The sequence below is a fragment of the Schistocerca cancellata genome, chromosome 4, assembly GCF_023864275.1.
Source record: "Schistocerca cancellata isolate TAMUIC-IGC-003103 chromosome 4, iqSchCanc2.1, whole genome shotgun sequence".
NCBI lineage: Eukaryota > Metazoa > Arthropoda > Insecta > Orthoptera > Acrididae > Schistocerca > Schistocerca cancellata.
In genome coordinates, this window is record NC_064629.1 from 214,463,378 (window position 1) to 214,751,735 (window position 288,358).

At 42.8% G+C, this 288,358-nt stretch overlaps 2 protein-coding genes, 1 non-coding gene and 1 pseudogene across 3 annotated transcripts; 1 reads left to right on the forward strand and 3 right to left on the reverse strand.

Annotated features, from left to right (window-relative positions):
* Positions 1-27,059: 27,059 nt before the first annotated feature.
* Positions 27,060-27,177, reverse strand: LOC126186119 (5S ribosomal RNA; annotated as a pseudogene).
* A 16,692-nt stretch (positions 27,178-43,869) lies between these two features.
* Positions 43,870-43,943, forward strand: Trnas-cga (transfer RNA serine (anticodon CGA)). The gene has a single exon. It is a non-coding gene; the product is annotated as a tRNA-Ser (tRNA).
* A 63,505-nt stretch (positions 43,944-107,448) lies between these two features.
* On the reverse strand, positions 107,449-168,043 carry LOC126184239 (uncharacterized). The gene is made up of 4 exons (XM_049926608.1): positions 167,818-168,043; positions 155,080-155,274; positions 130,506-130,762; positions 107,449-107,804 (listed from the first exon to the last, which is right to left on the reverse strand). Exons 1-4 carry the CDS (start codon positions 167,872-167,874, stop codon positions 107,546-107,548), a joined length of 768 nt encoding a protein of 255 aa, XP_049782565.1. The 5' UTR covers positions 167,875-168,043; the 3' UTR covers positions 107,449-107,545.
* Positions 168,044-184,636: 16,593 nt separating this feature from the next.
* LOC126184999 (uncharacterized) lies at positions 184,637-219,815 on the reverse strand. Its single transcript, XM_049927715.1, has 4 exons — positions 219,750-219,815; positions 196,263-196,427; positions 193,703-193,929; positions 184,637-185,216 (listed from the first exon to the last, which is right to left on the reverse strand). The coding sequence occupies exons 1-4, from the start codon at positions 219,801-219,803 to the stop codon at positions 184,826-184,828; spliced, it is 837 nt and encodes a 278-aa protein (XP_049783672.1). The 5' UTR covers positions 219,804-219,815; the 3' UTR covers positions 184,637-184,825.
* Positions 219,816-288,358: the final 68,543 nt, after the last annotated feature.

Consider the following 288,358-nt stretch of genomic DNA (forward strand, 5'->3'; position numbering starts at 1 on the left):
CAGACTTCAAGAAGAATATAACAATTCCAATCCCAAAGAAAGCAGGTGTTGACACATGTGAAAATTACCGAACTATCAGTTTAATAAGTCACGACTGCAAAATACTAACGCGAATTCCTTACAGACGAATGGAAAAACTAGCAGAAGCCGACCTCGGGGAAGATCAGTTTGGATTCCGTAGAAATGTTGGAACACACGAGGCAATACTGACCCTACAACGTATCTTAGAAGCTAGATTAAGGAAAGGCAAACCTACGTTTCTAGCATTTGTAGACTTAGAGAAAGCTTTTGACAATGTTGACTGGAATACTCTCTTTCAAATTCTGAAGGTGGCAGGGGTTAAATACAGGGAGCGAAAGGCTATTTACAATTTGTACAGAAACCATATGGCAGTTATAAGAGTCGAGGGACATGAAAGGGAAGCAGTCGTTGGGAAGCGAGTGAGACAGGGTTGTAGCCTCTCCCCGATGTTATTCAATCCGTATATTGAGCAAGCACTGAAGGAAACAAAAGAAAAATTCGGAGTAGGTATTAAAATCCATTGAGAAGAAATAAAAACTTTGAGGTTCGCCGACGACATTGTAATTCTGTCAGAGACAGCAAAGGACTTGGAAGACCAGTTGAACGGAAAGGATAGTGTCTTGAAAGGAAGATATAAGATGAACATCAACTAAAGCATCAAGTCGTGTGATGATGAGGGAATTAAATTAGGAAATGAGACATATAAAGTAGTAAAGGAGTTTTACTATTTGGGGAGGAAATAACCGATGATGGTCGAAGTAGAGAGGATATAAAATGTAAACTGGCAATGGCAAGGAAAGCGTTTTTGAAGAAGAGAAATTTGTTACCATCGAGTATAGATTTAACTGTCAGGAAGTCGTTTCTGAAAGTATTTGTATGGAGGTAGCCATGTATGGAAGTGAAACGTGGACGATAAGTAGTGTGGTCAAGAAGAGAATAGAAGTTTTCGAAATGTGGTGCTACAGAAGAATGCTGAAGATTGGATGGGTAGATCGCGTAACTAATGAGGAGGTATTGAATAGAATTGGAGAGAAGAGGAGTTTGTGGCACAACTTGACAAGAAGAAGGGACCGGTTGGTAGGGCATGTTCTGAGGCATCAAGGGATCACCAGTTTAGTATTGGACGGCAGCGTGGAGGGTATAAAGCGTAGATGGAGACCAAGAGATGAATACACTAAGCAGATTCAGAAGGATGTAGGTTGCAGTAGGTACTGGGAGATGAAGAAGCTTGCACAGGATAGGGTAGCATTGAGAGCTGCATCAAACCAGTCTCAGGACTGAAGACCACAACAACAACAACATTAATTTCATTATTATTATTAGTGTTAACTGTTATCATCATTATTAGTGTCGATTATTATAATCAGTATTAGTGCCAATTTTTATTGTCATTATTAGTGTCAAATATTATTATCAATATTATTATTCTTTCCTGTCTCAGACGTTATGTCTGTTTAAAAATGGAAAGTGACGCGGACCTTGATCAAGCATGACTTCCTTTTAGCTGTACGGTATATGTTACATTGCATTTAGGAACTTTCGGGTAATTGAACATGTATCAATAATTACATATTTCTGTAGTTGTATATATACGTTTGGATGTAGCTGTATTGCGTTGATGTACTGGTTGATATTGTGTGGTATGACTCCTGTAGTTGATAGTATGATTGGTATGATGTCAACTTTATCCTGACGCCACATGTATTTGACTTCCTCAGCCAGTTGGATGTATTTTTCAATTTTTTCTCCTGTTTTCTTCTGTATATTTGTTGTATTGGGTATGGATTATCGATTAGTTGTGTTAATTTCTTCTTTTTATTGGTGAGTATGATGTCAGGTTTGTTATGTGGTGTTGTTTTATCTGTTATAATGGTTCTGTTCCAGTATAATTTGTATTCATCATTCTCCAGTACATTTTGTGGTGCATACTTGTATGTGGGAACGTGTTTTTTATTAGTTTATGTTGAATGGCAAGTTGTTGATGTATTATTTTTGCTACATTGTCATGTCGTCTGGGGTATTCTGTATTTGCTAGTATTGTACATCCGCTTGTGATGTGATCTACTGTTTCTATTTGTTGTTTGCAAATTCTGCATTTTCTGATGTGGTATTGGGATCTTTAATAATATGCTTGCTGTAATATCTGGTGTTTACTGTTTGATCCTGTATTGCAATCATGAATCCTTCCGTCTCACTGTATATATTGCCTTTTCTTAACCATGTGTTGGATGCTTCTTCATCGATGTATGCCTGTGTTAGATGATATGGGGGCTTGCCATTTAGTGTTTTCTTTTTCCAATTATCTGTTGACGTTATGTGACCGAAAGGGTTGTAGAATTGGTTATGAAATTGCAATGGTGTAGCCGATGTATTTATATGAGTGATTGCTTTGTGTATTTTGCTAGTTTCTGCTCGTTCTATAAAGAATTTCTTAAATTGTCTACCTGTGCATAATGTAGGTTTTTTATATCGATAAATCCCCTTCCTCCTTCCTTTCTGCTTAATGTGGATCTTCCTGTTGCTGAATGTATGTGATGTATTCTACATTTGTGGCATTGTGATCGTGGAAGTGTATTGAGTGCTTCTAGGTCTGTGTTACTCTATTTCACTACTCCAAATGAGTAGGTCAATATTGGTATAGCATAGGTATTTATAGCTTTTGTCTTGTTTTTTGCTGTCAATTCTGTTTTCAGTATTTTTGTTTTCTTTGTCTATATTTTTCTTTTAGTTCTTCTCTAATATTTGTATTATCTATTCCTATTTTTTGTCTGTATTCTGCATATTTATAGGCACCTGTTTTTTCCATCGCTTCTATACAGATGCTGTGGTTATCCAAAATGTAATCTTCTTGTTTAGTGTGTTTTCCCTTGACTATGCTATTTTTCTTACATTTGTCGGTCCCAAAAGCCATATTTATACCATTGCTGAATACTTCTGTTATCTTTAGTAATTGGTTGAGTTGTTGATTTGTTGCTGCCGGTAGTTTTAGATCATCCATGTATAGCAATGTGTGATTTTGTGGTGGTATGTTCCAGTAATATTGTATCCATAATTTGTATTATTTAGCATGTTGGATAGTGGGTTCAGAGCAAGACAGAACCAGAAAGGACTTAATGAGTCTCCTTGGTATATTCCACACTTAATTGGTATTGGCTGTGATGTGATATTATTTGAATTTGTTTGGATATTAAGTGTGGTTTTCCAATTTTTCATTACTATGTTTAGGAACTGTATCAATTTAGGATCTACTCTGTATATTTCCAATATTTGTAGTAACCATGAGTGGGGTACACTATCAAAAGCTTTTTGGTAATCAATGTATGCGTAGTGTAGCGACCTTTGTTTAGTTTTAGCTTGATATGTCACCTCTGCATCTAATATCAGTTGCTCTTTACATCCTCTTACTCCTTTGCAACAGCCTTTTTGTTCTTCATTTATAATTTTGTTCTGTGTTGTATGTGTCATTAATTTCTGTGTAACGACTGAAGTTAATATTTTGATTATTGTTGGTAGGCATGTTATGGGGCGATATTTTGCTGGGTTTGATGTGTCTGCTTGATCTTTAGGTTTCAGATAAGTTATTCCATGTGTGAGTGTATCAGGAAATGTATATGGGTCTGCAATGTAACTGTTAAATAATTTAGTTAGATGTGAATGTGTTGAGGTGAACTTCTTTAGCCAGAAATTTGCTATTTTATCTTTTCCAGGGGTTTCCAATTGTGCATAGAATTAATTGCTTGGGTGACTTCATGTTGCAAAATTATCACTTCAGGCATTTGTGGTATCATCTTGTATGTGTCTATTTCTGCTTGTATCCACCGTGCATGCCTGTTATGTTGTACCGGGTTTGACAATATGTTGCTCCAGAAGTGTTCCATGTCTGTTATGTTTGGTGGGTTGTCTGTTTTAATGTGTGTGTGTTATCTATTGTCTGATAAAATTTCTTTTGGTTTGTGTTGAATGTTTGATTTTGTTTCCTTCTATTTTAACTTTTTTTGTATCTTCTAAGTCGTTTGGCCAATGCTTGTAATTTCTGCTTCTTTACATCTAATTGCTCTATCGCTTCTTGTTGTGAGGTTTTACCTAACCTTTTTCGTTTTTTGCCTGATATTTCATTTCTTATAAATTGTGTTAGCTGTCCGATGTCTTTCCTCAGTTTTTCTATTCTGATCTGTAGCCTGTGTTGCCATGCTGGTTTTGTGGCTTTCTTCCGTGTGTTGGTTTGTTCTGATCTCTGCCTAGTGTGTATATTTAGTGTAGTGAGTGCTCCTATATAAACCAGTAGTTGTAATTCTTCCATAGTTGTATTTTCATTTATTTTGTTGTGTATGATTTTGTTGATAGTTGTTATTGTTGTTTCGACTTGTGGGTTATTTGGCGGTCTATGCAAGAATGGTCTAATGTCTGTATTTGTGTCTTTGTATTCTATATATGTTAGCTGAAATTTTTCTTCTATATCTAACATGTGTGTCACTTCATGTTCTATTTGTGCTTGTTCTGGTGGCCGTCTTAAGATTTTGTTTTCCTCTGATTGTTTAATTGATGCATGTTGTTCTTTGATTGTTTGCTCTGGGATGTTTGAGTCCATTACTATATTTTCTTCTTCTTCTGATTGCACATTATTTTCTTCCAGTATTTGTTGTACTTGTTGTTTGATGTTTTCTACTTCTGACTGGGGTATCCTGTTATTTTTTATTATTACACGGATCTGATCAGCTAGTCGTTGTTCTGTTAAAAAATTTAATTCTGGGAATCTGGTAATAAATGTTGTGTATACTTGTGATCTGTATCCAGTTGTGTTGGTTCCTAAGTTTGTTGCTTGGTAATAACAGAACATGAGGTGTCGGTTAACTTCATCTGACCATCTCATCCTTTGTCTTTGTTTTCCTTCTAGAGTGGTTGCAGGAAGCATATCCTGCAAAACACCTCTATTGGGATTTAAATCATTTTCTGTGGCCACCAGTGTCGTTACCATTGTGGACGGGCATAGGGTTGAAACGTCGTCCCCGACCATGACAGCGCTTGTCCGAGGCCTCATTAGTTCTGTCATGAACCAACTAATCACACTAAAAGGGAGGTTAGCCCTATTAGTGGTTTGTTCTTTTCGTCGCCTTTTACGACTGGCAGAACATACCGAAGGCCTATTCTATTCCCGGGCCTTATTATTATTACTATTATTATTATTATGCCTGTAAATGGTTTTGTAATATCTCTGGTATGTGTTGTTCGTGGTCAAGCGTCAGATTAAATCTGCAACAAATAAATAAAAATAAATATTATTCACTAATGACTGTCTAATTAGACTGAAAAGTGATGGCAGAGATGTTCTGCTTTAGCGAAAAGACAGAGTCTATTACCAGCCATCATCATATCTGTGAAAGGGATTTCTTTGTACTTGGCAGTGGGGACAGTACATATTGAGATCTGTATTTCTTCTACCGACAGGTGTGGCCGAGCGGTTCTAGGCGCTACAGTCTGGAGCCGCACGACTGTTACGGTCGTAGGTTCGAATCCTGCCTCGGCCATGGATGTGTGTGATGTCCTTAGGTTAGTTAGGTTTAAATAGTTCTAAGTTCTAGGGGACTGATGACCTCAGATGTTAAGTCCCATAGCGCTCAGAGCCATTTGAACCATTTTGTGAGCAGCTTTTCAAGAAGAATGACTTTCCTTTACTATATTCTCATGAATTTGAATATTTAGAACACTACATATATTTGGAAGGACCGTGGCACGAAGGCAGTTCGGTCATCGGGACTCAGGTGTTAGTCGTTTTTCTAACTCACTTTGTTTAATTCAAATGTTTCTTCTTTTCATTTCCTAGTACAGTTGGAAGTATTCTGGACTGTCATAACTAAGTCATGCTCAAGAATGCTGGAAGTGTCGGTCTAAAAATCCAGAGTTGAGAACTGTCCATTAATGAAACGCTCATGTAACGTTTTGTATATATTGAATTCTCCTCTTAAAGGAAGTTCTGAAGCATAAATCCATATTAGTTAAAAAAATCATCAACTCGTAAGTGGGTTTGAACAGCAGAGTGCTTAACCATTGATAGTCCTATTGAAGGTGATATACTTTTGTATCCTCAGTGTCGCCATAGCTCTCGTATAACCGTTCTTTCTCTGATCACTTCGGTTGGTCCCGGCGGAGGTTCGAGTCCTCCCTCGGGCATGGGTGTGTGTGTTTGTCCTTAGGATAATTTAGGTTAAGTAGTGTGTAAGCTTAGGGACTGATGACCTTAGCAGTTAAGTCCCATAAGATTTCACACACATTTGAACATTTTTTTTTCATCACTTTGTGGACAGGAAGAATTATGTTCTTACTTTTGACTTATCATACCTTTACAGTTCAGCAGAACTCGAATCCAGATAGCGATTTTCAGACTCTGGCATCGGGTATTGTTTCATGGCGCGACACACAGCTTAAGCTAGCCACTGGTTCCCGGGCAGAATCACAGACTCATTGATTTTGGAGGATAGATGGCGTCAAAGTGAAGAAAATTGCATTGATTGGTTGCTACTGCAATGTTTTCACGCTTTGTCAGTCAGCGTCTTTCGAGGCATTAAAGTTTCAGCAGATATAACTACTTACGCAGGGAGGTCATAAACAGTCTGAAAGTTTGTAGGGGTGTTGCAGGATAGACTAAGCTGAGAAATAATTGTTAAGAAAAAAAAATGCGGTAATGCACAGACATTCGTGGATCCTTGAGTTACCTCTTGTTCAAATGCTCATTACTAGTTAAAATATACCCTCTCCGGAAGTGATAAATTTAAACTACGCGAGAAAAAGAGACTTTTGTTCGGCCTGAGGAAGCCAAATGAAGAACACGTTCAGCGGCACCGTCTCTGGCAGGCCTCGGGATGAATGTGTTTGATGTCCTTAGGTTGGTTAGGTTTAAGTAGTTCTAAGTTCTAGGGGACTGATGACCTCAAAAGTTAAGTCCCATATTGCTCAGAGCCATTTGAACCATTTGAATTATTCCTCAGCACGGCCTCCGATGTAACACCTTTACAAGCATTTCAATCTGTTTGTGACCACCATCTATATGTGTTAGAAAGAACAGACTTCATTCTACATCCCGCAGCCGTACACACACATGATGACATGAAGTAAATTCTGACGTCAGCCGCATCTGGACAGTGAAATGAATTCAATGGCGACAAATGAGAATTGTTCTTTATAAGCATTTGTCGTTACTTTTACACCTTTCCTATCACGTTACACAACTTAAAACTATGGATTCTCTACTTAAGAACATAAAACTAACACATAGACTTCTGAGAGGGCCCTCGTTTGTCTAACAAGCGCATTATGTTTATTCAGGTTACCATGACCTTTGTTGATAACACTATACTGCAACTTCAGTTTTTAGCTAGAACGGATTGAAAAACGTGTTAGGAGAACTTCGACAGTTTTCAGTACTGACGCATCCTACTGAGGGATGTATAATTTAATTACTAAATGCGGTACTTGTTACACTGTTTCTCAATATTTTTCCTGTCTGACAGCACAAGAAACACCGAAAACGCCTTGTAATTCTGTTTATTGGAACGGAGTTTTTTCCCCCCACGTTTAGACAAGAAACAAAAACTCTGCTGACACCGAACGTAAATTATTTAGGGCGTCCGTTCACCGGGCGTGGCAGTTTCAAAACATTACAGACAACAGACGTGGACATCGACGTTTGTCGGCTGCCGTACAGAGCTATTTGATGTTTCTGTTGCAGTTTTACGACAGATAATTTCCTTTAAGTCAGCAGGTGCGCCGTTTATCACAGTTCCTCCATTTGTTTGACTGTAATGACAGCCCGAAACGACTTTCAAATCTGCTAAAGAAACGAACAAAAGAGATAAATGATTATTTCATTAATAAGTGACACTCATCCTTTTATTCCGTTGTTTCGTTTCGTCTTATCAAATTGGTACTCTGTAGTCGCACAAGAACAGCTTAAGTAAAATTTATTGTCTAAAAAAGAATAATAATATTATTGTGAATCGGGATAACACTGTGATGAATATATTTTAGTGTGATGTACTTGCAATATGCTATATACATAAAGTCGATGTATCAAGTTCATTCTCCACATAAAAAATATTGCTTTTCTTTGTTTACAAAACCAAACTACCATCTCTAACTCTAATATTTACCGTGAATTCCTCGTTATCATTTACCTCGTGCGTATTTCTGACTATATCAACATATTTTTTTTCTTGTGACCTCAGTGGATGTTTACATATTCCCCATATAAAAGAGAAAATACTCTCTTTAGTCTTCTCAGCACACAGTACATGCTTTTCCGACCTTTTTCTGAAAATAGCGTGCATTGTCTGACGTCCTAAACAATTTGCGACGATCTGCGGTTCGCGTGCCTTTCGATTAGCACACAAGATACTCGTTATAAGCTAGTCTTCACGACGTGCCTTTACCCTTTCCTTATCTACCATCAAAGTAGTGTGACGTCAGAAACGTGAGTTCTAACACGAATGACGCAAGGCAAGCATAGAGTAGGCAAATAACACAAGAGCTATCATGTTATGTATGAAGGGCTACCGTGCTATCACACAAGTGATCTACTGTTTTCCTTTGATTATTTGTTTTGCTCCCGTGCTGCGGCTAACACGTCGGATACCGCGAAAGTCATGTGATGGAAAACGCTCTGACGTCTCCGAACTCCTTATGAAACTAAGGTGGGCCTCACGTTCAGCGAATAAGTCGATTACACTCCTATGTGATTTTCAGATTTTTATACTTCTGCTATCCCTTTTGTATGCATTTTAAAAAGAAAACTGTATAATGCTTGCTACCCAGGTCTACTCGGATTTAAAAATAAACTGTCAAGCTGTAAAGTGCACCTTCATGTTCTTTAACAAGAAAATTAAAAACCTTTGCAACAATAACCCGCGTACCTCTGAACTGAATTATGATTGTCGTTTTCCTTAAAATTCTCACAGGGGAAAAGTAAAATAAATTGTCTTTGAACTCTAAGCTCCAGTAATTGTGAATATCATGCTGCTGACTTTGGTAACCTGCTTCTGATTGTTTAGTGTGTGCAAGATCCAAAGAAGAGTGCGTTATAGGATGTCCCATAAGATAATTAAATCAATAACGATTAAAAAATTCAAATTCGTAAACAAAACACTAGTAAAATCAAAAAGTGAACACTGCATAAGAATATTAGTACTAACCACAAGGTCGATGGCACTTTGTTGTACACAGATTCCTGACTACAGTGTCTAGTTTTCATCGATGAAAAACGAAAGTGATCTTCAAGCCTCCACAAGCAATCTAACATAGAAAATACAGTTCATTTTCAGAATAAATCTTCGTTCGTGCAGCTATGGAGATACCGTGTTGTGACGTGACTGTATGTAATCAACTGAACGAGGCGTCACTGTAGCTACAGCATGGTGCCATATACGGGGTGAGTAGGATTCTAATCCTTCTGCTGCCATTCAAATTCCCATTTCCCGTCTCGTCTGTAACTCATTTATGGCTGACGCTGGGATGGTGCCTCTTAATAAAAAAATAAATAAATAAAAATAAAAAACACTGCCAATCTCCTTGCTCGCTTTGTACATTTATTTTTATTTTTATTTACACGTCTAGTTCCGCATGGCCAAACTGAGAAGCAAATCTCCAAGGTCATGGAATGTGTCAGTACATGAAATTACAATGTAAAAGTAATAATAGATAAAAATGTTCATGAACAAAAACAAACTCAAGCCATAAATTTAAGTAAACGCAATCAACAATGTAACATAAGAATCAGCTTAATTTTTCAAGGAACTCCTCATAAGAATTGAAGGAGTGAGCCGGCCGCGGTGGCCGTGCGGTTCTAGGCGCTCCAGTCCGGAGCCGCGCGACTGCTACGGTCGCAGGTTCGAATCCTGCCTCGGGAATTGGTGTGTGTGATGTCCTGAGGTTAGTTAGGTTTAAGTAGTTCTAAGTTCTGGGGGACTGATGACCACAGCAGTTGAGTCCCATAGTGCTCAGAGCCATTTGAACCATTTTTAGAAGGAGTGACCCATGAGAAAACTCTTCAGTTTCGATTTGAAAGCGCGTGGATTACTGCTAAGATTTTTGAAACCTTGTGGTAGCTAACTGAAAATGGATGCAGCAATATACTTCACATCTTTCTGCACAAGAGTTAAGGAAGTGTGATCTAAATGCAGATTGGAAAATTGGAAGTTTGTGGTAAGGACTATGGGACCAAACTGCTGAGGTCATCGGTCCCTAGACTTACACACTACGGAATCAAACTTAAACTAACTTACGCAATGGACAACGCTCACACCCGTGCCCGAGGGAGGACTCGAACCTCCGACGGGGGGAGCCGCGTGGACCGTGACAAGGCGCCCCAGAGTGGGCGGCTACACCGCACGGCACGCAGATTGGATTTCTGCCGAGTACTGAGTGAAAGCTGCTAATTCTTGGGAATAAGCTAATACTGTTAACAATAAATGACACTAAAGAACAAATGTATTGAGAGGGCAATGCCAAAATACCCAGACTAGTGAACATGTTTCGACAAGAGGTTCGCGAACTTACACCACTTATTGCCCGAACTGCCCGTTTCTGAGCCAAAACCCCTTTTAGAATGGGAAGAGTTACCACAAAATATAATAATGGTTCAAATGGCTCTGAGCACTATGGGACTTAACCACTGAGGTCATCAGTCCCCTAGAACTTAGAACTACTTAAACCTAACTAACCTAAGGACATCACACACATCCATGCCCGAGGCAGGATTCGAACCTGCGACCGTAGCGGTCACGCGGTTCCAAACTGAAGCGCTTAGAACCGCACGGCAAAATATAATACCACATGACATAAGCGAATGAAAATAAGCAAAGTAGACTAATTTTCGTGTCGAACCATCACTTACTTCAGATACCGTTCGAATAGTAAAAGCATTAAATATTTGTACAAGATCCTGAACGTGGGCTTTCCACGACAGTTTACTATCTATCTGAATACCTCGAAATCTGAACTGTTCAGTTTCACTAATCATATGCACATTCTATGAAACTAAAACGACGGGTTTTGTTGAATTATGTGTTAAAAAGCGTAAAAACTGAGTCTTACTGCGATTTATCGTTAGTTATTTTTCTGCAAGTAATGAACTTATGTCATGAACTGCAGTGTTCGTAACACAGCCAATGTTGCGCACAACATCCTTTACTACCAAGCTAGTGTCATTAGCAAACAGATATATTTTAGAATTACCCATAATACTCGAGAGTGTATCATTTATATAAATAAGGAACAGAAGTAGCCCCAACACTGATCCCTGCGGAACCCCCTCCCCCCCCCCCATTTGACTGTACCCCATTCAGAACCCAAATCACATCCATTCTTAACACTGTGAATGATGACCTTTTGCTGTTTGTTGTTGAAGCTACAGGTGAACCAATTGCGAGCTACTCCCCGTATTCCGTAATGGTTCAGCTTCTGGAGCAGTATTTTGTGATCAACACAATCAAACGCCTTAGTTCAATCAAAAAATATGCCTAGTGTTCGAAACTTTTTGTTTAATCCACCCAGTACCCCACAGATAAATGAAAATATAACATTTTCAGTTATTAAACGACTCCTTAAGCCGAATTGTACATTTGATATCAAATTATGTGATATAAAATGATCAATTATCCTGACATACACAGCTGTATCAGTAATTTTAGCAAACACAGGTGGCATAGAATTAGGTCAAAAATTGTCTACATTATATTCTTAACTAATAACTGACTTTATATCGTCGACCTTGTGCTGCTGGCCAGACACTTCCTTCACAACTGACCATATGTTTTCAATCGTATTCTGTGGATGAGCTATTCTATTTGCGTACAACACCCCCTTTGCCTTCCTAATAACATTTTTAAGCACCTTACAATATTGTTTGTAATGGGCTACTGTAGCTTGATTGTGACTACTTCTAACATTTTGAAATAATTCCCGCTTTGTTCTTCATGATATTCTTATCCCAGTAGTCAGTCACCCAGGCTGCCTTTTACTGCTAATACCCCGTTAGAACGTTGTAATGGAAAGCAACTTTCAAAGAGCGCGAGAAATGTGTTAAGGAAAGCATTATATGTGTCATACATGCTATCAGCATTATAAATATCCTGCTACTCTTGTTCCTTAACGAGGTTGAAAAAATGCTCTATTTCCGTTGTATTAGTTTTTTTGCATAATTTGTAATTATATGTGACATTTGTTTGAGTAAAAAAGCCTTTTAGTGTTAAAATAGTGCATCTTGGTCTGAAAGGCCATTCATCCTTTTACTAACAGAATACCCATCTAGTAATGAAGAATTAATAAAAATATTGTCTATGGCTGTGCTACTGTTCCCGTGCAGCAGATCATATGAGTTTAGGAGATCTACCAACATCCTTTTTCTTGCAGAATCATATACAAAATTAATACTGAAGTCACCACGTATAACTAATTTCTGGTACTTCCTATAAAGTGAACCAAGAACCCTCTCTAGCTTGAGCATAAATGCTCTGAAGTTATAGTTAGGGGACCTATAAACAACAATAATTAGAATTTTAGTTCCACTAAATTCAATTGCCCTTGCACAACATTCAAATATCTGTTCAGTGCAGTGCTGTGATACGTCTATGGACTCAAACGGGATACTATTTTTTACGTACATGGCCACTCCCCCACTTCACAATGAACTCCATGAAAAACAGCCACTTAACCTGTTTCCTGGTAAAGGAAGCCTATGAACTGCCAAATTATTTAAGTGGTGCTCCGATATGCCAACAATGTCAGAGTCAACATCTATAAGCAGTTCACTAACTTTATCTCTAATACATTTTATATTTTGATGAAATATTGTAATTCCTTCTCTGCTTGGCTACCGGGCCTCCTCTGAAGGTGATTCCTTAGTCAGAGGGACTTCGTTTAAGCAGGTATACCTATCAGTAGACTTCAAACTAAAAAAGGTGCAGCTCTAACACCAACTACTACAGGAATTTTTCCACGAGTGTTCCTACGATCACCCACTACACTGTCAGCTATACGTTTTGCCAGCCTCCTCTTCCCATACCTATTGAGGTGAAACCCGATCTATTGATAGACTCAATTGGCACCACTGCACTGTGACCCATGCCCTCTGCCATCAGTGCCCCATGTTAACACTCCTAACAGCCGCATTAAGATGAGGCCTATAATGACGCTAGAACAGCTGCATGAAATGCACATTAGTGCCACCAGTTCGAGTAGCTGTCTTTACCAGGTCACCACCTACATCATATTCCCCGTCCCTATCAAGACTATTCCCTGCTCCACCTACAATCACTACCTGATCATCTTTCGTAAGATTCCTACACAACTCCCCTATGCTATCAGTCACCTGAGCCAACCCTGCAGTAGGCTTGACAATGTTGGTTACCTTGTATTCACTCCCCAGCACTTCCTGCAACTGCTGGCCCACACCTCTACCATGCGAACTATCTAGCAGCAGAACCTTCTTCTTTCTGTTACACTTTGTAATTGACTTAGGCCTCCTAATTGCTGAGGACTGCTGCATGTTTCCTACACCTACGGCTAAAAGAGCCTCGTCTACACTCAACTCTGATAGCTGCTCAGATCTATTGCACACACGCAAAGTAAAACTGTCTGAATATGTCCTCCTCCTACCTGCCTTCTTGCCAACTGCCAGTTCCCATTCCCCAGCACCCTTCACCCTCCTCAACCTATCTAGTTCTTCCTTTCCTTATTGTAACTGCATCTGAAGGCCACGGATTTTACGCTCCTGCTCCTCTAACAACTGTTTCTACTACAGATTCTGCATTTCCAGGAGAGGATCTCGTTAGAATGCCCACTGGCTTCTCCACTGCATTCCCCCCAATGAAAATACTTTGAGCAAATCCGACACCGTAACCCACTACTCACAAACCTACGACAAAGCCCACACTTCTCTCATGTTAAAATTTTACAGTTACTGAAAAAACTAAACGTCTGCGTTACCTAAGTTCAATAACATCAGTACAACTATTTATAGAATAACAATAGTCTCGAAATTCTCTCTCTACTAAGAAAGCAACACCTTTTATTAATACTACTAAACAACTAATACCGAAACCAACATAACTTCACACAATTTTTTAGCTAAAACCAAAAATTCAAGAGGTCACTGAAACTCACAGCGAAGTTAAAAGAGTGAATGAAAATTTTACTGAAGTACTTCCTAGCAACAATAAGAAACGTCAGCTGAAAACTACCACACGAAACCTACTAAACGATTTCAGCGCACAGAAAACTTTAAAAAACGCAGTGAGCAAACGTTCCCAAAAGTTTATTAAACCGTTATGTCCCCACAAACAGCTTGAGACGCAGTTAAAAACTACTTAATTTAATAACTGTATAACAGTACACAAACAACTTTGTCAGAACTGAACTTAAGAACCGCTACAGCTGCAACTGCACGCCTCGAAATCCATCGGAGCAGCTTCTTCGCCTCTAATGACTACGCCGCCGACACGCTATTAAATACGACAGGTGTAAAATACGTAAGTTAACACATTCTTTTCCTCTCCCAATTTCGCTTGAAAAAACGCGGAATTTGTTGTGGGACGTCGTGGAATGTTTCCGCTTTAACCTCTATACTTTCCTGAAGTTCCAATAGTTGGCGGCGCTATACGTAGCCTGTAAAATTGCGTCTGTAACCGTAATGTGTTCCAAGAAGAGAGCTGTCATTGAGTTTCTTTTGGCAGAAAACCAAACCATGGCAGGTATTCACAGGAGCTTCCAGAATGTCTAGGGAGACCAGGCAGTGAACAAAACCACGGTGAGTCGCTGGGTGAGGCGACTGTCGTCATAAAAAAAAAAATTACTCTGAGCACTATGGACTTAACATCTGACGTCATCAGTCCCCTAGAACGTAGAACTACTTAAACCTAACTAACCTAAGGACATCACACACATCCATGCCCGAGGCAGGATTCGAACCTACGACCGGAGGGGACGCGCGGTTCCAGACTGTAGCGCCTAGGACCGCTCGGCCACTCCGGCCGGCGTACTTTATTGGCTTCACGTCATACATTTCTGTATTGTTATGTTAAGTGATTGCATTGTATCTTTTGCAACCTCATTTGCTTTCATATGTTATGTTATACTGATTTATTCTTCATAAATACCTACCACATGGATCAAAAGTAATCATATGCTGCTAGTAGCGGGTAATTAATATTATTTCCTGAAGTGGAAGATCTTTCAAATGAACAATAGTTTACAAAACTGTAAATGTCAAATTCAATTTCAAAAACAAATCGACTAAATCTGGTCAAATAGTAACGCCACACGAAGTGTAGACAGGGGAGACCATCAAATCCCGCTGTCTACAGGGTAAAACTGATTTGTTAGTAACATCCGGTGATATTTGTAGGTTTTCATGAAATATACTGTACACAAAGCGTAGGAAAACGTACCTGAGAATTCTGTGCACATTGATGTTTATCAGCATTGCGAACGTATCACTAAGAACAGTTGTCTTAAAATGCTTATCTCTAGCTTTGGCCCGTGAAACTAGTTGAAATATACTGATTTCCACAGTTTATGAAAGTAGCATACAACAGTTGTGCCTCAGGGAAAACAAATCAGTTCACGCGGAAGTTGAGTGTATTATTATTGCACTAATGTTGCACAGTGCTACGACAAACAAACCACTGTTGCTTCAATCGAATTTGATCATCTGTATACATCAAAAAACTGTTTGAGAGTAGGGTGATAGTTGACATTGTAAGGGTGACAGGGTCAGATAGCATAGTGAGACATCTTTCACTATACGAACTGTAATGACGTTGTCAAGTGGCAAAATGTTTCTTCGTCCGTTATTAACAGACTATTGTAACTATTTATAACTACAGTTACAGCAAGTAAAATTTTACTGAAGGATTTGTGATATCCGCCTATGGCGTATTTGTTGTTACGCCTACGAAGGAAAAACGCCTATGGGTCGTTCACTGACACACAAATGATAATACCTCCAAATACTATGTACAGCAGAAAGTTATAAGGAGATAGCGTGTACTAGGGTCCGCCCTGGCTTCGTACTGGTGGTATCAAGCGACTACGCCTGAATACGTTGTGTAGCATAGTGGTAATAAATTATACAGGGCGAGGCAAATAAATGTGGCCTGGACGAGTGGATACGATTGGACGTGAATTTATGCACATAACCAAACCTCGTGACGCGCACATCACGTGTACGCCCGCCACTTGATCCACACCAGCTTAGAGCATAGTGCGAGTTGTGTCGTTGAGTGGAGGGCTGCAAACGGGACGATGATACTCACAGTGGAGCACCGGTTTTCGTTGTGGAAAGTTAAGTGACAACGAAGTCTTGGAAACGGAGAGGTTAGTTGTTTGCTGAGAAGTTTAATGGTGCAAAAGTGCCAGCAAACAGTGTCATGCAACGGTTAGTCCGAAAATGGCATCAGACGATATCTGTTTCGAACAAGTCAAAAGTTATTCCGAACCAGGGCGCAAAAGTGCCAAGAGATGAATGGTGGTCACTTTCAGCATCTGCTATAGTCAGGTTAGTTCTGCATTTCCTCTCCTCTGCTGTTTCTTTGTACCCTGGAACTCTGTTCTCCGCGCCACTTTTATTTGTCCCACCCTGTATATACAAACCTTCCTCGAGAATCAGTCTATCTAACAGTGAAAACCGTACCACAAACCATAGAGTTAGCCTTAGCGGTGGGGGACTTTTATATGTATACCATTTACACGTGTATTCTGGTTAAGCTTCACTGCTCTCTGGAGTCGCGGCGGTTGTTTACTTTACTGCTTTTCCCGCCAGATATCACTTCCTCTCTAAATGACCAGCTTGTAGGTCTCATTATTACCACGAGATGTCAGCCCGAACGTCAGCTACACTCCTGGAAATTGAAATAAGAACACCGTGAATTCATTGTCCCAGGAAGGGGAAACTTTATTGACACATTCCTGGGGTCAGATACATCACATGATCACACTGACAGAACCACAGGCACATAGACACAGGCAACAGAGCATGCACAATGTCGGCACTAGTACAGTGTATATCCACCTTTCGCAGCAATGCAGGCTGCTATTCTCCCATGGAGACGATCGTAGAGATGCTGGATGTAGTCCTGTGGAACGGCTTGCCATGCCATTTCCACCTGGCGCCTCAGTTGGACCAGCGTTCGTGCTGGACGTGCAGACCGCGTGAGACGACGCTTCATCCAGTCCCAAACATGCTCAATGGGGGACAGATCCGGAGATCTTGCTGGCCAGGGTAGTTGACGTACACCTTCTAGAGCACGTTGGGTGGCACGGGATACATGCGGACGTGCATTGTCCTGTTGGAACAGCAAGTTCCCTTGCCGGTCTAGGAATGGTAGAACGATGGGTTCGATGTCGGTTTGGATGTACCGTGCACTATTCAGTGTCCCCTCGACGATCACCAGTGGTGTACGGCCAGTGTAGGAGATCGCTCCCCACACCATGATGCCGGGTGTTGGCCCTGTGTGCCTCGGTCGTATGCAGTCCTGATTGTGGCGCTCACCTGCACGGCGCCAAACACGCATACGACCATCATTGGCACCAAGGCAGAAGCGACTCTCATCGCTGAAGACGACACGTCTCCATTCGTCCCTCCATTCACGCCTGTCGCGACACCACTGGAGGCGGGCTGCACGATGTTGGGGCGTGAGCGGAAGACGGCCTAACGGTGTGCGGGACCGTAGCCCAGCTTCATGGAGACGGTTGCGAATGGTCCTCGCCGATACCCCAGGAGCAACAGTGTCCCTAATTTGCTGGGAAGTGGCGGTGCGGTCCCCTACGGCACTGCGTAGGATCCTACGGTCTTGGCGTGCATCCGTGCGTCGCTGCGGTCCGGTCCCAGGTCGACGGGCACGTGCACCTTCCGCCGACCACTGGCGACAACATCGATGTACTGTGGAGACCTCACGCCCCACGTGTTGAGCAATTCGGCGGTACGTCCACCCGGCCTCCCGCATGCCCACTATACGCCCTCGCTGAAAGTCCGTCAACTGCACATACGGTTCACGTCCACGCTGTCGCAGCATGCTACCAGTGTTAAAGACTGCGATGGAGCTCCGTATGCCACGGCAAACTGGCTGACACTGACGGCGGCGGTGCACAAATGCTGCGCAGCTAGCGCCATTCGACGGCCAACACCGCGGTTCCTGGTGTGTCCGCTGTGCCGTGCGTGTGATCATTGCTTGTACAGCCCTCTCGCAGTGTCCGGAGCAAGTATGGTGGGTCTGACACACCGGTGTCAATGTGTTCTTTTTTCCATTTCCAGGAGTGTATATACGGAACAGGTAACAATACATACATGGGACACTCATCATTACTCTGATTACGAACCATACACACAAACCTTCATCGTGTATCAGTCTATCAATTAGTGACAACCCTATGAAAATCCCTACGATAGTTCCTGAGTTCTTCACATACAGGTAGAGGAACGCGGCAGATGAGAAGCGGCCAGTCACGTGTGTCCCTCTCACTACTTTTCACCAGTGAGAGCATTTACAGTGTCTTCTCTAATAAGCTTACCAGACAAAAAAGTAGGCATTTCTTTAAAAGACCGCACTGGTCGCTTTGGAGCGCTGTAGAACTGGTACCAAGTGGTCACACAGTGTTGAGCCAAAGTCTTGTGATTATTTGGTTAATAGCGTGTTGGTTCACTTTACGGACACGATAGAGTAGCAATTCTGCGTGACTCTCATTAAAGTTCGCAGGATTCCGGAGGTATGTAGCACCAGATGTCCAGACACAAGTCACACAATTCCCTTATATTAAGGGGCTGTGGACTATGGGCGAGGCGATGGCTCCTTGTAGTGTTCCAGATGCGTTCCATCGGCTTCAGATCAAGTGAATTTGGTGGCTAAGACATCGCCGTGCCTTCGCTACCATGCCCCGCAAACCACTATAGCATTGTTAAGCTCTTGTGACACGAACTGTCGTCCTATTGCAGATACCATTGTTGTCAGGGGGGATATCTTTGAAGGGCTGCAGGTGGTACGCAGTAATCTTATTGTAGACCAAAAAAATTTTTAAACATCCGATTGCTACGACAAGTCCCACGGAAGGCCAGGTGAATGACTCCCATAGCATAATACTGCCTCCAATGCCCTGCGTCCGAGGCGCAGTGCACCTTTGGAACATCCTTTCGTCTGTTCGACGGCGTTTCACGCCCCAGCCGTCGACCTGATGTAACAAGAAATGTGAATCTTTCGACCAGAAAACACGTTTGCGTTGATCCATGGTCCAGACTCGATGATCCCACTCCCACTATAATTGCAACGATATCGTTGGGTGAGCATGGGATGCTGTCTGCTGCGAAGCTGCATGTTCAGTAATGTGCGCCAGCAATGTGCTCCGAAACACAAGTGCCTGCACCAGCATTGTACTCTGTCATCATATCTTCCGCAGACGGTAGTCTGTCTTGCTTTACAGAGCGGGCAAACTTCCGACCTTCATGTTCTGTGATGAGGCTGGCACGTCCAACACCTTGTCGACTACTCGTGGCTTCAAGGTCCTTCAGCAACTTTTCTTAGATACTCATAACCGTGTCATGCGAACAGCCAACAAGTTTCACCATTTCTGAAATACTCGTTCGCAGGCGAAAAAGCTATGACAATCTACCTTTTGTGGAAGTAGCACATGTCAGTGGATATCCCCATTGGTGGTCTATATCATCGCCACAATGCATCCACATGCGTCTCCGCCCCCTCTTATACACTTACCTTTAGCGAGTTCAAAAAATGGTTCGAATGGCTCTGAGCACTATGGGACTTAACTTCTGAGGTCATCAGTCCCCTAGAACTTAGAACGACTTAAACCTAACTAACCTAAGGACATCACACACATCCATGCCCGAGGCAGGATTCGAACCTGCGACCGTAGTGGTCTCGCGGTTCCAGACTGAAGCGCCTAGAACCGCTCGGTCACAATGGCCTGCCTTTAGCGTATCATGTGCTCGCACCGCACCAGCCAAACTTCAATCTCGTTGTGTGCAGTGATCCTAATGTTTTGGCTAATCAGAGTGTATCTCCACTGTTATCAAATGTGATATCTTCCGGTGTCTTCTTAGGACATGACAGAGACAACACATAAGTTTTTTTATGAATTTACAATGAAATCCAGACCATTAGCTGCTTACAGGCGTTGTGATCAACGGGGACGGTTGAAAATGTGTGCCCTTACCGGGACTCGAATCCGGGATCTCCTGCTTACGTGACAGACGCTCTATCCGACGAGCCATCGATGCCACAGAGGATAGTGCGACTCCAGGGACTTACCTCTGGCACGCTCCTCGTGAGACCCAAACTTCCAACTTACTGTCCACACACTACATTTGTAGTGCCCCTGCCCACTATACTCATTACCCGCAGTAGCCAATCTACCCATTCCCGTAAGAGTTTGAGCAATGTGAGTGCATCCGCACTGAAGAAGATCATTGGCTGTAAGCCTTATCTGTATGAATATAGTATCTGTTCTTTCGGACGTGTCCGATTAGGAATGAGTAATCGGATGAAATGCCATAAAACAATACGACACTTAAGATCATTTTTGTGAGACGTTAACATAATTCCTTGTGGGATACAGCAGTATGCGTTGTTATCTGACTTTGGTAGGAGATACACGATTCTCCTTAGCGGACAGAAGCATTTAGCTGTTGTTTCCGGTTTCTTCCTGAAAGTAGCCCTACTGTAAGATATACAAAGAAGACATGATGAGGACTGTAGCCACAAAATCACATAGTATTCGTAATTCTTATATATCACGTAATCTGAGATCGCACTTATACACTCCTGGAAATTGAAATAAGAACACCGTGAATTCATTGTCCCAGGAAGGGGAAACTTTATTGACACATTCCTGGGGTCAGATACATCACATGATCACACTGACAGAACCACAGGCACATAGACACAGGCAACAGAGCATGCACAATGTCGGCACTAGTACAGTGTATATCCACCTTTCGCAGCAATGCAGGCTGCTATTCTCCCATGGAGACGATCGTAGAGATGCTGGATGTAGTCCTGTGGAACGGCTTGCCATGCCATTTCCACCTGGCGCCTCAGTTGGACCAGCGTTCGTGCTGGACGTGCAGACCGCGTGAGACGACGCTTCATCCAGTCCCAAACATGCTCAATGGGGGACAGATCCGGAGATCTTGCTGGCCAGGGTAGTTGACTTACACCTTCTAGAGCACGTTGGGTGGCACGGGATACATGCGGACGTGCATTGTCCTGTTGGAACAGCAAGTTCCCTTACCGGTCTAGGAATGGTAGAACGATGGGTTCGATGACGGTTTGGATGTACCGTACACTATTCAGTGTCCCCTCGACGATCACCAGTGGTGTACGGCCAGTGTAGGAGATCGCTCCCCACACCATGATGCCGGGTGTTGGCCCTGTGTGCCTCGGTCGTATGCAGTCCTGATTGTGGCGCTCACCTGCACGGCGCCAAACACGCATACGACCATCATTGGCACCAAGGCAGAAGCGACTCTCATCGCTGAAGACGACACGTCTCCATTCGTCCCTCCATTCACGCCTGTCGCGACACCACTGGAGGCGGGCTGCACGATGTTGGGGCGTGAGCGGAAGACGGCCTAACGGTGTGCGGGACCGTAGCTCAGCTTCATGGAGACGGTTGCTAATGGTCCTCGCCGATACCCCAGGAGCAACAGTGTCCCTAATTTGCTGGGAAGTGGCGGTGCGGTCCCCTACGGCACTGCGTAGGATCCTACGGTGTTGGCGTGCATCCGTGCGTCGCTGCGGTCCGGTCCCAGGTCGACGGGCACGTGCACCTTCCGCCGACCACTGGCGACAACATCGATGTACTGTGGAGACCTCACGCCCCACGTGTTGAGCAATTCGGCGGTACGTCCACCCGGCCTCCCGCATGCCCACTATACGCCCTCGCTCAAAGTCCGTCAACTGCACATACGGTTCACGCCCACGCTGTCGCGGCATGCTACCAGTATTAAAGACTGCGATGGAGCTCCGTATGCCACGGCAAACTGGCTGACACTGACGGCGGCGGTGCACAAATGCTGCGCAGCTAGCGCCATTCGACGGCCAACACCGCGGTTCCTGGTGTGTCCGCTGTGCCGTGCGTGTGATCATTGCTTGTACAGCCCTCTCGCAGTGTCCGGAGCAAGTATGGTGGGTCTGACACACCGGTGTCAATGTGTTCTTTTTTCCATTTCCAGGAGTGTACATTAATTTTACGTAAGTGTGCTGGAGAACAATATCTCATTACCTTTTATGTGAAAATTCTTAATTTTTTAAAATAAAAATGGTTCAAATGGCTCTGAGCACTATGGGACTTAACAGCTGTGGTCATCAGTCCCCTAGAACTTAGAACTACTTAAACCTAATAACCTAAGAACCTCACACACACCCATGCCCGAGGCAGGATTCGAACCTGCGACCGTAGCAGTCGCGCGGTTCCGGACTGCGTTAAAATAAAACAAATGTTATTAACATTGTACTTCTTTATTCTTCATGTTTACAATTTTTCAGCCGTCTGCAGCTAGAGTACTCCGAAATATAGCGTGTAAAATAGCGGTGAGTAACTTAACTATGTCAGTGAGTGAGAAACAGCGTGCTGCAATCGAGTTGCGAATTCGAAAACTACGTCCATACACGGAGCATCCTCTCCCTAAGCATGACAATGCCAGACCACACACGAGCTGTGCGACATCTTTGACAATCCGACGCCTTGGGTTCACTGCCATCGATCAGTCTCTATACATTCCCCCACTTGGTCCTATCCGATTTTCATCTGTTTCCAAAACTTAAAAATCACCTTCGAGGACTTGGCTTTGATAGTGATGAAGCGGTGCAAGCAGAGGTGAGGTCGTGGCTCCGTCAACAAAGTCAGTCACTGTACAGTGACGGTATCAACAAACTGTCTCTCATTGGCAGAAATTTGTTCGTCGTCGGGATGGCTACGTTGAGAAATACGAAGGTTGGAACTTAAATAGTGGAAACACTGCTGTGGAGACACTATGCAATGGAATCTACTATTGTCGCTGATAGCAAGCGTTGTTGATATACCTACCTTATCTCCGAGCAAATGGACTCTCCCGTCCCACGTCACCGGCGTGCTCACAATCGAGGGAAACACAGTCACTTGTGAGCGAGCGGTCTAACGTAAAGGTATCACTATGTAAACAGGAACAACGGAGCTGGATCAAGATTGAATGTGCCAGAGGTCGTACAGCACGACAGTGTCATCACGGTCTTCAAGAGTCTTGCGGGGAATCGGCATTGCCGTACAGAACACTGGTGCGTTGGGTAAAAGCCTTCAACGAAGATCGGCAAACTGTGGTAGACATGCATCGGCCAGGTCGCCGTAGCGTCTCTGAAGAAGACGTGCATGCTGTTGCAGCGTTACTGGCCAGTGGTCGACGCCATACGATTCGTGAGCCCGCCCATGAAACCGGATTAGCGCATACAACTGCGCTTCGTATCCTAAAGGAAAGCCTGGGCATGCGAAAAACTGCATCACGATGAGTTTCGCATGACTTGACGGAAATGCAGAAATGGATGCGTTACGACGCTGCACAGACGCACTTGGAGTGCTATGAGCGCGAAGGAGAGGCTTTCTTACACCGTAACACTGGATGAGACATGGGCCACATCGTACGAGCCAAAACTGAAACGCCAATCCAACGAATGGCTGTTCCAGAGATTCGACAGGCTGTAGACCGCTCCATTCGCACCATCAACAGAACAGGCTCTGCTAACCGTATACTACGCCTTCCACATCGCTGGCAACGGGTTCTACACAACGCTGATGACTACTTTGAAGGACAGTAACAGGTTCAAACATGTAACTCTTTTGTATCGGTTGTGAGTAAGTAGTTGCCACTATTTAAGTTCCAACCCTTGTAAATACACTCCTGGAAATGGAAAAAAGAACACATTGACACCGGTGTGTCAGACCCACCATACTTGCTCCGGACACTGCGAGAGGGCTGTACAAGCAATGATCACACGCACGGCACAGCGGACACACCAGGAACCGCGGTGTTGGCCGTCGAATGGCGCTAGCTGCGCAGCATTTGTGCACCGCCGCCGTCAGTGTCAGCCAGTTTGCCGTGGCATACGGAGCTCCATCGCAGTCTTTAACACTGGTAGCATGCCGCGACAGCGTGGACGTGAACCGTATGTGCAGTTGACGGACTTTGAGCGAGGGCGTATAGTGGGCATGCGGGAGGCCGGGTGGACGTACCGCCGAATTGCTCAACACGTGGGGCGTGAGGTCTCCACAGTACATCGATGTTGTCGCCAGTGGTCGGCGGAAGGTGCACGTGCCCGTCGACCTGGGACCGGACCGCAGCGACGCACGGATGCACGCCAAGACCGTAGGATCCTACGCAGTGCCGTAGGGGACCGCACCGCCACTTCCCAGCAAATTAGGGACACTGTTGCTCCTGGGGTATCGGCGAGGACCATTCGCAACCGTCTCCATGAAGCTGGGCTACGGTCCCGCACACCGTTAGGCCGTCTTCCGCTCACGCCCCAACATCGTGCAGCCCGCCTCCAGTGGTGTCGCGACAGGCGTGAATGGAGGGACGAATGGAGACGTGTCGTCTTCAGCGATGAGAGTCGCTTCTGCCTTGGTGCCAATGATGGTCGTATGCGTGTTTGGCGCCGTGCAGGTGAGCGCCACAATCAGGACTGCATACGACCGAGGCACACAGGGCCAACACCCGGCATCATGGTGTGGGGAGCGATCTCCTACACTGGCCGTACACCACTGGTGATCGTCGAGGGGACACTGAATAGTGTACGGTACATCCAAACCGTCATCGAACCCATCGTTCTACCATTCCTAGACCGGCAAGGGAACTTGCTGTTCCAACAGGACAATGCACGTCCGCATGTATCCCGTGCCACCCAACGTGCTCTAGAAGGTGTAAGTCAACTACCCTGGCCAGCAAGATCTCCGGATCTGTCCCCCATTGAGCATGTTTGGGACTGGATGAAGCGTCGTCTCACGCGGTCTGCACGTCCAGCACGAACGCTGGTCCAACTGAGGCGCCAGGTGGAAATGGCATGGCAAGCCGTTCCACAGGACTACATCCAGCATCTCTACGATCGTCTCCATGGGAGAATAGCAGCCTGCATTGCTGCGAAAGGTGGATATACACTGTACTAGTGCCGACATTGTGCATGCTCTGTTGCCTGTGTCTATGTGCCTGTGGTTCTGTCAGTGTGATCATGTGATGTATCTGACCCCAGGAATGTGTCAATAAAGTTTCCCCTTCCTGGGACAATGAATTCACGGTGTTCTTATTTCAATTTCCAGGAGTGTAGGTAGATATGAAGAATAAAGATGCAGAATGTTAATAACGGTTGCATTATTTATAAAGCCTTAAAAGTTTTCACATAAGAAATTCGGAGGCTTTGCTTTTCAGAACGCCCTCGTTACATAGTTCATATAGAAACCAGGAGACTATGGCTGCTGAGTGCTGCCAGAAAATCCGTATGTCAGTTATTTTTTACCTTCTTGTTCCATTCGTGGACAGCTCACTGTGTTCATAGAGCACTGTGCAATAGATCCCTTACTGATGTGGTTCGCCGAGGAAGGACAGTGGTGATGACATTAGACACGCATTCGGTCGTAGCAAGATTCAAATTCCTTTTCAGCCCTCTACGTGCTTCTTTTTCATGGTTTCCCTCAATCACTTCAGCCGATTGGACGATGGTTACTTTAACCCTTTCACTATCAATTATTGTTCAGAGCGAAAGACATTAACGAATGATTATTTTAATTAATGCCATAGTTAAGAGTAACAATACGGAAAAAATATTTCCCACCGTTTCGCATTCCGACATGTCGAGGGGCAGGACGTATAGGATTATTCAAAGTACATCTGAGGTTTCAGAAGACGACTGCGCAAAAACTACAAGGCGTACAGAAAATAGATACACATCAGGGGATAGAGCATCTGTCCAAGTTTCTAGCTGACATTAAGGTGATCAATATGGGCACCGTTTCTGACAAGGCAATTGTCGGTACCCGCGTGCAGTTTTTTTTTCCGCGGATTGTCCAGGAAAGCGTGACAGCAGGCAGCTTTGCAAATCTGTTTATTGAGTTGCCTATCGGCAGGCGCGGACTAATTCGATGCGTAAATACGGAGCGGAGCAGAGTTTAAACAATGGAACTTGAAGACAGCAAAACGTAGGGGCACAAGATGTAATTATAAGGATTCTGCAAGACATTGGCTTCCTTTTATCAGTGAGATTTACATACAAAGCAACAAAATTCAGCAAGTTTCCACTGGTTCCCTGATAACCTATCGTGAGACACATACGTCTAAATGGTAGTGAAAGGGCTGAATAGCTCACAGTCAGTTTCCTCACCCTTCTTTTTGCTGGTGAAGTATTGTTTTATCCTTAGTGATATAGATATTGATTGAGCAGATAACTCTGAACTTGTTTCACTGTCTTCAGTTTATTGAGGGGCAAGTATTTCATAACGCACTGACCCCGATCACTGTATTGCTCAGGACGCATGACGTTACAAGCCATTTAACTCTTTGAATATACCAACGCAGTAGCTAACTAGATTGTGATGTTTGCATGCAGGTATTCCAGTCATAGTGGCCGTGGTGGTCTAGAGTACTAGACACCGACACTGGAGACCCCGTGTTTAACGGATAGAAGGGCAGTCCGGTCACAGGCTTGAGCCACCCACTTTACTTTTTGCTATTATAATAACAGAACTGTATTACTTCCAACTCAAGAGCAAATGGCGTATTACGAAGCTAGTTGTTGACTCTACATCTCTAACGCGAAAACAGAGCACTCCGTCTTCAGGCCACGAGTGGCCTACCGGGACCATCCGACCGCCGTATCATCCTCAGAGGAGGATGTGGATAGGAGGGGCGTGGGGTCAGCACACCCCTTACCCGGTCGTTACGATGGTATTCTTGACCGAAGCCGCTACTATTCGGTCGAGTAGATCCTCAATTGGCATCACGAGGCTGAGTGCACCCCGAAAAATGGCAAAAGCGCATGGCGGCCTGGATGGTCACCCATCCAAGTGCCGACCACGCCCGACAGCGCTTAACTTCGGTGATCTCACGGGAACCGGTGTAGCCACTGCGGCAAGGCCGTTGCCCTAAGGCGAAAACAGAGAGAACTCAGAATTGTTGTACCGACAGTAAACAGACAGAAAAACAGATTCAGAGTATTCAGCACTATTTTATTCAATATATCAAAAGTGCAAGACAGCCTAGATACTAGCTTGTATTGTGAGATGAACAAAGAAAGTGGATACAATAGAACAATCAGTTCAAACAGATTTTTCAAAGATTACTCGCTTATGAGGAATTTTTTGACATCAGTTGTATTAGACGTAGATATGCTACCTCTTAGCGCCACATGAAAATTTGTGCCACACCGGGACTCGAACACGGATTTTCCGCTTACCGCTGGCGGTCACGTTAACCAGTTCGGTTATCCGTGCACGATCTCCAGGCGAATGCAAACTTCCATATGCCATACTATCTACACCCCTAGTGCTGGCAACATTACTTTGATTCCCGCAATAGTGAGAATGAGGCTACGTGCTCAACGTTATTATCGTCGTTTCGCACGTCTAAGTTTGTAATACTTATTTAAAATGTCTGTTCTTTCAGACATGCATGCATGTCTGCGGTAAATACGCGGGATACAGTTCGAAAAAGAGACAGGCAAGGTGTTGGTGAAAAAAATAAAGTACAATACCAAGGGAGTTGCAACACGTACAGTTTAGTAAATGATAATGGCCCATTACGAACTTGACGGGTTCCACAGTGGCAGCAAGTATAGAGATGGCGGACAGCAGAAGTGTGTTGGAAGAATCACATTTTATTTAATTGATGGTTAATTTCTGGTTACCTGAACATATTTTCAAATCATCCAGATCGACAAAACAATATTTTCCGAAAGAGAATACAAACCAGTCAAGATTATACATATACGTACAACAAAGTCAAGTTTAACCATGGGTCAAAAAATGGTTCAAATGGCTCTGAGCACTATGGGACTTAACATCTATGGTCATCAGTCCCCTAGAACTTAGAACTACTTAAACCTAACTAACCCAAGGACATCACACAACACCCAGTCATCACGAGGCAGAGAAAATCCCTGACCCCGCCAGGAATCGAACGCGCGAACCCGAGCGCGGGAAGCGAGAACGCTACCGCACGACCACGAGCTGCGGACTAAGTTTAACCATGAACAATGACAGAACAAACATACACAGGTGTGGCCGAGCGGTTCTAGGCGCTTTAGTCTGGAACCGCGCGACTGCTACGGTCGCAGGTTCGAATCGTGCCTCTGGCATGGATGTGTGTGATGTCCTTAGGTTAGTTCGGTTTAAGTAGTTCTAAGTTCTAGGGGATTGATGACCACAGAGGTTAAGTCCCATAGTACTCAGGGCCATTTGAACCAAAACATTATGACCACCGCGACGCTGGATGCCGCCTAGTTACGTGATAACAGAAGTATGTAAGCCGAGCAGACACGGAGGGTAATCATCCTAACGAAAATATGGGCTGCAAATGGGGAAATCCATTGCGATAAGCGACTTTGACAAAGGACAGAATGTTATTACACAGAGCCCGTGCACGAGTATCTCGGAAACGGCGAAGCTGGTCGAATGTTAACGTGTTACGTCGTGAGCATCTACGGAAAGAGGTAGAAGGACAATAAAACTACCATCAGGCGCTAAATGGTTGAACGTCCACGACTCTTCACAGAACGTGGGGTTCGGAGGCTTGTCTTATCTGTAATGATGATCTATGCTATAACTGACGAAACGGAACGGCACAATACCTGAGCACGCACAAGTGTTTCAGAGCACACCGTTCATCGTACATTGTGGAACAAGGAGCTCCGCAGCAGACCTCCACAACGTGTTCACACATTGGCCCAACGACATCGTACATTGCAGTAAGTACAGAACCATCGGTGTTCGAGTATAATGACTTTTCTGGAGACTAGAAATCTGCTCTGTAGGAATCAGCGTGGGTTTCGAAAAAGACGGTCATGTGAAACTCAGCTCGCGCTATTCGTCCACGAGACTCAGAGGACCATAGACACGGGTTCACAGGTAGATGCCGTGTTTCTTGACTTCCGCAAGGCGTTCGATACAGTTCCACACAGTCGTTTAATGAACAAAGTAAGAGCATATCGACTATCAGACCAATTGTGTGATTGGATTGAGGAGTTCCTAGATAACAGGACGCAGCATGTCATTCTCAATGGAGAGAAGTCTTCCGAAGTAAGAGTGATTTCAGGTGTGCCGCAGGGGAGTGTCATAGGACCGTTGCTATTCACAATATACATAAATGACCTGGTGGATGACATCGGAAGTTCACTGAGGCTTTTTGCAGATGATTCTGTGGTGTATCGAGAGGTTGTAACAATGGAAAATTGTACTGAAATGCAGGAGGATCTGCAGCGAACTGACGCATGGTGCAGAGAATGGCAATTGACTCTCAATGTAGACAAGTGTAATGTGCTACGAATACACAGAAAGATAGATCCTTTATCATTTAGCTACAAAATAGCAGGTCAGCAACTGGAAGCAGTTAATATCATAAATTATCTGGGAGTACGCATTAGGAGTGATTTAAAATGGAATGATCATATAATGTTGATGGTCGGTAAAGCAGATGCCAGACTGAGATTCATTGGAAGAATCCTAAGGAAATGCAATCCGAAAACAACGGAAGTGGGTTACAGTACGCTTGTTCACCCACTGCTTGAATACTGCTCAGCAGTGTGGGATCCGTACCAGATAGGGTTGATAGAGGATATAGAGAAGATCCAACGGAGAGCAGCGCGCTTCGTTACAGGATCATTTAGTAATCGCGAAAGCGTTACGGTGATGATAGATAAACTCCAGTGGAAGACTCTGCAGGAGATGGTTCAAATGGCTCTGAGCACTATGAGACTCAACATCTTAGGTCATAAGTCCCCTAGAACTTAGAACTACTTAAACCTAACTAACCTAAGGACATCACACACACCCATGCCCGAGGCAGGATTCGAACCTGCGACCGTAGCAGTCCCGCGGTTCCGGACTGCAGCGCTAGAACCGCTAGACCACCGCGGCCGGCCATTCTGCAGGAGAGACGCTCAGTAGCTCGGTACGGGCTTTTGTTAAAGTTTCGAGAACATACCTTCACCGAAGAGTGAAGCAGTATGCTGCTCCCTCCTGCGTATATCTCGCGAAGAGACCATGAGGATAAAATCAGAGAGATTAGAGCCCACACAGAGGCATACTGACAATCCTTCTTTCCACGAACAATACGAGACTGGAATAGAAGGGAGAACCGATAGAGGTACTCAAGGTACCCTCCGCCACACACCGTCAGGTGGCTTGCGGAGTATGGATGTAGATGTAGATGTAGATGTAGACCGTCGATCAATTGAAACGTGTCGGCTCTTCGCGTGCACCACATTTTTCCTGCACTAGGTCGATGGTCGTCTCCACAAAAAGACGCCATCGAGGTGAATGTCGTCTCAAAATGTGCAGCGCACCACGGACGCAGCAGTATTGTGCTACGGGAGACATTCCCCTGCGCTTGCATGGGACCTGTGGTAGTAATCGAAGACACACTGACAGTTGCTAATCCCTTCACGCTTGATGTCTTACCCGACGGCGATGTCATGTTTCAGCAGTACAACTGTCCGTGTTTCGAAGCCAGAACCGTGCTACAATGGTTTGAGGAGTATTATATTCAACTCATGTTGATGTCTGGGTGACCAAATTCACCTGATGTAAATCCTATGGAACCCACCCAGGTCGCTATCGGGCGCCATCACCGCATATGCAGATCAGCGGCCCGTTATTTACGCGAAATACGTGACCTATGCGTAGATATCAAATGCCACATACCTCCACAAACCTACCACCAAACTGTTGAATCCCTGATACGCAGTGCCGTATTTCGTTCCAAAGACGGACAAGCAAGATATTGAACAGGTGGTCATAATGTTTTGGCTCATCGGCGTATAACCTTTCTTTACTCTATCGGAAAATACTGTTTTAGCTATCTGGATGACCTTAAAATTGTTTCAGGTAACCCGAAACTAGTCATCAATCAAATAAAAATGGAATTTTTCAATTTTGGTTGGTTCTGTATCGAAATATGTAAGATAAGTTTCTGTCCTGTAGTTGATCCAGCATTCTGGAAATCCTTGTAATTTAACTGTGTCTTCTGAAAATGTACGAGGGTGAGTCAAATGAAAACCTTAAATATTTTTAAAGTATTATTTATTGTGCAGAAGTGGTGCAAAGCTGTATCATTTTTCAACACAATCTCCCCCACGCTCAATGCAAGTCCTCCAGCACTTCCAAAGTGCATAAATTCCTTTAAAAAAATTCTTTTGGTAGTCTGTGCAACTACTCATGCACCACACGGCGTACCTCTTCATCAGAACTTCTTTCCTCCCATTGTGTCTTTGAGTGGTCCAAACATATGGAAATCACTTGGTGATGAGGAATGGCGCCATTCCTTGCTCGCTCTCTTCGTTTCCGGTTGGTGGAAGTGAACCCAGGTTTCGTCCCCAGTAACGATTCTTGCAAGGAAGCCATCACCTTCTCGTTCAAAGCGCCGAAGAAGTTCTTCACAAGCATCAACATGTCGTTCTCTCATTTCAGGAGTCAGCTGCCGTGGCACCCATCCTGCAGACACTTTGTGAAACTGGAGCCCATCATGCACAATGTGGTGTACTGACCCTTGACTAATCTGTAAACATGCTGCAATGCCATTCAGTGTCACTCGGCGGTTTTCCTTCTTTATGGCTTCAACTGCTGCAATGTTCTGTGGAGTCACAACTCGTTGTGCCTGACCTGGACGAGGAGCATCTTCCACTGATGTCACACCATTTGCGAACTTCCTACTCCATTCGTAGACTTACTGCTGTGACAAACATGCATCACCGTACTGAACCTTCATTCGTCGATGAATTTCAATAGGTTTCACACCTTCACTACGCAAAAATCGAATAACACAACGCTGTTCTTCCCTGGTGCAAGTCGCAAGTGGGACGACCATCTTTATACTGATACTGCGACGATATGTGTGCATCTTCACTATGCTGCCACCTACAGGCCATTCTGCACGGTGTTTGTAGCACGGTTACCAGCTTACAGGGTAACGGCGCGAAATTTCGATTTGTTATTACAGATTTAAGGTTTTCATTAGACTCACCCTCGTATGTAAGGTCCTACAGAGTAGCTTGATGGTAGCTGTAGATCTATTATGAAGAGAACTTGGGGAGTTTTGGATAATGAATTTATGAGATTGTGGTAAGAAGAATTTGTTTTTGTATAAAGTTTTATGGGCTTTTGCTGGTTGATAATAGTGGAGTAATGGTTGTCTTTAGTGTTGAGACGATATCGGGAAGTGTTGGTGATAACTCTAAAGACTTTTAAGGTTTGCAGACGCTTGGGATGAGTGTTGGTAGCCACTGACTGTATTTTCGAACCATGTAGGATCACTGAAAGTATGACCGGATTGTCAGTCTGGATCCAACGCTCTTAAAGAGCGGGTACAACTGGGGAAACAAGCTGCAAGCCTTGTTGACCGCACTGGCTATGTGTATTGTTGGAGCGTGGCTGCTTGAGGTGGCCTACTTCCGCCATTATACCGGCCAATCAAAAAGTACTGCAGGTAGCGGTGAGCACTTGATATGGGCAGTCTTTGCGAACGAAGTTTTCTCGCATTACTTTGTGTGTGTAGCTTTCTGATTTTATATAGCGAGCATTCTGAGTATTTATTTCGTGGATAATTTTATGTTGAAGGTTATTATAAGGCCAAAATCTGGTTTTAACTATCCTTCTTTCTGGCAGATTAAAACAGTGTGCTGGTTCATTCCTCGATCTCACGCTTTTCTCTTCCGGGGCCGACTACTAACTGAGTGACCAGCACGCTACGAAGATCGCCTCGAAGATTACGTGTGTCAGTGGTTTTTTTTTCTAATCTTCCTTGATCCTTTGAGGCTCCTCCGTATACCTCGTTGGAATAAAGCGTCTCTGGGACAAAATATAGGACAGAAAATAGGTTAGCTGTTACTCAGAAGCTTGTTCCTTAATGAATCTTTCAATTAGTAGAGAAGTTCAAACTATAATTAAATTCTCGACACATTACAAATTTTTTGCTGGACTTAGACTCGGTTCCGGTATTTGACTTTCTCGGGCAATTCTCTGCCGACTGAACCGTGCGTTGTTTTTATTTCTTTGTTATCATCAACATCGAGGTCAGAAGCGCTGAACTATACGAGCACGCTTCGATGCTCGTCCCGGAATACAGTTTTGATGTGTCCGGAAGCTTAATTTTCGCGTAAAGTCTGCTACAGGATGACAATTTCAATGCGGAAATAGACCAAGAGTCCATCGTCTAAGATAGAAACCAATCCAATCTCACTTCCCTTTCCCCGTGTATTATTTAATCGATAAAGTCATTTACTTCAAGGAATCCACATTTTTATCGCTTGCTTCTGAAGCTTGACCAAGCGATTTAACTTCCATGCATAGTTTGGTGGCTCGCTGGGTTTTCCAACAGCCAAGTGGCTACACTTGGATGGATGGTCATTTCATGTATCGCACTCTTACTATTACGAACACTAGTGTACAAAACTTTTAAATGTATACTGAGGAGCCAAAACGTTATGAGTACTGCCCATTGCGAGGTTAAGTACCTCTTGGTGGTGTTGCAGGTATGTAACGCAGTAAGGAAAAAATGTAAGCGGAAGAGAGATGAATGGGCAGTCATTAAAGAGAAGATACGGGCCGCAAATGCGGAAATCCAGTGATATAAGCAGTTCTGACAAACGGCACATTGTTGTGGCGCTGCGGCTGAAAACAAGAATCTATGAAACGTCGAAGTTGGTCCCCTGTTGGCCTACTACTGTCGTGAGCACCTATGTAAACTGGTTGAAGATTGCTGAAACAACGAGTAGGCCGTATGTTATTGGACGGGCGCGTCTCATCCCAAAATGTAGAGGTCTGAGGATCCCCCACTGCGTAATCCAGGATAGGAAGTGATCTGTAGCAGATATGACGTCAGAGCACAATGCCATTGCAGGCACAAGTGTTTCAGAGCACACCGTTCAAAGGCCGTTGTTGAACATAGAGCTCCACATCACAAGACCCCTACGTGTTCCTGTGTTGAACCAATGACAACGTCAGTTACGACTGCAGTGAGCACAGCATCACTGAGTTTTCACCGAGGATCAATAGGAACGTGTCGCCTGTCGAATTAATCAAAAAAATGGTTCAGATGCTTCTGAGCACTATGGGAGTTAACTTCTGAGGTCATCAGTCAAAAAGATGTTCAAATGTGTGTGAAATCTTATGGGACTTACCTGCTAAGGTCATCAGTCCCTAAGCTTACACACTACTTAACCTAAATTATCCTAAGGACAAACACACACACCCATGCCCGAGGGAGGACTCGAACCTCCGCCAGGACCAGCCGCACAGTCCATGACTGCAGCGCCTTAGACCGGGTCATCAGTCCCCTAGAACTTAGAACTACGAGGTGCATTCAAGTTCTAAGGCCTCCTATTTTTTTTCTAATTAATTACTCACCCGAAATCGATGAAACTGGCGTTACTTCTCGACGTAATCGCCCTGCAGACGTACACATTTTTCACAACGCTGACGCCATGATTCCATGGCAGCGGCGAAGGCTTCTTTAGGAGTCTGTTTTGACCACTGGAAAATCGCTGAGGCAATAGCAGCACGGCTGGTGAATGTGCGGCCACGGAGAGTGTCTTTCATTGTTGGAAAAAGCCAAAAGTCACTAGGAGCCAGATCAGGTGAGTAGGGAGCATGAGGAATCACTTCAAAGTTGTTATCACGAAGAAACTGTTGCGTAACGTTAGCTCGATGTGCGGGTGCGTTGTCTTGGTGAAACAGCACACGCGCAGCCCTTCCCGGACGTTTTTGTCGCAGTGCAGGAAGGAATTTGTTCTTCAAAACATTTTCGTAGGATGCACCTGTTACCGTAGTGCCCTTTGGAACGCAATGGGTAAGGATTACGCCCTCGCTGTCCCAGAACATGGACACCATCATTTTTTCAGCACTGGCGGCTACCCGAAATTTTTTTGGTGGCGGTGAATCTGTGTGCTTCCATTGAGCTGACTGACGCTTTGTTTCTGGATTGAAAAATGGCATCCACGTCTCATCCATTGTCACAACCGACGAAAAGAAAGTCCCATTCATGCTGTCGTTGCGCGTCAACATTGCTTGGCAACATGCCACACGGGCAGCCATGTGGTCGTCCGTCAGCATTCGTGGCACCCACCTGGATGACACTTTTCGCATTTTCAGGTCGTCATGCAGGATTGTATGCACAGAACCCACAGAAATGCCAACTTTGGAGTCCATCTGTTCAACAGTCATTCGGCGATCCCCCAAAACAATTCTCTCCACTTTCTCGATCATGTCGTTAGACCGGCTTGTGCGAGCCCGAGGTTGTTTCGGTTTGTTGTAACACGATGTTCTGCCTTCATTAAACTGTCGCACCCACTAACACACTTTCGACACATCCATAACTCCATAACCACATGTCTCCTTCAACTGTCGATGAATTTCAATTGGTTTCGCACCACGCAAATTCAGAAAACGAATGATTGCACACTGTTCAAGTAAGGAAAACGTCGCCATTTTAAGTATTTAAAACAGTTCCCATTCTCGCCGCTGGCGGTAAATTTCCATCTGCCGTACGGTGCTACCATCTCTGGGACGTATTGACAATGAACGCGGCCTCATTTGAAAACAATGCGTATGTTTCTATCTCTTTCCAGTCCGGAGAAAAATATCAGAGGCCTTAGAACTTGAATGTACCTCGTACTTAAACCTAACTAACCTAAGGATATCACACACATCGATGCCTGAGGCAGGATTCGAATCTGCGACCGTAGCGGTCGCGCGGTTCCAGACTGAAGTGCCTAGAACCGCTCGGCCACTCCCGCCGGCCTCGAATTAATCGCACTTCTTGTTACACAACGTCTATGATTAGGTCCTTGGACGCTGTCACCCAGGCGAATGGCTGGTTGAAACGTGCACCACGCCACAGATGTAGGTCGATGAGAGCTGAATTATGCTATGGGGCACATTTAGTTGGGCTTCTATGGGACCTATGGTAGTACTCGAAGACACCATCACAGAAATGAACTACGCGAACATTACCACCTGCACTCCTTCATGGTTGCAGTCTTCTCTGATGTCGATGACATATTCCAGCAGGATACCTTTCCGTGACACAAGACAAGAATCGCGCTGCAGTGATTTGAGGAGCAAGATAGTGAACTCACATCGATGTCATAGCCAATAAATGCCCTAATCTGTACCCACTGGAACACATATCAGCAGCCAGCTGCGTGCCCACAAACCACGTCCCGTAATTTGTGGGGGTTTAGTGATCTGTGAGTAGACAACTGGTACCACATACTTCTGGAAACCTATCAAGGACTTGTAGAATCAATGCCAAGCAGAATCATTGCTGTGCTGTGTTTGAAAATTGGAACAACACGCTATTAAACAGGTGGTCGTAATGTTTTGGTTCATTGGTGCACCTGGAAAACCAACATTGGAACGTCTGCACAAAGTACAGTCGACTCTCTATAATTTGAAACTCGAGGGACCATGGAGTAAGTTCATATTACCGAGAGCTCAAAATAATAGTAGTTCAATAATCGTGAGGGATGGAATAAAAGATCCAAATAAAAGATAATTTGGTTGAAATTAAATTGTAGTACATACATAGTACACACACATTAGTACATTCATCTTTATTTTAATACCGTGTAAAATAAAATAAACACATATACGTATCGTACATACACATAGTGCCAACGGCCTTGTCGCAGTGGTAACACCGGTTCCCCTCAGATCACTGAAGTTAAGCGCTGTCGGGCTGGGCTAGCATTTGGATGGGTGCCCATCCGGTTTGCCTAACACTGTTGGCAAGCGGGGTGCACTCAGCCCTTGTGAGGCAAACTGAGGAGCTACTTGATTGAGAAGTAGCGGCTCCGGTCTCGGAAACTGACATACGGCCGGTAGAACTGTATGCTGACCACATGCTCCTCCATATCCGCATCCAGTGACGTCTGTGGGCTGAGGATGACACGGCGGCTGGTCAGTGCCGTTGGGCCTTCATGGCCTGTTCGGGAGGAGTTAAGTACAGTTACATACACATAGTGTATGAAAAACATGCCAAAGAAAATGTTACACATCATTTTTGAGAAAGTGGTTTCCATCTACACTCCTGGAAATTGAAATAAGAACACCGTGAATTTATTGTCCCAGGAAGGGGAAACTTTATTGACACATTCCTGGGGTCAGATACATCACATGATCACACTGACAGAACCACAGGCACATAGACACAGGCAACAGAGCATGCACAATGTCGGCACTAGTACAGTGTATATCCACCTTTCGCAGCAATGCAGGCTGCTATTCTCCCATGGAGACGATCGTAGAGATGCTGGATGTAGTCCTGTGGAACGGCTTGCCATGCCATTTCCACCTGGCGCCTCAGTTGGACCAGCGTTCGTGCTGGACGTGCAGACCGCGTGAGACGACGCTTCATCCAGTCCCAAACATGCTCAATGGGGGACAGATCCGGAGATCTTGCTGGCCAGGGTAGTTGACTTACACCTTCTAGAACACGTTGGGTGGCACGGGATACATGCGGACGTGCATTGTCCTGTTGGAACAGCAAGTTCCCTTGCCGGTCTAGGAATGGTAGAACGATGGGTTCGATGACGGTTTGGATGTACCGTGCACTATTCAGTGTCCCCTCGACGATCACCAGTGGTGTACGGTCAGTGTAGGAGATCGCTCCCCGCACCATGATGCCGGGTGTTGGCCCTGTGTGCCTCGGTCGTATGCAGTCCTGATTGTGGCGCTCACCTGCACGGCGCCAAACACGCATACGACCATCATTGGCACCAAGGCAGAAGCGACTCTCATCGCTGAAGACGACACGTCTCTATTCCTCCCTCCATTCACGCCTGTCGCGACACCACTGGAGGCGGGCTGCACGATGTTGGGGCGTGAGCGGAAGACGGCCTAACGGTGTGCGGGACCGTAGCCCAGCTTCATGGAGACGGTTGCGAATGGTCCTCGCCGATACCCCAGGAGCAACAGTGTCCCTAATTTGCTGGGAAGTGGCGGTGCGGTCCCCTACGGCACTGCGTAGGATCCTACGGTCTTGGCGTGCATCCGTGCGTCGCTGCGGTCCGGTCCCAGGTCGACGGGCACGTGCACCTTCCGCCGACCACTGGCGACAACATCGATGTACTGTGGAGACCTCACGCCCCACGTGTTGAGCAATTCGGCGGTACGTCCACCCGGCCTCCCGCATGCCCACTATACGCCCTCGCTCAAAGTCCGTCAACTGCACATACGGTTCACGTCCACGCTGTCGCGGCATGCTACCAGTGTTAAAGACTGCGATGGAGCTCCGTATGCCACGGCAAACTGGCTGACACTGACGGCGGCGGTGCACAAATGCTGCGCAGCTAGCGCCATTCGACGGCCAACACCGCGGTTCCTGGTGTGTCCGCTGTGCCGTGCGTGTGATCATTGCTTGTACAGCCCTCTCGCAGTGTCCGGAGCAAGTATGGTGGGTCTGACACACCGGTGTCAATGTGTTCTTTTTTCCATTTCCAGGAGTGTAGCATTGTCCAGCGAGGGCGTTGGAAGATTGGGTACGGACAGACGACCTTGTCTCGCCCAACGTCACTGGAGTTGGCGGTTGTTCCTCGTTATCTTCCTCGTCCTCATCCTGACATTTTAACAGGTCACTAATGGTTAGTACACCATGGACACCAGCTTGAATTCGTTAATTATCGCGACTCTAAAGATTGTTCCACGTCTTCTTTTTGCATTACAAATCCACACTTTCTGGAGCTGTTGTAAACAGCGGTAGGACTGATATTTTTCGAGGCCTCATCAGTCATGTTTATAGCGGTCCGAAATGTTTTCTTTGCCTTCTCACCTTTTTCAGTGCAATCCAGCAAAAGTGAAAAAATTTCTCTGCGGTAGAGAGTTTCGAAATGTTCTATTATACCCTGGTCCACTGGCCGCAATATTGATCTCTTTTACGATTGGAAATAAATCAGTTTTACGTACCGTAATCTAAATGTGGAGAGTTGTTATGTACGGTGCAGTAGTCCTGAAACAGCAAAAATTTTGCGTTTCTCATTTTTCATATCACTATAAACCAGGGTCAGCCATTCATTAAATAATTCCGTCGTCATTTATAGTTTTTTGTTTGAGCCATAGGTTGTGGGAAGCGATTTTATTCCACTGAAAGAGCGTGGTTTCACAGATTTCCCTGCTGTGGGTGGTTTCAGCTTCTGAAATCCGTCCATATTAAAGGCTAGGAGGACAATTAATCTATCCTTGCTCAGTTTTCCACCATGATACTTTTCTCCTTCGGATGCTAGGGTGCAATCAGAAAGACATTTAAAAGAAAGTCCCGTTTCGTCTGTGTTGAATATGTTGCGTGGGTCGTAGCCATTCAATATTTGTTTTAGTTCATCAGTCCATTCAATACAAAGGAAACTGTCCATGCTGACACTTTGCCCACAACTTTTTTTTAACGTGATAGAATGACGTTTATTAAAGTTTGAGAGGCACCCCTCACTTACCGTAAAGCTCTTTAATCTCATGAGACTGAGTAAAAGATTTTGCTTTTCCTTCAATATGAAGCCACTCACGGTAACTTTTTGTCCTCTGCACTGATTTATCAATTCGATCAAGCACTCTTCGAGATCGGGAAATTTCCTCTGACATGACCTTCCTTGAAATAGTTTCTGTGATACGATCTTTATTTTTTAAAATCTTCGACAGTGTAGATGGTAACATAGCGAACTGTTTCACAAAATATGTCTTCGATATTCCACGCTCCGCAGCTTTAATAACAAGCATTTTTCCGTTAATTGAAAGATAGTTGTACATTCTAGCAGTATTGGCGTTTCACAGTTTCAAGAAACACGGGTTGACTACACTACAATATGAATGCAGACTGCAGACTCAATAAGTATAGGTCGGAGAAACAAACGATAGGTGGACGGTTGAACCTGTACTGGACCTCAGAGAAGTAGGAGGATTTCAATAGGAATCACAGAAGTAGGGAACTTCAAATTGTACAGAGTGTGAAAGCCCTGACTTCAAATTATAAAGAGTTGGCGAGATGCCCTTACCACTGCAACTTTAAAATACCGAGGGGACCAAAACACATTGATTTTTTTAAATTTATCAAGTATTTGTCAAGAGATCGGGCAAAAATTTCAAATTATGGAGAGTTTCAAATTATCGGTTGTCAAATTATCGAGAGTCGACTGTATAACAGCGATGTGGCAAGGATTCCGAATCTCCTTACTCATAACTTCATCTACATCCTAAAGCGACGCACCAAACATTCGATGAAACTTAAATGTCAATAGGAAGGATAAATACACTCCTGGAAATGGAAAAAAGAACACATTGACACCGGTGAGTCAGACCCACCATACTTGCTCCGGACACTGCGAGAGGGCTGTACAAGCAATGATGACACGCACGGCACAGCGGACACACCAGAAACCGCGGTGTTGGCCGTCGAATGGCGCTAGCTGCGCAGCATTTGTGCACCGCCGCCGTCAGTGTCAGCCAGTTGGCCGTGGCATACGGAGCTCCATCGCAGTCTTTAACACTGGTAGCATGCCGCGACAGCGTGGACGTGAACCGTATGTGCAGTTGACTGACTTTGAGCGAGGGCGTATAATGGGCATGCGGGAGGCCGGGTGGACGTACCGCCGAATTGCTCAACACGTGGGGCGTGAGGTCTCCACAGTACATCGATGTTGTCGCCAGTGGTCGGCGGAAGGTGCACGTGCCCGTCGACCTGGGACCGGACCGCAGCGGCGCACGGATGCACGCCAAGACCGTAGGATCCTACGCAGTGCCGTAGGGGACCGCACCGCCACTTCCCAGCAAATTAGGGACACTGTTGCTCCTGGGGTATCGGCGAGGACCATTCGCAACCGTCTCCATGAAGCTGGGCTACGGTCCCGCACACCGTTAGGCCGTCTTCCGCTCACGCCCCAACATCGTGCAGCCCGCCTCCAGTGGTGTCGCGACAGGCGTGAATGGAGGGACGAATGGAGACGTGTCGTCTTCAGCGATGAGAGTCGCTTCTGCCTTGGTGCCAATGATGGTCGTATGCGTGTTTGACGCCGTGCAGGTGAGCGCCACAATCAGGACTGCATACGACCGAGGCACACAGGGCCAACACCCGGCATCATGGTGTGGGGAGCGATCTCCTACACTGGCCGTATACCACTGGTGATCGTCGAGGGGACACTGAATAGTGCACGGTACATCCAAACCGTCATCGAACCCATCGTTCTACCATTCCTAGACCGGCAAGGGAACTTGCTGTTCCAACAGGACAATGCACGTCCGCATGTATCCCGTGCCACCCAACGTGCTCTAGAAGGTGTAAGTCAACTACCCTGGCCAGCAAGATCTCCGGATCTGTCCCCCATTGAGCATGTTTGGGACTGGATGAAGCGTCGTCTCACGCGGTCTGCACGTCCAGCACGAACGCTGGTCCAACTGAGGCGCCAGGTGGAAATGGCATGGCAAGCCGTTCCACAGGACTACATCCAGCATCTCTACGATCGTCTCCATGGGAGAATAGCAGCCTGCATTGCTGCGAAAGGTGGATATACACTGTACTAGTGCCGACATTGTGCATGCTCTGTTGCCTGTGTCTATGTGCCTGTGGTTCTGTCAGTGTGATCATGTGATGTATCTGACCCCAGGAATGTGTCAATAAAGTTTCCCCTTCCTGGGACAATAAATTCACGGTGTTCTTATTTCAATTTCCAGGAGTGTATATTGCACGAAGACATCCAATATTTGAAGCAACAACGTGCAGCCTTTACAGAGCAGTGTGTAAATTTGCGATGTTAGACAGGGAGTGTTGAAAAGATTTATGTAAACGGATTTGCTAGTTTGAATGCGAGGAGGCCTATGTATTAGGTAACAGTTCACTAGGTTATAGCTGCTATAGCCGTGTTCAAGAGCAAATGGAAGAAGAAATTATTTTGTGCACTGGTTATTGTATTTTTATTCTCTCGTTATTATGTCTCGTTTATTTTTTGATCATAGCCATTATTATACATAACTATTTTAATTGTTATTCTTCACATGTGTGGGAGTTTATTTATTTATTTTCGCTGTATACCGTGATTTAAAATATCACGCAAAATATAAAATATGGTTACGAACGAAAGCGGAACATAGGTGCGGCTTTCATCGATCTCACAGCTGCCTAAGATAGAATCAAGCATAAGAAACTAATAACAGTAGTACACAGTGCCATGAGGAGTTTTCTACCGGCACAATTCAACCTGTGCATTTTGCAAAACAGACGATTCTGTAAATCTACAAACGAAAAGGAGTCGATTGCGGATCCAAAAAAACGCCTTTCCCCAAGGATGTGTTCCCACCCCGTTTAATATACTGCATATACCAATGAGCAGCCGTTCCTTTATTTGTGCAGGTGATACATCTATCAAAACTTTCGAAGGAGTGGAAAATGAACCAATATCATCACTAAAGAACTTTGCTGTTTATTGCAATAATAAATAATTCAAATGCACCCTTACCTATACTGAACACTGCCACCATCATCATCGCCATCTTCCTCCCCCCCCCCCCCCTCCTCGGACGCCTGGAGACACTGAGTTGCTCAATAATGGATAAATTAGTTCTTTTTTCAGGCCATTTTATGCGCAGCATCCTGCGCCAGCACCAAAGGTCAAATGCATCAATACGCTTCATGTCTCTGGCTGTATGCCTGTAACGGTTCATATTTCGCAACCTTAAAAGAAGACTGAAAATACGGGTGTTTTACTTCTGACCTTTCCACTGTTCGTTATCGCTCAGTTCTTCCAAATCTTAGTGAGCTTCTTCACAACTAATCACCCTATCTTCTTACCTCATCTTCAAAACATACCACGTCATAGATGGTTGACCCAGGAAAGATGAAATAACGCACGGCTTCCGGTTCGTTTAACATAGCTGTGGGCTAGACATGTGGTGTTCTATCAGTTATCATAAGTCTGGACTTATTGAGATTGATGTCTGATCCATACGATAGACTACCGTTCTTTGCTTTTGTTAGTAGCTCAACCAATTCATCTTCGCTGCTCGCTAAAAGCACGGTGTCAGCATAAAATCTGAGGTTATTAATAGTTCTTCCATCAGATGAGCCGTCTTTAGGCCAACCATCGAGATCTTGCTAATGAGACGTTGAACATAGACCCTGTATATCTGGGAAGATAGGACACATCCCTCTCTGATACCTTTGTATATATTGAAGAAATCAGACGTATCTGCACTTGTCTTCACTGATGCTAGGTGATTACAGTATGACTTCTGATCACTGCGTTTAAGTGTGGTGGAAGGACCAAACTCTCCAAGCACCTAGCACGGCTTTTCACATCCAACACAGCAAAGCCTTTCCTAGCGTCAGGCGTGCAGATGGACACAGAAACACAAAACTCCCGCGATATGAAACTTCCTGGCAGATTAAAACGTATCAGCGCACACTCCGCTGCAGAGTGAAAATCTCATTCTGGAAACATCCCCCAGGCTGTGGCTAAACCATGTCTCCGCAATATCCTTTCTTGCAGGAGTGCTAGCTCTGCAAGGTTCGCAGGAGAGCTTCTGTGAAGTCTGGAAGGTAGGAGACGCGGTACTGGCAGAAGTAAGGCTGTGATTACGGGGCGTGAGTCGTGCTTGGGTAGCTCAGTTGGTAGAGCACTGCTCGCGAAAAGCAAAGGTCCCGAGTTCGAGTCTCGGTCCGGCAAACAGCTTTAATCAACCAGGAAGTTTCAACTATAATGATGTTAATAACTGTAATTTCCAGTATTTGTTACGCTGTTTTCTGACGCAAAGTACCACACTGTGTCTGCAGATCAGACTCATATATTTCTAGAAGAAAACCATGTATCATATTTGCTGTTAATTGTCATTGTAAGACAGCCGAAAGCTATAAATTTTGCTGGCAGCATATGACACCATCAGTCTTATTGAGCAAAAGATCTTTGACTTTTGTAGTCATTTTGAGATACCAATATATTCACTTGTGTGTTCGGAACTATTGCAAGCTGAGCATTTGAACTAACAGAAACCAAGACGACATATGTATCAAAGCTGCAATATTTGTCTTCCAAGGCTCTTTAGAGTGGCCTAGAATACGAAAAGCCTTCGGATGGATATGAGATGGATATACAAATTCAAACTCAAATGTGTGCTCTGCCCGTTCTCTGTCATATCACGTGAAGATCAGTCACGACCCAGAGAGTGTTATCCCGAACGACCGCGAGGAGCCTGTATTCTGTGATAAGAGATTGCTGTGACGCGTCCTGCTTCACTTTTCCCGGATTTATCCCTCAGTGTCCATAGCAGAGATAGGATCACGCCGGCCACAGCCCAGTGGTTCGGAACAGCGGAAGTGACGCAGGTTCGTCGATGCGCCATTTGGTGTGTGGTTAACGCCATTGTTCCCTGGGGACATCGAATGATGCAAATTACAGTCTCTCTCTTCCGCAACAGACTACATAAAGGGCACGTTAGGTACGTATGTACGTAATCTGAGACTTTTAAACTATGAGCGTTTCAATAGTCTCATCGCACTAATTGACCTAACTCGATTTTAGAATGACTCACAGCGGGATACTCATTAGCCAGATATAATCCCTAAACTTTGTGAATAATTAGTGGATGTAGCTGCTGGAATAATTCCTCTACATACACACTTTCCCTGTAACGTCCATTATTGTTCCCATTAGTTCGATTCAAATACCGAAGCGTACAAAACCTCATAAGAGTTCTATCAGCGATTTAAACAGCATAGACAGCACATAACCAATACATAATACATCCTCTACCATGGACATGACGAGGGTGTGTATTAACAGATGGGGTCAGTGGCTGATATTGTGAGACTTTCTTTTCTTCTAAGTTTTTAAATATTTTACCTCTAACTAGAGTTAATAAGCAGAAAATATTAAAATAATTTCACCAGCTCTTCCTTGCGATTGATACGTTGTGGAATGGGTAGAATAGCCCATTATTGATAAAAGCCCAGACTTCTGAAACAGACAGTATACAACATACGCACGTCCAGTGACAGCGCGACTTACAAACCAAATAACCAATGATTTCTCATGAAGAAATGATTTGTAGTAAGCTATTGGTAAAGTACTCAAAGCACATCTGAGAGTATTGTTGCGCCAAGAAGTGTACATATGGCTAAAATGAAATTTACTCCACAGATTCCGTACGTGAAAACATGCAAATTACTAAGATAATGGGACTGTGCACGATCTCAGTCTTCGAGAATTCAGTATGGTTTGAAGAACCCATGTGCGACTATCAGGGCCTCTATACATCAGGGCGACTTGTATGCGAGTCCACATTTCATTAGTGTTTGTTGCTGGATCACTGTGAAAAACAAGTTTCCGACCGGGAAAAGCGAACTGAGCGACATTTCAGGTGAACTTTCAAATCCGGGAAACTATGACGTTCCCCCCCACCCCTCCCCCCCATGAACCATGGACCTTGCCGTTGGTGGGGACGCTTGCGTGCCTCAACGACACAGATAGCGGTACCGTAGGTGCAACCACAACGGAGGGGTATCTGTTGAGAGGCCAGACAAACGTGTGGTTCCTGAAGAGAGGCAGCAGCCTTTTCAGTAGTTGCAGGGGCACCAGTCTGGATGATTGACTGATCTGGCCTTGTAACACTAACCAAAACAGCCTTGCTGTGCTGGTACTACGAACGGCTGAAAGCAACGGGAAAATACAGCCGTAATTTTTCCCGAGGGCATGCACCTTTACTATATGATTAAATGATGATGGTGTCCTCTTGGGTAAAATATTCCGGAGGTAAAATAGTCCCCCATTCGGATCTCTGGGCGGGGACTACTCATGAGGTCGTCGTTATCAGGAGAAAGAAAACCGGCGTTCTACGGATCGGAGCGTGGAATGTCAGATCCCTTAATCGGACAGGTAGGTTAGAAAATTTAAAAAGGGAAATGGATAGATTAAAGTTAGATATAGTGGGAATTAGTGAAGTTCGGTGGCAGGAGGAACTAGACTTTTGGTCAGGTGAATACAGGGTTATAAATACAAAATCAAATAGGGGTAATGCAGGAGTAGGTTTAATAATGAATAAAAAAATAGGAGTGCGGGTAAGCTATTACAAACAGCATAGTGAACGCATTATTGTGGCCAAGATAGACACGAAGCCCACGCCTACTACAGTAGTACAAGTTTATATGCCAACTAGCTCTGCAGATGATGAAGAAATTGATGAAATGTATGATGAGATAAAAGAAATTATTCAGGTAGTGAAGGGAGACGAAAATTTAATAGTCATACGTGACTGGAATTCGACAGTAGGAAAAGGAAGAGAAGGAAAAGTAGTAGGTGAATATGGATTGGGGCTAAGGAACGAAAGAGGAAGCCGTCTGGTAGAATTTTGCACATAGCATAACTTAATCATAGCTAACACTTGGTTCAAGAATCATGAAGGAAGGTTGTATACATGGAAGAACCCTGGAGATACTAAATGGTTTCAGATGGGACCTGGATAAACTGACTAAACCAGAGGTTGTACAGAGTTTCAGGGAGAGCATAAGGGAACAATTGACAGAATTGGGGAAATAAATACAGTAGAAGAAGAATGGGTAGCTTTGAGGAATGAAATGGTGAAGGCAGCAGAAGATCAAGTAGCTAAAAAGACGAGGGCCAGTAGAAATCCTTGGCTAACAGAAGAGATACTGAATTTAATTGATGAAATGAGAAAATACAAAAATGCAGTAAGTGAATCATTCAAAAAGGAATACAAACGTCTCAAAAATGAGATCGACGGGAAATGCAAAATGGCTAAGCAGGGATGGCTAGAGGACAAATGTAAGGATGTAGAGGCTTATCTCACTAGGGGTAAGATAGATACTGCCTACAGGAAAAGTAAAGAGACCTTTGGAGAAAAGAGAACCACTTTTATGAATATCAAGAGCTCAGATGGAAACCCAGTTCTAAGCAAAGAAGGGAAAGCAGAAAGGTGGAAGGAGTATATAGAGGGTCTACACAGTGGCGATGTCCTTGAGGACAATATTATGGAAATGGACGAGGATGTAGATGAAGATGAAATGGGAGATATGATACTGCGTGACGAGTTTGACAGAGCACTGAAAGACTTAAGTCGAAACAAGGCCCCAGGACCTTCCATTCCGTTAGAACTACTGACAGCCTTGGTAGATCCAGTCCTGACCAAACTCTACCATTTGGTGAGCAAGATGTATGAGACAGGCGAAATTCCCTCAGACTTCAAGAAGAATATAATAACTCCAATCCCAAAGAAAGCAGGTGTTGACAGATGTGGAAATTACCGAACTATCAGTTTAATAAGTCACAGCTGCAAAATACTAACGCGAATTCTTTACAGACGAATGGAAAAACTAGTAGAAGCCGACCTCGGGGAAGATCAGTTTGGATTCCGTAGAAATATAGGAACATGTGAGGCAATACTGACCCTACAACTTATCTTAGAAGCTAGATTAAGGAAAGGCAAACCTACGTTTCTAGCATTTGTAGACTTAGAGAAAGCTTTTGACATTGTTGACTGGCATACTCTCTTTCAAATTCTGAAGGTGGCAGGGGTAAAATACAGGGAGCGAAAAGCTATTTAAAATTTGTACAGAAACCAGATGGCAGTTACAAGAGTCGAGGGACATCAAAGGGAAGCAGTGGTTGGGAAGGGAGTGAGACAGGGTTGTAGCCTCTCCCCGATGTTATTCAATCTCTATATTGAGCAAGCAGTGAAGGAAACAAAAGAAAAATTCGGCGTAGGTATTAAAATCCATGGAGAAGAAATAAAAACTTTGAGGTTCGCCGATGACATTGTAATTCTGTCAGAGACAGCAAAGGACTTGGAAGAGCAGTTGAACGGAATGGACAGTGTCTTGAAAGGAGGATATAAGATGAACATCAACAAAAGCAAAACGAGGATAATGGAATGTAGTCGAATGAAGTCGGGTGACGCTGAGGGAATTAGATTAGGAAATGAGACACTTAAAGTAGTAAAGGAGTTTTGCTGTTTGGGGAGCAAAATAACTGATGACGGTCGAAGTAGAGAGGATATAAAATGTAGACTGGCAATGGCAAGGAAAGCATTTCTGTGGGCGAGAAATTTGTTAACATCGAGTATTGATTTAAGTGTTAGCAAGTCGTGTCTGAAAGTATGTGTATGGAGTGTAGCCATGTATGGAAGTGAAACGTGGACGATAAATAGTTTAGACAAGAAGAGAATAGGAGCTTTCGCAATGTGGTGCATCAGAAGAATGCTGAAGATTAGATGGGTAGATCACATAACTAATGAGGAGGTATTGAATAGAATTGGGGAGAAGATGAGTTTGCGGCACTACTTGACTAGAAGAAGGGATCGGTTGGTAGGACATGTTCTGAGGCATCAAGGGATCACCAATTTAGTACTGGAGGGCAGCGTGGAGAGTAAAAATCGTGGAGGGAGACCAAGAGATGAATACACTAAGCAGATTCAGAAGGATGTAGGCTGCAGTAGGTACTGGAAGAAGCTAGCACAGGATAGAGTAGCATGGAGAGCTGCATCAAACCAGTCTGAGGACTGAAGACCACAGCAACAACAACAACATGATATTTTTCTCTCTTCGAAGAAGACTTGTGCATTACTCGCCATATTTGGCTGAGAATTGTTTTGCTCAAACATGGCATGTCATATCGCCTTTCAGAGTACACTACCTGGAGATGAAAAACCTAAAAGATGAAGCGGTTTCTGCTCTGATGGCCCTCAATGTGTGCCATATAAGCCTGCAAACTGCATGCGTAGACTACGCAGACCAGGATTTCGTGTGCAGTGGCGTTAACCGATGAGGGCAGCTACACTGAGGTCACCACAAATAGCGACTAAGACTTGGCCAACAGGAGAACTTGAAGCACGGCCATGTGAAAACTAAATAATTATGCCAGTCACCACCCAAGTGACATCGCACCAACAATGTAGCCCATAGAAGGTAGCAAGGAACGATTGACAAAGACGGGTCACCAGCTATTGCAATGCTCTAGTTTCGACGTAAAACCATGGACAGTGCTGTATGATTTGTTATTCTCATGCAGATAAGATGGTAGGCATCTGGTTTGTGGTCATGTTGCGTACTGCAGAAACAGTTCATCACATCCTATGGCTCTACTCCGTTCACTCACTGGTGACGTGTAACACTGTCATAGTAACAAGCCGAGTACAATCATGTCCTCACAGTTTGACAAACCCATTCCCGCAAATCAGTCATTACATACTATTTCAGTTTTCTCAGATTCTGATATTGCCCCTGTTGCAGTAGATAAGATACGCTGATAATTGTTTTCGCATTTCAGCTTCTGACAGTTCTTAAGCGGCTCACCTTGAGTAACACTGACTTCTCCAGTCACAGCTTGGACTACATGTGCTCCATATTTCTGCATGCTCAGTCACTTATTTCTGCACTGTTCTACAGACGCTCTGAATTAGGTTCCGCTCTCCTCATTTTATCTGCGTGTTGCAATTTTCACGAGATGTAAGAGAAATCTGATCCAGCATGACGAAACGGCATACAGCGGTAAACAATAAATTGCATATGCCGCCATTACACTGAAGTGACGAAAGTTATGGAATAGCGGTGTGGGTATATACAGATGGCGGTAGCACTGCGTACACAAGACATGAAAAAGAAGTGCATTGGCGGAGCTGTCATTTGTACTCAGGTGGTTCATGTGAAGAGGTTTATAACGTGATTATGGCAGCACGACGTTAGTTAACAGAAAATTAACTCGAAATGGTAGTTGAAGCTAGCCGAATGGGACATTCCATTTCGGAAATCGTTAGAGAATTCAATATTCCGTCATCTACAGTGTCAAGAGTGTGGTGAGAATGCCAAATTTTAACCATTACCTCTCAACACGGACAGCGCAGTGGCTGGGGACCCTGACTTAAGGACCGAGAGCAGAGACGTTTGCGTAGAGTTGTCAGTGCTAGCAAACAAGCAACACTACGTGAAATGACCGTAGAAATCAATGTGGGACGTACGACGAACGCATCCGTTAGGACAGTGAGGCGATATATGGCGTTAATGGCCTATGGAAGCAGACGACTGACGCGAGTGCCTTTGCTAACAGTACGACATCGCCTGCAGCGCCTCTCCTGGGCTCGTGACCATGTCGGTTGGAACCTAGACGACTGCGAAACCGTGGCCTGGTCAGAGAGGTCCCGATTTCAGTTGGTAAGAGCTTATGGTAGGGCTCGACTGCGGCAAAGACCCCATGTAGCCATGGATTTGACAACAAGGACTCCGCAGGTTGGTGGTGGCTATGTAATGGTGTGCGCTGTGTTTACAAAGTACGGGCTGGGTCCTCTGGATATTCGGCTACTGGGAGACCATTTACAGCCATTCCTGGACGTCATGTTCTCAAACAACGATGGAATTTTTATGGATGACAATGCACCACGTTATCTGGCCACAATTGTTTGCGATTGGTTTGAACAACTTTCTAGACAATTCGTGTGAACGGTTTGGCACCCAGATCGCCAACACGAATCCCATCTCACATTTATGGGACATAACCGAGAGATCATTTCGTGCCCGTAATGCTGCATCGAATGGTTCGAATGGCTCTGAGCACTATGGGACTTAATATCTATGGTCATTAGTCCCCTAGAACTTAGAACTGCTTAAACATAACTAGCCTAAGGACAGCACACAACACCCAGTCTTCTCGAGGCAGAGAAAATCCCTGACCCCGTCGGGAATCGAACCCGGGAACCCGGGCGTGGTGAAATGCTGCATGAGCAACACTTTCGCACTCTTGGACGGCATGACACAATATTTCTGCAAGGGACTTCCAACGACTTGTTGAGATTATGTCACGTCGAATTGCTGCACTGCGCCGGGAGAAAGGAGGTCCAACGTGATATTAGGAGGTAGCCCGCGACTTCCGTCACCTCATTGTAAGACGGGAAGGCCAACATTGTGACTGTGTGGTTAGTATGGTTAGTATGTCTGATTGCCTCCCACTTGGAGGACCTGGGTGCTTTCTCCGTTGGGGAAAAGAGAGGAGGAGGGTCTGTGAGTGGATCTATGCAGGTCTTCGCGAGAAATGTTAGGGAACTGCTCAATATAGAAGTAGCAACACCATTTTATGGATGTCTTTGGATACCATATTTCTGACTGAGCAGTGATTCGAAGCAAATTATCTGCGGCTATCAAAATTTATCAGCCATTTCCTAACATATTAATCACATGTCCCATGATTTCTTTTGGCCTCCCTTCTCGCTTCACAGCCCTTCCTTGCTATCTCCAATGGGGTCTTCACCGGCGAGTTTCACTGCTTTAGTTAAACTGAAACGAAAATGTCATATGCCGAGAAATGGTGATCATAATCTTCTCACCTTTACAGCAATAAAGAACTAAATCACGAAACAAATAGTATGAAATGAAATTGGAAACGTTCCTCAGAGTCAATGTGTCGTGACGAGAGTTCCTTTTTGAGAGCTGAACCTTCATGGTATATACAGTATGTGATCAAAAGTATCCAGACACCCCCAGAAACATAAGTTTTTCATATTAGGTGCATTATTCTGCCACCTACTGCAACGCACTCCATATCAGCGACCTCAGTAGTCATTAGACATCGTGAGAGAGCAGAATGGGGCGCTCCGCGGAAATCATGCACTTCGAACGTGGTCAGGTGATTGGGTGTCACTTGTGTCATACGTCTGTACGCGATATTTACACACTCCTAAACATCCCTAGGTCCATTGTTTCCGATGTTATGGTGAAGTGGAAACGTGAAGGGACACGTACAGCACAAAAGCGTACAGGCTGACCTCGTCTGTTGACTGACAGACACCGCCGACAGTTGAAGACGGTCGTAATGTGTAATAGGCAGACATCTACCCAGATCATCATATAGGAATTCCAAACTGCATCAGGATCCACTGCAAGTACCATGACAGTTAGGCGGGAGGTGAGAAAATTTGGATTTCATGGTCGAGCGGTTGCTCATAAGCCACACGTCACGCCGGTAAATGCTAAACGATGCCTCGCTTGGTGTAACAAGCGTAAACATTGGACGATTGAACAGTGAGAAAACGTTGTGTGTAATGACGAATTATAGTATGCAATGTGGAAATCCGATGACAGGGTGTGGGTATGGCGAATGCGCGGTGAACGTCATCTGCCAGCGTGTGTAGTGCCAACAGTAAAATTCGGAGGCGGTGATGTTATGGTGTGGTCGTGTTTTTCATGGGGGGGGGGGGGGCTTCAAACCCTTGTTGTTTTGCGTGGCGCTATCACAGTACAGGCCTATATTGATGTTTTAAGCACCTTCTTGCTTCCCACTGTTGAAGAACAATTCGGGGATGGCGATTGCATCTTTCAATACGATCGAGCACCAGTTCATAATGCACGGCCTATGGCGGAGTGGTTACACGACAAAAACATCCCTGTAATGGACTGACCTGCACAGAGGCCTGACCTGAATCCTATAGAATACTTTTGGGATGTTTTGGAACGCCGACTTCGCGCCATGCCGCACCAGCCGACATCAATCCGGAGTACTCCATGAAGAATAGGCTACTATTCCCCAAGAAACCTTCCAGCACCTGCTTGAACGTATGCCCCTGAGAGTGCAAAGCGGTTAGCAAGGCTAAGGGTGGGCCAAAGCCATATTGAATTCCAGCATTACCGATGGACAGTGCCACGAACTTGTAAGTCATTTTCAGCCAAGTGTCCGGATACTTTTGATCACATATTGTAGCAAAGCAGAAAGTACATTTCTACGTAATACATATTTATAAATGGATTTCTTGACGTACAATTCTTCTTAAAGCGCAATAAAGAACGAAGGGCAAAACACAAATAGCAGCAGATGGACGAACCGATAGTCAGTCACAAGAGTTTAACGCTTGAGGTGTTACTTGGTTGACAGACAGAAAAATAAAATATTCACTGGGCGCTGTACAAAAATAGTAATCGTTATCGAATCACTTCGTCGAAAATGATTTTCTGTGGATAACAAGATAATCGTCTTCCAAATCTTACACTTCACACGGAAACAGTAAATACTAAATAGTATAACCTGGCAACAGACATTCTCGCTGCCACTCGAAGTAAATGTTTTCCTCCAGAGGTGACATCCTGCTTGGAAATAAAATGTACCTTACAGAAAGGAAATTAAAGTTTCTTCCAGCTGTTCTACGTGTCCACTCTTATGCAGTGTCATTTATTAGACAAGCCGCCTATTCCCAGTACACAAGCAGACATGTATTGGAATGTGCATCACACCAAGGAAGTCCAGACCACTCTTGAGACAAGCTGCCTAAGTCTGGTTTTCTGTCAGTGCTCTTCCAATGAGTGTTACATAACGAAAAAATCTCAGCACGTGGAGCACAGAAAAATAAGTATATGATATATGTATCACTTATAAACACGCATGGGAAGTATTTTATTTTATTTTTTTAATATACTCTACACCGGTTGAAAATGTTAAAATTTTTTCGTGCATTACTTCAAGATCTAATTACATCAGTAATTTTTTATATAGAAGACTGTGGACTTCTGTGTTATTAAGGTAAAATTACGTGTTTGTATTGGTAGCACTGTCGAAAACAGTATCGTATCGTTTCATAGTATAAACACGCGTTGTATGTCGAAGTGCTCCCCTTATAAGAGGCAGGCTGACAGACAAAATGATTGGTGAACCACAGCAGTATTATGGGATGGCCATTAGAATTAATTCTGAGGATTTGTTGAAAATGATGCAGGTAGTATGGGCTACCTTCTTTCACAAACTGTCAACTGCTGAAAAACCAGTACACCACCTTTGCTCTCCTGGATCTGATTCATGCTGCAATTACCGCTATGCCCAGTACTCAAAAAGTTCAAAAAAATGTTCAAATGTGTGTGATAACTTATGGGACTTAACTGTTAAGGTCATCAGTCCTTAAGCTTACACACTACTTAACCTAAATTATCCTAAGGACAAACACACACACCAATGCCCGAGGGAGGACTCGAACCTCCGCCGGGACCAGCCGCACAGTCCATGACTGCAGCGCCTTAGACCGCTCGGCTCTCAAACAGTTCATACAGCCAAAAACATTCCATCCCATAAGCAGTCATGGATATCATAAAACCTATTTACAGAGACCTGGCAAATCCTAAATTACTGAAGAAGTGTCTACATGGTCAGGCTCAAAATCCCAATGACTCCTTCAATAATCTTATATGGACTCGCTTACCAAACAATGTTTTTGTTGGAATGAAGATACTAAAGTGGGTGGGGGGGCCAGTGATACTGTTATTGCTTGGAACGATTGCAACATTGGTAGGGTGAATGTGCTACAGCATATGGGAATTAATCCTAGAGTAAACTGCATCAGAGAACTTAACGGATGGACAAGGTTCGCATTGATAAAGCAGAGTATGCTGCACAGTTGGCCACTAAGCAGTCAAGAAAGAAGAAAAAACTTGGAAAAAGATCAAGAGGATGATATACAGTATGGTGCAAGGTCCTTCTGAGTGACTAAAAATAAAAAAATTGAGCATGTATTAAGGGAGTTACAGTCTTTTGAAACTTTAGTAGCCGTTCCTGAGAATTCATATTTTCTGTTGCATTTTTCCCAAATCTCAGAAACCACTTCGAGAAGAGTATTCAAATTTTCTGGGAATAGTAACATACATATCCTGTGTTTACTGAACTAAAATAAGACATAATGTTCTGTATAATTAAAATTATTTAGGATAACGTACAAAAAAGTACACAAAATTTCAACCGTGTAATTAAAAAATTGTATTTTTAAAATCAGTGGCTCAAATGCAATTATTATAGTTCAGTAGACTCAGAACATACAGTTTAATGTCCTGTAAAAGTTTCATGTCAATGGCTACAGTGGTTTCTGACATACAGGGAATCCAAGTCACTAAATTTAACACTGTCGGGATAGAGCGTTCCAACTCCCCTTAAATGAAAAGAAAGGAAAACACAAATGAGAAGGAGTGGCCGAGCGGTTCTAGGCGCTACAGTCTGGAACCGCACGACCGCTACGGTCGCAGGTTCGAATCCTGCCTCGGGCATGGATGTGTGTGATGTTCTTAGCTTAGTTAGGTTTAAGTAGTTCTAAGTTCTAGGGGACTGATGACCTCAGATGTTAAGCCCCATAGTGCTCAGAGCCATTTGAACCATTTGAACCATTTGAACCCAGGAAATCAAATTAAGCATTAGGACTGCAAAGTCCCATAGTGCTCAGAGCCATCTGAACCATTTGAACACAAGAGAAAACAAGGGAATTATACAGGGTGTCCGAAAAGTCTTTCCCTGATTACATAAATTGATAACTCAGGCTAAAAGTAAGATACAAATATGAAACTGGTGTCTAATTGTTTACAAACTATCAAAGTTTTTTTCACACATCAGTAAACTTCCACATGAGCACCCTTGGTAGCACGTAGCACATCTAGGCGATATTCAATTTCCGTCCACACATTAGCCAACATCACTGGAGAGATCGATTCAACGACTGTGGTTATCCGTTGCCGCAGGGTTTCATGATCTGGTACACGTGTTCGGTAGACCTCGTCCTTGACATAACCCCATAAAAAGAAGTCTAGAGGGGTTCAATGGTTCAAATGGCTCTCAGCACTATGGGACTTAACAGCAGGGGTCGTCAGTCCCCCAGAACTCAGAACTACTTAAACCTAACTAACCTAAGGACATCACACACATCCATGCCCGAGGCAGGATTCGAACCTGCGAGGGTAGCGGTCGCGCGGTTCCAGACTGAAGCACCTATAACCGCTCGGCCACTTCCGCCGGCTGCGCACCGATTTCTTCGGACTTCGCAGAGAAGACCGCCTTACCGCTTCCACCCTGTCTGCTGAGGTTCTTGGTTCTTGGACTTCTCATACTAGGCTTTAATGCTCTTGACATCAGGTGGATTCCTTCCAAATGTTGTCTGGAAGTGTCTCTGCACTGTGGTTGGTGATCGTGTCTCATGTTACCACGGGACACACTGTGCCTTCTCCTGATTGGTTAACATGGCTTCTTGGGCACCGTACCTCATCCACTACTTACGTACTGCGAACATAAAACAGAACAAAAACTTTGATAGTTGTAAACAATTCGACACAAGTTTCATATTTGTATCTTACTTCTAGCCTGAGTTATCAATTTATGTAATCAGGGAAAGTCTTTTCGGACACCCTGTAGTTTCATAAAACCATACGCTTTTTGCAGTAGTATTTTCAGGAAATTTGCAAAGGTTTCCCGACATTTCTTCCATGTTTGTTCCTTGCATTTTTCATTCCACAAATATTCCAAGAAATCCAATTTATCAGACGTTTTTAGGGACAATATTGGATGAATTGTGTTTCCCATATTCGAGGTCATAGCATTCTTCTTTGCTTAGGGGTAGGGGTTTCTAGGCGGTATGATGGAGTCTGACACTGTGATGTGATTCATAGCAACTCTGTTTATAAATTGCAGCATGTCTCTTGCAGTGTCCCAAATGATATAAAATTTTCGGTACGCAGAGCGATGTCCAATTGTGACCTTTCCATACACATGTCGCGGTCACTTGATTGGAGTAGATGAATTGAATAGAGTTTTGAGTTTTTCGGAATAGTGCGATTTACGATCTTGTACCACAGTGTGCGCACACTTCCAAATAGAACATTGGAGGCTAGGGTTAGTGTGTTAATGTCATCACGGGGAATTTTCTTTCCGCGCATAGACGATACAGATTGGTTCGTCGGCACTATAAAGCCAAGTTTTTAATCAACACTTTTGGGCTTTTGTTACAGAATTCCAATTGTTATTTCTTTTACTACATGTAATCAATTCGACGAAGAAACTTTTAAAAATATGTTGGAAATGGCCTTCACGAGAAAGACAGTGAGACTTCAGTTAGATGCAATAAGACCTGCGCGCTGTAAATATTCTGGAACAAATCAAGTACGATTAATTGTTAATTACTTTCAATACAGATTTTTCTGATGTTGTAGTAACTTTTGAAATGACCTCTTGTGAGAAGGTTTCAAAGCTGTTCAAATCAAACAATATGTGGACCATACGTGTCATGGAATACAGACCTCGTAAAGTAAAATTACAAACTAAAAGCCAAAGTATTGCAGTGAAGAGCAGGTAATGAGCGAAATGTTTCTCTAATGTAGACACGATGACACACCAGATTAGCATGTGCTTCAAACATGCGAATACAAACCCGTACACATGTTGTTGTGACGGTGAATGAACTTGACTCAACTCCAGTTTTTTTATCAACTTTGATCTAGTTTCAATAACTGTCGATAACCGAAATTTTGGGAGCTACTGCTACGATGTGTCAGTCTTCATGTATCTTGTTCAGTATTCCAAAGATTAGCGATCATTTGATGAAGCACGTTCCTATCTTAAGCAAAAAGTGTAGCTCACTTGCTGGTGGCTAACTGAAATCTAAGTAATGCTGCTAGAAGTTGTTCGAGCTGATGGCAAATTATAATACCTGCCACTGCTATTGCAACGTCAGGAAAGACAGCAAATAACTAAGTTTTACGTATAGTGCATATACAGTATACGCTCTACGGCGGAAAGAACGACGTACCACAAAGGCATGGGGCGGAAATCAGTAGATCCATGAACATGTACAGATAAATTGTTACAATTTTAGAAAAATTATATGATATATACAAGAGAAAGAGCTTCACAAATTGATCAAGTCAGTAAGGCATTGGTCCATCTCTGGATTTTATGCAAGCTGTTATTCAGTGCCGCGCGGGATTAGCCGAGCGGTCTCAGGCGCTGCAGTCATGGACTGTGCGGCTGATCCCGGCAGAGGTTCGAGTCCTCCCTCGGCATGGGTGTGTGTCCTTAGGATAATTTAGGTTAAGTAGTGTGTAAGCTTAGGGATTGACGACCTCAGCAGTTAAGTCCCATAACATCTCACACACATTGAACATTGTTGTTCAGCTTAGCAGAGTTGTTGGATGTCCCCCGGAGCGAGATCGTCAAAATCCCGAGCTGGTTGGATGGTCCTGCTCATAACACTCCAAAGGTTCTCAATTGGGGAGAGAGCTGGCCACCTTGATGGCCAAGGTAGGCTTTGGCAAGCACTAAGACACGCTGTAGAAACTCTCGTTGTGTGCGGACATGCATTATCTTGCTGAAATGGAAGCCTAGGTTGGCTTGCCATGAAGGGCTACAAAACGTGGTGTAAATATGGTCGATACACCGCAGTGCTGTAAGGGAGCCACGGATGGTAACCAAAGGCATCCTATTATGAAATGAAATGGCACCCCAGACCGTCGTCCTCGGTTTTTGGGTCAAATGGTGGGCGACAGTCAAGTTCTTATCCAACTGGTGTCTGGGGCGTCTCTAGACACGTTTTCCACCTGGAATCTTAGTGACTGGAGTAGAATTGTCTCCAGCGATGAGTCCCGCTTCGAAATGAGCCCCGATGAACAGCAAAGACGTTATCTGGGGGAGTATGAGGTTTTGAAAATTGATACACACAGATGCCTCGTCTAGTAGCAGCAAATGCCATATCACGGCTAGGCATCGAATAGAACTAAGGTTTGATTACAGATATTGGTACGTCATTCCACGCGGCATCATCTTTACCCAGAGTTCATTCCTCGTATTGGCTGGAAGTGGCGGCTTGCCAGTATCTCGGCAACCCATGACCAGATTGTTTCAGTAGACGAGAGAACTGGAGAACGTGCTGCCCAGAGCAACAGCAGAAAACTCCCTATCCATGTAGATCAGGACAGCACGGGCATCAGGCGATGTTACGTTATCTTCTTGAAAAATAACGTCACGGACACCACGAAGATATGGCACAGTCAACGACCTTAAGGCGTCTGAAATGCAACGCCTAATGTCCAGATTACTAGCTAAGCGAATTTGAAGAGACGGCGTTCAGTACCCAGCGGCATGACATACCATCTAGGTAGTTACTGGACCGATATGATGACGACGAATGCAATCTGGAACTGTTAGTTGTCTTCTACGCCTGCACACACGGATGTGTTTGTCGTGATGTTGAACCCAGAAACGAGACTGTCTGAAAAACGACATGGCGCCACTCCTGTGTCCATTTATGTCGTTTGGCGGACGACTGTCGCTGCACCCCTTCCTGCTACCCGCGTCAAGGAAGCCGCAATAACGGTAGCCGTGCTGACAGACCGTCGTGCTCCGGACGTTGTCGCACTGTGCGTGTGGATACTTATCTTGCTGAAAACTAGTCATTTCCTGTCTCAACGTACGTGGCGTGGCTGTGCGATCCTCTACGGCAGAGCGAACATATGCCTGTCCGCACTGGCTAAGTCTCCTGGGGCCGTCGAGAAACTGCCTGGCGTTATGTACGGCGCTGCTGAACCCGTCGATTCTACTTTCTACACCGACATCTACGTGTACATATACATTCCGTAAGCCACCGTACGGTGCATGGCTGAGAGTACCCTGTGCCTCTACTAGTCATTTCATTTCCGGTTCCACTTGCAAATAAACGAGGAAGAAGTGACTGTCTATATGCCTCCGAACGAGCCCTAATTTCCCTGCCGGCCGGTGTGGCGGTGCGGTTCTAGGCGCTTCAGTCTGGAACCGCGTGACCGCTACGGTCGCAGGTTCGAATCCTGCCTCGGTCATGGATGCGTGTGATGTCCTTAGGTTAGTTAGGTTTAAGTAGTTCTAAGTTCTAGGGGACTGATGACCACAGATACAGATGTTAAGTCCCATAGTGCTCAGAGCCATTTTGAACCTAATTTCCCTTCTGTTATCTCCGTGGGTCAGTTAAACAAGAATGAAATAGAAGACACTATTATAAATATTTGTTTACATGAAAATACAAGTTATTAATAACTGCACAACTGCATGATGGTTAATTCAATCGCCTCCGTTATCGATTATAGCTTGGCAACTTTTTGGCACGCTTTTCACAAGATTTTCCGCCTATTCTCTCGGTAACGATCTCCGTATCGTCCTGACTTTATATGGCAGCTGCTTCAAAGTATATATTGGCTTTCCTTTAAGCTTGATCTTATTATACGAGCAAACATTTACGATCGGATATGCATCCGGAGACATTACAGGGCAGTCCATCTTGGACACCCCATCGTCTTGTTTCCACCCTGCACAGAGACGGCTGTGAAGTTTCGAATCATTATCCTCTTGAAGCACCCAGTTTGCCTCATTAGAGTCAAATAGCTTCTTAACGGACCTCAGAAGGCAGTTTTGATAAATACTGCACATTTTTAAGCGTTTAAATTGGTTGTAAATAAGTCCAAATAGATAAAACCTCGTTTAGAGAAACATCTCTTTTTTTTCTTTATGTATTTCGATTCCCCCCCCCCCTCCCTCCCACCCTCCCCACCCCCGAGGCGCTGACGCTGGCAGCAATGTAATAGGCTAGGCCGCTCTACCACCTACAGAAAAGTTTAAAAACATAATGAGAATGTAAACAAACAATAAAAACAGGTGATAAAATAGTGACATTGTCAAAAACTGTGAAATGGCGGAAAGTTGGGGAATTTAAAATATAAAAACATGGCGTTGACGATGAAGGCACACGGTAAGTCGTTGTTGTTGTTGTGGTTTTCAGTCCTGAGACTGGTTTGATGCAGCTCACCATGCTACTCTCTCCTGTGCAAGATTCTTCATCTCCCAGTACTTACTGCAACCTACATCCTTCTGAATCTGCTTAGTGTATTCATCTCTTGGTCTCCCTCTACGAATTTTACCCACCACGCTGCCCTCCAATGTTAAATTTGTGATCCCTTGATGCCTCAGTACATGTCCTACCAACCGGTCCCTTCTTCTTGTCAAGTTGTGCCACAAACTCATCTTCTCCCCAATTCTATTCAATACCTCCTCATTAGTTATGTGATCTACCCATCTAATCTTCAGCATTCTTCTGTAGCACCACATTTCGAAAGTTTCTATTCTCTTCTTCTCCAAACTATTTATTGTCCACGTTTCACTTCCATACATGGCTACACTCCATACACATACTCTCAGAAACGACATCCTAATACTTAAATCATTACTCGATGTTAACAAATTTCTCTTCTTCAGAAACGCTTACCTTGCCATTTCCTGTCTACATTTTATAACCACTCTGCTTCGAGCATCATCAGTTATTTTGCTCCCCAAATATCAAAACTCCTTTACTACTTTAAGTGTCTCATTTCCTAATCTAATTCCCTCAGCATCACACGACTTAATTCGACTACATTCCATTATCCTCGTTTTGCTTTTGTTGGTGTTCATCTTATATCCTCCTTTCAAGACACTATCCATTCCGTTCAACTAGTCTTCCAAGTCCTTTTCTGTCTCTGACAGAATAACAGTGTCATCGGCGAACCTCAAAGTTTTTGTTCCTTCTCCATGGATTTTAATACCTACTCCGAACTTTTCTTTTGTTTCCTTTACTGCTTACTCATTATACAGGTTGAGTAGCATCAGGGAGAGGCTACAACCCTGTCTCACTCCCTTCCCAACCACTGCTCCCCTTTCATGACCCTCGACTGTTATAACTGCCATCTGGTTTCTGTACAAATTGTAAATAGCCTTTCGCTCCCTGTATTTTACCCCTGCCACCTTTAGGATTTGAAAGAGAGTATTGCAGTCAACATTGTCAAAAGATTTCTCTATGTCTACAAATGCTAGAAACGTAGGTGTGCCTTTCCTTAATCTTTATTCTAAAATAAGTCGTAAGGTCAGTTTTGCCTCACGTGTTCCAACATTTCTACGGAATCCAAAATGATCTTTCCCGAGGTCGGCTTCTACCAATTGTTCCATTTATCTGTAAAGAATTCGCGTTAGTATTTTGCAGCTGTGACTTATTAAACTGATAGTTCGGTAATTTTCACATCTGTCAACACCCGCTTTCTTTGGGATTGGAATTATTAAATTCTTCTTGAAGTCTGAGGGTATTTCGCCTGTCTTATACATCTTGCTAACCAGGTGGTAGATGGTAGAGTTTTGTCAGGACTGGCTCTCCCAAGGCCGTCAGTAGTTCTAATGGAATGTTGTCTACACTCGGGGTCTTGTTTCGACTCCAGTATTTCAGTGCTCTATAAAACTCTTCACGCAGTATCGTATCTCTCATTTCATCTTCATCTACATCCTCTTCCATTTCCATAATATTGTCCTCAAGTACGTCGCCCTTGTATTGACCCTCTATATACTCCTTCCACCTTTCTGCTTTCCCTTCTTTGCTTAGAACTTAAACAGCACTATAGAGCCGACACGGCAGAAGATGGGGGCGGAGGGAGGACCCAAATCGATGAGGGGAAAAAAAGAGGGAACTGATGAGAAGAGGGGGGAGCCGATGGAGGGAGAGGACATAGAAAAATGGGGGGCAGTGCGGACGCAGCGCAGAAGAATTGGGGAAGGCAGTGGGGCTGAAAGCAAAGAACTCGGGGGGAGAGAAGGGAGTCAGAGAGAGGGTAGGTGGGGAAAAACAGGATGGAAGGGGGAGACGGAGACTTGGAGAAGGACAGGGAGGAAGGGGGAGGTGAGGATCAGAGTTGATAGGAGGGATAAATGAAGGGAGAGAGACCATCATCCGGAAGGGGAGGTGATGGAAGCCACCTTGGGAAAGGAGATGAAGGGTGTAGAGGTGGAGGGTAGGGGAGACACAACGGCGAAGGCGCGGTAGAGGGCGGAGGTTGGACAGGAGAGGAGCAACCACGTGATGAGGGGGATCAAGTTGGCGGGAGGTGCAGAGGACGTGGCTATGTTCGAGGAAAAGGAGCAGATGGGGGAAAGGAATCAGGTCATAGAGGATCAGTGATATCGCAGAAAGACTAGGCAGGAATGTAGTCACTGTACATGACTCTTGGCAGTGGTTGTCGCGAGAACGAACGGTCGCAAGAAGGCAAGGCTGCAGACGGCCATGTGGCACTACCGACAGGGAAGTCCATCATGTATGGAGTATCTCTCTGGCGCATCGTACTGGATCTGCAGCTGCAACTTGAGCAGTAGTTGGCACCACAATGACACAACGAACTCTTACAAAAAGTTTACTTCACGGACAGTTCCAAGCTACATGCCCTGGAGCATGCATTCCACTGACCCCAAACCACCGCCATTTGCGACTTCAGTGGTATCATGCGAGAGCCCATTGTTGGGCTGGGTGGAGGTCTGTTGCGTTTTCTGATGGAAGTTAGCTCTGTATCGGTTCCAGTAATGACCGAGTGTTGCTTAGAAGTAGGCCAGTTGGCTCCTGCAACCAACCAGTTTGCAGCCTAGACACAGTGGAACTACAACTGGAGTTATGGTCTGGGGTGCGATTTCATATGGCAGCAGGACAGTCTCGTGGTTTTTCCATGCACCCTGATTGCAAATTTGTACGTTAATCTGTCGTTTCAGTCTGCTGAGCTGCCATTCATTCCAACAGGTTAACGTTCGCCCACATATTACTGTTGTAACTCATCATGCTTTACACAGTCTCGACGTGTTGCCATGGCCTGCTCGATTACCAAATCTGTCTCCAGTCTCGATCACGTATGGGACATCATCAGGCGACAACTCCAGCGTCATCCACAAACAGCATAAGTGTCCCTTTATTGATCGACCAAGTATAACAGGCATGGCACTCCAACCCAAGAACTGACACCTGGTACCTGTTAAATATGATGTATTCACGTTGGCAGCCTTGCATTCAACATTCTGGCGGTTACACCAGTGATTAATGTACCAGCATTTCACATTTGCAATGGCATATCTCGTGCTTACATTAACCTGTGATCTTGCAATGTTAATCACTTATGTTAACTAAAAAAATGTATTCCTAAAATTACATTACTTTATATTAATTATTTTTTGGTGGTGCAGTTTTTGTCAGTCAGTGTACATGCGCATGTGAACGGACTAGTTTATTATTTAGCAGTAGAGCAAATTGCTACTCTCTCTCACACTGGAGTATGATCTACACGTTTATTCCTGTCCTAAGGCGAGTTTAGAAACAATCCATATGTTGGAAGATCTTATCGAATGACTCCATATGTCAAGCTTACAAAGGTGTTGTTATTCAGAGGTATCTGTTACATTTTCATCTTCAGGTTTTTTTTGGGGGGGGGGAGGGGGGGGATTCCGTACATCAGTCGGTAAAAACGAAACCCTGATAGGATCACTTTGTTGTCCGTCTGCCTTTCCTTCCATTAGGACCCCTTTTCTCAGGAACGGATATAGGTATCAGTTTGAATTTTTTCTCAGATACTTAAGTTTTCTGTCCTTTTGCGATATGAAACATGCTGTCAGTGCAGTCAACAGATGCTGCCATTTATGCCACATGCTTTGGTACCAGCAAAAACACTCATCAGAACCTCATGATGAACAATCTACACTGATGGAAAAAATCGCAACACCAAAACATAATTAATGTAGTGTGTACGTAATATTTTAAGTGATTAACATTGCAAGATCACAGGTTAATATAAGCACGATATAGCCCATTGCAAATGTAAATGCTGGTACGTTAATAACAGGTGTGATCGCCAGAATGTTGAATGTAAGCAAGCATAAGTGCATGGATTGTGCTGTACAGGAGCTGGGTCTCAGTTTGTGGGAGAGAGTTCCAAGCCTGTTGTACTTGGTTGGTCAATACAGGGACGATTAATGCTGCTTGTGGATGACGCTAGAGCTGTCGTCCGATTATGTCCCATATGTGCTCGATTGCGAACAGATCTTGTGATCGAGCAGGCCAGGGAAACATGTCGACAAAGTAGATCAATGCTGGGTTAAAACAGTGGTACGTGAGTACGCGTTAGCCTGTTGGAATACACCCTCTGTAATACTGTTCATGAACGGCAGCACAAGAAGTCCACGTACAAATTTGCAGTCAGGGTGCGTAGGATAACCGCAAGAGTGCCACTACTGTCATACGAAATCTCATCCCAGACCATAACTCCAGGTGCACGTCCAGTGTCTCTAACACTCAGACTGGTTGGGTGCAGGCCCTCAACTGGCTTACTTCTCACCAAGACACGGCCATCACTGGCACCGAAGCAGAACCAGCGTTCATCAGAAAACACAACAGACCTCAATCCTGCCCTCCAATGAGCTCTCACTTGACACCACTGAAGTCGCAAATGGCAGTAGTTTGGGACCAGTGGAAAGCACGCTACAGGGAGCCTGGCCCAGAGCTGTACTTGAAGTAACCTACTTGCAACAGTTCGTTGTGTCACTGTGGTGCCGACTGCTGGTAAAACAGGAGCTGCAGATGCAGTACGTTGCACCAGATCCATACACAGAACTCGATGGTCTTCACTGTCGGTAGTGCCACCTGGCCGCCCGGAGTCCATCCCTCTTTCGACCGCTCGTTCTCGAGACCATCGCTGCCAGTAGTCATGTGAAGTGGCTACATTCCTGCCAAGTCTTTCTGCAGTATCGCAGAAGGAACATCCAACTTCTCGTAGCCCTACTACACGACCGCGTTCAACATCAGTGCGATGTTGATAATGGCGTCTTTGTCACCTTACAGGGGTTCTTGATTGACATCAAATCACCATGTCCAATCTCAAAGGTAACTGAGGCTCACTACAGTTACAGCGTGTATTTAGACCGAACCTCATTTGTATCCTCATAGTGGCGCTACTAGTACCACTCTCACGCGACTGGCTCGAAATCTGAATAGATATCATCTTTCAGATGTAGAAACACGCGTACCAACTTTCGTTTATGTCGCACATGTATTTCGATATCTTTTATGCCAGTGTATAGACATAATTAAGTTCGTACAGAAATCTCAGAGCTCGAGCCCTACTCGTACTGATTCGGTTTTTGAGTACTTTTTTATTTATGTTTACGAGCACTTGAAAAATAAAAAAGCGAAGCACATTATTCTGCAAAGTAGAAAATAGCCGCCTCTTCCAGCAGAGCGGAAATTATCTTTGGTAAGTATGTGCAGACTTAAGCAATGCGTGTTGGTACCTCGCAAGGCACGGGAAGTGGTAGTTAAAAATGCCTTCGTCGACCGGTGCGGCGTCTTGTTATTGACTACATTCATTTATTGGCGAAAAGAAATAGAAGACATTGGCAGTGGTAACGATCAAACGAAATTATTAAAACTGAATTACACTGTCCGACAAAAAAAGAAAAGTGAAACTCCCAGAAGTGGAGCAGGAAACGAAATGAAGCTTCACCGGTTGAGAGGGTATTTAATGCTACTTCATTGGTTACAAAATCGAGTCAAATGTACAAAGAACTTCGTGGTATGAGCCCAGTTATCACTATGAAGTTGAGCCCCATCTATATGCATAAACTGCTTCGGTTGGATGGGATGCCATTCATCCGTTGTAACCTCTACCTGGGAAAGATTACCCACAACTGTTGTAACCGGTCATTGATATCCTGAATACTGGCACTAGGATGGATTTGACGTCAGCAAGGCTGTATCTCATCAACAGACAGACAGTTCACATAGATACGTACCACGGGTGGAGGAGCATTGTCATGTTGGAAACTGGGGCCAGGATACTGTCGCATGGACGCAGCAAGTCCGTGATGTACTGTTGTTCCATCACAGTTTCCTCTGTCACTACCAACCGTGACCTGCTTCCCACACCGTGACGCCATGAGTAACACAACTGTGCTCTTCAAAACTTTGAAACGTTGGGAAGCACGATTCATCGTTGAAAACAGTGCGAAGGCATTCATCAGCAGCCGATGCTTGCCGGTTACAGCACCACTAAAAACGCAGCCATTTGTGTTGTGGTGTTAACGGCAGCCTACGCATGACACGGTAAATCCTTAATCCATCTGGTGGTAGTCTCTGACCAGTTGTGCGGTAAGACACAGAATGTTGCAAGGAATCCACTTCTTTTTCTCGGATGGACGGCGCAGATCTGAAAGGGTTACGATATGCTTGGTACACAATGCGGCGATCCTCCATTGTGGTGATTAGACCTTTATGTAGGGTATGCCTGCCCACATGTTCCATTCAGTCCAACATCGGGACACTGTCACATCTGATTGCCTCAAAAATCTGGATATATTTCACGATTCGACCTGCCGGCCAAATATAGATCCACAGAGAGGCACTTTTCTTGCTTTTTCAAGAGTTGATAACGCTATCTATCACAAGCACGCGGTATCGCCGTAGCCTTCGAGGTGATCACTCAATATCTGACGCTGTTCCCGTCCCTTATACAGGGTGTTTCCGTAAGAGCGTGCAAAAATGTAACAGAGCACAGAGAATGTTCCTCTGATCAATTTGAGGTAGGGAACCCGGGGATATGGAAGTAAACTTGTCTACCGCTTTGTCTAGCATTACTGTTTTCCACATTATTTACAGCCAACATGCGTTCAAGTTTACATGTACCGTGCTGTTTATTTACCTGTACATCCTTTATTTCCTGCAAGGAAACAAGGAAGACGAGCCAGATTACTAGGAAGCCAGGGGGCAGGTTTTGTTTACTTCACTTCTCCATAAGGTGACTGTGTTGTACCATATTTACATTGTGCCGTGACAGAACGTGCTATGAATCAACGGCAGACCCATTCATTACTCAGTGTTATTCAGTGCTATTTAGCGCTATTCGCTGGTCGCTGGATTGGAAGGGGAGGTTCTATTCCATGGCATCCGAGGTCACCTGACTTGAATCCCCTTGATTATTTCTTATGGGGATATCTAAAGTCACTTCTGCATGAGACCCCAGTCGATGTCGAGATGGAATTAGTTGCAGAATTGTAGCTGCCTGTGATGTGATTGGAAACACATCAGGGATATTTGTCAGGGTGCGTCAGAATCTTGTTCGCCGATGTCAAGCATGCGTTGATGGGCGTCAGTTGCAGCACATTGTGTAAGATACAGTACAAATGGCTCTTTCATTGTGTCAGTGATAGTAATTGCAGTTAACTTTACCTAATGAAAATAAAAAAATACATAGTAACGTGATTTTATTCCTATTATCTCCTTAAGCTGGCTTCGCTGATCCCAGATTCCCTAGCTCAAATTGTTCAGTGGCGCATGCTCTGTGCTGTGTTACATACAAGGGTAATCCCAAAAGTAAGGTCTCCTTTTTTATGAGTACATAGACCTGTTTGTTTCTACAATGGTTTATATCATTTTACAGCTTGAGCATTTAGCTATTTTTCGACATAATAACCACTTCTGTCGGTGCATTTTTGTAGACTCTGCGGCAGTTTTTGTCTGCCCATGTCATACTAGATCGCCACCGTGCTGTTCAGAAAGTTATGAACCTCTTCTTTCAGCTCGTCGTCGGAGTTGAATCGCTTTCCGACCAAATGTTCTTTTAATTTAGCGAACAGGTGATAGTCACTGTGCGCCAAGTCAGGACTATAGGGTGGGTGGGTGATTATGTTCCATTGAAATTGTTGCAGGAGAGCAACGGTTTGCCGAGCGGTGTGTGGGCGAGCGTTGTCAGGAAACACCCTGTGTACCCTATTATGCCTGGTAACAACACTACAGACGAACAACACTAATGCACTCTGGTGGCCGCTCTACGTGTCACAGAGAGTTACAACGCTAATCGTTTATATGGTGTGTACGTGTACGACGTTACTTTGAAATCCGACAATGTCTTCTGGGTGGTTCACCGTTTTTGTCAGTCAGTGTACATCGATGATGTACAGATTTTGGAAGATGGTGTATGGTGTTCAAGAGAGTACGCTTCGCATATCTTCACAAAGGGAGAAAAAACAGCTCACTCGCAATGAATATTTCATTGACGATATTCTTACGTGTGGCATTTGACAGCCATTTTCGCGAAACCACGAAAAATTAAGTAGGGCACTAGCTTTGGGAAGTACTCACAATTTTTTTAAAAGAAGGGACTACCTTTAAGATAATTAAAGAAACTATCAGGAAATTATTTTGGGGGCGATTCGATTATAAATTTTAAAGGTGTGATCAGGAATAAGTTACAAAAGATAGTTAATTAGATGTAGCAGATTAGACTTTTACGAAAAAGTGAAGCATTGAAACTCAAGCTGGCTGGAGATAGTTTAATCGAGATGTTGTCACCCACACATAACGCCTCGCATAAAGGCTGGAAAAGTGCATTTTATGGAATAGAAGTCTTCCTGAACGTTTTATTTTCTCGAGATATTTAGCCCATAGCAGGGCTCTACTTTTAAGAATACAGGAGTTTACGCTCTGACTTTCTCTTTCTGTCTATCTTCCTTCCATCTAAACACTCTGATACGGTTGCTGCTCTCTCTGGGACTTCTATTCGATTTGTCAGATGTTACTTAAGTTATAAACGTAAGCTGTACTGAAATTCAGCGTAATAACTTACCTTACCATTGAAATTCCTGGAAAAACGACAGTTAACTACCAGACTTAATAATTTTCCCTGTGGAAATTAAAACAGAGGCAACTTTGATTCGTTTCAGCACTCATCCGTCGGGATTGAAATACATGCTCCGCTCTTATGGAAGTCTAGCATGAGATGCTAATGTGTGCTAAACAGAGAACGGATAATGGCGCTTGATCACGCGACCTTTTGTCTGTGTGTACGTGTGACGTGGATTTTTTTAATAGCTGCGGGAAATAATTAGGGGCAGCAAATGGTGTTGCTGTTATCGCAACATCAGCAGCGCACAGGAAACAGGCCTCGGGGAGGGAGAGATACTTGCCTACCTGCGCATGCGCCTCACCTACCAGATCGCTCTCCATTTTTACAATTTTTTTAAAGCGAGCCTGTGCGCATAACTCAGTACAAAATATGGCCACGATAACGGCCTCGTTAAATTATGTAGATCATTTTAAGATACACAACAATGTGAAACGCTCAACAACGGAGCAGACACAATGGTTGTTCGTCTCTAATTACCACTGTGTGTGCGCGTACTTTCTCATAATGGCTATGCACTTCCTGTAAATGGAAGTTCACTGAGACGCAGCCAGCTATCTAGAGTGTTTGTGAATAACGACGGGCGCAGGTTAGTATAGAAAGAAGCAATGTGCATAATTTGCAACCAGGTCTTTCCATCTGTGTAAATTACTCTCCGGTTAGAAAATTAAGAAGTGAGGTGTGCAGAAGAAGCTCATTTATGTAATTACTGATGTAATGAAAGCAAACTTCCTTCCTGCTATTAAAAACAAAAGTAAATTTCACAGGGCGTCTTTGTCACCAGTGTCACCACTCCTTCTTGCTTGTGGGACTGCTCATCTAACGGAACTATAATTAGATTATTATTTCTCCTGCAGTTTTTTTCCGTACCGCCCATTAGTGCCGATAAAGATGAACAAGGATCCTTCCTTTCTTGAGAAAGCATCGGTGTAGAGAACATTCCAAACTAAAAATAGCCTAGCTGAAAGGGAGTGACATCGTCATTACTGTCCACTGTTTTTTTCATTTTTACGGGAATATATAAAAAATATTAAATTTTTCGTTCATTAAGTTTTTCGATTCATATTTAGTCATTCACAGATGAAGACGTTTTTAACGGAGTATTTTTCGTTTAAATCAGAGATTACTTACGTGAGAGGGCTGTACATCAGCGTGGTGTATTTGATAACGGACAGGCTTCCAAATTCTGGGCCAGAAGTGTGGTACATATGTCAAAAAATGGTGCTTTATGTGATTCAACATACTTCAGATAGATACACTAGCACATACCGCAACTGCGACGGCAAGAAACAATAGCCACAATGCATCGAAATTCAGAGGATGCATAGAGTAATAAGTGATAACTATTGTAGAGCAATGGCGTAGCAGTAGACCGAGCAGCGCCCTATCTTATGTCGCTAGAAATTCCAGTTTTATGTTAAAATCAGTCATTACTGAGCTGTCTAACGATGTAGAAACGAGCAGTCCAGGGCGATTATCTCCCGTCGCCACCAAAGGATGCAATCTTAGAGTGTGAGTGAGTTCGTACGGAACAGAATGATCGACTTTCGGGAAAAGAGGTTTCTATCATACCGTCACATTTTGAGTGGTAAAATATATGTTCTTATGACAGTGAAGTGTAGCTGTAACCAGTGGGAAGATGGTCGTACATAGCCACGAGTGAATACAGGGCCACGCAGTTTGACCAGAGCACAGGAGAACAACCAACTTCTCTGCATGGGCATAACGAACCGTGGAGTTTCGTCACGATGTCCCAAATGAAAGTAGGCTTCGTCGCTAAACCTTGCATGCATGCGCATACTAATTCCCATCATCCTAACACAAACCGTTCAGAAGCTACGACAATTTTATTTCATATACACTGAAGAGTCAGTGAAACTCGTACACTAACCAAATATTGTGTAGGGTCCCCTCGAGCACGCGGAAGTGCCGCATCATTACGTGTGAGGGACTCGACTAGTGTCTGAGGTAGTGCTGGAGGTAGCTGTCACGATGAATCCTGCAGGGCTGTCCGTATATCCATAAGCGTACGAGGTGGTGGAGGTCTCTTCTGAACAGCACGTTGCAAGGCATTCTAAGATCTGCTCGATAATGTTCATGTCTGCGGAGTATGGTGGCCAGTGGAAGTGTTTAAACTCATAAGAGTGTTTCTGAACGTGTGGGGTGTCGCATTGTCTTGATGTATTGCCCAAGTCCGTCGGAATTCACAATGGACATGAATGGACGCTGGTGATCAGACAGGATGTTCACGTACGTGTTACTTGTCACAGTCGTATGTAGACGTATCAGGGCTCCCTTATCACTCCAACTGCACACGCCCCAAACCATTACAGAGCCTCCACCAGCTTGAACAGTCACCTGCTGACATGCAAGGTCCGTGGAATCATGAGATTGTCTCCATTCCCGTAAACGTCCATCCGCTCGATACAATCTGAGACGAGACTCGTCCGACCAGGCAACATGTTTCCAGTCAGTAGCAGTAGTCTAATATCGGTGTTGAGGGGCCCAGGAGAGGCGTACAGTTATTTGTTGCTCAGTCATCAAGGGCACAAGAGTGTACCTTTGGCTCCGAAAGCTCATATCGGTGATGTTTCGTTGAATGGTTCGCGCGCTGACACTTGTTGATGGCAAGTATTGATATCTACGCAGTTTGCGGAAGGACTGTACTTCTGTCACGTTTAAAGATTCTCTTAAGTCGTCGTTGGTCCCGTTTTTGCGGGACCTTTTTCCGGCCGCAGCGATGTCGGCGATTTGATGTTTTACCGGATTCCTGATATTCACGGTACACTCGTGAAATGGTCGTACGGAAAAATCCCTACTTCATCGGTACCTAGGAGGTGCTGTGTCCCATCACTCATGCGCCGACTATAACACTGCGTTCAAACTCACTTAAATCTTGATGACCTGCCATTGTAGCAACAGTAACCAGTCTAACAACTGCGCCAGACACTTGTAGTGTTCTATAGGCGTTGCCGACCGCAGGGCCGTATTCTGCCTGTTTACATATATCTGTATTTGAATACGTATGACTATATCAGGTTATTTGGTGCTTTAATGTAGTTCAATAATGTACTATGGCGAAATATGGGAGAGAGTGTCACAGAAATAATACAGGATTTGGGCTGGAAATCATTAAAAGAAAGGCGTTTTTCGTTGCGACAGAATCTTCGCACGAAATTCCAATCAGCAAATTTCTCCTCCAAATGCGAAAATATTTTGTTGACACCGACCTACATAGGGAGGAACGATCACAACGATAAAATAAGGGAAATCAGAGCTCGTACGGAAAGATATAGGTGTTCATTCTTTCCGCGCGCTATACGATATTGGAATAATAGAGAATTGTGAAGGTGGTTCGATGAACCCCCTGCCAGGCACTTGAATGTGATTTGCTGAGTATCCATGTAGATGTAGAATAATTGTCAGCCTGTAAGTGCCTGGCAGAAGGTTCTTCGAACTGCTTTCGTACTATTTCTCTACCGTTCCATTCTCTAACAGAGCATGGGAAAATTGTGCAACTAAATCATTCTATACGAGCTCTGATATCTGTTATTTTATTATTATGATCATATCTCCCTATGTAGGTTGACGACTATAAAATCTTTTGATATTCAGAAGAGAAAGTTGGGGATCGAAATTTCGTGAAAAGATCTCACCGCACCAAAAAAACTCCTTTGTTTTAATGATTGCTATCCCAACTCGCTTGTTATATTCGTGACACTCTCTCCCATATTTCACGATAATACAAAACGAGCTGTTCTTCTTTAAAGTTTTTCGATGTCCTCCGTTAATCCTATCTGGTTAGAATCCACACGACGAGCAGGCGTAGTGTAGGCAGTCTCTTTAGTAGACCTGCTGCATTTTATACGAGTTCTGCCAATAAAACGAAGTTTTTTGTTTGCCTTCCTTTCTCATTATTTAGATGATCTTTCCAATTTAAAATGTTCTTAATTGTGATTCCTAGGTATTTAGTCGAACTGAGACCCTTCAAATTTGTGCAATTTATCGTGTAACCCTACTTTAACGGATTCCGGTTCATACTTGTGTGGATGACCTCATACTTTTCCTTAATGAGAAAGATTTGCCACTTTTTGTACCATACGGTACTGTGTCTAAGTCGTTTTAGAATTGGCTTTGACCTTCTGATGACTTTAATTGACGGTAAATTAGAGCATCACTGCAAACAATCTTAGAGGGCTGCTCAGTCTGCCTGTAAAATTTCCTTGGAGAACGACAGATATCACTCGTGCCTTACTCGATGATTTCCCATCCATTGCTACGTATTGCGATCTTTTTGACAGTAAATCACAAGTCCAGTCGCACAACGGAAGCGACATTCTACAGGCCTGCAGTTTGATTAAAAGTCTCTTGTGCGGAACGGTGTCAAAAGCCTTCTGGAAATCTAGAGAGATGGAATCAATTTGAGACCCCCTATGGATATCACTCATTACTTTATGCGAATGAAGAGCTAGTTGTGTTGCACAATAACAATGTTTCCTGAATCCGTGATGTCAGTATGTCAATGGATCGCAGCCTTCGAGGTTATTCATGACATTGGAACACAGTGTATGTTCCAAAATCCTACTGCAAATCCAAGTTAGAGATACGGGTCTGTAATTCAGCTGATTACTTATATTTCCTTTCTTATATACTGGTGTGACCCCGTCCCATAGTGCTCAGAGCCCTTTGAACCATTTTTTGAAATAAACCTTACTCGAAAGCCCTCTGGACTTGCCTTTGTTAAGTGTTTTATGCTGCTTCGCTACCCTGAGGATATTTACTTCTAAGTTATTCATGTTGGCAGTTTTTCTCGATTCTAATTCTGGAATATTTACTTCGTCTTCTTTAGTGAAAGAATTTCGGAAAACTGTATTTAATAATTCTGTCATCTTTGAACTGTACAGTAAACTGAATCATCTGAGTCGGGGGTGGGGGTGGGGGGGGGTTGGTAAAAAGCCAGTCAAGCATAATCTCTATACATCCTATATTAGAAGAACTATCTACTTCAATTTTGCCATAACATAAATTACTGCTGACAGCGACAAAGACGTCGCCACCAACTGTATTTAATTTCTCCTTCCCAAACACTGTAAGTCGTTTGTAAAAATTCCGATTGAACTTATCTTCAGGTTTAGCCAACTCTCAGCAGTCATAACGATTTGGGATTCACTGCTTTCGACTAAAGCTTGGAGCTCTGTTCTTGCCCAACACAGCTACGACAATTTACAACTATAATACTGATTGTTGCTATGTCTCTATTCTCCCTGTATCGTTCTGCACCATTTGAAAATATAGCCCTTTCTGCACTTTCCCAAGACCCTATAATCCAAAAAACCGCCCAGTTCATTTCACACAGTCCCCCTACCCGTGTAACTGCCTACTGCGTGTAGTGAACTGCTGACGTATTAAGCGGAACCCCAAACCCTACTGCCCAATGGCGCAAGTCGAGAAATTTGCAGCCTACACAGTTGGGGAACCGTCTGAGCCTCTGGCCCAGACCCTTTACTCAGCTTTGTACCAAAAGCCCACAATCGGTCCGAAACCAGAGAGAATCTTTTCTGATGCAAAGCGAAACACATCATTAGTATCGATACGAGCCACCACCTGCGGTTGGCTGAACCCTTGCGCTCCTCATGGCATCCAGAAGCACTTGGGGGAATGACACCTCCCAGTAGAGTGCGCACTATATTTCTTTCACTGAAGCCCAACTACTAGTAAACCTAGTCTATGTGAATGCCCAGATCTTGCGGGCCGAAAGGTTTCCTTTGGAACAGGGCGAGCGACTGCATGTAGCTGGGCGTCACTAACAGCCACAGATAGCGCCCGAAATCTGTTCGTCAGACAAACTGGGAAGGCCCATCGATCGGCCCCCTCGAAAGTCTTTTGCTGCCTGCCTCAAGTTGACCACAGGTGAGGGGTCATCAGTGCGAGCATTATCCGGGATGATCACTGTAGTGGACCGATCGGGAGGCGTGATGGACGTGATGGACGTACCCTGGACACCCACGTCCAGTCCCCCACAGTGATGTCCTTTGGCAACATCCGCAAATGCATGACGGAAGCCCGCATTACCTTGAGCTGCAAGCGAAGGTTCGCCAACTCAGTTCGCATCTGAACACAGCTATCACAGTCCCTATCCATATTATAATCGGAGGAACTGTAGAACAAACTCCATTTAAAATGCGGTACTCACAAATGAAACGTTGTGCTCTGAAGTGCTGCTGTCTGGATGGGAACTGCTGCTCAATAACAGAAAACCAATAAGAGTAAGGGGGCTCTGATCAACTTATGTGATAAAATGTAATGAAGATTAAACAATTTACATCTGTGAAGCAGAGAAATTGGAATGAAATGCTCTGATCAAATTATATGATAACCTTTATGAAATTAAAAAAAATGTAACTGTGTCTACTGACACACATGAAAATTTTTGTAGAGAAGAATTTGATCTTGAAGTAATTTTACTTTTAGCTGTCCATATATTCGAGAGGCAGCCAGAGTATGGCAGACCGTCTGAAAGTACGTGCCTCTTTGGAGAACACTGGATTGACAACCTGTGTACTTATGAAACAAGTGATTCGTTGCTGGTGACTGACAATTAAAATAATGATAATATATCTAGCATGACTTGTATTTTGCTAAGACAGAAGGTATCGTCACGTGATACCACACTACATTTTTTTTAGTTTAACATCTACTCTGGACCCACATTGGGAGTTGACGATGACAGGAGATAACACCAACTCTGGAAAAACAAAAATGGGTGAATCGTTGAAGCATTTGCTGGTGAAGATAAGTAGGTAGATTGCTGCGATAATACCGAGTCATACGATAAGGCAGTATTGACTGTCGTAGACCATTCATCGGAATCAAACTCTCATCCCAACAACGACAACTGGCAGCTTTACCCTTCGCCACTTCTCAGTAGTGAGCTAGTGAACCACCCAGCGAAGACTAGCGTCATACATCATTGGTCGAAGATGTGTTATAGCTCTCTAAGACTAGGCTCCGTTAACAGGGCTAGACGGTCGTCGAAAAATAGCCACTAATCTGTATGTAGACCCTACAGTAACCTGTTTGTCTCGAGTCAGTTTTATCTTTGCAACGGAGCTTCGCTAACTAATGTCTATCCATCAGCCATTGGTCATGCTCTGTTGGTTGTGCGTGAGTCTTTTTGTTTCTTGCCTTTAACTTCGTTCTCCTCTTATACATGCAATCAGCAAACAGAACAAAAAATTAATAACCCTCCAACGTATGAGCAAGCACTCAGTCATAAATATAGCAGCAGGTAGAGGTTCAAAATGGTTCAAATGGCTCTGAGCACTATGGGACTCAACTGCTGAGGTCATTAGTCCCCTAGAACTTAGAACTAGTTAAAGCTAACTAACCTAAGGACATCACAAACATCCATGCCCGAGGCAGGATTCGAACCTGCGACCATAGCGGTCTTGCGGTTCCAGGCAGCAGGTAGACGTATTGTACAACAGTTTACAATTTACAATAAAATGATTAGAGTTAGATGTGCAACAAGAATGTGTATCACCATAATAATGTTATAAATACTATTACACAGTACATAATGAATTTATGAGAAATATTACTAACATTAACATACGATACTGAATTGTCAATAAACAGTAAATTTAAAAAATGCAAATGAAGGTGGGACAATAGCTGACGCCATTATTAAGTGCATGCATACCACAGGACGGAACATCTGCATTACAGCAATACGTTACACGATTTTTTTTCGCGTCGTATACAAAGTAATAACCTAAAGGATAACAAATTAAGTCCATGCACTGACACTACTTTTCAAACTGTAACAAGCATGCTTGCCCATCAATACATCACAAATGTACCTAGGTGGAACCAATCTATCTACTGGGTAGTATTCTGCCTTCTTTGAGATTGCCCAGTGACCGTAACTAAGTAACTGTGGATCACGAAATGCAAATGCACCCTTGCACAAAAGCATTTCCACGGTTAGGTTACCTCTGTTATAACCCTAAATCAAACCTCATCATGATTATGATATTCAGGACGTCTAAGAGAAATCTGCGTCTAACATGTGCTGAGAGGAAAAACATTGATTAAGTACAAGTTACACAAGGAACCACACCCCTTCAGGACTCACAGTCCGAAACAGCAACCTACAAAAACAGACATAAGGGAAAAAAATCTGTATAAAACGTCACGTGAAGTTAACGCACTTATCCTCTATGGTTTTACAATCATACTAATTAGACAGCTCCAAACAAATTATTTAGACATTGGCATACAAGATTATAGCATTTACAAACAAATACAGTCTACTTCTAGTAGGTCCAGACTTCATCATAAACCACTGCATCATTGGAAAGGAATACAAAAAAATCTATGTCCTCCATTTATCAGAACATAGCACTCATCGTCACATTGTGCGTCTTCACTAACCTGTTCATCTGTGCATGTCTTAATAGTTCAGAATGCTCGTTCACATTGATTGGTCACAGGAAGAAGGGAATCGTTCTACTTTTATAGTTTTTGTCCATGTTCGAATTTTACCTCCTCTTTTGCATTCAAACCAAACTTCTAATCACGATGTACTAGGGTGCCATCATTTCATTTAAACATCTGTTTCAAATCTTCGGAAACATCACAGTCATAGTCTGGCCTCTCATACATGGAAATCGACAAATGTGATTTACACGTACGGTAAAACAAATGATTAAAATTTCAGAAAAAAAGGGATGATTTATTAAAGAGAAAGAGCTTCACAAATTGAGCAAGTCAACGACGGTTTCGTATACCTCTGACCCTTATGCAAGCAGTTACTTGGAATGGCATTGATTGATAGAGCTACTGGGTGTCCTCCTGAGGGACATCGTGTCCCATTCTGTCCAGTTGGTGCGTTAGATTGTGAAAATCCCCTAGATGGTTGGAGAGCCCTGCCCATAAAGCTACAAATGTCCTCAACTGGCGAGATATCCGGCGACGTTGCTGGACGAGACGGGGTTTCGCAAGCACGAAGACAAGTAGTAGAAACTCTCGCAGTGTGCGGGCAGGCATTATCTTGCTGAAATGTAACCCCAGAACGGCTTGGATAAGGGCAACAAAACGGAGAGTGAATATCGGCCACGTTCGTTTACGCTGTAAGAGTGCCGCGGATGACAGCTAAAGGGGTCCTGCTACAAAAAGAAACGGCACCCCCCACCATCACTCCTAGTTGTTGGCCCTTATGGCAGGCGACAGTCAGGTTGGTATCCCGCCGCTGTATGAGGCATCTAAAGACACAAATTCGGTGGTCATCGGGGTTGAGTTCGAAGCGGGACTCATCACGGAAGCCAATTCTACACTCCTGGAAATGGAAAAAAGAACACATTGACACCGGTGTGTCAGACCCACCATACTTGCTCCGGACACTGCGAGAGGGCTGTACAAGCAATGATCACACGCACGGCACAGCGGACACACCAGGAACCGCGGTGTTGGCCGTCGAATGGCGCTAGCTGCGCAGCATTTGTGCACCGCCGCCGTCAGTGTCAGCCAGTTTGCCGTGGCATACGGAGCTCCATCGCAGTCTTTAACACTGGTAGCATGCCGCGACAGCGTGGACGTGAACCGTATGTGCAGTTGACGGACTTTGAGCGAGGGCGTATAGTGGGCATGCGGGAGGCCGGGTGGACGTACCGCCGAATTGCTCAACACGTGGGGCGTGAGGTCTCCACAGTACATCGATGTTATCGCCAGTGGTCGGCGGAAGGTGCACGTGCCCGTCGACCTGGGACCGGACCGCAGCGACGCACGGATGCACGCCAAGACCGTAGGATCCTACGCAGTGCCGTAGGGGACCGCACCGCCACTTCCCAGAAAATTAGGGACACTGTTGCTCCTGGGGTATCGGCGAGGACCATTCGCAACCGTCTCCATGAAGCTGGGCTACGGTCCCACACACCGTTAGGCCGTCTTCCGCTCACGCCCCAACATCGTGCAGCCCGCCTCCAGTGGTGTCGCGACAGGCGTGAATGGAGGGACGAATGGAGACGTGTCGTCTTCAGCGATGAGAGTCGCTTCTGCCTTGGCGCCAATGATGGTCGTACGCGTGTTTGGCGCCGTGCAGGTGAGCGCCACAATCAGGACTGCATACGACCGAGGCACACAGGGCCAACACCCGGCATCATGGTGTGGGGAGCGATCTCCTACACTGGCCGTATACCACTGGTGATCGTCGAGGGGACACTGAATAGTGCACGGTACATCCAAACCGTCATCGAACCCATCGTTCTACCATTCCTAGACCGGCAAGGGAACTTGCTGTTCCAACAGGACAATGCACGTCCGCATGTATCCCGTGCCACCCAACGTGCTCTAGAAGGTGTAAGTCAACTACCCTGGCCAGCAAGATCTCCGGATCTGTCCCCCATTGAGCATGTTTGGGACTGGATGAAGCGTCGTCTCACGCGGTCTGCACGTCCAGCACGAACGCTGGTCCAACTGAGGCGCCAGGTGGAAATGGCATGGCAAGCCGTTCCACAGTACTACATCCAGCATCTCTACGATCGTCTCCATGGGAGAATAGCAGCCTGCATTGCTGCGAAAGGTGGATATACACTGTACTAGTGCCGACATTGTGCATGCTCTGTTGCCTGTGTCTATGTGCCTGTGGTTCTGTCAGTGTGATCATGTGACGTATCTGACCCCAGGAATGTGTCAATAAAGTTTCCCCTTCCTGGGACAATGAATTCACGGTGTTCTTATTTCAATTTCCAGGAGTGTACTTCAGTCAGTGGGATTCCAGGCCGAAGACGTGTCTGGAGACCCCCCAGACAGCGATGGTATACAAACTTGACTGTCGCCCGCCATATGGCCTGAGGACAATGACTGATGGTCTGCGGTGCCATTCTTTTCAGAGAAGGATCCCTTTGTCTATCATCCGCGTCGCCCTAATAACACAGCGGTAGGTCGACGATGTTCTACGCCCCGTTTCGTAGCCTTTCCCTTCATTGCAGTGCAGTCTTCGTTTATATCTGAGCAAGATAATGCCCCGCCCCCCCCCCCGCACATGGCAACAGTTTCTCCTGCTTCTCTTCACGCTTGCCAAACCCTACCTTAGTCAGCAAGGTCACCGGATCTCTCACCAGTTGAGAACATTTGGAGCATTATGGGTAGCGCCCCCCAAGAACCTCTAGAGTTTGACGCGCCAGTTGGACAGAATCTGGCACGATATCCCTAACACCTCTATCAATAAATGCCCATCCGAATAACTGCCTGCGTAAGGGACAGAGGCGGGTAGTTCCGCTTGTCAATTTTTAAAATCGGTGCATGCATCCTCACCAGTCATTCTGATAAGTTGGCACATACAAGTTCCTTTTAGATTTGGATTGACACTATACTACTGGCCATTAAAATTGCTACACCACGAAGATGACGTGCTACAGACGCAAAAATTAACCGACAGGAAGAAGATGCTGTGATATGCAAATGATTAGCTTATCAGAGCATTCACACAAGGTTGGCGCCGGTGGCGACACCTACAACGTGCTGACAGGAGGAAAGTTTCCAACCGCTTTCTCAAACACAACCAGTAGTTGACCGTCATTGCCTTGTGAAACGTTGTTGTGACGCCTCGTGTAAGGAGGAGAAATGCGTACATCACGTTTCCGACTTTGATAAAGGTCGGATTGTAGCCTATCGCGATTGCGGTTTATCGCATCGGGACATTTCTGCTCGCGTTGGTCGAGATCCAATGACTGTTACCAGAATATGGAATCGGTGGGTTAAGGAGGGTAATACGGAACGCAATACTAGATCCCAACGGCCTCGTATCACTAGCAGTCGAGATGACATGCATCTTATCCGCATGGCTGTAACGGATCGTGTAGCCACGTCTCGATCTCTCAGTCAACAGATGGGGACGTTTGCAAGACAACAACCATCTGCACGAACAGTTCGACGACGTTTGCACCAGCATGGACTATCAGCTCGGAGACCCTTGACGCTGCATCACAGACAGGAGCGCCTGCGATGGTGTACTCAAAGAAGAACCTGGGTGCACGAATGGCAAAACGTCATTTTTTCGGATGAATCCAGGTTCTGTTTACAGTATCATGATGGTCGCACCCGTGTTTGGCGACACCGCGGTGAACGCACATTGGAAGCGTGTATTCGTCATCACCATACTGGCGTATCACCCGGCGTGATGGTATGGGGTGCCATTGGTTACACGTCTCGGTCACCTCTTGTTCGCACTGACGGCACTTTGAACAGTGGACGTTACATTTCAGATGTGTTACGTCCCGTGGCTCTACCCTTTATTCGATCCCTGCGAAACCCTACATTTCAACAGGATAATTCACGACCTCATGTTGCAGGTGCTGTATCCAGATACAGAAAATGTTCGACTGCTGCCCTGGCCAGCACATTCTCGAGATCTCTCACCAACTGAAAAGTCTGGTCAGTGGTGGCCGAGCAACTGGCTCGTCACAATACGACAGTCACTACTCTTGAAGAAATGTGGTATCGTGTTGAAGCTGCATGCGTAGCTGTGCCTCCACACGCCATCCATGCTCTGTTTGACTCAGTGCCCAGGCGTATCAAGGCCGTTCTTACGGCCAGAGGTGGTTGTTCTGGGTACTGATTTCTCAGGATCTATGCACCCAAACTGCATGAAAATGTAATCACATGTCAGTTCTAGTATAATATATTTGTCCAATGAATATCCGTTTATCATCTGCATTTCATCTCGGTGTAGCAATTTTAATGGTCAGTAGTGTATAATCAGTAAAATAACATCACATACACACTCTCAAACCGTGAGGTTTCATTTCATTTCTTTCTCCCTTCTGTGTTTTTCATCTTTTTGGCAACCAGTGTAGTGGCAGTGCGATAGTCTATAAATTACCAGCAAATACTCGAAATCCAGTCAACATCCTCATTGTACTTATTAGGCTAATTTCATATCTCTGATTAAGTGGGGCAACAGTTTAAAGTTTAAACACTGTTTCTTGATAACTATCTCAGTTTACTCAATTCAACGGGAAAAGAAAATCACTCCATTACATGCTCCACCTGGAGGGAAACAATAAACCACGCAATTCCCTTCTGAACAATTCACCAGACAATATTACTCATTACAGCAAACGTTTTGGAGAGTAAGCTAATAATGGTAGAACCATAAAAATATTCAGTGGAAAAAACTAATCGCAGGTCCTTGTTCACAGAAAATACTTTACCTGCTACTTATCGACCGCATATGGTATCAGTGAGAATTTATGTAGCCTAAAAAATAATGGCTAACGTACATCTAAAATTTTTCTGAATGTGTGATAACTCATTAGAAAGCTATTACTCAATACAGAGACAGTTTTGGAGAATAAGCTAATAATGGCAGAACCATAAAAATTTTCAGTGGAATAAACTAATCGCAGGGCCTTGTTCACAGAAAATACCTTCCCTGATACTAATCGAACGCATATGGTATCAGTGAGAATTTATGTAGCCTGAAAGAAAATGGCTACCATACATCTAAAAATTTTCTGAATGTGTAATAACTCATCAGGAAGCTATGTAAAGAAAACCACAAATTTTCTGCTCCAGTAACAAATTTATCTACGAATGTTCGTATGAATATGACGAATTATATACAATCATAATCTTCTAATTACTTGAGAGAAACTATTTTGTGTGAAAAATTATAACCACATTCAGTGCTCAGAATCGATTAAAAGCTCACCTCCTTTTGCCATGAGCTACACTGCTGCTGTTTTGCACGAAGTAATGGCCGCTATCGACAGGGGATCTCAAGTTGATTCCGTATTTCTAGATTTCCGGAAAGCTTTTGACACCGTTCCTCACAAGTGACTTCTAATCAAGCTGCGGACCTATGGAGTATCGTCTCAGCTGTGCGACTGGATTCGTGATTTCCTGTCAGGGAGGTCGCAGAACGTAGTAATAGACGGCAAATCATCGAGTAAAACTAAAGTGATATCAGGTGTTCCCCAGAGAAGCGTCCTGGCACCTCTGCTGTTCCTGATCTATATAAATGACCTGGGTGACAATATGAGCAGTTCTCTTAGGTTGTTCGCAGATGATGCTGCAATTTACCGTCTAGTAAGGTCATCCGAAGACCAGTATCAGTTGCAAAGCGATTTAGAAAAGATTTCTGTATGGTTTGGCAGGTGGCAGTTGACGCTAAATAACGAAACGTGTGAGGTGATCCACATGAGTTCCAAAAGAAATCCGTTGGAATTTGATTACTCGATAAATAGTACAATTCACAAGGCTGTCAATTCAACTAAGTACCTGGGTGTTAAAATTACAAACAACTTCAGTGGGAAAGACCACATAGATAATATTGTGGGGAAGGCGAGCCAAAGGTTGCGTTTCATTGGCAGGACACTTAGAAGATGCAACAAGTCCACTAAAGAGACAACTTACACTACACTCGTTCGTCCTCTGTTAGAATATTGCTGCGCGTTGTGGGATCCTTACCAGGTGGGATTGACGGAGGACATCGAAAGGGTGCAAAAAATGGCAGCTCGCTTTGTATTATCACGTAATACGGAAAAGAGTGTGGCAGATATGATACGCGAGTTGGGATAGAAGTCATTAAAGTAAAGACGTTTTTCGTCGCGGCGAGATCTGTTTACGAAATTTCAGTCACCAACTTTCTCTTGCGAATGCGAAAATATTTTGTTGAGCCCAAACTACATAGGTAGGAATGATCATCAAAATGAAATAAGAGAAATCAGAGCTCGAACAGAAACGTTTAGGTGTTCGTTTTTCCCGCGCGCTGTTCGGGAGTGGAATGGTAGAGAGATAGTATGATTGTGGTTCGATGAACCCTCTGCCAAGCACTTAAATGTGAATTGCAGAGTAATCATGTAGATGTAGATGTAGATGTAGAACTGGCTGATTGCGAACAGAAGCGGTAAACTCACTGCCGCCTGAGAACAGAATCTGACACTGGTCCACGGTTCTTTGGTGTTTACTGTATGCGAAATCTCGACGCTTGAGGATGCTTTCGAGAAGTGCCTTGTAACGCGGTGTGTCGGAGAAAGCCTCGGGTTGGCGGGTGTGTAGGTCGGTGGTGGGGGTCCCACAACGGTAGGGACAAAGCGGCGAGTTGTGCAGCACTTCCGCAGGAAGCGCTACCGCTGTCTTAGCTCCACTTCGCTTAAATTCTTAATGGTGTCGTAATGAATACGGAATGGCTTGTCGTCGAGCGGCTTTGTGCGGAATGCCCACCAGCGAGGAAAACGCGGGCGTTTAACTTGCCATTACCCCCTGACACGCAGCTGCCGTTAAAGCCGTGCTCATCTTGCGAGGAGGCCAGCTTGAAATGCAGCTACCTGCCACTAATACGCAGGGACGTACGGGGATTCTCAGAGTGCTGGCCACTCCCCACCGTGACTTGTGGCAACCGAAATGTTGCTGAAATTCTGGAATTTTCTTAACAGAAAATACTGTGGGTTTTATCTTTCCTCGTACAGAACACAGACTGCCTTCTGAAGATCGTACAGAAACGACACCACAAGTATTACGTTCGTATTGGATAGTGTAACGTACAGGGAGATGGGGTTAGAGGGAGACAGGAAAGGTGTGGATGAAGAAATCAATTCTGTTGATCTACTTCATTGCTGACTGGCAGATTAAATGACAGAGTCCTGTGACGATTAAGCAGTGGCCTAGATAACTTTTCTTCTGGGGTTAGTACAAGTTGTCCGTTCAGATCAGTATCGGTATCACAAAAATCAGCAGCACAGTTCAACGTTAAGAACTAGAACCTAGGTAGCATCTATTGAAATTTCGGTGCCACGTTGAGAGGTATGCAACAACGTTCAGGAAACATTTCAGTCAATCACGTAAAATCTTAAGCGAAAAATCAAAATCAAGAGATGCCCCTCCCCCCTCCTTTCTTTGCACCGTTAACCATACAATACAGGACACAGCTCATAGTGACCTCAAAACAAGGCTATTACAAGAAAATACAGAACAGAATTACTTATGCAGCAATCTGTCAAATTGAACTCATTTTAGCCACTTGACAATGCCAAGATTAAAACACCCTAAAAGTCTCATATCTATCTCGCCGTTTACATTTACCTTCTTAAAACAATTACAAAACGCGTATTGCTACTTCAAATCAAGTTAGAGCCTTAAAAAACTTCGTTCTCAAACAGTTATCACCAGAGGTTTTAAGAAACACGATGTAGTCAAAATAGGGCTACCTAAAATACTCAATACTTAAAGCATTTGGAATAAGGATGGCTACTAATTATCGCAGACTAACTTAGAAGAAAACAACTACAGCTCTTCGAATGGCAACGTAAGTTAACATGAAATTGTCATAATGTTAATAAAGAATAGAAAACATTCGTAAAAATAAAGGAGACAATCATCTTTAAACTTCTAATTAGGGAAGCTTGTAGGACGTGTGTAAACTAGTGCCCCTGACACCTAACACGTTCCAAGCGAGCCAGGAATACGATACACCAGAGCTCCATTTCATAGAAGCCAAACTGACCAGGGGACCATCAAACCTATTGATCATGGATCTTGATGAGTCTAGGTTCGTTGTTGAGGAACCTACCCTGATTACCTGCAAGCCGTTTTTGATGCGACGGCCACTAGTTACCGTGAAAATGAATGTTGTAAAATTATGAGTGCTTGCTATACCTGTAACGTTAAACGTGTTTCCACTAAGCGGCATAGTTAAGCGGCTAGGGTTCATGGCTACCAAGCGGGCGGCACGAGTTCAAATCCTGACTATGTAACTTTTTAAGTTTCATCGTACAGAATATCATTAAACAGGAAGTTATATATCATTGAAGATAGAGAAGAAGCTACTCATTCCTGATTTTTAAATCGGTTATGTAACTAATACCGATCAAACTGGCTGCCAGTACCAATGGACGTACAGTAATGGATTCCTTACGCAATAAGGAGCGAAAAGCGTCTCTGCGCAGAAAAAATATTTAAATAAGATTAGTTTTTTCTTCACAGCATAATATACTATAACAGCGCTAGGAAAGTTATTGCCTTATATTTTATTACGTATGCAAGAACGATTCGGGAAATTTTGTTGGATTGTTCAGAAAAGAGTTGACGAGTTGACGCATAAATCAAAATCTTTTCACGAGAAAACTTCAAAATTCTCCCAACTAGCTAAACATGAGTTGGAACAGATATAAGGAGTTCGCACAAAATTTTAATGGTCGTTTTCCCGGAACTAGGAACCACTGAAAGAAAAGTTACTTGCTAGGTAATCAGCACAGGTCGCTCTAGTATATGTCTAGGGCTCGTCAAAATCCGTGAGTAACAGATCTGATCGTCCCCCTGTGAACCAACACTGACCCAAAAGAATATGTCGGAGGCAGATCTTGTGAAAATCGTCTGCAGGTCGAGACACGTAACGCACTCAACCCACTTTGATAAAAGTCGGATTGTAGCCCATCGCGATTATGGTTTATCGTATCGCGACATTGCTGCTCGCGTTGGTCGAGATCCAATGACTGTTAGCAGAATATCTAATCGGTGGGTTAAGGAGGGTAATACGAAACGCCGTGCTGGATCCCAACGGCCTCGTATCACTAGCAGTCGAGATGACATGCATCTTATCCGCATGGCTGTAACGGATCGTGCAGCCACGTCTCGATCCCTGAGTCAACAGATGGGGACGTCTGCAAGACAACCATCTGCACGAACAGTTCGACGACGTTTTCAGCAGCATGGACTATCAGCTCGGAGACCATGGCTGCGGTTACCCTTGACGCTGCATCACAGACAGGAGCGCCTGCGATGGTGTACTCAACGACGAACCTGGGTGCACGAATGGCAAAACGTCATTTTTTCGGATGAATCCAGGTTCTGTTTACAGCATCATGATGGTCGCACCCGTGTTTGGCGACATCGCGGTGAACGGACATTGTAAGCGTGTATTCGTCATCGCAATACTGGCGTATCACCCGGCATGATGGTATGTGGTGCCTTTGGTTACACGTCTCGGTCACCTCTTGTGCGCATTGACGGCACTTTGAACAGTGGACGTTACATTTCAGATGTGTTACGACACGTGGCTCTACCCTTCATTCGATCCCTGCGAAACCCTACATTTCAGCATGATAATGCACGACCGCAAGTTGCAGGTCCTGTACGGCCCTTTCTGGATACAGAAAATGTTCGACTGCTGCCCTGGCCTGCACATTTTCCAGATCTCTCACCAACTGAAAAGTCTGGTCAATGATGGCCGAGCAACTGGCTCGTCACAATACGACAGTCACTACTCTTAATGAACTGTGGTATCGTGTTGAAGCTGCATGGGCAGCTGTACCTTTAAACGCCATCCAAGCTCTATTTTACTCAATGCCCAGGCGTATCAAGGCCGAAATTACGGCCAGAGGTGGTTGTTCAGCATTTCTTCTTGGTGTAGCAATTTTAATGGCCAGTAGTGCAGATCACGAGAATGAGGATAACTGCGGAGAACTGCAGTGACAGAGGAGATATACAGGGTGTTCCACAATTCATATTACACACATCTAGAGGTTGTAGAGGGGACTTAGTAGACCAAGTTTTACGTAGGAACCCGTGTCCGGTAACGTCATCCAACGACGCTATAGAGAGCAAAGTCACAGGCGCCGGCGCTTGTAATTGTATATGTATAAGGGTGATTCCGTGATGACGTTAAAAACTTTATAGGACGATGAAGAAGGATGAATGTACCAAGATGAGTGAGGGTCGCTGAAGCGGAAACGAATGAGTCGAAAGTTATAGGCAAAAACCTTTCAGATACCCCTGCAGTGGAATATATGTACTGGTACTGCTGTTGCTACGATTGTAGGGTAGAAAACATTCAGAGGTAGTAGTATGGACCAATACAAGAAAAAGTCTAGTAAACATAGGCTCTAAAATGCGTACCTTAAGAGCTATGAGCACTTGTTCAGTAGAAGGGATTTGTTTCACAGAAGTGAAGATGAACAAGAATTTTAGAGACCACGTTTAATAGACATTTTTTTCTTGTTTTGGTCCATACTACCACCTCTGAAAGTTGCATACCCTACAATCTTAGCAACAACAGTACCAGTACATGTGTTCCACTGTCACCGCTATCAGGACGGTTTCCACTTATAAATTTCGACTCGTTCGTTTCCGATAAAGATATCATCACCTCAAACTGATACATTTATCCTTCTCCATTATCCTAGCAAGTGTGTAACATCATCTCAAAATCACCCTGTGTACACATACATTTACAGTAGCCGGCGCCTGTAACTCTGGCATTCTGTAGCATCGTTGGATGAAGTTTCCGGACATGTGTTGCTACGTAAAACTCTATCTACTAAGTTCCCTCTACAACCTCGATGAGTGTGTAACATGAACTGTGAAACATTCTGTATGTAAGGACTAGGAAAGAAATGAAAATACAGGAAGACATTTTTAGTATTTTTGTGCACAATAGACAGTGACCAAGTGAAAACAGGAGTGGCAGCGGCAAATGAAAAATTTTAATGAACAAATTTTGGACCTTGTATAGGTATTTAAGGAAACAGTTATTTAGCGCTACATCTGGAGTGCAGTTTATATGATACTGAAAAACAGACATTATAAATACGTGAAGAGAAGCGTCTAGACGTTTTCGAAAAGTGGATGGACCTGTAAGGAGACAGAGAGAGTGAATCTGAGGGACAAAATATGAAAAATGAGACTATTAAAAAGCATCAATGAAGGAAATATATTACCAAGGATAAGCAGGAGTAAGAAAAGAGCATTCTAATAGGACAGACAGCATAATAATGTAAGCTCAATAGAAAACGTTAATGCGTGGAAGGTTCAGGAATGGAGAAGACACCAGCTTGTGGATGACGTTTGGTAAATTCGTTATACTCGGAAAACAAAGAGTTGAAGAAATAGTGGGGAATGTAGGGCTCGCAGAGACTGATGAACCTAGGACAGAACACGTGATAATGAATATCTGATGATCAGGATAGGAAGTACGGTTTTACTAATTCATAACCCAATAGAAATCTAAAAATTGTCCTGTTGTAAATGCGGTATCCAGGAGGCGTTTTCAGGAATCTAGAGCAACGAAAGAGCACGACGAATGTGCTAAACAGGTTGCTATGTGCCGACAATACTGTTAATGGGCCCTGCAGTGCAACAAAGGCGGAGAGTCAGCTGGAACGCTTTGTTTACGCGTGACAAATGCACGCGCCGCAGGAAGCCCGCCGACTGAAAGCTCACGTATATTCCCAGCTACTTGTCATTTACCTGCCCATTCATTAAGGAGCCCACAGAAAGGAGGAAACATCATTTTTCTGCGCTTTGTGTACGCTAAATAACAATTTACTTAGCTATTGTTTGCAAAATTAGGACGAATTATAGGTCCCGAATGAAGTCCTCGCTCCCTCTGCCCCCGCCCCCACTCTTTCTCGCTCCTTTCTGCGTTGTGTTCGAAAACGGTTTAATGTAAGTTTTTTATTACCTGTTTTAGGGCTCTGTTTATTGCAAATGGGGATAAAAAGAAAAGAAACTAAAGTGCAGTATTCGGCTAAAAAATTTCAAACACAGTAATAAATTATAATAGAGTTTTCGTTCTTTTTTTCGTTGACAAATAAAATACGACATAGGTTCTTGTTACTGGTTAGTAATACACTGCGAAAGAAATGCAGAAAGAAAAGTTTTAAGAACCTGAAGAGTATGAGTGTAGAGTCTGTAGTCTACACGCCGAGTCGGTGTCTATTTCTACCCTTCTAGTTCCAACAATACAAAAAATTAATTTTAAATTGCCCTTTATCATCATAGTAAGCAACGAATTCAAGAATAAATAGCCAAAATATAAACAATCAATTATTTTATAGAGGTGGTTTCGCTCTGGAATATAATTTTAAAGTTTTTCACACAGTTACCCTTTCTATAGTACTTTATTTAATCCGAACACTGACTATCTAGAACAGGAGCCGGTTATGATTTATTTTTAAATAAACGCAAAAGATTCCTTTACGTTCCGATAAGACTTTTGAAGAGAGGATACCTTACTCAGATGATTTTTGTTCTTACTTTATGCCCTGTTGTGCCAGCTGGCGAATGAAATCTCCTTTGCTGCATTTTTCATTTTTTTAATATTTTTATTTTTGAGCTTTTCCTCATTACAGAGGCATTTTTTCATAATCTGATGATACATCACAAATGCGAAACGTGTTACTAGTATTAACAAAAACAATTTTGCAACTGAGACTGCTTTTATTTTAAAAAATTACCTTTATTTTTATAGTAATGCAAGAATAAATTGGCAAAAAATAAACAATCAATTGTTTTAAAGTTGTGAGACGTTCAGTTTTCAAACACCTATCATTTCATGAGATATATACGAAAGCAAATTCGTATTTTTTCCTACACGAAATCCCAGACTCAAAACTTCCGTGAACTCGTAGTGCCTAAAACAATAAGCAAAATGGGCCTAAAATTTAATAAATTTATTTCAATAGCGCATACTACTCCACAGGTATCATTTCCAAATACTCATAACAGCGGTAGTACCAACTAAAATTTACATTGCAATAACTTCAGATATAATTACTTTCACTGTCAATGATCTCCTCAACATGATCACTATAAAATTAAAAAAAAAAAAGAAACAGCAGATATCTCAATTTCCTAGAATCACGTAGCATAATCTCCGCGCCGAGTGTTGCTTTGAATGCTGAAAGTGACTGCTACAATGTAGTAAGTTCCTAGAAGTACCTCAGTGAACCACTAGATGTTTCTGTCTTGCAATTTCATCGGTGGTTTCATATGAAAGGCACTGGAACTTCAATAAATAAATAAATAAATAAAATGCATTTTCATGCAGGAACCACTTGTACACAAAGGTTTTAGCTGTGTAAAAGGGACTACTTTTCCTCTTTACGTTTAATAGCGTAAACTGAATTCCAGCAAAAGACCTGAAACTTCTGAACTTCTTTTTGTGGTATTCCTTTTCTCCCATGGAGAAGGAGAGGAAAATTAGTGTTTAACGTCACATCGGAAACTTTGTCAGAGTGGAAATGGATTGGGTGGGATATCGGCCATCTTCTTTTCACAGATATCATTTTGGCGTTCAACTTAAGTGATCTACCACATAAATCCCATTCTTAGTGGCCGGACGAATATTCGAACCTCACTGCCGTAGGACATGAGTCCAGCGTTTGGAATATTGTGCACCATATCCCAATTTGTTTAATGGACATCCATCTAAAACAGTAACCAATCAGTGTTTTTTACATGATACTCTGAAGTGGCAAAACATTATCAGCACTGCCAACCGCGAGATCTCATGTTAGCTGGTGGCTTTCCGGGCACGTGACGCGGCAAGGAAGAAACACTGATCAGCCATTACATTATGACAACCTACCTAATATCGACATAAGCCCGTCCAGACGATAACAGCGTCACCTAACGAGGAATAACTGCTAGTCAGACACATGTGCGGTACATTTATACTGAAAAGCCAAAGAAACTGGTAAACCTGCCTAATATCGCGTAGGGCACCCGCGACCACGCGAAAGTGCAGCACCACGACGTACCATGGACTCGACTAATGTCTGAAGTAGTGCTGGAGGGAAATGACACCATGAATCCAACGGGGTTGTCCACAAATCCGTAAGAGTACTAGGGAGCGGATATCTCTTCTGAACAGCACATTGCAATGCATCCCTGATATGCTAAATAATGTTCATGTGTGGGGAGTTTGGTAGCCAGCGGGAGTGTTTAAGCTCGGAAGACTGTTCATGGAACCACTCTGCAGCAATTCTGGACGTGTGGGATGTTGCATAGTGCTGCTGGAATTGCCAAAGTCCGAGGGAATGCACAATGGACATGAATGGATGCAGATGATCAGAAAGGATGCTTACGTACGTGTCACCTGTCAGAGACGTATTCTAGACGTATCAGGAGCCCATATCACTCCAACGGCACACACTCTATACCATTAAAGAGTCTCCACCAGCTTGAAGAGTCACCTGCTGACATGCAGGTTCCATGGATTCATAGGCTTATCTTCATACCCATACACGTCCATCCGCTCGATACAATTTGAAACGAGACTCATCCGACCAGGCAACATGTTTCCAGTCATCAACAATCTAATGTGTGCGGCTGGTCCCGGCGGAGGTTCGAGTCCTCCCTCGGCATGGGTGTGTGTGTTTGTCCTTAGGATAATTTAGGTTAAGTAGTGTGTAAGCCTAGGGACTGATGACCTTAGCAGTTAAGTCCCATAAGATTTCACACACATTTGAACATTTTTTGAACAATCTAATGTCGGTGTTGAAGGGCCCAGGCAAGACGTAAAGATTTGTGTCGTGCAGTTATCAAGGGTACAGGAGTGAGCCTTCGGCTCTGAAAGCCCATATCAATGATGTTTCGTTGAATGGTTCTCAATCTGACATTTGCTGATGGCCCAGCATTCAGCATTGAAATCTACAGCAATTTGCGGAAGGGTTGCACTTCAGTCACGTTTAAAGATTCTCTTCAGTCGTCATTGTTCCCGTTCTTGCAGGATCTTTTTCCGGCCGTAGCAATGTCAGAGATTTTTTATGTTCTGCCGGATTACTGATATTCGTGGCACACTCGTGAAATGGTCGTACGGGAAAATCCTCACTTTATCGCTACCTCGGAGATGCTGTGTCCCATCGCTCGTGCGCCGACTGTAACACCACATTCAAACTCACTTAAATCTTGATAACCTGCCATTGTAGCAACAGTAACCGATCTAACAACTGTGCCAGACTCTTGTTGTCTTACATAGGCGTTGCCGACCGGAGCGCCGTATTCTGCCTAATTACATATCTATCTATTTCAATACGCTCGCCTATACCAGTTTCTTTGGCGCTTCAATGCAGTATCAGCAAGTGTGCTGTCCGTGTGCAGAATGGGCAAGGCGCGCGACCTATCTCATTTGGACCGAAGGTAGACTGTGATGACCCAGAGGTCTGGCTCGAGACTTTCGGAAACTGCACGACTTGTCGAGTGTTCGAAGAGTGCTGTGGTGAGTGTCTTCAACACGTGGCGAAACCACGTCCAGACGTCGTGGGGTTGGGCGGCCACCCCTTATCACAGATGTTGGACGTCGTAGGCTGGGGATACTGGTAAAACAGGACAGGTGGCAAACAGTTGCGAAACTAACTTCAGACTTTAATGCTAGGCAGAGTGCAAGTGTGTTTGAACACACGGTGCACCGAACACTCCTAGCGATGGGCCGCCGCAGCCGACGACCCTTGCATGTGCCAATGTTAACACCACGATATCGACAACTATGACTGAAATGGGGGCCGGGATCGATTCCCGGCTGGGTTGGAGACTTTTTTTCGCTGAGGTACTGGGTTTTTGTGTCGTCTTCACCAGCATCATTTCATCCTCATCGACGCGCATGCCGCCGAAGTGGAGTCACCTCAAAAGACCTGCACCAAGCGGTCACGTCTACCCGCCGGTAGGCCTTCACCACACGACATTTCTTTTCATTTCACCTCAGCAGTCTCTCAGAATCAAAAGCTATCCCTTAACCATTTCTTTTCAACATGTTTAAATTTAACTTTAACAGTGATTTTAATTATTTCTGTAAATAAGTTATACACAACTGCAACCAGTCACTTTTTCCAATAATAATGCTTTATTAGATGAACCATTTTGATGGAGGCAGACAGATACGAAAAAAGCCGCCTATACTGTCGCAGTAAGTAGAAACTAAATTTACATCCATATCGACAGATAAGCTATAGTCATGGCGATACATTAAAGTGTGACCCATCTTTCTGCCATAGAACCAGCACCCAGCGTTATGCTACTACCAGTAATGATGTAACTTCCCGGATCCTCCCGAAATCATCTGAAGATGAATCTGAAAGGGTTCGAAAACCGGTTCATGTAATAAAGCATTATTATTGGAAAAAGTGACTGGTTGCAGTTGTGTATAACTTATTTACATTAACATACAGTCACGGTTCTAAAATATCCGTAATGGATAAGCATAATATTTAATTATTACATTTCATCACTGTAATCTCCGCCTGCTTAGCTGGGTGGTAACGTGCTTGCCTCCCATGCAAGGGGCCCGGATTTGATTCCCGCGGGGTGGGAGATTTTCTCTGTTCGTAGACTGGGTATTGTGTTGTCCTAATCATCATGTCATCCTCATCACAGGCGCGCAAGTCGTCCATGTGGCGTCGACTGAAGATTTGCAATCGGCGGCCGAACTTTACCGGATGTGGACTCCCGGCCAACGATGCCATACGCTCAATTCATTTTTATAACTGTAATAACTTGTACGTTTGGAAAGCCCACTATAGACTTTATCTAACGCACTCTTCATTTACTGCATTCCGTACAATTTTCTGATGGCGATATATGTATAGACTTAAAGCAGCGACATCTAACTAGCTTACGGCACTGCCGTTATGTTGTGGCTACTATTCTGCACTCTGTTATGAACAGTAACGCTATTGGCAGGATGAATCTACCGGCACTGTGGCCTAATGTAGACTGTATTTTAAATATGTGACACGATGCTAAGCTGATTTTGTGTATATTTAGTGACGACGCCACTGTGGCTTTATTGTATTAGGATAGGCCGCGTCAGGGTATGTTTCCAAATCCATGAAAGCAATAAGTTTCCGTTATGGCATATTTTATTGCTTTAAAATATTATCTGTCCACTGTTGTACATCGTTTCCCATTTTCGCTACAGATGTGAAGATGATCATTGCTGACCGAAACCGGTAGTCTAAGGACCAACTGTTTTGTGATCGTTGACGGGAATACATAAATTTATTGTAGAGGGTGAATTATTGTGGCCTGGCACCTGGGAACGATCATCTCGGAAACTGCGACAATGGTCAACAGTTCGCGAGCTACTCCCGTGACTATCTACGGAGTTTGATTGTAGGATTGTGAATCCATGAGTATAACTTGCGCCGAAGAAATGTTGCACTTGACAGTTCGCGTTACTTTAAGTTAAATGGGTTATGCTCCAATAGCAATGTTGCAACAGCAGCCTCTATACACATAACAGTCGATACGGTGTTCCGTTCCCTCTCGTAACTGTAAGCTATTGAGCAGTATCAATGTATATAAGAATTCGTTTTTTTAACTGATACTACAATACTAGCAAATAAACAACCACATAATAATGCAGATATAACTGTAACAAAGCGCACATTTTCGATAATGTAGGAAAGAGATACAGAGAATAAGGATTTAGCGATGGCCGATGTCTTCAGTTCAATATGGTATATACTTTAGAAACTAAATAATAGTCGATATTGTAACTTCTCGCTCAACGTCCTATAATGACAGTGAAGCAATAAATAACCGATATTCGTAGCTTTTAACTCACCAGTTTACGGCGACAATGGTGCAGTTCCATCCAGCTCCCTATCGTCACTCCTGTCGCAATCAACGTCAAAACCGTCTTCATCGTCGTCATCGCCAAGACAAATCATTAGCTGTTCATAATCACTGATGATACCTTCCATTGTCTGTGCTGCTCGAATAAGTTCTTCGACGTGCTCGATCTTTTAGCTCTACGAGGCTGCAACCACAGTCGCAAGAGCTTCACCCAACAGCCTTTCCCCCTCCGTAAAGGACTTTTATAGTCCTTATGTACGTCTTCAAGATCACTCCAAATCAATGGGGTTGAAATGGCAGTGATATGGTGTCAGCCTTGCTACAGTATGATGCTGCTCCTTGGCGATTTCATTTCTTATATGTGTAGGCGTCGTAGACTTATTTTCTTTTAACAAGTGAATATAAAAGCAGCTTCATCATATTTATATCAGCAGTAATATTTAGCGCTTGTAATCGCTGCATCATAACGTCTTTCCGTTCGTTTGTGGTTGGGGCTTTTTTCAGTATCGCTGAATGATATGAGGCACAGTCCATTACAACTCTGTAGGGACAGGAAACTGGTTATAAACTTCCCTGAACCATTAAACAAACTGTATGGTGTCCATGTCTTCATTGTACTCAACTGGTTCTTGGACCGAAAAACTATAAGTGCATCAGGGACAAAACCACTGGAAGAGCCTGCGTGGACAATAATTAATCTACGAGTAGCTCTTCTTCTCGTCGGTTAAAGACCGCTACTGCTAGGAGTGTAACCAGTCCAGCATTTACTGACAGCTTCCCCGTGTGAGCCCACGTTTCGTCGTTCCATAATATGAAATGAACGTCTTTGCCCACAGTTTTGTGCAAGAAAATGCTGCGTCAAATGGTTCAAATGGCTCTGAGCACTATGGGACTTAACATCTACGGTCATCAGTCCCCTAGAACTTAGAACTACTTAAACCTAACTAACCTAAGGACAGCACACAACACCCAGCCATCACGAGGCAGAGAAAATCCCTGACCCCGCCGGGAATCGAACCCGGGAACCCGGACGTGGGAAGCGAGAACGCTACCGCACGACCACGAGATGCGGGCAATGCTGCGTCCATCTACCGTTTTGTAACGGGAACCCATATTTTCAGCACAATTTTTTGTGACGTTTCCCCACCCTTCACTTTCTTTTAACGACACTAGTAACTTCACTATGGTAGCCTATTGGATACTCTTTCCTGCTGTAGTAAGCAGAAAAATGCCTGTGAATTCTATCAGTCTGAAAAGAATATGAGTCAGTGACAGAAAGAGGCTGCTTTTCCTTCTTTCCAGGGATCGCTAAATATATGTTATTTGAACCAGATAGCTCGGAATCGTTCCGGCTCTCGTATACATCTTTTAACTTTTGCAATAACACTCTCTGACTTACTACTGTTCTTACACTAATCCAAGAGTTTATGATGCTCGTTCCATAACTTCATCGGCAGGAACTGATAGCTATCCATGTATACTTACGTATTCTTCCTCCCATTTGTAAAATTCACCAGTTCTGGATGTTTAGCGCCACACCTTGAGACAAAAGATTCTGGGCGAACGAAGTCTTTTCGGTGGCATTTTCCAAGTGTCAGAACTTCTAATTCACAGCGAAACAAAGCACAGTCCATCTCAAGCGAATGGTAGAAATCAAACACAGCGCATGTTTACGTTCACGCAGAACGAAGCCGGGAATGCGGTCGGTTTGGGCCGCACAATTAGCGTCTCGCACCCATCAAAAAATGGTTCAAATGGCTCTGAGCACTATGGGACTTAACTTCTGAGGTCATCAGTCCCCTAGCACTTAGAAGTACTTAAACCTAACGAACCTAAGGATATCAGACACATCCATGCCCGAGGCAGGATTCAAACCTGCGACCGTAGCAGCATCGCGGTTCCGGACTGGAGCGCCCAGAGCCGCTGGGCCACACCGACCGGCTTCGCATCTCTCGTTCTTCATTTGTTAAACTGTTACGCTGACAACTTAAAACGCATACGTCAAGTGCAATGTTTCAGCGGGCTGCATACAGACAAAGTCCACATCTCATCAAAAAAACATGGAGGCCTGAGGCTTGCCTCACCTGTAACGCAGGATGCGCGCCGATACGTGGCGGATCTGACGACAGAGTACTATTCTGGTCCAGTCACAAGTGTTTTAAAGCACACTGTCCAGCATAGGTTGTTGAACATTGAGCTCCGCAGCAGATAACCCCTACGTGTTTCCATGTTGATACAACGACATCGTCTGTTACGTCTGGAGTGATACAGTGAGCACGAGGTGATCGGGATAGGATTGAGGGTCAGTGGATATGTGTCACCCGGTCGGATGAATTACATTTCTTGTCATACCAGGTCGGATACAATAGTGATATTCAACCTATTTTCCTCCACATACCCCCCAAAACAGTTTTCCATTCCATCCTTTACCCCTAGGCATAGGCACTAGGCCTATCCCTAGAGTTATCCTTAATTCAAATTATGCACAACCATATCTAAAATATATTATAAACTTAACTTATTAAAGAATACAAAAAGCAGTATTATGTTATAAATGTGTAAAATGAGTACAGGAATTATATTATACATAACACACACACACACACACACACACACACACACACACAAATTATGTGAATTTGAATATTTTTCTGAGCCATTAATGAAATGGCTGAACTTGTTTCCTGGACACCAGCTCCTCTATTTGTGGCTGAATCCATGTTAATACCGGTCGCAGGTTCGAATCCTGCCACGGGCATGGATGTGTGTGATGTCCTTAGGTTAGTTAGGTTCAATTAGTTCTAAGTTCTAGGGGACTGATGACCACAGTTGTTAAGTCCCATAGTGCTCAGAGCCATTTGAACCATGTTAATGCGAGAATCAAGCAATTTCTTTGTTTCACTTTGATTGCTGTTAGTCCAAGGAGACCCTGCTCACTCAGATAAGTAGAGGGGTTCAATGGTTCAAATGGCTCTGAGCACTATGGGACTCAACTGCTGTGGTCATAAGTCCCCTAGAACTTAGAACTACTTAAACCTAGCTAACCTAAGGACATCACACACATCCATGCCCGAGGCAGGATTCGAACCTGCGGCCGTAGCGGTCGCGCGGTTCCAGACTGTAGCGCCTAGAACCGCTCGGTCACTCCGGCCGGCAAGTAGAGGGGAATGGGAGAATGTGTGTAATGGCAGTGTCGTCAAATTCAGAATACTGTTTGCGTCCGTATCACCAGAAATGATAAACTGACATGTTTTCAGTTTTTATTTTCAGCGCCGGCCGGAGTGGCCGAGCGGATCTAGGCGCTACAGTCTGGGACCGCGTGACCGCTACGGTCGCAGGTTCGAATCTTGCCTCGGGCATGGATGTGTGTAATGTCCTTAGGTTAGTTAGGTTTAATTAGTTCTAAATTCTAGGCGACTGATGACCTCAGAAGTTAAGTCCCGTAGTGCTCAGAGCCATTTGAACCATTTTTATTTTCAGTGAACTGTCAACATACATTTGTAAAAGACTTTCTTTTGTTTTGCCGGAAGACCAGAGGAATTCATGGCGGTGGTGGAAAACGGATATGTAATCCGTTCTTGTGTATTATCGTCTTTCTCATTGTCTGAAAAGCATTTTAAAACCTGTAATCTGAGTTTTTGTACATAGAATTTGACTACAGTAGAGCGTCGATTATCCGAAGTAATTGGGTTGGTTGTTTTGGGGAAGGAGACCAGACAGCGAGGTCATCGGTCTCATCGGATTAGGGAAGGACGGGGAAGGAAGTCGGCCGTGCCCTTTGAAGGGAACCATCCCGGCATTTGCCTGGGGGGGATTTAGGGAAATCACGGAAAACCTAAATCAGGATGGCCGGACGCGGGATTGAACCGTCGTCCTCCCGAATGCGAGTCCAGTGTCTAACCACTGCGCCACCTCGCTCGGTAAGTAATTGGGGGAAAAGGGTGTTCGGAAAACTGGTTTGTTCGGATAATCGAACTGTACATGTTTATTTGCCAAAACGAAGTACTGTACAGTAAATTTATTCATAAAAAACAGGCATCTCGTTTAGTATTACAAAGTAACATACAAAGGCAACTTCAGTAGGAATACTTAAGCATTTTGTATAGTCAAGTTCTCTTCTTCACGCAGCAGCACACAAGTGGTCGAAACAGAGAACAGAAGGTGACTGCACCGAAGCTGTTCTTGGGGGCGCGCAATCCTTCAAACTGCGCGGAGCGGCACGCCTCAACTCCAAGCTGGCGCAGCTGTTGCTGTGAACAGCGTTGATACTGGCGCTACTTCTACTGCCAGTGCCAAGCCGACAGAAGTGTGCTGATTGTTGAAACACAGCGACTCGGCCGGTCAGCAGCGCCCCATTAGAAGCAAAGTTCCGCCAGCAGTGGCCCAGTGAGGTGACTACTGTGGGAAAACTTGGTTTGGGAGTGAGGGGGATGATGGACGGTAGGGTGGGAGAGTAACGGGTGCGAGCGAGTACACAGTTCGGTTAAGCGGTCGTTCGGTTGACCGTCGTTCGGATATCGACGCTCTACTGTATTTTCAAAAGTCCACCAATATTACTAACTTCATTTTATTCACTATGTCTCAACACAGTTGGAAAAACTGCAGTATTCCTTTTATTGAAGTAATCAATATAAATAAAACTTACTTATGAAACTTCTTTATTTTTTCACGAGCATTAAAAATATTTCTGTCAAAACCTTGGAGTTGAAGACTGGGATCGTTAAATTTGTTGAATGTATCTGTCAAATAAGGTAAGTGGCATATCCACTCTTCATATTCAAAACGCTTCACCAAATCGGATTTCAGTTCTGTAAGAAACATTTTATCTCATTTCTTCAGTTAAAAAAGACGAGGCAATACGCGCCCCGTGATAATCGGCGCACTTCTGTGTGCAAAAACAGTTGAGTGTACGTAGCTCCCATCTACTAACACTTTTTCTTAAATTTAACCAATACGAGTAACAGGAGCCCTTTTTCTTTTACCTGTCAGTGATGCAGCACCATCTGTTGCCAAGCATATAGGCAAGTTCCATAGCAAATTTAATTTTAATTGTATAAGATTATAAAGATTTTTAAAAAATATCCTTTCATGCTGTATGTTCTGGTAATTCATTAAATCCTAGAATTTCATCAGCAATAGCACCTTTTTCAGCGTCAAAATGCCGAACGTACCTTAATGTTCAGAAAAAACAGGTCATCTTGAACGACTAGAGATTAGGACGTTCGTATTCACAGGACATGTACAATGTTATCTTCTGCAGAAACGATTAGCGTTTCACCCACCTCGCTTCAACATGTGTCCTGTTGCCTAGAAGGCGCTGGGTCTGCCATGGTCCCCGATAAGTTGTTCCATGTGTGATAGCACCAACACGTATAAGACACGAATGGCTTCCTGTGGTATAGCCATGTATGCTACATTCACGTGGTTAAAAGTTCATTTGTGGTAGTTGGCGATGTATCACAGCGCTGCACCTGTCGTTTCACCATATCCCACACATTTTCGATTGGCGAGCAGTCTGTTGATGTGGCGGGCCAGGGCAAAAGGCTGGCATCCTGTGACACCAAAAAGGCATGTGTTCCTGCAGCAACAAATGGTCGTGCATTGTCTTGCTGAAAAATGGCGTCTGGTCACACTAGTCACAGTGCCCTCGACACGCACCAAGTGTGATTTGACGTTCTACCCAGCAGCACCCCACACTACAAGGCCTTCAGTTGGCTCTGTATGTCTTGTGCGAATGCAGTCACTGTGATGCCGCTCCCCGTCTGCGGCGAACCAAAATACGGCCATCGCTTTCAAACAAACAGAACCTGGATTCGTCCGAAAGCACTATCTGATGCCACCCCTATCCTCACTGACATCGTTCTTTACATTATTGCCGTTTAGCATGTTCCTGCACATTCGTCAATGATAGGCGGAGAAGTGAACGACGCGCAAGTAACCCATGCCGTAATAAACAGCGATGGGCTGTCACCCTTGAAAGTTCAAGATGTGTTACACTGTTCCCACTATTGTGCCAGAGCCGACGACGACGCAGATCTGCCCTGCAATACCACTGGTATGAGGTGTCGATCTTCTTGGACGTGGCCTGGGTGGTGCGACTTGGGTGTCTCGTCATGTTCTACGGCCTTCAGCCACGCATTCTGCACACACCCGTTGCACTGCCGAAACACTTGGTCCTACAGGAGCAGCAATTTCCCGTATAGTTGCATCACACTCTCTCATTCCACTAACGCGCCCTCTTTCAAACTCACTGATTTGACGGTACGGTTCGCGGATATGTCTGTGAGCTGTCCTGCAAGTCTACTCAGTTCACACTGATCCATTATCTTCGGTTTTTATCGACAACGAGAGCCGCAGGCACATTTTACCGCCCCGCGATATCAATGTCGACCTTGTACCCATGTGGCGACATGGTTCAAATGCTAATCATATCTGCAGAACATACTAATGTACCTGTCCTGTGAATACGAACGTCCTATCTCTAGTCGTTCAAAAGTTTTCTGTTTTTTTCTGAACATGAGTGTATATAAGTAGCTCAGCATCCTCAGAAACATCACAATTTAATCGATTTGAATCGCAAATCTTTTGTCGATTTCAATAATTTCACTGTTTGATCAACAATACATTGGCCCTTACCATGAATTCTACGTCTTAAATCTGTGTCAGAATACGTAATTGTTTTGATTATTTTAAGCTGGATTTTTGTGTAACATTTTATTCGCTGTAATCAAAGAACCAGGGATAACAAGAGATTCAGCTGCAGTATAAGGTGATTTCTTTTTGGCAACTAGCAACCATAACTCATACAATGACTGCAGTGCCACCTTTGTTGATTTTGTGCAATTGTGTATTACGTTTGAACTTTCATCTCAATATTCTTTTTTGCTCGTACAAAATTGAACTAACATGTCTTTATAATCCCTTACTGCGCTGCTTTCCAGATGTCCAAAGAAAAATTTGAACTCTGCTTTCATCATCCTAGGAGTTTAAGACAAGAATCTGCAGTGCACATTGGCAGTGTTCCTTTATGAAAGTAACTGAAAAGAATCTACCACTAGACTGTGCTTATGAGCTGAAGACGTGATAATGTTTGTTGCTCAGCATAGCATTGTCAGTGTGGCACACATTGCTCTCTTTCGATGATGATTTTTGGTAATTGCAAGAAAGAACACATGAAAGTAAAAAAATTGTATTGCTTCTCTACTCTTTGGAAAGTGTACTGCTGAGTTCAACTTGTATTCCTGCTAATAAATACGGAAGTGCTACATGAATCGATTTTGTCTGCATTTGTGCAAAAGTGAGTAGTAATGCTCCTACCAACACTCGAATGATAACAAATTACTGTCTTCTTCATTCTGATTTGTTCTAGTTTCTCGTGCGAATCCGAGTGCTTAATCGAGTCATTCTCCTATTTTGAAAACGGGCGGCTGGTGTGGCCGAGAGGTTATAGACGCTGCAGTCTGGAACCGCGCGATCGCTACGGTCGCAGGTTCGAATCCTGCCTCGGGCATGGATGTATGTATGTAGGTTTCAGCAGTTCTAAGTCTAGGGGACTGATGACCTCAGATGTTAAGTTTCATAGTGCTCAGAGCCATTTGAACCATGTTTTGAAAATGGACGACCAAACCGATGACTTACGAAGAATTCATGGCCAATAAAAGTTTCGAAAACCGCTTCATGGGCTAAATAACTATTTTTAAAAAGTTACTGGTTTTCGTGAAAAGGTTCGAAAACCGGTTCATGGAGTAAATAACTATTAGAAAAAACTGACTGATTGCAGTTTTCTGTATTTAAAATGAATAAATAGTCACATGTTCTTAACCATCCTTGATGGGTAACCATAAAGTAGACATTTCCTCAATTTTGTGTAAAGACAGTAGTATTATCTGTTTCCTGTCTACTTTTATCGGTCACCCATCCCCCTCCGATTCCCACTACTTCCCCAATTACTGAGACTTGTCTATGCCCACTCAAATCAAACTTAAGAGTATATTTTTATTGTTGATCTGTGAACGACGATGCCGGCCGGAGTGGCCAAGCCGTTCTAGGCGCTACAGTCTGGAACCGCGTGACCGCTACGGTCGCAGGTTCGAATCCTGCCTCGGGCATGGATGTGTGTGATGTCCTTAGGTTACCTAGGTTTAAGTAGTTCTAAGTCGTAGGGGATTGATGACCTCAGAAGTTAAGTCCCATAGTGCTCAGAGCCATTTTTTTGTGAACGACGATAATAAACGTGAATGTATCCATACATATTACTTTTGAATTAATTTCCTATTTAACTATTGCGAAGGCTATTCAAGTCAGTCCTCCAACTAATTTATTTTAATACAGTAAGTTAACTGCGACTCATTTCGTTCCTATCATTTGCAAAAGGGGTATAATTTGCATATTCTGCAATTCAAGTGTCAGATCATTTATGTATATCTGCATGTAACACTATCGTGTTTAATCTTGCAATCAGTATTTCAGGATGGATATATATTTATCTCTGTTGCGTCAGTGGGCTACTGGTATACTGACAAGAATATGAAGTACACTGATCAGCCAGAACATTATGACCACCTAGCTAATATGCTAGGATAACAGTTGCGACACATCATGGTATAGAAGCAATGACGCCATGGTAGGTCACTAAAGGCAGTTGGCACCACATCTGCACACACTAGTTACCCAATTCCCGTCCATTCTGGAGAAGGGGGGATGAGCTCTGACCCCAAGTTCAATAACATCCCAGATGTGTTCTATTGGTTTCAGATCTGGCAAGTTTGGGGTGAAGACATCGACTGGAACTCGACACTGTGTTCCTCGAACCCTAGCCTTATGGAGTGGTGCATCACCTTGCTGAAAAACGCCACAGCCGTCGGGAAACATGATCGTCATGAAGGGGTGTACGTGGCCTGCAACCAGTGTACGATACTCCTTGGCCATCATAGTGCCTTGCACGAGCTCCGCTGGATCTATGAATACCCACACGAACGTTCCCCAGAGTATAATGGAGCCGCCGCCAGCTTGTCTCTGTCCCACAGTACAGCTACCAAGGAGTTGTTCGCCTGGAAGACGACGGATTCGCCCCCTCCCATCGGCATCATGAAGAAGTTATCAGGATTCATTACACTATGCAACGCTCTGGCACTGCCCCAACGTCCGGTGCTCGACTGAGTCTTAGCTGTCGATGTCATGGTGTTCGGTGCATTGTGTGTTCAGACAAATGTGTACTCTGCCCAGCATTAAAGTCTGATGTTAGTTACGCCACAGTTCGGTTCCTGTCATGTTTTACCAGTCTGCCCAGCCTACGACATTCGACGTGTGTAATGATGGTAGGCCGCCCAACCCCACAACTTGTGGACGTGGTTTCACCTTGCTCTCGCCACGTGTTGAAGACGCTCATCACAGCACTTCTCGAACACCCGACAAGTCGTGAGATTTCCGAAATACTCGTGCCGAGCCTCTGGGCCATCACAAACTGCCCTCGATCACACTCAGACAAATAGTACCACCTCCCAACTCTACACACGATCACCACCCTCACTGATACTGAATGCACCACGTTTGTGTCTGTCTAGCAGACATTCCTCGCCTGGCGACTCTGCCATCGCCTGGTCGGGTTTATATCGATAGTAGGTCAGTGGTCGTAATGTTCTGGCTGAGCACTGTATATAACACGCTGATCCAGAATAAAATTCTTCTGGCAGTCACACTGGCACATCAAGACGCTTCATTCGAACTCAAACTCGATAAGATAAAGTCAATGTTGTATGAATTCATGTAAACGATATGCAAATAACTAATAAATCGCAAGTGCGCACCGTGGTTGAAATACTCAAGGCTGGCATTCACACATACATTCCAGACACGACGGTCACAGGAGCTTTTAGTTCGAGAGAGGCAACCGCACACCAGGAGGCCGGTCCCAACCCATCTACATCGGCCGGTGACCGTCCGTAGAGCAGACAGCGTTTGCCCGAGTGAAAGGACGACCCCATGTTCAGCTTAAAAGCAAATTCCGCTACATTGTGTGGCAGCGGCCAGCCTACACATTCTTTACACATAGCACGCAGTTTCAGTGATTTTCACAGGGAGACAGCAAACGCCAAACGCCGATACTACAGATTTCCGGATAGGTCGCCTTAAACGAAACGTCATTCTCCCGTTTTAGAAGAGCAACGCTGATTGGCAGACAATATTTCTGATGCCTTGAGCTGAAGGAGTAATGGAAGAGATCGAAAGATATATCCCTTCACGCCGGGCATGGAGAGGGACCGTTTCGTTGTCGCTCTTGGAGCGAGAACACGTAACGAGAGCATGCGCGCTCGTACGTGTACTCAAAGAGCGAGTAACAAGTCTCTCCTCAGTACTTCACTGGGAGAGCACCTCTGTCGAGAGCGAATCGAAGTGCAACTCTATATTGAGTCTTTGCGATTAAGCGTTGTTCACTGTGATCGCCGCCACACTTTTTGTGCGGTGTGAACGGACAAAGTTATAGTTAAATGACTGCAAGCAAATTTTGAGTGGTATCACGGTGGACTGGTTATCTGACCGGTGTACCACGCCAATAGTTAGACTAGGAGAGAATAGGAGTCCTTGACTTCATCAAGGCGTAGGGAGAGTTTGATTGGCGAAGGTCAATCTAGATAGAAGTAGAGTTATCTTATTTGTCAGCAACGAGCGGCGCAGACAGCAGTCATCGCAGCTTACGGTATTGTGCGCTACAGCTATTGCGAGCCCCATATTTCCTCCACAACAGTACCAAATCAAATGGTTCAAATGGCTCTGAGCACTATGGGACTTAACTGCTACGGTCATCAGTCCCCTAGAACTTAGAACTACTTAAACCTAACTAACCTAAGGACAGCACACAACACCCAGCCATCACGAGGCAGAGAAAATCCCTGACCCCGCCGAGAATCGAACCCGGGAACCCGGGCGTGGGAAGCGAGAACGCTACCGCACGACCACGAGATGCGGGCAACACAACAGTACCCTTCACAGCATTTCACACGCAACAGCCTCGACCGTACATAGCAACATTCTAATGGATAATTATTCAAGTTGAGTGGGCGTGGCTCTCAGCCATTCTGCCAAGTCAATAACAATCTTAAACTTTGTATAGAAATTTCATTAGCGAATCCTATCCTTAAGAGGTAACTTCCCATTCCGAAAAGAACCCAGAAACAACGTGTTCAATTCATAACTAAAAGTGCCATTGTTATTTCTCAGAATTTTTGCCAAATAAGTAATAATTTTCGTTAGTTTCATGTTTTTCTTACACTAACTAGCACTACTCCAGTACCCAAGTATCCCACTAGTTACGTAAGAAATTTTGTGAATTTTTGTGTCATTTCCTTACAGCGAACGACTCCAGAAGATATTTATTGCTGAAAGTTTTTCAGGCATTTCTCTTTAGAACGTTAGGAGCGTCTATCTGCCTTCTGTAGTAGTGTGGGAGTGGAAATTGCATCTTGCAGGAATCACAGGGTAAAGGGTACATCTCAGATCAATCCCACGCTCACAACACGTGACAAAATGCAACACAATGTAGCAAAGAAACTACAAAAAATTTCACACTTTATTAATCAGCATATCTATGGGGCAAAAATTTTAATGTAAAATGATTGGATTTATTGTAAATCAGAGAGAGCATAATATAGATGGAGCATGTGCGGGTCAGAGCTCCTCCTTGGGCGCAGGCTGCGCGCAAGCCCGGATCTCCTGGCGGACTGCGTCGTACTCGAGGCGCATCTGGTCCATGACGTCGGCCAGGCAGCGGTTACCCCGCTTCTGCTTCTCGCGGGCTCGCTGCAGTTGCTTCTCCAGCTTCTTGTCCGCCACTTCCTTCTCCTTGGACGCCGACGTCACCTCTTCCGACTTCACGCACTTCGTTATGTGTTCCATTTCGCTCATCGACGGATCGGATTTCTCAGACCTGCCAAATACAAAAGGTAAACACTGTTCATTCTTTACCCATCATACGAAGTGGAATTAGCTGATGTTAAAATGAATGTTCTAATCAAAGGGCTGCCTCGAATATTCTAGCAGCTACGTGTAATCGACTACCCTTTGGATTTCATCATAGCGCATGATTTTGCCAGTATTTTTAATAAAATCGAGATTTGCGACTACTTTACATCAAACCACAAATTCTTTGTGGAAGGAGATGACCAGGGAAGCAAGAATATGATTGACAACGATAAGACAGCTAGAATAGAGTGCTTGAGGTGGATGATCTACAGGGTGAAAAGTATTTAAACCGTCAAACTCTGGGAGGCTGTAGGGGACATCAAAACAAATATTTTTCCCTAATGTCATTTTTTTCCTACGAGGATTATTTAAACCGGTGGATGACATACTACGCTCTTCAGTTGTTAGAGGCCGTATTACACTCTTCAGTTGTAGGCAACTGCTCTCCACCAGTGTAGAAGTGTATTGTCTCTGTTTAGTAATGGAACGATACACCCCGAGTGAGTACACTGATATGGTTGGTGCGTACTACGTAGAGCACCACAACGCACGAGCTGCACAGCGGGTTTATCAACAACAATATCCTAATCGCCGTATCCCGCATCATACGACCTTTGCTGCTGTGTACCAACGTCTGCCTGAGACCCGGTCATTTAGCAGATTACCTGGACAGGGACGCCGTCGCACGGTAAGAACGCTGCAATTTGAGGAAGCTGTCTTGCAGCATGTGGAGCGGAATCCTTCAATCAGCACTCGTGCAATTGCACGTAACATGGGGACCAATCACACGACTGTAAGAACAGTCCTTCGAGAACAATTGTTACGTCAATTTCACTTACATCGTGTCCACAACCTGGAACCAGTTGATTATCCACCCAGAGCACAGTTTTCGCAGTAGTACCTGGAACAGTGCGAAATGCATGCTACATTTGCATCCTCTGTGTTGTTTACCAATGTAGCAACGTTTGGGCATGATGGAGTCTTCAACATGCACAATTCGTATGTCTGGAGTGAGGATAACCCACATGCCACAGTTACTAGCGCTCATCAAGTGCGGTTCTTCGTTAATGCGTTGGTCAGTGTTGTTGGGGACTGTTTAATTGGGCCATATCTCCTACCTAGGCCATTAAATGGCAGGCACTATTACAATGTTCTCACAAGAGCATTGCCAGGAAGACTCCCGCTCCCTACAAGACAACACATGCGGTTCCAACAAGATGGGGCGCCAGCACATTTCAGTCGTTGTGTGCACCGATTCCTAGACCGACGGTTCCCAGAAACGTGGATTGGCAGAGGTGGTCCTGTACCATGGCCTTCTCAACGGATATGTCCCTTCTGGATGTTTTTGTGTGGGGAGAGATGCGCAACCTTGTTTACGCTACTCCTGTTGCATCAGAAGAGGATCTGGTTGCCAGGATAGGGTTTTTGCCCGTGTCAGACAGAACATGATCCGATGGTGTAACCTATGTTTACGTGTCAATGGAGGCATTTTTGAAAATCTACTGTAATTGAAATTGGGTTGTGTTAATGTGTTGTCTCTTGGTTACAAAAAAAATGGAAAAGTGCTTGTTGGTTCAATTAATTTGCTGCCAGAGAAATCTTCACCTACCGGTTTAAATGCTACTCATAGGAAAAAGTGACATTAGGGAAAAATATTTGTTTTGATGTCCCCTACAACCTCCCAGAGTTTGTCGGTTTAAATACTTTTCATCCTGTATAATTGTATGCTAAATATGTATAATAACTTTATACTTCAAATCACGAGGCCAGGTAAGAACAAAGTTACTGGTAACCATTCCATAGATTTTATAAAGTGTCCAGACATTCAACTACGAGAAACATCTACGTCCTCTTTGGGTAAGGAGCATGGTATTACCAGACTGGAGGCTATAGTGTACAACTACAAAATGGATCGTGTGTTTGACCCTGTTGAAGCTTGTTTAAGTATTTTAAACTCTAACAATCAGTATTTTCTATGTGCTCCATTGTACTGTGTGCCAATCACATTCATTTGGTGATGGCTAACTAATAACTTACAGAATAGTTTAAGTGTGGTGTTTAACAACGTTCTGCAGCTTGTCTACTGGGATAACAAGAACACCCGAAAATTGAGTGGTGTACAAATAAACCTCCCAGGCTTTCAAGACCGAGAAAATCTTATAAATTATGTTCTGTCTGCATACAGTTTTAATTATCTACCTGTAAACTACGTAAAGATTCTTAACACAGGCCCCAACAAAGACGATATAATTATTGTACGGAAGTGCTATATTAAAGCAGGAGAAACAATCCAAGACATTGTTCTCCACAATACCATCACATATAGCTATTTCCGACATTGCTTCCTGTAACTAATGTTATACCACAAGTCGTAAAAAAAAAGAACCATTGTGTCAAATAGACTTAAGCCATTCCCTATTAAAGAAATTATTTCTTCAAGTCCAAGTAATGATTAAGTGTAGGAGAAATAAAATTGGAAACAGAAGAGGTTCAGGCAAAAAACGAAAATTGAATTATATGACGAAAACGACTACCACATAGGATGGATATAGACTGCTAATACAAGAAGAAGAAGGCATGGCAGATGTACCGGCAAGATTAACATATTACTTTAAACACAGCATTTGGAAAAGTATGGCCACAAGTGTAAAATACAAGATATCAGCACTTACTGTAAATATCAGTGGTAAGTGGTCATATGTTGGAGTACTGGCCGAAATGTCAGTAACGGGAACGTTTACTATATTAAAGGACACTCGAAAAATATGTTTGTAAAGCTCCGATCCCATCTGAATCTGCTTAAAAAGGATGGTCACATTGTTTCTAAATGTTGTGGACTCATTGTTGTACACTTAGCAGCAGAGCAACCGTTTTCAGAGTTTAAAACTGATAGAGTAACTACATTTAATGGTAATTAGTTTGCAAAAATTGTGAAGTTAAAGTTCCATACGGAAATTCCGCGAGCGTGTGGAGCTGATGATTTGTCAATATACACCCAAAACAACGTGGAGTGTTTTAAAAAAATAAGTTATGTAAAAACCAAGAGGAAAAATTTAAATTCTAGAATGCTCTCGGCTAGAAGAACTGCAAGAAGGAACAGAAATAATTGTTGAGGCCATAAAGGAGATAGTTTACAGAGAAAAAACTAGATCTGTATTAGAATTCGAGAACATACCGTCTTTCTACTTGTCAAATTACTGGTTGGATATGAAATTTACATTTCAGATGTAGAGTTAAATTATAAGTTACAAATTCACTTGGATGTTATTAAAACTACACCAAATAAAAACAAAGAAATAGTTGTTTTCTTGTGAAAATGTATATGCAAAAATTAATAAAAAATTTTGTACAAGAATTTTGCTGTCATATTTTCTACCCAGTCAAACATTCTGAGAGAGTCTCCAATTTACAGTGAAGGAGGTGTGTGACTTTTGGATTGAGGGGGGTGGGGGAGTTTATAGAAGGAGGATGACTTTGAAAAGCAGTGGAAACTACGTAGTTGAATGTATAGTGACCTTCATTTCTCACCCACATTAAATAAAGAGAGTACCCTACATCCTTCCACACCATCGATATGCAAACTGAATTTTTAAAAAAATAATGAATGTATTATTATCATTATTATTGTTATTGCTATTAGTATTATCATGTACTCAGCAATGCAATGTAATTTTCCAACAGGATAACACCAAAAATAAGGAAAAAACCACCCTATGTCCTTCAGATTCCTCAGCTCAGGACAGACTGACCGATTTTTCCTCCATTTCCCAGGTGCGGGAGGGGAGACAGGAGGAGGGTGGTGGGAGTGGGGTGGGTTGGGAAAATGAGGGAAGGGAGCGGGAATAGAGAAAAACTCACGACGTCATCGGACACCTCATCAGTGTGATGTTGCCACACCTACAACATGGGGTAGAGGCAGGCGTGGGTGGACGGTCCTCCATACTGAATAAATTAAAACTGTCCCACAACGAACATGACCTCACTAATAGCTACGACCCATGTACACTTCTATAAATGCCGTGTTAACTGTTGTTAATGTTCGTCTGCAATGAGATTTCTTGGAAAATGTGACGATCAGTACAACGGTTTCTACACCTACTGCCATGTAAATTTAACATGATAAACTGTGTAACACGATAATCTGAAGAAAGCAAGATATCGAAGGAATTCAGAGGTGTGTGGACATTCTTTTTGCAAAACAGTAATGTGAAAGTTTACAGAACTTACATCTGCGATAGACAGTGGAATGATTCACATCTCACGTTAGGACTGAAGATAGGAAAAATCAGAACTCTTATAGAAGCATATCATCATTATCATCATCATCATCATCATCATCATCATCATCAACCAATTCAATCATTAAATGATGTGGCCTCTTCGAGTCGTCGATTCAGGTAGGCTTTCAGCAGTCTTCTCCAAGTGGGACTGTCTTGGGTAGTTCTCTGACAGGTGTTACCAGCGATCTTCTTGATGTCTTTGTCCCAGCTGTCTGGTGGTCTTCCTCTAGGCCTCCGGTGCTCTCTCGGACTCCACTCCAGTACTAGCTTCGTCCATCTGTTGCCTTTTCTTCTTGCGACGAGGCCGACCCACTGCCATTTCAAGGAACCTACTGTCTCTAAGATGTCGTTAACCTTCGTCACAGACCGGATGTCATCTGCCCTTTTCCTATCCTTTCTTGTATAGCCCAGCATTGATCTCTCCATGGCTCTCTCTGCTGTCGTAAGTTTCCTTTTTGTAAATGAGTTCAGTGTCCATGTCTCAGAGCCATACATCATCACAGGAAGAATGCATTGATCAAATACTGCTTTCTTCAGATTTACTGGCATTTTTGATCTAAATACAGTTGAATTCTTCCCAAATGCTTGCCAGCCAAGCTTGATGCGTCGATAGATTTGCGGCCGTATGTCTCACTTCATATTTATAATCTGGCCAAGGTAGACGTATTCACTGACCTCTTCTAGTAGACTAGTAGTAGGCGATCCCATCTCCCCAAAACTGTTCTCTGCTGTATTGGAAATGACTATGTCAAAGCTGAGCTGGGAAGGTAAGCGAATTAGAATTAATGGAAGAAAGCTTACGAACTTGAGATTTGCTGTTGATAGTGCCTTACTGGCCAAAGACTTTGCAGAGCTCAAAAACTTAGTTACAGATCTTGCATCGGAATGTCGGCTGGTTGGCTTGAACACGAACCTTTCCAAAACAAAAGTAATGTCCAACAAATGGGTCCTAGCTGGAGACAGAAGCATACAGCCGTTATTAAATCGTTCCATTTGAGACTAGAATAAAGAGGGAATAATTATCTGCGATTCAGGGCGCCCTACACTACGCACTGTATGAAGGATTTTCAGCCGGCCAGGGTGGCCGAGCGGTTCTAGGCGCTACAATCTCGAACCGCGCGACCGCTACGGTCGCAGTTTCGAATCCTGCCTCGGGCATGGATGTATGTGATGTCCTTAGGTTAGTTAGGTTTAAGTAGTTCTAAGTTCTAGGGGACTGATGACCTTAGAAGTTAAGTCCCATAGTGCTCAGAGCCATTTGACCCAAGGATTTGCAGAGCATGTATGTACACTAGATTTTTGAAATGCTAACTTGAAGTGGCACACGTTAGAACACACATCAGAGCACTTTAAGAAGACAACAAAGCCAGATGTCGAAATATGGCGAACAAAGCGGAATCGCTTGTACAAAAATTCGAAAACATACCATCAGTCAACCACATTGACAAGGAACCACTTGCGTGCGAGGCCGCAAAAGGCAGGGACGTTACGGCCTACGACGTCCCACATATTGTCTACCATGCAACCACAATATTCACTGCAAATAGCAACAGGGAGCAGGTATCCAACGGTGAGCACAGCATGAGGCTACGGAGCGTAGTTTAACTGATTACTCAACGATTAACTCACAACAGTACTACAGTGATAGTGGTGTTGATACAAAGCAGAGCAATGGCAACGATAAACGAAGCAATCACTTCATTGTTCCACAAAATTTCGGGCGAACTGCCGGATGCCTGTAACTTCCTGCCACAATATTTCGGCACAGAGTCTTCTGGCCACCTTCAGGTGATGCTGGCGAAAGCGCACTGGGCTCTGGTATGTAAGGCCCCGCCGGCACATGCGTCATAGATTCACTTGGCGTTGCTCGTGCGCTACTTGAGCGCGTTCGATTCTGCTGCGCCGCGCCCCCCGTGGTGAAAACTCGCCGCATCGATATCAATTCGATTGTCTTCCCGCGGTTCCATCACAGAACTACGCCGGCTACGGAGGACACGAAGTTTTTCAGCGATTGGATTCCATGCCGAATTCAATTGAAAACCTCCGTCTCTATTAATAAGATACTCACTGTCAGACAGTCGTATTTCCACGGATTCATTAATAACGCAACTACAAAAGATAGACATATGGGCCATAGATTTGGTCCCACTCTAATTGATTATATGACCACGGAAATACAGTGTTCGGCAATGGAAGACTTACAAGGCGGAAGGAGTTGTGAGTATGCCACTGATCTTTTACAGTGCGATCCTGCACAGTACGCGTCGTTTGCCCTATATAAGATTTGCCGCAGTCGCACGGAATGCCGGCCGGGGTGGCCGAGCGGTTCTAGGCACCACAGTCTGGAACCACGCGATCACTACGGTCGCAGGTTCGAATTCTGCCTCGGGCATGGATGTGTGTGATGTCCTTAGGTTAGTTGGGTTTTAGTAGTTCTAAGTTCTAGGGGACTGAGGACCTCAGAAGTTAAGCCCCATAGTGCTCAGAGCCATTTTAATCGCACGGAATCCTGTAAACATCTGCCTTGCGCAACTCTAGGAAGTCTCTCACAGATCCCAACAGCGACGAAATTTTTGCAGGAGGACTAAAGATTGCTTTCACTTTATATTTTCTTAGTATTCTGCCTATTTGCGCTGAGATATTACCAATATATGGTAAATAGGCAGTAATTTTAAAGGCCTCTTCCTCTTCTTTGCTCTGTCGCTTACAGGTCTGCAGCGCTCTCTCCACTTGCTGGGACGAATACCCAGTCTGCAGGTGCACCAGTTCCGTTTGCAAACTATCGGTGTCAGAGATGACGTAGGCTCGGTGAATCAAGGTCTTCCAAACCCCCATCGTTTGTGGCGGACGGTGGCAACTAGCGGCTTGCAAGTAAATGTCTGTGTGAGTGGGCTTTCTATATACTGAATGACCAAGTGTGCCATCGCTCTTACGTCGCTCCTTCTCCAACTCCATAGTAAATTTTATGCCGGCCGGTGTGGCCGTGCGGTTCTAGGTGCTTCAGTCCGGAACCGCGCGTCCGTTATGGTCGCATGTTTGAATTCTGCCTCGGGCATGGATGTGTGTGATGTCCTTAGGTTAGTTAGGTTTAAGTAGTTCTAAGTTCTAGGGGACTGATGACCTCGGCTGTTAAGTCACATAGTGCTCAGAGCCATTTGAACCATTTGAGTAAATTTTAGTTTTCATGTATGGAGTTCAGATGTTGTAGGAACTTTCGCAGACGATCCAAACCATGAGGCCAAACTATAAAAGTGTCGTCAACAAATCGCCAAAATACTGTTGGTTCAAAAGTGGCCAAGGCGAGTTCTCGCTCCTCAAAATCTTCCATAAAAAAGATTGGCCACCAGGCGAGGTAAATGACTCCCCATGGTGACATCGTTTGATTGCTCATAAAACTCGTTGATAAATAAAGTATATCTAGAGGAGAGGGTGTGCTCAAACAGCGCTGTAATGTCAGCTCCAAACCTATTGCCAATGAGACGTAATGAGTCCACAAGAGGTACATTTGTAAAATGTGAGACCTCATCAAAAGTGACCAACAATTGATAACTTTGCAGCTGCAATAACTTAAGTCTGCTGATGAAATCACAAGAATTCTTTAAGTGATGTGGAAACTTCTCTTCCATTGGTTTGAACAAAGACGTCAAGCAGTTTGCTAAGTCGTAGGTAGCTGATCCAATATTACTCATAATTGGACGTAATGGCACGTTATCCTTGCGGATCTTCGGCAATCCATATAGACTAGGTGGGACTGAACTATTTGGTTTCAGTTTCTTAATTACCCCCTTTGGTAAGGAACTGTTAGGCAGAAGTTTTGCTGTTTTTCACACCACTCGAGTAGTAGGATCCTTATCGACTTTGCGATATGTTGAGTCGCTTAATAAAACATTGATTCGCTGTAGATGAAGTTGAGGAAGTACGCCGGGAGTCTTGTCATGTGTTGACCTCCTTTTGCCCGGCGTAGTGCAGTAACGTGACGTGGCGTGGACTCAACGACTCGCTGGAAGTCTCCTGCAGAAATAATCGAGCCATGTTGTCTCTATAGATGTCCATAACTGCAAAAGTGCTGCCGGTGCAGGATTTTGTACACGAACTGACCTCTCGATTATGTCACATAAATGATCTATGGGATTCATGTTGGGCGATCTGGGTGGCCAAGTCATTTGCCCGAATTGGCCAGAACGGTCTTCAAACCAGGCACGAACAAATGTGGCCCGGTGACATGGCACATTGTTATCTATAAAAATTCCGTCGTTGTTTTGGAACATGAAGTCCATGAATGGTAGCCAAATAACCATTTCCAGTCAATGATCAGTTCAGTTCCATGTAAACACAGCCAACACCATTATGTAGCCACCACCAGGTTTGATAGCGTCTTGTTGACAGCCTCGGGCCATAGCTTCGTGGGATCTACGCCACACTCTAACTCTATCACCAGCTCTTACCAACTGAAATCATGACCATATGACCACGCCACGGTTTTCCAGTCGTCTGGGGTCCAACCAATATGGTCACAAGAACAGTAGACGCGATTTCATGCCGTTAGCAAAGGCACTCACGTCGGTTGTCTGCTGCCATAGTCCATTAACGCCAAATTTCACAGCACTGTCCTAAGGGATAGGTTAATCGTACGTCCCACATTGATTTCTGTGGTTATTTCAGGCAGTGTTGCTTGTAACTTAGCTTTGACAACTCTATGCAAACGCCGCTGCTTTCGGTCGTTAAGTAAGGGCCGTAGGCCACTGTGCTGTCTGTGAGAAGCAATACGTGAAATTTCGCAACTGCCATTCTGCGTTCAAAGTCCGTTAATTCCTGTCGTAGGGTCATTATCACATCGGAAATCTCTCTCACGAATCATCTGAGTACAAAGGACAGCTCCACCAATGCACTGTCCTGTTATACCTTGTGTATAACAGGGCATATCGCTATCCCATGACTTTTGTCCCATCAGTGTATATCTACAACAGTTGCCGAAGTTCACATATCGTCAGAAAGGAACCCAAGGAGTTTCACAAAGTGTAAAAGAAGTGACAGATGAATAAGTTCAAAAATAGCTCTGAGCACTATGGGACTTAACATCTGAGGTCACCAGTCCCCTAGAACTTAGAACTACTTAAACCTAACTAACCTAAGGACGATACACATATCCATGCCCGAGGCAGAATTCGAACCTGCGACCGTAGCAGTCGCATGAATCAGTGGAATGTGTGGTGTCGTATATGCTCAACTGTGCGAACAGTGTGCACAAGGAGTAGAATGATGATGATATGTGTTTAACAAGTGACATCGACATTGAAACAGGTGTGGAGCCATGTAGTTTATCATCCTTGTCGGACAGGGCTCCACAAATCCTGTCTTCAGCGAAACTTACTTAAGAACGATCGATGTCCAAGTTGCGAGTACTAAACATAATAACCATAAGAATAATAAAAAAAGTTATAAACATATTTCGAATAAGTCGGCTGAAATATGATCGTGTAGTGCATAAGAAAAACCATGGGTATTCAAGAGAGCACAAGGCGCACTTCTTACAAAAACTGGTATTTGCGCGCCTTAAGGATGCTTTATACAATTTATGGGAGTTGTGCTTGATAGTGGTTTATTACGTTATGCACATCAAATTGCGCACGACATAGATTACGGTGATTTCGAGGTAAGCAGTGGATGGTTGCACAACTTCATACAGTGCTACAGAATTGGAACACGTAAGATAACGAAATTTCAAACAAAGCGTCAACTTGACAATGCACAGTAAACTGTGGACTCGGCCCAAAAAGTTGTAAATGAGATAAACAGACTTAACCGATTCTTCAGTAAGGAATTTGTTTTCAACTTCGACCGATCGGGATTTGAAGACGAAATGCATATGAAAGGAACCCTGGAAATTACAGGTACCAAGAGGGTTGTGTGAAGATCAACTAACATCAATGCCTCAACTCATTTGTATACAATTATGCCGACTGTTAATCTGGGTGGTAACTTGGCTAGAAAGTTATTTATTGTGCGGTGAGAAGCTAGAGGAGCTCTGTCAACTACGATTCTTTCTCGTGTGCGTAATCTTGCAAGGACAGTAGGGAATATTTACGTCACAGCAAGCAAGAGTGGGGATATGGGCGTAAGAGAACTATAGTTACGGTATGAGCAATGCTTTTGGCCAACAGCTGGTCAAAATGACATGCTTTTGCTTCACTCTTGGACTGCGTATAAAAATCATACTCCTTTAGAGCAAACAATCCTTCCAGAAGTGTGTGTGGCATTGCAATTCCTGCCACCTGGAATCACTGGACAAATTCAGTCTCTGAATGTTTGTTTTTTCCGTGCCTTTAAAATATATTATCGCACTATCTGCAGCTACGCCTTAAAGAATAGCCAGTTTCACGTTAAGTTCCACGCCAGACTGTTTCGCATTCGTTTGCATGCCATCACATTCCGTCAGTTCTCATCACCCTATTACACCAATATGATATGCATTCTTTAAGAGTTGTCCGCCGCTCGTGGTCTCGCGGTAGCGTTCTCGCTTCCCGAGCACGGGGTCCCGGGTTCGATTCCCGTCGGGGTCAGGAATTTTCACCTGCCTCGAGATGACTGGGTGTTTGTGTTGTCCTCATCATTTCATCATCATCCAGGAAAGTGGCGAAATTGGACTGAGCAAAAGATTGGGTAATTGTACGGGCGCTGATAACCACGCAGTTGAGCGCCCCACAAACCAAACATCATCATCATCACCCCATTCTTTAAGAGTTGAGCTCTGCAGATGACGAAGAAATTGAAGAAATGTATGATGAAATAAAAGGAATTATTCAAATAGTGAAGGGAGACGAAAATTTAATAGTCATGGGTGACTGGAATTCGTCAGTAGGAAAAGGGAGAGAAGGAAACGTAGTAGGTAAATATGGATTGGGGGTAAGAAACGAAAGAGGAAGCCGCATGGTAGAATTTTGGGCAGAGCACAACTTAATCATACCTAACATTTGGTTCAAGAATCATAAAAGAAGATTGTATACATGGAAGAAGCTTGGAGATACTGATAGGTTTCAGATAGATTATATAATGGTAATACAGAGATTTAGGAACCAGGTTTGAAATTGTAAGACATTTCCAGGGGGAGATGTGGACTCTGACCACAATCTATTGATTATGAACTGTAGATTAAAACTGAAGAAACTGCAAAAAGGTGGGAATTTAAGAAGATGGGACCTGGATAAACTGAAAGAACCATAGGTTGTAGAGTCTTTCAGGGGGAGCATAAGGGAACAATTGACAAGAATGGGGGAAACAAATACAGTAGAAAAAGAATGGGTAGCTTTGAGGGATGAAGTAGTGAAGACAGCAGAGGATCAAGTACGTAAAAAGACGAGGGCTAGTAGAAATTTTGGGTAACAGAAGAAATATTGAATTTAATTGATGAAAGGAGAAAATATAAAAACCCAGTAAATGAAGCAGGCAAAAAGGAATACAAACGTCACAAAAATGAGATCGACAGGAAGTGCAAAATGCCTAAGCAGGGATGGGTAGAGGACAAATGTAAGGATGTAGAGGCTTATCTCACAAGGGGTAAGATAGATACTTCCTACAGGAAAAGTAAAGAGACCTTTGGAGAAAAGAGCACCACTTGTATGAATATCAAGAGCTCAGATGGAAATCCAGTTCTAAGCAAAGAAGAGAAAGCAGAAAGGTGGAAGGGGTATATAGAGGGTCTATACAAGGGCGATGTACTTGAGGACAATATTTTGGAAATGTAAGAGGATGTAGATGAGGATGAATTTGGAGATATGATACCGCGTGAAGAGTTTGACAGAGCACTGAAAGACCTGATTCGAAACAAAGCCCCGGGAGTAGACAACATTCCATTAGAACTACTGACAGCCTTCGGAGAGCCAGACCTGACAAAACTCTACCATCTGGTGAGCAAGATGTATGAGACAGGCGAAATTCCCTCAGACTTCAAGAAGAATGTAATTATTCCAATCCCAAAGAAAACAGATGTTGACAGATGTGAAAATTACCGAACTATCAATTTAATAAGTCACGACTGCAAAATACTAACGCGAATTCTTTACAGACGAATGGAAAAACTGGTAGAAGCCGACCTCGGGGAAGATCAGATTGGATTCCGCAGAAATGTTGGAACACGTGAGACAATACTGACCCTACGACTTATCTTAGAAGCTAGATTAAGAAAAGGCAAACCTACGTTTCTAGCATTTGTAGACTTAGAGAAAGCTTTTGACATTGTTGACTGGAATACTCTATTTCAAATTTTGAAGGTGGCAGGGGTAAAATACAGGGAGTGAAGAGCTATTTACAATTTGTACAGAAACCAGATGGCAGTTACAAGAGTCGAGAGCCTTTAAAGGGAAGCAGTGGTTGGGAAGGGAGTGAGGCAGGGTTGTAGCCTCTCCCCGATGTTATTCAGTCTCTATATTGAGCAAGCAGTGAAGGAAACAAAATGAAAATTTGGCGTAGGTATTAAAATCCATGGAGAAGGAATAAAAACTTTGAGGTTTGCCGATGACATTGTAATTCTGTCAGAGACAGCAAAGGACTTGGAAGAGCAGTTGAACGGAATGGACAGTATCTTGAAAGGAGGATATAAGATGAACGTCAACAAAAGCAAAACGACGATAATGGAATGTAGTCGAATGAAGTCGGGTGACGCTGAGGGAATTAGATTAGGGAATGAGACACTTAAAGTAGTAAAGGAGTTTTCCTGTTTGGGGATCAAAATAGCTGATGACGGTCGAAGTAGAGGGGATATAAATTGTAGACTGGCAATGGCAAGAAAAGCATTTCTGACTAAGAGAAATTTGTTAACATCGGCCGGCCGCGGTCGTCTAGCGGTTCTGGCGCTGCAGTCCGGAACCGCGGGACTGCTACGGTCGCAGGTTCGAATCCTGCCTCGGGCATGGGTGTGTGTGATGTCCTTAGGTTAGTAAGGTTTAAGTAGTTCTAAGTTCTAGGGGACTTATGACCACAGCAGTTGAGTCCCATAGTGCTCAGAGCCATTTGAACCATTTTGTTAACATCGAGTACAGATTTAAGTGTCAGGAAGTCGTTTCCGAAAGTACTTGTATGGAGTGTAGCCATGTATGGAAGTGAAACATGGACGATAAATAGTTTGGACAAGAAGGGAATAGAAGCTTTCGAAATGTGGTACTACAGAAGAATGCTGAAGATTAGATGGGTAGATCACATAACTAATGAGTAAGTATTGAATAGGATTGGGGAGAAGAGAAGTTTGTTGCACAACTTGACTAGAAGAAGGGATCGGTTGGTAGGACATATTCTGAGGCATCAAGGGATCACCAGTTTAGTATTGGAGGGCAGCGTGGAGGGTAAAAATCGTAGAGGGAGACCAAGAGATCAATACACTAAACAGATTCAGAAGGATATAGGTTGCAGTAGGTACTGGGAGATGAAGGAGCTTGCACAGGATATAGTAGCATGGAGAGCTGCATCAAACCAGTCTCAGGACTGAAGACTTCAACAACAACAACGAGGGGATACTTAACTAAACGTCCTGCACGGTTTGTAACTCCCAAGGAGTTCGCCTTCTATCTTGATTGTGTGAACCTTTGTGATCACTGTGGCGCGCCATTTTTCATTTGGTGTTTATGGTACAAATTAATGGTTTGTTTTGAACATTTCTTGAATGTCAACGACTTCCATTTTGTGAACTGTAATACATAAAGCCCACAGAAAGTTAATCTCTGCATCTTCTGGGCACCAATTTTCTATCGCTTTCCTGGTGCACATGGTGATTCATTACCAGCTAATATTTTTCCTGTCATAATTGCTAACACAGCACTTTCAAATGAGTCTTACTAAAGACTGTACTTTCGACCTCACGCTCAAAGGCATTCCTTGTCAGAAAAACGTTAGCAGTCTGCTGTTATGACTTACACTACACTGCATGTACAGGCCTATGATTGCCGACAGATCGGGCAAGCAGATGAATCATTTGCACGCTGGTTTGTTTCAGAGGTGCCTGGCGTTGTATGTTTACATACAACCCCCGTAAATTGTGATTATAGAGCTTACATGAGATAACGTTCCGGATGTGTTCAGAATGGACGAAACTAATGAACAAGACATCGACATTAGTGGTCCTCAAACCACACGAACACGATTGAGTCTTATACCACAGTTAATTACAAGAGTTTTTCAGCAAGAAAATTCGCTATAATAGCTAGACAGTGAATTATGTATTAGACCACAGCGTAATACCTATAAAGCTCAAATCAGCCATATCGCTATTACCGTCCGTGAAAGCCTTCATTCTCTTAATAATAACAAACTTTCCTAACTTCGACAACTTCGTAATTTATGCAATATTAAACAGTGTCTGCAATCACGTTTATCAATATTTCATTGAGCTCTAAGATTGTGAACACAGGTTTGCGGACTATGGACTACGACAGTACGAGCATATAAATCGGAACAGTCAGCGTTCCCGTTAGTTCTTTTCTTAGCGGAGCGTCTTTCCCCTTCTGTCTTGCTTTCTCTCAACTTTCTTCGTTATGTCAATTCCATATCACGACCCATATCGCAGCAGGTATGATCACAGCCTGTGAATGGACACTTTTTCCTGGCTGAAACGTTTTTACATCCAGTCAGGCCACAAATCTATGTGGGGTAACGCTCAACAACGCAAATGGAAAGTATCTTCTCTTAAACCGAGTTTGTGATATTTTTATAATCCCTTACCATTTACGAGAGTTAGTTCTCATGGCACTGTAGTCTCCAAAATGTGGTTGAAAATTTTGTAAATTAATATAGACAGTCCATCCAAAAAGTTCCCAGGCTTATTTCTTTCATGATACATAACCGACGTAAGTGCAGCAACTATGGTGGAAGCTTGAACTAACAACTGCAAATAACAGGGTGCGGCAGTGTTAAGTTGTGGACATGCAGCCGTAGTCTGTCAGGTGCATAACCAACATTCAAGCCAAACTGACACGTGCGTTTAACAGCATCCCAAAGAAGGACTTTCCCGTCTGTTTCACGCTATTGCATTGTAGGCGGAGACCATGTAGAACACATGAAGCATTATAACCACTGTCTTAAAGTGTGTCATAAACTTAATAACGCCCCCTCACTCCTTGGAACCGCACTTATGAAGAAGGAGCTGAAGCAAACCAGTGCACAAGAACCCAAATCGTCAAGAGCCAAATAAAAGGATCAAGACACAAAGGAGTTCAAGACATTTGTTGCCAGTGGGGACTGATTTATATCTATGGGGCAAATTAAAAATTTGTGCCAGAATGGGATTCGAACCCACGTCTCCTGCTTACTAAGTAGCTGCACTGACCACTACGCCATCTGCACACAGTAGTCAGAACACCGACACGGACTACCCTATCCCGCTTTCCGTCAGATCCTAATTCTCAACTTACACCACACACTACTGACGTAGTGCCCCTGCCCCTGCTCATTAGCGTCATTACTCGCCGCATCTCGCCGATTCCCGTACTTGGTGTGCATCTGCACCGAAGGGAAGAATGACCGCCATCAATATATATATATATATATATATATATATATATATATATATATATATATATATATATATATATATATACATGGTGTTTCAAAAATGACCGGTATATTTGAAACGACAATAAAAACTAAACGAGCAGCGATAGAAATACACCGTTTGTTGCAATATGCTTGGGACAACAGTACATTTTCAGGTGGGCAAACTTTCAAAATTACAGTAGTTACAATTTTCAACAACAGATGGCGCTGCAAGTGATGTGAAATATACAGAAGACAACGCAGTCTGTGGGTGCGCCATTCTGTACGTCGTCTTTCTGCTGTAAGCGCGTGCTGTTCACAACGTGCAAGTGTGCTGTAGACAACATGGTTTATTCCTTAGAACAGAGGATTTTTCTGGTGTTGGAATTCCACCGCCTAGAACACAGTGTTGTTGCAACAAGATGAAGTTTTCAACGCAGGTTTAATGTAACCAAAGGACCGAAAAGCGATACAATAAAGGATCTGTTTGAAAAATTTCAACGGACTGGGAACGTGACGGATGAACGTGCTGGAAAGGTAGGGCGACCGCGTACAGCAACCACAGAGGGCAACGCGCAGCTAGTGCAGCAGGTGATCCGACAGCGGCCTCGGGTTTCCGTTCGCCGTGTTGCAGCTGCGGTCCAAATGACGCCAACGTCCACGTATCGTCTCATGCGCCAGAGTTTACACCCCTATCCATACAAAATTCAAATGCGGCACCCCTCAGCGCCGCTACCAGTGCTGCACGAGAGACATTCGCTAACGATATAGTGCACAGGATTGATGACGGCGATATGCATGTGGGCAGCATTTGGTTTACTGACGAAGCTTATTTTTACCTGGACGGCTTCGTCAATAAACAGAACTGGCGCATATGGGGAACCGAAAAGCCCCATGTTGCAGTCCCATCGTCCCTGCATCCTCAAAAAGTACTGGTCTGGGCCGCCATTTCTTCCAAAGGAATCATTGGCCCATTTTTCAGATCCGAAACGGTTACTGCATCACGCTATCTGGACATTCTTCGTGAATTTGTGGCGGTACAAACTGCCTTAGACGGCACTGCGAACACCTCGTGGTTTATGCAAGATGGTGCCCGGCCACATCGCACGGCCGACGTCTTTAATTTTCTGAATGAATATTTCGATGATCGTGTGATTGCTTTGGACTATCCGAAACATACAGGAGGCGGCGTGGATTGGCCTCCCTATTCGCCAGACATGAACCCCTGTGACTTCTTTCTGTGGGGACACTTGAAAGACCAGGTGTACCGCCAGAATCCAGAAACAATTGAACAGCTGAAGCAGTACATCTCATCTGCATGTGAAGCCATTCCGCCAGACACGTTGTCAAAGGTTTCGGGTAATTTCATTCAGAGACTACGCCATATTATTGCTACGCATGGTGGATATGTGGAAAATATCGTACTATAGAGTTTCCCAGACCGCAGCGCCATCTGTTGTTGAAAATTGTAACTACTGTAATTTCGAAAGTTTGTCTGCCTGAAAATGTACTGTTGTCTCAAGCATATTGCAACAAACGGTGTATTTCTATCGATGCACGTTTAGTTTTTATTGCCGTTTCAAATATACCGGTCATTTTTGAAACACCCTGTATATATGCTGCCTGTTCTTTGAAGCTACGACACAAATTTTCAACTTTCCCCAATGATACAAAGCAGTGCATACTGGCAGCTAATGTCTTTAATTCATTTATGTCTCGATTGAGGATGGCTGCAGAATCAAAATAGTGGCCGTCCTTTTGGACATGTCTGAGAGAACAGACACCACATATATGTAAATGGATATCGTATGACTACTGATATTTTAAGGAAGTCTGTCATCAACATTAATGGAAATTCCACAGCTGTGATACTTATCGTACCCCAGATAAATACCAAATAGAATCCGTATACAGGGTGTTACAAAAAGGTACGGCCAAACTTTCAGGAAACATTCCTAACACACAAATAAAGAAAGGATGTTATGTGGACATGTGTCCGGAAACGCTTAGTTTCCATTTTACAGCTCATTTTAGTTTCGTCAGTAGGTACTGTACTTCCTCGATTCACCGCCAGTTGGCCCAATTGAAGGAAGGTAATGTTGACTTCGGTGCTTGTGTTGACATGCGACTCATTGCTCTACAGTACTAGCATCAAGCACATCAGTACGTAGCATCAACAGGTTAGTGGTCATCATGAACGTGGTTTTGCAGTCGGTGCAATGTTTACAAATGCGGAGTTGGCAGATGCCCATTTGATGTATGGATTAGCACGGGGCAATAGCCGTGGCGCGGTACGTTTGTATCGAGACAGATTTCCAGAACGAAGGTGTCCCGACAGGAAGACGTTCGAAGCAATTGATCGGCGTCTTAGGGAGCACGGAACATTCCAGCCTATGACTCGCGACTGGGGAAGACCTGGAACGACGAGGACACCTGCAATGGACGAGGCAATTCTTCGTGCAGTTAACGATAACCCTAATGTCAGCGTCAGAGAAGTTGCTGCTGTACAAGGTAACGTTGACCACGTCAATGTATGGAGAGTGCTACGGGAGAACCAGTTGTTTCCGTACCATGTACAGCGTGTGCAGGCACTATCAGCAGCTGATTGGCCTCCACGGGTACACTTCTGCGAATGGTTCATCCAACAATGTGTCAATCCTCATTTCAGTGCAAATGTTCTCTTTACGGATGAGGCTTCATTCCAGTGTGATCAAATTGTAAATTTTCACAATCAACATGTGTGGGCTGACGAGAATCCGCACGCACCCATGTCATCACCACAGATTTTCTGTGAACGTTTGGGCAGGCATTGTTGGTGATGTCTTGATTGGGCCCCATGTTCTTCCGCCTACGCTCAATGGAGCACGTTATCATGATTTCATACGGGATACTCTGCTGCTAGAACATGTGCCTTTACAAGTACGACACAACATGTGGTTCATGCACGATGGAGATCCTGCACATTTCAGTCGAAGTGTTCGTACGCTTCTCAACAACAGATTCGGTGACCGATGGATTGGTAGAGGCGGACCAATTCCATGGCCTCCACGCTCTCCTGACCTCAACCCTCTTGACTTTCATTTATGGGGGCATTTGAAAGCTCTTGTCTACGCAACCCCTGGTACCAAATGTAGAGACTCTTCGTGCTCGTATTGTGGACGGCTGTGATAAAATACGCCATTCTCCAGGGCTGCATCAGCGAATCAGGGATTCCATGCGACGGAGGGTGGATGCACGTATCCTCGCTAACGGAGGACATTTTGAACATTTCCTGTAACAAAGTGTTTGAAGTCGCACTGGTACGTTCTGTTGCTGTGTGTTTCCATTCCATGATTAATGTAATTTGAAGATAAGTAATAAAATGAACTCTAACATGGAAAGTAAGCGTTTCCGGACACATGTCCACATAACATATTTTCTTTCTTTGTGTGTGAGGAATGTTTACTGAAAGTTTGGCCGTACCTTTTTGTAACACCCCCATATGTCATAAAATTGTATGTATGTATACAGGGCGAACATTAATAAAACCTCCAAACTTCACGGATGGTTTCCTAATTGAATATGGAGGAAAAAAGGTCCTATAATCATGTGTTCGGAAACACATCGTTGCCATGGTAGATGGCACTGACGAATGACAGTTCCTCTGACCACGTGCCGTCTGTTCCTTACGTGTTGCAGGCTGTGTGATTGACGCAGCGTACTGCAAGCAGCAGGATAGTCCGGCATTCATGCCAGGGACAAGCCGAGATGGTGTTTGTATACGACCAAGCAGATGGAAACGGACGATAGACAGGACGGCTATACCACGTTTCTGTGATAATGGGTCCTTTCAGATAAACGAAAGTGCAGGAGGTAGCAGACTGTGCGTACACCAGATTTGGAGGACCAGGTTCTACCGGATCATGTGACAAACCCTAGTACAAGCTCCAGGCAAGTGGCCCATCATCATGGAGTAAGCCAAAGTAAAATTATGTGCATCCTGCATGACAACCGCTACAATCCCTATCACCTGCAATCCCATGAAGGCCACTCTGAACATCTGTTGCGACGTGGATGCGTTACAGCTCTATATAGACACTGGACTCGCATTCGGGAGGACGGCGGTTCAATCCCGCGTCCGGCCATCCTGATTTAGGTTTTCCGTGATTTCCCTAAATCACTCCAGGCCAATGCCGGGATGGTTCCTCTGAAAGGGCACGGCCGACTTCCTTCCCCATCCTTCCCTAATCCGATGAGACCGATGACCACGCTGTCTGGTCTCCTTCCCCAAACCAACCAACCAACAGCTCTATACTGTGTTCCAGGACGGTTTGCTATCGGTACACGCACACCGTTCATTTCGAGACACATGTTCATAGGACTTTTTTCTTCCGTTCCCAGTCAGGAATCTGCCCCTGCAGTTTGTCGGTTTTATTAACGTTCATCCTGTGTATGTATCATATCTTCTAAACTATTCAGTAATTCCAACCAAACTTGGTACACATATTAAATATGCTCAGGAAAGGAATACTGTGGGTGTACGAATCAGCAATCTCCTTTGGAGCTAGGCAATAAAATAAAATCAACATGGAATGTTGTTAGAAAGGAGACAGGAAAAGTAACCACTGGGGTAGGTTGTATTACTGTATTACGAGAGCATCCTAACCAATAGTACACAAGTAGCTAATGTATTTAACAACCGTTTCTTAAGTGTAGGAGAAACAATTGGTGAGAACAGTTTAAAAGAAAAAGCCAGGCAGTACATGGAAGAGTCTGTTTTGAAAAAATTTAGTCAGATTAAGTTTCACGTAACAACCTTTTGTGAAATAAGTAAAATTATTAAATCTTTGAAAAATTAATGTTCTGTTTGAGTAGATGACATCCCTAATAAGATATTAAAACAATGTGGAGCAATTACAGCTGATGTTCTGAGTCACATATGTAATGCATCACTAACTCAAGGTATTTTCCCACACAGGTTAAAATATGCCATTGTTAGGCCTCTCTATAAAAAGGGGGCCACCACAGATGTCAATAATTATCGGCCAGTATCCTTGCTTACAGCATTCTCAAAAATCTTCGAGAAAGTAATGTACTCAAGAGTGGTTAGCCATCTCAACAGTAATGGGATATTTAGTAAATCACAGTTCGGATTTCAAAAATGCTGTTCCACTGAGACAGCAATATACAATTTCACTGTCCACATAATAGAGTCTCTAAATAATAAAATGTCACCAATAGGAATTTTCTGTGACTTGTCCAAAGCATTTGATTGTGCGAACCATGACAGTATATTACAGAAACTACTATTCTATGGTATAAATGGAATAGCATTGAGTGGTTTAAGTCATACCTACAGGACAGGAAGCAAAAAGTTTCTTTATATGGATCAAGTGATTTAAATAACTTTGCCACTTCATATAATTGGGGTGAAATTACATTAGGTGTTTCACAGGGTTCAATCGTGAGTCCCCTTCGGTTTTTGATATATGTCAACGACCTCCCTTCCTATCTGAAACAGGAAGCTGAGCTGACACTGTTTGCTGATGATACAACCATCATTATTCATCCAGTAAAAGAAAGTCAAATTGAAAATGATACAAATAAGGTCTTTGGAAAAGTCATTAACTGATTTTCTGCAAATGGGCTTGCTCTAAACTTTGAAAAAACACAGGACATTCAATTTTCAGCTGCAAAAAGTACAATTACATCAATAAATATAACACATCAACAGAAGTCAGTAGACAGTGTAGAGCATACAAAGTTTTTGGTTGTACATATTGATGAGAATCTTAATTGGAAAATTCATATTTTGGATCTCCTAAAGCGATTAGGTTCAGGAACTTTTACGATCAGAATAATTGCCAATTTTGAGGATTCAGAAATTAGTAAGCTAACATACTTTGCATACTTTCACTCTCCGATGTCATACGGAATAATATTTTGGGTTACCTCAACATTTAGACAAAAAGTATTCACTGCTCAAAAGAAAGTGGTTAGAATAATGTGTGGGGTTCATAGTCGCACATCTTGTAGACACCTTTTTAAAAGATTGGGAATTCTTACAACAGCCTCACAATACATCTAATCACTAATTAAATTTGTTCACAATAACACGGACCAGTTTAAAAGCAACAGTGACATTCATGATTATAATACCAGAAGAAAGAAAGACTTACACTATCCTTTGCTCAACCTATCTTTGTAAAGTATGCTGCTATAAAAATTTTCGACAAATTACGAGATGAAATAAGGTGTCTGACAAGACAGCAGTAATAGCTTCAAAAATAAATTGAAATCATATCTCCTTAACAACTCCTTCTATACCATAGATGAATTCTCGAATAGAAATAAATAAATCTGTAAATATAGTATATGCATTTGTGCCACTTAAGGGAATGGGGTAAATAACAGAAATATTAATCTTTAACTCTGTATTGTAATAATATATATATATATATATATATATAATTGTTCCATATGTGCATTTCTTGTGCACTTGACACTTTCCACATCATAACAGCTACTGTACCGTGCGATTTATCAATGGAACTCGCAACCAACTAACTAACAGGGTGATGGGGTAGAAGTGTGGAGCAGTAGGTGGACAGTGATGGACTAACAGAAGACTGGAATAAATATATACCTGGGCAAAGACAGGTGCTCAGCTAGTAATTAATAAAAATGATCCAAATGCGTCCAAGAAATTGCAGTTCGCCGGGAACCCGTTAATTAAGTATTACAAGGCTTCTGAGGACGTTGGGCTTTCCACAAGTTCACTTGTTCTTCTACAGCAAAATGAAAGAAGAAAAATAAAAAAAAAATCGTTCACTGGCGATACACAGACCGCCTCCGCTAGAGTGGACAAAGGCACAGGCGTGCGTACGTACTCCTCGATGCAGTCGAGCAACTTGCGCTGCAGGTTGAGCAGCAGCGGCGCTACGGTGTCGACGGCGACGCGCACGTCCTCGCGCAGGCGGAAGCCTTCCTGCGCCTCGTCCTCGACGCAGAGCCGCATGCGCTCCACGCCGTCGGGGGACAGCGCGCGCGCCTTCTCCTCCAGCTTGGTGACGCACTCGTACGCCAGCACGCCCGCGTCCTCCGCCTCGATCAACGTGTCCTCCGCCAGCTCCTGCGTCTTGTACAGCTGCAGCCCCAACACATGTGTCTCATTCGTTGTTCAAGCATATTCTCTCTCTCTTTCTCTCTCTCTCTCTCTCTGGCATTCTTACTCCATATACAAGTCAAACACATTCGGGCACTCTAACGTCTCAGCACGACTCGTTGTATAATAGCAATATAAAAATGTCTGTAATGAAATGTCATTCCTTGCATACTTTCGGTGGAAAATGAATGTCAAAGAAAGGCAATTCGGCAAGTCTGTAATTGCAAATGTGACAAGTGTCATCATTCAATATTCTGTAGCTGTCCTGCTTCGTTCGTGCAGTGGCTAGTTTTGCTTTATAATACTGAAGTTCGGGAGCTCGATTCCAGGTCAATATTCAGTTCTCTTTCTAACTTTGATCTGCCAAATGTGTGACTAGGGCCTCCCGTCGGGTAGGTGGTTCGCCGGGTGCAAGTCTTTGGAGTTGACGCCACTTCGGTGACTTCACGTCGATGGGGATGAAATGATGATGATTAGGACAATACAACACCCAGTCCCTGAGCGGAGAAAATCTCCGACCCAGCTGGGAATCGAACACAGGCCCTTCGGATTGACAGTCTGTGGCACTGACCACTCAGCTACCGGGGACGGACATCTGCCAAATAATAGTGTACTACACAATAATTATTGGTCAAACGTTCATAGTTAATTATACATAAATTAACTGTCGAAGGATAATGACAACTATAAAATCTATGAGGACAGTTTAAACGAACGTACTATATTCACTACAGGTGGAAGGCATGGAAGGGTGTAATGCAAGGACTAGAACACAGTAAACGTTTAAAGGCAAAGCATGTCCTTAAAAGTGGAATAATAAAAAGCATTGTACTCTCATTGTGTTAGTACTACGTAACCGATACTGTTTCATGTAGGGGCTGCTGTAGTTGTTGTATAGCATTAGTGCGGCAGTTTAAAATTAGAAAAAATTTACTTAGACCTGGAATCGAATTCTCTAACTCTTAGCATACCGTCGGGAAACAGTACCCACTGCATTAACCGTGCAACACAACCAGACAGCACTGAATGAAGATACTCGTCGTACATGAGGCTATAATGATGTTAAATTGCCTTTAGACTTTTCAACCGAAAACATGGACGGGACGAAATTTTGTTAGCGTCCTTTCTGTACTGTTGTGTACTAGGAATCGCGTTGTTGCAACCGCATGCGTGAATTTTGGTTCTCACTGTATATCTAGACGTTTTCAAAATACAAGTGTCTGAATCTACACTGACGGGAAAAAAATGTTACACCGTAAAGCACTAGACCCATATTTGTTAAACTTAGAGGTAATTTTAATCACGTAACGAGTATGAAACGATTAAATTTCCACTATATTCGGAATCGATATCTATCGTCAACATCAACATGAGTTGTGGCCACCTGGAGAAACGAATACACTCCTGTACTGGTTGAGCCAGGGACTCGAACAGCTTCCGAATATTATCTTGGGGAATTTCTTGCTATGTCAGTCTCACTTCACCTCACTGCTGGCTGAAAGGTGATATTCCAGACACGCTCTATGAGTGACAATCAGGGGAAAGGCAAGGCCAGTCGAGGATCCGTACATTCCACAAGGCGTTTATGGTGTGAACTGCAATGTTGGGTTTTGCTTTATCTTTCTGGAAAATGTCGTTTAGTACCCTGGTCATGAAGTGGATTCTTGCTACATACCAAGGAGCATTCAACATCCCATCGACAATTACCAAGACAGTTCACAATAATTTATCCATTTTAATCGCAGATAAGCTCCGTGGCTGTGTAATATATTATTTTAATAAATACAGCTACCGCCATATTGTTATGTATTCTTATTTAAGTTAATACTAGTTTCGGGATTTCAAATGGCTCTGAGCACTATGGGACTTAACATCTATGGTCATCAGTCCCCTAGAACTTAGAACTACTTAAACCTAACTAACCTAAGGACATCACACAACACCCAGTCATCACGAGGCAGAGAAAATCCCTGACCCCGCCGGGAATCGAACATGGGAACCCGGGCGTGAGAAGCGAGAACGCTACCGCACGACCACGAGCTGCAGACCCGAGTTTTCATATCTCTTCAGTTAGCGTAATATAGATTTGAGTCTTCGTGCAGTACGTAGTTACAACATCTACAGCAAATTGGACGCTATAACTGCCCTGTGCAAAATAACAACTTTGCTTACCTACTACGCTTCGCGAGTAGTTTATTTACGACGTATTGCTGTCGAGGTGTACTTACATTCTTCTCTGCTTGTTGTTATTCCGATCCTCACCCTTATGGATGTGGCGCAAACTCTTTTGTACTTCCGTTTAGCACTAAAACAGCCTTGTATTCGCCATTCTTTGTTTACATCCGAAAATACATCTATGGTCAACGATTACATTTTACTTACAGGTCAGCTATAGTCAAAGTTATATCTTGCTTACGGTTTCCGTATGACTAAAAAGATCTGACACTGTTTAACATGAATGTGCTGAGAATTTTATATGGTTATTAAATGAGTGCATTATATATTATACCATAAAAAGAAAAATATAGTATATTTTATATAGAACAACAACAAGCAGAGTAGAAAGTAAGTACAGCAATACATCGTAAATATACCACTCGCAAAGTGTAGTAGTTAAACGAAGTTGTTATTTTGCACAAGGCAGTTGCAGCGTCCAGTTTGCTGTCGGTGTTTGTTTGAACCATGTACTGATTGAAGACTCAAACAGATTATCGCTCAAAGGTCTTTAACCATTAGTGATTTTGAGGGAAAAATGCAAATGCAAATGAAACCAGAAATGTTAGAAATACTCATAAGTCAATTTTGAAATAATCTTTTATTGAAATCAAATACATGAAGTCGAATTTTACTCTCCTCAAAGTAGTCTCCTTTGGTTTTAATCAGTGCTCTGCGTACGCGAGGCATTCTCGCTGTCGACATCAACAGAGTTCCCTCGGTGATATGCCACCATTCCTCTTGCAGTCTGGTCGAGAGGTGATGAACGTTGGTAATAGGTCTTGATTTAACTACTCTATCAAAGTGATTCCAAAGCATTTCAAAAGGATGAGGCGGCTGTATCATATTTTTCAGTTCCTTCTTCTTTTCTAAATTTGCCAAATACGCTTTATACAGTTTTTTAATGTGGTTAGGATCGTTTTCTTCCTACAGGACGAATCTCTTGCCAATGAAACGTCTGCCACGTGGATTTGCATGATACTGTAGAATGCGATGGTAATCCTCTCTCTTTATTGTTCCGCTTATTTGCTCAACATCAACAGTCTTACCACTTCCAAAACATCCCCAGACCATGAGGGAAGCCCTTCCATGCTGTAATGTTGGAGATACTCATTGGTGTAACATTCGTTATCCTGGCAAAAGCCGAACAAACTTGCGTCGCTTTGTGCCAAAGACCTCAAATTTGGTTTCGTCAATGAAAAGCATCTTTTTCCACTGATTTACTGCCCAATTTTCATGTCATCTTGTCCAGTGTAGCCTCTTCTTCCTATTAACAGCCGTCAGTAATGGTTTCTTAGCCGCCACACGCCCGTTAAGGTTCACTGCCTGGAAACGTCTTTTCACTATACTTACACTCACCCGCTTTTCCTTATTATGGTTGAATTGTCCTTCTAAACCTGGCACTGTTTTGAAGTGATTACGTTTACTTGTGACCACTATATATTTGTAATTACTTTTTGATGTGACATTTGGCCTACTCTTTCGATGTCGGCCCACATTCTGGCCAGTATCCGCATGCCTCTGCAAGATATAATGGACGAAATACGTTCTTGACGTGCTGTTTGTCGCATAGTAAGACCGGCTCAACGTGAAGACACAATTGCAGAACGTTCCTCTGTTGGAATCTCCTTTCTTCGCCAAATTTTCGATGTTTACACTGAGCACTCACACAAGTTCACTCTTTTATATCTCGTGCATAACTACATAACCCTTTCTTACCTGTAACCCTGTTTACAGATTTGTTGACGTCCCATGAACGCCTTCTAGTGAGGAAAACTAATATTATGCCACCAAAATACAAAATTAGTGGCATGCTATGCTTGGAATCTGAACAGTATACCGACGGAAAGTTATATTTTGAACGATTCCATTTTTAGAAACGTGGAACATTTCTCTTAAACGTTATGTTGAGCATGACATTGAGGAAACTACCTTTTTTGTCTTCCTTTCAGGGCGTTTCGAAAACTTTTGAGCGATAGTTTATGAATTATGATAATGGAAGATGGGTGAAAGCCCGAAACATGTATTATCTTAAATAAAAATAGGTAACGAAGTAAGTCGTTGCTATATTTACTAAAATAAGAAATCAGTCCTGTTGCCCCTTCCAATAGCTCCCTACGTTGTAATTCCAGGAATTGGAAACGTCTTGGTCTCGAGAATCGCAACCTCCAGTGGCGTTTCACCATGTCGTCCACAAATCGGTTGGCGTTAATTTATGTACACCACTGTACTCGAGAAATGTCTGTCGGCGCCAACAGGGTGTCTTCGACCTCACCTACAAGCGTTAAGGGCGATAGGGTACACATGAAGAATTATTTTTATCAATGAACATATCCTTTCTAGCTCGTCACTTACGAGAATATACAGGAGAGAAGTAAGTTGTTCGTGAAATGGAACACATTGTAGTTAACTTTTAACTGTTTTGATACTTTTGTCTTACGAGTTCTTTTTATTTGACCTTTTAGATCGAGCATAGTTTACAGATTGTTCGAGCTCACCGACTTGAACATGTGTTATTATGTGGTGAAACGCAATTAACGATACTCTCGGGATATCAAGATTCGGAACATGGGTTCGACTCTGGGTGGTGAGAGTAGGATGCTCACAGAGTTTTTACCGTCTGTATGAATTCTGTGGCCCGTACTAAGGAGTAGATTAGGTAACCGCTTGGAAATTATGGAAGAGTATAATGCACACATGTACCAGCTACAGAGGGTCAGGCAGTATCATTTACGCGAAGGTACCAAGCTTATAAGGAGGCTCAGAACAGAGTGTCTGAAAACATTCAAATCTGCGTTCCCGACTACTATGACAGAGCCGGCCGCTGTGGCCGAGCGGTTCTAGGCGCTTCAGTCTGGAACCGCGCTACCGCTACGGTCGCAGGTTCGAATCCTGCCTCGGGCTTGGATGTGTGTGATGTCCTTAGGTTGGTTAGGTTTAAGTAGTTCTAAGTCTAGGGGACTGATGACCTCAGATGTTAAGTCCCATAGTGCTCAGAGCCATTTGAACCATTCTGAACATTCAAATCTATTATAGTATGAGTTGAGTAAATTTAATTTGTAACAATTTTTTTTTCATTTGTACCGTGTGTGTTGGTTGTTGGTCTAATAGTTGTAGCTATGGATGGGGTCTCTGTTATCTCTCCTCTTAAGTATCTGAATTAATTGTACCAACTATCATTGTTCCGTAGCAAACCACTCGACTGCTGATCTCCTGTCCCAGACGTCGGACTTTGATTCTTACAGCAAGTATTTCACCGCTTAGTAAATAATAGATTAAAGGGACAACACGGAAGCTAGAAACCAATGAAATTCAGTATCATCTAGCAATGCATCTATTCAGAAATGGATACAAAAATGAGAGGTACCCCTGTCACAAGTTTCCTAACGTATCACCCTTAATAAAGTAGCCACTAGACGAACAAATGGACTTTCTGTAGGATAAGTCAAAAGAATAAAAGTTCACGCAAATATTAATGTCTTCATAATAAAGACCATTCCCTACAGAGAGCGCAAAATGAATTAACATGAATCATTATAACAAAGAAGCAAGCTATGGGTCAAGAATGCGGTCACAGTAACAGGAGTCGAACAATAGATCTTACCACGATAAATGTCAATTTGCAGCGCCGGTGCCTCGCGGCGCAAATATACGACAGCACAGACGCAACAGTTTTACTTGCAGCCTGCTTCGTAACTGCAAACAACACAATCAAACTGCGTAACAAAAGGCTGCTCCCAAAGAAATGGAACATAATACTTGATACAAAATGGCGGTAACTGCTGCACGATGAACCTCGCGACGTCGACACTATTAGTAACTGCAACGAAAAGCGATGGAGAGCTGCTCTCCGAGCTATTTGAAGACTCGTTCGACGAACTGCATTGCACATTCGCAGTATACGAAAAGCTCATTTTGGCCACCCTAACAATAGTTGGATTTGTTAACGTACCGCTGTTCTGGCCGTCTGGAACGACCGAGTTCTTGCCTTCAAGTTGGGTGTTCCGAAATGGCGCGGATTCCCAGGTGGCAGGAGAATTTTCATGTCTCCGTCACCATGTGGCTTCAAGGAGCATTCGAAATAACGGCCAGGGAAACAAGCTAGATTTCACCATCTTGAGCGTCCCCTATATTAAATAAACGGGGAATGCCAAAATAATCCTGCCCCCTGCAACCGATGATTCTCCATGTAGACAATAGCTCTGCATCGCCTGCGGACCTGGGAAAACTAGTTTAGTAGTAATAATTGAGTATTTGAGACTGACGACTTGTTAATCAATTGACCGACTGGACTCTGTTTGGTCTCAATTCACTCACAGTTTTATTGGGTGCCCGTGTCTGTGATCATAATAAAATGATTAGTTTTATTACTCTCTCTTCCATTGCGCTGGGGCTGGTCTGGACAGATGCTGTAGTCTCACCACGTGCGTTATGTGCTTGACAGTCACTGTTACACATTCTCAGCATCTGACAGACGCTCATGCGCCTAACTCAAACTGTATGTTAAGAGGAATACGTCTCTTAGCCAAAAATAATCTGTGTGTGACCTATCAATCCGCCAGGTTTTTCAGTGAGGCTCCGAAATATCCAGCGACCACCGGAAACTCTACACGATTTTTATCAAAGAGTACACTGCTTTAGACGTATTTTCACACTTGCAGATTGACTCGTGGTAAGAATAAGTGTAGCTGCCCGAGGCAATTTATTTACACATTTTGAATGTTGAGAATATTCCAGATGAGAAGTTACTGTTTTTCTACTGTATGTCTAGGAAACAATAACGCTTGTCCAAAACATAACTACGGTCGCAGGTTCGAATCCTGCCTCGGGCATAGATGTGTGTGATGTCCTTAGGTTAGTTAGGTTTAAGTAGTTCTAAGTTGTAGGGGACTGATGACCATAGATGTTAAGTCCCATAGTGCTCAGAGCCATTTGAACCATTTTGAACCAAAACATAATGAATATCTGTCTACGGTGGAACTCAGTATTGCTAGGCACAGTCTAATAGAAACATAATACAGAGAGGGGCAAATAAAAGTGGGCGAGAGAACAGAGTTCCAGGGTACAAAGTGACACAGCAGACGAAAGGAAATACAGGACTAACCTGACTATAGTAGATGCTGAAAGTGATCATCATTCATCTCTTGGCACTTTTCGGCTCTGGTCAGCCCGGACGAGGACCCATCCTGTAGATGTCAGGATTATACAGAAATCATTCGGACTCGGCGTGCATAAAATGGAAAATAGTTCTAGGTTTAAGGGTCTCTAACGATTGGCAGGTTATACTGGATGAGCTAACAAGTACGGTCAGACGGCGAGATTTTCTGATTGTCTACAGTTGCCATCATTGTTATCTACTGAATTACGATACATAATGATAGGACAACCAACAGACTACAAAATACGGGTGATATGCCTTATTCAGCAATATGGGAGCGGAGGTTTACTCGTTTGTAGAGCAGTGTAGGTGGTAGTCACTGGAGCACCTGACAGTGAAACCGAATGCTTATGAAAGCAAGCGCTCTGGAGCACGTTGCTCGCCTCAGTTTGTTACTCGTATAACTGGAGCTTGACGGCAGGTACACCATGTGACCAAAATTATCCGGACAACTGGCTGAAAATGACTTACAAGTTCGTGGCGCCCTCAGTCGATAATACTGGAATTCGATATGGTGTTGGCCCACCCTTAGCCTTGATAATAGCTTCCACTCTGGCAGGCGTACGTTCGATCAGATGCTGGAAGGTTTCTTGGGGAATGGCAGCCCATTCTCCACGGAGTGCTGCACAGATGACAGGTATCAATGTCGGTCGGTGAGGCCTGGCACGAAGTCGTCGTTCCAAAATATCTCAAAGGTGTTCTATACTATTCAGGTCAGGACTCTGTGCAGGCCAGTCCATTACAGGGATGTTATTGTCGTGTAACCACTCCGCTAGAGGCCGTGCGTTATGAACAGGTGCTCGATCGTGTCGAACGACCACACCGTAACACCACCGCGCCGAATTTTACTATTGGCATTACACGCGCTGGCAGATGATGTTCACCGGGCATTCGCCATACCTCCACCCTGCCATGGGATCGCCACATTGTTTACCGTGATTCGACACTCCACACAACGTTTTTCTACTGTTCAATCGCCCATTGTTTATGCTCCTTACACCAAGCGAAGCGTCGTTTGGCATTTACCGCCTCGTGTGTGGCTTACGAGCAGCCGCTCGACCTTGAAATCCAAGTTTCGTCCTCGCCGTAGCTCGCAGTGGTACACAACACCACAACAGGATACAATAGTCCACTCACCTCATAGCAGCCCCACACCGAATCCAGGGGTATTGTGCGGTTCGGTCCCCAATGGATCCCTCTCGGGAACGTTTCGCACCAGACGAGTGTAACCCCAATGATTGCGTGGTAGAGTAATTATGGTGTACGCGTACGCGGAGAAAGTGTTTGCGCAGCAATCGCCGACATAGTGCAACTGACTCGGAATAAGGGAAACCAGCCCGCATTCACCGAGGCAGATGGAAAACCGCCTTAAAAACCATCCACAGACTGGTCTGCACACCGGACCTTACCCTAATTCGCCGGGCGGATTCGTGCCGGGGACTGGCACGCCTTCACGCCCGGAAAACAGTGCGTTAGACCGCACGACTAACCTGGCGGGCTAACTGTCACAATACTTGCAGTGGATCCTGGTGCAGTTTGGCATTCCTGTGTGATAGTCTGGATAGATGTCTGCCTATTACACATTACGCCCCTCTTCAACTGTCGGCGGCCTCTGTCAGTCAACAGACGAGATCGACTGTACGCTTTTGTGTTGCACGTGTCCCTTCACGTTTCCACGTCATTATCATATCGGGAACAGTGGAACTAGAGATGTTTAGGAATGTGGAAATCTCGCATAGAGACGTATGACACAAGTGACGCCCAATCATCTGACTACATTCGAAGTCCGTGAGTTCCACGGAGCGCTCCATTCTGTTCTCTCACGATGATTACTGAGGTCGATGATATGGAGTACCTTGCAGTAGGTGGCAACACAATGCACTTAATATGAAAAACGTATGTTTCTGGGGGTGTCCGGATACATTTGATCACATACACTCATGGAAATGGAAAAAAGAACACATTGACACCGGTGTGTCAGACCCACCATACTTGCTCCGGACACTGCGAGAGGGCTGTACAAGCAATGATCACACGCACGGCACAGCGGACACACCAGGAACCGCGGTGTTGGCCGTCGAATGGCGCTAGCTGCGCAGCATTTGTGCACCGCCGCCGTCAGTGTTAGCCAGTTTGCCGTGGCATACGGAGCTCCATCGCAGTCTTTAACACTGGTAGCATGCCGCGACAGCGTGGACGTGAACCGTACGTGCAGTTGACGGACTTTGAGCGAGGGCGTATAGTGGGCATGCGGGAGGCCGGGTGGACGTACCGCCGAATTGCTCAACACGTGGGGCGTGAGGTCTCCACAGTACATCGATGTTGTCGCCAGTGGTCGGCGGAAGGTGCACGTGCCCGTCGACCTGGGACCGGACCGCAGCGACGCACGGATGCACGCCAAGACCGTAGGATCCTACTCAGTGCCGTAGGGGACCGCACCGCCACTTCCCAGCAAATTATGGACACTGTTGCTCCTGGGGTATCGGCGAGGACCATTCGCAACCGTCTCCATGAAGCTGGGCTACGGTCCCGCACACCGTTAGGCCGTCTTCCGCTCACGCCCCAACATCGTGCAGCCCGCCTCCAGTGGTGTCGCGACAGGCGTGAATGGAGGGACGAATGGAGACGTGTCGTCTTCAGCGATGAGAGTCGCTTCTGCCTTGGTGCCAATGATGGTCGTATGCGTGTTTGGCGCCGTGCAGGTGAGCGCCACAATCAGGACTGCATACGACCGAGGCACACAGGGCCAACACCCGGCATCATGGTGTGGGGAGCGATCTCCTACACTGGCCGTACACCACTGGTGATCGTCGAGGGGACACTGAATAGTGCACGGTACATCCAAACCGTCATCGAACCCATCGTTCTACCATTCCTAGACCGGCAAGGGAACTTGCTGTTCCAACAGGACAATGCACGTCCGCATGTATCCCGTGCCACCCAACGTGCTCTAGAAGGTGTAAGTCAACTACCCTGGCCAGCAAGATCTCCGGATCTGTCCCCCATTGAGCATGTTTGGGACTGGATGAAGCGTCGTCTCACGCGGTCTGCACGTCCAGCACGAACGCTGGTCCAACTGAGGCGCCAGGTGGAAATGGCATGGCAAGCCGTTCCACAGGACTACATCCAGCATCTCTACGATCGTCTCCATGGGAGAATAGCAGCCTGCATTGCTGCGAAAGGTGGATATACACTGTACTAGTGCCGACATTGTGCATGCTCTGTTGCCTGTGCCTATGTGCCTGTGGTTCTGTCAGTGTGATCATGTGATGTATCTGACCCCAGGAATGTGTCAATAAAGTTTCCCCTTCCTGGGACAATGAATTGACGGTGTTCTTATTTCAATTTCCAGGAGTGTAGTACAGGTGCATTTCATAACTCAGTGACACTGTCGCTTATGTCAGAAAAGCATAGCAACATCTTCAACGAAAGTAATGTACTTTATGAAGTGGTTACCTGATATAGGTTATTCTGTGTGGATATTCTGTCTTCAATAACAACACTTTCTAGGCACGTGCTCTGTGGAACGTACAAATGTAAGGATCATAATCATCTGGATTCCCAGAAGCACAAGTTTTAGTTTCAAAAGGCGCCGTGAATTCTATGATCTTCATCAGTATTATTTCTAACGGTTGCATCCTTTCGTTGCTGGTATTTCCAACCTCAGTTTGACCCCCTCCATTGATATACAGCAATTGTCTACACAATACAACAATCGTACTACAGTAATTTGAGAAGAATTATGTTGAATTCCAGTTCATATGCTGGCCACCAGATTCACTTAATATCTAACATATCTGATGTGAGATGTCATTATCAACATCTCACAGCCCACGAACGACTACAGCTAAATTTACGAGAACTGTGCAAATAGATATCTGACGTCTAGTGCTATCTTACAAGGGAACCTCCCCATCGCACCCCCCTCAGATTTAGTTATAAGTTGGCACAGTAGATAGGCCTTGAAAAAGTGAATACAGATCAATCGAGAAAACAGGAAGAAGTTGTGTGGAACTATGAAAAAATAAGCAAAATATACAAACTGAGTAGTCCATGTATAAGATATGCAACATCAAGGACACTATGAGCTCAGGAGCGCCATGGTCCCGTGGTTAGCGTGAGCAGCTGCGGTAGGAGAGGTCCTTGGTTCAAGTCTTCCGTCTAGTGAAAAGGTTTATTTTTTATTTTCAGTTTATGTGACAAACTCTTATGTTTTCATCACTTTTTTGGGAGTCATTATCACGTCCACAATAAAACCTAAATCGGGCAAGGTAGAAGAATCTTTCTACCCATTAGCCAAGTGTACAAGTTAGGTGGGTCGATAACATATTCCTGTCATGTGACGCACATGCCGTCACCAGTGTCGTATAAAATATATCAGAGGTGTTTTCCTGTGGAGGAATCGGTTGACCTATGACCTTGCGATCAAATGTTTTCGGTTCCCATTGGAGAGGCACGTCCTTTCGTCTACTAATAGCACGGTTTTACGGTGCGGTTGCAAAACACAGACACTAAACTTATTGCAGTGAACAGAGACGTCAATGAACGAACGGACAGATCATAACTTTGCGAAAATCAAGAAAGTAAACTATTCACCTGAGGGAAGACTCGAACCAAGGACCTCTCTTTCCGCAGGTGCTCACGCTAACCACGGGACCACGGCGCTCCTCAGCTCACATTATCCTTAATGTTGCATATCTTGCTCATGGACTACTCAGTTCGTATATTTTGCTTATTTTTTCATAGTTCCACACAACTTCTTCCTGTTTTCTCGATTGATCTGTGTTCAGTTTTTCAAGGCCTATCTACTGTGCCAACTTATAACTAAATCTGAGGGGGGTGCGATGAGGAGGTTCCCTTGTTAGTACTGACATTGTGCCATGAAATTTGAGAAAATTCCTGTAAATAAGAACTGCAGCTTTACCATGTAATAAAGTTGGTCAAAGAAGCTATTAAATGGAGGGTCTCTATTACAGTATTAGACGAACGCTCTAACAGTTAATTTTCTTTTTTAAAAAAAGGAAAACAATAATATACACGTATTAGGATTACATATAGAGAATTTACCAACTCTGTAAGTGGTAAAGCAGTTAACGAGAATGTGAACATACTGTTACAACAGCAGCGTTGCGCAGAAATACATCATACGTAGCAGCAGCTCCACAATCCGATTTCGTCATGTATACATAAAAGATAACCGTGAGCTTATCGCAAGACGTTTTGTGTGAATGGCTCTAATGAATCATTTGCCAAACTAACAGCTTGGACGGTTGTTCGTACTTTTCAGGGTGGCCTAATTCAATACATAAGCTGCTGAATAGTTGAACATTCGTTGTATTGTTCACAGATTTTGACAGCAACTTCCGATCACAGATTTAATGATGCACAGCAAAAGATATGCGGTGATGTACCATGTTTGCTCTTAAGCGTTGTGATGGAAGGACACCGACCTCAGCACAACTACAGTCTACATTTTGTATAATCACAAAGGGTGTGACAGCGTTGAGCACCGCACACAAAAGGTTTCATGCATGTGGCTGTATCCAAGGTGCCTAGCTACATGACTACCGCACTCCAGCCGAATCTCAGAGAAGCATTAGAATTGGCATGTCACGTTGACTTGTGATCAATGTAAGGCAGTTTCGTTTCAGGAAAGAGATCTCTTTTATATGGAACAGTGACAGCAAATGTGTTTTGATCTTCCGAGAAACCAGAACTCGTTACCATATATCTACCATCAGTGAAAGGTGTGCCTTCTGAAGAGACTGTCTGTGTGGGGTGTGTTTAGGCGGATACACAGAACGCTATACCCACGAAAGGAAAAAAATCTCAACACCAAGAAGGAGTTGTGGGACACAAATGAAAATTGGAAGGCGTGTTTCTACATATGGCAACAAAGACGCCATTATCAAAACCTCACTGTGTTTGAAGAAGGTCGTGTAATAGGGCTACGAGAAGCTGGTTGTTCTCTCTGCGATACTACAGAAAAATTTGGCAGTAATGTACCCACTATACAGGGTGTAAATTTTAAGTTGACAAACCAGAATAACTCGAAAAATAAGCTTCACACGGAAAAATGTGTACAATCCAAAGCTGATTATTTTCGAGGGGGACATCTGCTGGTGCTAAAATTAGCCCGCCACCCCAGCCCCCTGGGGGTGGGGCGGGAGGCAACTCTAAAATGTCAAATGAGAACCTCCATTTTTTATTCCAGAATCAGAGTCTACATAAAAAACTACGTACATTTTCTCTTAAACATACGCTTCGATTCTTGATAGTTGGCGCTGTAATTCAAGAAAATCCATGTTCACATTTTTGCGTGGAAAATTGTTACCGATGAATAAAAAATACTTATTTACTTAGTAAATTTTGATTCGCGAAAACTAAAACTCTCCCTCTTTCCCCATAGGGTGGGGTTTGAGAGAGAGAGGAATTAGAGTTTTACAAATATTGACCCAAATATTAGTTTTTCCCAACTATTTGGGTCAACATTTGTAAAACTCTAATTCCTCTCTCTCAAACCCCACCCTATGGGGAAAGAGGGAGAGTTTTAGTTTTCACGAATCAAAATTTACGAAGTAAATAAGTATTGTTTATTCAAAAATGGTTCAAATGGCTCTGAGCACTATGGGACTTAACATCTATGGTCATCAGTCCCCTAGACCTTAGAACTACTTAAACCTAACTACCCTAAGGACATCACACAACACCCAGTCATCACGAGGCAGAGAATATTGTTTATTCATCCGTAACCATTTCCCATGCAAAAATCAGAACATGGATTTTCTTGAATTACAGCGCCAACTACCAAGAATCAAAACAAATGTTTAAGGCAAAATGAACGTAATTTTTTATGTAGAATCTGATTCTGCAGTAAAAATTGGGAGTTCCTATTTGAAGTTTTAAAGTAGCCTCCCGCCCCATCCCCAGGGAGCTGGGATGGCGGGCTAATCATAGCAGCAGAAGATGTCTCCTTCGAAAATAATCAACTTTGGATTCTACGCATTTTTTCGTGTGAAGCTTATTTTCCTAGTTATTCTGGTTTGTCAGCTTAAAATTTACACCCTGTTTGTGATTGCTGGCAGCGGTCTTCACGAAAATGTAGGCCGCAAGAAGACCGGGCTCCAGACGACCACGTGGCACAACCGACGCAGGAGACCATCGTGTTCGGCGTATAGCTCTGGCGCATCGTAGAGCAGCAGTTGGCACCACAGTGACGCAGCGAACTGTTATAAATCGATTACTTCCAGGACAGCTCCGAGCCAGGGGCCCTTTCGCGTTAATTCCTCTGACCCCAACCCCCCACCATTTGCTATTTCAGTGGCGTCAAGTGAGAGCTCACTGGATGTTTGCGTTTCCTGATGAAAGCTGGTACTGCCTCAGTGCCAGTGATGTTTCTGTGTTGGTTAGAAGGAAACCTGCAACCAACCTGTCTTCGTGTTAGACACACTGGACCTACACCTGGAGTTATGGTCAGGGGTGAGATTTCGTATGACAGTAGGAACACTCCTGTGGTTATCTCAAGCACCCCGACTGCAAACTTGTATGTCAGCTTAGTGATTCGATCTGTTGTGCTGCCATTCATGAACGGAATTCCAAAAGGCGTTTTCCAACAAGATAACGCTCGTCCAAATACCTCTGTTGTAACTCAACAGACTCTACAGAGTGTCGACATATGGCCTTGATCTTCTGGATCACCAGATTGTCTCCAGTGGAGGACATATGGGACATCATCAGAGTTCTGCATATTAAAATCCATTCAACAGGGTGCAACTTGCTCAAAAAGCAATGTGTACCGCCCAGAAATTGTGGTCAGTATTCGAAATCAAATTCCTATGCATTACAAAAGAGGAGCTAAATTACGAGTTGTATAAGACACATTTGGAACTTGGAAACACCATTAATAATATTGATGTTTTCTCTACCCGAAAGCCACACAAAAACTGCTGTACAAAGAATGGAAACAGTTCATCGAAGAAAGATTAGTTAACTCAAGAAACTTCAGTCACCACACAATAACTCTAAACACAACCAACGAACACACACACACACACACACACACACACACACACACATACACAAATTCTACCGAAGATTAGTAAACCTTACAGATACACAAATAAACCTATTGGAGAAAGGATTAAAATATAATGAAATTTCAGAAATAGCTGAAGATTACACAGGGAATCTAATTATAAAAGCAAAAAGTATGTTGGCAAGGGGACATAGGAGAGAAACAGAAGTGGTAACTTTGTACTAACTAGAGAACTAGTAAAAGAAGAAATCCTTAATATCATAGCCAACACGAAGACATTAACAGCACAAAAACAACAGTCACACAAAATCTGCAACACTCAGAAAACTTAGCAAAAAACTTCAAAATGAATATGTCATAATTTGAAAAGCAGACAAGGGGTAAACAGTAGTATGTATAGACAAAAAACAATACATTGAAAAAACACAAGAATTCATCTCCCAAAATAACGTTACAAAATTAAAATCAAACCCACAAAACAGATTCCAGGCAAAAGTAAAAAACATTCAGAAAAATATAGATACCATACTGTATAACACGAATGAAGGAAATCTGACACAAATGAATCTCCCTCTTACTGTCCTCAGAAGCCAACCAAACATTTAAAACTGGAATCTCCCTGCGACGCCGATACTGCATTTCAGAAAAATCTCCCACTTACAAGCTTTCAGGACATGTCTTAAAATTAATATTTGAAATTTTTGAAGTACAAGGAGACAGACCCATTAAAAACGTCACATGGCTAATACAACAAATAAAAGATATAAAAACCCAAGACACAGCAATACTCCCGTCATCTGATGTAGAAAGCATGTATTCCAACATACCAGTACCAGAAACAATAGACATCGTAGACAAAAACCTGTAAACGCATAGTCAACTCAATGAACAGATTAATGAAATGCTCATATTAATATAGCTCATAACAGAACAAAATTACTTCCAATTCAATAATGAATTTTACTTACAAAAAGATGGATTACCAGTGGGTTCCGCAGTTTTAGGAGCCTTAGCAAATATTTTTATGAACCACATTAAACAGATCATTTTCAAAAAAACAGTAGCAAAAGAATACAACATATTATATTGATTAAGGTGTATGTATGACATCCTCTGCTTAATAGTTGAACCACAAACCACAAAAACAGAAAAATTACATACTGACAGCAACAAAATACATAAAAATGAAAAAATCATAATTGAAAGAGAACATAATATCGAAATTAACTTTCTGGATATAACAATCAAAGAACGAAACAATAAACACACATTTGAAATTTACTGTAAACTCGCAATGACTGACATTCTCATTCCCCAATCATCAAACCAGCCACACTTACAAAAGCAAGTAGCACTTCGACACATGCTCCATACACTCAACACAGTGCCACTACACAAAGAAAACTACCAAAAAGAACATGACATAATAATGCAAATAACCAAAATCAATGGCTATAAATGTAAACAAAGCAATTAAAAATGCAATAAAAGCATATAACAAAAAACCACATACAACAATATAACAGGACCAAACACAATCACAAACACTCAATACCGTAACAACTACACCGAATAATCAGGAAAATATAAGAGAAAACATAAGAAGGTACACAATGACATGCAAACACCAACTCACACATAAAAACACCAACATTTTCAAAACACAAGGCGTAAACATAGCATGCAAACAGATAGTTCTATCCGAAAATACATCCCAAAACTGACAAAAGAGTTAGATGTATACCAGAAAACACGTACACATCAATTACAGTGTAACATCTGTGCTGGCAGATACAAAGTACAAACAGGCAGCACATTTGATGTCAAGTACAGAGAACACCTGAAAGTCTGGAAGGATGGGACAGACTACTCCTCAGTTGTAGAACACCTAAAATAACACAATCAAAAACTAGCCTCTAGAGAGAAGACATGAAAATAATTAGAATCAACAATTTAAAAAAAAAAAACAACATCCTAACCCTGTAAGAAAACTGCCACATGCAGAAAACCAAAGCAGAAAAGAAAACCCTGTTTAATGATGAAGTACACATGACATTGTTTTCAGAATATATTTCGTTAGGTTGTAAATGTATGTAAACAAACCAAACGGGATGAGACATAAAATAAGCACACAGCAATTACGACCTTAAATCATAGTTTTTGGTAAAATATCTACAACTAAAGACAGAAGACTAATAGTGCTCCACAGCAATGAGGACAAACAATACGGAAATTGTGAAGAAAAAAGTTCGTAAGGTGAGAACCTGCTTATGTTTCGTAAGTGAAGTTACAGTGCGACCTCCCGCGTCTGACCAGATAAGAGGAAACGCAGATGCCAACTAAAAACGCGGAAAACTATAAGAAATCACTTATTACTTTAAAAAAATGAGACATGAATAATAATCCATAAATATAGCATGTCAATACAAAACTGTATCATTCCAGATTCCACTGAAGATACCTTAAAGTAAAAGGCGAAACGCGTCTGGAATACATAAAATACATTGCAGCAAGAAAAGCAGGTTTTTGTTTACAAAACTAAGAGAGTCAGGTGTTGCTGATTTTAAAGTAAGACGTGGAATTTATATTCAAATACTTTTATTGTGATTTTATTGTATGACTAATTGGTGCTATTTAAGTACGTATGCATGAAAATTTGACGGCATGCAGCCAGATAATGGGAGCTTGACTCTCTAAACGCATGGCTTTGGATTACATTTCTCATATTTGTGTGTTGTATGCTAAATAATGTGGATCATTATCTTCACAACCGCTCCTCTAATCTTCAAGATGGATAATGTTAGAGTGTTGAGGTTTACACACGTGATACTATAGCACCTCAATAATATTGTGTTTCACTTTGTTATATCCTCATCTCTAAAAGGAATGTAGGGACAAAGAAACTCGTATTATGTATGACAAGAAGAAAATATAAGAACTGAAGTCAGCACTTTACGGTCTACCTCTTCAAAAGAGATGGAAGTCGTGTAAGAAATAACAATTATTGAATTGTAAATTTTCTTTTGATTACCTATTCTTATCAGAGCAGTGAAATATTCTGTGCAGCAATAAAACTTACAATCAAGACCACTGAGTTTCGATTACCCGTCTGGACAGTAACAGTAACATTCTTCGCGGCTTTCACAAATTTTGGAGAATACCGATCAGGTAATTAAAACAGGGTTATTATAGTAATTAAAATAAGCGAATTTTCTAATAACAGTTACTTACGAAACGACCATGCAACATCACGCTATGAAACCCATCATGATGTACGTACTTCATCCCATCAGTACGAATTTCAGATAATACTGAAGATATAAAATTAATGATTATAAAGAATCCGCCTTGACTGCAAACTGAAAGCGTAGGTTGACCGAGGTTTCGGCGCGGATAACCACGCCTTCTTCGGAACACACTAAAGCTACAAAATGCCTAAAGAGTCATGGTCCAACATTAATACAGAACGCCCAAAAGGGCAAAAGACTCGAATAAAATGTAAAGTAAACGGTACGTGTGTACCACGTCAATAGCTGTACGTAGCTCAAAGGTCAGAAGCGTGCTTCCTCACCCCAGCCAACGTTCGGTGGGCCGCGGGCTGTTTCAGCTTACCTGTTTATTCACGATTGCTGACGCGCTGCAATGTTTAAAGTTATGAAGATATAAAAGTTCATAACAATGATTAGTCCGTTATAGGAGCTTGACTGTTAGTCTCCATATAAAGAGCTAACTTTTCTCTCACTATCAGTTCACTTTGGAGCGTATTTGCCGAGTTCATTATCCACAAATTATTCGGCCAAGTACAGACTGTGCCATTGACATGTTCTTTCATATACAGTCTGTTCATGACTCAAAAGTATATATTACACCGAGTGTGTCATTTGCTCATCCTCCTCGTAATATCCACTTCAGGCTCAGTTTTTCCCGGCTTTTGGAAAATGCAGCTCGCTTTGGCTAAGCATTTCTTTTTATATATTCTCAAAGCTTACTGCTTTTTCTCATGGATCAGAATACAATTCATTTTTTTATCCAGGAAATTACGTATTACTTTACTTCTTTAATTAATTGAATAATCCCACTGATCAATCACGCACCACCTATTTCATTCACAAATACTTTCAACTTTTTCTTAATAGTTCTGCTTTCCACCAACCGGTCCATTTCTGCATAATCTTATACTGTCCTTCCACGAAATGTCATTAGTATGCCATATTAATGGCAACTTTGCTCTCAAGACAAATCGATAAGTGGTTTGATGTGACGGTGGGTGCGATGGTGCTTTACGTACCGACGATGGCGATACCATTAGAGACGAAGTACAACCATTATGGCTTCCCTTAATAATATATGCTGCAGAAGGGTCCAGCTACAATCCTGCCGCCTGGAACTCTTCGCAGCTTCAAACCCAGCATTTCAAGCGAACTTTTGGCCGTGATAAAGCCAAGAACCAGTGATGGAGGCACAGAAAAACAAACCTGTTTGGGTAGAAATGCAAAGAAACGTATTTCACAGAAATGGGTGAATGTTCCCTGGTTATTACATATCATAAATTCGTAGCTGAAAACTGTTTGCACAAGAGTAGGAGGGAGAATTGGAAGAGCAGCGTCCCGACAAGATTTTTAGAGACAGAGGACGAAGACGAACTTTGGAAGCGATGGGGACGGAAATCGATAGTGTCGTTTCTAAGAAACCATCTCGGTCTTTGCTTTACCTGATGATTTAGCCATGCCTCGGAAAAACCGAAGCTGTATGCGCAGAGTGAGATTTGATCCATCATCCACTCGTATGAGAGTCCAGTGGGCTAACTATTCGGAATGCTCGACTTCTCACAATTTTTGTTGTTTTGGTTTTACATACAGAACATTATTAAGAAGATGGGGGCTAGATAAACTGAAACAACCAGAAGCTGTTGAGAATGCCACAGAGGCATAAGGCAACGATTGTCTGAAGCAGTGGAAAGAAATGCAATAGAAGCTGGACTGGTGGCTTTGAGAGATAAAGTACAGAAAGAGGCAGAGGATCACATAAGTAAAATGACAAGACCTAACAGAAATCCTTGGAGATCACAGAATCAGAGGAGATGTTGAATTTCATTGATAACAGAAGAAAATATAAAAATGTGGTAAATGAAGCAGGTGAACAGTATTACAGACGTCAAAAAAATGAGACTGACAAAGTGCAAAATAGCTAAGCACGAATGTTTCGAGGACAAGCGAGGCTATACAAGCATATATAACTAGGGGAAAGATAGATACCGCCTGTAGGATTATTAGGCAGACCTTTGGCGATTCAGGTAAATGCCGTGATGGTTCCTTTGAACGGGCACGGTCGATTTCCTTCCCCATCCTGTTTGGTCCCTTCCCCCAAATCAACCAACCAACCAGCCTTTGGAGAAAAGGGAAGCAGCTGTATGAATGTCAAGAGATCAGATGGAAAAATCAGTACTTAGGGAAGAAGGAAAAGCTGAAAGGTGGAGGCTATACTGAGGAAATTAACTTGAAGGTAATATTATAGAAAGCGAGAAGAGTTTCATGTCCATGGAAAACCCTCAGCTATTCCACCTGGTGTGCAAGATACGCGAGACAGATGAAATACCTCAGAAATCAAGAATTCTATTCCTGAAACGCTTTTGAGAAAATTTAGAGAACAGGCATTTGCAGCTGACTGTAGAACGATTCTACTGCCACCAACGTACACTTTGCCTAGGGACCGTGAAGACAAATTAAGAGAAATCAGGACTCAAATAATGGTTCAAACGGCTCCAAGCACTATGGGACTTAACGTCTGAGGTCATCAGTCCCCTAGACTTAGAAGTACTTAAACCTAACTAACCTAAGGACATCACACACATCCATTCCCGAGGCAGGTTTCGAACCTGCGACTGTAGCAGCAGCGCGGTTTCGGACTGAAGCGCCTAGAACCGAACGGCCGCAGCAGCCGGCAATTAAGATTCGTACGGAGACATACATACAATCGTTTTTACCCAGCACCATTTGCGAGTAGAACAGGACGGTACAAGGTATCATGCGCCATGCAAATACAATGCTTTGCGGAGTATGTGTATATATGTAGATTATTTAAATAGGAATGGAAAAACCGATGGACGCCGATCTCGGGGAAGATCAGTTTGTGTTCCGGAGAAATGTAGGAACATCCGAAGCAATGCTGAACCTAAGGTTAATCCTAGAAGATAGAGTGAAGAAAGCAAATTCACGTTTACAAAATTTGTACATTTAGAGAATGGTTTTGACAGTGTTGACTAGAATACACTTCCTGAAATTGTGGCGGTAGCACAGGTCAAGTATTCGGAGCAAAGGGCTATCTTTACAAGTTGTACGGAAACCAGACTGCAGTTGTAAGAGTCTGAGGAAATTGAAGGATAGCAGTGATTGAGAAGGGAGTGAGGCACTGTTGTAGCCCATCCCCAATGTTATTCAATCTGTACTTTCACCAAACACTGAAAGAAACCGAAGAGGAATATGGAGAGGGGATGAAAGGTCAGGGAGAAGAAAAAAACTTTGAAGTTTGCGATGATACTGTAATTGTCTCAGAAGAGCAAAAGGCTTGGAAGAGCAGCTGTATGGAATGGATGTCTTGAAGTGAGGTTGTAATACAAATAACAAAAGTAAAACAAGGCTAGTGGAATGTAATCAAATTTAGTCAGGCGATGCTGGAGGAATTATATTAGGAATTGAGATAAGGTAACAGATGAGATTTACTACATGGACAGCAAAATAATTGATGATGGACGAGGTAGAGAAGATATAAAATGCAGAATGACTATAGTACGAAAAGCATTTCTGAAGCAGAATTTGTGTTGGCATGTACCGAAGTGAAACGTGGGCGATAAGCAGGTCAGACAAGAAGAGAACAGAAACTTTTGAAATGTGGTGCTACAGAAGAAGGATGCAGATTGTATGCTTATACCAAGCAACTAATGACGTGGTACTGAATCGAAATAAGGAAAAAAAAATAAATGTATGCCACAACTTGGGTAAAAAAAGGGATCGCTTGATAGGACACATCGTTAGACATGATGTAATCGTCATTTGGTAATGAAGGGGAGAGAGAGAGAGAGAGAGAGATACCAAGTGATGGCTCTGAGCACTATGGGACTCAACATCTGAGGTCATCAGTCCCCTAGGACTTAGAACTACCTAAACCTAACTAACCTAAGGACATCACATACATCCATGCCCGAGGCAGGATTCGAACCTGCGACCGTAGCAGTCACGCGGTTCCGGACTGAAATGCCTAGAACCGCACGGCCACCGCGGCCGGCGAGACCAAGTGATGAATAGCGTAAAGGGGTTAAAATGGATTTAGGTTGCAGTAGTTATTCGGAGAATAATCGAAACCAGTGGACAAATCAAACACATTCATACTCCCAAGCCAACTGATAGTGTGTGGTGAAGGGTTGTTGTGGTACCACTAACTGATGCCCCATCCCCTGTTCCACTCGAGAATGGCGCGTGGGAAAAATGATTGTCGGTAAGCCCTTGTATTAGCTTTAATCTCCCGAATTTTCTTGTCGTTGTGATTTTGCGAGATTCATGTTGGGGGAAGTTATATGTTGTCCGACTCTTCCCGGAAAAGTACTCTCTTGAAATTTCAATAATAAACCTCTTCGTGATGCATAACGCATCTCTTGTAGCGTCTCCCACTGGAGTTGAGCACCATTGTAACGCTCTCGCGCCGACCAAACTATCCCGTGACGAAACTCGCCACTATTCTTTGGATCTTCTCTATCTCTGCTATCAGTCCTACCTGGTAAGGGTCCCATATTGATGAACAATACTCAAGAATGGGTCCAACAAGTGCCTTGTAAGCCATTTATTTCGTGGATGAGTTACATTTCCTTAAGGTTTCTCCTATGAATCTTCGTCTGGCATCTGCTTTTCATAATATTAGTTTCATGTGGCCACTCCAATTAAGGTCGCTCTGGATAGTTATTCCGAGATATTTTACGGTAGATACTATTTCCAGCAGTTTCTCATCAACAGTGTAGTTTTACATCAGTAGCTTTCTTTTCCTGTCCACGCGCAATATGTTACATTTACTGATGATCAAGGTCAACTGCCATTCATCAATCCTCTGCAGGTCATTCTACAAATCGATACTGTCCTCTAGCGTTGTACTGCTTTTTGTGTTTCAGGTATTTATGGAACTAAAATAGTATATGATGTAGGAGGGTAAAATGTGTTGGCATAAGCATTTCAGAGGCAAAGAATTCCTTCAGCTATTGGTATTCGAACCCATTACTGGTTGATCAATGTATGACAATTATTTAGAAGGACACCATAAATGACGGGAGACTATGTTGTGTAACTAATTGTTGCGTATGAGACAAGAATCGTTAATACCATAGATTACGCCCTCAACATAGCTACTTATTGTGGAACAATGCAAACACAGAGTGATTCGTCCCACGGCTGCCCCAGAGTTGATGTCTATTCACGTAGAACCACGTACTCAAATAGGGCTTGATAGTGCATTATCCAAAGCTTTATTTTGGTTGTGGCACGTTTTAGCTGTGTCAGACTATTGCACCATAGTAAGATTAAAACAAAATTAGAAATCAGCTGTAGTTGACATTTGACATAGTGTGGGAGACCCCACCAATAGTCGTGCACTGACTCCACCGACACATCACAAAAGCATGATGAGAAAATTATATAAACACAAAAAATGGCATATATTATTCTTACGATGGACATCCGACGTACACAGCATTTGAAGAAATTGGAGTTTCTCCAAATATACTCCTATTAGCGAGGAGATGTACCACAATTTGTCACATAGTGACTTAATTTGAAAGACGAGAAGTATATTCTAGAATGAGAGTGACTTATTTATCAGTTGCATAAGCCTTGCAGAAGGTCTGTTGCTTACCAGTTGATTAAGTTCCTTCAGCAACGAGACTTGAACGGACTCTTTCATCTGCTCCACGAAGCTCTCCGTCATAGCGCGGACATGTTCAAAGTTATCGATCAAGAAACGTTTCTCTTCATTTATCTTCTGCAGTATAACCTCTTTTGATATCTTATTTTTTGCCGGTTCTCCTTCTTCAGATTCAGTTTCCACATCCTGAAAGGAAGCATGAGACAAAGTTTTAATTACGCAGAAACTCATTACATTAAGTACAGTCCACAGGAGCAAACATTTGCATTGATTCATGTCCTATGGCTGCTTCCGAAACTCATGTATCGGTCTAACTTAATTTAACTGCAAACACGGCATAGCCTACATGAAGCAACATAAAGAAACGAAAATACACTCCTGGAAATTGAAATAAGAACACCGTGAATTCATTGTCCCAGGAAGGGGAAACTTAATTGACACATTCCTGGGGTCAGATACATCACATGATCACACTGACAGAACCACAGGCACATAGACACAGACAACAGAGCATGCACAATGTCGGCACTAGTACAGTGTATATCCACCTTTCGCAGCAATGCAGGCTGCTGTTCTCCCATGGAGACGATCGTAGAGATGCTGGATGTAGTCCTGTGGAACGGCTTGCCATGCCATTTCCACCTGGCGCCTCAGTTGGACCAGCGTTCGTGCTGGACGTGCAGACCGCGTGAGACGACGCTTCATCCAGTCCCAAACATGCTCAATGGGGGACAGATCCGGAGATCTTGCTGGCCAGGGTAGTTGACTTACACCTTCTAGAGCACGTTGGGTGGCACGGGATACATGCGGACGTGCATTGTCCTGTTGGAACAGCAAGTTCCCTTGCCGGTCTAGGAATGGTAGAACGATGGGTTCGATGACGGTTTGGATGTACCGTGCACTATTCAGTGTCCCCTCGACGATCACCAGGGGTGTACGGCCAGTGTAGGAGATCGCTCCCCACACAATGATGCCGGGTGTTGGCCCTGTGTGCCTCGGTCGTATGCAGTCCTGACTGTGGCGCTCACCTGCACGGCGCCAAACACGCATACGACCATCATTGGCACCAAGGCAGAAGCGACTCTCATCGCTGAAGACGACACGTCTCCATTCGTCCCTCCATTCACGCCTGTCGCGACACCACTGGAGGCGGGCTACACGATGTTGGGGCGTGAGCGGAAGACGGCCTAACGGTGTGCGGGACCGTAGCCCAGCTTCATGGAGACGGTTGCGAATGGTCCTCACCGATACCCCAGGAGCAACAGTGTTCCTAATTTGCTGGGAAGTGGCGGTGCGGTCCCCTACGGCACTGCGGTCGTGGCGTGCATCCGTGCGTCGCTCAAAGTCCGTCAACTGCACATACGGTTCACGTCCACGCTGTCGCGGCATGCTACCAGTGTTAAAGACTGCGATGGAGCTCCGTATGCCACGGCAAACTGGATGACACTGACGGCGGCGGTGCACAAATGCTGCGCAGCTAGCGCCATTCGACGGCCAACACCGCGGTTCCTGGTGTGTCCGCTGTGCCGTTTGTGTGATCATTGCTTGTACAGCCCTCTCGCAGTGTCCGGAGCAAGTATGGTGGGTCTGACACACCGGTGTCAATGTGTTCTTTTTTCCATTTCCAGGAGTGTAGAACTAAACGTACTTTATGTGCAAATAACTTTAAAATCTGCTTTGCACTAAAGAGCACTATTTAAATCCACTGCAGTTGTCTTTGTATATTAAACCAATCCCACGAAATCTCAGGATGCGTTATGTACTTTAAATCGTAGGCTAAAAAACCAGGGAAGTGTAGTGATCCATCATTCAGATCTACATACGACCTGTAGGTGTGACATGAATGGGTTTTCTCCCAAGCACACACCTCCAACATTCCTATTTTTCGTAAAGTATTTTTTTCTGTTTAAGGAACAAGTAACACAGTCAATGGCTCCGCTCATTAGGGTAACATGCTGTGATAATATGTGTATGTCTCTGTCACCAACTCAATAACAGATAAACCTTGATCCTAAAGAAAAAAGATTCGTCCTACTGACTTCTCTGCTGACGTGTCGATGGTAGCGTCGGTAAAAGATGTGTATTATTTTTGTTATCTAGCTACGTACAATTAAGAACATCGAAATGTTTGACAGAATTGCTGTTACGAAATCCTAAACCGCAAAAATGAATCATACATAACGTAACTGTTATTCCACGACGATTTGTATCATCATTTTATAATCAGTGATTGAATGTGTTCATCATACAGCTCTTGCGGTTTCGTTTCGTGCTATACTTGTTATTCAACAAAAAATTCCTGTGCGATATCTCTTCTGCAGGATCTGTAACTGAATTTTAATAACGAAATGTATCCTAAAACTGCAAATACTATTATACACCAGCTGTACAAATGATTAGCGACAGATGGATATATGTGTGTTAGAGATGGAGTGGGACCCGGTTCTCCCGCTTAATCCGAGCAGCCGCCTAAAAAACTTTGGCTATCCGTGCACTCTTCGCAGAGCGACTCATATTTCATGTCTGAAGGACATTACTTTAGACTGTACGGGCATTGAACAATACAGACATTATCAACCTGTATTTCAGACCACGGCAAGGCAAAACGACGAGAGTAACAGTGTTTCTCCTAGTGCGGGAATCACCAGAATGGGACATAGACACAACGGCAAACGGAACTTCGCGTCAGTCCCGGAGGCGAGCATGGATAGTCAAAGTAGTTAAGGTGACCACTCGCGTTAAATGGAGAATCCGGGTTCTAGTTCCGGTCTGGTACAGTTTTTCATCTGCCGCTAATCATTTGTACAGCTGGTGTAGAATCGTATGAGCAATTTGAGAATGAATTCCTTTAATTTAATATGACTGTAGACCCTCGGCAGTGTGTTCCTTCAGACATACATGCATGAATGGCTGAAGTACATTGCGTTACACTATACAGACACTGAACAATACAGAGATTTCTAACCCCAATTTGAACAGTTTGTGAAAAATGGTAGAATCCCAAAGACAGCTATCAAGAAAATACATGCATACATCCCAAGGAAAATCCCGACTGTTTCGAGTACGAGTCATCGCCCTACACCATACTTTTTGTGCAATATTTTCACCAGAGGAAAAATGTTCCTATCGGAGCACAAAAAATGCTTATATGCACCTGTTTTAAAAGACCGACTGAAAAATGGGGTATCAGCTGCCTCATTCTAGCGTCCTCAGTACATTTAAAAATGTTCCCTAAAATTTTGGTATTTAGCGATTTTTCCTACCCCGATGAACCATGGACCTTGCCGTTGGTGGGGAGGCTTGCGTGCCTCAGAAATACAGATGGCCGTACCGTAGGTGCAACCATAACGGAGGGGTATCTGTTGAGAGGCCAGACAAACGTGTGGTTCCTGAAGAGGGGCAGCAGCCTTTTCAGTAGTTGCAGGAGCAACAGTCTGGATGATTGACTGATCTGGCCTTGCAACACTAACCAAAACGGCCTTGCTGTGCTGGTACTACGAACGGCTGAAAGCAAGGGGAAACTACAGACGTAATTTTTCCCGAGGGCATGCACCTTTACTGTATGGTTAAATCATGATAGCGTCCTCTTGGGTAAAATATTCCGGAGGTAAATTAGTCCCCCATTCGGATTTCCGGGCGGGGACTACTCAAGAGGACGTCGTCATCAGGAGAAAGAAAACGCGTTCTACGGATCGGAGCGTGGAATGCCAGATCACTTAATCGGACAGGCAGGTTAGAAAATTTAAAAAGGGAAATGGATAGGTTGAAGTTAAATATAGTGGGAATTAGCGAAGTTCGGTGGCAGGAGGAACAAGACTTTTGGTCATGTGAATACAGGGTTATAAATACAAAATCAAATAGGGGTAATGCAGGAGTAGGTTTAATAATGAATAAAAAAATAGGAGTGCGGGTAAGCTACTACCAACAGCGTAGTGAACGCATTATTGTGGCCAAGATAGACACTAAGCCCATGCCTACTACAGTAGTACAAGTCTATATGCCAACTAGCTCTGCAGATGATGAAGAAATTGTTGAAATGTATGATGAGATAAAAGAAATTATTCAGGTTGTGAAGGGAGACGAAAATTTAATAGTCATGAGTGACTGGAATTGGAGAGTAGGAAAAGGGAGAGAAGGAAACATAGTGGGTGAATATGGATTGGGGGAGAGAAATGAAAGAGGAAGCCGTCTGGTAGAATTTTGCACAGAGCATAACTTAATCATAGCTAACACTTGGTTCAAGAATCATAAAAGGAGGTTGTATGCATGGAAGAATCCTGGACATACTAGAAGGTATCAGATAGATTATATAATGGTAAGACAGAGATTTAGGAACCAGGTTTTAAATTGTAAGACATTTCAGGGGCAGATGTGGACTCTGACCACAATCTATTGGTTATGAACTGTAGATTAAAATTGAAGAAACTGCAAAAAGGTGGGAATTTAAGGAGATGGGACCTGGATAAACTGACTAAACCAGAGGTTGTACAGAGTTTCAGGGAGAGCATAAGGGAACAATTGACAGGAATGCGGGAAAGAAATACAGTAGAAGAAGAATGGGTAGCTGTGAGGGATGAAGCAGTGAAGGCAGCAGAGGATCAAGTAGGTAAAAAGAAGAGAGATAGTAGAAATCCTTGGGTAACAGAGGAAATATTGAATTTAGTTGATGAAAGGAGAAAATATAAAAACGCAGTAAATGAAGCAGGCAAAAGGGAATACAAACGTCTCAAAAATGAGATCGACAGGAAGTGCAAAATGGCTAAGCAGGGATGGCTAGAGGACAAATGTAAGGCTGTAGAGGCTTATCTCACTAGGGGTAAGATAGATACTGCCTACAGGAAAATTAAAGAGACGTTTGGAGAAAAGAGAGCCATTTGTATGAATATCAAGAGCTCAGTTGGAAACCCAGTTCTTAGCAAAGAAGGGAAAGCAGAAAGGTGGAAGGAGTATATAGGGCGATGTGCTTGAGGACAATATTATGGAAATGGAAGAGGATGTAGATGAAGATGAAATGAGAGATACGATACTGCGTGGAGTGTTTGACAGAGCACTGAAAGACCTGAGTCGAAACAAGGCCCCGGGAGTAGACAACATTCCATTGGAACTACTGACGGCCATGGGAGAGCCAGTCCTGACAAAACTCTACCATCTGGTGAGCAAGACGTATGAGACAGGTGAATTCCCTCGGACTTCAAGAAGAATATAGTAATTCCAGTCCCAAAGAAAGCAGGTGTTGACAGATGTGTAAATTACCGAACTATCAGTTTAATAAGTCACAGCTGCAAAATACTAACGCGAATTCTTTACAGACGAATGGAAAAGCAGGTAGAAGTTGACGTCGGGGAAGATCAGTTAGGATCCCGAAGAAATGTTAGAACACGTGAGGCAATACTGACTCTACGACTTATCTTAGAAGATAGATTAAGGAAAGGCAAACCTACGTTTCTAGCATGTATAGACTTAGAGAGAGCTTTTGACAATGTTGACTGGAATACTCTCTTTCAAATTCTGAAGGTGTCAGGGGTAAAATACAGGGAGCGAAAGGCTATTTACAATTTGTACAGAAACCAGATGGCAGATATAAGAGTCGAGGGGCAGGAAAGGGAAACAGCGGTTGGGAAGGGAGTGAGACAGGGCTGTAGCCTGTCCCCTATGTCATTCAATCTGTATATTGAGCAAGCAGTAAAGGAAACATAATAGAAATTCGGAGTAGGTATTAAAGTCATTGGAGAAGAAATAAAGACTTTGATGTTCACCGATGACATTGTAATTCTGTCAGAGACAGCAAAGGACTTGGAAGAGCAGTTGAACGGAATGGACAGTGTCTTGAAAGGAGGATATAAGATGAACATCAATAAAAGTAAAACGAGGATAATGGAATGTGGTCGAATTAAGTCAGGTGATGCTGAGGGAATTAGATGATTAGAAATGAAACACTTAAAGTAGTAAAGGGGTTTTGCTATATGGGGAGAAAAATAACTGATGATGGTCGATGTAGAGAGGATATAAAATGTAGACTGGCAATGGCAAGGAGAGCGTTTCTGGAGAAGAGAAATTTTTTAACATCGAGTATAGATTTAAGTGTCAGGAAGTCGTTTCTGGAAGTATTTGTATGGAGTGTAGCCATGTATGGAAGTGAAACATGGACGATAACTAGTTTGGACAAGAAGAGAATAGAAGCTTTCGAAATGTGGTGCAACAGACGAATGCTGAAGATTAGATGGGTAGATCACATAACTAATGAGGAGGTATTGAATAGAACTGGGGAGGAGTTTGTGGCTCAACTTGACAAGAAGAAGGGACCGGTTGGTAGGACATGTTCTTAGGCATCAAGGGATCACAAATTTAGCATTGGAGGGCAGCGTGGAGGGTAAAAATCGTAGAGGGAGACCAAGATATGAATATACTAAGCAGATTCAGAAGGATGTAGGTTGAAGTAAGTACTGGGAGATGAAGAAGCTTGCACAGGATAGAGTAGCATGGAGAGCTGCATCAAACCAGTCTCAGGACTGAAGACAACAACAACAGCGCTTTTTATGCTGAGAGAGAAGAAGACAGTGGGAAAGAGAAGGAAAAGTAATAAACACTGGAAGATAGTAGGCAGTGGTTGTGGCATAGGAAGAGCGAAGGAGTCAATGGCAGTGTGAGAGAAAGAAAGGGGCATAGCGGCAGTGGAACATAGTTCACTCTGACAGAACAGTGCTGGGAAAAGAGGGAAGTAGACAGTGCTAATGGGAGAGGAATAAGGAGAATTAGAAAGTAGAGTAGGGTGAGAGTTAGTGATAATGAGAGATGGAGTCTACGACAATGAGAACGAGGAAGAGAGGTAGTGACACTGACAAGAGACAGATGCAGTGGGAAGGAATGAACGAGATAGAAGCAGTAAGAGAGATCAAGAGGGAGGTAGTGACAGTGAGGAGAGTGTAGTAGTAGGACAGAACGAAGGGGACTAGCTGTGAGACAGGAGATACTCCCACAATCTCCCCAAACTGTAACTCGCTCACATCCACTAGTCCATCGCCGCACTCTTAAATCACTCAGACCCATCCACTCCCATTTGTCCATTCTCACTGATTAATTCAGCGCAACTTTTAACTGTCACTGTCTCCTGTCTTACTACCACAGTAGGACATCCAGCAACCATGTCAATTAACCAGCTTGCATAGGGGCCAGAGGTGGACCAAGGCGTTATTGACTTGCTCAATTTGTCAAGCTCTTTCTCTTGAATAAATCATCCATTTTTTCTGAAATAGTAATCGTTTGTTTGCCTGCACATGTAAATCGTGTCTACCAATTTCCGCACCATCCACTCGGATACACCCTTCGTTTTTTAGTGTATTTTTCTCTCTAAACGACCGTGCGGGACGGTGTCAAATGCCTTCCTGAAGTCAGTACTGGAAAAAATTTTCTCTAGAAGCCGTGATTTTCTAAGTACTAAAGAAAAACATAAAAAATTAACCTTTAAATGACCCCTCCCACCGGTCGGCATTTTTAGTATGTAATTTATAACACTCCCTCCCATCGAAAATTCCTGGCAGATTAAAAATGTGTGCCGGACCGAGACTCGAACTCGGGACCTTCGCCTTTCACGGGGAAGTGCTCTACCATCTGCGCTACCCAAGCACGACTCACGCCCCCTCCTCACATCCTTACTTCCGCCAGTACCTCGTCTCCTACTTTCCAATCTTTACAGAAGCTCTCCTGCGAACCTTGCAGAACTTGCACTCCTGGAAGAAAGGATATTGCGGAGACGTGGCTTAGCCACAGCCTGGTGGATGTTTCCAGAATTAGATTTTCACTCTGCAGCGGAGTGTGCGCTGATATGAAACTACCTGGCACATTAGAACTGTGGTAGAGCACTTGCCCGTGAAAGGCAAAGATCCCTAGTTCGAGTCTCGGTCCGGCACACTGTTTTAATCTGCCAGAAAGTTTCATATCAGCGCACACTTCGCTGCAGAGTGAAAATCTCATTCTGGAAACATGCACCAGGCTGTGGGAAAGCCATGTCTCCGCAATATCCTTTCTTCCAGGAGTGCTAGTTCTGCAAGGTTCGCAGGAGAGCTCCTGTGAAGTTTGGAAAGTAGGAAACGAGGTACTGGCGGAAGTAAGGCTGTGAGGACGTGGCGTGAGTCGTGCTTGAGTAGTTCAGATGGTAGAGCACTTGCGCGTGAAAGGCAAAGGTCCCGAGTTCGAGTCTCGGTCCGGCGCACAGTTTTAATCTGCCAGGAAGTTTCATATCAGGGCACACTTCACTGCAGAGTGAAAATCTCATTCTGGACTCCCTCCCACCAATGTACAAAAATTTGACACTGCACGAGATTTTCCCCTATTTGATCTTTTTTGGTCTTCGCTGACTGGGCTATCAAGTAAATTATCAAGTTTTTTCGCTATATGCATCGTAAGAATATATCGTAGAAATTCAGACAGTTGCTGTGCGTCGCCGTCTTCGAATCCACGGCTTGGATTTGGTACCAAAAGCCATGTAGTTCGGGTTTTGTCAAGAACCGCCCATGAATTAAATGGTGCCTCGAAAAACCCCTTAAGGCACACTATAGATTACATCTAATGCAAAAAGAACCAACCAGTTTGCACCATTTGCCTAAGCTGAAGGTAGCACGTAATATTCAAAAGTTAACCATGTACTGTAGGACTGTTACAGTAAGATGATCTTTCCATTGGGTATGTTAATTGTCCCTAGCCCAAAGGCTATCTAGAACACTTGACCTTCCCTTTCTGTCAGCCCAGAAAAATCTCGATCTTATGTGTGGCGTTTGGAACATACTAGCTAGCGCGTGCTATGGCATGCCTAATGATTTTCAAAGCAAGTCATGCCAGTACACTGGCGTAAAATTGCCGTTTATGGTAATTTTTCAAGTACCAGTACAGAAAGTCTTTTTCCACAAATATGGGTACCATTCTTTGCTCACAAACAATCATGATGGAGTAATATGCGAATGTACCATCTACAGATTTTCTACCTGATGACACCTAGATATAATGACGGTATATATTATGGTGCAGCAACATTCGAAAAACTTATCAGATTGGTATCTGTTTCACGCTCTAGTCGTGTTGTGCTGTTGGCGGTGTTACGATCAATAACTTTTAAAATATGTTTTTCTATATATGGCAGGATAGTCTGTACCTGTACTTTGAAATGGATAATGCTAATGTAAAAGCGGATACATTTGTAGGAATCTATAAGAAATTGGTCTGCATATTGCCATGTGTGTTGCTTATCTCTTTATAGCTACTGTAGTACCCTAGATATCCACGATCTACTCACCCCGCTCACACAGAAAATTTTTTCTGCAGTATCAGTACAGAATCAACATTTCATGTGCCATTTTGCAAATCTGCGCACGTTACGTAAAATCGATAAAACATATATAGTAAGTTGCCAGTTTTTTATTACTCAGCATTACGCCTCACCTACATAAAAGCGGACGTTGTAGCTACTGCACCAAACACAGTAAATGCAAATGACACTGTTGCAGACGATATCCTCCAGCATCCTACATCGGAAAGGCTTTCTTTAGTGTAAGTGACGATGAGTGAGCGTGGAGTGTTCCCTTTGTCGATAATTATAGAAGAAACGTGTGTGAAACCCGGCACCAGAACATAGCTTACTACTTTCGAAGGAAGGAAGATTAGCGTTAAATGTCCCATCGACGACGAATTATCACAGATGAAGCACAAGCTCAGATTGAGTGAGGAGATCGGCCGTGTCCGTCTCAGATTTGCCTTCAGTGATTTAGGGAAACCACGAAAAATGTAATTGTGGACGGCTGAACGGGATTTTGAACCGCCATCCACCCGAATACGAGTTCAGTGCGCTGAATAATGCATAATGCGTTACGTTGTTTGGTCAGTAGTGATGCCACTGAAGAGACCAACGCGCTTCAAGATCCCCTCTGATGAACGGAACACCTACAAAATACCACAGGACCTCACTCCACAAGCGCTTAATGCAGGACGTATCTGGAAAGTCTGATCAAGAACGTTACGACACCATCTGTGTTTAACTCATAGATCAAATATTGACCTTGAAAAATCCTTCTGATATGAAGATTCTAATCAGTTACTTCCGAGTCGAGCGCCGTCACAAGTGTGTCTTAGAGGCCTCAGTTACGTAAAGGAGTATCAACAATGGGTTACAGTCGTTCTCAAAGCTTACTTGTCTAGCACCCTCACTAACAGTTTCTGGCTGTATCAGCTAGTGTTTACATATTAGGAATTCGTACCTGTAATGCACCATGCCTTCCGTGACACACTTCATGAAGTTCCAGCCTCTGTTATTGATGACTAGTGCAGCTGTACTCTCAAATAGCTCCCTGTAGCTGAACTGCCGCACTCATGTGAGCGCCGCACAGCCGAAGCAAACAAGGAACAGCTGTGGAAACATTTCCTTATATCGAGAGCCTCTACATGCGACGTACTCTCATTCTGTCCAAGTTTTCACAAGGTCTCTGACGTAAATCTACAATTTACACTCTGAACGGATTAAGTATCCTATGACGAACTAAAATATCCCTAACGATTTGCAAAAAAATTGCTAAATATAGGTTTAGTGGTAACTTGAATTTAGGGAACATTCAGTGTTGCGCTCACAGCCAAGGTTCCTTAAATTTTTCACTGTTACTGAAGCATTTGCTTTCCCTCCATTTTGCGCCAGCCTTGCTACTTTCGATCAACATTCTAGGAGTTCGTACGATAAAGCATGAGCCTAGCGAGTCTAGGACAACGGTATATCCACTGATGCTTTCCTCTAATATTTCTAGAAGAGCGACATGTTTGAACTGAAGGTTATCTTCCTGACAACTAGATTAAATAAAGTATGGACTATATTATGCAGGGCAGTATGTTGTTGTCTCTCACTTAACATAGTTCCGAAATGCAGAGAGTTTCTTCAGTATTTACCAGCATTGGAGGTCTGTTTCGAAGCTTTTTGAAAGTTCCCCCCACCCCCCTCCCACTGCATGCCCGGACGGGCAGTTTTAAACAGCCAAAAGTAATAACTATGATTTAGAAGTTCAACAGTGCTGCAGGCAAGGTCAACTGTAAGAGGACTATGTAGTTATTTCTTCTGCAGCTTGTGTTGCATTAACTATACTTCAAGAGCCATTAGGAAGGAATAAATATGTCGACCCTCCGACATTAGTAATTAAGATTTATTCATAAGTATTGCACTGAATATGTACATCTACGTACATATTCAACAACCAACTGGGCTGTGTGAAGCGGAGGACATTTCTTACCAATAGTAAGTCCTATCACATTCGCACATTCAACTACAGAAAAATGACTACCTACATTTCTTTGCATGAGCCTTCATCTCTAAGATTCTTAAGGTTTCTACTTGAGCTATACAATTGTAGAGGTAGAATTTCCGTAGTCTACTCTATACAGAACCGAGTTTCTCGAGTGAAACGTATTGTTTCTTCCAAGGGTTAACCTTTAAATTCCATGAGCATCTCTGTTAGACTTTCGAGTGGGCTACAAAGGCCAACTGAACTCGTTCAATTTAGGGCTACTAAGCCACTTCATAACTTCTAACGTCTTTTATGCGACGTTCTTAACACATTCGTCCAACTTTTCGCCAGGAAACTTACAACAACAAATCTATATCTTCCATTCACCTCCGTAACATTGATTTTTGGATTCCTCTCATTTCATATCGCTTGTTAGTATTACTCCCAAAAATTTATACGATTGATGCTCTTCGGAGGTTCGCCACTAATCTTGTCACCGGACCGGGTACTATAAGTTTCTCTCTCTTTATTACGAGAATTATCTTCCTCTTGTTATTGTAAGGCATTTTCACTAAATATTTCTTTAACAATTGATTGAGACCATTCGGGAATAATTTACTTTGGAGACTCACAGATGTGCTTTAAAAACTCCAGATAAGTATTATTATTATCAGTATCACATTCTCACTTAACTATGATCACATAAGTGAATATTTTTGACGTTATTACGACTGAAGAAAGTTTTTTCATTCGGACGTAGCCCACATGTCTCCAAAACTTTCTGGCCATCTATTGTACCGATTAGAACGTAGTCGAATAAAACAGTCATCGTGGCTATCAACTCGTAAACAAAAACTTCAAATTATCCTTTACGTACAAACGTGAAAATTTCACAAAATTACATTTTTTGTATTGTAGATCATTATCTCACTACAGTTTAAATAGACATCGAGATGATAGATTTTAAGTTGTGGTGAAAATGAAGCATTATGCGAACATAAAGGCTTTTTTGTGTTATCTTATTTCTTTATATGGGCGAAACACACAGAAAATACAAGGTTCTACGAGTCCAATGTGTAGATCGCGATATATCATGCTGACAAATCACCCTGCGCTCCAAATAACAACGCGTGTATGTAGTTGTGACTAATCACTGGTGAGATAATTATGGTTAAGGAAAAAATCGTTCATTTTAAGCAGTAGCATGAACAACAGCAACAACACGCTGGTCCATCATGCAAGTAGTTATTTTTGTCTGCTCAGTACCAGCAACATTTTAGTTACCATTTCACCTTTGCGTCGAATGTTCGATACAAACTGAAAATAGGTACTTGCTGTAATTGTAGCTTAGAATGCTGAGGAAAATCACGCTTAACCTCATACCCTGTAAGATATGTTTGCTGCTACTGTCGTGACGCTCCATAGATACAGCGGAAAGGCCAAATGGAATGTTGACATGTTATTCGAGAGAACTTACCTGCGAAGTAACGAGCAGCGCAGAGATGAGGACGAGAGCGAACACCTTTACAAACATGCCGTGTATACTACGCCGATTGAAGGTGCCCGTAAAGAGAAGCGTGAGCAGATAAGACGCCGGCTCTGCTCCAGAAGTCCACGTAACATGTGCTGATAGGACAACGCTGGCACGGCGGGAGTGCTACTAATCGCTTGCCATCAAGTCCCGCTATCTGCCGCCAGCTGTATGTCGTGGCTCCGGCGCACAGCGACACGTCACCCGTGCTCTATTCAAGATGCCGCAAGCCTCCCTGCTAACAGTGGCTGAAGCGAGGTCAGTGTTGTGTTAAACCCCGCGGAGGTAGCACGTTCGAATCCTGGCGTTGCAAGAATTTTTTTACCGTCAGAAATTAGCTTCCGAGAGACGGGGAAACGATTGCATACTAATCTTCATTTTCAGCCTGAGCGCCAATGCTCTGTGTTAAATACAAAATGTCCTTGCAATGTTTCAAAGGAGCAAGGGCATTTTATTAGCCGGAAAGAGGAACCAGAATGGCAGCACCGTCGTGTTAACACCTCAGAGTCAGAAAAAAACGGAGACACCAACTGCATACAGTCTGACTTTTTTATCAGCGGTGTGAAAACGAGACCCTCTAGCAATCACACAATGGATTTTTGTAGGAATTTTCATAGCCTAACGAAGGAAGACAAATGAACACCCTAAATCGCTCCAGGCAAATGCCGGGATGGTTCCTTTCAAAAGGCACGGCCGACTTCCTTCCCCATCCTTCCCTATCCGATAAGACCGATGACCTCGCTGTCTGGTCTCCTCCCCCCAAAACAACCAACCAACAAATGAACGCCGGCCGGTGTGGCTGAGCGGTTCTAGGCGCTTCAGTCTGCAACCGCGCGACCGCTACGGTCGCAGGTTCGAATCCTGCCTCGGGCATGGATGTGTGTGATGTCCTTAGGTTAGTTAGGTTTAAGTAGTTCTAAGTTCTAGGGGACTGATGACCTCAGATGTTAAGTCCCATAGTGCTCACAGCCATTTGAACCATTTTTGAACAAATGAACATTTGGGATATCACAATGATCACCGTGAGAGGTAGCTCTGCAAATAAAAGATTAAATTGCTCAAAAGAACCATAGAAATTAAGAAAAATTTAATACTTGACACGAGGGAAAATTGAAATATTTTACGAACAGCTGCTGCTAGCTTTGTAAATGAAGAGTGAAAAGTTACACTGCAGCTAAAACTGCGGAATTTTTTCTTTCATGTTGAAAAAATAAATTAAATATCAAATTACATTATAAACGGAAACTTCTCTGCTTTTCTTGATAGGCATGCACTTAATAATAATAGAATATCGACCAATTCTGAGATATTTTGTGTTTGCTGGTTTCTGAACAAAAGCTGAAAATAAAGAGAGTCAAATATTTTGTAAAATGACTTGCTTAAAAGTAAGAAGTAAAATAGATTAGAGAAGCATTTGACATGCCTTTAAATGATACTCTAAATCATGTACAGAAAATGTCGCGCGTCAAATATTTTATTTCTTACTTTTATACGAATCATTCCACAAAACATTTGACAGCTTTCCTTTTTTCAATTTTTTTTAAAATTACAAATAGATCCCTGTCACGCTCTACGCTAAATGCTCAGCAGAAATTAAACTCTGATCGGTACTTTTGCTTGACATAATACTTGATACACTTCCACCTTCCGTTTGTTCACAATATAGTACGTGTGAATCCATGTATCGTTTACATAAATGGCTAGGCATTTATAGTCCAGCTTATCATTTGTTCATAACAGTGGTTCACCGTTTGGAGACAATCATTTGCTTAACATTGTACCTATTAAAGTGAAATCATCTAAATAGACATTTTTAGTTTCATTACTAACCTTGTAGTTCAGATCGGCGGTGAGATAGAAGGTGTTAAGTTTTCATAGAGCTAGCATTCTTTCTGAATTTTTCTCAAATTTCCTCCTAACAATATATTTATGCGTGTATTCGAAAGCTATGTACTCAAACTCCAGTTCCCATCAGCATCCTATTCCTCCTTCCGTAATTTTCTCGCTACCAATTTACTCAGCTTTAAGATACTCGTTGCCAATTTATTGAATGGTGTTAATTTTAAGACAATGCACCTGTGCGCCAAAGATATTTTCCGCTAAAATTTTCCATTTTTGTACGGTATGCTCTGTTACGTGCTAGAATAGGATTATTCCTACTCACATAGTCAACTAATTTTCCGCTATAGTTGGGAATTCTGTTTACTTTGTCAAATAATACACTGATGATAAGGGTTCGTCTGTTGGATGGGAATGTTAAAGCCCCGTGACCCGACTGGCCCTATTCGAGAGTAGGCATCAGTTTCCTACCTCTACCTTCCTTTCATTACTATAAACTTCCACAACAACACAAACAAAACGATTCACTGAAAAATATTAATCACAGTCATTCAAATAGCGGCGGTTCACTATTAACCTAATGTGACATTTTCCATAACATCAGAGTATACACCTCACACTAAAAAGACGTGCACACTCAGCGAACCACTAAACTAAGAAATCACGAGTAACAAATACAGACGCAGGATATTTTATGCTTTTATTCTGGCGCCTGTGACCATAATGCTCATGGATCAGCTCAGCGTGTTACAGATAGGTTTAAATGCTTACCTTATGTAAGTACAATTTCTTGATTTAGAAGCAATGATAACTTTGGTTGTACCAAGTGCTGAAATTAGGGAGTTTTTTTGACGTCTGAGATAGTTTTCCTTTTTACCTAGGTGACTGCTAGGAGGATTTATAGTTTCCGTTTCATCCACTCTGTCATATTTTAGCAATGTTGTAAAATTTCGCTGATAATGCTTATTGCTTCTTTCTCTTTCTACATCTCATCAACATCTATACTCCGCAATGGAAGATGGTCGTAAATCTAGAAGTAATTCATATACGAACGAACTATCTACAATTTTTTTACTAGGTAAACAGCAGGAAATAACATCTAGATACACTTGTGGTATATCTGATGGTGCAGTAACATTCGGAAAACTGTTGTGCGACTGACATGTTTCGCGCTCTTGTCGTGCTACTGTTGCTTACCTCCTTTTCTGTTCCAGTCCCGAATGGTCTCCGGGACGAACGATTGCTGGTAAGCCTCCGTGTGAGCTCGAAAGTTTCTAATTTTACGTTCATGGTCTTTTCGCGAGGGATACGTAGGAGGGAGCAGTATACTGGTTGGCTCTTCTAGGAACGCACGCTGTCGAAATTTTAACATAAAAAAAGGGTTCAAATGGCTCTGAGCACTATGGGGCTTATCTTCTGAGGTCATCAGTCCCCTAGAACTTAGAACTACTTAAACCTAACTAACCTAAGGGCATCACACACATCTATACCGGAGGCAGGATTCGAACCGCAGACCGTAGCGATCGCGCGGTTCCAGACTGTAGCGCCTAGAACCCTAGAACCGCTCGGCCACCTCGGCCGGCGAAATTTTAACAGTAAACCACAATGTGATGTAAAACGGCTCTCTTGTAACGTTTGAATAAGTGCATCCCTGACACTTTCACGCTTACTAAATAAACGTGTAACGAAACGCACTGCTCTTCGTTGGATCTTTTCTATAGGAGAGGTACTAGTTAGACTAATATATACTGAACAAGTTAACTGGCCATGCCTGTAACCCTCAGTACTAGTACCAAAGCAATTGTCCACTAAGTGAATATTATTTGACAAAATGAAAATATACAGGTCGATTCTATTTACTTGTTTTCATCCTTTAGAGGCAGATTTAAATTATTTACGAAGATATGTAGAAGGAAGCTGTAAATTCACAGAGTTATATGGGACCGTGACATTGTTCCCCATACGGACGCGGCGTTTTGTCTCCGCATCCGAGTATTGAATAATTCTCAGTTCGTTACTTCACGTTTCTAGAAGGAACCGTTATAAACCATTGCGGACAACAAAATGGTTGAGCAAAATTGCTTCCCAAAACGATTTTCTAGCACCCTAAAGGTGACTGTGGATAGAATACATTAAGAACGTACGTTTACATAGAGAAAATTAATTCATAGAAAGTTTTTCTTTCAAATGTAGTAAGATGTACTATGATACAGTTCTGTAGTTCCCTTTACCTCTTGTCTGTATGGTTCACACACAAGACGATAAATTTAACAAAAGTAGCGTAGCTCATAAGAGGGTGAATCACAACTAACTACAATCATTTTACTCATTTATGTTGCACATCTACTGCGAAGTAGCAACTCATTGTCGTTCCCTTTTGATTATTTTCTGATGAGAAGTTCGTAACAGATGCACTCTCCAAGCCGATAACAGTTATAGGAGAGGCAGACATAAGGCTCATAAAACAATTTCACAAGTATTCAGTAGGATTCAATCCCAGTCCATGGAGTTTAGTGACCATGGCATAACAGTGGTATGATATGCTCACCTCACTGCACGTCTCCCACCAACTCAGTTCAATTAGGAAGAGAAAACGAAACAAAAAAATACAAAAAGTTGTCAAACAGAGCAACATACCGCAGAATACGAAGGGTCCGCTCTCTCCTTGGTAACTTTAAAATACATGTTTCGCACGGTCACCAATGCTGATCCATCTCACATGATATTAAGACGAGTCTTGCGAAAAATTTGGACTTGCTCCGATTTCATGTTCTGTACAATAGTAAAAATGTGTAGATTTTTAGGCTCGACACTAAACCGATGCTATCAAGGAAAAAAGTACTGCTCAGTTCAGAAGGAAAGACGCTAAAAGTAATGTCCCGTCGATTTGAGGTCACTGCAGATGGAACACTAACTCACGTGGACAGTGGAATAGGAGAACTGCTCACAGCCATGTTAAAAGACCCATTGCCATTTAGGCCATTGGTGTCATCTAGGAAAATAAACGAAAATCTAATTATGGGTAGCGGGACATGGCTCTGAATCTCTCTAATGCCGTTGCGCCCACTTCGGTATGCCAATACTCACAGTGTTCTCCGACTTTTGATTAGCGCACTGGATTCGCATTCGGGAGGACATGGTTCAGATTTGTATTTACTCAAGGCACAACAACGTTTCCATAATATAAATAAGTCACCGACGCTGCAAATATACCATAGCTCCCAAATTTCAAATCAAATAGGAATATAACAAATTCTATTTTTAGGATGCCATTCACTCATGGCACTTTTACGGCCCGTCTCTAAAAGACGAAAATAAAATATTCGAGTTTTCTTAATTGAGACGATAGTACCTTTAGGAGATTAAAACACATTTTACTTCGTGTGTTAAAAATCGATCATACACAGAAATTTACTTTTTAAGCTCAGAAGATATGATTCATAGTACAAAGCGTATTTTAGCAAACACGAGATATGAAATCCACAGCACAATTTGAAAGTAGAGCACAGATATTTAAAAAAAAAGCCAATACCTACTATCTCTCAAGATTTATATTTGATCATTAGTTATGTGCAACTATTTTTAGCGTACCACAAAAAGAACAAAACAAGGATTTATCAATTATAATTAAACATTAGCACCAGTACTGACGTCCCTAACACTTAAACACTGCTCCATGGGTCCATAGATGATCTATTCAGGTGAGAGGAAGGGAATTTTGAACCTTTGCGGCAATGCTGCGTTGCTTTACTCCAAGCTTCCCTAGTCAGAATGTTCTCCTCCGGTTGCATCTTGACTGATTCCCCAGGTTTTTTGACCAGTGTGTGCAAACAACGAAAAATCATGAAAGATAAGACATAAACAAGGAAAAATCGTGAAAGATAAGACAGCCATGAAAATATCACACAACAAGCTGCATACATTCAAGTCACAGAATGTACTGGAATGCAGTTTGCTGTCGTTATCAGAAGATTATGTGTACAAAGTAACACTTAAATTGTTCAGTTTTTACTTCCTCAACGAATAAGAGATCTAGGCACTGTACAACGACATACAAATTATTTGCAGTGGCTTCGTTTTTCATAAATAGACAAGTCCATGCAGCATAGGTAATATAATACTTTTGTCGCCATATACGAGTTAACTATCTCAAATATTGAACTATAAATGTCTGAGCTTTGTTCTCTTCTCGTTCTATAACTGAACTATATGTTGTATGTTCAACTTCGATCTCTAAAATAATTCACTTGTTGCAGTCTGTGAGTGATGGCATCACCGTCCACTAATTTGAAATCTGTGTTTTCAGCATTTCTGAGAAACTAAGAGATACTAGTACTTCCTATACACTTCGTTGTTAGTTAATCTGAACGTCCACAAAACTACACTGCGTACCATGAACCTGTTAGACAGAAAGAAATTTTGTAATTGTTATTTGTCCGGAAGGTACAAGAAGATTTTAACATGACGTTTCTCATCAAATGTACGTAACAGCATTTTGGATTCAATCCCAACATTTCCTCTAAAGTACTAACGGACATGGGTTGTGCAAATGGGTAAGTAATTCCTCCATCGGACGAACTTCTTTTCGTTCAAATGGTTCAAATAGCTCTGAGCACTATGGGACTAAACATCTGTGGTCATCAGTCCCCTAGAACTTAGAACTAATTAAACCTAACTAACCTAAGGACATCACACACATCCATGCCCGAGGCAGGATTCGAACCACAGACCGTAGCAGTCGCACGGTTCCGGACTGAGCGCGTAGAACCGCTCGGCCACCGCGACCGCCCTTCTTTTCGTAGCGCTATACACTGATCAGCCAGAATATTATGACCACCTACCTAATAACCGATATGTTCACCTTTGGCAAGGATAACAGCGGCGACGGGTCGTGGCATGGAAGCAGTGACGCCTTGGTAGGTCACTGGAGGGTGTTGGCACCATATCTGCATACACAGGTCAGCTATTTCCCATAAATTCTGGGGAGCCGGCGATGAGCTTTGACGTCACTCTCAGTCACACCCCAGCTGTTTCGATAGGGCTCAGATCTGGTGAGTTGTGGGGCCAGCACATCAACTAGAACCCGCCACTGTGTTCCTTGAACCACTCCCTCCCACTGCTGGCGTTGTGGCGGGGCGCACCATCTTGCTGAAAAACGCCACTGCCGTCGGTAAACATGATCGTCATGAAGTGGTGTACGTGGTCTGCTACCAGTGTACAGTAGCACACTGGACTCGCATTCGGTAGGACGACGGTTCAATCCCGTCTCCGGCCATCCTGATTTAGGTTTTCCGTGATTTCCCTAAATCGTTTCAGGCAAATGCCGGGATGGTTCCTTTGAAAGGGCACGGCCGATTTCCTTCCCAATCCTTTCCTAACCCGAGCTTGCGCTCCGTCTCTAAGGACCTCGTTGTCGACGGAACGTTAAACACTAACCACCACCACCCCCACCAGTGTACAGTACTCCTTGGCCGTCATGGTGCCTTGCACGATCTCCACTGGAGCCATGGATGCCCACGTGAATGTTCCCCAGAGCATAATGGAGCCGCTGCCAGCTTGTCTCCGTTATGCAGTACAGGTGTCAAGGAGCTGTTCCCCTGGAAGATGACGGATTCGCGCCCTCCCATCGGCGTGATGAAGGTATCGGAATTCAACAGACCATGCAACGCTCTGCCACTGCCCCAACGTCCAGTGCCGATGGTCACGTGCCCATTTAAGTCCTAGTTGCCAATGCCTTGCTTTCACCTTGGTTTTACCACGGTTTGAAGACAGTCACCACAGCACTCCTCGAACACCCGATAAATCGTGTAGTTTCTGAAATGTTCGTGCCGAGCCTCCGGCCCATCACGCTCTACCCTCGGTCAAACTCAGACAGATCGCGAGCCTTCCCCATTCTACAGACGGACTGCACGCTCACTAATACTACTTGCACCGCGCCTGTGTTTGACTACCAGTCATTCCTCCCCAGGTGACGCTGATGTCACCTGGACGGGTTTATATCGATAGTAGGTGGTCATAATTTTCTGGCAGATCAGTGCAGAAATGTGAACCAGATGTCTTGAAAGCTTCTAATACCAAGAATGTTTCGCAGAGGTCTGTCAGCACCTTTAGCTCCTTACAGAAACTGTGAGTGCTTTCCCATGTTACCAGTCGGTAGAAAGAAAATGATTAACATCGTTCTTGTCAGACAAAAGACAATTATCCATATTCCTATGGTTTTCTGTACGTCAATAACGAAAGCAGTTAAGTAATGGTGGTACTATACTTCTATAATACGCTGTCTTTTATGCATTTTCAATAAGCAGGAAAGTGAGAAGGTAAAAAAATACATATAAAATACACTGAAGTTTGTAGAAATAAAGATAGCCAGATCGATTAAACTAATGCTCAGAAGATTTGTAGAAACGCAAAGCAGCATCAAGATATTAGGATTAAAAATGTATAGTACTCGCAAAGGTCCAGAAACGATGTCTTCTGTGTGACCAGCATGTTTATAGTTGGTATATGCTCTGTCACTGTAGGGTCATTGTTACATGGCAGTTTATGACAAAACTGTCACGTAACCTATTTTATAACGTAATATGCTCATTCCAATAGTCAGTATAGTCGATTCTTCAACGATGCGTGAAAAGTGCAGACAGTATTCGCTACTGCCAATGATTTCACGGCTAATTACTTCTTTTTCCTCTTCTTTCCTTTTAAAACAGTGTTGGGAACTTGTTATCTTCTGCAGCCTTGGTAGCTTCCTTTGACTGGCTCATTACAGGGAAGTTAACTTACAAGGAAGCCGTTGAGCGCGAGGTCTCAAATGGCCAATGATGTTTACGGCATTCGACACCCCACGTATTGTCTACCATGCAACCACAATATTGGCTGCTAATAGCAACGGGGGGCGGAACTGGAGGTATCCAATGGTGAGCACAGCAAGCGGCTTAAGAGCTTAGTCGACGAGCAACTCACAACAGTGCTCTAAGTGCTACCGGTGTTGATACAAAGCAGAACAATGGCAACGATAAAAAAACAACAGTTGTAGAAGTTGATATTTCGTCAGAAAGGAACCCAAGGAATTTAGCAGAGAGAGAAAGAAGTGGCAAATGAAACATTAGAGCTTCTGAAACAACTGGATCAATTCAGCCTCTGGATGTTTTTTTTCCGAGCATATAAAAAACATGTTATAGCACTACCTGCAGCAACGCCTTAAAGGATAGCCAGTATCATGAAAAGCTCCAGAGCAGATCGTTTCGCATTCGGTTGCAAGCCATCACATTCCACCAATTCTCATCACCCCGTTACACCAATATGATTCAATATGTATTCTTTAAGAGTGGACACCTACTTGTACATTCTGCATACTTTGTAACTCCCAATGAGTTTGCCTTCGATCCTGACAGTACGAACCTTCGTGATCATTGTGGTATGCCATTTTTTACTCGGTGTTCGTGGTGTAAGTTAGTGGTTTGTTCAGAACATTTCCTGAATGTCGATGATGTCCATTTTGTGAAGTGTAATATATGCATCCTATAGAAGGTTGATCTTTGCGCTTCCCAGAGATTTATTTTCTGTAGCCCCCCTGATGGTGACTCACTACCAGCTAATATTTTTCTTCCTATAATTACTAACATAACTCTTTCAAATGAGCTTTACTGAAGATTCAGCTTGCGACCTCACACTCAAGGGGTTCCTTGTTAGAAGGAACAGAGTGTCATAAGCTTGTTCAGTGCTGAAAGCCAGCCATGAACAGGTATAGGACAGCGACGTCACAGTCTCCCATCTCTGCACAGCAGGAGAGTAGGAGGGCATCCTGCATTCCATAAAACCTGCATTCTGAGAGATGTTAGTATAAATTCCTTTTGGCAAGATAAGATTTGCAAACTAGGTGAAACACGCCGAGCTTTAGACTGTGGGACCATGCATTGGTTGCAACACACAGGAACGTTCATTTGAAGCTAAGTAATAGGGGCTGTGATTGCCTCACAGTAATTATTTAGGTAGAAGGAGCGTTTTCCTGTGCATTATCTGTGTACAAGGGCTTTAGCTGGCCGGGGTTGAACCTGTCATGCAGTTTAAGACATTTTCTGGCTACCTTCCTACATAACACCGTTATTAGTTAATGATGACAAAATCCCCGATGGTAGGAATTTGTTAAACTTGCTTATAAATTTATTATTGTTCGGAACTCACGAGATCTGCTGCAACTGGCCAGCGAGATCCTTACGCTCCCAGAACTAGCTAAATCAAATGAGTAAAGTCAGAGGACTTTTGCTTCAGAGAGATCGATGGGTGCACTTACTTCAGGCGCACCATATATATATATTCTTGAACAATCTCATGCAAGAACGATTCCTACAAAAGCCGGCCGTGGTGGCCGAGCGGTTCTAGGCGCTGCAGTCCGGAATCGCGCGACTACTACGGTCGCAGGTTCCAATCCTGACTCGGGCAGGGATGTGTGTAATGTCCTTAGGTTAGTTAGGTTTAAGTAGTTCTAAGTTCTAGGGGACTCGTTAAATTGTCAATAGCTAAGTTTGACAAGAGATTAACAGTATTATTAGAATTATTAGAGAGTTTATTTAGTGAAGAATAAATGGGTTTTCGTAAAGGAAGATCGACAACTCACGAATTATTTGTGATGAAACTGGCCATTGAAAAACACGCAGAATCTAACTGATAAAAACGCTTAGGAGTTGTTGATTTGGATATAAACCTCTCTGTAAAGTTAATGGAGGCAAACAGGGGAGCATAAAGGAGAAAAGAGGGTGTCCATTCCATTTAATAAACACACAAAAAGACTATACGAGTAAAAGACAATCACAAAAAAATGGTTCAAATGGCTCTGAGCACTATGGGACTTAACATCTATGGTCATCAGTCCCCTAGAACTTAGAACTACTTAAACCTAACTAACCTAAGGACAGCACACAACACCCAGCCATCACGAGGCAGAGAAAATCCCTGACCCCGCCGGGAATCGAACCCGGGAACCCGGGCGTGGGAAGCGAGAACGCTACCGCACGACCACGAGATGCGGGCAGAGACAATCACACGTTAGATATAAACTGAGAGCTGGCAGCACCTTTTTATCACTAACTGGTGGTCGGAGAAGGGTGTAGCGTTTTATTCAGGCTTTCTAACACACACGTACACACTCACACACACACACACACACACACACACACACACACACACACACACAGAAATTATATGAGAAGCTACTGTGTGAGGTGAAGCCAAGGAGACTGCTCTGAATTGAATACTCGTATACAGACTTCAGTAGAGAAGGAGAATGACCTGCAAAAAAGAAAAGTACGCTAACTGGAGACTAGAATATGAATATATCCACAAAGAAAATTAAAACCATGGTTTTTACCGGATGGACCCCATAAGAAAAAGTAGTGGTAAAAATACACAAGTAGAACAGATCAGTCATTTTAATCATCTGTGATGTGATATCACATAAAGATATAGACAAGAAAGTAGCAAAATTTGGAAACTTACGTGGAGCAACAACTCTAGAAACAAGACGCAAAAATTATCGTGAATGACATTTTGTAAAGGAATAGCCGCCTCCACACTACTCTACGGAAGCAAGTCGTGGGTCCTTTACAAACGACCAGAAAATAAGATCCAGGCAGCGGAAATGAGGTTCCTTAGGGCTGTGAAACGCTGTACCAAAGCAGACAGATTAAGAAACAGCGACGTTAGGAATTAACTAAACATATTAAAATAAGAAACTGAATTGAAGACAACAGAAGGCGGTGAAGTGATCATTTATATAGTGGACTACTTTACAACGTCAGATTATCTTAAAAATTCGGAAATTATGATCCAGTATACCGAAGAAGTCCGATAATACTAAGGAAGAGATGGGCACCGTTAGAGGCAATGACCTAATACTTGAAATGCAGAAGACGGAGAAGTAATAATTATGATAATAATAATAATAACAATAATAATTTATTAACAGTAGAAGATAAAGTTCACACACGTATTTTAAAATATTGAGAAAGTCAGGACCTAGATGATAAATTATGAGAAGACTATGTCGAATAATATGCTAAAATAGCAACAACGTATAATTAAAGTCTAACGTCCGATCTGCATCGAGGCTTAGAGTGATGAGTTGTAAAAATGAATGAGGTGAGTGTTCGACGTGGTCTTTTTGTAGGAGTCGTTCCTGCATTTGCATGAAATTGTTCAGGAAGTGGACAGAAAATTCAAAGCAGGATGGTCGGACAAGAATTTGAGTTCCGTTACTCCGGGCACAAGACCACATTTTCAGTAACTGTCTAATCTGGCTGGTGAAAGTTAAACATACTTTATAAATGACATAGCGATACTGAAATTCATACTATATCGGAAAACATTTTTCTTATATTTTATCTGAATCTCAATCTTTGCAATCTTTCCTTTTGTTGCACACAGTTTTGCTCATATGAACAGTAGGTACAAGTTTGACACCTTGTAGAATTAAAGTTTGAGTTGGCGCATATTGAAGAATTCGTTGTTGGATTTGCTGCACTCACCTACTTATGCATTTACTGTTCCTTTCGCAAATAAAACCACAACCAAGGATGTACAGCGTTACGTCCTGCTTTACACCATTAAGTGGGTCATACCACATTTAGGTAGTCTTTACTTATTACATTTGGAGTCACACACCAATGTTTAGCGAGAATACAGAGCATGCTACATTATAGAAGTAGTTAAATACAATTTGATTTGCGATGAAGGTTTTTAATAGTGACAGAAGCTGCGAGCAGTAAGAATAAAAAATTTAATGTTAACTGTAGTCACGTTTCAAATAGATATCTCTTTAAGCAGTTAGGCATTTTAATTGCACTTTCACAATACATGCAGGCTCCTTTTTGTTTTTATTTTTTATTTTAGTAGTATATAAAGTTTACCCTTGTACGGAAATGTACCGTTTGGATACAGATCACTTTAAAATCTCCCGTTTCACTGTACGTTACGCAGTGGTAGAGCTGCACAATGCATGTATCGAGAATGTTTTCCAGATCTCCTCAGTCCAGTTTGTTTGAAAGCATGAGTCGCGTCGCAGATATAGCTCGTGCAACGAACACCAATGTCGCCACGTGGAGCAACTCTCGTAGAGGATGCAGGTCAGAGCTGTCTCGCTGTGTACGTACCGTGAAGCAGATTCAAAAGTAATTCGATATTCAATCTTATTTTACTTCGACACGGTACATTTCCGAACATGAGTTCCTCATCAGAAGCTTATCTACTACACTCATGCTCATAAATTAGGGATAATGCTGATACACGATGAAACAATGCTCTGGTGGGCGGTTTGCGGGTTTAAATCACCTCGGAGTATGACCATGCCGTGCATTTGACCTGCGCTCTTCGCACAGGCGCGCTGGCAGTAGTCCATATACGCAGAGGTGTGTTGGTGCATGTCAGAGTACAGTGCAGCGAGTAAGGGTGCAGACGTTTTCAGACGTACTAATGGTAACTGTGTGTTGAAAATGGCTCAAAGAACGTATATTGATTACGTTATGAGGGGTATAATACTAGGGCGACTGGAGGCTGATCAAACACAGCAGGTCGTAACACGGGCCCTCCGTGTGCCAAAAAGTGTGATCTCACGATTATGGCAACGATTCCAGCAGACAGGAAACGTGTCCAGGGACGTCCACAGTGTACAACACCACAAGAGGATCGATATCTCACCATCAGAGCTCGCAGACGGCCATAGAGTACTGCAGGTAGCCTTGCTCGGGACCTTACCACAGCCACTGGAACAGTTGTCTCCAGACATACGGTCTACAGACTTCTTAACACACATGGTTTATTCGCCCGGAGTCATGCAAGGTGCATTTCACTGACCTCTGGTCACAGGAGAGCCCCTAAAGCCTGGTGTCAAGAACACAGTACATGATCATTGGAACAGTGGTCCTAGGTTATGTTCACGGACGAGTCCAGGTACAGTCTGAACAGTGATTCTCCCCGGGTTTTCAACTGGCGTGAACCATGAACCAGATACCCACCCCTTAATATCCTTGAAAAGGACCTGTATGGAGGTCGTGGTTTGATGGTGTGGGGTGGGATTGTGATTGGTGCAGTACACCCCTGCATGTCTTTGACAGAGGAACTGAAACAGGTCAGGTGTATCGGGACGTCATTTTGCACCAGTATGTCTGCCTCTTCAGGGGTGCAGGGGGTCCCTCCTGGTGGATGATAACGCACGGCCCCACCGGGCTGCCATCGTGGAGGAGTATCTTGAAGCAGAAGATATCAGGCGAATGGAGTGGCCTGCCTGTTCTCCAGACCTAAACCCCATCGAGCACGTCTGGGATGCTCTCGGTCGACGTATCGCTGCACGTCTTCAAACCCCTACGACACTTCAGGGGCGCCGACAGGCACTGGTGCAAGAATGGGAGGCTATACCGCAGCAGCTGCTCGACCACCTGATCCAGAGTATGCGAACCCGTTGTGCGGCCTATGTACGTGTGCATGGTGATCATATCCCATATTGATATCGTGGTACATGTGCAGGAAACAGTGGCGTTTTGTAGCCCATGTGTTTCGGGACAGTTTTCTCAACTTTTCACCAATACCGTGGACGTACAGATCTGTGTCGTGTGTGTTCCCTATGTGCCTATGCTATTAGCGTCAGTTTTGTGTAGTGCCACGTTGTGTGGCACCACATTCTACGATTATCGTTAACTTATGAGCATGAGTGTAAGTCCTCTCGCTGTACGACTCACAGAAGCCTATAACAGGAATTTTGAATTACCCTGTACATTCAGAAATGAAATTTGTAGTAAATAATTCATCACAGTTTGAGAAGAATACTAATGCACTTACCTACAACACTAGATGAAAAATGACCTTCATTGCTTATTAATAAAGTTGTCAGTGGCTCCGAAATTAGTTTATTATGCGACAACAAAAGTTTGATCAGTAACATAAAATGTTTGGCACGTAGCAAAGCACGTTATAAATCAAACCTGAAATATAATTTCGTAGGCTTCCGCGGCTAGGGTCAGTTAACATAAGAGTTTTCAGAGTATCGTGCCCCATCAAATGGTTCAAATGGCTCCATGCACTATGGGACATCTGAGGTCATCAGTCCCCTAGACTTACAACTGCTTAAACCTAACTAACCTAAGGACATCACACACATCCATGCGCGAAGCACAATTCGAACCTGCGACCGTAGCAGCAGTGCGGTTCCGGACTGAAGTGCCTAGAACCGCTCGACCATCAAGGCCGGCGTGCCGCATCATAATGTCAAAAATTAAACTCGAGAAACCAACGTTTCGGCCATGGTTACAGTGGCCTTCTTCTGGGTCTTCTGATATGTCTTAGCTGTGTGGAGTCTCTTATATTTTGTCAGTGCTTTTCACTGAGCATGACGTTTCACTTGTGGTGGGAAGGAGCGGGAACTTTATTATAACAGGTTGCAGCGGTGGTGAGAATGGGGAGCTTGCGTTGTATTCGTCCGGGGCAGCACTGCGAGTCTGCTGTGGCGGAACACCGGCAAAACTGCAGCAAGGAAATCAGATTTAACGAAACTCACCCACTGGTTAAGTAGTCGGCTGTGACAAAACGCAAGAACAGAGAAGCTATAGAAACAATGAAACACCCTTACAAAATAATCATAGATGATGGATTCAGGCTCTCCGCATCCTGGCTGCCGGCCGTTAGAGTCCAATAGGCCACACCAACAAGACGAGACGCGAACGCTACCGGCGAATTATTGCCGCCGCATGGACTGCGTCGAGCGGGAGGACCAGGAGCCCACGCCTCATTCGCCGATGAACACCAGTCATAGCAAACAATGAAAGAAGCCGCGTGGGATTAGCCGAGCGGTCTAGGGCGCTGCAGTCATGGGCTGTGCTTCTGGTCCCGGCGGAGGTTCGAGTCCTCCCTCGGGCATGGGTGTGTGTGTTTGTCCTTAGGATGATTTAGGTTAAGTAGTGTGTAAGCTTAGGAACTGATGACCTTAGCAGTTAAGTTCCATAAGATTTCACACACACACAAAGAATGAAAGAAGCAATAGACAAGACCAGATCCCCACTTCCTCCGCCGTTGCAACCTATTATAAGGAAGTTCCCGCTTCTTTCGCCTCAGGTGACCAACAATAACAACGATCTTTTAAAATTATGACGTAACTCACGCATAGTGAGCAGCAGTGACAAAATATAAGCGACTCTGCACAGCTGAAATACATCAGTAGGCCCAGAAGAAGGCCACTGTTATGACCGGAACGTTGCTTTCTCCAGTATAGTTTTTTACGCTACGACGCGGTACGATACTCAGAAAACTTCCACGCTAACAAAGGTAAAATAATTTCTTCTGAACAACTACTTCCATTTCACAGACGCATTTTTATTTAAAGCTGGTAGCCTGATACAAAAACTAGTTTTAAGTATAGCTGCAGAAATAGGACTGAAAAATAATATGTTTATTCGCGTTAAAAGTAATCCCACACACATACACTGTAACCTGACTCATCCCACATCATTTCGATAAAAAGTGGTTCAAACTTTCCATAGAGCATGAAACTAAATATACAGCGTTTTGGTCGCAACCTTTGCGAACAAGAAAACAGAGCTTCCTCTAAAAGCGCGGCTAACAAGGAAAATCAAAAATGGTTCAAATGGCTCTGAGCACTATGAGACTTAATATCTGAGGTCACCAGTCACCTAGAACTTAGAACTATTTAAACCTAAGGACATCACACACATCCATGCCCGATGCAGGATTCGAACCTGCGACCGTAGCGGGCGCGCGGTTCCAGACTGAAGTGCCTAGAACTGCTCGGCCACACTGGCCGGCTAAGGAAAATCTTAAGAATTAAACATGTAATGTGCTTTAGCTCGCAAATTACGTACTACAGTAGATCATGGAAGACCAGTATATTTTTGTTATTACAAAAAAACTTAAGGGTTTATCTCCTTTGTGACATCCAAGTACTGTCATTACATGAAGTCTCCTCACAAAAATGTCCTCTCATTCGTCTGGCACGAACTCATATGCTCAACTACTCCCTGCCTCTCTACTTCTCTTCGACTTTTCCTTCTCTCTCCCTCTCTCGCGTCCGAGAATAGTCTTTCTAGGACTCGCACGCATTCGCTCGACGCTCGATTTCCTACAGCTCGTCCTTGACGCGCGGCACGCCGGTGCACTGGCTGTTATTGTCCCACAAGGCCTCGGTCGCGTTTGAGTACGAGTCCAAGGTGTACGCGAAGCAGCGGCTCATGCGTTGCACCAGCATGGTGTAGTTGGCGCCGACGAAGGTGACGAGGTGCGTGGCGAAGACGCCCAGCTCCTTCTCGCGCTCGTCCAGCGACTTGTCCGCCTCCCGGCGGGCCACGCACTCCACCATCGCCGTCACGTCCTCCTGGGGCAGGTCGCACGACTCCACGTCCGGGATGCACTCCTCCAGTATCTGCGCCGTCTGCTCGATGCGCTCCATGCTGCCCGAGATCAGCTGCTCCTCCAGGCGCCTCGCCGATTCCATCACCTCCACCGTGAAGTTCCTGCAACGTTATTATTTTTTTTACTACTCATTATTATTATTGCCTGCACGTATTGCGTAACACGCACCGTGCTAACTTGCGATAACCGATCGGTTAAAACTGTTCCGGTATTTTAGTTCTGAATAACCGGTATGTTTCGGTATTTGGTTGGCCTTAGTTATAACAGGTGCTTTTTTTTTTACTAAAAACCGAGTTGTTGTTGTTGTTGTTGTTGTTGTTGTTGTCTTCAGTCATGAGACTGGTTTGATGCAGCTCTCCATCCCACTCTATACTGTGCAAGCTTCTTCATCTCCCAGTACCTACTGCAACCTACATCCTTCTGAATCTGCTTAGTGTATTCATCTCTCGGTCTCCCTCCACGACCTTTACCCTCCACGCTGCCCTCCAATACTAAATTGGTGATCACTTGATGCCTCAGATCATGACCTACCAACTGATCCCTTCTTCTAGTCCAGTTGTGCCAGAAACTCCTCTTCTCCTCAATTATATTCAATACCTCCTCGTTAGTTATGTGATCTACCCATCTAATCTTCAGCATTCTTCTGTAGCACCACATTTCGAAAGTTTCTATTCTTTTCTTGTCCAAACTAGTTATCATCCATGTTTCACTTCCATACATGGCTACACTCCATACAAATACTTTCAGAAACGACTTCCTGACACTTAAATCTATACTCGATCTTAACAAATTTCTCTTCTTCAGAAACGCTTTCCTTGCCATTACCAGTCTACATTTTATATCCTCTCTACTTCGACCATCTTCAGTTATTTTGCTCCCCAAATAGCAAAACTCCTTTACTACTTCAAGTGTCTCATTTCCTAATCTAATTCCCTCAGCATCACCCGACTTAATTCGACTACATTCCATTATCCTCGTTTTGCTTTTGTTGATGTTCATCTTATATCCTCCTTTCAAGACACTATCCATTCCGTTCAACTGCTCTTCCAAGTCCTTTGCTGTCTCTGAGAGAATTACAATGTCATCGGCGAACCTAAAAGTTTTTATTTCTTCTCCATGGATTTTAATACCTACTCCGAATTTTTCTTTTGTTTCCGTTACTGCTTGCTCGGTATGCAGATTGAATAACATTGGGGAGAGGCTACAACCCTTCCCAACCACTGCTTCCCTTTCATGTCCATCGATTCTTATAATTGCCATCTGGTTTTTGTACAAATTGTAAATAGCCTTTGTCCGCAGCTCGTGGTCGTGCGGTAGCGTTCTCGCTTCCCGCGCCCGGGTTCCCGGGTTCGATTCCCGGCGGGGTCAGGGATTTTCCCTCTGCCTCGTGTTGACTGGGTGTTGTGTGGTGTCCTTAGGTTAGTTAGGTTTAAGTAGTTCTAAGTTCTAGGGGGCTGATGACCATAGATATTAAACCCCGTAGTGCTCAGAGCCAGTTGAACCAGTAAATAGCCTTTCGGTCCCTGTATTTTACCCCTGCCACCTTCAGAATTTGAAATAGAGTATTCCAGTCAACATTGTCAAAAGCTTTCTCTAAGTCTACAAATGCTAGAAACGTAGGTTTGCCTTTCCTTAATCTAGCTTCTAAGATAAGTCGTAGGGTCAGTATTGCCTCACGTAACCGAGTAATATCAATTAGCCGTAGCAGCAATGCTAAAATGTTTCGTTTTTAAACATACATCTAGAAAAAAAAAGACTCATTTTTATTCGTAAATTGTGTATTGATTTGGAATGTTGCGCTATTATAGAAAATGTGAAAGGTAATCAGTGCTATTTCAATTACAATGCCGATAGAAACGAGCAACAAATACTTTGCATAAGAATTGGTACAGTACTGCTGACATAATGATGTCCCTGTTGCCGTTTGTCGTGGGCTTAAGGCACGCGTGTATATGTAGTGTGTAAGACTATACGGCAGTTACCCTCTAACGTCGCCGGACAATTCGTTCAATTGCAGAATGGTGCCAATCATAGTCTGCAAATATTTTTACAGAGTAACGTACAATGCTTCACTTGCTTTAAAATATTAAATATTGAGGGTTGAATAACACTAATCCGGTTTTTTGTTCTACTGATTTTTATTTGTATGAACTAGTTTTCTGCTTATTAGGCCATCTTCAGCTAACTACTGGCTATTGTTTACAAGGAGCTTGTGCTCTTACGAACCAAACCTACTGGACTAAGATACAACGCACTTGCATACGATCTTTAGTTATGATATTGCCTTTGGAATTGCCAAACGGGTCTTTTGACTTTTTGTTCTGTACAACTGTAGTGTAACATAAAAATCACATTTTATGGTTTGTCAGTAGCATGTATGCCAACCATTAGAATTATTTAGAATACACACTATTACAAATTTACAATCGCCCAAAGCAAAACAATTATTACGAGAGCAGATAAAAGTAGTACCTTGGTCCTCATGGACAAAAGTAAATATGTTGAAAAAGTGAAAAAACTCCTCACACCTAATACCTACAGTGTCCTTAGCAAAGACTCCTCAAAACCTTTAATGAAGAAACTAAAAACTTAACCAAGTCCTGCATAAGTGCAACTGTTCACAACAAATACCAAAAAAATGTAAATTTGTAATAATGTGTATTCTAAATAATTCTAATTGTTGTCATACATGGTGCTGACAAACCATAAAATGTGATGTTTTATGTTAAAGAACAGTTTTACAGAACAAAAAGTCAGAAGACTCGTATGACAATTCCAAAGACAATGCCACAACTAAAGATCGTATGTAAGTGCGTTGTATCTTAGTCCAGATTGTTTGGTTCGTAAGAACACAAGCTCCTTGTAAATAATAGACAGTAGTTATCTGAAGATGGCCTAACAAGCCGAAAACTAGTTCATACAAATAAAAATCAGTAGAACGAAAAATCGCATAAGATTAAAGTTTGTGTACCATTTCTACGATGGCAGGAGGCAGGAACTTACTGTAACAGCAAAAATAAATTAAAAACTTAATAACAGTTCATTCACAGTTTACGATAAAAATAGAAAGTAGCGGACCTGCTGTCTGTGTTTGCATAACATGCGTCTATCTGCTCGTAGCCCTTGAAAACGCCGAAGTTAACACGAAAAACAGAGTTCCGCAACCTCAGTTTCCACCCTTCTGCATGACTATTCATAATATGCAAATGGTGATATGAACCCCGATTACAACATGATTTTTGAGCAGAGTTTCAAAAAATTGGAGTCAATAGGAGAACACTGGTGATTATTTGCAGTATTCAACTACTTATCACGTTCCGAGAAAAGCAGCGAACGGTGGATGGATTAAGATTTATTTTATTTGCCTATTTAAAAAAATGGCTCAAATGGCTCTGAGCACTATGGGACTCAACTGCTGAGGTCATTAGTCCCCTAGAACTTAGAACTAGTTAAACCTAACTAACCTAAGGACATCACAAACATCCATGCCCGAGGCAGGATTCGAACCTGCGACCGTAGCGGTCTTGCGGTTCCAGACTGCAGCGCCTTTAACCGCACGGCCACTTCGGCCGGCTGCCTATTTAATTTAACATTTTATTCTATTTATCTTGAAACTGAGGGAGTCAAAGTATTTCACAATTGGCTCGATTTCTATGTTTATTACAGAAAATAATAGGAATAAAAAACCAAAACTCGGTTATTTCAGAAGCCGGTAATTTTGAGCGGTTTTAATAACCGGAAACTGGTTGTTTCAGCGGTAACCGCCATACCTAGTGCTACGACTAGCCTGAGTGCTGTTTCCCACGTTCATTTAGGCAAATGCTTGGATGGCCCCCACCTTCCGTCTCAAAAAATGCGATACACAAACATTTAAAATACGAGTAACACCATACACAGAATAAAGTTTACATAATTAACAGACCGGTAACTCATCCGAATTCCTCTCCTTAGTGAACTGATGCTAGCCGTAACTGGAAGGGCATTCGGACAGCAAAGTTAAATAAAAATGCATTTATCAAAGCTTGAGTACAATGGAGCCCGTACTGGATGGGGTAAATGCTCATGGAAAGAAGACTACTTCGAATGATTATGCCTTTCACAACTTATGAAGTGGTGCTAACAGTGAACTTTAGTTTACTGTTCACAACAGTTTATTCGTGAACAAATAAGCTAAGACACAGTTCAATTTTCAATATTATTGGAGCCACAACAGAATTGTGAAATAAAACAGTTTCAGCTGCGTTTTAATATAGATACCGGTATCCTAAATTATTGTAGCGTATTTTTCGATTTACGGAAAACTACTTAGAATTAATCTGTATTCTACTACTCACGAAGTGGTGCTATAACAGTGAACTTCAGTTTACTCTGCGGCACAGTTTATTTGTGAACAATAAATATAAAACAAAACTCAAATTTCAGTATTATTTGCAGCCGAAATAGCATAGTGAAATAAAAGTACTCCAGCTATTTCTTAATTTAGATATCGATAACCTAAATTACTGTAGCATATTTTTCGATTTACAGCTTGGATTTATAGCTTGTCTTTTCGGGCTTTGACTATTGTGTGGCTTTGAGTAGATATTTAACACTCTCCCCGAATTTTTTTCGTAAATGCAACAGTTCAAAATGACAGACAAAAATACACGGATATGGAGTACTTCATTGTTTCCAAAATGAAAATTCAAAAATTTTGTAAAAAGTTTGGATGTTTCATAAAAACTAACATTGATTATTAATTTATCTCCATGTCAAATCATTACATTCATGTGGGTGAGTGTTGAAGTTGCATATTAGTCATATAAAACTAAACACGACATTAATAATCACCGAGCGAGGTGGCGCAGTGATTATAGCACACTGGACTCGCATTCGGGAGGACGATGGTTCAAACCCGCGTCCAGGGATTCTGATTTCGGTTTTCCGTGATTTCCCTAATTCCCTTCAAGCAAATGCCGGGATGGTTCCTTTGAAAGGGCACGGCCGATTTCCTTCCCCATCCTTCCTTAATCCGATGAACCCAATGACCCCACTGTTTGGTCCATTCCTCAAGTCAAACAATCAACCATTAATAACCGGAACGATATATAACTCTGAATCTGAGCAAAACATGCCTATTTTGTGACAGTAAATAAGGTGAAAGAACAAGTCAAATAAAATGTAATAAGATGTAGTATGAAAAACTTTTTTATGAACTAACAAGACCAATTGTAATCAGTTTTATAAAAATGAAAGCTTACCGACTGACCGTTGGAAAAACAAAAATGTGTCAGTGGCAGAAGTCACGGAGTGTGTGAGTGGGAGGCAGCTGGCTTATTTACGTATTAGAAAGGTGGTATGGGAAACTTGTTATCTGGCTTCGATTTTTGGCATTAACTAGGCGTGTCTTGTTCCAGACAGACATAAAACAAAAAACATCAAGCAGTTAATGTTGAGTTACTTGAAGTTAGTGCACCGAAAATGAGTGTTAATTTATAAATATAAAACGTTACTATTGTTGCTTTAACAGTTCCTATCCAGTTTCTAGCGTGTTTTGTTAAAACATGGGTTTTGCGCCATTCTATTCACACACAAAATAATTGTTACGAAGCTATTACTTTTGCACATATTTTGGTGGAGTACAAATGCTAAAACAGCTCACTGCAATGCAAAATACCGAAAGTATTTGCAGTAGCCTGTCGGGCTGTCTCCATCAGCTCAACCTTCAGCTTCATGTATTATTATTATTATTATTATTATATTACTACTACGTACAGGCTGTCTCGAAATTGACGCAAATGTCATATGTTTATGGTCTGGGGAAAACGCACTGATAAAATACACAATGTGGCAACATTGTAGAAAATTAGAGTGGTTTATGCTTATCTCACTTCTATGAAGGCTATGCGTGGCTCCAAGGTCAACCATATTATAGTTTGTAGAGTGGGGGGGTGAGGGGGGGGGGGGTTCCTTGGCTCTTCAGTGTATCTGTCGCTCTTTATTCATGGCACAAAAAGGTATGACGCAATTAAAATCTCAATATTGTTGCAACCACAACAGCATAGCTCACTACAATGCCAAACACTGAATGTAAATGCATTAATTTACAATCAACCTTCAAAATGCTTTCCGTGGACAAAAATACACGCTTCTGAAAGGTGAATCATGTGACTAAGGCGCCGTACTATGTGTCCGATGACCGGCATGGCTGTTGTGAACTATAACATTTCAGTGTCTGTAGGTTACTGCCATAACTTTACAAGCGTTGAATGTTAACATAGACATCATATGTTACAAGATGAAGTAAACTGTACTACTGATAGTTTTTTTAGTGTTATTTGCCTTCTTCGTCCTGCAGTTTTGTCAGAACGAGTACTTTAAATTAGGTACATGACAACAAACAAAGATTAGTGCCACAACTCTGAAAATTTTCTGTGACTTCGAGTCGACAAGATGTCCAATGAACAGGTGTCATAGTCAGAGCCTATAATCGTAGTGGACGCAGAATCAAAGAGGATATGGATATTTTCCTAACGAATGGTCATCCGTTTGATTAGGAAGTGACTTCGAAAAGCATCAGTAGTGGTAGGTGGCAGACCTCGAATGACAATCCATCGATTGTGCAGGTCAGAGACGCAATAGTATCTGGCGTTCCGCGAAGAAGCCTTACACATTCCTGACGATATGTGCACGGACTTTTTCTGAAATACGGCTTTTAGTCTAAAGGAGTGCCTCAGATCTTACACCGTATCCCCCCTCCGCTCCCCCCTCCCCCCCCCCCCCACCACATGCCGCTGATGTAGCATTTGTTCAAACTGATTTCACTACTAACGTGTAGGCTTTCACAGTCGGCGTCTTCATTAGTTAAAACTTCCGGGCTGAGAGGCCGTGGTCGATCTGTAAAACTCCTTCTTCCTACTGTTTCGTTGCCAACTGTGGGCAACATCTTGCGTGGTGAGTCAAGGATTTGCTGCCAGGCCGTGGCGGTCCCGTTTATATAGAGCGCATTGCGGGCACCACCATACGCCACGTGGGGCCGACTGTAAGTCTATCTCTGACTAATGTCATTATTCTCGATTGCATCGTTGATGCAAAGTCGACATCCATATCTTATCTAACTTTAGCCCTCTGTTGCTAAAGGGCTCCGAATTGTGTCCTGTAAAATGGCGTGTGTAAAGTAATTATGTCGTGCAGTAATCGAGTGTCGAATTCGAAACGTTCGTCCACACATGGAGTACCTTCTCTTTCAGCATGACAATGTTAGACTACGCACGAGCGCTGCGACGTCTGTAACAACCCGATAACTTGACCTCATCCGATTTTCATCTGTGCCCAGAACTTAAACAAGGCCTTCAAGGAATTCACTTTGATAGTGATAAAGCGGTGCAAGCAGAGGTGAGGCTGTGGCTTCGTCAACGAAGTCAAACAGTCTACAGACAGTACTAACAAATTGGTTTCTCGTCGGGAGCAATGTGTTCGTTGTCAAGCTGACTATGTTGAGAAAGAAATATGTAGACATGATGAATAAAGATGTACAAGGACTGTTTTATTTAAAAAGCTCTAAAAGTTTTTACATAAGAAATTACGAGGCATTAGTTTTCAGCACGCCCTCGTAATGCTCCGGGACTCTGTGATGAAAGAGGCAGTGGAAATAAGGCTGAAGACAATTTTGTCAAACAGAACAGCGGCCTCCACTCAAGTACCACTTGCGATACTGCGTATCGCAAATTTGATAAGAATACTCTCACCCAAGACGATGTTACAGGGCAGCCGAAAGTATCGACTGGCACCACCAGGGCACAACGTCGAGTTCCCCAGTTAATTATATCCCTCCCCCCCCCCCCCTTACTTCAGAAGGCAGGCGATTCGTTCAACTGATGGAAGGAGAGGCGTGGACCAAAGTATACAAATGATTATTTTTCATAGGAACGCCACACATCGATTGTAGATGATGGGTAGAAAGAACGTTATAAACTTCCTTCGAAGGAGGAGGAGGAGGATATTAGTGTTTAACGTCCCGTAGACAACGAGGTCATTAGAGACGGAGCGCAAGCTCGGGTGAGGGAGGGATGGCGAAGGAAATCGGCCGTGCCCTTTCAAAGGAACCATCCCGGCATTTGCCTGAAGCGATTTAGGGAAATCACGGAAAACCTAAATCAGGATGGCCGGAGACGGGATTGAACCGTCGTCCTCCCGAATGCGAGTCCAGTGTGCTAACCACTGCGCCACCTCGCTCGGTAAACTTCCTTCGAAACTACACTGTTGTTAGGCTGGCAACATGAAAATCTTTTGCCGTGATTTTGATCTCACCTTCAACGATCTGGTCTTACTCCATGATACTTCTGATTAATATGGGGCATTTCAAAAAATAAATATTTCTATAGACTATGTGATGTAACATATTTCTAAATCTGTCTACGGCTACCTGACACATTTTATATGAAAATAACCATCACCATCTTGCTTTCGTATAAGTCACCACTACCACCACCACCACCTCTACTACTACTGCTACAACCATTACTATCACTTCCACCACCGCCACCACCTGGGATTTAATTGTGAAACATATCGCTTTTGTAGGACAGTATTTTGGATGGCGACCTACCTGAAGCAGGTGAGCACTTGCTCCGCCAGCACGTCAAAGTTGCCGGCAGGGAATTCGAGGACTTCTCGGCAGGCGCTGGCGACAGCAGGAGCTATAGTGTCGCCCTTGGTGTCCAGCACTCGCCTCGCGGCCTCCTGCATCTCCGTCGTGTTCTGCCGCAGCCGGCACACCTGCGGGTACAGCTCCACCATGCGCTTCCACATCTCCTTGTTCGTCATCGCCGCTTGCTGCAACACACACGTCCAGACTGAGGCGTAGCAGATCAGTTACAGGGGTCTCTTAAATGTCCCTACGTTGTTTCTGATTTGGGGGAAACAGAGATAATACTTAAGAAAATGTTCGCGTATAGTGGTTGCACGAAATAATACGAACACCCACCTCATCAGCGCGTATACGACATAAAGAAGACGAGAAAGTTTACACAGGAGCAGCACTCATAAACATTTAATTATCAAGTACACCTCATTCAAAATCTGCAGACCACCTCAAACAGCATTAACACAGGACAAGCACAATAGAAACGGATATTAGTAGCAGGAAAATCAGTAAAACCAGTAATCTCCTTATATTTCAAGAAAACTACCACATTCACAAAACAATAACAAACAATTAACGACTTCTTACCGACCACATTAACGTTGGAAGGCAGACACTGAATATGATCACTTCCATTTAACTTACGCATTGTAATCAGCGCACGGTAGGAAAGTTGTCTGGAGGTATGACTGTCACACACTGAAGCGCCAAAGAAACTGGTATAGGCATGTGTATTCAAATACGGATATATGTAAACAGGCAGAATATGACGCTGCAGTCGGCAGTGCCCATGTAAGATGAAAAGTGTCTGGCGCAGTTGTTAGATCGGTTACTGCTGCTGCAGTGGCAGGTTCAAAAAAAAATGGCTGAGCACTATGGGACTCAACTGCTGAGGTCATTAGTTCCCTAGAACTTAGAACTAGTTAAACCTAACTAACCTAAGGACATCACAAACATCCATGCCCGAGGCAGGATTCGAACCTGCGACCGTAGCGGTCTTGCGGTTCCAGACTGCAGCGCCTTTAACCGCACGGCCACTTCGGCCGGCGCAGTGGCAGGCTATCAAGAATTAAGTGAGTTTGAACGTGGTGTTATGGTCGACGCACGAGCGATGGGACACAGTATCTCAGAGGTAGCGATGAGGTGGGGATTTTCCCGTACGATCATTTCACGAATATACCGTGAACATAAGGAATCCGGTAAAACATCTCCGACATCGCTGCGGCGGGAAAGAGATCCTGCAAGAACGGGACCAGCGACGATTGAAGAGAATCAAATTAGAATTATATTAATACCGTCAGCTGCGCACGGGCGTTGATATAGATCAACGGGGACAGGTAAAAATGTGTGCCCCGACCGGGAATCGAACCCGGGATCTCCTGCTTATATGGCAGACGCTCTATCCATCTTTTTTTTTCTCTTCATTTTGTTCGTTATTGATCGTTGTGTTTGGTCACTGCGGACGTCACATGACATCCGTTCAAGTTCGTTTGTTGATCGTTCCAATCAGTATCCATCTGCGCCCCCGAGGGCACAGATGATAGAGCGACTGCACAGACCTCCCGCGAGACTCACATTCTCAGCTTGTATGTCCACACACTACATTCGTAGTGTCCCACCACAACACACTCATTACTCGTGGAAGACATTCGTCCAATCCTGTAAGAGTTCGGGGAATATGTGAGCATCCGCACAGAAGAAGGTCATGTCCGGTATCGCCAGAACTATATACTTATATGGATATCGTGTCTATTCTTTCAGACATGTCCGAAAGAACAGACACCATATCCATACAAGCATATTGAAGAGAATCGTTCAACGTGACTGGACCATGTATGACAAGTTTTAAGAATATACAGAAATGTACATGATAAAATTCTGTATCTGAAAATTTAACAATATATTCTAAATAGCTTTAGGTAATTATGGTGCGCTTAAATATGTAGAGCTCAAAATATTTACAAATGCTGTACAAAACACAACCTCATTTCTAGCAACGCTAAAAACAGTAGAAGATGTAGGAAACTGGTTTTGGCGGCATCTAATACGCATTCCTTCGTGCGATTATAAACTCAGTCACTAGACTGAGGTACCGAACAGAAAACGTCATGTGATACTACGTCCTCTCTCCTCTAGGACGGTACAACACTCTACCCTACCGTGTACAATCCATAAAGGATTCACCCCCAGTATCTCCCAACATGTTTCCAGCACGTTTCACTACAAATTAATTTCCTTTTTTAAGATCCTGAATCTTTCGGACAATTCCATTAGTTTGAAAACTGCAGTAAGAATTAAAGACGTGTTAAATTCATGGGAGGTGCCATGGTTAGTTGCCCTGAAGGAGATTTCACGATGACGCGCCCTAACACACATAAGGCTTTCATAAAAACTGGAAATCATCAGTGCAGCCAAGAAGGTCTGAAAGGTCTCTAAGGGTGTCAGAACTGCAGTCTTCTCACATACTAAATTACAAAGGAAAACAGCAGCGTAACTGCTGCAGGCTGCTGCGACGCTGAGTTACCATCTTCGCGTCTCGGGACCGGTTCTCGGCGACGTCCAGCATGTTGTGGCAGGAAGCGTTGACCCGCGTTATCTTTTCTCCGATCGGGCCCTCTACGAAGACTTCCTCGCAGAGCTCCGGCGAACTGCACCCCCTCATGTCACCCAGTGGGTTGCATTCTGGGTTCTGCAACATTGACATGAGGTATCAATATTAATTTAACATCTTTATGCGGACAAAGAAAGGAATACTGTCAGCCAATATATCTGCAATACACCTGTGATCTGTTCTTAATTTTACAAGGGTAGTACTGAGAACAAAATACAGTGGCAACAGAAAAACATCTCCTTTCCTTTTTTCACAGAGCTTCCATGAATGCTGATATACGTAGAACTACTCTTAGTTTGTTTTAAAACACCATCTACATACGCTGACGGAAATGGAATATGTTTCACCACGAATCACAAGTCCGATAGGCGAGGGGTGTCCAATAAGTAATGCAACACTTTTTTCTGAAAGCAGGTTGGTATTATTCAGGATTCCAATATATCATGTTGTTTCCCGCTCTTTTGGCTACAAAACCATAATTTCCAACATAATCTCTGTTCAATTTGACGGCCTTACTCACCTTACTAGGAGGACCTACATGCCGGCACGGTACCAGTTTAGTGGTCGCCGTTGGAGTCAACGTCTTGCTGCATCATACACGTACTGCTTCCCACGGACTATATAGTTCATTGGGCCAAATAGATGGAAATCGGGAGTAGCGAGATCCGGGCTGTAGGGTGGAGAAGGAAGAGCGGTCCAATGAAGTTTAGTGAGCTCCTCTCAGATGCGCAGACTTGTGTGAGGCCTTGCGTTGTCATGGGAAAGGGGACACTCATTTGCATTTTTGTGGCGACGAACACGCTGAATTTTATGGGTAGGACATCCACCATGACTGAGGACATGAAACAGAATAACCCCTTCAGAGTCCCAGAAGACCGTCACCGTGGTTTTGCTGGCTCAGGGTGCAGCTTCGAACGTTTTCTGCGGAAGAAAAAAAATGGTTCAAATGGCTCTGAGCACTACGGGATTTAACTTCTGAGGTCATCAGTCCCCTAGAACTTAGAACCACTTAAGCCTAACAAACCTAAGGACATCACACACATCCATGAACGAGGCAGGATTCGAACCTGCGACCGTAGCGGTCGCGCGGTTCCAGACTGTAGCGCCTAGAACCGCTCGGCCACTATGGCCGGCTCTGCGGAAGAGAACTGGTGTTACGGTACTCCATGGATTGCCGTTTTGATTACGGTTCGAAGAGATGAACCCATGTTTCATCACCTGTGACTATATTTGACATAAAATTGCCACGATCTGCCTCGTAAGGCGCAAGAAATTCAACAAACATAAAACTTGCTGCTCAACTGGACGTCTCTGTTGGTAGTGGTGGCAGATTCGTCCACCAGCTAGGATAGTCAAAGCTGTGTGCCCGCTGGTTTCCTCACCGCCTAACACAACACCATAAAGGGCCGGGATATCGAACGGGTTTGCACGACCCTGTTACTGTTGTGGGTTGGCAGGAGAGCCAACACCGGGTATGAGAGGAAGCCGAAAGGCACGCTTTTTAGCTCACGCAGGCTGGCGTGAGGTCTGGAACAGGACATGGAAATTAGACTTTAGAAAAACGGACGTAGCTGGTGGAATACTTAACTTTAATCCATTAATGATGAGCGTCGCTCTTGACTGTACATGATTCAGTATCAATAGTAACTGGTAATGGCGCCTTGCTAGGTCGTAGCAAATGACGTAGCTGAAGGCTACGCTAACTATCGTCTCGGCAAGTGAGAGCGTATTTTGTCAGTGAACCATCGCTAGCAAAGGCGGTTGTACAACTGGGCGAGTGCTAGGAAGTCTCTCTAGACCTGCCGTGTGGCGGTGCTCGGTCTGCAATCACTGATAGTGGCGACACGCGGGTCCGACGTATACTAACGGACCGCGGCCGATTTAAAGGCTACCACCTAGCAAGTGTGGTGTCTGGCGGTGACACCACAGTTACGATGATGACAGATGTCTCACCCTACGACTCACAGTGCTTTTGTTGACTTCAAGGTCTCCGTAGACATTCTGTAAGCGCCAATGAACATCTGCGATGCTCTGACTTTCCGCCAAAGGAAACTCAACGACAGCTCTCTGCTTGGAACGTACCTCAGTTACGGACGCAATTTTGAAGGCTACGTAGAGGACCACCACCTATCGGAATTTCAAAAAACTGTAGAGGCTGAAGCGGGAATATTCTACGATGTCCAACAGCAAATTCTGCAATTTTCAACGGTAATTGGCCGAGAACAAAATGTTGCATTACTTATTGAACGCACCTCGTACATCATAATTTATAGAGATGTTCATCAAATTATGGAACTTTAATTCCATTCGAAACTGATGTTGACATCAGTACTAGATGTGGTTCCCAGACACGAAAACGCTCTGGTATCCGTTGTGGCCTGGAATTAAACAGCTACCGAATGTCATCTTGAAGAATTTCGCACCATGTTTCAAACAAGTGTTGAATCGGTCCATGAAGATTACTGGCTGGAGGCTGGTACGGAAGAATACGTTTTCCCATTCCATCCCAGACATGGTCTACATGGGGACTGGACAGAACAGTCAAAGACCTGTACATCCCTCACGGGATTTGTGGTGTGATCTGCAGTGTGCGATACTGCACTGTCTCGATGAAATAAGACGTTTGGTACCTTGATCATGAAGGGTATGACAATAGGGTTTGCCATTCTGCCGTTCATTCAGCCTCCTTTCAATAACTGCCAAATCAGTCCACTTACCACATTCAATACTTGCCCACAACACAACTCGAGTAGTTGAAGGTTTATGGGTCACGAGAAATGCTGATTCTGTGACCTTCCGAAGGTCGTGTACAGACATACTGACGTTATATCCGACCGACATTTAAAAAAGAGAGACTCGTCGATGAACTCCATAGAATGTCACTTGGTGTCCTAGTTGACTCGAGTTCTGCATCATGCTGGTATGCTGTACGTAGTATGGTGTCAGAGGCAAACGACGCACGACAACTCGAGATAATAATCCGAGTTACAATAATCTGTTCCCAACGGATCGTGGTAATACCTCATGTAATCTCTGCCCAGGTTGCAGCTGTTTTTCTGTTCTTCAACAGAGTCAAATGGTTCAAATGGCTCAGAGCACTATGGGAAGAGGTCATCAGTCCCCTAGAACTTAAAACTACTTAAACCTAACTAACCTAATTACATCACACATATCCATGTCCGAGGCAGGATGCGAACCTGCGACAGTAGCGGTCGCGCGCTTCCAGACTGTAGCGCCTAGAACCGCTTGGCCACTCCGGCCGGCTCACCAGAGTCCAGCGAAAAATACTACGATATTCTTGTGGTGTAGTGTTTCTGGAAGGATCTGTGCCTATTTTTCTTGCTACAGTGTTGTTCTTGTCACGTCTCGTAATCACTCGTTCTGCAGTCATTGCACTAAACCCGATCTGTTGGTATGACGCTCCCGTGTCGCTCATGCAAATGATTCTACTTATTTTTAAGCCCAAAAATTGGCGATAAGCTGCCCGTTCACGTCCTCTCGGGACGTAGTGTTTCGATAACTATCTACGAATTTCCAGTTACATTGTACACATTCAGTTCCCACCGTGTAGTCACATCATTTTTCATCTGTGGAACAGATTTTTTCTATACTGAAAATAAGCTCGTGTAATGATGAAAATTTATTCAACATATCCCATAGGCATGGAAGCATCAGTTTGGTAGCATACAGTCAGACTGCTGATAGCATAGCATTTTCCATTTCATTCAGTGCAGAATTACGAGACCTGCGTCGGAAAAAATTGGAATCTTGACCTTACATACTGTCGTAGTTTTCATAGCAGTGTTCAGGCTACCACTCCAAAACTGAAGACAAGTAGCCGTCACTGCGCGATTGGAACTCTGGCGATGGGGGCATAGCGCATGCCTTCCTAACGTAATCCCCCTGCTGCTCCTGCTGCCGTGTGAAATATTGCATTGACATGAGGACCAACGACAGCAGTCGTGGACGCTTCCACCGAATACCACTACGCTCTGTGCATTGGCATGGGCCGACGCTTTACGATGAGTGCGAACAAAAATGTTCTCTTGCGTCACAAAACAGTCAATTTCACTCTGGACAAATATGGTAACTTTAGACGCCTTAATGAAGATCTTATAATCTGTAAAGCTGTTGTGGTTCCGGCTGGTCCCAGCGGAGGTTCGAGTCCTCCCTCGGGCATGGGTGTGTGTGTTTGTCCTCAGGTTAATTTAGGTTAAGTAGTGTGTTAGCTTAGGGACTGATGACCTTAGCAGTTAAGCCCCATAACATTTTACACACTTTTTTTTTTTTTTTTTGCTGTGGTTCGATTGGTCTTCGAGGTGTAGATTAATGTTAAACATGCATTCATAATGAGAGAAAGTTCATCTTTACCTGCATTTAGCTATTAGCAGTCCCATCGCTTACAACAATAAAAAACGGAAGAATAACATAAGCAAAATTTTTCATAATCATAAATATTTAGACTGTACGCATTTTGATGAACTGCTGGTCTGTTTTCCTACCGAACAAAGAGAAAAACCGCCAGTGTAGCTCGGACAAAAGTACACCAATATTAACACAATACCTTCATCGCTATATTTTATTTTTATATTTACGTTCGTGTGTTTACGAGTTCCAATTCTACTTTCAAAGACTATATTTATGTTTTTGAGAATTATATGTGCATCAGTTTGCCATCTACCAACAAATAAATTACACAGTTTTTAGTTTGACAACAGGAGGGCCTCAGATGACACTTGGTATATAAATAATTAATTTAAGGTGATTATTTTTCTTCAGTTACGAGTTATTTGTCGTGTTCATCGGTGAAAATCTTACGCAATCGCACTCACACTTGAAATTTGTCATTTTTAGTAACAGATCACGTCACTAAAATTCACACTTACAACAGACTATTTACTGTCGTAAGCACTTACTCTCTATATTTCTTAATAGTGTGAAGTAATCTTCCATTTATTATTTAAGTTTAAAGAAACAAATACAGTAAAGCATAATGTAATATAATATTGTATTATACCTCAGAGCTTTGACAGATGGAACTGAAGTGAAGGAAGGGGAAAGAGTGAAGTTTAGGAAGCGGGCTTCTTAATTGTCGTGGGAGGAAGGGTATTTAAATTATCGTTCGAACGTTGCTGGTAGCTACCTTGCGTAAAGGCTGGAATATAACAAAAACGAGTTACGTACAAATTTCAGGTTTAGTAAATACTGTATACATCAGTTCTGTAATTTCAGTGATTTCATGTGTGACACCCATGATTTATGTCGCTGTTGGATATCAATATGGTGTTTCTCTCTCTTTCTCTCTCTCTCTCTCTCTCTCTCACTCACTCACTCACTCACTCTCACACACCCACACAAAACACACATGCGCATACAGAGTGATTAATCCTGTTGATTCATTTCGATCGGGCAAATGCTGCTTCATAGTCATTTGTTAAGAACATGTCACCTGAATAAAATCTGTATTCAACTGTTGGTTAACGATCATTGTATTAAGTTAGAGCTTCAGAGCGCCTAACGAGGTTGAGTGACCAATGTTCCGGACCTCTCAAAGCTGTAAAAGCTCTATGGAGAAGCTGATAGATAAACTCGAACCTACATCTCTAATTCACAATTTGGTATACCGTGCGTGGCGGAAAGCACACTGTGCAGTGTCATCATTCTTCTTCTCTCATATTCCCTCTACTCACAAGCTCGAAAAGTAAATCGAGATTTCCCTGAATTCATTGTCATAATCATTATAAAAGATGCATGTGAAATTAATTAATAGGTCACTTAACATGTATGTTTTTGTAATGTTTTCCTGTGACGTACAGCGACTTTCTAATAACGTCTACAATTGGAATTTCTCGAGAATTTCTGTGACATTTTCACCATGAATAAATACGTCCGTGGTGGTTCATGCAACTGTCCTCAAATAATTCTTCATCTCTTACGTCAGCCTCACTTTGTTACGGTCACGTTTTTATGAACAACCAGAGAAAGCTGATAGACGTTGTCCTGCCTGTGTATATTTATTTACCTCTACATATATAAAAAAATTATCGCCTGTATGTACGCTATAATCTATAATTCGTTGTAGAAATCTAGTATTTTTATTGGACTAAATTGATAAAATTTAGCGTAAGGTGAGTGGATAAACAATATTTTTGATTTTCTGTATAGATTTACAGAATTTTTCCTGTTCCTACTCATCTTGGTGCTCTTCGAACCACGCACATACACTGTGAGCCGTATGACACGTTGCATTGTCCTCCTGGTAGATACCATCACACCGAGGAAAACAAACTACAGTTAGGGGTGGACAAGGTACCAAAGGATAATGCATGCTTGAGTCGATCCATTTTGCCTACCACAATGATATCACCGATGGCATGCCACTAAAACACTTCTCAGACCCTAACGATGCCACGATTGTTGCAAGGTGTTTGTTTTCAGACGGTTCACGCCGTACGCGCCAACGGCCAGCTGTCCGACGGAGCATAAAACTTGATTCACCTGAAAAGGCCACCTCTCACCCCTCGGTGGACGTCCAGTTACTGTGTCGGCGTGCGAATAGCAGCATTTGTCGCCGATGAACATCAGTCAGCATGGGTGCATGAAACAGGCGCCTAATGTGGAGACCCATACGCAACAACTTTCGCTGAACGGTTGTTGAAGAGACACTGTTGGTAGTCCCTTGGTTCATCTGGGCGGTCAGTTGCTCAACAGTTTCACATCTATTCGCTCTACACATCTCTGCAGCCATCGTTCACCCCTGTCATCTATGGCCTGTGGTACACCACCCTTGCCTCGAACGCCCGTTTTGGATAGCGCCAGTTTGCCATGCACGGAAAACTTCAACCACGGCGCCAAGCGAACAATTTACAGACTCAATCGTTTCTGAAGTTCTTCCACCCTTGGCCAGAAAGCCAATGATCATGCCCTTTTGGACGTCAGAGAAATCGCTCCATTCCCTAATTACCACAACGATTGCAATGTATTTTTCGGCGTCCCCCATACACGCTTTGATACCCTCGACTGCTAATGCTGCCACACGCTGTTTGTGAGTGGGTATTGAACGTTGACGTCGGCGATCGTCGCGTTAATGTGACTAGACAATGTGTCTATGACCGAATATTTAACTATTTGTTATATTTAAATTGGGACGGTGATTCGTTTTGCAGCATTATGTGCAGTTATAGTCTGTACGTGGTAGTAGTCCTCTCACACTTGCTTGTAGTACCTCCGACATTACTTCCGCTTCTAATAGTATTCTGCACTAGAAGAATTAGATGTCGAATCGCACAGAAACCGCCAGTTCAGCTATGTATTTATTACGGTAACACGATAACACCTGTTTTAGTGACAACGAGGCAGTATGGAATGTTTTTCGCAAAGATCAAGAATCACGGTATCAAAATTCTTTTTCTGAATCCAGAACATTTTACATGCAGTGAACACATGATGGGTGCTTGTAGAATCTGTGTTGATTCCTACAGAACTGTTGTTCGGTCTCCAATGAGGGTAATATACCAGACCATAGTGTGTGCTCCATAACCCTACAATAAATTTACTTCTTGTAGCTTTGCAATTATGTGTCTTTGTCCTCTGACCCATAAGAAACAGAGTTCACATGTACAATTTTCCAGTCTTACATAACTTTCAGTTGCTCCACAGGTATTTGTTTAATGGCTATTGGATGAGTGATCAGTTCTTCCATATAATCAGCATCTTGTTGTTGTGGTCTTCAGTCCTGACACTGGTTTGATGCAGCTCTCCATGTTACTCTATCCTGTGCAAGCTGCTTCATCTCCCAGTACGTACTGCAGCCTACATCCTTCTGAATCTGCTTAGTGTATTCATCTCTAGGTCTCCCTCCACGATTTTTACCCTCCACGGTGCCCTCGAGGACTAAATTGGTGATCCCTTGATGCCTCAGAACATGTCCTACCAAACGATCCCACCTAGTCAAGTTGTGCCACAAACTTCTCTTCTCCCCAATTCTGTTCAATACCTCCTCATTAGTTACGTGACCTACCCATCTAATCTTTAGCATTCTTTTGTAGCACCACATTTCGAAAGCTTCTATTCTCTTCTTGTCCAAACTATTTATCGTCCATGTTTCACTTCCATACATGGCTACACTCCATACAAATACTTTCAGAAACGACTTCCTGACACTTAAATCTATACCTGATGTTAACAAATTTCTCTTCTTCAGAAACGCTTTCCTTGCCATTGCCAGTTTACATTTTATATCCTCTCTACCTCGACCATCATCTGTTATTTTGCTCCCCAAATAGCAAAACTCATTTACTACTTTAAGTGTATCATTTCCTAATCTAATTCCCTCAGCATCACCCGATTTAATTCGACTACATTCCATTATCATCGTTTTGCTTTTGTTGATGTTCATCTTATACCCTCCTTTCAAGACACTGTCCATTCCGTTCAACTGCTCTTCCAAGTAAGTCCTTTGCTGTCTCTGATAGAATTACAATGTCATCGGCTAACCTCAAAGTCTTTATTTCTTCTCCATGGATTTTAATACCTCCTCCGAATTTTTCTTTTGTTTCCTTTACTGTTTGCTCAATATACAGATTGAATAACATTGGGGAGAGGCTACAACCCTGTCTCAATCCCTTCCCAGCCACTGCTTCCCTTTCATGCCCCTCGACTCTTATAACTGCCATCTGGTTTCTGCACAAATTGTAAATAGCCTTTCGATCCCTATATTTTAACCCTCCCACCTTCAGAATTTGAAAGAGAGTATTCCAGTCAACATTGTCAAAAGCTTTGTAAGTAGGCTGTTTAGATTTTTATATTGGTAATGACACGTAGCACTCTGTATGAAAATCACTGGCTGTGCTGTGTGCAGTATGTGGCTAGTTTGCATTGTTGTCTGCTATTGTAGTGTTGGGCAGCGGCAGCTGGATGTGAACAGCGCGTAGCGTTGCGCAGTTAGAGGTGAGCAGCCAGCTGTGGTGGATGTGAGGAGAGAGATGGCGGAGTTTTGAAATTACATATATTATGACTATTAAGGTAAATACATTGTTTGTTCTCTATTAATATCTTTCATTTGCTAACTATCCCTATCAGTAGTTAGTGCCTTCCGTAGTTTGAATCTTTTATTTAGCTGGCAGTAGTGGCGCTCGCTGTATTGCAGTAGTTCCAGTAACGAAGATTTTTGTGAGGTAAGTGATTTGTGAAAGGTATAGGTTAAAGTTAGTCAGGGCCATTGTTTTGTAGGGATTATTGAAAGTCAGATTGCGTTGCGCTAAAAATATTGTGTCTCACTTTAGTTAATATTTGAGTACGTTCAGTTTTGCTCAGCTGTTTGAAAAGCAAATAGTGTAAGAGGTTTATCAGCACAGTCGTGTATAATTGTTCTAAGGGGACGTTTCATATGGCGACCCTGCCAGGATACCTCACTGGAATATTCTGATTTTTTCTTGTAGTTTGTGTATTTTGTGTAGCTTTTGTTTATTGCTAGTGCGTAATTATAGAGAGAATTTCCTTGGTAGTTGTGGTTTTCATTGTTGCACAGTAAAACAGTTGTGGCATGCATGTAGATTTGCACCAAGTATTTCGCAGCTGCGCTTGCAATTAAATAGATATTATTTTCAGTGCTATGTTAATGTGTTCCCCTATTTTTCCTCTTCAAATTGTGTTTTTCTGTGTTGTCGTGTGAAATATTGTGACAATAATGGCGTGTGAAAAACGTAATACTAGGCTCCAAAGTAAACTGAGAAATGACAGTGAAGACGAAAGCAGTGTGTTAACGCCACCATGTAGTGAATTAACTAATGTTCAACATAGTAATTTGGTAATTGTGCATAGGGAAATGGAGCGGGCAGCAAACAATGGCGTAGGCAGTGAAACAATTAGTGAACAGGGAAGCATTATCGATCGATCGCTCGGCAACAGCTCGCCTCAGGAATCCGAAATGACAGGACACAATTTTACAAATACTGTAGATACAGGTTTTGCGTCCTCGCCGTTTTCTCAAATAAGTCAAGACACATTTTCAGCTTGTCAAAATGTGAATGTTGCCAGTGCAAATGCACTGCCGAAAAGCGTAGAGGAACAGATTCCAGACACTAATGCATTGTTATTACAATTAATGCAACAAATGGGACAAAAGCTTCAAAAGTTAGACACAATGGAACAAAATCAGAGACAAACACAGCAAAAGTTAGACAAAATGGAACAAAATCTTCAAAAGTTAGACACCACACTTGAACGAACACGTGAAGATTTAACCACTGAGTTACATAACATCGGATCGAAATGTCAAAAGGTCTGTAATGACGTAAAAACACAAATTTGTGAGCATTTCCAACCTATTTTTTCGCGTCATGAAAATGCATTACAGAATCACGAAGCAGCCATAAAAGAGCTGCAAACCATTGTTCATGAAAATCATGAGACCTTGTGGGCTAAAATTGACTCAGTTGCATCTACCGATTCGGTTACGCAACTGGCAAAAACTCAGGAAAACTTAAAGAACACAGTAGATTCGATTTCAACACAAATGGACACTCTGAAACTTGGTTCAGAAAAACACACTGAGGAAATGTGTTCACTATCAGAGAAAGTAGCTGAACTTTCGGATCAGGTCACTAACTTATCTACAAAGGTAGATGATGATCTGAATGACACAAGACCCGTAGCCTTCACTGACACAGAAGAGTATCAACAAATTAGAAAATTCAAACAAAATCAAAATCAAATCAACACACAGTACAAAAGAGAAATCCGGGAAGTACAAGATCAGCTGACGCAGGTAATACAAGAATTACATATTTCAGAGGACACTCGCGCTCCAACACGGGAAGAGGAACTTAGAAATACGGAAAAGCCACAAAATAATAGCACAGGGCATTTCGGTAATTATGAAAGGAATTGGCAATGTGCACCAAATTTTGAGATCGAGCCGCTGACACGACGTAACAATGACCGACATGCTACTCGCCGACACGATGATTTTGACTATAAGCTGTTCATTACTACACGTAAATTCAAAACGTTTAAGAATTCTGCCAACGACATTCATCCACAAGCGTGGCTCCATCAATTCTCTCATTGTTTCCCTCTCAACTGGTCATTGGAGCACAGGTTAGAATTTATGTGTGGCTACTTGGAGAATGAACCAGCTGTAAGAATGCGATCAATCATTCACGATTGTCACAGTGAAGGAGAATTTTACCATGCCTTCCTCTCAGCATATTGGTCTCAAGCCACACAAGACCGAGTAAAACATGGCATCATAATGATGAAACATTTCGAACAATCTGAATTTTCCAGTCTTGTGAAATATTTTGAAGACATGTTGCACAAGAATCAGTACCTGTCAAACCCATACAGCCCCTCAGAACTCATCCACATTTGCTTAATCAAACTGCCTGAACATTTACGACATATTATTTTAACAGGACGTTGCAAAGACGACATTGAAGCTTTTCAGGGACTCTTACAAGAATTAGAAATTGACACAAACAGTCGCGGGACGCGAAAACGGGAAAACAACCACTACAGGGCACATCCATCACAATTCCGTGACGACAGAAATAATAACTGGACACGACAAGGCTATTCTCACAACACAAATCGTGACCAAAACAGACATCACCAGTATGACAACCGTTGGCAGAGTAGTAATAATTACAGGGAAAGATCACCTCTCCGCGGTAATGACTATCACAGAGACAATCAGAGAAACAGACAATATGGGAACCAAAACAATTATTATCAAGGGAGACAGAATAACTTTAGACGCAACGGTCCAGCGCGCAGTTACGATTCAGGGAGAAATTCTCCACCACGTGACCGACAAGAAAGAAACTATCGAATCTACCGACATGACGACAGACGATATGATCGTAACGACAGACCTGAATTGCATCAGAACTGGCGAGATTTAAACAGAGCAGAGCACTATCGTCATGATGAATTTGTAGAAGTTAGGTCTCCAAATCCCAATAACGACGCGCGCCAACAAAGAGACAATAGGCAATGACTCACTCCGCTGGCAGCCACAAGACGTACTTATGAAACTGACGTCGCAGCTGCCGTAGCTAGTAATTACGTAAAAATGGAAGACATTAGGGACATCTTACTCCAGGAACACGACGTAAAACTTAACAACATTGCATATCCTGTGATTCACATTACTGTAAACGACGTAAAATTTACGGCAGTACTTGACTCTGGCAGTCCCATTTCAGTAATTAGTGAAACAGCTTTTAGCAAGTGCAACAAATCGAACGATTGCCGCACACTTCCGTTACGTAAGATTAAATTACAAGGTGCAATCTTTGGAAAAAGTGTAGATGTACGCCAACAAACCAATTTAGAATTCTTTTGCCAAAGCCACAGCTTCTCTATGAACTTTCTTATTGTTCCATTATTGTCGACGGAAATTATACTGGGAGTAGACTTTTTGAATGAATACAAAGCAGTCTTAAGCTTTCACGATGCTGAGATAAGTTTAGTGAAAGAAGGTAAGTCAATAGCTTTGAAATTTGAAGACTGGCTCTCAAACCATGATGAGGAAATTAATCGGCTTTACCTTCTGTTAGACAACAGTTCGGAATTTTCTACGGAACTAGACACTAACAATCACTCTGCAAGTACTGACAGGGATGACATCGATGGCATATTTGAAATTAATGAGTTAATTCAGAATAAAATTCAAACAATTGAGAATTGTAATGACACTGATAGGCAGGACCTTTTTGAGATTTTACATGCACATTCCACAGTTTTTACTCACAAAACAGGAACAATCAAGGGATTTCAATACCAATTTCGTGTTCGTGAGCATACTAAATTTTGTGTTAGACCATACGTAATTCCGGCGCATTATAGGGACCGTGTTAGATAAAAAAAAAAAATTGTAAAATTTTTGTGGGGAGCATGGGGGCTATATAAGTAGGCTGTTTAGATTTTTATATTGGTAATGACACGTAGCGCTCTGTATGAAAATCACTGGCTGTGCTGTGTGCAGTATGTGACTAGTTTGCATTGTTGTCTGCCATTTTAGTGTTGGGCAGCGGCAGCTGGATGTGAACAGCGCGTAGCGTTGCGCAGTTAGAGGTGAGCAGCCAGCAGTGGTGGATGTGAGGAGAGAGATGGCGGAGTTTTGAAATTACATATACACTCCTGGAAATTGAAATAAGAACACCGTGAATTCATTGTCCCAGGAAGGGGAAACTTTATTGACACATTCCTGGGGTCAGATACATCACATGATCACACTGACAGAACCACAGGCACATAGACACAGGCAACAGAGCATGCACAATGTCGGCACTAGTACAGTGTATATCCACCTTCCGCAGCAATGCAGGCTGCTATTCTCCCATGGAGACGATCGTAGAGATGCTGGATGTAGTCCTGTGGAACGGCTTGCCATGCCATTTCCACCTGGCGCCTCAGTTGGACCAGCGTTCGTGCTGGACGTGCAGACCGCGTGAGACGACGCTTCATCCAGTCCCAAACATGCTCAATGGGGGACAGATCCGGAGATCTTGCTGGCCAGGGTAGTTGACTTACACCTTCTAGAGCACGTTGGGTGGCACGGGATACATGCGGACGTGCATTGTCCTGTTGGAACAGCAAGTTCCCTTGCCGGTCTAGGAATGGTAGAACGATGGGTTCGATGACGGTTTGGATGTACCGTGCACTATTCAGTGTCCCCTCGACGATCACCAGTGGGGTACGGCCAGTGTAGGAGATAGCTCCCCACACCATGATGCCGGGTGTTGGCCCTATGTGCCTCGGTCGTATGCAGTCCTGATTGTGGCGCTCACCTGCACAGCGCCAAACACGCATACGACCATCATTGGCACCAAGGCAGAAGCGACTCTCATCGCTGAAGACGACCCGTCTCCATTCGTCCCTCCATTCACGCCTGTCGCGACACCACTGGAGGCGGGCTGCACGATGTTGGGGCGTGGGCGGAAGACGGCCTAACGGTGTGCGGGACCGTAGCCCAGCTTCATGGAGACGGTTGCGAATGGTCCTCGCCGATACCCCAGGAGCAACAGTGTCCCTAATTTGCTGGGAAGTGGCGGTGCGGTCCCCTACAGCACTGCGTAGGATCCTACGGTCTTGGCGTGCATCCGTGCGTCGCTGCGGTCCGGTCCCAGGTCGACGGGCACGTGCACCTTCCGCCGACCACTGGCGACAACATCGATGTACTGTGGAGACCTCACGCCCCACGTGTTGAGCAATTCGGCGGTACGTCCACCCGGCCTCCCGCATGCCCACTATACGCCCTCGCTCAAAGTCCGTCAACTGCACATACGGTTCACGTCCACGCTGTCGCGGCATGCTACCAGTGTTAAAGACTGCGATGGAGCTCCGTATGCCACGGCAAACTGGCTGACACTGACGGCGGCGGTGCACAAATGCTGCGCAGCTAGCGCCATTCAACGGCCAACACCGCGGTTCCTGGTGTGTCCGCTGTGCCGTTCGTGTGATCATTACTTGTACAGCCCTCTCGCAGTGTCCGGAGCAAGTATGGTGGGTCTGACACACCGGTGTCAATGTGTTCTTTTTTCCATTTCCAGGAGTGTATTATGACTATTAAGGTAAATACATTGTTTGTTCTCTATTAATATCTTTCATTTGCTAACTATCCCTATCAGTAGTTAGTGCCTTCCGTAGTTTGAATCTTTTATTTAGATGGCAGTAGTGGCGCTCGCTGTATTGCAGTAGTTCCAGTAACGAAGATTTTTGTGAGGTAAGTGATTTGTGAAAGGTATAGGTTAAAGTTAGTCAGGGCCATTGTTTTGTAGGGATTATTGAAAGTCAGATTGCGTTGCGCTAAAAATATTGTGTGTCACTTTAGTGAATGTTTGAGTACGTTCAGCTTTGCTCAGCTGTTTGAAAAGCAAATAGTGTAAGAGGTTTATCAGCACAGTCGTGTATAATTGTTCTAAGGGGACGTTTCAGCTTTCTCTAAGTCTACAAATGCTAGAAACGTAGGTTTGCCTTTTCTTAATCTAGATTCTAAGATAAGTCGTATGGTCAGTATCGTCTCACGTGTTTCAACATTTCTACGGAATCCAATCTGATCTTCCCCGAGGTCGGCTTCTACCAGTTTTTCCATTCGTCTGTAAAGAATTCACATTAGTATTTTGCAGCCGTGACTTATTAAACTGATAGTGCAGTAATTTTCACATCTGTCAACACCTGCTTTCTTTGGGATTGGAATTATTATATTCTTCTTGAAGTCTGAGGGTACTTCGCCTGTCTCATACATTTTGCTCACCAGATTGTAGAGTTTTGTCAGGACTGGCTCTCCCAAGGCCTTCAGTAGTTCTAATGGAATGTTGTCTACTCCCGGGGCCTTGTTTCGACTTCGGTCTTTCAGTGCTCTGTCAAACTCTTCACGCAGTATCATATCTCCCATTTCATCTTCATCTACATCCTCTTCCATTTCCATAATATTGCCCTGAAGTACATCGCCCTTGTATAGACACTCTATATACTCCTTCCACCTTTCTGCTTTCCCTTCTTTGCTTAGAACTGGATTTCCATCTGAGCTCTTGATATTCATGCAAGTGGTTCTCTTTTCTTCAAAGGTCTCTTTAATTTTCCTGTAGGCAGTATCTATCTTACCCCTAGTGAGATAAGCCTCTACATCCTTACATATGTCCTCTACCCATCCCTGCTTAGCCATTTTTCACTTCCTGTCGATCTCATTTTTGAGACGTTGTATTCCTTTTTGCCTGCTTCATTTACTGCATTTTTATATTTTCGTCTTTCATCAATTAAATTCAATATTTCTTCTGTCACCCAAGGATTTCTACTAGCCCTCGTCTTTTTACCTACTTGATCCTTTGCTGCCTTCAGTACATCATTCCTCAAAGCCACCCATTCTTCTACTGTATTTCTTTCCCCCATTCTTGTCAATTGTTCCCTAATACTCTCCCTGAAACTCTGTACAACCTCTGGTTTAGTCAGTTTATCCGGGTCCCATCTCCTTAGATTCCCACCTTTTTGCAGTTTCTTCAGTTTTAATCTACAGTTCATAACCAATAGATTGTGGTCAGGGTCCACATCTGCCACTGGAAATGTCTTACAATTTAAAACCTGGTTCCTAAATCTCTGTCTTACCATTATATAATCTTAAACCTTTTAGTATCTCCAGGCTTCCTCCATGTATACAATCTTTTATGATTCTTGAACCAAGTGTTAGCTATGATTAAGTTATGCTCTGTGCAAAATTCTACCAGGGGTCTTCCTCTTTCATTTCTTCCCCCCCCCAATCCATATCCACCTACTACGTTTCCTTCTCTTCCTTTTCCTACTATCGAATTCCAGCCACCCATGACTATTAAATTTTCGTCTCCCTTCACTACCTGAATAATTTCTTTTATCTTATCATACATTTCTTCAATTTCTTCGTCATCTGCAGATCTAGTAGGCATATAGACTTGTACTACTGTCGTAGGTGTGGGCTTCGTATCTATCTTGGCCACAATAATGCGTTCACTATGCTGTTTGTAGTAGCTTACCCGCACTCCTATTTTTCTATTCATTATTAAACCTACTCCTGCATTACCCCTATTTGATTTTGTATTTATAACCCTGTATTCACCTGACCAAAAGTCTTGTTCCTCCTGCCACCAAACTTCGCTAATTCCCATTATATCTAACTTTAACCTATCCATTTCCCTTTTTAAATTTTCTAACGTACCTGCCCGATTAAGGGATCTGACATTCCACGCTCAGATCCGTAGAACGCCAGTTTTCTTTCTCCTGATAACGACGTCCTCTTGAGTAGTCCCCGCCCGGAGATCCGAATGGGGGACTATTTTACCTCCAGAATATTTTACCCAAGAGGACGCCATCATCATTTAACCACACAGTAAAGCTGCATGCCCTCGGGAAAAGTTACGTCTGTAGTTTCCCCTTGCTTTCAGCCGTTCACAGTTCCAGCAGAGCAAGGCCGTTTTGATTAGTGTTACAAGGCCATGTTAGTCAATCATCCAGACTGTTGCCCCTGCAACTACTGAAAAGGCTGCTGTCCTCTTCAGGAACCACACGTTTGTCTGGTCACTCAACCTCCGTTGTGGTTGCACCTACGGTACGGCTATCTGTATCGCTGAGGCACGCAAGCCTCCCCACCAACGGTAAGGTCTATGGGTCATGGGCATCAGCATAGTTTCTCATAATTACGTATTGCGAAAGACATGTAACTTTTCTGAATCGCGCGAATTTGATCATTTTGCAAATGTTTAATTTCAAACTCGTTTCTACATCTTGACCACTTGCGATGAATATACTTCGGACCTTCATCTAATTATTATGTACTATTTTTCCAGCTTTTGACCATTTTCAAAAACTGTTCAAATGTCTGAATTCCTAAGGAACCAAACTGCTGAGGTCATCGGTCCCTAGACTTACACACTACTTAAACTAACTTACGCTAAGGACAACACACACACCCATGCCCGTGGAAGGCCTCGAACCTCTGGCTCATTTTCAAAAACGTATGTGACCACAAGCTTCTGCTAGATAATTTTTTTAATTAGTTTATAGAAAAGAAGAATATTCCTACCTGGAAACGGTGGCTAACGAAATAACTTGTCGACTATGATGATGTTAGAAACTTACGACGCCACAAACTTATCACGACAACCATAGGAGCAAGAAACTGGAATGTCAAACTGAAAGCTGTGCTAAACTGTGCAAGACGAATTTTGGATTGAAAACATATTCTATAATATGAACATATCCGGCCTTAAGTTTGGATTCTGTGACACTACAGCTCTCCTGATCGTGATGGCTCGGTAGGGGAAGCATGGTTTTAAAGCAGTCTGCCTGTTCTCATCCGAACTTATCATGGTGTCATTTCAGGCCAAATCCTTGGCATACCCGTGTAAACACTAAGCCGTTATCGTGTCACCAGTACCTTCGCTGTCGAACGGGTGTTCAGCAACAACAGAAAAAAGTGGGAGCAACAAAAGCTGTAGTACTGTAATTTAAGGTATGCTTGACATGCCGTTTTCCGTTTTCCCATACTATACTGCGTACTATTGCAGCTGTGCATATCGACATTTAGCTGCCACACACAATTTACATTAAAAACATCGTAGCAACTGCTTCGAATTTCGGACCGCTACTAATTTTAATTCACGTTATCCTGAACGACCTACAGTATCTTGTGGGGACACCGAGCGAGGTGGCGCAGTGGTTAGCACACTGGACTCGCATTCGGGAGGACGACGGTTCAATCCCGTCTCCGGCCATCCTGATTTAGGTTTTCCGTGATTTCCCTAAATCGTTTCAGGCAAATGCCGGGATGGTTCCTTTGAAAGGGCACGGCCGATTTCCTTCCTAACCCGAGCTTGCGCTCCGTCTCTAATGACCTCGTTGTCGACGGGACGTTAAACACTAACCACCACCAGTATCTTGTGGAAATCGAGGGCTACGACCAATTTCTTCCATGGCTCTTTAAAAATGAGACAATCCATTGAGTAGATACACGACTGTCTAAGGTACGAGTGAACCTCATCACAAACTAAGAATAAAGCGATTTAACATACTTCAGACGAGACCTGCGTTATTTAGTTTAAAACGTACATATTTTTTTTAAGTTAAACGTAGCACCCGTCTTTCGTTCGTAGAGGCACAATGTTTTCTCAGCAGTAAAAGTTCTCTGGTGCCGCAAGAGAAAGACGTTGTGAAGTTAATAAGGTACTGTGACTGCTCAGGACAATAAGGGTTCAAAACCTCGTCCATCTATCCAAATTCATGTTTACATTGTTTTTTCTAAACCACTTAGCGTAAAATCCTGGAGAGTGCTTCGAAAAGAGAACGACTGATTTCGATCACCGTCCTACCTCAATCCGCACTGATTCTCCATCTCTAATAACCTTGTCGTCGACGTAACGTTAAACACTAATGCGGAATCGTCTCTAATCATTTAGATGACAAATTCGGCATTCCCGGCACATTCACACAATTGGTGCAAGAAAAGTCTCTCTCTCTCTCTCTCTCTCTCTCTCTCTCTCTCCCTCCCTCCCTCTCTCCCTCCCTCCCTCCCTCCCTCCCTCCCTCCCTCCCTCCCTCCCTCCTCGGCCTTTTACCGTGACCACCCCCACACCATCACACTCATACACCCGTACATAGAGAGGGAGGGAAGTAGGGATAAACAATATTAAGGCAAAGTCAAGACTTCGTTGGCTGCATATCAGACCACATAATAATTATGGATAAGTGTTTGCTGAAAATGAAGACAAGAAAGCGTTAGTAGTAACACATGAAAGAATTTTTATTTTAAATAACTCTATGTTACAATATTTGTACCTACATGAAGCGAAATGCTTTGTGCTGTAAGAGAAATAGGCTAGACATATCACACTAAAGTTCTCGAGAAGTTAAGGTATGTAAATGCATGACACTTCCAACGACTTATTCTAGTTTCACAGAAACTATTGATATTATTAGTACTAACGTGCTTCACTTTCTACACCTCGGGTAAACAGTAAGTGATGATTCCACAGAGGTAACAATAAACAGTTCTACTGCGTCCATATCTACCAGCCATTAGGATCCTAGCAGTTGGTCTCTGAGTTTCTTCAGTATGTGGTGTGGGACCACTTTAATGAGGAAGGTGGAACGATGATTACTGTTTAACGTGGCGTCAATCACAACGGATTGGAGTAAGAAAGCTCGAGTAAGAAAGGAAATCAGCTGTACTTATTTATTTAGTTTTGACTGGAATGATCCCGAAATTCGCCTTTAACTATTTAAGTAAATTACCGAAAATCCAAGACTGAATGAGAAGACGGGGATTTGAGCACCACTCCTTCCGAATGCGATTTCAGTGCAGTAACCAGTGCGCCAACATACTCGACACAGTATTCCATTTTCTGAATCGAAACACCTGCATTTACAAATAAATCTCGGTGTACTTGTAGCCTACCTTATCTCTTGTGCGTGAGGACCTTACTATCGCTGCTTCCATTCGGCTAACGCGAGGTGTTACGCAATTCCTGGGGAGTACTGATATGGACAGGTAAATTTTCGCATTTTTATAATACCACGAAATAGTATACCACGAAATTAAGTTTTTACTGAGAAGTTTAGTGCAAAATGGTTCAAATGGCTCTGAGCACTGTGGGACTTAACATCTGAGGTCATCAGTCCCCTAGAACTTAGAACTACTTAAACCTAACTAACCTAAGGACATCACACACATCCATGCCCGAGGCAGGATTCGAACCTGTGACCGTAGCAGTCGCGCGGTTCCAGATTGAAGCGCCTATAAGCGCTCGGCCACTCCGGCCGGCAGTTTAGTGCAACTGTGTAAGAAAATTCTGTAGTCGGATTAAAGAACTGCTGTGTGTTTTAAGACTACTAGGAATGCAGTGTGCTTAGTATTTCCTTGGTAAATTTTTTGTGAATGCAACATAACACGTGCACAGTTTGCTTTGTCAGGTTATAACCCCATTTTATATTAGACGTGCCACGTGTAAGTGGACTGAAAGGTAAGGAATGATGAGGTTCTCCGTAGAAACGGCGAGGAAAGGAATATATGGAAAACACTGCCACGAAGAAGGAATAGGACTACAGGACACCTGTTCAGACATGAGGGAAAATGTTCCATGGTACTAGAGGGAGCATTAGAGGATAAAAACTCTAGGGGAGGACAAAGACTGGAATACATCCCGCAAACAATTGAAGACGTAGGCTGCAAGTGCTACTCTGAGATGAAAAGATTTTCTCAGGAGGCAAAATCATTGGCGGGCCGCTCCAGGCCAGTCAGAAGACTGATGACCTTCAAATTAAAAATAAATAAATAAACCACGAGTATGAGTCATGAAGCGCTTCTGAATATCTGGGGTTGCCGACTAAAAAATATTACATGTTCAGCTATCTGCTTCTTGCTGAGAGCAGCTATATAGTTACACATATTGTTACTGCAGTCTCGAGTTGCTAAAGCGAAAATAAACGATCCCGGAGGTCTTTTATTAATTTGTTTTTTTTTAATTTCTCAATGGAAAATGGCAGTTCACCATTAACTGTTTAATATTTATGGTTTTTCTCTTATATGTGTGCTTTGATATCACGAAAAATTTAATCAGAATTTTTTGTGTGTGGTTTTTTTTTTTATGAACAAGCGGTTTTCGTGATAGAAACGCACATCGCTCTACTTGACAAAGTGAACTTAACCCTAGTCAGGGTGGCAAGTACGGTCGGAAAAATCGTAGTTACGAGGCAGCAACAATGTACGTTGTGATTTTCTTTCTGGCAGAGCGCTAAACGTGAAGCAACAACTGAAGGCTGATCCGCAGCTTTGTTCAGTACAGTAATCCTTACACCCTCCGTAACATACATTTACTTTGCTTTGTGTGTGAACACGTCTCGTCTAAATAACCACTTGCCATTTGAACTCAGATCCTATATTTTTTTCGTAAGAATCTTATCTACTATGCCCCGTTCGCAACTATGTTTTGTCGTTTCTCGGTGATTATTTGTTTAATCTGGCATCTTTAAATAGTGAATCCCTTGCACGGAATAACAATTCTTAGAATATATTCAACAATTTTGGGGTCTAGTTATGTTGAACGAAACCTCCTAGATAATATCTCATTGTGTCCTTTACAGTATAGCAGAAAATCTGCTAAACAGCACGTTTACGCACGTCGTAAATGGAACATTTATTGTGAGAACTTTGCTGCATGTCATTCAAATGTGATTTCTCCGACACTGCTCCTTATGACTACACTACTGTGTACGAAATACATACAGAAACATGCACTTTCGTGGGTACACCAAGGTGTCCCGAGGTGACTGGTTATGGATGTCACGTGATTCTGTGCAGTATTTTCAATGATTTGTCCGTACTTTGCCGTCAGGGCGCAATATTTTTTTTCGTAGATCTTGAACATCCCTTAATAAATGCACAAGACAGTGTATTTGTTGTTTTATCTCGCTGCAAGTATATTATTGTTTTTACAAGCTCTGTTAGTTTATTCATCTATGAAATTTAATGTATTTTGTACACCCTTATTAAATATAAAATGTTTATTTAAAAAGCAATACAGATTAAGAGAAATGGAGTAGTCATTGTAGGTTCCTCTACTTAGTCCCTTAGGATGAGTAGAAATTAAATAATTCCTACGATACATACATAGAGACGTTACCATTATATAAAATAAATTATGGAGTATGGCATCGACTGCACTGAAGTAGGAACATGTATGGCGTCTGGGAGGCGAGTTGCATCAGATATTAGAAGAGAGAGCGATACACGAAGCACTGGTCTTGTATACCGCAGCCTGCGGTAAAAACACCACTTAAATTTATGGTGGTAAATATTGGTTGTCTAGTTGCATTAGAATATCAATGAGCTAGTTTCAGTTTGTGTGCGAAAAACTGGAAAATTATTGATCTACAATCACGCAGCTGTAATGACATGAGGTGTTTGAAGAATAATATCGCTTTGATAACAGTAGCCGGAGCCGAAAAAGCTACTGAATGGCCTAGATAATTTTTGCAGTTATATTATAGTTTTTTCTTAAACATAGACTTATGTAGTTCTAAAGCTTAATATCTTCCTTGAGGAATTTTGTTTTCATATTAGATTGCAAACTAAACGTATGATTGAAATTCCAATGGAGTGATTCCATTCCTCATAAATTGACAGTATTATTTTGTGTATTGTTTATTCTGGTTTGCAGTTGATATACACTGCAAATACATATACAAAAATACGATTATCATTTGAATAAATAACAAATAATTACTCAACACTATAAAAACATATCAAGCATTACATTCTCACAATTCAGTTTTTTCAGGTTTTTAATTTCCTCATTCAGTGTTAGCTGAACAAGACAGAAATTTACTTTATTATACCCGACAATTTTTTCAAAATTATTGTTGTTTCACAAACCATACAATTCGTTTCATTCCCATGATTTCCGCGTTTGCACGTTAGTGACCACTCATCACTTAAATAATTATAACATATCTATATCTCTGTGGCGATATCTGTTCTTCTGCCTTTACCAGGGATGGGGAAGGCGTTGACGCTTTTCGACTTGTGTGCAACGTCGAACGGCACACAGTGGTTGTCCCCTCCTATCCAACAAACAGTTCCAGTTATCTTTACACTGTGACTTTCGCAGTTATTATATTTTTTTAAACTTTTTGATGACATGTGCACAATTTGGGATAACACAGGGTGGTGTCAAGCACTTCATTACCACCGTGACATTGTTGTGCACAGATTAGTTGCTTTTTTTTTCCCAAAACGTTTGAATTTTATCCGTACAAGTCAGTTGTGTTCTTACCGGGAAATATCACAACAGTGTTACGATCACTAAAATATCGAACAGATGCGGTGAAAGGTTGGTTAGGCAGACCGCGTTTGCAGAGTGGAGCAGTTACCTGTGCTGCGGCGAGTGCGGCGAAAGCAATGATGGCCGCGAGTTGGCGCTGCATCTTCCAGGGACGGCGTCTCGGCATCTGAAGCCGCTCATCGCAGCCGACATCTCGCCCAGTGATAAGATAACGGAGCCTTACACGTGGCGATAGATGCGTGCTGTGCGTCAGTAAGTAAGGAGGACGTGGCCCATCCGCATGCTTTGAAACGTCCCCTTAGAACAATTTATACAAGACTGTGCTTAAACTGACACAATATTTTTAGCGCAACGCAATCTGACTATCAAAGATCCCTGCAAAAGAATGGCCCTGAGTAACATTAAACTATACCTTTCACAAATAACTTACCTCACAAAAATCTTCATTACTCGAACTACTGCAATACAGCGAGCGCCACTACTGCCAGCTAAATAAAAGATTCAAACTACGGAAGGCACTAACTACTGATAGGGATAGTTAGCAAATGAAAGATTTTAATAGAGAACAAACACTGTATTTACCTTAATATCATCACAAGTCATAATATATGTAATTTCAAAACTCCGCCATCTCTCTCCTCACATCCACCACTGCTGGCGGCTCACCTCCAACTGCGCAACGCTACGCGCTGTTCACATCCAGCTGCCGCTGCCTAACACTACAATGGCAGACAACAATGCAAACTAGCCAAAGACTGCACACAGCACAGCCAGTGATTTTCATACAGAGCGCTACGTAACATTGCCAATAAGAAAACATAAACAGCCTACTTACATAAAGAAAACATAAACAGCCTACTTACAGCTTGTGACAGTTTCGCAACCTAACACTGATCGGCTTTCGCCCAGTCTCCAGTACATCTGCGGTGTACTGTTCTTCTGCCAACCGGCCTCACCACCGCTTACTCAGCTTCCCCACATTGTATTCCACCGCTTTTCGAGGGATTCTCTGAGGTGACTTTGGCAATACATGCTTTTTCCAAACCTACAGTACTGGCCATTAAAATTGCTACACCAAGAAGAAATGCAGATGATAAACGGGTATTCATTGGACAAATATACTATACTAGAACTGACAAGTGATTACATTTTCACGCAATTTGGGTGCATATATCCTGAGAAGTAAGTACCCAGAACAACCACCTCTACCCGCAATAACGGCCTTGATACGCCTGGGCATTAGTTCAAACAGAGCTTGGATGGCGTGTACAGGTACAGCTACCCACGCAGCTTCAACACAATACCACAGTTCATCAAGAGTAGTGACTGGCATATTGTGACGAGCCAGTTGCTCGGCTACCATTGACCAGACGCTTTCAATTGGTGAGAGATCTGGAGACTGTGCTGGCCAGGGCAGCAGTCGAACATTTCCTGTATCCAGAAAGGCCCGTACAAGACCTGCAACATGCGGTCGTGCATTATCCTGCTGAAATGTAGGGTTTCGCAGGGATCGAATGAAGGGTAGAGCCACGGGTCGTAACACATCTGAAATGTAATGTCAATGCGAACAAGAGGTGACCGAGACGTGTAACCGACGGCACCCCATACCATCACGCCGGGTGATACGCCAATATGGCGATGACGAATACACGCTTCCAATGTGCGTTCACCGTGATGTCGCCAAACACGGATGCGACCATCATGATGCTGTAAACAGAACCTGGATTCATCCCAAAAATAACGTTTTGCCATTAGTGCACCCAGGTTCGTCGTTGAGTACACCATCGCAGGCGGTCATGTCTGTGATGCAGCGTCAAGGATAATCGCAGCCATGGTCTCCGAGCTGATAGTCCATGCTGCTGCAAACGTCGTCGAACTGTTCGTGCAGATGGTTGTTGTCTTGCAAACGTCCCCATCTGTTGACTCAGGGATCGAGAAGTGGCTACACAATCCGTTACAGACGTGCGGATAAGATGCCTGTCGTCTCGACTGCTAGTGATACGAGGCCGTTGGGACCCAGCACGGCGTTCCGTATTACCCTCCTGAACCCATCGATTCCATATTCTGCTAACAGTCATTGGATCTCGACCAACGCGAGCAGTAATGTCGCGATACGATAAACCGCAATTGCGATAGGCTACAATCCGACCTTTATCAAAGTCGGAAACGTGATGGTACGCATTTCTCCTCCTTACGCGAGGCATCACAGCAACGTTTCACCAGGCAACGGCGGTCAACTGCTGTTTGTGTATGAGCAATCGGTTGGAAACTTTCCTCATGTCAGCACGTTGTACGTGTCGCTACCGGCGCCAACCTTGTGTGAATGCTCTGAAAAGCTAATCATTTGCATATCACAGCATCTTCTTCCTGTCGGTTAAATTTCGCGTCTGTAGCACGTCATAGTTGATTGGCCAGGAGTGTACTTCCCTTCAATTACTTTTCCAATTAATGGCTGTACCCGCAGGTATTTCCACAGTTCTGAATTTCTTATTTTGTCTTTTCTTGTGTAGCCTTTCACAGATCTAAGGTACTTCATTTCTATTGTTTTAAATTATCTTAAGTCTTTGGATCTTAATGTCCAACTTTCGCTCCATGTAGTACTGTGGGTGCTGCTAAGACTTTATAACATTTCATTTGCGATTCTCTTCTCGTTTTACCCTTTAATGTTCTTATCGTGCCACATAGTTAGTTATTTACATGTTCCATAGATCTTTTTAACGATTCTTTTTTAGAAATTATGTGTAACGAGTCAGTTTATAGGCTATGTGTGTCTGATTAGTGTTAATATTAATGAACACATTATAATGGCTGTTAATTTTACTGTTTATGTCTTTCTCTCCTTCAAATGTTTCGTTACATCCCAGATACTTAAATGGGGAACCCGTTCTTTTAATATCTTATTTCTGATTATTTTCGTTCTTGTGTGGTGTTTTACTAAAAAGACCATAGATTTTGTTTTAAATCATTAAGAACAGTAAATCCATTCGTATCCATGGGGGCTGGACGAAGTTATATGAACACCCTAATGTAAACCTCTCATTTCCAGAGTTCCTTCTAACATATCTCTGGTGCGCATTGTTTTCTCCTTGCCTTATAATATTTCCAAAGTACTAGGAGCTGTTCGTACATCTCTGATCATTACGCTGCTCTGTTGATATGTTGTCATGTTAGACCTTACAGACTTCCGGTGAGAGCCAGATTTCGGTGACTGCTTTGCCGTATACGTGTACTAAAGAGCCGCAAGGTTCACGTAATCTTCATACATGGACTGCAATGCTCATTAATTCCATTTTCTTCACAGTGCGTATTCAAGAAGGCATAATAATTGTAATTCATCGGTGTATATGCATAAGATTATCATTATTATTACTAACTTCAGTACTTTATCTCTACCACACGAACTTCGAGACATTAAGTTAGTAGCGGAACATTTTGAAACACATTTAATCCAATCGTGAGCCTTACGTCTACGACATGTAATTCCTAAAAGACGCTCAATACTCCTTTCCCTGTAGACTCCGGGTTGTTTCTCAATGATACCATTACACAGGGTGAGTCAGGAGGAAAGGTACATGCTTTGAGGGGTGATATTAATTCTGAACAAAAAACTTCATATGGATATATGCCTCATTCTGAATGGTTTCCGAGATAGAACACATTTAATATCACTTTTATACATTTTCTCTTCAGTAACTCGAAAACCACTCCCTCCAACGGTAATGTGTCGCAGCACAAAATCAAACTATGTCAGATTTCCTACATAAAAGGACCTTTTCATTTTTTTCTCTACGACTGATAGTTTTTGCGAAGAGAGTGCCGAATATTCAAAATCTCGCCCAACGTGCGTGCGCTGTAACTTAGGTAGATTTTGTGGGCCAATTAGAGGTAGTTTTCCTATTTATTAGACCACAAATATCCCTATCAAATTGTACTACTCAACTTACTCTACAGTACTGCGTTACACTGTAAACAATGACTATGTTTGAAAATATAGAAAATAAAACACAATGAACATTAAATGTGTTGTATCTCAGAAACTGTTCGGAAAAGGGCATATGCCCAAAATGACGTTTTTTGTTCAGAAACACTGATACTATCACGCATCAAAGCTTGTACCTTTCCCACGACTCACCCCGTATATGATTACTGGTTGAGTGGAATTCATTAAGTGCGGTGGACTGCGATGTCCGACATGTTTAATATCGACCACACAGTTTTGAAGAAAATCGGCCAAGCGGTCAAGTATTTTTCGAAATATTTTGTTACAACGTTTCTCTCTCTCTCTCTCTCTCTCTCTCTCTCTCTCTCTCTCTCTCTCTCCATATATATATTTATATATATATATATATATAGCCCAAATGTTCATTAGCTGATCGTGTAGAAATTTGAAGTAAATCTACCAACACCTTTTAGAGGTTTTTGGTAACAATCTTTCCCCTTCATGTATTACATACATACATATATGTTTAAAGTCAGATTACGAAATATTATGTAGACAGTGATCCTTCTCTTGTCTTTAAGTTAAAGTGTGCAAAATTTCATCAAGATTGGAATAAAACTGTAAATTTTCATGGTAAAAAACAAAGAAATTAACACTCTTCTTTATATACATCTCTCCATTTGCGGATTGCTATTCAGTATCCTTACATACGAACGAAAAATTTAGAATGTTACTTGGCTACCTTTCGAATACGTCCTCTGACTTTCACAACCGACCATATATGTAGATTCCTCATCAAGGCCTGTTTTAGCTCCCACATCAATTGATATGTAGCAACGATGACCTCACAACCCAAGAACTCAAATTTTCGTCCTTGGATTCTCACGCGATTGAAAAATGTAAGGTGAGAAGGCCCGAACCAAACTACGAATGAAAATATCTAAATCATCCATGAAAACTCATAAAGTAATTACTCCTCTCCATGTCGTTAATAGGTTGTCTCTTAGTTACCACTATATGATGATTATTTGGGTGGAGTTCATAAAGCACGATGGACTGAGATGCCACTATTATTTTCTTACACTCTTTGTTGCAAGATATTATTGAATTTTGGTAACAAAGTCATGCCATGACATTAAAATAAAACTTTAACCTTCACTCTTGTAAGACATTCCCTATTTGTACATTACTGTTCAATATTCTTCTGACACGCTACCGCAAAATTCAGTACGCTACTTGGCTACCATTCGATTAATTTCTTCCATCGAATTTTCACGACCGACCGCATCTGAAGACTCTTCTTTAACGCAGTCGTGGGCGCAAAATTTGGAAACCGTAAAAACTCGTTGTTGAGCCTAGGGACGTTTAATAGAGCGTTATTGCACCTCACACAGGTTTTATTTGCTCTCATATTGATCGAGATGCAGCAATGGTGACCTCACAACGGAAACGAAGTAACATACTAGAAAAATTGCATAGATGTGTGTGATGTCCTTAGGTTAGTTAGGTTTAAGTAGTTCTAAGTTCTAGGGGCTGATGGCCTCAGATGTTAAGTCCCATAGTGCTCAGAGCCATTTGAACCATTTTTTTTTTACTGTGACAGATAAGCGGACTATTGTGACGTCACAGGTTCGTTGCGGGGCCCGTATTTCTCGTTGGCTCCTACTGGATAAGGGGGGCTATTTATCGACCGAAAAATACTGGAGCGCCCGACGGCTTACAGTGTGTCCAGTGATCGCATTGCAGGATTCTGTCCTCAACCAGAAACACGAAGAAGGGCAGATAATATTTTATTCCAATATCTTGGATTCACTTGATTGAAAACACAGTTTTTCTTTCATTTTCACATAAACATTTTTCACCAATACAGTGGCATTCCCAAAAGAATATTACTTCTTAACCTGCCAGTAAAATTAGTATTTGTTACTCCTATTAAAACAATTGTTTTTACAATTGCACGTTCTTCTAGTTGCACTTTTTACCTATCACCATTGGATGACCGTACGTTCCGTGTTTGTATATGACAGCAGATGACTTACAAAATGAATGTGCGTTTTATGGAGAACGTATGAAAATATTTCGACTAATAATTTTGTTAGCAAATAGTAGTATTCTCTTGGACTATAGGATGTGTGAGTTTTACTATTACTTACGTCACCACCTATATATACAGTGTTTGCCAAAGATAAACAGGATTGGTTGGTTGGTTGATTTGGGGGATGGGACCAAACAGCGAGGTCATGGGTCCCATCGGATTAGGGAAGCATGGGGAAGGAAGTCGACCGTTCCCTTTCAAAGGAACCATCCCGGCATTTGCCTGAAACGATTTAGGGAAATCACGGGAAACCTACATCAGGATGGCCGGACGCGGGTTTGAACCGTCATCCTCTCGAATGCGAGTCCAGTGTGCTGACCACAGATAAATAGGAAATATAGTCTGTAACTTGTTATATACCGGATGTGATCCCAAAATAATGGTGAAGAGCATGATTTAGAAATTCGTATCACAGCGTATGTAACAGAGTAATCTAAATTTGCTCATTCTGACGGTGTAAGTGGTGTTTACATTCTAATGGACACATAATTAGGTATTTATTCATTATTACATTATTCTTACATTACATTTAAAAAAATGATATGGTGCAAAATTTCTGCACCGTTTATATAGCTAGCAACTCTGTTCTTTTTCATCTGTCCGCCATCTCGTAGGCATTTTGTCAAGACACTTCGTTTTCATTTAGACGCATTTTACCAAGGCTATGTCTAAGCCTCTTGGAGACTGTAGTGGAGTAGGCTGTGTTTTACTGCACGGGCGTCCGCAGAAATTTATCCGAGCGGGGATGGAGAGGGCAAGACTCTAAAATTGCCATTTTTTATATAAAAGACTTGCTCAGTTCGAGACGTGTCGTGCCACAAACAACGAAATGTTACAGTTGGTTAAAAAAGAGGTGTAGCGGAATCATGAGAAATCACTTCTAGAAATGTTTAAGAATTCTGTAATGAATAAAAAGCTTATACTCCAGATGCCGGGGAAGGAGCGTGGGGGGAGTGGGGGGGGGAGTGGCAAGTGCTCCCTTGAGCCTCCTTACGCACGCTAATGTTTACTGGCAGAACATTTTAGAAGGTGCAACAAAATTAACCAAAGATACGCTTGTCCGTCCTCTTTTGGGTGCTGCTGCGTAGTACGGCGTTCTCAGTAGATAAGATTAAGGAGGAAATAGGAAAGAGAATGCCGGGGTTACAATAACCGAGTGGGGATGGCAATTATTAAAAAAGAGGTGTTTTCTTGTTGCGGCCAGATCTTTCCACGAAATTTCAATCATCAGCTTTTTCACCGAGTGTCAAAATATTATATTGTTTTCCACCCACATATGGAGAAATGATGATCGTAACAAAATCAGAGCTCTGACGGAGATATTTAGGTGCTCATTCTTTCCATGTGTTATGTGAGAGTAGAAAGGCCGAGAAACAGTCTGAAAGTTGTTCTATGATCCCTCTGCGAAACACTTTAGTGTGAGTTACAGAATACTAATTTACATTACATGGGTGTGAAGAGCAGTTAAGAAAATATGGGAATGTAAAAGCAAATAATGAAAAAGTTGTAGAGGTTTCCAAAATTACATTTGGAATTAACACTAAAGGCCGACTAATGATATCAAAAATGGTGTTTGAACGTGATGGCATAATCGACGGTTTCAATTATAGCTACTCAAAATGAGTTTTGATGACTTCACTGTCAATGACCTAGTCTTCGTCGTTTTTCGAAAGCCAGCAGCCTTGATAAGGTGGTAATTCGTAACGGAATTTCTGGAATCACTGTGGGTTTCTTTCTTGTCGTAGATGATATGTCATGCGGCAGTGCGATCTACGAAAATTTTTGTAAGTACAGAAGAATGTAAGAAACTAAAGTTTTATCAGGTAAGAATAGGAATGATGTCAGTATTTGCTAACGCAAACGGTTGTACATAAATTAGCCTTCATATGTTTGAAAAATTCCATTTTATATAGAGTATCGATCGATCCTGCTGTACATGACGATTTATTTCATTGCCAGAAAGGTAACGCTATAACGCCCATAATCAGCAACCGTATTTACCGAAGACAAACATATTTTAGAAATAATTTCAGATCAGTCTAATACATCGTCATTATCGAAAAACACAAAAGGAAATAATATAGATGTACAAAAATAATTGCAAGTTAGTGTCCCTAACTGTCATATCATCATCTCATTCAAACATATGGTCAACGCATTACGTGCCACAAAACAAGCTGATGTAATGGTACTTCAAAATCCAGTTATTAATTTTTACCACACCATCATCGAAGAACTTACGTATGTTGAGAGCACAGGCGCATCACATCGTGAAGAACATATATGTAGGTGTGATGCATTATGGAAGCTAAAGTAAGTAAACTTAACTTACGTGTGATTATATCTGCACTCTGCTTGCCTCTATAATGATGATCACTGATTACGAGCGATAGTCCGATAATCGTGCTACAGTCAAATAAATTATTGTTGTATGCAGCAGCACTGGTCACTTCTTTACCGAGAGTAACATTTTTCATACTCCTTGTTACATTTCCCATTTTCGGAACAGAGGGAGTACGGAGAATAACGGCACGAAACTCTGACTAGATTCTCAAAACAAACACATTTAGACCACTTGTGTTTCTATAAGCTGATAGACCGCTGCGAAAGCAATATCGTTGACGAGTCAGTTGGCCAGTTCAGATTCCCCGTATCGCGCAATTACATGTAGCAACAGATGTGTATCGATGGATACCATATAGGAAAAATTAGTCGAGGTCTCAATGTGCTTCACATAGCAATTTTTATCTTAATTGTTCTGTCTTTTTCGTCATTCTGTATCCAAGGACATTTAGCTTTCATAAGAGACTTTATCTTTAATTGATACGCGTCGACTGATAGGCACTCCATTCACAGACTGCAGATTCACGAAAGATTTAATGAGCTTCTATATACTTCTAGGGCACAAGATACTTTATGAATGTCTGTGGATCAAAACTGTTTGTGTAATAAACAAGTTTTTGTCAGCACCTCTTGGTGGTGAACCACGACATTTTTCAAATTTCTAGGATCTTTAGAATTATTTTATATCGTGTAGTTCGAGATGTCGTGGCTTTCATGAAAATAGAGAGCGGTCCTGACGGACTGGGTATTCATTTGATCACGGAAGTCTAACAACGTTCGCCGGCAGACACAATTATTAAATCCCTGAAACTCTAGTCACTGGTTGACGTCTAAAGGAACAGCCTACATACAGATCGACGAAAATATAGACATCACCTATGTGCTCAGAAGTACATACATTTATTTACTTGTTTATTACTGCATTTGATTCTAGAACTCGTCGGCTTATTTACCTAATATGTACTAAGGATAATGGAAATTGAAACAACCAGATACAATAGCCCGAATGGCTCCAAACTTGAGGGATGTGTAGAAGAGTGAATCAGAAACAAGTGATTAAGCTTGCAGAGAGAAGGCGTTCGCTTAGCGGCAGCGACCTCTCTTCTCTGACCGGAAAGGTTAGTGTAAGCTATTTTCAGTCAGTGAAGAGCTGTCATAATTAGAGGCAACATGAATGGGAAGGCCAGAATTTCTCGTAAATACTACGACAGTGATGTGTGTAAAGAACCAGTAGAATGAAGTGTGCCTTGTATCGCGACTGGTGTATACTGAATTATTCCACGTGACCACCACTTTGCTAGTCGACCCTGGACCACTACAACATGTGCCTAATTGTCTGCACTGAAGGTCGGAAATGGTCATGTAGGTCGGCTTATTTATCCGTAAGGCATACACGCTTGAGTCTGCGATGGGTACGTAAACGACGTCACTGACGTGCTGATTGGTAACGTGTAGTTATTTCAAACGAGCCTAGACTGAATCTGTACTATCGTGATAGCGTCATTTGTTTTAGAAGCTACAATGATGAACGCATCCAGGTAGCATGTGCTGTTAAACGGCATAGCGCACTGGAGGTAAATGCAGATGGTGAGGGCCACCATCGTACAGGAAACAGGATCTGATCAAAGGTCTCTGATTCGGAGCGAAGTGGAAGATTAAACAAGAGGTCCTGTCAATTTTTCGACGGCCTAGACCGTGGATTCCTCGACCTGGTCTACATGGTACCCTGCACAGATCAGACGTTTACTATTCACTCAGCTAAGAGAGCACGTGTGAAATACATACAGGTCATTCTTCTTATGGTTCGCAAAGCTCAGAAATCCCGAGACAAAAATCGGCATCTCATAGACTAATTATTATAACCGGTCAGATAACAAGCATGAGGAATGAAGATACTTGTATTCTGTTGTTAAATGCTGGTGTCTTCCCGGTGTATCACTAGGAACTGAGCGTTGAATGTAATTCGCTGCTGGCAGTAGTGAAATTTTCAGAATCAAATAGAACATATGTGGGAAAGATAGGTTAGGCTCCTTAAGTAGTGGCGGTGCTTGAGGCAATAAGATGGACCATCAGATCTAGCAAGTTCGAAAACACATACCATGGACAAGAGTAATCAGCGGCAGAGACTTAGCCCGTTTATTTCCTAGTCATAGCGCATCCGTAAAGGAAACAAAAGAAAAATTCGGAGTAGGTATTAAAATCCATGGAGAAGAAATAAAAACTTTGAGGTTCGCCGATGACATTGTAATTCTGTCAGAGGCAGCAAAGGACTTACTTGGAAGAGCAGTTGAACGGAATGGACAGTGTCTTGAAAGGAGGATATAAGATGAACATCAACAAAAGCAAAACGGGGACACTGGAATGTAGTCGAATTAAGTCGGGTGATGCTGAGGGAATTAGATTAGGAAATGAGACACTTAAAGTAGTAAAGGAGTTTTGCTATTTGGGGAGCAAAATAAATGGTGATGGTCGAAGTAGAGAGGATATAAAATTTAGACTGGCAATGGCAAGGAAAGCGCTTCTGAAGAAGAGAAATTTGTTAACATCGAATATAGATTTAAATGTAACGACCTCGTTTCTGAAAGTATTTGTATGGAGTTTAGCTATGTATGGAAGTGAAACATGGACGATAAATAGTTTGGACAAGAAGAGAATAGAAGCTTATGAAATGTGGTGCTACAGAAGAATGCTGAAGATTAGATGGGTAGATCACATAACCAATGAGGAGGTATTGAATAGAATTGGGGAGAAGAGGAGTTTGTGGCACAACTTGACAAGAAGAAGGGACCAGTTGGTAGGACATGTTCTGAGGCATCAGGGGATCACAAATTTAGCATTGGAGGGCAGCTTGGAGGGTAAAAATCGTAGAGGGAGACCAAGAGATGAATACACTAAGCAGATTCAGAAGCATGTAGGTTGCAGTAAGTACTGGGAGATGAAGCTTGCACAGGATAGAGTAGCATGGAGAGCTGCTTCAAACCGGTCTCATGACTGAAGACCACAACAACAACAACAACAACCGTATCAGTAGGGGATGCCTTTGGTTTCTTGAAGGAACTTATTTTCCTACGTTAGCTGTTCTTTTGTTATGAAATAATCACTTCACTTCATTACGTAGCATTCCATTTGATTTCCAGACGCTGACAACGCCATGTGTGTTTTCACTTTAATAGTTACACTGACGTATTTTGATGTGTTGTATGCTGGTTCAATGACAAACCAGCATAAGGGTAGCACTTTTTCCATTTTAAGTGTGCAATTCAAGGTTTTATATGGAAGAGGCCATACCTATGCAGTTTGATAAAATTTAAATTCAAACCACCTCTCCTACTGACATTAGGAAAATAATAAATTCACTCAAAAGCAAAATCTCGCACGCAGCTGATGGCATTTTCAACAGAGCACTAAAAACTTGTTTCCAGCAGATAGCAGGATTCTCAGCCACATGTATAGTAGCTCATTGAAACAGGGTTTTTTTACAGATAGACTGAAATGTGCTATTGTTAAACAAAAATTGAATAAAAAGGGGGATAGGTCTGATGCTAACAACTACCTCCCAGCCTCACTTCCGACAGCTTTGGCCAAAATTCTTGAAAAATAACGTATTCAAGAGTAGCTTCACATATTTGTAAAAGTGAAGTACTAACAAAATGTCAGTTTTCTTTTCAGAATGCCTTTTCATCAGAAAATGCTACATATGCTTCCTCTTACCAAATATTAAATGCTCTGAATAACCGAACATCTGCCACTGGTATTTTCTGTGATATATCAAAGGCTTTTAGTCGGTCGCTGTGGTCGAGCGGTTCTAGGCGCTTCAGCCCGGAACCGCGCTGCTGCTACGGTCGCAGTTTCTAATCCTGCCTCGGGCGTGGATGTGTGTGATGTCCTTAGGTTAGTTAGGTTTAAGTAGTTCTAAATCTAGTGGACTGATGACCTCAGATGTTAAGTCCCATAGTGCTTAGAGCCATTTGAACCATTTTTTATCAAAGGCTTTTGACTATGTGACTCATGAAATTCTTCTAGATAAACTTAAAAATTGTGGTATGAGTGGAACAGTGCACAAATGGTTTACTTTATATTTAACTGGAAGAACACAGAACGTCGAAATTGACAGGACAAATAGTCTGCAAAAATCAGTTGAGTCCTCTAACTGGGAAGGTGTCAAGAATGGTGTCCCACAGGGTTCCTTCTAGTGTCCATTATTGTTCTTAATATAATATTAATGACTTACCCCTCTATATTCATGAAGATGCAATGCAAGTTCTTTTTGTTGATGATAGAAGTATAGTAATCACACCCAGCAAACAAGAATTAGCTGAGAAATTGTAAATAATGACTTTCACAAAATTATTAAGTGGTTCTCTGCAAATGGACTCTCGCTAAATTTTGAGAAAACACAGTATACACAGTTCTGTACAGTAAATGCCATAACACCATTGATAAATATAGACTTTGAACAGAAGTCTGTTGCTAAGGCAGAATATTCTAAATTTCTGGCTGTGTGCACTGATGAGAAATTGAATTGGAAGAAACATGTTGATAACCTGCTGAGAAGTTTGAGTATGGCTACTTATGCTATCGTAGTTATTGAAAATTTTAGTGATAAACATATCAGTAAATTAGCCAACTACGATTATTTTTATTCACTGCTTTCATTTGGAATCGTATTTTGAGGTAATTCATGGTTAAGAGAAAAAGTACTCATTGCACAAAATCGTGTAATCAGAAGAACAGCTAGAGCCCGCCCAGGATCACCCTTGAGACATTTGTTTAAAGAACTAGAAATATTCACAGTACCTTCACAGTAAATATATTCACTTACGAAATTTGTTATTAATAACCCATCCTAATTCAAAAATAGTGGGAAACTGCATAGTTACAACATTAGAAGGAAGGCTGAGCTTCACTATTTTGGGTTAAAACTGACTTTGGCACAAAAATGGGGGAATTATACTGCCACAAAAGTCTTTGGTCATTTACGAACTATCATTAAAAGTCTGACAGACAGTCAACTAGCATTTAAAGACTAATTAAAAGAATTTCTGAATGAAAATTCCTTCTACTCAGTAGATGAATTTTTAGATATGAAGTATTAATTGTGAAAAAAAGGTCATGTATGGAATCCTTATGTTAAACTGACATGTTCCACGTCATTACGAAATGTCGTATTCATGGAACAAATATGAATGTAATATAATGTAATGTAATTCTAATGCTTGAAGTTTAGTACTGTTATATCGGCAAACACAACTAGTATAACTGTTACGGAAATCTGTGAATCAGTTATATTTGGCCTCCAATTAGATATTTTTACGATTTTTGCCGATTTTAATAATTTAATAAACCTGACATGCATTTCGCAGCTCTGTTACTAGCCATTGCATGCGAATGACGTGCTTTTTTTAACTGCAAGCGTTTTTCCACGCTGGTGTGTAATTCAGCAAGCTCATATTATATTTTCAAATTAATCAAGAAAACAGTGCTATAGTGAACCTTCCATTAACATTTTTTTAGTGGTGAATACTCCTGCAGACGACTATTAAAGCTGTTGTGTGCTAAAAGACTACTTGAAAACTTCAGTCTGAGCAAATGATATTCATACAGCCTAACTGAGAATATGGAGTTCACACATAACCCTTAACTGGAGCAGTCCAAGTCGAGAGGACCCGTTACTTTGATTATAAAACATAGATTCGTTACCATTACCAGTAGCGCCAATATTTCTGATACTGACAATACGTCAAGTCAATGTATTGACAATATTATTGAATATGTGAGGATCCCATTATAGGAAAATAAACTCTGTGGAAGACGCGGAAAGCTGTTGGCGACTTTCTTATGTCACCAGCTTTGCCGTCCCTCAGATGACACAAAAAGCCCTGTCCTTTGCTTTAAATATAAGTGAGCAACCACATGTGTCGTTTTCCGATCCCACAGAGAGGAAGTCCCTGATATTTCCTATATTTCTGGGACGTAGGTTACCTGCTTAAAGCCGCCTACGGAGGCAATTAGCATCGCAACATTACAGACTAAATTGTACGTAATGGGGCATTTCACCAGGTTAATGGCCTCCCTCTCTCCCCTGCCAGTGATTCTAGATTAGAAGAAAACCTGCTTCTTTTCTCCGGGCGGCGAGTTGTTTTTTTGCCCGCGAGACGGCGGGAATGAATGGGTGCGGGGAGCGGCAGCGGTGGCGTTAGTATTTCATTAGCGATACCTGGCCGCGCCGGCGCCTACCTGCGCCCATTCAGCCAGTCTGGTCCCTCTGTCGCCAGCCGCGGCGTGGCCTCGCGCCTCTGTTTACCTACACCGGCCAAACAACTCGCAGCCGACCACAAGGACGGGCGTCTTATGCCAAGACACCGGATGTTTCTAGGTATTCACTAGAAATTACAGTCCCTGTTTCTTCGTACTCAAATAGTGGAGTTTATTACGAGAATGATACACCAGCCTGTGCCGGCCGAAGTGGCCGTGCGCTTAAAGGCGCTGCAGTCTGAAACCGCAAGGCCGCTACGGTCGCAGGTTCGAATCCTGCCTCGGGCATGGATGTTTGTGATGTCCTTAGGTTAGTTAGGTTTAACTAGTTCTAAGTTCTAGGGGACTAATGACTTCAGCAGTTGAGTCCCATAGTGCTCAGAGCCACACCAGCCTGTCATTTTATCCTGTACGTAAAATCCTAAGCCATATCGCATCCGGCAAGAACAGTGACACAATTCAGAAATGCATTGCTTGAGAAAAATAGACTTAAATAATTCCATAAAACTTATACTGAAGACGTTCACCTCGCACCGGCCAAACAACTCGCAGGCGTCATAAAGAACGGGCGTCTTATGCCAGAAATTACATTCCCTGTTTTCTCGTAGCTCAGTCTCAAGTTTATTACGAGAATGATACACCAGCCTTTGATTTTATAAGAACTTTCAGCATTGCAGCGCGTCAGCAATCGTACGTAACGAAATAATTATGAAAAATCCGCCTCGATTGCACAAACTACTTGGTGTTTACCTAAGTTTCAGCATGGGTAATCACGCCTTCTTCAGAACAAATATTTGTTCTGAAGACTTCCTTTAATTAACAAACAAATCGTTTAATTAACAACAGATATTTGTTCTGAAGAAGGCGTGGTTACCCATGCTGAAACCTAGGTAAACACCAGGTAGTTTGTGCAATCGAGGCGGATTTTTCATAATTATTTCTTTGATTTTATCCTGAACGAAAAATCCTAAGCCATATCGCATTCCGGCAAAAACAGTGACACAAGTCAAAAATGCATTGCTTGAGAGAAATAGAGTTAAATAATTCCATAAAACTTATACTGAAGTATTATAAGCGTCCTTTAAATTTCAAGTAACAAATTTTGTCAGTAAATTTCATTATAGTCTGTACAAGAATAATGGACATTATCTCTATTCTTGCCGAATGTGATGTGTCTTCTCGACTTCCTATATTTTTGTTTTGTTTTTGTTATGATCTCACATCCCATACTTTTGCCAGTTTTCCTATATACGACATTCGAACCTCCACCACGCAAAATTAGTTCTTAAGCTAAAATAAAAAGTGGAAAACAATTTGAAATTGTTGTATAAGAATAATACAAAATGCAAAGGTGTAATTTATGGAAATAATTCAGTTTAATAAGGAACATCAATGAGGTACAGTTTTAAGAACACAGTTTACAAAAAATGGTTCAAATGGCTCTGAGCACTATGGGACTTAACATCTATGGTCATCAGTCCCCTAGAACTTAGAACTACTTAAACCTAACTAACCTAAGGACATCACACAACACCCAGTCATCACGAGGCAGAGAAAATCCCTGACCCCGCCGGGAATCGAACCCGGGGACCCGGGCGCGGGAAGCGAGAACCACAGTTTACAAAAATATAGAATCGTAAATGGGCTTATATAACGTAGGAATACCTTTCGCCATGAAAAGGGATCCAATATGAACTTTCTTTACAGAGGAAATTTCTATTTGTTATCTTGCGCGCAGGGAAGCAAGAAATTTCGTAATATTTACAACAGCTTTAGTCGTCAAAACAGTGTCTCTTCCTTCAGACATCCTTGCACGTCTGGAAGACAATGTGACGTAAGATACAGACGCTATATAAACACAGACGCCGGCCGGAGTGGCCGAGCGGTTCTAGGCGCTACAGTCTGGAACCGCGCGACCGCTACGGTCGCAGGTTCGAATCCTGCCTCGAGCATGGATATGTGTGATGTCCTTAGGTTAGTTATGTTTAAGTAGTTCTAAGTTCTAGGGGACTGATGACCTCAGAAGTTAAGTCCCATAGTGCGCAGAGCCATTTGTACCATTTAAACACAGACGTTGCAATAATCAACGATATTAATAACTATATTCAATCATCTTGATGTTGAAGTTCTTCTGTCTGAGTTTGTTTTAACAATAACATATGCTTTTGAGTGGGGTCCGCCTTTAGCAAAATACAATTTTGTTTTTTGTCCCAGACATATTTCACTGCAGTTGCAGCATCATCAGTGCTTTTTTTATTATTATGGCTGTTAAACATATGGAATGTTCTTTACTGTTTAAATACATATAAATATTAGTTTCTAAATCACAATTACCTGGCATATGAAAAGTTTCTCAACTCAGAGTGTGCCGCTCTTCTTGAATGACCCATGCACGTCTGCCTGTAGCAGAGCTGAAGTGACACTGTTTTTCCCGTGGCGAATGATGAAGTAGCCTATAACAAAACTGATATAACTGCCCTGAAGTGGAAAAATTGCGATAAAGAGAAATGACGTTTTCCCTGGACGTGGCAAACTCCACACCTATTTTGCACTGACGAATACAAAAAATTCCCGTTTTTTGAATTGAGTCAAAAATTCTCGTTTTTTGAATTGTGTCGCTTTTCTTGTGGGAAACACGTAGATCAATTCAAGCATACATACTTCCTCATATTCATTAATCTTTATTGTTGATTAATGACAGGTGGAAGATAAGTTATTGTGAAACACCCTGTAAATTGATTCACCTGTTTCTTTTCGTAACTTTGCGAAAGGAACTAACTTCATTCTCATATTTTTTTGTGTAGGGCACCACGACACTAAGAAACAGACTATCAATGGTACGTCTTACAAATCCGCTGCCCATGTTTGAAAATAAACTGACTGTTCGGAATTGGAAATTGCAATAAATAATAAAATAATTCAAGTAGTTCCTGAAATTAGGGTCTGCTAGTTGTTGCACAATAACGTATCAGCTCATAAACTTCCCAGGAAGTTTGCAGTAACAACCATACGAGTGACATACAGTCCCAAGTATTACAAAGACTTACATAAACATAGAGATTCTCCGGGTATTGGTGTCAAAGAGACTACTTTGTCAGCCGGCCGCTGTGACTGAGCGGTTCTAGGCGCTTCGGTCCGGAACCGCGCTGCTGCTACGGTCGCAGGTTCGAATCCTGCCTCGGGCATGGATGTGTATGACGTCCTTAGGTTAGGTAGGTTTAAGTAGTTCTAAGTCTAGGGGACTGATGACCTCAGATGTTAAGTCCCTTACTGCTTGAAGCCATTTCATCTTTATGACTACTTTGTCGTGGAGGAAGAAGAGTTGTATTATATGATATATGTATGGAAGCACAGAAAAACAGATACTGTTTCAGCAGTGGCCTGTCAGCTATCCACAAAACCAATGACGTAACTCACTATAAGCATGTGTTTGTGTGTGTGTGTGTGTGTGTGTGTGTGTGTGTGTGTGTGTGAGGGAGAGAGACGGGCAGATAGAGCACATTATTATGGTTTTCCTCCCCTGTAAATCTCAATCACTTGTCAACAACTGTTGCGATAACAGTTTTCGATACTTCTTGGTAGGGACAGAAACAGCTCATGGAACTGGACCTACAACTCGGGAAATCCCAGTTCATGTTCAGGAAAAAGCTCTGAAAAGTGCGTTACCGATATGTGACTCTATGCTGTAATTCACACTCGGTATTCGAAATCAACCCACAAATGTACAGATATACAGAAATAAAACCCCTGTGAGGCCAGGTCATTAATAGGATTCTGTTATGAAAAATGCTGATGATATTATATGCCTCCGTGGGCAAGGGGTCGTCGCGTCTAACTGCTAAGGGAGAACTCAGTTTCGAAAACCGGAACCGCCATGAAATCTTCTTTGATGGAAAAACTAGAACAGAATTTTGTTGATCTCGTGAGAGCAGTTGTGGAGCTACTTAAAGGAGTAGTGGCGCCGGTAACGTAAACACGGTGTTAACAACCGGTAAATGTATTGGCTGAATACAAGACTGTCCAGTACCACCGTCCAGTAATGCATGATGTAGGTACTGCCGGCTGGTAGACAATATCGTAAACGAACTGAACCCCTGAACGCCTTTACTTTCAACACATGCCACTAATATACAGTCCTTTCTTTTTGGTCTGCTGTAATGTAGAAAACATTATTGTCTTTTCCTGTTCTGAGCCTGATAAATAATAGACCTGAGATGGTAAAAATGACCAAGATTGACTTCCTTCTCTGCTGCACTTTACTGGACAACTGTACAATCTATTATGTGAACCAAAGACAATATGCTTTTGATAGAGGCGAGCCTCTTTGTCACAATGTGTAGTATCAGCCTATGTACCATGTCAGTTCTACATCCCAGCACTCAGTCTCAAAAATGAGTGCAACATATTTCAAACATTAGTCTCAGCTGCGATGTTTTCTTGTAGACAACTTCAGTCAAGTACTCTGCAACAGGTCAGCAGACTGACCTCGTATTCGGAAGAAGCAGTGTTTAAATTCCCATTTGGTGACGAAATTCTGGTCTTTTGTCGTTTCCCTGAATCACTTCATCCGTACATCGAGGAAGTTCCGTTGTAAAGGACAGCGTCGATTTCTTCTTCATTCATGTCCAATATTAGCATCTTCTCCGTCTGTAATGACCGTTCAACAAATCCATACATTTCTATCTGCGAAATGAGTAGTAAAGCACGTTGAATCACTTCAAAAAAAATACTATTCACGTATTTCACCTTTATCACAACATTTGCCAGATCCAGATACTTCAGAGTGACACACCATGTACTGTGACTCATTACCCCAAAAACATTTTTTTCACAGCAGCTCAGAACAATGACGGCGTTATTTTGCATCACTCGAAGTGCGATCCTTTTGATATCTGTTACTGAGCTATAGCAGAGGTCTGGAAAGTTATCAATGACATCTGTCGACACGTTCGTACAGTACTTTCTGAAATTAGATAATCACTGACATTCCGTGTCTTAAGCTTCTCCGTTGACTCACGCTGACAGAAAAGGTGTCCATAATGTTGACGCATTGTGTTTGAACTTCTAAGCTTTTGACACATTACCTGACATAACACAAAAAGGCATCCAATTAGAAGTTTGGCACCATGACATTTACGTATAAGTGAGAGTTGTCTCATTTCTAAAGAGTCACGATAATCAGAACTACAGAGAAATGGAAACGTTCCGGGAGAAGCGAATTTCAAATTAAACTTATTTAGATCTTCCCCAGATTTCCTAAATCCCTTGAGGCGAATTCCGGGAAGGTTTGTGAATCAAACCCCAAGTCGACTGGCAGTCCAGTCTTTCTCCAACTCGAGCTAGTGCTCCTTCTCTAATGACCACCTATTCGACGAGACTCCTCTTTCATCTACAGAAGTCGGCTCAGACTATCTTTTTCTGTTTCCACTCATGTACAGAAGGAATGACAGTAACGTCAGTTTTAAGGTTTAATTGAAGACTACATATTACAGAACTTAGTACTATTGGGTCCTTCTTTGCACTTCACGAATGGTATGGAAAACTTCTTTCAATGTCATGAACAGTTTTCCCTATCACTACTTCAGCATTTTTTTTTCCAAAAGAGACTTCCGTTTTTCTGAAGAAGAAACAGTAGAATAGAACGTATTTTTGATGTGGTGGTTATGTAAAAATTCTGATTAGATCTGTTTTTCTATATGTAGAATTCCCATCTTTCAGTGAGTGGCATGCCAACGTGAGTTCAGTTGTGGGTAACACAGGTCGCCGCTTCGACTGATTAGTACAATGTTGAAGAACTGTAGTTTTTTATGATGGATGTTGCTTACAGAATATTTATGACTTGTATTAGAATGCTGCTCGAATATATGGGACTCCTATCAGGATTATTAGCAAGACACATTGAGGATATACAGACAAGTCAATGCGAATACATGGATTTACGACAATCACAAAAATGCTATGGATCTGGCAGACCCATAGGGCGAGAATGTTACTGACTCTTGCAAACATACTGGAAAATTTTATGAACCAATATTCAACGAGGAATCTAGATGTATCACACAGTCCCCTGCACCCCGCTCCTCTAAGATCGCCGTTTGTCCATTGTTTCAGGCAAGATTAGAACAGGTAGAAACAATACAATAATTACAGACGTGATTTCAATACATTTCAATTGTGGATTACCATCTTACACCTACCACACACACCAACGGAAACAGGAACTTTCACTTAATCAGTTTTCAGTCATAAACTCTCAGTCCTTTGTGTTCACTTCTGAAAAGGACTGGACTTGACGAAATAAGAATAACAAGTAGACACAATAGATATTGTAAATTACAAACTGCAGTAAAAGAATTGCTGTACAAACCAAGGCAGATAAGTCCATACACATGTAACTGAGGATTCAGAGTGCGTATCTAAAGTACTTATCGCGCGAAACTGCCTTCGGATTACAAGGCCGTCGGATAGTAACTGACCATTTCCATGACTATAGGTCCAACGCGACGAAACTTTTACGGTAATTAATGAATCTAACGTTAGTCGGACAGCAATTTATGTAGACAAATTGAAAAAGACAACACGTTGTTTATTTCCTCAAGGAGATGACTTCGAAGAGTTATAGATGGATAGGCTATCATCTGTCAGCAAATACATATACTCTCATTTGTAGACTGGTAGATTTTATGTAGCCTCTGTCCTACATTAAGCTGTCTTATTGAGTGAAAGATTATACTAGGATTAATGACGATTAAAATACGTTGGCCTCTTTTACGTTTCACTACTTAATCTAGCCCATCAAATCTCTTCCCTCAAATTGCAACTGTATACAACTAATGATTCCATAAAGTACACCTTTGCGTGCTCCATGGCATAATGTGTCCCAAATTTTCCCAGTAAACTTGGCGCTTACCGAAAATTTTGGGGTCAGACGGCATCATTGCCGCACAAAGGAAGGAGCTAGCCATATGTCGGCGACACAAGCTGCTGGATGCCGGCGCTACACGTAATAAGCACCTCGAGGACAGCCGTATGGAAAGCCGGAACCATTCAGTTTCGTGAGCAGCTGAAGGACGAAACCGCAAAACAATTTCCGAAGTAAACGGCGACCGAGGACAGGAAATGACGGCCCGCGAAGCTGCGGATATCATTTCGGTCTGATGAGAAACTGACGACCGCAGGCTGCGCCGTCGCCCCGCCAACCTTTCATTCACAAAAGTCGGCACCCAGAGGCGAATCCGCGGCCTGCAGTTTCCTCGACCCGAATTCGGTTTTAAAGAACGGTTCCGGAAGGTGCTGTGGAGGGGTTAATAGCGGGAGTGTTAAGATAATGCTCCGTTTAGAGGGGCGTGTTCCCCCTAATGGACAGCGGGAGCGCCGACCTGCATATATCACGGACGCCCACTTTGTTTACCACCCCGTCTTCGCCACCTAGTTCCGCTGCCCAGGACCCCAGGGCTCGACCTCCGCTTCTGATTTATCCTCTTTTACATTCAGCCTTATTATTCATGGGAATAGCGAAAGAATGGAAGAACTCAATGGAGCATGCACGAGATGAAGGTTGAAAAATGAATCCTGGTAAGACCATATACAATCGCTGACTGAAATGGACTTTTATGGTCTACATTTAAATCTGTTTTCCAAATATGCACGGTGTATCATATTTAATAGTGTTAACTGACACGGGTGAAAAGATACGATGAAATAATCACGAACGTTCCAGTAAACATGAATCTGCAAACGACGTTTCAGAGATAGTGGACAACGTGTGATTCAAAAACCGCCACTGATTTCGTTATGAAATGAAAAGAGGAAATGTCAAACGTTCTAAGCGCCAAATCTCATATGTGTCAGAAGAACCAAGAAACACTGTAGCTATTTTCGTACGTAGCTTACCCGTATATTAAAAAAACGGACAAGTCCGAGTAGGAATTCCGCTCTGCGGGTTAAGCACAAACATAATTATGCACTTACATAGTTCATTTATATGTTTTGATGAGTGATTATGTGAGTAACAAAATATGTGACAAATTTCCGCATCTTTTGATTGCACTAACTTAGAAGCTTAAATATATTTGCACCGCCAAGGGACTGTAGACCTTAGTATTTGACTTAAATTTTAATTTGATTCCTCTACCCGTTCCTGGGAAAAAGGACTCTTAACAGACGATCAGACCGACAGACGGGGAAAAATGACAAAAAAGTTATGTGATATAATTACAAATCAACAATTTTTGGATTCATTTTCTTTTTTTCTAACCACACATTCGCATTTATGTCTCAAAAGGCTCTTTTGCGGACCCATGTTTACTGGAAGCTTTTTGCTTCTAAGGGTAGTCAGAAACAATCTGAAAAGCTTGAAGGATGTTGCAGGACAGGTTGTGCTCAGATATAATTATGAAGGCAAAAATTCGATACGTTGCGCCGTTTCATAGTTCATTAGCATTGATGTTAGCCAATCAGGCCGGTGCGTGCGCAGATTCAAGCGGTCCGCCATATGCAGTTTGTGTCAATTTTCGCCGGCCGGTGTGACCGAGCGGTTCTAGGCGCTACAGTCTGGAACCGCGCGACCGCTACGGTCGCAGGTTCGAATCCTGCCTCGGTCATGGATGTGTGTGATGTCCTTAGGTTAGTTAGTTTTTACGTAGTTCTAAGTTCTAGGGGACTGATGAACTCAGATGTTATGTTCCATAGTGCTCGGAGCCATTTTGTCAATTTTCGTTCTCCATTAACTTCATAATACGTGAGCATTAAACGTTTTCTATAATTCTAAAGGGTGGTCAGAAGCAGCCGAAAAAGCTCGAAGGGAGTTGCAGGGGATGTTGCGGTGAGAAGTATGTATGGATGTATGTGTGTATTGAACTGGGGACCTAGAAACGACGGAGAGGCTTCCTCTCCGTCGTAGCCCTCAGTGGTACAAAACCCTACAACAGGCTACAGTAGTCCACTCACACCACCGCTGCCCCACACTGAACCCAGGGTTATAGTGCGGTTCGGCCCCTAGTGGACACCCCCGCGAACGTCTCATTCCAGACGAGTGTAACCCCAATGTTTGCGTGGTAGAGTAATTACGGTGTACGCGTACGTGGAGACAGTGTGTGTGCAACAGTCGCGGACATAGTGTAACTGAGGCGAAATAAGGGGAACCAGCCCGCATTCACCGAGGCAGATGGAAAACGGCCTTAAAAACCATCCCCAGGCTGGCTGACACACCGGACCTCGACCCTAATCCACCGGGCCCCGGCACGCCTTCGCGCCCGGAATACAGTGCGTTAGACCGCACGACTAACCGGGCGGGCTAACTGTCATAGTACTTGCAGTAGATCAGGATCTACTGCAGTTTGGAATTCCTGTGTGATGGTCTGGATAGATGTCTGCCTATTACACATTACGACCCTCTTCAACCGTCGGCGGTGTCTGTCAGTCAACAGACGAGGTCGATTGTACGCTTTTGTACTGTACGTGTCCCTTCAAGTTTCCACTTCACTATCGCATCGGAAACAGTGGAACTAGGGATGTTTAGGAGTGTGGAAATCTTGCGTACAGACGTATGACACAAGTGACACCCAGTCATCTGATTACATTCGAAATCCGTGAGTTCCGCGGAGGGCCCCATTCTGCTCTCTCACGATGTCTAATGTCGCTGATATGTAGTACCCGGCAGTAGGTGGCAGCACAATACACCTAATGTGAAAAAACGTATGTTTTTGGGCGTGTCTGGATACTTTTGATACATAGTGTAGGTGCATCTCATAACACAGTGACACTGTCGCTTATGACAGAAAAGTATAGGAACATCTACAACGAAAATAATTTAATTTATTAAGTGGTAACGGTTTCTATTACCTGATATAGGTTATTCTGTGTGGATATTCTGTCTTCAATAACAACACTTTCTAGGTACGTGCTCTGTGGAACGTACAAATATAAGGATCATATCATCTGGGCCCCAAAAGCACCATTTTTAGTTTCAAAAGGCGCCGTGAATACTATCAACTTCATCACCATTATTTCTAACAGTTGCATCCTTTCGTTGCTGGTATTTTCAAGCTGCGTTTGACCCTTTTCAGCGATATACAGCAATTGTCACACAAAACAACAACCGTACTACAGTAATTTGAGAAGAATTATGTTGAATTCCAGTTTATATGCTGGCCACCAGATTCACTTAATATCTAATACATCTGATGTGAGATGTCATTATCAACATCTTACAGCCCACAAACAACTACTGCTAAATTTACTAGAATTGTACAAATACATAGTTGACGTCTAGTACCATCTTAATACTGACTTTGTACCATGAAATTTAAGAAAATTCGTGAAAATAAGAACCGTAGCTTTATCATGTAATAAAGTTGGCCAAACAAGCTATTAAACGGAGGGTCTCTATTCCAGCATTAGACGAACGCTGTAACAGTTAATTTTCTTTTTTTTAAAAATAAATAAAACGATAATATACACGTATTAGGATTACTTATAGAGAATTTACCAACTCTATAAGCTGTAAAGCAGTTAACGAGAATGTGAACATACTGTTACAATAGCAGCGTTGCACAGAAACACGTCATACACAGCAGCAGCTCCACAATCCGATTTCGTCATGTATACATAAAAGATAACCGTGAGCTTATCGCAAGACGTTTTGTGTGAATGGCTATAATGAATCGTGGTTTTGGTTTGGTTGGTTCTGGTTTCGTAAACTGTAATCTCTGTTTTGGTCCATCACAGTTGAGTAATGTTTCAAAGTATCGAGCTAATATTTCACAGTTTTCTTCGGATTTGTCTCCAGTGTTCCATCTTTTTTTTTTAAGCATAAGCTTGCATGTTGATATCCTGTCCTATTTTCTCGGAATATGCTGTAAAAATTCCGTGTCTTGTTTCTGGTTAAGTCCTCTTCTCTCTCCTTCATCCTGCTGTTTTCGTAACCTCTTTTTTCTCTGCGAATTATTTTTGAAGTGTTTTTCTGTATCCTGTTGCATTGTTCCCATTTTTCTTGTCTTCTATGGCCGTTAAATTTTTTCCAGGCTTGTATTCTGTCTTCTATGAATCTGTCTCATGTCATGTTCCACCATCGATGTTTCCTTTTTCTCGGTGGTTGCCCCAATTTTATCAGTTCTCTCATTTTTTCCGACAGTTCTGTCCAGTTTTTGCTGTTGATTTTCGTAATTTCTTCTATTATTTCTTTCTTGTTTAGTTGCAGGTACTCTGGATTTGTTCTGAAAGGTCTGTTGGTTCTCTTGATTTGTCTGTTGAGTATAAATTTTGCTTTGATTTGGAGAAGGTGATGATCAGACTCAAAAACTCTTATCCTAGTCCTTACGTTCATTATTTCTCTAGCGTTTTTCATGGATATTGCTATGTGGTCTATCTGAAATTCTCCTAGAGCATTGTTGTTACTACTTTTCTGTGTGGTTTCTGGAACCAGGTTGACATGATTTTCAGCTCAAAATTCCTGCAGAAATTTATAAAGTTCTCTCCATTTTGTTTGTTGTCTTGTGGGGTGTGTGTTTCCCTGTCGTGTCTAGGAATTTTCTTTCCTTGCCTAACTGGGTATTGAAATCCCCTAGTAACACTTTTACGTGATTCTTGGGGAGTTTTCTGGTAGTTTCTTGCAGATCTTCCTAGAATTCCTCTATCATCTCTGGGTTCTTTTTGTTATAATTATTTGTGGGGGCATGTGCACTAATTAGTGTATAGGCCATATTTCCAGATAGTATAGTGAGTGTTAAATTGTTTTCTGATTTTGAGATAAAATCTATTACAGAGTCCGGTATCAATTTATGTACAACAAATCCTGTTCCGAAGAGTTTGAGATTACTTCCTGGAATGGTTATGTCTGGTTTCCCCTTATATATTCTGTAACTTTCAGAATCCAAGTGGTTCTCATCTGCGAATCGTTTTTCCTGTATTGTAATTTTGATGTTGAATTTGTCCATAGTGTTTGTTACTTGTTTCAGTTTACCTGGCTTCAGTAGTGTGTGTGTGTTGAGTGTACCCATGTACGTAGAATATTCTCTTTGTCTCCTGGGTTTTTGAGAAGCTCCAATTCGTCTCTTCATGACATGCCTGATCGCCTGGAACCTGATGATCAGATCAATTACCCAGTCTTACTGACTGGGGCCCATGGCAGAAAATTCTTTCCCATTGTTCTGTCATGATTATTGGTTTGTGTTGAGGGTTTGGTGGTGAAATCACGAAGAATCTCACATAATTTAGACTGGAGCTGTAAGTTCCAGAAGATTCAATCACAGCCAAGCTGACAGAGCAAACAGACTGACCAGAGTACTGGTGACTACTGCACAGACGTGTCTGGATTTTGGGGCTTCACCTGTAACCCTAGGCAGGGGCACTCACAGGATGCTACCATCCGGAGCCAGATGGATCCAGGCTTTTTTACGAGGTGTTACTCCTCCCCCTCCTCCTTCCTCATCACTTGTGAGATGAGACTCCGTGCTTGGGACCGGCAGCGGCGGAGTTCATACACCTTGTATATACTTATAATTTGAAATTCATTATTTTTCTGCCTTTACTGTCGCTACAGTACTGTTGTAAGAACCAGAACTTCGATACTTTGCTCAGTATAATTTAGCTCTCTCATCTGTTTCCATTCACAGGCGCCCATTCTTCCCAACTATCTCAACCGTGATGATAATCTACTGCTATGCTTTGTCACATCTGGTTCCGAACCGACGCCAGTTAACAGCTCCAGTTCACCGTGCAAAAACATGTTCATATCAGTGGTATACTTTGCACGATAACGTAAGCCAAGTGTCAGCTTCAACCCGAAATACTTTTCTTTAGACGGTTTCTTAATTTAAACGAGTCACGTCATTTCTCACAAATTAATAAATAACAATATGGCACCTTGATTAAATTCTTTACTTAGGACAGTTAATCGGCACTGAAAATTTAACCAATCGTGAAGGGTTATGAGGAGCCTGTTTCACCTTTTTGATTATTTAACGACTGAGCGACTGATTTCTAACACGGTCGTATTTCTCTAGAAATTAATCCCAGTGAAGGACCCCTGAGGATATCGAGAGAGTGCGCAGTGTGTCGTACGAGGAGCGGCGATTAAAACTGTATGAAATACATAACCGTTAGCAGACAGATTACGATACCTTTCTCATGAATGATTAACTTTCAGAAAGCTATGTGCAGTTGTACAATTCTGACTAGAGCCAAACGTGGAAACGAATTTCTCAGCAACGTGTAACGTCCCCTTAGAAAAATTATGAATGACTGTGCCAGTAAACGTCTACGTTATTTGATTTTCAAACAGCTGAGCAAAACTGAACGTATACAGACAGTTCTCTCTTTGCTTATTCTGATCACTAAACTGACAATATTTTTAGTGCAACGCAATCTGACTTTCAATAATCCCTATAAAAATCTTCGTTACTCGGACTACTGCAATACAGCGAGCGCCAATACTGCCAGCTAAATAAAATTTTCTAACTACTGAAGGCACTAACTACTAATAGGCATAGTTAGCAAATGAAAGATTCATAGAGAACAATGTATTTACCTCAATAATGTTCAAAAATCATATATCAATTCACGATATCCATATTTACAAATTTCCTTTTTCTGGCGGGCACACGTCCAGATCGTCCGCTTATAGTAACCTCTCGAAACTCTGGTATCTCTCTCTCCACATCCACCACTGTTGGTGGCTCACCTCCAACTGTGAGTCAAACCAGCCACAGACTGCACACAGCCCAGTCAGCGATTTTCATATAGAGCACTACGTGGTGTTACCAACATAAAAACCTATACAGCCTACTTACAAACGTTTAGACTGACTTAAAAAGAATAGTTGCTGTAGGTGATATGTGGGTCTATAACGTAATGCCAGAACGATACGGCAATGAAAATGGTGAGTGGGGACCTGTGGTACTGCATTAGAAGTGTAGAAGACGATTACGACAATCGAAAGTACTAAGACCAATAAATTTTTTTCAATGTAAAATGAGTTATTCTCATCGATTACATTTTGAAGGCTAGAATGATAACTGATACATACTATGCAAGTCTTTTGGACCAACTTGATGAAAAAACATGCGAGAAGAGGCCTGCATTAAGAAAACAATAAAATCATCTTCCCTGAAGACAATGCACTCACCCGTGAAAGCTGACAATGGGAAGTCTGAGGAATCTGCAAGACGAATTATTACGACATTCATCCTAATCAAATCTGGCTTACTCCGATTTGTTTCAGCATATTATGGATTTAAAGACAACTGCGTTTCGAAAATTCTTTGTTTTAAGGGAGAGGTTATAGTAGCCACAAACAGCTACCTCTTAGACCTCCCAAAATCATATCTACTAGATGGAGGAAGCAACGTTGTATCAAATGCATTGGCAAAAACGGGGATTTTTCAGGAAAAATAAGTGTACTCTCTACATTGAAAAAACACAGCCTTCTACTGCCAGTTCGCTAACTTTTCGGTCTTTTTTTTTTTTTTTTGACCACTTTTATTCCAGGATGCCACACATTTTTCTGTACTCAGTATATTCCATACCAAATTAGCCACATGGTCGGGTTCACCATTACCCTTCTACTGGGTGTTAAGAAACTCCCGTTATAAGCTTCTAGGAGCTATATAGGTGAATGAGTACATAATATTTTGAATTTGAACCCATGTCCGGAACTTACCGTTTCCGTGCTACAGCCATCTGAAAACATGTTGGTAACATGACCACTTTTATTGATTGGCGACTCCATGGAGTGTCCTGTGCACCACGACCAGATAATGGATATACTTAGGAGAGACAGCACTGGTCGTATTTTTTTGTTTTATTAACCGCAAAATCGGTTTTCGGTCACTTAGTGACCATCCTCAGTGCTAGAAGTTAAACATTTTTTCACGTAACGATCAGAGTATAAAACAGAAACTCACAACTACATCTGCATATGAACATAACAGTTGGTAGGAACATACCTGTAATATACAATTTAAATTGGTAGGCACTGGTGTCAACAAGCTTAGAGCGATCACATAAACTGAGGCCGCTGTTTACATGCACTTGTTCAGCAGACCTCGGTGTGACAGGGCTTGGAACGCCCTCTATGTGACATGTGTCACGTGAAGACTTAATATTACTGGTTTTACGAGATATTAACACTGAATAACTCTTGTGCATTTGTGAATCATGAAGTAATTCAAATTTAAAATGTACGTAGAACACATAGCAGACGAAGGAGGAAGGAAACATCTAAAATACATTGGAGTATTGTTTTTAAAAACAAACTTACAAAACATAAAACAGATCGATAATAAGTTGTCAGAGTGCAGGACAGGCAAAAGAGAAAAAGACAGTTAAAAAGAATAATATATGAATAACGTGAAATGAGGTATTATGTTTAAAAAAAAAACATAATACCCACCATCTGGCGTGGGAAGTTAGAAGTACATCGTTCGTGATTTACGTAAAATGTTACGTTAAGACTAAGGAGTCAAATATATAAAAAATAGTAATAGTACGAAACTGCCATTACGTAATAATTAAAATGCCGTGAAACACAATGTTCATTACAAAAGAGTTTGTAGGTGTGGATAAACAATTTTGTTATCACATTTAACCGACAACCGACATTTCGGTTTTTAAAAAGTATGCTCCCTTTTGAGCCGTAATTTTCAGAACTTATGGACGCCTACTGAACATAACTTTACTACAGTCGACATCTCTTAGGCGTTGACACAAAGTAATATGAACCGGTTATCACTTTACGTAATTATTTTTAATGTATGCTAACAATTCCTTTTCTGTTTGAATAAGTGCTGGATATCGTGCATAGCCTATGTTTAATTTCTCTAAAGTACGATGTATATTTCTGACATAAGTGGTACTATTACTTGTCCATCCTCATGATGGTTTCTCGATGTTTGATGCATGCTACTTGTTCGCACCTTATATTTTTCAATTTATTTCAATAACACAATTAGAATTATAGGTACTTCTTAAGTCTGCTTTTATTTCATATAGGTCCTACTGCTACTATAAGTTATGTAAAATCAAATTATTTTATTAATATTCAAAACCGGCTTCTTGGCAATTTTATTACTGTTTTATCAACCTGTGAATGTACGTATAGGTTCTGACCCAGTGCTTATGCGGAAGCGTACAACCAGTGATGGGACGAATGATATGTACATTATCACGTCGTTAAATATAACACAATTGTTACTCTACATCCTCAAACCTTTTTTGTTGTTGTAATGAATATTGTTTAATGGCATTTGAATTGTTACTTAGTGGCATTTTCGTACTATAACTATTTTTATATTTTTTATATATTTGACTTCTCAGTTTTAACGTAATATATACGTAAATCAAGAACGATATACTTCTAACTTCCCACGCCAAATGGTGGGTGCTATGTTTTATAGTAAGCAACCGTGTATATTTGATGTCATGTATGTATGGGTTCTGACCCAGTGCTTATGCGGAAGCCTATAACCACTGTTATAACAATGCTAGCTTGTCCAAAGGGATAAACGAGACGTACATCAGCATGTCGGTTAAATGTGATAACAAAATTGTTTATCCACACCTACAAACTTTTTTGTAATGAACATTGTGTTTCATGGCATTTTAATTATTACGTAATGGCAGTTTCGTACTATTACTATTTTTTATATATTTGACTCCTTAGTCTTAACGTAACATTTTACGTAAATCACGAACGTTGTACTTCTAACTTCCCACGCCAGATGGTGGGTATTATGCTTTTTAAAAAACCTGTGTTATACCTCATTTCATGTTATTCATATATTATTCTTTTTTATTGTCTTTTTCTCTTTTGCCTGTCCTGCACTCTGACAACTTATTATCGATCTGTATTATACTCTCTGCTCGTTATGTGAAAAAATTTTTAACTTATAGCACTGAGGATGGTCACTAAGTGACCGAAAATCGATTTTGCGGTTAATAAAACAAAAAAATACGACCAATGCTGTCTCTCCTTCTAAGTATGACCACTTTTACAAGTAACTGATAAGGCGTGGCCCAGTACATCAACTGTTTTAAAATTCCACTCATTAATAACCAAAGAACTTGCTCGTGTGCTCGTTGACGGGCTCTCTTCAACGTGGTCCAGTACGGCCTCTTCCAGTTCAGCTGTGGAACGTCTTCTTGGATCACCACAGTTACGCCCGCTGACAGTGGAGGTACCCTTTCTCGAAGTAGTTGCGTGATTGTGGTGTAAATGATACGCGATGTAGTCAGACTTTGTGGAGAACGATTTTGATAAAGGCGACGAGCAACTCTTCCATTACAATGAGCTTTACCATTCAAAAGATCATATCAGTGTATACTGCAAACGTGCATACAGCCATGTTACTCTGACACTGACAGACACGTGAATGAGGCTCGAACCGCCGGCCGGGATGGCCGAGCGGTTCTAGGCGCTACAGTATGGAACCGCGCGACCGCTACGGTCGCAGGTTCGAATCCTGTCTCAGGCATGGATGTGTGTGATGTCCTTAGGTTAGTTAGATTTAAGTAGTTCTAAGTTTTAGGGGACTGATGACCTCAGAAGTTAAGTCCCATAGTGCTCAGAGCCATTTTTTTTAGGCTCGAACCAGGTCAGGGAGGTAAGATACACGTCAAATGACATCAGGAGATCTGACGTGACAAACCCCCCCCGCCCCGCCACCGCACCTCCCGTCCCCCCCACCCCCACCCCCCACCCCACCCCAGAGTGACTACCTCTTGCATACCTACCTACCAAACATGTTTCCAAACGGCTGTAGCATGGAAACGGTACATTTCAGGACATGCGTTTCTGTTCAAAATATTATGTACTCACTCCTCTCTACAAGTCCTAGGAATTTATAAGGGGAATTTCCGAACACCCTGAATATCAAAGAAGCTCGCAGGAGAGCTTCTGTAAAGTTTGGAAGGTAGGAGACGAGGTACTGGCAGAAGTAAAGCTGTGAGTACCGGACGTGAGTCGTGCTTCGGTAGCTCAGTTGGTAGAGCACTTGCCCGCGAAAGGCAAAGGTCCCGAGTTCGAGTCTCGGTCGGGCACACAGTTTTAATCTGCCAGGAAGTTTAACCTAAGGATGTCACACAACACCCAGTCATCACGAGGCAGAGAAAATCCCTGACCCCGCCTGGAATCGAACCATAAAGATGAATGAGACTCTCACAATAACTCTAAAAATAAAAAAAACGTTGCAAGAGATAAAAAGCTGCTCCTGTAAATATCGCAGAACGAAAGTTTCTGGAAGAGAACAGTGAAACCCTGATGAGGTAACTTATTGTAATAAATGGAAAGGTTAGGGAGATTGAGGAAACTGTGTATAGATCATGTAAGATGTGTACTGTCTCGAAGTATGATCAGTATTTGATAACATGTCGACTAACACAAATTCATAGAGGTATAGAAACCTATTCATAGCAAACTATGACTATTAAAACAGGGACAGCTGGACTGTAAACAGTCTATCACTGGAATTTTTATAGCTGTAACAGAAAGTATTAAATAGCTCTCACACATGAGACAGCATCAGATGGTGGTAGAAGACGAGAAGAAGAGGAGGAAGAAGAAGGCTGTACTATGACTGATTTCATCAACCATCACAGTGCTAGTGAATTATATATGACATATGGAGTCAGTCAAGATCATGTTGGGAAAGTTACCTATGCACTTAATGAAGCCGGCCGAAGTGGCCGTGCGGTTCTAGGCGCTGCAGTCTGGAACCGCGAGACCGCTACGGTCGCAGGTTCGAATCCTGCCTCGGGCATGGATATGTGTGATGTCCTTAGGTTAGTTAGGTTTAACTAGTTCTAAGTTCTAGGGGACTACTGACCTCAGAAGTTGAGTCCCATAGTGCTCAGAGCCATTTGAACCATTCGAACTTAATGAAGGACGCATGTTGGACGAAGAGAATTTGAGCAAACGTCCAGTCTAGTGTAGTTAATATTTGTAAAAACGTCTAATCGAAACTCTTCTGTATTTGCCAAAACAGAAGAGCTCATATGCTAAAATATTACGTATGAATAATGAACATAGATAAGACAACACTGAAAGAGGACGATTAAAAAGCACAAACTGTCGGAAATACATTAACATTAGCAGATTATTGTTAAGCAGTGTGCATAGCAAAGATGAAGACATTAACATACAGCATAAAAAGGTGAACAAATTACGCAACAAAGTCAGAATAACTGAAACTACTGACAGCATCAGTCGCCAAAGGGAATACAGCTCACATGAACGAAATAGTATCAATAATTTCAGGCATCAAGACAGACATATCATTGAATAAGAATTATGGAGACGGTGGCATGTGAACTCCACAGTCCTGCTAACAAAACCTGCTTGCTTAGAAGATCCATAATATGAGGATTAAATTATTTATCATAAGCCAATACCATGGATATAAGACAATATGCACGTTAGGATAAATTTTCAAATATATTTTAAAAATCATAGATATGTAATTTAATTTCGTCTGGGCTCTACCTATGAAGACAAGACTGGAGGAAAAGTTGCACTGCTGTCTGAACAAATGCTACTGACTGGGATGGATAGGTGTCCTGACATCCTGCAAACCGACACTGGAGGTAAATTTTGCAGTAGGTGTTTCAAGTTGATAATGGAGCAATATGAAATAACCTGCTACTCAATATTCTCCGACATGAATGTGAGTATTGTGGAGTGTCCCCACAAATTACTGGGGGTGGAGGGATATAATCGAGCTGAACCTCATATGATTAACATGAGTCCTCTTGTTATACATGGCAGTGTGCTTCTAAATACAGCATAAAGTTGTACTGAGATGGTGCATCCATGCAAGAAGAAATTTAATGTAGGTGATCTGGTGCAGGTTTAAAGATATGAAAGAGCATTTGAAGAGTCTTACCCTCAGAAAAGTTGAACAGAGATATCTGTAGAGTCCAAAATACAGAGGAAAAACCCAAGAACTTGCATCTCAAAAGACAGCAAAGATGAAGAAATTGCCAGAAAATTTTACACAGAGGAATTGCAGAAAAGCTCTGAACAACATGTGTTTCTCATAGTGCATGTCATAAGGTGTCACAGGAACAAGGCTTTAGTGAAGTGGTTCAGCACTCCATAATTTCAAAACATCTGGCTGAAAGCTCACACTCTGGTATAAGGGGAAATTAAGAAGTTTCCGTCTGAAGCCATTGCTGCCGCGTATATGCAGCACAAATTGATTCGGATGTTGTTATATAAGCATTGACGTATAGGCAAGGGGTTTATGTAGCATTTGATTCTTTCCAACATTCTTACTGTAACTACAGAAATGTGAACTATGGCGAAGTTGTTATCAAATGTGTCCAAACGGGATCAACGTGCTGTTATTATCTTCTTGATTGTCAAATAAAAAACACTGGTAGATACTCATCGGGGTATAAAGAAGGTGTATGTTGCAGCATTTCTGTCAAAAACTGCCATTGAGGAATGGTGCGCCAGGTTCCGTGCTGTTTGCGGTTGGACACAAGACCCTGGTCGATCTGGGAGGCCACCAGAAGTTACAACAACTCAAGTGGAAGACACTTGAGTATTCACCCTATGGTTCTGATCAATCCCCATATGATTATCGTGCCTTTGGTCCCCGAAAAAATTCCTCGAGGGATCGACGATTCCTGTTGTACAAGGATGTGCAGCAGGCACTTGTGGACTTCTTCACCAAACAGGTACCTTCAACATGGTGCATTGGGGGGATCATTGCGTCATTGCTCACCTGTCTGATTGGTATACCAATTCTGGACTGTACATCATTCTAGCAGAACCTTTTTGAACTTTTTGATCACCCCTTACATACAACAGGGTGTGCAAAACTCAGACGGAACTGCGTCAGAGGTGGTGGTGGTATTCTCTATAAACTGCCATTTTAACTGCATATCCCTAGATACAACTTCTGTGGACCTGGGACGAAACTAAAAAAGCATCAGGCTCGTGAAGATTATGGCTGCAAGGGTAATGATTTAGCATATGCTGCACATCAACGTTTGACAGAAAATCCTGCTGCTGATCAAATTGTAGGCGATAAAGTCAAGCAGATATTATGAAGAAGGGACATAGGACAACGTGTTGTAGTATTTGCGGTTGATAAAGCAATATATACCAAACTTCAGTTGAGTGCTGGGATGAATTTCAAACAAATTCTGAATGCAGCTCAGCATACCCTAAAGAAGACATATACGGCGTGTTTAAAAAATGCATGCTGTCAGCAGTGGTATCACAAAACCTCTTGAGGAAGGAGAAGAAGAAGGGAGGAGTAACAAGAAGAAACTGTGTTAATACGTGTAGAGTTCTGCCAATACCTAAGACATCTGGTGGGATTACCCCATTTCCAATTCTTGCGGTAGCGTGGCTATCATCAATTGGATCATTAGCAGATGTACTGCTGCCATAGCCCAAACACTAAGAACTTACAAAACCCTGAGGAACTTTGAGGCGCCATAGCGGAATGTCTCTGGCGTGAAGCAGCACCACCACATTTATACTAATCGCTGCACAGTTTCCGTGAGAGGCATAATAAGATGATGGTTCAAATGGTTCAAATGGCTCTGAGTACTATGGGACACAACATCTGAGGCCATCAGTCCCCTAGACATAGAACTACTTAAACATAACTAACCTAAGGACATCACACACATACATGCCCGAGGCAGGATTCGAACCTGCGACCGTATCAGCATCGCGGTTCCGGACTGAAGCGACTAGAACCGCTCGGCCACAACGGCCGGCGACACGAGTTTCCTTCCAGATTATTGATTAGATTAGATTAGATTAGATTAATACTTGTTCCATATATCATGAATACGACACTTCGTAATGATGTGGAACGTGTCAGGTTAATAAAAGATGTCTGTACAAGATATTACATTACACAAAATACTGCATTACACTAATGGTTCAAATGGCTCTGAGCACTATGGGACTCAACATCTTAGGTCATAAGTCCCCTAGAACTTAGAACTACTTAAACCTAACTAACCTAAGGACATCACACACACCCATGCCCGAGGCAGGATTCGAACCTGCGACCGTAGCAGTCCCGCGGTATTACACTAATGTTTAAGTTGTTTTTTTTTCCCTTCCTTAATTTATATCTAAAAATTCAGCCAATGAGTAGAAGGAGTTGTCATTTAGAAATTCTTTTAATTTATTTTTAAATGTTGGTTGGCTTTCTATCAGGCTTTTGATGCTGTTTGGTAGGTGACCAAAGACTTTTGTGGCAGCATAATTTACCCCTTTCTGTGCCAAAGTCAGATTTAACCCTGCATAGATTCTTATCAGATTGTCGCTAACGTATGTTAGCTTTTGTGCCTTCTGCCGGACCTCCCTAGTACTTCCAAAAAACGTTGAGCTAGTCACAAAGTTTGCGAATGACAGTTAATGCTATGAAATCAAAAATAGTGCTACTACTAAAAGTGGAGAGACACTAATTTCTTTCAACCTGAAAAACAGTATCCTTCTTTTCAACCTCATTGTCTTCATTTTTTGTTTAGTTAAAATTCGAAATATATTTACTCAGTCCAATACGAAACTTCAAAAACAGTGTAAAAAAGGCACCAAGGAGAAATTAAAGTAGTAGAAATGAGAGCGTTATCCCTAAACACCTGATGCTATCAATATCTTAAGTGTTGTCAGCCAGTGATCTGCATATAAATGTCTTACTTCATTGCATCACGGAGACGATGTGCCATGAGTACTTCAGCAGCGAAATTTGTCGCATGGCGACGTGTGTGTGTGTGTGTGTGTGTGTGTGTGTGTGTGTGTGTGTGTGTAGTTACTGTTATAGCTTTTGTCATAAATGTCTGCGAGACTAACGTCTTGGTATATACAGGGTGGACCATTGATAGTGACCGGGCCTAATATCTCACGAAATAAGCGTCAAACGAAAAAACTACAAAGAACGAAACTCGTCTAGCTTGATGGGGGAAACCAGATGGGGCTATGGTTAGCCCGCTAGATGGCGCTGCCATAGGTCAAACGGATATCAACTGCGTTTTTTTTAAATAGAAACCACCATTTTTATTACATGTTCGTGTAGTACGTAAAGAAATATGAATGTTTTAGTTGGACCACTTTTTTCGCTTTGTGATAGATGGCGCTGTAATAGTCACAAACGTATAAGTACGTGGTATCACGTAACATTACGGCAGTGAGGACGGTATTTGCTTCGTGATACAATACCCATGTTAAAATGGACCGTTTAAAAATTGCGGAAAAGGTCGATATAGTGTTGAATATATAATAAAAATGGGGGTTACTGTTTAAAAAAACGCAGTTGATATCCGTTTGACCTATCGCAGTGCCATCTAGCCGGCCAACCATAGCGCCATCTGGTTTCCCCCTTCAAGCTAGACAAGTTTCATTCTTTGTAGTTTTTTCGTTTGACGCTGATTGCGTGAGATATTTGGCCTGGTCACGATCAATGGACCACCCTGTATAATGACGATATGCAGCACGTGATTTATCAAAAAATGGTTCATATGGCTCTCAGCACTATGGGACTTAACATCTATGGTCATCAGTCCCCTAGAACTTAGAACTGCTTAAACCTAACTAACCTAAGGACATCACACACATCCATGCCCGAGGCAGGATTCGACCCTGCGACCGTAGCAGTCGCGCGGCTCCGGACTGAGCGCCTAGAATCGCTAGACCACCGCGGAAAGAATTGTATGTCTCAGATTTTAACCGAACGCTGTACGCAGAGGATTGATGATAAACACGTAATATTACTCGTGTAGCCTTCAACGACATGACAACATCTTATGCTGCTGTCAAACAGTAAGAGCGTGCTACTATTTATAGACTATCTAGGAAAACTATTATCATTATGCACTTGTACTTATCTAAATTTCTAGTAGAACTGAAATGGTTTTGAATAGTTTTGAATGTTCCTTTAAAAACAGTTGCCTTATCCTAATGAGATTTTAAAGTTACATGCAGTTGGTTTGTTGGTTCTGGGGAAGGAGACCAGACAGCGAGGTCATCGGTCTCATCGGGTTAGGGAAGGTCGGGGAAGGAAGTCGCCCGTGCCCTTTGAAAGGAACCATCCCGGCATTTGCCAGGAGCGATTTAGGGAAATCACGGAAAACCTAATTCAGGATGGCCGGACGCGGGATTGAATGCGAGTCCAGTGTCTAACCACTGCGCCACCTCGCTCGGTGCTACATGCAATTCAGCACTCAAATTAATCAGTATTCTGATCAGGGTTTGATGACGATTCAGTATCATTACAACCGCTTAAGACAAATTCAAAGGAACCACAGAAACGAAAATAATTTATTCAAATATTTAATATATACGAGGGTAATCCCAAAAGTAAGGTCTCCAATTTTTTTATGAGCACATAGAGCTGTTTATTTCTACAATGGTTTATATCAGTTTACAGCTTGAACATTTAGCTATTTTTCTTATCACCATTTCTGTCAATGCATTTTTGTAGACGCTGTGGCACTTTTGTACGCCCATGTCATACCAGCTCGCCGCCATGCTGTTCAGAAAGCTATGAACCTCTTCTTTCACCTCGTCGTCGGAGCTGAATCGCTGGGACCACAATTAACGCTGACAGGTTCTGTGAGACTCTGAAAAAATTCAAACGGGCCATTCAGAACCGGAGAAGAGGAATGTTGAGCAATGGCGTACACATTCTCTATGACAACGCTCGCCCACTCATCGCTCGGCAAACCGTTGCTCTCCTGCAGCAGTTTCAGTGGAACATAATCACCCACCCACCGTATAGTCCTGACTTGGCGCCCACTGACTATCACCTGTTCCCTAGGTTAAAAGAACATTTGGCCGGAAAACGATTCAGCTCCGACGACGAGGTGAAAGGAGAGGTTTATAACCTTCTGAACAGCATGGCGGCGAGCCGGTATGACATGGGCATACAAAAACTGCCACAGCGTCTACAATAATGCATCGACATAAATGATGATTATGTCAAAAAATAGATAAATGTTGAAGCTGTAAACTGATGTAAACCATTGTAGAAATAAACAGGTCTATGTAGTTATGACAAAATAAGAGACCTTACTTTTGGGATTACCCTCATACCTGTAAGTAGGCTGTTTAGGTTTTTATGTTGGTAACGACACGTAGAGCTCTATATGAAAATCACTGACTGTGCTGTGTGAAGGCTGTGGTTGGTTTGCATTGTTGGAGTATATGCTATTGTAGTGTCGGGTTGTTGGCTGTTAACAGCGCGTAGCGTTGCGCAGTTGGAGGTGAGCCGCCAGCAGTGGTGGATGTGGGGAGTGAGATGGCGGAGTTTTGAGAGCGGATGATCGGGACGTGTGTCCATCAGAGAGAGTAAATTTGTAAGACTGGATGCCATGAACTGCTATATATATTATGACTTTTGAACACTATTAAGGTAAATACATTGTTTGATCTCTATCAGAATCTTTCATTTGCTAACTATGCCTATCAGTAGTTAGTGCCTTCAGTAGTTTGAATCTTTTATTTAGCTTGCAGTACTGGCGCTCGCTGTATTGCAGTAGTTCGAGTAACGAAGATTTTTGTGAGGTAAGTGTTTCAAGAAAGGTATAGGTTATTGTTAGTCAGGGCCATTCTTTTGTAGGGATTATTGAAAGTCAGATTGCGTTGCGCTAAAAAAAGTATTGTGTGTCAGTTTAGTGTTGATCAGAATAGGTAAGGAGCGAAATGTCTGAGTACGTTCAGTTCTGCTCAGCTGTGTGAAAATCAAATAATGTAAGAGGTTTATCAGCACTGTAATTCATTAATTTTTCTAAGGGGACGTTTCATACCTACTATGCCTAACTTCAGTTACACCCCTCGAGCTCAGGGGTTGCAATATGTCAGAACGACAGAGAGGTGTGATTTGGGAGAGAAGGGTGACTCATGGCAAAGCGTGCAGAGGAACACAGGCAAGTGTGTCAGTGACTTTATTACACCGAAGGTGCACAGCGGGCCTTCTGCTGAGCTCGGCGATGGCGCCGCGCAACGTGTTTGTGAGGCTCAACGCCAGTGCCAAAGCCTCGGCGTCTGCTCACCCAGCTTTTTAGACGTAGCGATCCTACTCGTGCGCCGGCCGGAGTGGCCGAGCGGTTCTAGGCGCTACAGTCTGGAACCGCGGGACCGCTACGGTCGCAGGTTCGAATCTTGCCTCGGGCATGGATGTGTGTGATGTCCTTAGGTTAGTTAAGTTTAAGTAGTTCTAAGTTCTAGGGGACTGATGACCTCAGAAGTTAAGTCCTATAGTGCTAAGAGCCATTTGAACCAACCTACTCGTGCCACGGCTAAAGTGGGCGCCATGTGTGTTGGCTGCTCCGTAGCCCGGAACACGGCAGACCGCTTCCTCAAGCGCTACTCGTCGACCCCACGTAGATCGCGGAAGGGAAATAGCCGACCGCCGTTGAGGTAGTGAGCCTTAGCAGATCCGACCGTCCTCCCAGGGCAGCTCGGTCAGTGACTGCTGACAACTCTGCACCCGGAAGGCCGCGATTTCGCGCCCTGGCCCCGTCCCTATGGACGGCAGCTTGCAGTCCGCCGGACGATATCATTCAGAGGGCGGGAGCTAGCAGTCCTTTCCCTCCTCGAGCCGGTGCAGCTCCAAAGTGTGGCCTCCCGCCATAGCTATTACACTTTCATGCAGAGGAGGTTGGAGCAGGTTTCAGCGGGCCGGTCGGCAGCCGATATTCGTCAACAGAAGGTCGTCGTAGTTGGCCTGCAGCTTAAACAATCGTCAGTCTCTCCGCTTCTAGACGCAGACATAATGGCGACACGACAGCCTGATTTGAGCCTCCGGGCTCGCTTATTTATACGTCTTTTCCCTACGCCTCTGACGTAGTTCCTATGAAGGGGACAAGTGGAATGCTCTTTGATAATTACAATGTCAGCTGTCCTCAGCCCGCTTCGCCCCCCCCCTCCACCCCCACCCCAAACCTACTAGGCGCCGTTGTAACTGCAACGTATGGGATCTTCACATCATGTCGGTGCCCTGTGCTGCCCTGATTATTTCACACTTGTGTATACTGCCCGCTGGACCGTGCCTTCCCGCCTGCGAGGGGTGTCGTAAACCTGCCTCGCAGAATCGTTCAAAAAATATCAACACTGCCCGTGCCTACCTTCCGATATGCCAATCGGTCCCTTCTAGTCATAGCTGCGCGAAATTTACAAGAATTCCCCAAAACCCACGCCTGTATTTATTAGTGGCGCAGAACTACATTGTACTCCCAAATTTTCCTTCTATATTCACTATCCAATTCTTCAGCTACATTGGCAGTTCCAGATCATGCATGTCTTAAACAGTTTTGTATGCGAGCAGCTGAAGATTCATGCTTCTTCACTTTGGTACTGAGATGATTTATGTCCCTAACTCCCAGTTTCACCCGCGAGGTTCAAAATGGTTCAAATGGCTCTGAGCACTATGAGATTTAACTGCTGTGGTCATCAGTCCTCTAGACCTTGGAACTACTTAAACCTAACTAACCTAAGGACAACACACACATCCATGCCTGAGGCTGGATTCGAACCTGCGGCCGTAGCGGTCGCGCGGTTCCGGACTGTAGCGCCTAGAACCGCTCGGCCGCTCCGGCTGGCTCACACGCGAGGATTCCGCACCAAAGAACAGGTAAAGGAAGAAGGAAAACGCGTTTTTAACTTCACAGCCAGTTAACCAATAGCTTTTTTTATAAATATCCATTTTAAACGCTCTCTTAAACTGTCAATTTCCAGCATTAATATTTTGCACTATATTTAGAACTGGCAACGATCGTCCTAGTCTGTTTACAGCAAGCTTACGCTCATCAGGTAGGTGAGAAATGTCTGTACTTTGTGAATTATTTACATGATTCATTTTCATTCGCGCTCCACAACCTAGAAAATATGCGATGAGCTCTCACTGTCCATAAAGTAACAGATACAGCAACGCATAGCAAACAGCAGTATCGAGAACCAAAACACTCAGTTATATTGAAACACCACAACGTCTCTACAGAAGGTTCTTAGAAATAATATTCATAAATGCGATAAACATAAATATTACTGCTGCGTTCCGTAACCGCTTAACGGCAATCCTGGGCATTGACTATAAAAGTGATCAGTGGAGTTGAGCATAGACTCCTGCAAGGTAGTCTCAAGTGCATAATAGCAACGTGTTATCATCGATTTCGACTGGGCGTGCTCCTTACATGAAAGAAAAATATGATAACATGAAACAGTTGTTATTACGATTGAACTATGATAAGTTTAAATGGCAGATTTCCGGGGATAGGTCTATTACTCGCTACACCAAATTCTGTTGCTTCCTGTGCCTCTGGGATAGCCGAGCAAAAGAGAAAGACTGACCTAGGCGTCAATCAATTGAACCAGGATCTCACGATTTTATGCACGAAGCACTTGTCGAATCCAAGAACATAATTCTCCTTTCTTCCAGGAGTGCTAGTTCTACGAGGTTCGCAGGAGAGCCTCTGTGAAGTTTGGAAGGTAGGATGCGAGGTACTAGCAGAAGTAAAGCTGTGAGGGCGGGGCGTTTGTCGTGCTTGGGTAGCTCAGATGGTAGAGCACTTGCCCGCGAAAGGCAAAGGTCCCGAGTTAGAGTCACGGTCCGACACACAGTTTTAATCTGCCAGGAAGTTCCATAATTCTCCCTGTTATTCACATACAACTGAGTATAATGAAAAACTTCGTTAAGGCAATGGACCAAACTGGAAAAGCATTTCTCTGTTTGCTAGAGAGATTTCCACGTCTTAGTAAGACAAAAATAAAAGAGAGGATTTTCCGTGGTATGTAAACTGTACAAAGTTGAGCATTTCAACACCATCCTGACAGGTGATGAAAAGTTAACTTGAGATGTCTTTGTTCAAGTGTCTACAAACTTTTTAGGAAGTAATAAGGCAGAAAACTATAAGGATCTTGTGGCTTATCTTCTGCACTGATACAACAGGCTGGAGTGCAACATATGCTTGACGTTACATTTCCTAGATTCCAACTTGAGCTTCTTTCTTGACAACTGTGTTGCTGTAACAGACGAGCACGGAGAACGCTTCCACCAGCAAATTTCAGACATGGAAATGAGATACCTGGGAAAGTGGAGTGCATCAGCGTTAGCCGATTATTGCTGGACACGAACAGCGAATCACCAGCAGAAAACTACAAACGCCAAGCAAAGCAGTCGATGACCTTTCTCCGAGAGATATCACCAAGGTAAATAAATACATTCATAAGCTTATATAGGCAATAAAGTAAAGTTATCATAACTTCAAAAGGGAGCTAATCTCGCATTTTCGTTAACATTTTCGCCATCAGCACACCCGAAAACATAAAAATTAGCTGTTTTCATGTCAGTTACAGAAAAAAGTAAACTGTTGTTAGGTTTTGTTATGCGTTGTTTTGGATGTACGTCAAGCTCATTTCAGTTTTACTCGTAATGCAGAAATTTCTGATCTATAGATTCAACTGCAAAAGTTGTATGACACTGTTAGCTCAGAGATCCCGAATTGTAGGTTCGGCCCTCTAATTTGACGTAGTTTTCTGCCTTCACGATTATTTACATCTTTCTCTCCTGTGAAATGTCTTGTGGCTAAAGTCTAGATGTCTAGCGTTATTTAATAATTGGACAGTGATGTTTATATTACTGCTAACGCTATGTCAGAGAAGAGAAACTGTGAAACCCAGTACCAGCACAGAACGTACTCCTCTCGAACAGTACAAAACAGACAACCGAACTGAGCTCCCCTATGCCGCGCGGGATTAGCCGAGCGCTCTGGGGCGCTGCAGTCGTGGACTGTGCGGCTAGTCCCGGCGGAGGTTCGAGTCCTCCCTCGGGCATGGGTGTGTGTGTTTGTCCTTAGGATAATTTAGGTTAAGTAGTGTGTAAGCTTAGGGACTGATGACCTTAGCAGTTAAGTCCCATAAGATTTTACACACATTTTTGAGCTCCCCAATCATCACCGTCAACAAAGTGAGTTTCCGTAAGTTAGCGACACACTGCCAAGCTGTTTGGGAATTGCACATTGTCTGGTAATCAGAGAAACTTTTCGACATCTCGTATCTTCTTTTCGGTGAATTAATGGTGATGCATAGCTTAGGTAATAACAGCTTTAGCAACTTAATACTTGAGTAGGTTACTACCGACGGTTTGTGATCATCTTTACCAGAAAGTCAGATCGTTTCTGACTATAGTTATGGTACGAAAAGACTTTGTGTACAAAACGAAGAACATCGAATTACTGTTTTCGGTTACTGAAGAAACGAAGCTGGTGATGGTTTTAGAGAGCGCAAACTCAGTGATATTATATTCCTGTTCTAGCTATAAAACTAAGTGTGAACGTACTAGTCATCAAAAATAAGGATTTCCGTTGTCTCCTTTAAATCACTTAAAGCGAATTCCCAGATGGTTCCTTTGCTAACTATACGGATGATCTCCGACACTGTCTTCGATAGGATGTCAAATCCTTATGTCGTCAGAACTGTTGTGTATATTTAGTGAACGTATGTCTCTGTCCATATTCTCTTTTACTGCGAGGTGTACGAACACCTTCCTGTAAAAGAGGAAATAAAGAGGAAGATAGCATGAAGAAAGAAAGTATTAGGTGGCTAAGATAAAAAAGAGACATATGTGGGGGCGGTGCGTGGGTAGGCAGGTCGGCAGTTATTGGAGTGAGTCACTGAAGTCGAAGACATTCTAGGCCGCAACCGAAGGGGGGTCCAGGGATCCGGAGCCCCCCCCCCCCCCCCAAATCGCCTAAACGAATTTACACACGACCTAGTTGCTGCGTAGTGAAACTGAAAGACATTTTGATTTTCAGTCATACGATGAAAAAGGGATACGCACTATCTATAGTCAGCAAGGCCAACAATAGATTTAAACTATATTTACATCCATAGTACTATCAGCTATACCCCAACCCTATTTTAATGTTCAAATGTGTGTGAAATCTTGTGGGACATAACTGCTAAGGTCATCAGTCCCTAAGCTTACACACTACTTAACCTAAATTATCCTAAGGACAAACACACACACGCATGCCCGAAGGAGGATTCGAACCTCCTCCGGGATCAACCGCACAGTCCATGACTGCAGCGCCTGAGACCGCTCGGCTAATCCCGCGCGGCCCAACCCTATTTTAGCCAAAACCAATGATTTTTGGTCTTGTTTGAGGTTCGTTGCTGTTTTGTTAATCAGCTCAGTTCTTACTTGTACTTGAATTTAATGAAAATGCTACTGTTTATTGTTTCTGTGTTGTGTGCTGTTGTCATATTTTCTTATTATGAATAAGTCTGTAACAAGGAAGTTGTGGAAACTCGACTCTGACTCGACCGTTAGCGTTATAGTAAGTTAAGAACGTGTATGTATTACTATAATAGCCTACATTACCGATCTATAGCAGTTTAGTGCTAGCAATGGATTCGTTGTTTGAGGCTGGTGGAACTTTGGGGTTGCAATATTTCAGTACTTCGAAAGGCAGCGGAGTGCTAAATATTATTATAAATAACATTAAATTAAAGTCATTCCATATAAATAGACTTAGATTTGTCTGTGTTGCCAAAAACTCGCGTTGATCAACAGAAATATCGCACAAACAGCGATAGTTGCATTTCTTTAAAAAATTGCTCAATATTCAATCATTAGTAGGCCCAATGGCAAAATACCGCCCAAACAGGTTACCTGGGAGATAGTAATGAAAACCAGTTTTGGAACGGAACGATGAGGAGGGATTTGTGGAGAGCGGAAGAGGTGCGGAATGACAGAATGTCCTATAATTATTTCCTTTATAAAAGATATATTCAGCGGGCTGCTTGAATTCGTCCGAACCTGTCTCGCTCTGCATCCCTCCCTCCCACTTTCATCCAAAATCTATTTAACTTCTTGTAATAGTATCATAACTAAAGCCAGCTGTTCCATGCATAATTAAACCTTAAAATACGCATGCATTCATGCAGTATCAAATGACTAAAAATGCACGATTAAAGAAAAAAGTATGTAATTTCAGAATTCAACATTTTGTTGCGATGCCTTTTATTTTATTTTAAAAGAATGTACAGCAACCAGTTTTTCCAGATTCTCCACTGACTTGGAGTAGCTCTGCGTGCTGAACTGCTGAGTTAGCAATCCTTGGATTCGTGAGAGAGCTGGTTTGAATCCATCCACCAGCAACATCGTAAATGGTTTTCTGTCGTTTCCCATTTTCAATTTAGGCAAATGCCGGGGTTGCTCCCTTACTATAGGCCACAGCCAATTCCATCTGAATACCTTTCTTTCACGAAAGGATCCAATTCCCTTAAAGATGAAAAGAGCTGCATCGAAGGCGAACCGAGCTTGTCTCTCTAGACGCCCGGCAGTAAAAGCTATATGATAAATAAATAATAATCCAGACTCTCCTCATTTAGACTCATGCGTCTGTCTGCTGGGACTTTCTCCATTGCAGAAACTTATCTTTCTTACATCGCATGAAGTGAGGGATGCACATATAAATGAGGAAATTTGGGAAAGTGTAAGGTTGGATAATTCCCAATCCTTTGCATTTTCGCCGCCAGAAAATGTTCTAGCTTCTCTGTCGAATAGAGATAGCTATATTCCAAAAGCACTGTACATAATAATCACGGTCTCACAAAAAAGTAGTTCTCGTCCGTACCTGGTCACCTCCTCAGCTCAAATCCAGACTGAAAGAAGGGTGTAAAATGATATTGGAGAATGAAGGGAGATTGGAGCAGGACTGCTGCTTAGTGGTTTACCATAATACAGCGCTCATGAGTAACGAGGTCATATGCCCGCTTGGTGAAAACTCCGAAATCATTGTAGAATAAAATGGATTATCGTTCTTCATGGAAATTTTTAGAATAAATGAAAAACTTCAATCTTTTCAGATTCTCTTTGTTAAATAGGACACTACCTCCCCTTTGACAGAATCCTGGCTGCGTCATTGATGCAGTGCAAAACAATTTTACAGTCTGTTGCATTTAAAGATACTTGTTTATTCTGTTAAGGTGAGGTACTGATTTTATGAGAGCGATGCAAAAATAATTATAGTACTTTACTGAAAAGTTGTGCTCTTCTTTAGACAATATCCCAAGCTTCGAGGAACATTTTCAATAATTTTTCGTACACACCATCTAATGGTGAACTATTCCAAGCTCTTGAATAATGCTTACGAATCGCAGGTTGAAGTAAAAGTGTCTTCTGATTGGCAGTATTGTTTTTGGCAGCACACGTTACTCCTAAGGTAATCTCTTCTCTAGGAGCAAATTTCCTGTCTACATTACACTACATTACGTCGTGAGAGAGGGAAACCTTTCAGTTAATTAACTATACGTTTCATGGCTAATTCTGCACGATAGATCGTAATAGTATGGATCGAGTCATTTTACATTCACATCGCAAATAAATTTGTACATAAGGTTGCGTTCTAAACATTTCGAAGTGTTTTTTTTTTTCCTTTTCCAAGTTTTACGTATTATAGTAATAGATTTTTCTACGGATTAGGACATGCCAAGGAGAAATTTCCCCAGCTTGCTATCAAAATTTATTTTTCTGTCTGTCAGACATTTTATATCACTGCGTAAGTGACGGTTCAAATGGCTATGAGCACTATGGGTCTTAACAGCGGAGGTCATCAGTCCTCTAGAACTTAGAACTATTTAAACCTAACTAACCTAAGGACGTCACACACATGTATGCCCGAGCCAGTATTCGATCCTGCGACCGTGGCAGCAGCGCGGTTCCGGACTGAAGCGCCTAGAACCGCTCAGCCACGACGCCCGGCAATGAAAATATGCAAAATATGTCAACTTACTGATTTGTCTCTACCCAAGAGTTGCAATGATTGTAAGTGCAAATGTGGCTGAACTAAGTTGGGCCGACCGCGGTGGCCGAGCGATTCTAGGCGCTACAGTCTGGAACCGCGCGACCGCTACGGTCGCAGGTTCGAATCCTGTCTCAGGCATGGATGTGTGTGATGTCCTTAGGTTAGTTAGGTTTAAGTAGTTCTAAGTTCTAGGGGACTGATGACCTCAGAAGTTAAGTCCCATAGTGCTCAGAGCCATTTGAACCATTTTTGAACTAAGTTGTTTTAGGAGTTCCAAAATCTGTTTTTTCCAATTTAAATTCTCGGGAATATGAACCCCTAAGAATTTTGAAGTTTCCACCCCATATATCATTGCCTCACTATGTGTTACACTTATCATTGGTTTAGTACATCTAGATGTGCAGAATTGAACACATTGTGTCTTTTTAAAATTTAAGGTGAGACCATTCACAGAAAACGAGTCAATGATATTTTCAAGAACTTTGCTTCAGTTTCTTCTGTTTCTGTACATATGCTTCGACTGATTACAATACTTGTGTCATCTGCAAAAAGAACTAATTCTGCTTGTTGTACACTGGATGAAACATGATAGTTTACATATATGAAGAACAGTAGTGGATCTATGTTTGAACCTTCAAGCACGCCACACTTGATTTCTCCCCACTCAGAATTACGTCCATGAACTAATGATACTGTTGTTGGTAAGGTGAGGTATTGTACTATTCTAGAATACATCGTTTTCCCAAAAATTTCGGAGAATGACGGCAGCAGTGAAACAGGCCGGTAGTTATCAACTTTCTTATTGAGAGGTTTAACAACCGGATATTTCAGTCTGTCTGGAACAATGCCTCGAGTTCGTGATACATTACATATTTCACATAACGCTGGGCTTATCACATGGGAACAAATTTTTAGTATTCTATTGTAAACACAATCAAAACTAGATGACATTTTATTTTTTAGGAAATGTATAATATGAGAAGGAGATACATTCACATGATTGAATTTTATGAAAGTTACATTTTCAACTACTGCTGTGATTCTGTTCTTCATGCTTTCTACTATATTTAAGAAATGGTTATTAAATGCATTTGCTACTGTGACTCATCATTTATAGCCCTTCCTTTCACTTCAGTAGTGATGTTGTCTTGTTCTGTGGCTGGTTCACGAAAAAGCGTGTTTCTTTTTCCCGTCGTAATTACTTGCCCACCGTGGTATTTTGATTTCGTTCGAGGCACACAACACAACAGCTACCATTAGCACCAAGTCAATTACTTTTACGGTGATCAAGAACACACGGTTATTCGTCTCTGAACGACAATACGTTAATATATACTGATGTGCCCAGATTTAAGTGAGACATGAAAGGTACACGAATAAAGACAAAAGCAGTTTGATAACTAAAAGAGTTAACAATGTTTAACGATGTAAGTATACATGAAACAGCCATCTACAGTAACCGAGATAATTCATCCACAGTTCATAATTTACATTTAGTACACAAAGCAAACATATTTGCAAGCGCTGTACTATATTGTAGAATATTCTAACGTACACTTGTCACTTGTGAATATGATAATGTTAAATTCTGTCAGTTTTATATTTATTTGCTGCCATTGCCTCGACAATCCGAAAACTGACACCTGAGTGTAAGTTATAAGTTTGTAGAATCTTTTTCATTGAAAACCTTCAGTTTTACCTCAGAAAAAAGTCATAGAGAAACTTAATGTCTCCTTATTTTGCAGTAAAATCCCCCAGTTATTTCGCGCTGTTGGTCTGAAAATAATTTTTATGTAGTTACGTTTTACTTATTATTGACAGAACATGTTAACAGTCTGAAATCTTTATCAGACGGCACCAGCATATGTAAACATTTTAAACTCTATTGTCGTTATCAATACCACTAGCACACTCCTCATTCAGGCTAAACAGTATGTTCCGACCTCACTGTTTTTCATGATCGTTCCTCATCTCGCCTGCCGATAATGATAACCTCAAGCTTTGAGAAGAAGCTGACTCGACGACATAGGATTAAATAATTACACCAATGCTTTCTGTGCCCACTCAGTCATCTATTCCACGGTAAATATTAAAATTATTATCAGTGTATATTTTGGTTCCTTATCTCCGTCATAAAATCACTTAACAACTGGAAGGAGTCGTATTTAAGTGGACGTTTTTGAGATTATGACTGTGATCTGCGAGCATTATTTTAGAACGTGCTGGATCTATAACCTAGACGGTCATTTTTCAGTTTTTAACTGTATCGCCGGCTAAAAGGGAAAATTCCGTCTGTCAGAATTAAAATAAAACCGACTGCTATTATTGTGTTCCATTTCCTCAAGAAATTATTTACGAAAATATAAAATGCATGGAAATCTTGTCTTATTCCCATGTTGTTATAGCTTTCAGTCAACTGTTGAAAGTTGGCGCGTGCAAATATTTCTCTATTTATTGCATTTAGAACTGAAGGACCTCGCGTTACAAAAACTGCTTGATGTGTCAACAGTTACGATAGGTGAGTAAACTGGAGTACGATCTGCAATTATAAATAAATGTATTCCATAACTGGTACTGCAAACAACTTATTGATATTTTCGTCTTCCATAGGAAATTCTACGGAGGAACTACACCGCACAGGGACATATAATTTGTAGTTAAGCTGTTTTATTTCTAGTCTGATGATATTTTTAACGTAGAAACGTGACTGTGAACAGAGTTTCGGAAATACTGTGAAATTTTCAGTTTCTTGCGTCTGAAAGTCTCACGTTTAGAGCGCGAGGGCGAAGCTGAATCTAGTAAAATCTGCCGCCTAATTAATAACGAGCCTGGAGGGTTAATGGTCACGCCACATTGCGTAATCTGTGAACACGAGAGAGACACAGCATCCATTAGGCCAAAGCGCAATAATGGTGTCAGGTTATCAGCTGCTGATGGATGGGCTTGTCCCGCGCCAACAGGTTCCCCGGCCGCACCCATCAGCATTTTGTATCGCTCACGCCGCCTCTATCGCCATTTCGTGTCTCCCTGCGTCACAGGCATTTACGAAATTTATTTATCATTTTGACGGAGTTAATTTTTTCTAAGTATTTTCGTACTTGAAACGTGGAAACAGCCAAAGCTACAAATTTAGAAATATCACATATCATCAAAATACGTATATTTTTTCCTTATTTGTAGCCAGAAGGTCTAGTATGAGATTCACGGGTCTTTTTATTATTTACATTTTTCAGTTAGTCAGAAATCGAAAGACGAAACAGGCTCTTATCAAGTGAAACGACGTAATTTATAGTGAAAACCTAAAGAAAACGCATATTAATCATTGAAAATGTTTCAGTAGCTTTGGTGATTAATCCGAAAACTAGACAATATGTACCGAAATACAATCGTCACGTGTGTTAAAATACATACGTCCACACGATCAGCGGAACGTACTCCATCGCTTACCAGCGTGTTGTCGCTAACAATCTAAACAATATTTCAGATGCCCGCATCTTGTGGTCGTGCGGTAGCGTTCTCGCTTCTCACGCCCGGGTTCCCGGGTTCGATTCCCGGCGGGGTCAGGGATTTTCTCTGCCTCGTGATGGATGGGTGTCGTGTGCTGTCCTTAGGTTAGTTAGGTTTAAGTAGTTCTAAGTTCTAGGGGACTGATGACCATAGATGTTAAGTCCCATAGTGCTCAGAGCCATTTGAACCATTTTTTGAATATTTCAGATGACTTGAAAACTCTTTGTAACCTGTTTCATTAATATTTTATTAATATAATTTCGTTTAAATGTTCAGAATGAGTGAGTTCGCTTACATTTATAACTTTTTTTCCAATCGAATAAGCTCTTAAACCTTCATACACACTGGTGTTAAAAAATTACTGCTTACGTTCTGAGCAGCATTTTTAACATGGCTGCGCTTCAGCAACTGTACACGCAAGTGCTTCAATGGTTTGGGAATAATGGCCAGCCAGTTCCAAAATACAGGTTTAATGAACCTTGACCATGGCAAAAAATGGTTCAAATGGCTCTGAGAACTATGGGACTTAACATATGAGGTCATCAGCCCCCAAGAATTTGGAACTTAAACCTAACTAACCTAAGGACATCACACACAACCATATCCGAGGCAGGATTCGAACCTGCGCCCGTAGCGGTCGCGCGGTTCCAGACTGAAGCGCCTAGAACGGCTCGGCCATTCCAGCCGGCTGACCATGGCAAAGACTTCTATATTGGATACAAATGTGATTTTACGTGAGTATGCTTCACTAAAATAATTTGTAAACATTTCCTGTAATTTTGTTTATTGTAACGATACCACATTCATTCTACACCCAGTGTCCTAATATTTGTTAATAGGTACAATACCTTCCGAAGAAGACAGTTTTAAAGCTGTCGAAACCGTGGTCAAGACTTGATAAATCTATATTTTGCAACTTGCTGGCTATTGTTTCCCATCCGTTGAAGACATCAGAGGGTGGTACAGAATTAGCAAGGCGTCTAGCATACAAGAAAGCCCTAAACAAACCTTCGTTAAAGGTCTGAAACGGGAGAGACACAATAAAACATGACAACCGGAAAATCACTTCCAAGACCATAAATCAGTTAATTTCGGTTTTCGTTAACCTAATTTGAAACACGTGCTTGGCAGTAGTGTAGCGTATACTGTACGAGGTAGTTTAGGAGATGTACTGGCGGTAGACTCCATTCTTAGAAACAAACTGTGCGGAGATCTGTAAGAGTCATTGATATATACTGACGGGCTGCAGGACGTGTCCCCAAAGCATTCCAGATACATTCTATGCTGCTCGGGTCCTCAGATTGCGCTCACCAATATGTGCATGGCATATCATATTAGCAAAAAATTCACCCATTAGAACATTTCGAGCCGCGCGGAGTGGTCGCGCGATTAGAGGGGCCATGTGACTGACTGCGCGGCCGCTCCCGCCGGAGGTTCGAGTCCTCCCTCGGGCATGTGTATGTATTGTTCTTAGCACAGGTTAGTTTAAGTAGTGTGTAAGTCTAGGGACCGATGACCTCTGCAGTTTGGTCCCTTAAGAACTCACACACATTTCTGAGAACATTTCGAGGCGAAGAATTATCAGCCATGAGTAAGAATTCGAAGACATTGTTGGAGCACCTCGTATCAGTATCTCTCGGTGCTAATAGTATTCATCTGACCATCAAAGAAGGTGTACCGTACAACCGTACATGATCACTTGCCATATTAGGAACCCACTACCATCAAATTAATCCCTTTCCACGATATTAATATAATTTTAACGACTGCCAGTTTCCCTCAAGTCGAAAGCGCAGACTCGTCTTAATATCGTGAGCAATAAACGTAGTGACGGACGACTGGCGTAAAGATCAGTTGCTCTAAATTTCCATTTCACAGCGTGTCTGGAATTCACTCCTGAAGAAGCTGTTCTCTCCCCAAGCAAATGTCTTATAGGTATCATTGGGTTTGTTCACGGACATACAGCCACATTTCGGGAGTGTTCATCCTTTTTCGACATTGTAAAGTCCTACCACGAATAGTTCCTGTCTCTAGACCCCGCCGCCACATCCCTGAAATGAAATTTCCTGCCACAAACATCATTGCTGAAACTACTGGCTGCAAATGATCGCTTTTCTAGCCTGTAAAGCCAATTTCCTACACTACGTTATAAACTTCAGTAACTAAACCCTGCTGGCAATGAAAATGTAACTACTAATGAGTCTTTTTGCTTTCTAAGCCAACGCATAAAGAATTAGGGATGGTAGTGTTAACTTCGTACTCTATCTTGATCTACTTGCGTTTGGAGCTGAGAGAAAATGACTACCACCACTTTTTGGACGAAATAATATGAACATCCACCTAGTTTGATGTAGAGACGTATTTGACATAAAACAACAAAATCCTGAATGACTGTCAATGAATTGTTACCCCATTCCTCGCAACGAAACGGCTCCAGTTTCTTGAGAGTTTGACATTGGACTATTCACTGTGTCAACAATGCAAATCGCAATGTCTGGATAATATTCAAATCAGAAGACTGTGAAGGTAATGGAAGACGAGTTAATTCGTCCTCGTCCATACCGTCTAATCTTGCACAGTTCCAATTCTGATGCCGCCTTAATCTTGGAAGATTGAGCTCCCCCAGGTACAATATGTGGTGTCACCGCCAGACACCACACTTGCTAGGTGGTAGCCTTTAAATCGGCCGCGGTCCGTTAGTATACGTCGGACCCGCGTGTCGCCACTATCAGTGATTGCAGACCAAGCGCCGCCACACGGCAGGTCTAGAGACACTTCCTAGCACTCGCCCCAGTTGTACAGCCGACTTTGCTAGCGATGGTTCACTGACAAATTACGCTCTCATTTGCCGAGACGATAGTTAGCATAGCCTTCAGCTACGTCATTTGCTACGACCTAGCAAGGCGCCATTATCATTTGCTATTTATCTTGTGATGCATGTACCATCAGACCGATGTTCACCAATTATGGATTAAAGTTAAGTATTCCAGAAGCTACGTACCTTTTTTGCTAGTATAATTACATTACCTGTTCCAGACCTCACGCCAGCCTGCGTGAGCTTAAACGCGTGCCTTTCGGCTTCCTCTCATAGTGGCTTGGCTGTCTTGCCAAGTCACAACACAATATCTCTGCCTTTTCAGCTAAAACAATTACATAGATCGCACTTGTCACCTTTTCTTGACTATGTAATCTACGGATAGTCACGATGAGAAGGTCCAAACCATTACGGTATCTCCAGAATGCTCCAGTCATAAGAAGACAACCTATAATGTACAGTTTCCCTGGTGTCCTCTATGCGTAAAGAGGTTCTGAAGTTGAGAGTAGTGCAAATATAGGAACGTCCAAACACATTACGCGTTTTCATTTGTTGTGAGTCCAGGTTCAGTGTTCCTTGTACCATTGAAGCTTCTTTTTTGTCTTCATTTGACTTACAAGATTTTCTAATAACTATATTCTGGACTTTTTGTTTACAAAGTTCCTATGATACTGGATTAGTTGACATAATGTCCTCTAGACATATTTAAAGTTGATAATTACTTTCATTCACATTTAAAAGCTTTAGTGAAGATACAGCAATGCATACCACATGAAAATCGTCTGAACTGAAAAATATTTGAACATGTGAAGCACAGAAGACTACAGCTCTGTGGAGCTAGTAAAACTAAATAAAATAGTAGTTTCAGTTCAGTACATCTTACAAATAATATTACCTTTCACATGCAAAAATCGACTGCTGAAAAATTGTAGTCGCGTTTGGTTCAGCACATCACCTCCTTTCCATACTACATGGTCAGGCTTAAAGTATAAACACATTAATAACTGAAATTGATATCATGTAGTTCGTGTAAACTATCTCTGCCGCGACCAACTGCCTGAGAAAAAAAAGGCACCCAGAAGACGTGATCGTATGTCAATATAACTTCGTCCACGCACACACCATCGGCAAGTGTACAAATGACTGCACCTGGAATTTTCTGTGGCGGGTAGGATGGCCACGAAAATACACTCCTGGAAATGGAAAAAAAGAACACATTGACACCAGTGTGTCAGACCCACCATACTTGCTCCGGACACTGCGAGAGGGCTGTACAAGCAATGATCACACGCACGGCACAGCGGACACACCAGGAACCGCAGTGTTGGCCGTCGAATGGCGCTAGCTGCGCAGCATTTGTGCACCGCCGCCTTCAGTGTCAGCCAGTTTGCCGTGGCATACGGAGCTCCATCGCAGTCTTTAACACTGGTAGCATGCTGCGACAGCGTGGACGTGAACCGTATGTGCAGCTGACGGACTTTGAGCGAGGGCGTATAGTGGGCATGCGGGAGGCCGGGTGGACGTACCGCCGAATTGCTCAACACGTGGGGCGTGAGGTCTCCACAGTACATCGATGTTGTCGCCAGTGGTCGGCGGAAGGTGCACGTGCCCGTCGACCTGGGACCGGACCGCAGCGACGCACGGATGCACGCCAAGACCGTAGGATCCTACGCAGTGCCGTAGGGGACCGCACCGCCACTTCCCAGCAAATTAGGGACACTGTTGCTCCTGGGGTATCGGCGAGGACCATTCGCAACCGTCTCCATGAAGCTGGGCTACGGTCCCGCACACCGTTAGGCCGTCTTCCGCTCACGCCCCAACATCGTGCAGCCCGCCTCCAGTGGTGTCGCGACAGGCGTGAATGGAGGGAGGAATGGACACGTGTCGTCTTCAGCGATGAGAGTCGCTCCTGCCTTGGTGCCAATGATGGTCGTATGCGTGTTTGGCGCCGTGCAGGTGAGCGCCACAATCAGGACTGCATACGACCGAGGCACACAGGGCCAACACCCGGCATCATGGTGTGGGAAGCGATCTCCTACACTGGCCGTACACCACTGGTGATCGTCGAGGGGACACTGAATAGTGCGCGGTACATCCAAACCGTCATCGAACCCATCGTTCTACCATTCCTAGACCGGCAAGGGAACTTGCTGTTCCAACAGGACAATGCACGTCCGCATGTATCCCGTGCCACCCAACGTGCTCTAGAAGGTGTAAGTCAACTACCCTGGCCAGCAAGATCTCCGGATCTGTCCCCCATTGAGCATGTTTGGGACTGGATGAAGCGTCGTCTCACGCGGTCTGCACGTCCAGCACGAACGCTGGTCCAACTGAGGCGCCAGGTGGAAATGGCATGGCAAGCCGTTCCACAGGACTACATCCAGCATCTCTACGATCGTCTCCATGAGAGAATAGCAGCCTGCATTGCTGCGAAAGGTGGATATACACTGTACTAGTGCCGACATTGCGCATGCTCTGTTGCCTGTGTCTATGTGCCTGTGGTTCTGTCAGTGTGATCATGTGATGTATCTGACCCCAGGAATGTGTCAATAAAGTTTCCCCTTCCTGGGACAATGAATTCACGGTGTTCTTATTTCAATTTCCAGGAGTGTACATTAACGTTGTTTGTCTTTACTGTTTTTACCAGGCCTTGTAGGGGACATAAGTAGCGTGAAAAGAGTCAGATGAGTGATTACTGTGAAGGGCGCGGAGATGTCACGTTCCCGTATGATACGGCGTAATAAGAGCCTGAGAGAGTTTGAACGACGTCCCATTGTGGGTCTCCATTCGGCCTGCTGACCTAAGCGTGCAATACACAGATTTATGGGGCATTAGGATGTGACAGTGGCCCGATATTGGACTGCATGGGAACGTGAGGGATGACATACTAGTCGTCAAAGTTCCAGTCGACCACATCTGACCACCCCAGGGGAGGATCATCGTATTGTGCACCAACCTCATAGTAACCCTTACGTATCTGTACCTGCCACCTGAGAAGAAATAAAGGACTCCCAGCAACATTCTTCGTCATCCCGCAGCATTGCTCGGAGAATGACAGCAGCCGGACTAAGAAATTACCTTCCAATCGTAATCTTCCATTAACGCTACAAAGAAAACGACTGCGTTTGAAGTGATACAGTGACTGGGAAACACACACACAGCTTCCATCCTCCCATCATATTTACCATGAATTATTTTACTCCTTTGCATTCTTCTTTGACATTTTTCTGGATGAGCAACTGACTTGCCTAACTCACAAAACTCAATTAAATTCACTGAAACCACCAACAGTTTGTACCCCATGTCAGAGTGAAGTCGTCGTGTCGGGCTGCTTGTCTTTGAACACGCTAAACTACAAAATTACTAGACATATTTTTATGGAGGTTTCACTGGTAACTTCAGCGCAGCAACATTCAAACTTCATCTAAATCGGATCAAAGGGATGGTGATGGGTGTGAAAAATGAGCGTAGCTTACGACGCGCAAATAGCAAGACAATATGCATCCAGTATGTGAGAATGAGAACACTTTGCGACACAACAAACTTTACACATAATTTGAAACCTTTACGAAAATTTTTGTCGCTAACAGTCCCCAGAAAATGTCGAAAGGAAAAAAGTTTATCGCTTACTACATTTTCGCTAACCATGCAGTAAGGCGGTCGCATCAGGCTTGATGTTTTAATTTATTACTTCTTTACTACCAACGTTATTCAAGGTATAATTTGTAAACGGTGTTCAAATATGCCACTGAATATACGTCGAAAATTATATCATTGTACGACTCATAGTGCAGAAGACATGATGTCATAAACGCTGAGGTGCGTGAAAATCTGCTGCATCGTGCATGACGTTTCAGCTTATTACTTCTTTGGTACAAACTCTATTCGCAACGCATTTCACAGACTGTATTCCATACGGCACTGAATGTACCTACAAAATTATATCATTGTGCGACACATAGTTCAAGAAATATGACGTCATAAACATGGAGCTGCGTTAAAACGCAACTGCAGGACGAAATTCGCTAGAGATACAGGTGAAATATGTGCACAATTATCTATTCTATATCTATGTCTATATTAATAAGGAAACGTAAAAACGTAGTGTTAGTTTCCCAAAGAACCAATAGATGGCCCAGTTGGCGTTTAGAACTCAGTGACAGTTGTATTTTCGTCAGTTTTGCGAAAGTGACAGAAATAAGGACCGCAATCTTATTTTTACGGATACAAGCTAACATTAAATTTGTTTGTCGTGGATATATGAATTTACTGATCTCGCTTGGTGCATTAAGAACTTAAAGATCTTGCTTTGCATCTTTCGATAGGTTTTTATGTACATTCTTTGCTAAGAAAAATGAGTTTATTAAGTTTGCTTTGTGATTTGGGTGCTTAGTCACTACATTCTGATTTCGTTTTGTTTACAAATAAAATACCTAGAAATCGGTCGAGTTCATACTGACTTTGTTTTGTGTTTTAAGAAATTGATTTTGCTATGCGTCTTCCGATGGGTCTTATGTATATTCTTGGATAGAAAGAACGAATTTATTACGTTTGCTTTGTGATGTCGGTGCCTACTCGTTTCATTCTGATTTCGTTTTGTTTACGAATAAAAGTGCATAGAAAACGGTCGAGGCCATAATTTAAAATCTCTACAAAAAATTTCTCGCTTACAACTCGCACGAAATAGTATCCACTTATGCCGCTGAATGTATCTACAAAATCGTATTGCTGTACGACACAGTGAGAGGGAGAGTAGTAGATCGAAAGAGAAAGGAAAGAGAATGAGACGGACGGAGAGGGGGGGGGGAAGACAAGATCGACATAGAAAGGAAAGAGGAAGATATGGACAGAGAGAGAGGAAGGAGCAGATGGACAGAGAGAGGGGCGGAGCAGCAATTGAACAGAGATAGCGGCAGAAGATTGACAGAGTGATGGGTGTGGAAGATGTGGTCAGAGAGAAGGGGGAGAAGGAGGAAAGTCTACATTTTAGTATCAGAAGGAGGAGAACAGAGAGAGGGAGGTGGAGGAGGCGGACAGAGAGAGGGGGAAGGAAAAGATGGAATAATAGAACTGAAATAAATACATACCTGTGCAACGCCAGGTACTCAGGTAGTATTACATATATCTGTTTATAGTGTCAAGAGTATATCTATCTGTATATCTTTAATTGCTTATCATTGTATTACTTCAGCATTTACTTCGTTATAATATGTAACAGAGGCATGCTTATAAAACCAACAGCTCTGGTATTATTAAAATTTGCTCTCATTGTCTCACTCCTTTCATCCTCTATGCTTGAATCCCAGCCTAAATTGTTCAAATGGTTCAAATGGATTTAAGCTATATAAACTCGACAGAAAAGGATTGTGTTCCACTTGAAATATTTACTGTAAGATACCTGTTCATATACTGAACCAAAGATCTCACAACACTTACTTTGAAATAATGTTTTCCTTTGTTACTTTCAAATAGTGTTTCTTTTTATGGTATATATTCTTTGCACCTAGTAGTTTCTAGACGCCATATTTATTTACAAAGTGTGACAGCTTACATGTGCTGTATGACTACAGGGTAAGGAGCCTGTGACCACTGGAGGTATTCTATTTTAATTGTTTCATTTTTATATTTATGTTTAACTTTTAGTCAAAAAAGTGAAATCGGATTAAGACAGAAGTGTGATCCCAACATTTTGAAATAGAAGCTCTTGGCGAGTAACAAAAAGTACTATTCTCAAGACAGAGAAAATCGCTAAGAGACTACAAATATGCAGTTCATTTGCAAATATCACCTGGTCCACAGTAGAAAAGCTTCCGTTTCAAGGTACAAGATGTTGCAAGACGAAGTATGGCTTAAAGATCCACGTGGTACATAACTAATTGTAAACATATACAGAAATTTATTTACCATAAAACTCTGTAACTGAAAAACTAACAAAATTTTGCAAGAAGTTTTAATATATGATAGAGCACTTACACGTGTAGAACTCGTAATATTTATGACAAAACCCCATGTCTCACAACAACAAAAATACTAGAAAATGCCAGAAACTGCTTATGGCGGTCACCAATGTTCATTCTTTTATGTGATTCTAAAATCGGTCACTAGAGTAAGCATCGAACGGGAAACATCGTGTGTTCCTAGGTACAGTAACCTCCAAGTACAGCACTCCCATCTCCCGTTTCTTTCAATATCTGTGAATCAAACATTTAGGGGTTACAGATCACATCATGGGGAGTAACGACAAATAGTTCGCTGAGGCTTACTGGCGATGCTAGGGTTCCATTTGTATTGTTTATGCCCCTAACAGGCGTCAGGGTGTTGGCACTCTATAGCATGCATTTGCCTTGTGGGTTTCCTTTAAATCCAGTCATATGCGCTGCATGAAAGGTGGTAAAAAAGTAAACTCCGTCCGAACAGGCCATGAAGGCCCAACGGTACTAACCGGACGTCGTGTCATCGTCAGCCCACAGGCGTCGCTGGATACGGATATGGAGGGACATGTCGTCAGCACACCACTCACCGAGCCGTACGTCAGTTTACGAGACCGATGTAAGGGGATAGGCCCAGCAAAATTAAAGTTCCTGATTTGCTTCTAAAATAACTTTCTCTGCTTAGAAGACGTGTATGATATCTGTGAATTATAGGAAATTAGTATTTGTAGTGATGGACGTTAAAGTTCCCATTTAAATTGCCTATTAAAGATGCCCTCCTTATAAGGTGAATAAAGCCCCCAAAGAAAATGATTTTATTATGCCATCTGACAGCCCTCATGTGTAGTTCGTCACTGACACACATACTTCACGCGATGGGTATTCTTCGGTATCCGAAATGATTTACTGTTGATCATTGCTTAACTTTCTTAATAATCTACCTAACTTGGATTCTCATAAGGAACCTTTAGATCTCACCTGATCAGCTGAGCATAAGTATCACATTTGAATCTAGCCACATACTTGAAACCTTGTTGTGAGCTGGTAACATAACATTATCACTAGACATTATCATGGATGACTAACTAGCAGCTGCTCTGAAGTTATCGAGGCAAACTTGCCTTCTGTGATCCGAATATGATATGCAAAAGTAGTAGACAGTCTAATTGGTTTGCACAATGTGTACAACGTGAAAAATTGCTATCATCGAACTAATGAGGGAAATGAAGACAAAAAAAGGAATCTTTTTTTATTCATATGCAAGGCGTTAGTGCAAGGCCTCATGGTTACACACCATCATTTTGAAAAATTATAGTTAATTTAAATAAACTGGTGAATGGAACGAGACAGAAATAAAGGTATTTACCCTTATTATTATTATTATCATCATTATCAGCTTCCAGCAATACGAATGTTTTACACAAACAATAAGATTAATATTACGAAAGTTACTCACTGATTGTAAATTCTTTGAGATTACTTGTATTGGGTACAGATATACTTTGTATTAGTGACACATGAAAATTTGTGCCAGAGCCAGATTCTGACACAGATTTCCCGATTATCGCGAGCGGCTTCCTTAACCACTTTGGGCCTCCGTGCACGCTTCCCGGTCTGCTGCAAACCGCCATACAATCTGTCTACTTCTCCTAATACTCAAAACATTACCTGTATTCCGGCAAGAGGGTCAGTGAGACTACCAGGTATGTTGTTACAGTCATTTAGCCCATCTAGGCTTGTAATAAGGAACAGATGTTGCAAAATAAATGAGATTAATGTTACGTGACTCACATGGTGCCCTTAGCACAGCCATGCAAAGACCTGCAACGTAATGCATATTTGAAAAACATATAAGATACAATAACCTTTTAGTGAATAAAATACCGCCGTGCTAAACCAAAATACAATACGTAAACAGAATGTAATCTACCTCACATTAATCACAAAGGCAAACACTATTCCGATGTTTACTCTACCTCAGTGCCTAAGAAATCTCAGTCTTCCAACATAGCTCGTCAAGCATATAGTTGTAGAAAAACATTACACTGTGTTCCAGAGTAAGGGCACGCAAAGGAACTTCGTGTAATTCTCATAACAACATTACCAATACAAATCTGTAGCAATTTTCATACATAGTTTTTTTTTCGAAATAATTCTATCTAGCCTCGCTCCTTAGTACATTATATCACACACGGCGAAAAGTACATCTTCAAGAACGGACTCGAACAGAGTAAAACCGAAACACATTACGTCTTGTTCCTTTTCAAATAAATTGTGACCCATGTGGAGCGGTTCAGAGGCCTTGCTCCTTATTGGTGGAGCCTACACTCGACAATGAATATACGGAAGTCAATCATTGGGAGCAGATATGACACCAAAGATTGCTCACGAATAGGAGACCTGTAATATAGATAATATATGCAAGTGGGCAACTATAACAGAAGGCTTTCAGTTTTCTTGTTGAAAGTCACGCTATGAATTTACTGGGGTAGGTACTATGCAGCATACCCTATCAGTTGCCCTGCTAGTTCAGTTAAATCTCGTCAACCCAGGGCCGGGGAATACTGAAGGACACCTAGCGTCGTAGGGAAGGATTAGTGAACATTTTGTCTCTAATAAAACTGGGGCAAATAGACGACAGTGAAACATACAAATAATCCTAATAAACATAGGTTCGGCAATCAGTGATTTTCCTGAAATGGCATATGCACAATGCAGTCTTACAACACTGTCAATGTTTCGTGATGTCAATGGTTTTTGAAAACACGCACGTTTGCCGTAAATAACGAAATAATAAACTGCCTTCGTTTGAATTTTTCGTCATTGCGGAAACCCTGTTGATAGAGTCGATGAACTCTGGGAGCTCATTGCGGATGGTTGGCAATGCATTTGGAACACGCCTGCGATTTTTGAAGGAGAGGTGCGAAAGCCTCCCTTCACCTGAACAGTAGCCATGTGGAACACTTGTTGCAATGCGAAATCGCAGAGCCAATACGAAATCGCAGTGTCTGTGTCAGTGAGAAGTACTATGCATCGTACTTCGTACAAAGTGATTTCGTATTTATTCACCAATACCAGGCCCTCAGCTCTCAATAAAAATGACCTCCTTGGACGGGAATGTACGAAACATACGAGTACATTTTGTGACATAAGGACGATGACATATGGAAGTTTGGGTTTGGTCATGATTCGTGAACGGATAACTGAAGCGATTAAGGTGATCACTCGTGTAAAGCGGGAAATCCGGGTTCGAGTCCCAATCCGGCACATATTTTCAATGTCGCATTCAAATATACAGCCGAAGGTGATTCATATTCGCAACTGCGAGTACGTTTCCTGTACTTGTTGTAATGTTTTGCTCTCATGTGCTATCTGCAGTTTGGATTCTCAGGAACTCTGTTATAAGGTGTTCATATAATCAGGCGTAATATGTCGCATCGAGCAAACCATTTATTTCCCTGATCGTTTTTATTAGACTTATTTGCAGGAGATAGTATTAATGGAAACGAAACAAAAAGTTACGTGAACATATGTCTGGAATGAAAAATAAAATGTTTACATACGGAAAACGTTATGTAATTGTAGCCATCATTCTGTTGATACTACAAAAGTTGTTCCATATCGTCACATTCTATTCTTGTAAATCCTTCAGCCCACTTCAAATGATCACGAACTGTAACGAACACGTCTGACTGCCTTCGGGCCTGTTCACATGCATCAGATACAAGCTGCTTTAACGTGTGCTCGTTGTTGATAGGTGTGCCATACACTACCGCTTTTAAAGTCCAAAAGGCGGAATACAAAAGAATTGATGCCAGCCTATGCTACTGGACTTTCTAATATCCTGCTGCTCCAGCCATGTGGAGACATATTCAGAGGGTAGTGGCGGTATCATCTGTTTGGCAAATTGTTCCGTTTTCGCTTGTCGCTACTCCAGGGAACAAATCATATGTGTACGGTCGTTGGCCTATTACCGGAAATAAATACTCAGCCCGTTGGCTTGATCGGCATTTCATGTCTTGTTATTTGAGGCTGCGCACCCAGATTCACAAATGCTACAGCAGTTAGCGTTCCGGGCCTGAACTTTGATTTTGAACTCTGATTGCGTGTGTTGTTGTTCAAAATTATTCCGGTAGTGGCTGACTGTGCGCAAAAAAACAGCCGGTGTCTTTCTGCAATGATAACGTTCCCTAAAGTCTCCAGAAATATGCTGCGCATTAATTGGATAAAAAACACCTCTTCATTAGTACGGTAATGTTTACGACCCAGCTAGGCTGCCGTTCACAATTGCTGCCCACACGCTGATACTGAAGCAATAATGATTCCTTGCTAACACCTGGATTTTGTGGTACTCTTCAGATGGGCATAAACCTCGTCTCATCCGTACATAATATACTGTGCTGCTGGTCCTCTGCGCACTGGCTTAGAAGTCTTGGCAGAACTGTAAGCTGCCGTGGTAGACTATTTACGTAGCGTGAGCTCATGCAAAATTGTTCAGGAGTGCAAGTGCGCCGTCTTTAGCAGGTTACAGTTCTTTTCAAACTCGTTTCAGGATCGTGTTTTACTAGTTGCAGCTACCGCTACTCTGTATCCGGCATCTGACTGCAAGAAGTCTAGCGCGATCGATTGTCCTTTATTGTGACTGATCGCGTATCCAAAGTCAATAGATAAACGTGTCGATCTGTCTATGTTTCAAAATGAATGCGGCGTTGCGGATGTCGTTCGGCGTTCATGGTACGGTGCTGCTCTAGCCAATGTCTAGGCCAGAATAACATTCCCCAGTGGAATACATTATTCTGGTCACCAGCGCCCTAGCAGAGCGTGAATAAACGTATTACGTGATACGAGCGAAGTCTATTCATACAAGCAATCTCACTGCGACGATGTTTCATGGACACAGATTATCATCATTTTAAAGAATGTAAGCTAGCTCCCGAAGAATGGATGCAGATGTAGAAATGTCGTAGCATGTAGACAGCCCATTTAAAGTAACGTCAATCACTGACAAAACAAGATTCTAGTTACTATGTTGTTTATGGACAGCTGTACGCCTCTGCGTAGCTAGACAAAACGTTCAGCCTCTTTCTCATTACAGATTCACCTTGAAGACGGAATTTGGCATTTTGGCTGGTTGAGCTTGTTATTTAGGAAAAGTGTTCTGCCATTGTCCGTGCCACACCTTCTGCAGTGGAAACTAGGGCCTCGTTATTCAGTACAGCAATAATGGATATATTCTTCCTCTCCCAGAATTCTTCATTATTGATCCACATACTTTTGTTGAAGAAGTCGAACAATTTTTGTCGCGTCTGTTTTTCCTGACCTTCCTTTCCTTGAAGACCAATCCGAAACCTAGTAACATTTTCTGCAGGAGTACTGGTGTTAAATCTTGCCTGCGCTGGCCACCTGCTCCGTAACAATGACTGAGCAGCTCTCTTCTATCGCGGAACCGGCTGTCCATTAAAATGAGAGACAGATTTCGGAATATATCCATGAGCGGATTTGTGAATGACTTTTGTCATAATGTCCATCAACTCCTGGACGTGTTCACGATGTTTTACCACAGACAACTGTCTGCTTATTATTCAATTGGCCTTAATAAGCTTGCATGCTCGCTTCGATGTGTGATTAAGAAAGGAAAATGGTCAACGGAATAATAATAATTTACTGCTTCGTGTAAAACAACATCTACATTGCCAGATGCGTATTCTGAGAGGTCTAGGGTGGAAAACGACTTCCTGATATCGTGGTTATATCTCATTTTACTCTTATTTGGAATGCATGTCTTCTAATAGAATCAGATGTTTTAAAACTCCACTCTGGGGTCTGGTGTAACAACCTCAAAGCGCTTATTTTTGGAGATTTGTGGTAAGATCTTATGGGACCAAACTGCTGAGGTCATAGGTTCCTAAGCTTACACACTACTTAACCTAACTTAAACTAACTTACGCTAAGGACAACACACATACCCATGCCCGAGGGAGGTCTCGAACCTCCGACGGTGGCAACCGTGACAAGACGCCGTGCGTTTTGTGTGTTCAGATTTCCTAGACAGATATATGCCAGGATGGTGGAGTATCGCTGGGGTTCGTGAATAAGGTCTCTGAGAACTTGCCGTCGATGTGTTCATGAAGGTTTGAGTGGATACAGCACACTGCGGAACAGGCACGCAAAGAACCTGCATTGACACAGCCGATTGCTAGGGTGGTAATTGAAAAATCATAAACTTCTCTGACAACACGGCAACTCAACACTTTGTCAAAGGCTCTGAGCACTATGGGACTTAACATCGGAGGTCATCAGTCCCCTAGAACTTAGAACTACTTAAACCTAACTAACTTAAGGACAACACTTTGTCCGTTCATCACTGAGGTCGTTCTTATAAAACCTGAAACCGCTTAACTTAAGAGATGTTTATAAAATAACGATATATAGATAATTTTCCACATAGTATCGATATATGACGTCGGTGTGTCTCCCATTGACTTATCGATATCGAATTGGCAATATCGAGCGCCGATATTTTATTTTATATTACATTTTATTCGTAATTTTTATAAATATTTGATATTGCTCTTTTGAAATTGTAGTAGAACATAATTTTACTTTCACTGTGTGAAGGAGTCTTCCTATCTTTTCGAGCTTTCCTCTCATCCAGTCTCTCTCTTTGACTGTGTGAAGTACAGGTGGCACAAAAAAGAAGTCCGATTGCACAGGTGGGTGGCATTGTGAATGGAACAACAAGATTTCCAATGTGAAGAAATAGTACATTAGTTGCGTTAAATATATCGCAAATCCAGTACGTCGATATTTAAAAAGATCGTGTTCGTCTTTCTATATATCGAGAAATATATCGATATATAGAAGGGAGAAATATCAACGTACCGGCCGATAAAAATATCGGCTGCACAACGGAAATATATTGTGTATTTTTAACGCAGTTAGTGTGCTATTTCTTCACATCGATATTCTTCAAAAACAGTTGCACCTCTCCTCGTTGATGAACAAAAATCTAAATGACAAGATTGGTCTTTGCGGTGGGTAGAGACGTGTGAGAGGAAATGCTGACGTAATCGACGCTCGGCGCTACCAACAAAACTGCAACGTGTAACTTTTAAACGAAATTTTGCCACTACAACTGCTATTTCGCTGTCGTTTTCAGAAATGAGAAAAACAGATAACTGACGGGAAGTGTACGGAAAAAGTCCGATATGTGACGAAGTCGAACGATGGACACATCAACACATTTTATTGTGCCACTTACGTGCAGTTACCATTGTTAACAAAGTGGTTATCACCAAGAGCATTCAATCTATTATCTGAGGGGGATAAGCAGGTTGCCAGACTGTTGACGTACAGAGTATTTAATAATAAATCTATACTCAAATATACAACTCTAAAACTGATAGTATATCTCCGATGTGCAGATATTTTTATCGGCCGGTATGTTGATATTTCTTCCGTCTATATATCGATACTTTTCTCGATATATCGAGAGCTGGTAATGATATTTTTTAATTATTGACATACTGGATTCCCGATATTTTTAAAAGTATCAACAGTCCTATTTAACACATGCTCATCCAAGAGTGAGGTGTGTCTCTTGTAGACCTATGCTCTGCTAGGATTTTTACTGATGTATATGAGGCCTTGAACAGTTCAAATTCCACTGAAATATGGTTACAATTTGCCATCCTTCATAGATGTTTCTCCTTCCCCTTTTCCCCTACTTCATGGCGGTGATTCTGTAACAAATGGAGGAGAAGCAGGAGCCAGGACCAATAGGTAGACCTCTTCAGCTGCCTGAATCTATTTAGAAAGGAGCGCAGATTTTGTTCTTTTTCAGGTGCATCTCTGCACGTTCATTTACGAGTCAGTTGGTGGTGCCAGCATTGGAGATTTAAACTGATCAGCCGGAACATTATGACTACCTACCTAATAGCCGCTATGTTCACCTTTGGTACAGATAACAGGGGTGGCGCGTCGTGGCATGGAAGCATTGATGCCTTGGTATGTTGCTGGAGGGGCTTGGCACCACATCTGC

Bases quoted from the DNA above. Each gene is read 5' to 3' on its own strand.
- LOC126184239 (XM_049926608.1), bottom strand. From the start codon at position 167,874: ATGTTTGTAAAGGTGTTCGCTCTCGTCCTCATCTCTGCGCTGCTCGTT. The intron at 130,763-155,079 runs GTAAGCAACAGA...TTGGGGCTGCAG, and splicing joins TGAAGGAACTTAATCAACTG to CTGTACAAGACGCAGGAGCT. The intron at 107,805-130,505 runs GTACGTACGCAC...TGTATTTGGCAG, and splicing joins TTGCTCGACTGCATCGAGGA to GTCTGAGAAATCCGATCCGT.
- LOC126184999 (XM_049927715.1), bottom strand. From the start codon at position 219,803: ATGCAGCGCCAACTCGCGGCCATCATTGCTTTCGCCGCACTCGCCGCA. The intron at 196,428-219,749 runs GTAACTGCTCCA...TCAATGTTGCAG, and splicing joins CCGCACTCGCCGCAGCACAG to AACCCAGAATGCAACCCACT. The intron at 185,217-193,702 runs GTAGGTCGCCAT...ATAACGTTGCAG, and splicing joins CAAGTGCTCACCTGCTTCAG to GAACTTCACGGTGGAGGTGA.